A 284,167-nucleotide genomic window follows, 5' to 3' on the forward strand; every position below is an offset into this window, starting at 1 on the left:
TTTGAAATTAGAGAGATGGAAATGAGAGCAGCAATAATGCACGTGAATCCTAGTATAAATAACGTTTGGTCTTTAGTCTTGTCTGGGTCTACTGAGGGCTTCATATAATGACCATGCCGAGTTACAAATATATGCTGTAATGTAACGATATATTTTTAAAACATTGAGATGGAAACTTTACCGCCGATGTAGACAAACAAATGATGCATTTAATTTTGATGAGGCGGAAATGTTAAAACAGAAATGTGTGAAAATATCCAAGCAGATAAAGATTGCACCACCAAAACTCAAACACAGAACTTCCTCCATCACTTCACCACGTCTGTAAACAGCACTTGGTTAGCTTGGTCAGCTTGGTTAGCTTCGTGTCTGTGGGTGGGTTTTTCTCAGCATGCATACTCTTTATCACACAGTTGTCATGGAGACGACAGTTACACTCATTTACACTCACACACTGAAATAAACCAGCTCCAACCTTGCATTCTTTCAGATTATGGAGGCACTTGTGCTTTACTTGTAAAGTCTTAAGCTAAACCATTCCTGCAGAAAGGTTTGGCAAACAAAAAGAAGAAACAATAGAGTCAAGTTTGACACCGTGTGTTAATTTTTCACTTCTGCATTTTCTTTAGCCTTTTTCAGACATCAGTTGCATCAGTGCAAAAAGGCATTGTTATCCGCCGCTGTTGCTGTTTGGCAGTTCACACATACGAGAGGAACATCAGTGTGTGTTTACACACGGAAACTTTTAACCTACAACTTCCCTTCTTGACACAAATGCAGGAGAATCACCTTCAGCCCCCTCCACTTTCCACTTCTCACAAAACACAGGTGCATCAGTTCAGGCTTGAAAGAGATGTGTGAATAGACCCTGTTTTCTTCCGGGTTAGCCATCACAGCCACGTGGTCAGGGTTAGACAACAGGTCTCCTGGTTAGGGCTACTCACAAAACTACCTGGTTACAGTGACGGAAACATCATGGTGTGGGCTTAAAGACAAAGTTAACATCATGTTACAACATGCCATTTTACAGATTTCTTTGGCTTTGACCTGCACTTATTCACACGACTGCCAGAGGTGACATGTTTCTGAAACATTATTATAGCTCATAATACATCCTTAGACAAATGATCTATAGTGTACAGTCTCCCTGTTACATATCTTATATATACTGTCTAATCTAATGGATAATGTAATTTAGTATCACTCTAAGTAAAGCAAACAAAGCTTCAAAGGACACCCTGTAACATGAGTCTGAAAAATGCTGAGTCACAGTATATATTTCTGGTCTGAAATTAAAATCTTTTCACTTCGGAGCAGAGAGAACCTGCAGACAACTGTTCATGAAGTTGATTTAATACAGCCCCAAACCTCTGTATTCTAACCTCTTTATTCTAGCAGTGAGTCATCACTTCCTCTTATGGGGCCCATGTGTGGGGCCTCTCTGTCTTGTGATATTCTTAGACATGAGCAGCACTTTGTGTGTCACTCATGTCTCTTTGCTCCCATTTGAGTTTGCTGCTGTCAAGTTGATCCGTGACACATCAAGTTTGATAAACTGGGTCAACAAAATCAAACAAACGTGATAAAGATATAAACCCAGTTTTATTTTTTTTACTTCTTTATTAGACATTCAGATGCATTCAGAAATGGCTCAGCACAAAGTGGTCTAATCCGATCACGAGCTAAACAAAATGGCTTCTGTTTAACTTTTGGATCTGTAAAAAGATGAAGTTGTTTTTTTTCTGTGGTGACAAAACGTGCTTCTTCGCTGGAACATTTACAGTTTAACTACACAGACTTCCTCTTACATGCAGAGTGATCTAAACACTCAAAGAGGGGCTTTATATAGAATTATGATCAATAAAGGGTCCATTCGTTTCCATGTAAATTCAAAACGACCTCAATGACGATATAATTAGTTCTAGCCTTAGATTTTAAGCAGTAAAACTTTGAAAGTCAGATTTTGAGTCACGTGTTCACTCTGAAAGTCTGTGGTTATTAACAGGAAGAATGCAGGTTCTGCTGCTGCTCTTGCAGTTAGTAAAGTAAAAGACTTTGAGCCACTTGGAGACTCCACAATGTCTTTGTTTGTGCTTCTGGCTCTGCTGCTCTGCATGGAGGCACCAGGTAGGAGATGAATACTGTTTTATGAAATGTTGTCAGTATAGACGATGGATGGACTGTCACAGTATTAAAAGCACAAACATTTGTTGAAAATATTTAGTTTCTATTTGTGCAGTGTAAAGCAGGGATGTAATTCTGGATGTCACAGAGGAATTCCCGAAGATTTGGGGTATTTTGTAATTGAGTTTGGTGAGAAGTAATACTGAATAATCTACAAACGGATGTATAAAACCTCCTACTTAAAATAGCTGTGCTCACTCTTCAGCCCTCCTCTTCTCTATGTGTATGTGGTCAAAACCCAATCTCTGTCCAGCACCACAACATCTTCTGTTATCACCTTGACAGAGAACATTCTGACCCTAAATAATATGCGGTGTGAGCAGTGGTGATTTTACTCTGTTATGCGTTTTCTGTTTCAGTGTTCAGCTCTGTGACTCCTGTGTTCGTACAGAAGGGAGGTGACGTAACTCTGGAGGTCACAGAATCTGATGTTCCTGAGGGTTTTTTAATTATTTCGTGGAAATTCAGCACAAATGATGTCTTAGTATCATTTTCACCTGGTAATGAACCAAGAGTCCATCCTGATTACTCTGGAAGAATTGAGTTTGTTAAGAAACTTTACTTTGTGAAACTGAAGAATCTACAAAAGACAGACAGTGGAGTTTATACTTCACGAGTGACTGGAGCTCAGGAAAAAACACTTGCTGAATACAACGTCACAGTACAAGGTGGGTGTCTTAACTTTTCAGACATTGATTCAGATTAACCTCTGTCATGTTTCTAAAACTTTAAAGAATGAAAAAACTCCAGCAGCTCTCGTAACATAAAGAACAACTTTATCAGACCAGGTTGTAGCCTCTATCAGGGTAATCCACATTTCTGAAGGCCACAAACCAAAATGAGTTGTTCACACAATAAAGCTGCTCTGTATGATACATGTTACTGGACTTTTTACTGCTGTCAGCTTAATCCCTTTTTTTCTGTGCACCTTGGAAGTTGGTAAAACTCTTCCCACCTCTTCCCTCAGATCCAGTCTCTCCAGTTCAGCTGACAGTGAACTCTGTGTCCAGCAGCTCAGACTCCTGTAACCTCACAGTGACCTGCAGCACAGAGGAAGACTCTCAGATCAGCAGCACTTTCACATGTGACACCAAAACCCGCTGTCAGGAGGGAGGAGAGACATCAGAGATCACTAAATCAGGTGCTTTTCTCCATGTCTACCTGTCAGATGAATCCATCATCTGTAACCATAGCAACCACGTCAGCAGGACCAAAGGCTTGATAAAGATTCAGGATTACTGCACCCAACATGATGGTAAGACTGAATGAAAATCTATGAACAGTTTGGTTTTAGACTAGATGAAAAACGTTTATATAACTTCCCTTTCACTGATCAGCAAGAGCAGGGAAGTACTCAAAGATACTTTTTTATTTAGATTAGAACAGAAAGATCTAAATGAAAGAAACAAAACAAAGATGGCATCCCTTCTTTCTGTTTTGCTGATGCTGTGTCATTGTGTTTGACATAATTTGTTTCTATTGGCACAAATAGACCAAACAAAGACCGGATGTTCAGTTTAAATCTTTTTTCAACACATCTTTGCACACAGATAGCCTGTCATGGACTCTATACATTTGAATAGATCTTCATTAAAATTTCTTGATATTTTAGATTTATTTCAGTGAGATGTTTAAAATGTCCAGATATTTTAATCCAGACTCAGTGAGATGAAATGCTGTTTTGTTACTTCTTTTATTCTGTGTGCATCTGCTGCTGTGATGAGTCAGCATGTTTGCTGTGTAACAGGCTCAGAGAGTCTCTCTGGTATCTCCTTCTGTCTGCTGAAGACGGCCGTGTTCTCTGTGGGTCTGATCATAATGGTGTCTGCTGTCATCACTGTCCACATGATGGAGAGACTCAAGAAGCAAGAATGAATAACTCTCTACAGACCAACTGTACATGGAGCTCATACACTTGAGGAACTCATAGTTTTGATGTTGGTATATTTACACAAAATGGACCTAAACAATATATTATTCAGAATAAATATAAATATATAATATATATATAAAGTAAAGTTTAATATGAAATGTAAACATATCATAAACGTTAAATGATTTTCTTGGTTATCATTTGATTAGATATGATCCTGACTGACCACTCTGTAAGATTTCCCATGTTAAAATGTATTGCTTTTTTTGTTTTTTAATATGTCATTTTAAACAACAACAAAAAACCACCTCTGCTCTGAGAGCTGCTTTTGGGAATCAGGTCTAATTCTGAATTCACCCCAAACTCAGAGTTGACCAGTCAGGAAGAAGGAAACTTCTTCTGTGGTTTCAGAACAGTTCATCAGTACTTCAGTCATTTGTAAGTAGGTTTACTCTGGACAGACATGGTGAATGGAAAAAGACAGAGCAGCAGGTCAACAGGTAAACAAAAAGCAGACTGTCTTAATATAAATTAAATAAATCAACTAATTCATTAATATACTGTTTAGGTTAGAAAATTAAAATGACTAATCCTTTTCCAAATGTTTATCTATTTATTCATATTTTATTGCTTCGTGTCCTAATTTAGACTTGTTTTGCGAGTGAAATATAAACATTTGTACATTTATAGACAGCCAACAACATTGCTCCTCTTTTTAAACTAGTTAATCCATACATGTGAGCATGGAAACTGCAGGGTCATCACCATCGTTCTCCTTCTTCTCTTGATATGTTTAAATTCTTAATGTACTCAATGAAAGGCCTCCAATATTTTAAATTGTAATTTTACAGGTTATGTTAACACGAGCTGATAAAGTCTATATGAAAAAAGTTTTTTGTAACACATTTCAAAGAGGACACTTTGACCTGAATTCATTAACTATGTGGTGAGAGATGTTATTTAATGAAAGATGTTGATCAAAATGATACTTGGTAACACTCAAGGTACAAGGTAATACTCTTGTTTAGTCTTAGGTTAAAAACTTGGTCCTTGACAGACTATTTCTACGCATTTCACTGCCTGTGGTTTTAAACAGGAAAAGCACAACTGTGAGGCTCACACTGTGCACAATGTGTTTCTCTGTGATACTCGCACTACCGGTCTGCACCGAAGCACCAGGTGTGACCGTTTAATGTGACTATGTGTGTGTCTTTGATGCAGTTAATTAACTGAGAATCAGTGGTGGATCTGAGGAAAACACCTTATGGTTAATAACATATTTACAACCTGGAAATTACATTTCTTTATCTGAGTAGGAGGGAGGAACAGAATCTGATAGGAGCATCTTCTTGTGTATCACTCTAAGAAATGATCCATTGTCACATGTATAACAAATGGGTCAGGATTAAAATGATTTGATGAAGGAATTGGAGTTTTCATTGCAATGAGTAATATTCAGTAATATTAAAATGGCTTACAGAGAGAAAGCTCCTCCACCAGTTGCTCAGTGAAGCTACACAACCAACTTATCTCATATGCTTCTGTAAAGAACTTTGTTTAATAATCTGGACCTGACTCACACAACATTAAGGAGGCTGGTATATTCATCCATGCATGTTGACACGTGCACAAACCTTCATTTGAGTTACCTTTTAAAGCAACTGTGTATATCCATCGTATCTTTTGTCATTTTAATCATTATATCTAATTTAATAGCATAAAAAAGACGTTGGTTCATCATGTTTTAGCTCAGCATCTTTGATTGATTTCGTTCCAACAAAAAGCAAAAATATTCAATGACAGTGAATGATACACATCAATAAAACTGCATCTGTTCAGCTTGTCTTCGTCTCTGCCATCAATCCAAATTGTTTGCCAGAGCTGCAAAAGTGGCAGGAAAAAACTATCCATGAAGAAATTTGATTTCCTAAAAACAACCACAAGTAAAAATGTTTTTTAAAGAGCTGAAAAAAAATCACAAAATAGAACAAGAAGAAGAAGAATAGAACATAAAAATATTTTATTTGTGCCCCGGGGGGTGGGGTTCAAAGGTACATTTTGTTTCAGTCATTTAATTCATGTCTAATTTATTCAAACTGTTGTAAACACAAAATAAATACAAGTCCTCAGATACAAGAATGGAAAACACATCTGTATGTGTTTTATAGACTCACAGATGCGCTCACGAAGGCACATTGAAATACCTTCAGCCAATATGAAAACATATATTTTGAATCAGGCTGATAAGAAACATGAACAACACTGCATAATGCTGCTTTAGACTGAAATAACAGAACAATACTTTCAAAACCTCATCTCTGCACTGTAAACTTTTATTCATATATATGGAAGTGACATTTCATTGTTTATCCTAAATGGTAAATGGACGCTTTTCTAGTCTAACTGACACACTCAAAGCGCTTCACTACATGCCGCATTCACCCCACTCACACACATAACTTAACTACGTGCTTTTCTAATCATTCATACACATTCATACCCCAGTGATACACTGGGAGGCAACGTGGGGTTCAGTGTCTTGCCCAAGGACACTTCGACATGAAGCCCGGGGAAGCCAGAGTCGATCCACCGACCTTCCGATTGGTGGGCGACTGCTCTTCCTCCTGAGCTACAGCCGCCTAAACAGCCTTTCAATCACATCATCACTTCAGAAATAACAGCAGTCCAGCATTATGGCAGCAGAATTGTAATCTGAATACCGTTTATGCCAAACAGATTTGCTTTGCCAAGGGAAGCTTTATGAATGTAAAATATGTAAAAATGTAAAATTATTTATTTATTTTTGTTACAATATTTAACATGTAATAGAACTGAACCGGACCGGGGGACAGGGAAAGAGGAAGAGCAAAGGAGAAGAAACAGAACAAAAATAGAAAGAAAAACCAGACAACCACCTGCTACACCTGTAAAAACAAACCAGAAGACAATCCACGGCCTCTGTAGGGAATCCAGCCTTAGCGCCACCAGGAGCACCTGAAAGCAGACAAGCTGAGAAAAAACAAACACACAAACAAACAAAAACAAGCACAAGAAGCGGTAATCGCATACAATACAGCTGTGAATATAGATGACCTGAGACGACATGATAATACATCAACTGCTTAGTGAGCATGCTACTGGGCTAATGAATGTGTGTGCGTGCGTGCGTGCGTGTGTGTGTGCATAAACATGCAATACACATGGCACAGGTCTTACAAAATAACCCTGCTTAGTTATGAGTGTATAAGTGTACAGAGCCACAATCCACAGCAATCAGAAGCAGGCAGAGAGGGCCACAAGACCAAGGCCACCAGCAGCCCCCACAGAGCACAGAACCCAGGAAGCCCACCGCAGGGACAACCACGCATCCACCCAGAAGACTGCAGAGAAAGCCCCCATAAGCACAGGGCACAGGCCCCCAGACATGGGCCGTGCATCGGACCCGGGACCCAGGAGCCCGAGCGCCCCCAACCCCCCGACAGAGGCCCCACCCAGTACCCGAGAGGGCCAAGCGCCCCAGACAGCCAAACATAATGGGCCAGCGCATGCCCCAGGGCTCCTGGCCAAGTGCCCCAGGAGTCAAGACGTGCCCATAGGTGGGTGAAGCCACGAGCAGAGTGGAGAGGTAACCCTCCCCCCCCCGATCAGGAACAGCACAAGCAGGCCAGAGGACAGCAAGTCCCAGACCCAGTCATCACCACACACACTTGTTCCTGTTTACTGTTAAACATAAGATGCAGCCTTAATCACGAGTGCTCAACACTGAGGTTTCTTTCCTGACTCATAACTGGTCTCAGTCAGAATCAGAATCTTAGTTTCTTTCATTTCCCTGGCTACACTGACCCTGAGATGCAAACACAATGATAGTTCAGAGAAATGTCACTTCATACCAGTACAGCTGTTCAAACTGTTGCCATGAGCATGCTAATGTAAAACAGACACTATGGACATCGACTGATCAGTTACAGCCATGAGGCTTCACATTTCTTACAAGAAGAAGTAACTAAAAATCTAAATAAAAAAATATAAAATTATGATATATACAAAAGAAGTAAAAAATGCAATAATAGAAAAACATTTACTGCAGTCAAACTAAGCTGAATTCTTAAAAAAAAAAGATCAGATATTACAGATCAATTCATTAAGGCAGCATTCATTTTGTTGTTGTTCAATTCAGCAAATAACTTTCTATGTAAAAATACTTTAAAAATGTCAAAAGTAATCTTTCACAATGTACCCTAAAAAGAGAGAAGTCTTATTTGTTCCTCTTTTAACTGTGTGTGTACAGACTGTCCTTCAGGACCTTTTAACCAAAATGAATTTTTTTGAAACCATGTAAAATTGAAAAAAAAAGACATTTGGGTAATAAGAGCTATATAAGTCATCACTTCCATTCCATATAAGTCATCACTTCCATCCATGCAAATCAAATAGCATCAACTGTAATAACTGTGCAGAGGATGAACTGGAAATGATGTAGGATCAGTCTGTGGAGTCCAGCTCCTCCAGATGGCAGTTTTTCAGGTCAGAATGGGCTTTTGTACCTGTGCATACACACTCTCTGCAGCTTTGCCTCCATTCTCAGTAAAACCCATCTGAGTGTGAAGCCCTATCATGCTGTAGGTGGTGGTTGGACTTGAAGCATCATCTGTTGAATTCTCACCCTGACCTTGGGCAGGTGGGACCTGCAGAACAGATTAAAGACAAGATTTCTGCAAAGGTTTTGCATCGATTTCACTTGCAAACACTCTGTATTCACAAATGAGCAGCATATGACCTCTATCATTTAAAAAGTTACACTGTCTGCATCCCAGACTGCAACAGTGAAAATGCAGATTCAAACTGTGAAGTATGATCCTGTTCCCCATTTACTGCACCATTTGAAATATGCAACCTGGAGCACAAGTTGTTTGTTGTATGAGCTCCTCTTAAAACATATCTTCTAATGAGGTTTAAAACACAAATACATACATTCATCAGGAGTTTGTTGCCACATACACGACACAGAGAAGCACACTGCAGTTATTTGCAGACAGGACATAAGCAGGATGTTTGGTTAGATGCATCTGAAAACCTGACAGGCTGATAAAGTCGAGGCAAAACATCACAACAAACAACTTGACCAGTGACTTCACCAGGTGGTATTTCTGCAGCAGGAAGTCAACAAGTCCCAAGCACAGAAAAAGATATTTGACTGTCTCGTGTCAGCAGAAAGGCAACAGTTCAGAAATGATGTTTTAAAAAGACTGACAGTTACCTGAGGGACAGCGTACACGGTGTTTTCAGCATCCTCTCTGTCATCTGCAGGAGACATATAGAGACATACTTGATGAGGCTTAAATTCACCATGTCTTGTACTTTACTGCATTTTTGCATCTTTAGATTACTTATGTTTTGTGCTTTACAAAAGTGTTGAGCAACTCTTCATTTCTTTATATTTAGCTTCCAAGCAGCCAGACTTTTCATAGTCGCTTAAAGTGGACTTCAGCAACAGTTTTTAAAGCTTTCTGAGGATTTTTTCTCAATGTTTCTCTCTGGACATTAGCTGCTTTTTAACTAATTTTAGTCCAGTCTTTTCACCTGATACGTCAGAGGAATGTGTTTTGGTTTGTTAGGCCACTTAAGACTGATTGTGTGTAATTCAAGCATTTAAAGGAAACCTCAACAAGACAAGAAGACAAAAGACAAAATAAGTATCAGACCTAAAAAACTATCGGCAGCAGATAAATAGTATATGAAAGCGATGTCCTTTGGAAATAGGATGAAAAGTCCAGCACCTGACACCTGACATAAGTACACCTGACCTGAGAAATGCATCTGGACCTTCAGTTGTTGACCTCAACATTATTGAAGCAGTGTGGGATCATCTGACAGAGAACGGAACAAAAGGCAGCCGACATCCAAAGAAGAGCTTTGGGATGTCCTTCAAGAAGCCTGGAGAACTATTCCTGAAGACTCCTTACAGAAATGACAGAAAGCTTGTCTGAGAGGGTTCAGGCTGTGTTGGAGAATAAAGGAGCTCAGACCAGATGTTGACATTAAAGCTCATGAGAATGATACAAAGACTATTATTTGTTTCCATTTAAAGCTGCATTTACATCCCTTTTCCCTAAATGAGGGGTGGCTCACAGTGCACAGTATTGTCTGCCAAAATTTAGTGACAAAATGATTAATTCTTCTTACAGAAGCACACATTACAGCCATGATGTGTACAATTAGATGTTTTTTTCTTGCCAACATGTAACAGAGGCATCCTAAAAAGTGGAAACAGATCCTTCTTATCCGTATGTGCAGCAAACAGTAGCATTTATAGACTGTTGGACTTACATTTTCCTTTCCTTTGCTTATAATATACTCCTCCTATTATCGATACAACAATTATGGAAACAACAACAATCGGGATGAGGTGGTAACGGTCTTCTTGTGAGGCTGCAAAGAAAAAACAACAGATTAGAAAACGATGTTAGGTTTTCTGCTATGTTACATCATTTGTACTCCATCTTGGGGACCTGAGCTTTTGTCCAACTGCCTTTCAGACATATAATTCACATCATCACATTGTGGTGATGAATGTAAATACTAACTGTATACATTTACAGTGTGTAACACCTTAGAGTCACCTGGAGATGCTCAGGCTGACTGGTAGTTGTACAAAATGAAGGTCATCAGAGACAGTTCATTTTCTGTCTGGTCTGTTCTTGAATTTAGGAAAATAAAACACTGGTGTGAGAAGGTTGATCATTTTGTTGTATCTCAGGTCTCTGCAGACTGTGTTTAACAAAGACAATCAAATGTTCAAACTCCCTAAGAATGATTTTATAAAAGACTTAATAAGACTGAAGTGCTATAAGTTCACATTGTTAAGAGAAAGAAAGAAGAAACAGCAACAAACAAATCATCACCTACATCGAAAAAAGTTCCGTTTAAACTGATTCTATCTTTGTTTGGTCTATTTGTGTCCATAGAGTCAAATTAATAACAGAAAAAGATAAATATGTCAAACACAATGACACAGCATCAGAAAAACAGAAGAAGGGAGGCCATCTTTGTTTTGTTTCTTTCATTTTGATCATTCTGTTCTAATCTAAATAAAAAAAGTATCTTTGAGCACTTCACTGTTGCTGATCACTGAAAGGGAAGTTATAGAGTAGTTTTTAATCGGGTTTAAAACCAAACTGTCCATAGCTTTTCATTCAGTCTTACCATCATGTCGGGTGCAGCGATCTTGAAACTTTATCAAGCCTTTGGTCCTGCTAACCTGGTTGCTATGGTTACAGATGATGATTTCATCTGACAGGTAGAACTGGAGAGAAGCACCAGATTTAGTGATCTCTGATCTCTCTCCTCCCTCCTGATAGCAGGTTTGATTGAAACATCTAAAGATTCTGCTGATCTGAGAGTCTTCCTCTGTGCTGCAGGTCACTGTGAGGTTACAGGAGTCTGAGCTGCTGGACACAGAGTTCACTGTCAGCTGAACTGGAGAGACTGGATCTGAGGGAAGAGGTGGGAAGAGTTTTAGACACCAGTAAGAACTTTCTGGGATTTCTGGCACAATTTGACCAACTTCCAAGGTGCACAGAAAAAAGGGATTAAGCTGACAGCAGTAAAAAGTCCAGTAACATGTATCATACAGAGCAGCTTTATTGTGTGAACAACTCATTTTGGTTTGTGGCCTTCAGAAATGTGGATTACCCTGATAGAGGCTACAACCTGGTCTGATAAAGTTGTTCTTTATGTTACGAGAGCTGCTGGAGTTTTTTCATTCTTTAAAGTTTTAGAAACATGACAGAAGTTAATCTGAGTCAATGTCTGAAAAGTTAAGACACCCACCTTGTACTGTCACGTTGTATTCAGCAAGTGTTTTTTCCTGAGCTCCAATCACTCGTGAAGTATAAACTCCACTGTCTGTCTTTTGTAGATTCTTCAGTTTCACAGAGTAAAGTTTCTTAACAAACTCAATTCTTCCAGAGTAATTAAGATGGACTGTAGGTTCTCTACCAGGTGAAAATGATGCTAAGATATCATTTGTGCTGAATTTCCACGAAATAATTAAAAAACCCTCAGGAACATCAGATTCTGTGACCTCCAGAGTTACGTCACCTCCCTTCTGCACGAACACAGGAGTCACAGAGCTGAACACTGAAACAGAAAACACATCATAAATATCAAACATAACATATGACTTCAAACAAAATATAACATTATGGATAATCAGTTCAAATGTATTGCTGATCATGATTGATAAAGTGTTAAATTTTAATTTTTCAGCACATCTGTCTAAGATTCAGGAGTTCAACAGGTGAAACTGAGCCAAATGAAAAGCAGGTTATCAGTCTTTTTTTCTCTGTATATTCTGTCTCTTCTGTAAAACAGGTGACTTTTCTTCATCCATCCTGCTTTATTTACTCTGGTAGATTTGACCTTTTGCTCAGTCTGCATGCTGTTATCATCATGGCCAAAATTCTAGTTAATGAGATTCAATCTAATGATGAGACAGTAAAAAATAACCTTTACTACATTTTAATATCTCTCACTTTGGAATATATCATGTATTGTAACAGGTGCTGTCAGTCACTCATAACTTGTTTTTATTTAGCTTTTTAAACGGTCAGTGAAAATCTATTTAAGACACTAAAACCCAACTTTTGTTTGTGTCACAATCAAGAGGAAGAAACACAAACAAAAGACACATCTCAGAGTTAGTAACTGAGCACAGATCTTTTACAACTTATGAGGGGAAATTGTGGTGAATTGGGATTATAAAGTATATTGTTGGGATGAAGATGACTGCAAGTATAGAAGAAGGTAAACCGATGACTGGTGAAGTGGTGGGAGAAAAGATTAAGGCTAAGCAGTGAGTGTGGATGACTGGCAGGGGGGGGCATCTCATCCATACCACAACCGAAAGGGTTCCAGGTTCGATTCCCAGCAGGGGCCTTTCTGTGTGGAGTTTGGTTCTCACTGTGTATGCGTGGGTTCCCTCCGGGTACTGGAGTACTGGGGTTGACTGGTAACTCTAAAATGTCCCTGGGAGTGAGTGTGAGCGTGCATGGTTGTGTGTCTCGTTTGTCTCTCTGTGGCCCTGTGATGGCGACCTGTCCAGGGTGTCGCTGCCTCTCACCCAATGACAGCTGGGATAGGCTCCAGCCCCCCTGCGACCCTAACTTGGATTAAACGATGGATTATTAAACTCCTCTAAAATTGGAACAGCTGCACTATTTCATAATGTAATTTCACTACTCGGAGGATAATTCACCCCCACTCCAGCCTACACATCACTTCCTGTTGTATTTCACTGCAGCTATGAGAACTAAAATAGAAAACGAAACTGACAATGCATGACCAATCTCTCACAGTGTTCTTTTTGTTGAGGGTTGTTTTTTGTGCCAATTTTAAAAGTCTATACAATTTACTGAAGCGTAAAACATTCTGTAAATGCCACAAAATGAACAAAACTATCTGTACACTGATCCCAAGTCCTGGTCGTGAATATAAAGCTGTTAAGCTGTTAGTGTACAACATGCAACACCAAGGAACAAATTTAGGTTGCAACACCTGAGATGTCAGGATAGAAGTTAGTGCGAGCAATCCCCAGGCTGTGAAACATTTATAGAGTTTTACAGCAGGTAAAAAGGTAAATAGAGATTATTTGTTCTTGCTCATTTCTTCTTCTTCGAAGAAAACAAGATCATGACCATGTAATATATACATATATATATATTTAACAATAATAATATATATATTGTGTAATATTGAACCAGAATGGTCTATTCATGTCCACAACATATGATGCATAGTATTCACATGTAACAAACAAAAATTCCCCAGACTGCTCATTTTACTGCCAAACATGTGGTTTTTTCACTGTGTAACTGTGAACTACTACAAAATACTGACTTTCTGTCCAAAAACTATGCAGATAATCACTACTTTTATTTGCTCTTAGAGTAAATGTGTTGTTTCTCCTCCGTACCATAGGTACAAAGTATTTTTGAGGTACTTTAAGTGTAATTTGTTTGCTTCTCTCAAATTTCCTAAATGTACCCATGTTCGATGATGCTTTTATTTAACCTAAAGTAGGAACCAATGAATATTTTATTGTTATTTTACAGGAAATTACTCTTCAAGTTTCAAAGAGTTACTTTGTCATTTTCAGGAATTAAGACTGCATGTCTCCTTCTCATGAAAGATGACATAAGAAGTACACCACATTAAATTCCCGTGAAAATAAACTTATCGCTTCCCAGTAACTACGATAAAACCTTTTTTAAACCAACTAACTGTACAAATTTTTTGCCTTTACAGCCTTTTTTTTCATGATCTAAAAATTTTCCAGAGCTATTTTAAAACAAGACTTCAGAAAAATAACGTAATCAAGATCTTGAAATATTAGACAAATAGATGTTTTTTACCTTGTTTTTCACATAAACAGAAGAGAAAGAGAGCCCACAGAAATGCGATGCGTTCCATTCTCAAAAGCACGAGGAAGTCTATGAGATTGAGGAAGTACATCAACTGACTTTCCTGACCTATATCTATAGTCAAGCTGTTCTTCATGATGTGTGTTTAACAGTTTGGGAGGATGCCCCAATTAATAGGAAATTCTGTAATGACTGTAGAACAAATGTGGAAGCAAAACAAGTAACAAAAGTGATTTATTTTCAGTAAAAATACAAATTTCACGTCTGTTTCACAGACAAATCTGGGGTATATCATGCCTCCCCAGACCCCCTGCGACAGAACTCAGAGCTGTGTTTCCTGTTTTATTGTGGCATCTCGTTCAGTTTCATGCTTTACCCTTCTCTTTCCCCTGTCTCCGTCAGCTTTCTTCCTAATTAATTCACTTATCTTACCTGTGTCTCTGTGTCTGTGCTCAGTTTATATTCTTCCAGTTTTCATCCAGGTTTCATCATAACCAAATTCTGACCATATCATTCCTCACACTTCAAATAGAAAAAAAAACAGATATGAGTTTAAGAAAACACATCTTTAATATTAATATGGGGAATCCACTACACATGACTTCATAAGAAACATCACTAAATATTTTTGATAGCATTATAAAAATGTTAAATTGAAACTTTAATAATTTGCCAAAAAACGGAAGGATAGATCCAGCAAGAGATCAGATTTCAGTATCTTACCTTCAGCGGTGCGTTCCATCACTCCCAGAACGCTCTTCTTTCTTCTATTTTCTTTCTCAATTAGTTTTTCATGTTGTTTGCCAAACAAAACAAAATCTCAAGATTAAACGATGGTCTTAAACAGAGCAGATGTGTCAAAAGTATTCACATTCATTACCCAAGTAGAAGTATGGATACTAGAGTTTAAAAAGACTTCTGTAGAAGTTGAAGTATCAACTCGAGCTTTTTATTCAAGTAGAAGTATATTAGTACTGGCTTCAAAACTACTTAAAGCATAAAAGTAAAAGCAATGTAAAGAAAAAAAAAGCCAAAAAAGAAAAAAAGAGGAGTAAGTATGGTCAACAGTAGTATGTGTGCCTTAATCCATTCAGTTTTGGCACCCATAATAAATGAAGTCAGGCAGATTCTATTGAAATAAAATATTTCTATCAAACTTGAGTCAATTTGACAGTTTGATTTAAAAAAGACAAAAAAAGAAAAATATCAAAGTTTTATTTATTTTATTAATCATGAGACATGTTAAATTCCTACAGAACATTTAGACATATAACTGTATACTGTTTTATCAAACTTGGTGTCAAAGTGCCTCCAAATTGTTTTTCTGATTATTTTCTGGGTCATTTTTACAATTAATCTTAAACAGAAGTCTGATTCATAAAGAAGAAAAAGCTCAACTACATTCCACAAACCTTCCTGCCTCCAGCTGTGTCTAACATCTGCATAAATTATCTAAAACACCAACTAAACCCTTAAACTCATCACCAGTTCGACACATTTATCACTGTTTCATCTACATTACCTGAAACCCATAGTTATAACTTTAAAATAAGCCATTGAACAGCAAAATTAAGAGAAACTTTCTGTCCCGCATGTATTTCAGTTATTGATCCAAATGAAACTGATCGCACCCGATGGTTCTTCCCAAAAATGACTCATCCATGCCAGCAGCACAGAGCGTCACCTTGTCACAGGATAGTAAAGCCTTGTATGACCCAAGTGACAGCAAGCAATAAGAATTAGAAACATATTATATGGTATAACTTGGCATGTTACATACTTTCATAATTAGATCCTGACATTGGTTGTCTCAACTTTGAAGCAACGAACAATAAAAGTAAAGTGGTTACAACAGTCTTATAGTAAACGATTGCTGAAATTCCTGGGAAAGCTCATGTGATAGATTTTCTAATTCTGTGGGATTTCTGTGTCACTAAACTTTCCATTACGTTTCACCATCAGTCTTCCTGTACTGACAGCTAATTCATGACATTTTCTCTCCATGCAACGCTCTGATCTGGAATAAAATATTTAGTTTATTGAGAAGTAAACTGTGATATCTTTGAAGTTTGGGTGGAAAGATGCTTTTGTTTTTATTCTAAATTTGATGGACACCAGAAAGAACTTGAATACAATAATTTACTGTAGATAGATGAGTGTACAGATAAAGTGACAAATTACTGCTTTGCAGCAAACAGTGGTGAATCTGATAAAAGGCTTCAATCTTATGATTAACTCCATGGATGCCCTCATGTTGCATGGATACGTCTGATATTTCTCTTTGTAATAAGTTCTGTAAAAAAAAACATTAAACATTGACAAAAATTAGTGTTTTGTGATTCAGAGCATGAAACAGTTAAATCTCCTCTTAGCTGTAACTTTCTTTTCAAAACTATCTACAGTTTCCACCAGAAAACTGAATAAAACACTGAATTATTTCATTTAAATGCACGGCTCATTTATGATTGTACATATGAAAAGTTTAGATCCTTTCTAATGTCTTAATTAATCAAAGGCCCACAACAAATGAAGCAGAAGATGTGCACGTTATTTAAAACAAAAAGATTTAAAAAAAGCAAGGAGTAGCAGCAGGAATCAAGGAGACAACACATTTGAACATTTATGTATTTTTATAATTTTACACAACTGTTTGTAACAGAGTGTGTGTGGTTGTTTGTCTCTGTGTGGCCCTGTGATGGACTGGCAACCTGTCCAGGGTGTATCCTGCCTCTCACCGGATGACCGCTGGGATAGGCTCCAGCCCCCCCGGGACCCAACCGACGGATTAAGCCGGTATAGAATGGAAGGATGTATCTACATTAGTTAACCCATCTGTCTTTCATCTGTAATTCATCCAGCTGTTTATCTCGCATTTACATGATGATTTGGGGCACTCGCTCTTCACATAGTTGCCAAGCTTACTGGCACATTTTGGCAAATAGAACTTTACAATTTCACTATACAATATGTACACATTAAGGCTTGTAAATACATCATTTCTGTGTATTTCAGCTGTTGGATGTGGGAGGTCTGGACTTGTAAACTCGGTCAACCTGAGCATACACTGTCTCTGGTAGGACTGAGTCATTGGTCTGAACAGAATTCTCAGGTCCACTGTGAAACTGAACAAAGGCATAAGTTGTTGTTGGAGAAAGACCTGAAGCATCTTCTTCATGTTGGTCACGTACATTTTCGCCTGGATGAAAGTCCTAAAGATAAATCGGAAGCATTTTGTTAGGAAACAAGTACAGTGTCTGTTGGTGTATGAGTGAGAAGTCAGACAGCTGGTTTGAATAGATTAAAACAGAGTTCGTTCAAGTCTTTGAACAAAAGAAAGCAGCACAGACACCCAAATATGAGCATACAGCAGGATCAGCATCAGCAGACTGGGTGGAGCAGTTATTGTAGCAAGAAATGGACGAGATTAGATAGATCAGAGTGTTTTGATTGTTTTGCACATGGAAAAGTTCTGAACTTAAAGTAAAAGTTATTTTGTTCTGCAGATTTAGTTTAAAATTTCAAAATGTCTCACAGTGATTATTAGTTCAGTTTGACTGGCAAAATGGGAGAGTTTTTCATTAAAAAAAAAAAAAAGAACTTCCATCTTACCTCAGAACGTTTTCTCCTGTTATTTTTGCAGTATATTGTACCTGTAGGTCATAAAAAGTAAAGGTTGTTTGGCTTGATTGAAGTTTGTTTTTTTTGTTAACCTTAAAGCATTCATTTCCGCCTTTCTTGGTCTGCATACATAGAGAAGAGCTAGCGGAGTTTGTTGAACGTTTATCAGAAATTACTAAATTACTCTAGATGTTGAATGTAATGAAAAGTCATTAACCTACATTAGTTACAGATGTTCTTACAGCCCTGCCTGCCGTTGTAGAGTAGATCAGGCAGGCTGTGATTAACATTAAATATGGAAAAACTCATCCCTTTTAGCAGTCAAAGTGATTTTTATTCAGCGGATGACAAAATATATCCAAACGTGCATAAAAACACATATCACCCAATCATCTAAACTGATGTAAAACAGCTTCACTGCAGCTCATGCTCCAAAAATCTATTTCATCAAACACAGGTTTCGACCTTTGTTTTTAAAATCATTTCTTATGACTTAGTCCCTCTCAGGTTTAATCAACTAATTGAGTTTAATGTCTAAAGGCACGTTAAACATGGAGTTTTGAAAAGTAAATGCTTTATTTGAATGAAATTGTAATGTAAGAGAAGTGAACAAAACCTGCAAATCTCACCAGGAAGAACTCGTAAACAATTCAAAGTCACGACCTTTCACATAATTATCAAAAAGGACCTAATCGAGCGACTCTCACCTTGTGAAATACATGGATTACCAAATAAAACAACTGTTGAAAATGAACTGCTATAGAGCTAATAACTACGTTTTTGGGGGGGTTACAGTAAATAGTTCCCCGCTGGTTTAACCAACTGGGAGTGACAGAAGTGTTTTGGCTCAGTTTGATCTGAGTAATTAATACCACAAACAGTAAAATAAAGCTGAAAACAGATTTTTCACTGGAAAGAAAAGAAAAAGTGGTTGATTTTCAACATTATTGATTTATTGTTTTTGAATGTTGACTTTTGTATTTTAATGTGAATAATGAACTTTATTCACATAACAACTCAGGAAAATTGTTGTTGAACCGGTTCTAAACTGCTGCAGCACATTATAAATGCACCTGGTGTCTTTAATAACTGATTGTTAAACTAATTGTGTTGATTTGTTGAAAAGCGAACTGAGACTTACAGACTATGCAAAAGATTGCAGCCAGGAGAGATGTTGTTCCAACTCCAATCATAATAATGGTTGCTGCATTGGAAACTGGAATGATTTCTGTAAAGAAATTAAGATAATTATATCAGAAATGTCCAATAATTTCAGGGGTGGCTAAAATGCAAAAGGAAGAAGAAATGATATCACAGTCTGATTTAAATGTTCTTTTATCTCAATAACAAACAACTGGGACAACAATCGTGTCTCTGAGTGATGACAGTGTATCTGTGATAATGAGCGGACGACCCTTCGGCATTCAGGTGTTTTCTTTCGGTAAAACCAACGTTTCCTGCTCAGAAAAATGTAGCCAAACTAAACCGTCATTCAGTCTCTGCCAACGCAGGCACAGACCAAAAATTTTCATTTTTAATTCAATGTGCTTCTGCTGTGTAAAATATCAAAGTACTTCTCACTTCAAGTTCTCAATTACTGCCTGTGTATCGTTGTGGCTTTTAAATCTTACCTGGTTTTGTCTCACAATGAGATAAAATCTTAGTTTCACTATGCTCCCAGCTCACTTGGTTGCTATGGTTACATATGATGAGGTGTTCCCGCAGGTAGACATCGAGAGAGGCAGAATTTGACGTGATCTTCGAGCTTGAGTCTTTCACCAGAGAGCAGTTTGTATCATTTTTACATTCAATAGTTACGGTGATCTTTGAGTCCTGTGCTGTGCAGGTCGCAGTGAGGTTACAGGAGGGGGAGAGGTTGCTGTTGGGGGTCACTGTCAGCAGAGCTCGAGAGACTGGATCTGAGAAATAACATCAGGTAGGAATGGTTTTAAAACATTAACTAAAGACTAAGAAAAATTATGCCTTTTAAAAGAAACCTACCTTGGACAGTGACGTTGTAGTCGGCTACAGTTTGGTCTTCACCACCAATAAATGTTGCCTTATAAATCCCACTACCATTGTGTTGTACATTATTTATGAGCAATGAATAATTGTGTGTAGAAAAATTAGCCCTTAATTTGTATGTTTTAAAGAGGAGCACATTATCGGGAAAACTGAATTTTACTACGCTATTAGTGCTATTAAATTTCCAGAAAAAATCTGTCTCTTCTGTAATTCTAACAATTGTGTTTGCATCCAGAAGTAAGTCTGTTCCATGCTTCACGAACACACGTCCAGGCCCTAAAAGAACATTTACACAAGAACAGAGATTAGAATCACAGTCAGCAACAGAGATCTTGTGACATTAAACACATTTTTTTTAATATTTGATCATTCTATCATGTTTGCCCTAAACAGAGAAAACACACAAGGGCTTTTTCAACCGAGCCAGATCTGTTGGATTATGGGAAATCCTCCAGCCAAAATTAGTTTGGTTCTCCAAAGTTGGAGATTTCTCTCCTCCCACTTAGTTCAGTGAGCATATTGCCTTACTGGCTGCAGTGTAAAACTTTAAACCCTTTTCCACTTGAAAAACTGACACTCTGCATTATTATAATTTTCTAATTCTATGAAACTTATCTTTAAGCTGTGATTGGTACAATAAGAGACTCAAGCAAACTCATCATAGCCATTAAAAACAAGTATGCAGATGTGAAATATGATGCAGTAATTTCATGTGAAGTTTCAGCATCACATGGTCCAATAAATCCCAGTTATTAATATTCATGTTCTGCTACATTGTGACTGCATGTGTGTCATATTAATTTATTTCTGTTAAAGCAAACTATGAAAATGTAACTTTATAATATCTCTGCATCATATTAGGTACTAAAAAATCTGGGGGGGTCCCTCAAAAAAACAACAACTGTCCACCTGAGGATTTGAACACTCTGCCTTTGCATCCTGAGAGATTTCTTTACTGACAGCTTATTTCACATAAATGGATGTCATCTGTGTTATATTTTTTTGTCTATTTAAACTTAAAGGTTCACAACAGAGAACAGTTTTGGTAAAGTTTCAACAATCAGAAATACGGCGCAAACTATTTACATCAAGACAGTCGATGACCTGTCTGAACACAAAGTGAAAGTTCTGACATCTAGAGTCCAAAAAATGTCTTTGTTAACACATTTTCTACATTGCTGCACATCTGAATGAAGATTTGTGGGGATGGAAATTAAAACAAAACAAACAACCTCAGCCCAGTAAAGTCTCCATGATCCTGATCATTTTACGGTACATTTGCACCAGTTAATATATGTGTAATGCACATGTTTGTCCACTTTTCCAATACACAGCAGTGTCGCAAACCATAGTTGTAGATTATGAGATGGTAACGTATCCGTTTGCTATTATTTTCTGTTGGGCAGCGTTCATGACGTGACACGAAGTGCAATGCATTAAAATGGAGATGTACAAACTGTCTCACCTAAACAAAGTGTAACTCCTAACTGTAACCACGGGCGGATGAGAACGTTGCAGAAAAGTACGAGTTAACGAGTGGGAGGAAAGCAGAAGAGTACGACGAATGTTGTAAACGCTGAGCAAGAAGAGAAGCTGTTCAAACGTCACTAAAGTCTCCCCACCATCCCTACTTAGAGGCGTTTGTGGCCAAATACACAAGATCAAGACATTTAACGTAGATGACATTGCTGTGTTTTGGATGAACAATTCTGTATCTGTAAAATATTCTGCTACTGCTGATACTACCTGCTGTTGTGTGTTTGTTGTTTTTCTTTCTCTTTCTCCTGGGCTAAGGATCTTTCTTGCTGCTGTAACAATGAGAATTTCCCTATTGTGGGACAATAAAGGGAAATGTAATGTAATCAAATCTAATCTAATTACAGAATATGACAGTTTGATAACAGACTGTAATTTTAAAGTGTCTTCCGTCATCTTTTTATGTGTTAACTAAGTTTTTTTTTGTGTGTCTTGTTTAGGACCATGTTGTGTGGTAATAAATCATCCAACATGTGTATTTCTAATTGATTATCAGCCTTGGTATCACTGAACTTAATGCACCTTCATTATTCTTAGTCTGAAGCCAGTGTGGTGACAGTCAGACAAGCCACACTCAGTGGCAGTGAGTAAGACTGGGTGGGGACCGAACATACAGTTTTATGTCAATACTTTACAGACATCCATGGTAAACTTAAATCATTAGTGTTAGATTTAATGTGAGGATCTAAATCCACTCAAAATTTACAAAAATAATAGATAAACGTTTTGTTTTGGCTTGTTTTTTTTGGCTGGCAACATTTCAGTCCTCACAATTGTTCCACATTAGTGAGCATGGCCAGTCACTGATAAATTAGAGTTGTATTTCTCACAAAAGTTAGTGGTTTAAATCAGAATCAGGTACCATGGGATGAAAATGTAGATGTGTGGATTCTTTAATGTTCGCAGTTCTTTTCCCAGGAAACTTTTCCCTTTAAACTTAAGTTTTACAGAAAGTTTTTCACAACCACCGTGAGCTTGCGTCTCTTCCAATTAATGAAAGTTTGTTTTATGTGTTTGCTGATGTGCAGAGCAACAAAAGAAAATTTGTAAGAAGAATAAAAATGTTTTACCTTGTGCGACAAGTGAATCCAGCAAAGCGGCGATAAGCAGGAGAACAAGAGCTGCCATGTCAACTGTCAAACTGCTAAAAAGGAAGTAAGACAGAGCCTTGAACGGTTGAACAGAAGTTAATTTCCTTCCTCGCCCCTACGTCACAACAGATTCCAGTTTCTGTTGACTTCATAACATTTTGGTAATAACTTAGTGTCAGAGACGGAGCAGATGAACAAACTGTGGAAATCCAGACTGATTCAGTCAGAGATGCCTGCAGGTGTTCCCGTGATGCAAGAATTCAATAGGTGGTGAAAACTGTGGTCCTATCTCAGTATGGAACCTAGCCCTGTAGGGACTAAAAGCCTGATGTTGTAATATTACGTCTTTCTAAAAACTTAGACTCATACCAGCTCCTATAACATCTACGAGGTGAAAATGTTTTGCTAAAAATGTTCTATGTCTGGGTGTTACGGGTGTGACCAAGTGATATTAACTGCACAGACCCAGAATAAACTGGAACCAGAGACTGCTATACAAAAAATATAAATTTTATTAACAATGTATTTTTTCATAAAATACTAACCTCTAGAGTGAGTAAATTATAAAAGACAAGATAAAATCAAACCAAACATGAGATGGTTAAAAAGAAAACAACCCTGGGACTAGACTGCACGACCGGGGGGAGGGGGGGGGCTTCTGAAGTTATGCACAGCAAGATAAAACATCACAAACACATGGCAATTTATGACTGAAATACCACTACACTCAATTTACCTATTCACAGCAATCTTAAAGTGACAAACCACACAATAGGGCACACATGCAAATGACCGCACTGCTACTCAGTCTCCCCCCTTAAAGATGGCAGAAAACTCCACAAAAAAAAAAACAACCTGCCCAAATGATAAATTAAAAACAAACTCAAATCAAATAAACCTGGGAAAAACAGTAGTTGGCTTTTTTAGACATTTCCATTGAAAACCTTTCACACTGGAACATAATCCTTCATTCCAGTTGGGCATGCAGGTGACTGGGGGCAATATTCAAAGATAATCATGTTAGTTTTGTTGCAGAAAGAATAAAATCTATTTTAAAATATGTCAGCACTGCTTAAGCGTACCTCCTTCCTGGCTGATGTCTTTAAACAATCATTCAATAGATCAGTCCTCCCCCAACATAGAATGCCTACAAACAATTCATACCACAAATAAACAGCCAAATGGTTATTCTCTAGTGATCAAGTAATATTAAAATCATGCTTTCAAACATCTAAAAAGTAGAGCCTACCAACTCAGCTTCAAACAAAGGCCTCAGCTCAGCTGCTCCCAGGTGTGTCAGTGCAGGAAGAAAGGCCCAAATGAGCCTTCCAGCCCCTTTTATTAACTCCACCCCATTTGCCTGTTCTAAGTTCTGGACTTCCTGTTCCTCCCTTCCACACGGGGTTAAGTGGCTAACACTAATTATAAGCTCAATAACGTACAGTTATTAATAACAGAGTTACTGTATAAAGTTACTGGAGACGCTCGTGTTCACAAAGTCAGCACTTAAGCTATGTTCTCATAGTTATTCACAAAATCACGAGAAAAAAATATAGAGCCAAGGACCATACATTATGTCAGTCAAGGTCACAGAAAAAAAAAATCACTGTTCCAGTGTTATTTGGGGGGGGTCATTAACTCTAATAAAGTGGAGAACAATTAATTAATACTCACCTGTTGAGGGTTACGTGGATTTATGAGCAATGGCGGTGTACGCATGCGCAGAAAGCATTGGTAAGACGTCCCGATGGGTAGGATAAAATGTCAGGACATCTGTATAAATGGTTGGGTGCTGTGTTGACATCAAATTAGCCTGCGCAGTGACCAGTGTGGCATTCATTTCATAGCGTTATCATCCCACTCAGCGGCTCTTTTGAGCCCTCAATCGGAGCTGTTCTGGTTGGGAATGACTGTGTGTTGTCTGCGTCTCAGACTGAAACAGTGGGTGTTTGTAACCGATGATAATCTGTGGGGTATTCAGTTTCTTCACTCCTAAGGAACCAGCTGGAAAGAGCCTGACAAGATGCCAAGAAGTCCACTTCTTTTCAAGCACTTAGATTACTATAACCTGGATGCTCTACTGTACACACTCGCAATTTGAGTGTGTGACACACCAGGTATTCAGCTTTTCTCAACCTTGAAGAATTTCATATAAAAGACATAAGCCCAAATATAACATTTAATAGACAGCTTTATTAAGTCAGTTCTCATAGAATCGCCTGATTTAGACTCTCCTTCCTAAAAACTCCAGGATTTGATGCTAATGGAGAAAACATTACAAATACGTTCATTTTCCACCTCCTTTCATATCAACTCCAGTCAGCCTCGCTTCATCTTTCATTTCAAAACCATCACGGTTTCACCTTAACAGTCTCCCATTTCAGCTCCGGTTTGGTCACCAGAGTACGTTTAAGTCACTGTGAAAAAGAAGGGCTTCAACAAAATGACTTCTTTTGTTAATTAGATAGTGTTAGTACCTACAAATATCTGAATAGGCTGACTGCTGCTACTTCTCACAGAGGTGAGAGTTTCTCCAATGTTTAACCCACAAATGCAAACACCAAATGGCATTCACATCCATGCTTGTGCAATAAGTGCAAGCGAGAAAACATGACTTCTTCTGTTAGTTGCCTCAAAACAGCAATTACAATTAGCTTTGTGGGATGCAGTTGCCTGTTTTGTTCTTTACAATTACTGCCACAAATTCTGTTTCCCATGTTTAACTGCTGTCGGTGCTACTAAAACACTGTCTTACTCAAGTAATATATCACACATAGTCAGCTAACCCTTTGAAGGCACAAATGTACATCAAGTACTTACATAAAGTGCTAAAATTTTGTTTTGAAACAGCAAGAATTGTCATGCATAACATATCTACAACTTTTAAAGATTCAGTATAAGTTAGGTCTACACTCCAGTTGTGGTGCAACATTTTCACAGCACTCTTTAGTGAGTGAGTCAACAGGAAATGAGGAAACATCATGACAGAGGAAGTTGAAGGTGAGATATTTTGAGCTCTTGATAGACTGCAGAAGCTTTTCTCACTGGAGAAAAGTACAAGCTTGAACTCAAAGTCACCTGACTTTTATAAATTACTATGTACGTGCACAAGAGAACATACATTTGTTTCATGTATTTTTGACAACTTCCTTCCTGGTTTGTTAAAGTTCGTCTTAAAGTCTGATGTACTAACCGCACATTTACATCTTTTTGGGGGAGGAATAAAATATAATTTTCCTCTTTTCTGAAAAGAGGGTGGGTGTTTCCTGCTCACGATGTCGGCTTATTTCCCCTAACCATCATGTACATGTTCGTTTACTCTTGAAAATTCAGAACAATTCACATTGTTCCACACTTCTCTGGGAATCAGTTTCTCTCTGTATACTGTGTTTTATATATATATATATATATATATATATATATATATATATAAGAGTGGGTGGAACTAGTTAGTCCACTGGGAAAAATAAGAAAAAAACCCACTAAGATTTACTCTCCACTGCTTGTTTTAACATGTATCTTTGTGTTTACTGTATAAATGATTTTACCTGTTGTTTGTTTTACTTGAAAAGTGGATACAGATGTAGATAGTAGCTGCAGTTAGGCTGTGTTATCACCATATGAATACAGTCTAACCAGTATAAAGCGTGTCATATCCCGGCAAACATACAGTAGTCTTCAGTTTCCTATGTTTGTTTTCTTTAAATCCTCACGATAAAAGCTGAAATCAGTCTTAACAAAAAGTCTCCCAGGCTGTTGTGATATGTTTCACTGGCATGCTATTGACACTGAACTTGACAATCTCTCGCGTTTCTCTCTATGAAACTCTCCCTTAGGAGCCAATTTATCTGTTCACACATTGCTGATGCGAACACTGAGAGGCGTTTCCCTGACCCGTCCACGGTCCTCGCCCCTCTGCTCCCTGTAGCTCTGCTCCAGACGAATCTTCTCCGGATCTGACACTTCGGACACGGGCCCACCTCCGTTGCTCTGGTACCTGTGGTCGGGGCTGGATGGTTTGAAGATGGGGGTAGTCTTGGTCTTTGCCACTTTGTCAAAGAAGGCAAAGTCTGCGACATATTTGCCGGATGGGGAGAGGGAGACTACAGGGGGGAACTCGTACCCCCAGAGGATCTCGTCTGGCAGGTAGGAGGTGCGAACCTGACAGGTGGCAGAGGTTGGCTCCACGGTGGCGCTCATGATCACCAGCAGTTCAAAGTCGGCTAATTCTGGATCTGTCCAACCACCTCCTGATTGAAGGAAATGAGATGGTCAGTGAAGTTTAAGAAGATGAGGCGAGGGATGGAAAAGAAAAATGGGAGAAAGGAAGTTTTAATTTAATGCAAATGTTTAACTTAAGGGCTCCACTGGTAATGCTCTCGAGAGAATTTCATACGAGCAATATTCGTCATCTGCAAAAAGATGGAAATGAAAGCAGGAACTGAATGAAGGAAAAACATTGGCACGCAGTAACTGTGGAGCAAAGGATGTAGAGTAAACTGAAGAATGAACAGAATTGTCCTGAATTGTGAAGAGTTGAGCTAAATCTAGGCCCGCTACGCACTTCTTTCAGCTCAGTGCATGAGTATTTTTTTAACATCAACCAAGTGCGCCAACCTCAAAAAAGAGGAAGTATTTTTTTCTTTACTTCAGAGTTCATTAGTCATCGTCCGCAGATTCCTGGGTAAATTTATATTCTTGAGCTATGAGGTACATTTAATGTAAATCAGCCACATTCACAACGTGATTAACAGTAATCGCAGAATGTCATGTGCTAGGGTGTCTTGTAACATGCGACCTGGTGTTAAATACTCGAGGAACAGCTGAAAGAAACTTGCTTATGTTCATACATTAAATCAAGGGCGTTACTGATTAGGAAACAGATAAAAATAGATGCTGCTTTCACATCAGTAAATACCGCTGATCATCACTGAACATACAGAAAAAAAAACATTCCACTGCTAGAAGTTCTAAAATCTATTTTGTTGAAATTCACATTTGATAGATATTGATCGATACATTTCAAGGTTTTCCGAATACTTTACAATGATGCTTTTTCCAAGAGGTTCTGTGTAACCAAACATCTGATGCACCAAGGACAAACTACCCAAAAACATGGTAATCGATGTGCTTGATGTTAAAAAAGAATCCATTTTGAAGCCCTGCCCTCCTACCAGTTCTGATGTCACCAAAATAAATGGAGAGAAAGGATTTACAGAAGCTGCTTAACTATCCCAGAAGTAGGTTGTTTGAAGAGATTTGTAAAAAAGTTAAATATTTTTAACTTTTTTATTTATTTTTTAACTGCTTTATCGACCAAACTTACCTTTGGCTGCCCAGGCTTGCAGCGGACTGTTTTCATCAATGAAGTGGTAAAAAGTGAGAGGCAGGATGAGGAAGGGACTGTCACTGGAGGTGTCTACTTGAAAGGGCACATTTCTCTGATCCAGACGAACCGTCTCTCCTTCTTTTGTATGAGATGTCTGGAGAAGTTTTCCCGTCACCTGAAGGGAACATTGTGCAGAAGTCATTTTAGCTTAACTTGATGACAGATTCACTAGCTGCCCCAACACATTCCAACCTCTGTCACAAAAAAGACCAGAATGAGACACCATGACAACATCAGATGCCTACAACAAATGCTTCAACATCTCTCTGAAGTGTTCACTTGTGAACGAAGACAACATGGTCCTCATAAAGGCCTGGAGGGGCGGTGGGGGCAATCAGTGCTTGGAGACCTGAGCTCAAGATACTCTCCTTGTTCATCTATTTAATTCAGTTTGCATTTCAGTCACGGTAATATTTGGATTTCGCATACACTGTTTCACAGTGTTAGTCATGCACATTGCAAAATGACTCAGATATACACAGTTTCATTGTTTAACCTCCTAAAGGTTCCCCTCTGTATGGATTTCTAAAGCCGAGGTATTTCGACAAAACAGCAGCATAAAACGTCATCTGAGTGGGAGCAGCCTCATCGCTCAGTCTCATGAAACCTGAAAATATTTTTGAAAAGAGTTTTTTAAGAGTTATGATGATAAAAGAGTGGAATTTCACGATCTTTGTCTACGTTTGCACTCACCTGACACCCCAGCAGTAGGCTCTTGCGCATGTTGGCCACCCTGATCATCAGGCAGGGTCGGCCCTCGTGGGTCGACACAACAGCATGCTGGCTGAACTTCACAGTCTCACCTCGCTTCTTGGGCCTTGCAAGCTGATCAGGACAGACTCAATCAGTTCTACTCTTCATCAAATACTCTTAGATTACATTTATGTAAGAGTCTTATGCCTGAAATAAGACTGAATGTCCACAGAAAGTAGCTGTACAAAGTGAAGCAAGGGAATACACACAAATGCATGGATTCTTTTTAATATTCAGCATTGATTCTCTCTTTTAACTCCATCTCACTTTGCGGTTTGATCTTTATGTTAGGCTACCTTGGCCAGAAAGGTACCAGTGATGAAGATTTCCATGAGCATGGTGAGGACTAGTTGGACAATGAGGAGGATTATAGCAGCTGGACATTCTTCAGTGATGCAGCGGAAACCATAACCAATGGTGGTCTGGGACTCCAGAGAGAAGAGGAAGGCTCCTGTCAGGCTCTGCATCTGCATCACACAAGGTGTGTGGTTTGATGGAGGGTCAAACTCTGGAGGAACATGTTTGAAAAGACAACAAGAACTCATTGAGGTTATTCTAAAATACTGAAAACTGATAACAAATTCTGTGCTGCAAGATTTTTTTTCATTTCTGCTTTTATTATGTGTGTTTTTTTTAGAGATAGAGCGAACAGTGGAAACAGGAAACAGATTAATGTCAGAGTAAGAGTGGGTGGAGCAGTTATTTTCTGTTACATGATCTTCTGTGGATGTCTGTTCTTATTAAGCTGAGGTTATGGTCAAATTCAGGAACTAAAACATGCCAATACATGGTCGTCCTTGAGTAAGGCTGCAAAACTAAGTAATCCACATTATGTTTAAATTTTATAGTACATGATATGCATTAATTTATTTATGAAGCACCCAACCAGCATAAACTTTTTAAAAAAGTGCTGTACTTTCTTTAAATTGAACAAATAGAAGGTTTATTTTTATGCATTTAGCAGATGCTTTTCCAAAGCGACTTACAAATGAGGATATAACATTACAGCTAACATCAAAGATAACAATAAGCTACAGAGAAGGAAAACACTAGTCACACTCTGTCAAAGGTGACAATAAAGAGATAGAGTGCAGGCAGAGAGGGAAGTACAGAAAGATAAAGTGCCGTAGAGGGGGTAGGGAAGTGCAGGGTAAGTGCTAGGATAGGAGAAGAGCTGAAGAGCTGGGTCTTAAAGAGTTTCTTGAAGATAGACCCTGTTCTGGTAGCGCTCGGTAGGTCATTCCACTATCGTGGAACAACACATGAAAAGAGTCTGGATTGTCTTAAGCGTGGTGTAGATTCAAGTAGATGGGAGTCGTTCCATTAAGCACTTTGTTTCTAACATCAGTGACTTGAATTTGATGCGGGCGGCTAAGGGTAGCCAGAGGAGCTCAATGAACAGATGAACAGGTGATAAAAGACTTGATGTTTCCACCACACTCAGCTGAGACAGCATCTTATCTTCAACATTGCACCTCCGTCCCTGCTGTCAGTCTCACCTAAATTTTTCACATCCTTCTGAAGGCTTTGCTTTGCACTTCTTTTTCACTTTGCTCAGCTGCAAGAGCATTGGAGATACAAACAGGGAAGACTCTGACATAATAAAGCCTGAGAAGTCGTCATAAAAATTTGAGCATTTATTAAATATGACTAAACTGGCAACAAGAAACTCATCTAAAAAACATTTATGATTGATATCTTAATAATAAATTGTAGATTTACTGTATAAAGACCGAAGAAGCATCCCTTGGCTGAGATTTAGACTTGGAGGCCCTAAATGTAGGTGTAGACCATGACCCAAAATACCCAAAATGGTCAGCTTCTGAGAGCATGCTATGGAGCAGTACCCAGTTCATCTGAGCTGACAGCACTTCAAGAAGATGAGCATTAAAACACAAATGATGACAAGCTATTGTCAGTTTATTGTAAAAGTGGGAAATTTTGGCAGACTGATACTTTAATGTTAACAAGGGCTTCTAGTGCATTTCTTGAATTTATTCAGTTTAGCCTTTAATGTTAGCTCTGACATGGTTTTCTTTTGAATCATTTGACTCATGATATCCGGGCCCATGGTTCATCTGTTCATGCAGGCAGATACCTATAATTAATTTTAAAGAAGAGCAACTGAGAGCAACTGCAAGTGAAGTTTATTAGTTTATTAAAAATGGTATTTATTAGGGTGGCGGTCACATTGCAAAAAGAATGTATTTTAACGTTTCCAATTATTATTTCCTAACTCTACCCAAGAGATATTATTGCCTAATTGCCTATTGTGTTAATATGTAACTTAGGCAACCTGCCAAATGGCCACCACGAGAGCGAAAATCTGGTTTTAACAATCATTTATTTCAGCCCAACCCGTGACCATTTTCTAACCACTTCCAAATAATGTTAACATCTAAACTGCAGGTGTTCTTGTGAAGTGCTGCTGGGGTGGTGAAAAAGCAGTTGTCATGTGGTCTTGATCTCACACAGGGGCACATTCTTCCCCCCCATTCATTCTTCCATATGAAAATATTGTCAAACAAAATTCTTGAAAACTACATCTGATGTGGAAACACTCATATGAGTCGTATTTTCATGTACATGATGCAATTATGGGTTGTATTTAATGTTATGAATAAACGACCCAAATGCTTCTATCTGTTGGAGAACTTGTTGGAAAGTTTGTGGTGAGTCAATAGTTTCTGGTCATTCAAAAACCATTTTATTCTCCTTCCCACTTGAATGTTGTTTCAGTTTTACGGTTCAAAGGTTTTGACCAAAGAAGATTTTGCAGGGAAATAGGAATTTTGTGGGGACAATAAAAAAAAGTACCCAAAATAACCCTGATGTCAGCTTTTTCATTGAAACTGAAACTGTCTAAAAATGACAGATGGCTAAAGTGAACTTTGTGGATGCACCTGACCTGAAATGTGGGGCAGTACATTATGCTGTAATCTATTGCCAGCTCTCTCTTTTTCAGCATTCCCCGGTTCTCTCACCCAGCAGGTCTCCGTGCACCAGAGCCAACAGGTACCACAGCACCCCAAACAGGAACCAGGTCCCCGCAAACGTGGCCGTGAACAGAAAGAACTTGTAGCGCCACTGCATTTCCAGAAATGTTGTCCACAGGTCACGCATGTAGAGGGCACTCCTCCCGCTGACGTGCTCGATGCGCACGTTGCTGCGGCCATCTTTGGACAGGACACGCCTTCTTTTCCTCCCGGCCCCACCTGATGTGCCACCTCCCAGTAAAGGTTTTAAAACATCTGTCTGCGTCTGAGAGTGGCAAACTTTATGAGGGGAAGAGCTACGAGAGGAGGGCGGTGTAGCAGATGTCATCTGGTGAATAACAGCACAAAATTATGTTAAATTTATTCAGACTTCGTTGGTCTGTTTTGTGAACTATCTAGAATTCTTAAACTTCTAAACTATCACACATCATCACACCCAAACACCCACAGCATTTGATAAGAGTGCAGACTTCCTGTCAAAATTTCAGGGGAAAACCGCAAATTTCCCACATTGACTTTGTAGATTTTGGTAACTTCCCTTCTCATCTTAAATGAGTCACGAAAATGTCACCTTGTTTGTCTAAAAAATATTAACAACTGCTACTTTTCATAAATAAGCAGCAAACTATTAGTACCACTTAATTAACTTAACCATTATTTTTTTCAGATGAAATTTGATGGAGCTTCACAGGGAGTTTCCCGACGCCCCCAAATGTCTAATTTTATCGTGCTTGCAAAAAATAGTGTGAGCTTCTTTTAGTTATTTGTCCTGAGTTACACTTTCATTGAAATGTGTCACAGTTTCAGCTGGTTATAAAGTGAAACTACCTAATAATCAGCCATACAGCTTTGCTGAGAAGCTGTCTAACCATCCAGAATGAATACATTTTATGAAATCAGATATGTTTCTCAAGCCTGAAGTTAAACTCTAAACTTTAGAGACAGAAAATGTAACCCTCTAAATCACATGACCATCATAGAGACCATTAAGATTGAATTAATCCTGAACAAATTATTGTAAGATGAATTAAAAAGAAATCAGATACATTTGTCTTGTTGGTCCCAGAAATTATACCAGCATGTTAGTATTCAATAAATAATCTGCTACTTATACACTTAAGTCTATAGAAATTCATATTTTTTTGTGTCCAAGAGGAGAGCCAACCCTCCCTAAATGCTGAATATGCACTTTTCATAGGGCCTCGTAATGTGGAGGTATGCACAAATGTGGTGAACTCATGCTGCAGTCTCACCCAGCTATACTGAAGCCCGCCCCAAGTTATATCTTGTGATATCTCGCCTTAACCCAAATGGGTAAGTGTGTCTACAACACTATATGCACTGCTGTAGTCCTGGGGAGTCCAATCCAAGAAAGCAAAGCTGTAAGAAAACCCTCACAAATTTGAATATATTCTCATTAATTTGACAATATGTGTACCGCAATTTAAGGCAATACTTGTAAGACAGACAACCGTACAGTGGCATTCACAAAAAACAGAAAACAAATACTGAAACACTGCAAACAGCAACAACTGATGAGCATCTGGGGCCACTAAAACTTTTATTATACAACATGAATGTCTGCAGATGAATTACACTTAATTTACGGATTATTTCAACTGATAATCTGAATTGTCTCATTAATGATAACCAGAAGACAGAGGCAAGATAAACATGTATTTGCAATAATAGCCTAATCATGTTGATGTTGATTCTAGTTTATTTTCCACTCTACTGATAGGAAGTTCAATTTATTAACTTTAACAGGTACGAAGTAACAAAAGGATAAGGCTGTAAATCCCTGTTACATATTGTGGCAGTGATGGTGCTACCCTTCGGTGGGGGAGGGGAGTGATTATTTGTGTGATGCACAACACCCAAAAATAGCAGTGGCAGTGTCATCTCGATAACTCAGAAGATCTTGTTGCAGAGATGTTTGCCTTCTAACCCAGGATTAATGTTGTGAAACTTTAGACAAAGCCGTGATCTTTTCTGAACCTAACGGAGTAGCTTAGTAACCTAAAGCTAATTTGTGAAGCCAAAACTATCACCACACCTCACAACTGACCTTGCTGAACTGTCTTAACATTTGTGTAAAAAGAAAGTACCGTACATACCCTGTCATAACTGTCTCAGGTTGTGCAAAGCCTTGGATATCCCAAGGGTGCTTCTGTGAAATCTTGCCCAGTGGGAACATGTTTTGAAGGCATCAAATGTTGTAGATCGTTCACAGAATCAGTTCAGGTTGCCTAGTTCTAAATCATCAAAAACTGCCATTTTCAGGATGCATGTTATAGCAAGGGGGTTGTTTCTTTCCCCGGCAAAGGACACTTTTAAAATGTAGATTCCAACTGGCTTAGCTCAGCAATAAACTGTCCAGTTACTCAAACTAACCAGAACTTACTAAAGAAGAACAACAATAACAGCAAAACATAAAAGTCCTGTCTTTGAGTCATGCATCCTCGTCTGCAGCATTGTCAATATATCTATTCTGTTGTTTAGGTTTGATGACGTGTTGGCTTTACAAATCTATTAGCGTGGCTTTACTTTCTTATCAGAACTCAACTCTAGCATCGGGCACATGATAAGACATGTAGACAGCTGTAATAACAGGTCACGATCAGTTTGAATCTTTATTCACGTATCAGTTACCCCTCATTGTTTAATAAGCATTTTTTAGATTTATGCCACTTGTCAGTTTGTAATGTCTATTTCTTAGCATAAGATTTCACTCATTTCTCTTTCCATTTTAGACATAACCTGCATGTCTTCAATCATACATCATGTGTACTGTCACACACAAACAGACAGTTACTGTATCTCACACACAATTTGACCCGCTCACTTACGTTCAACAAACCATGCAGGCCAATGGAGAGGATTACCCACAGTGGATGTAGATAAGGAGAAGGAAAAGACATGAGAAAGAAGAGTAGAATTAGAATGACGATGCAGTGCATTACCGCAACAAAACATCCACACAGAGACTCATTTATGGGAAGGAGAGGAGAAGAGTAACTTGAATGAGTCAATCTTTGTTAAAAACTCAGGGGTTTATCTAGATCAGGTTTATTTTAAAGAAGGTTACTGTTAGTTCTAAGCAGAGAGGCCTTTAGTGGACAAAGAGTGGACAAAGAGTGGAAATTGGAGACAGATCTGAAAGTGTGGTCGGTAAAGAGCCAGATTTGCTTTCTATGTGCTTTCAGGTCTTTTTTCTCAGTTTTAGAGCCTCACACTCTGGATCCTCACAGGTCTCTCAGTAAAGCCTGCTCGCACACATCAGAGCAGAACATAAAAGTCTACTGATGTAAAGTTCAAATGAGTATCTGTCCAAAAGTAAGTGGTTTACATTATAATCTTTATAAGTTAACTATCTTACTTCAGCCTATACTCATTTCTGTCTTATAGTTTATGAAAATTTGGAACCTGGCAACAGGGATTTGCATGTAGTATAAAAGGGGATTCAGAAAAACATAGATAATAATGATAATAATAGTAATAATAATAAAGCTTTATTTATATAGCTCTTTTCTAACAATGTAACAATGGTGCTTAACATAGCAGCAGAATTAAAAACAAAAGAGGGGACAGACAGCCAGATTAGCAGCAATACAATATGTAATACATTCATCAGACTTATACCAAAGGCGCTCCGGAAAAGGACAGTTTTAAGTAGGGTTTTAAAGGTGTCAAGAGAAGTTGTATGTCTGAGTGCAGCAGGTAGAGAGCACCATAAAGTGGGGGCTCTAATGGAAAAAGCCTGATCACACTTTGTCACAACCTATGAGCTGGATTTAGCAAGAAGAGCACTATCTGTGGGTCTCAGTGGTCAGGAGGACACATATCAGGTCAATAAGTCTGAGATGTATTTCAGGGCAAGGCAATTTATGGCTTTGAAAGTAAGCAGCAAGATTGTGAAATCAATGTAAAACCTAACACAAAGCCAGTCAAGGGAAGCAAGCACAGTGGTGATGTGTTCATACTTCTTTGTACCAGTGATGAGTTTAGCTGTAGCGTTTTGAATTAGTTTGAGGCGACAAAGGGAGGCCTTCACTTCAAAAGCCTGCATCTCTGATGGTATGTGTCACGGTCATTAGTGCCTAAGAATCCGATGCACATCTGGAAAGGTTCCATCAGTGCTGACATGTATATATACAGACTTTAGAGTAGCATATGCTCCCATCCAGATGACATCTTTTACAGGGAAGGCCTTTCATATTTCAGTAAGACAATGCTAAACCACGTACTGCATCTATGACAACAGCATGACTTTGTAGTTAAAGAGGAGTTAGGCGGGGTTGTTAAGTGCTTTTACGCTGAATGTTATTCCTCCATTAACTTCCATTTGGGCTCAAGAGCAAAAATTGAGCTTTGCATTCATACGTGGACTAACTTGCCCAAACAATGTACATAGAGGAATACAGAAACAGAACAGATATGTCCATTTACTTTTGGCTATTAAATCAAAATAGGTCCTTTCAGTTTGATTGTGGCTTACATAACCAATCAGACCTAATTTCGTCACACTTCTGTGATTATACAAGAGTGAGCTTCATTATTGCAATGGCACAGTTGAAAACTTCACTCTTTGAACTCTTTTCACACACACAGACACACAATAACACTCACATGTCTCTGAGAAGGAAAAAAACCCTCCACCGCGGGCAAATATAGAATCACTAATGGAGTAAATGGGAGTAAATGAGGGGAAAATGTTGACCAACCTCTCCAGTAGGATGTATTCCATCTCCATGGCAACGCCACAACTTTACTGTACTGCCCTGCAGCCTCGCTGAGCCAAATCCAAAAACAAAATCAAAACTTTTTTTGGGGTCAAACAAAGAGGCGCTGGATGTTTTCCCTGATCTCCCTCCCTCTTCCCCTCTTTTTCTACTCTCCCCTTTCTCTCTCCTTCCTTCCCTCTCTCCTCTGTGTACACAGGAATGCTTTGTTGGGAGCTGAGATAAAAGAAACAAAAGATGCCATTGACAAAAACCACTCCGTGCCCATCCATGTGTGTGTGGACATGTTTGATTATGTGAGAGTGGGACTGCAATTACATGCGTTTTCTTTTGGGGTATGTTACTGTAGGAGTTGCATGTGTGACTTTCTTTTCTTTAGAAAAAGTAACAGAATTTATTTTGTGAGTTTTATGTCGTGTTGATAGGACATAAATCTGCTGTGTGTCACAGAGTGGGAACTCTACTTCCTCTTGGAGACAAAAAGTCAGTCGAAAAGGAACGATAACAGTTCAGGTAAGTAATGTAATGTCCTCCGAAGTGATGGAAGAACACACGACTGCGTGCTCGTGCATGTGTGAAAGGGAGAGGAAATGAGAGAGAGAAAGATCTCTGACAAAAGGCCTCATTAGTATTCTGGAGTGAGGAGTAATCCTCCTCCATCTCCCCTTTTCTCCCCTTCACATGCACACACACACACAAAGAAACACACGCTTTTTCTTTCTCTCTCCCCTCAGTTTGTTTTGCTTTTACCTACAATAACTTTTTCGTCTTTTTCTATCCTTCCATTACCTCAAATAATTTAACTTTACGTGCATGAAAAGAATCAGTTAAGACACCCAAACATGATGGGATTTATTGAACATAAACTAAACCCAGTTTACAACTTCTTTCTTTTTTTCCCCCAATTTGCAGATTAACTTCTGAGAGTTCCTATATTAGCTTCCGTACATGAGTTTCAGATATGAAACCACAAACTGTTGTGAATCAGGCAGCTAAACAAAGTCATTAATATAATATTCTACTGTGGTTACGGGGATGTTGTGAAGAATAAAGCTGCAAAGTGCTCACCAGCAACTTGAACTTTACAAACAGCATAAATCTGTTTTTGATGAACTGATTCAAATTTAAATGACATGAACTCTGCACACAACCTGATGTTTGAAATGTAAAGTAACAATTTCTTGACTTTTTACATACTGTTGTAGTTTGAGACGTTCTGTTCTGTGACCTTTGCATCTGTAAGGCTGGTGTTGTCAGTTCAACCGGGGTTTAATCTGTTCATTTTACGATGTGTGAGTTTCTGAGGGCCACTCTGTTTGAATATTATAGTCTTACTATATGTATATTTTACAGTTCAGGTTAAAAAACATTATGTTTGTTATTTCAGTTGCTTTAAAAGCAGATAATGAGGGAAGTCTGTCCAGATATTTTAGTTTTTGCTAAATCTATGAATTCAATTTGATGTCTGACGATCCTGTGGTGCTGCCTGTATGACTGCATCTTCTGAACTTCACCTGCAGGCTCTACAGGTGTCACCAAATCGGAGTACAGCAGAGGAACAATTCAAGCTTATTACATAAGGATTTATACGTTAACCTCTATCATGTTTATGTAATAAATTCCTCGTTAATAAAAAGAAAACACAGGGTATGTGTAAGGAAATGTGTAATTTAACATTAATCTACAAATATTAAAGTTAGCCAAAGAAATCCCTTCAGTTTATTTTAGATTGATATAAGTTTTTAGGTTTATAATAAAAAAAAAAAAGTATATTCACGATCAACTGCACAATATGTCCTGATATAGAAAGATATAAAATCAAACACAAAGTCAAATTTACAAATCTATACTAAAATTATACTAATTATATCACAAGTGTGCCTTATTGACTGTATAACAAATCCAGAAGTTTTCCTTTGTTAATACAGCAAACAAATTAGCATTATTGCTTTACCAACTTTTGATTTATTTCTTTATTTGCACTTCACTCTGTTGAATAATCAATTTGCTTACCTTTTTCAGAGTGGACTGCAATCTAATTAAGCTGTGCAGAGAGGATTTAGGAGCCTGGAGCCTCAGCTTTTGGTCCACATGTCTTCTTTGTTGTCATACGCATGCTCACAGGACACGAGCGGGACAGTAATTCTGCAAGAGTTACTTCTGCAGCATGCGTTCTCCGACACGGAACACCACTGAGGAGAATTATGGGAACAGTCATTGGCTCATCAGGCTCCCGTTTCGGACCCAAAGCCCCTTCTCTCTGCCTGCAAATTCTTCCCAAACTGGCAGGCTTTATAAAAGGTCTCCCTCTCTCAGTTTTCCTCTATCCCTCTGTGTCCCTCTCTCCCCTGTTCCTGAATTCCTGTTGTGTCCTGCTTAAGTCTGTGTGATGGCCACAATAATTCATCACCCCTACAGTCACAAAAAACATATTTACAGTACCAAACAAGACTTTGGACACCAAATGCTTTCACTGAGTAGTGGTGTCCAAATTTTTGATTGATCCTGTGCACCATCAATGCTTCCTCAATAAACAGTCCTGAATAAATTAGTTTCAATACATTCAATATATTTCAATCATTCAATTATTTGCATTTCTTCTTGCATTGCACCCTCACAATTAAAGGCACCATGTCCAAAATGTGCTCAAATTTGCACACACTCGTGTGGATGCACGTGTTTTGGACTTCACATGCACATTCTCCACAAAGAAACATGTGCAGATGCCAGCACAGGGCCCCTATAAACCACCCCCTGCAGAAGGTGCACACACAACCACTCATGCACACAGATAAACACACAAAACCTCTTTTAGGGGAAACCACAGAGCCCCCTATTCACGGTTTCTGTGGCCGGCGTTTGTTGTGTCCAAGAGCATCTGTACGGAGTGTCCTGTTAAGCTCAAACACATAAAGAGAGACGTCCGTGAGGTGAATACAGCCCCTTATTCTGCCTCAGGAGAGGGTGACAAAGCATTATTTAACTAAAAAGATGAGAGTCGATGAGGACCGTCGGTTAAATGTGGTGAAGAGTCTATGGGACATGGCCTGGTTCAAAGTGTACGAGAAGGCGATATAACCCCCAAACACCATGATAGCTGTTAGGAAAAATCAGTTTCCACTCTCTTGCTGCTGGCCTCTCAGGATTTGAAATAGATTCCTTCTACTGCTCAAGAGCACTTCAGTCGAGTAGTTGTGCAGCTGCATGTCACCACGGAGGACCTACATGGGAGGCCTTCAACAGATCAAGACACTTTGCTGTGAAAAAAGAGTGACATATCACCACATGTCTTACGTCCTCTTCGCATAGATATAGTGCAAAGGTCACATGACAAAATGACTGGTTAAGATGTTGTTATCTGTATTTAGTCGTCCTGCAGACAGAGTAGTATGTGTGACCAAGCAGCAGTGGCTCTGAGAGCCTTTGGTCTCTGAAAAATAATGCAATAATGCTTATTGGTCCCACACTAAACATGCAAAAGCAAATGGTGCTCTGCAGGTTCAGAGAACATTCACTGCTACAAAAAATAAGACAAAAATTATTTAGTTAATAAGAAGGGATGTCTGACTTGAAATCTAAAGTCACTGACATATCAGTTTAATTTTCTCAATGAGGAGATCTCTGAGCCGAGGAAAACTTCAAACAACCAACATCAGAGGCAGTCTACATGCTAAAGAGTATGTTGTGAGAGTATGTGAAAGGGTAAATTAGAGACTAAATTTGAATTGTGTGTTTGACCCTTATGGCTACTTCACGTCAGGAGCTGCATGATATATGTATATTAACTTAAAAGCAGTTAAAACCGTGACAAGCTGCAAAATGTGAAGAGAAGACTGTTTTGATGTTATATCAAAGGTAACTGTGCACTTTTTTTTATCATTTCTGTTGAATTAAACATGTTAACAACCCTCACTGCACTTTGCGAAACAGCAACTTGAGGAGGTCATCAAAAGCAAGTACGTTTACGTGAGTTGAAATGTTAAATTTAACAGGGGAAAAAGTCTGATTTGAGAAACTTTTTTTTGTCTCTCTTTAGCTAATTTTCCTAATTATCCTATAATATCCTTTATTTTGAGCAGTAGTAACAGTTAAAGCAATGCATTTCCAAGACGTCCTCAGTTGCAGGATCTTCTCCAAACAGAGTAAATATTAGTAGTATGTTCTTGGTTATTGATATTTAATTGTTTAAATTTACTCCTTTGACTTATTTTCCTTCAAGAAGTCTTCAGTAGATATTTTCCACTAAGTGGTCAGATAGTTATCATAATAATCAGAGCCTTTGAGCTGCTAAAAAAAAGCCATTTTACTGTGCCACAGAGGACTCATCCATGTTCTTACACTGCAGCCATTAAGCAGTTGCTGATCGTGTGTTGATTTATTTGCAGTATTTTCACCTGAATACAGGGGGGGAATTGAGACCCATTTGAAAAATATTGGAATTTTCCTTTTCGTGAGACAGTCTGTTAGCTATGCTTAGTTTTTCGCCCTTGCACCTCTTGCCGTATTTTGGTCTCCCCACGTATGTTTATCACTCCCTGCTCACTGCTCCTCTTCTCCAGCCCCAGGCATCAGGTGACGCTGAGGACAGTCTGCCTGGTTTCACAGCTATCCAAGATCATGTAGCTCATCCACCAGCAGATCTTCATGCAGGTTTAATGCTGGTTGATTTCAATGCTGTAACAGTATCAGGTGATAACAAACATTAACTCCAGTTGCTCTGATGTCCAGATTCCATAGTAACTAAACTAAGCTGGACTAGGAAACAAAAAGGGCGCCACTTGGGATCAAGAGCAAGTGCTACGTGTTGTTGCAGAATAACTGCAAACTCTTTTAGGAGAGAGGCATGAAACAAACCTCACTTTTAAAATGACTGTGTGCAACCTTAAATTCACCTTTCAGACTGAGTTGTGGTCAAGATGCTAAACAGAGCTGCTCACCAACTCTGTGATACCACAGCAGCTGTCCAGTACTTAACCAAGATAAGCCAGATCTTCATCTTGATCAGTTTTGAATACTGTGCAGTGGCCGTTGTTGTTCAAATCTGCAGAATTAACTTTCTCTTAAGTGTGAACTCAGCTTTAAATTGACTTTAATGATTTTTATTCCTCCTCCAAAACACAAGCAGGAGAAGTAAAATGATGCTGTTGTTTATGCTTTGTTACACAGGAAGAATTCTTTTAAATGAGATCACTGTCATTACACTAAACTGGAGTTTAGCTAAGCACTATTGTGTGTGAATTAGAACAAAACTGCTGTTCACATGCCTGTGCACCGGTATGATGACACATTCACACAGATACTCTCACACTTCTCATAAATGAGAGTTAAGCGTCGTGGTTTTGGGGAAGTTGCATCAAACAGTCTGATACGTCAAGAGAAGAACAATCACACCTGTGTTTTCATTTACTGTTGATGATGACAAGTCTCCCCACTTAGTGCATGTGGAAATAACAATTTAACTGTATGTTTCAGGGGGTATTTGGGGTTTTGTTTGGATATAACCTTGGTCTGATATTAATATGGGTTAAAAGGGGAAGCTAATCTTGCTAAAAAAAATCTTGTTTCACTAACTGCTGAGGCTTTCAACATGGCTGTAAACTGGCCCTGAAAAAGAATCAGCCGTTTCCCACATCCTCTGTGGAGGCTGAGAAAGAAAAAAAGAGCTCTGTGTGTATGTGTGTCACTGAGAACTCTTGGCTCGATGTGAGTGCTGTTGTTGGACTTACCTCAGTTTTATTCATCCTTAGAAACTCTTTTCCCTCCCTTTCTCTGTGCCTTCTATGAAGCCCTTTCTGTTCTTTGCTTGTGCATATTTTTTTTCTGTTCTGCTCAGTGTTTTACTTCCTTCCTGTGCTGCTCTTAGTTTACCAGTTGAGGTGAAAACGCTGACACCAGGTCACACAGAGTTTAGAGACCTGTTGCAAATCTCCATCAATCACAGGCTCCTGAAGTCTGGGTTTGCTCAAGAAATCATCTTCGTCTCAATCAGTGTGTAAATAACTCAGCTATTCATTAGCCACTGAATAAGTTCCATGATATAAAGAATATTTGTAATAGAATAGAATATCATGTTGTTTTGGCTGAAGAATAATAAGAAAAAAAAAGCCTGTTACAATGATAAAATTCACCTTTATGTGTGTTTTAATAGTCCTGAAAAACTTTTACAAGTTCAAAAAAGGTGAAGCTTTTCAACCATCTGCACTCCCCCTCAGCCCTTTCTACACGCTCAGGTTCAGCCAGCAGATGGAAGCAGATACCAAGGTTTAATTTCTAGCAGCCAGCTCTCTGTGAGTGAGATACACACTCACAATGTGAGCCTTGTGTTCAGTGACAAAAAAAACATCCTTTAACACTTATTAAATCTCAATAGGAATATCTGCTTGAGAGTAAGATTATATTTGGGTTTTGGGTCCAGGAAATGATGTATGTGCATGAGTGTGGATGTGTTTATTTAAACTTTTCAAAAATGGGATCTTTTTTCATCTTTTAGAAGAGCGTCAGTCAGCTCACCTGAAACAAGACGAATCAGATATTCTGTCTGATCTGATTGAATTATTACACAGTGTTGTAGAGTGATTTCTTAAAAGGAATTGCTTAAAATGCTCTGAGGTTATTTTTTGTTGTGAATCAGACTAGTATAAAAAAAACTGCTGAAAACAGGCCCAACAACTCCATGTGGCGACACTATGCCAAAGATGCCACTATTGTGGTGTCTTCGACAATCCTTCCCCTGAATTGAAGTCATTAATGTCACAATATAGGCATTTAAAACTTGTTTGGTATGTTCTCTGGCATGTTGGACTTGGTGACACTGTTTTGAGCCAGTAAGGATCATTCTGTATGTTTTAAGGTGACACTGAAGTCAGTATGTTTGCTGCACACACTGAGAACTGGTCTGGAATACAGGACTCATTGCTGAGCCCTCTGGAGATATCGTGGAGGAAACATTGCCTACTTCCAAAAGCAAATGAGACTCTCCTATTTTCAGCCCCCCTATTGTACTGATCTAAGTTCATTTTGGGCTGTAAACATCAATCATACACAGAAAGATCCAGACTCACCTGAAATATTGTGCATATCAAGTTTTCATTAGACTTAATTTACAGATTCTATGTTTGCAGTGTTGAATTAACAGCTAATGGGCATGATTATCCTTGAAGTAGAAATCTGTTGAGTCAAACTAACACCAGATTGTTTTTTTCTTTCAATCAAGAGGGAATTTGAGTTTTTACCCTTTGAATCTATGTAATAGTACAGAGTGTTGAAGCAGCAGATTGAGGTAGCAGAAGCTGCATTTTGTATGCAACTTTGGCTGAGTGCAGCTCAGAAGACATGTGGACCAAAAGCTGAGGCTCCAAGCTCCTAAATCCTCTCTGCAGCTGAATTCATGGTCTGCTGGCAACAAACGCTGTGGGGCAGAAAAAGATTGTTGAAGGAGCAGACCCAATGACCTATATATGTTTCATCTTTGAGCTGAAATGAGCCTAAAACAAAGTCCCATAAGCAGCTAACTTGTTTCCACAGAAGAAATTAGATACACGAGTGTTTTGTCAACACGTTTTTTTTACTTTGTGAAGAAAAATAAAGCCTTATGTAATCATAACAATGCTGATTTCCATTCAGATGTCAGTGTTGATGCTTATTAAATGTTTGCATAAAGCTAATTAACCAGCTAGTTATTAGCTTCATGTCAGTTACGTTGGATTTAAAAGGAGTTATTCAAGCATTACGCTATAAAATACTAATAATACCGTATAGTTGGCTTAATGTGCTTGTGGAACTTAACACGTTCAAGTTATTTTAGTTTTAAGGAACATGAGGGAGGCAACAAACTATCAGCCTGAGCTGGAGGCTTTTGTTTCTCGTTTGTAGAACAGTTTATATATCAGAAATAAAAGCGAAGATTTAAGGAGAATAATCTGTCTATTTTAAGATGTCTGAGATTATTTAAGTGTTTATAGACTCTTTCTGACCAAGTAAGTACATTTGTATGAAGCATTTGACTCTCTGGACTGTTCTGTTGTTTTTGTGAAGATATTAAAAACATGATAACATTTAGTGACCAATTCACTGAAAAATCTAACTTTTCCCAAGGAACATATTCAAGGGAGGTGTTTTAGATAAAAGAAAATACTCAAAGCACAGTTATTGAGTTCTTGTGATAGGGTAGTTTAATATAATGTTAACACATAACTCTAAGTTTTATAAATTGGTAGTCTCGGTTAATGTCAACTTGCCTCAGAGTGTCAACTTTGAATTAAAAATTGCATAACCAACAAAACAGACATCATGCTTACAGCAGCATTAGCTCAGACTTACTGTGTGTGCACATTTCAAATGAAGTGCCATGAAATTTCCTTACAGAGCAGGATAAAATGTAAATGCATAAACCATTAAATTGTATAACCTTAAAAGATTCACTCACAAGTTTTCGAGCTTTTCCAGCTAATTGTTTTCCTCAAGATGGTTCAGGTGTCATCATCCAGGAAGGATGCTGTGGCTGAGTGACAGAGGTGGAGGTTTGAAACCCTGTCAGGTACATGTGCAGAGCTGGAAAAAAACATCAATTTACTTACAGGTATACATATTCCACCAAAGAACATAATACCAAGAGAAGGGTATGGTTCATATACAATATTTGTCTTGAATGCTCGAGTGTTTTGCACGTGGGAGTGAAAGGGAAAAAGACTTATGCTGCATGGGAGGGCCTTCTCTGGCATCTTATCGGGCTGTGGGTACACTGGTGGTAAACAACAAGACAAGAATTAGAAGTTTAACACTTAACAACTTCCCTCAACAAGACAACCATCAGCCTTACTGAATCAACACCTTGTTCGAAGTGAGCTCCATTCATTAGCTCAGCTTTAATTCACAGTGTGAGGCTTACTGGTTGGAACATTTCTGAGAGCCACACAAACAAGCAGAGCAGACAAGCCGAGCCGTTATAGAGACTTAATTCTCAATGAGAGAACCGAAAATAACAAAAAAGAAGATTAAAAGAAAGTGATAATGAATGTTTCTACCAAACTTGATTACATGACAAGAATCAGAAAAGATCGCCATCATTTCCACTTGTTATGTAACACCTGCCATTCTAAGTGCTGACCTTGTGCTTTGTAGGGTGCCCAGTTACATCCAGAGCTTTATAAACTGCTGAGTGCTGAACGTGGAATGAGCTTTTTCAAAAAAAATCCGTGCCTTGGAAGCAGTCCCCTCTTTTCATACCTTACAAGGTCTCAGACCGGCATGAAGGAACATGTTACGTAATCTTTGACTCAAGGTGGAACAAGTTGTTAATGCTGCTGCCACAGCCTCTGTTTCTTTCTGCTCTCCCCCTCTTTTCTTTGATACTTTTGTGGATTTTATGTGAGGTGAGGCTGCTTGTGCTGCCACCGTGACCAGATCCCTCTGAAAAAAAAGAAAATCTTGTATCTTCGTCATTCTGGCAAAACAAAAGATGAATGAAAGAATTTGAAAAATGCCTTAAAAGATGGATGTTATGAACACCACTACATTTTGGATCTGTCGCCATTACAGTCTTAGGGTGGTGAAAACATGAGGCTTAAAAACTTCTGAAATAGCACAGCAGAGCCACAGGAACTAGGATTTTTCTCTCTGTTCACTCCCCCAGATCTTCTGCATTCACTTCTGGAAGTCACAAATATAATGATTTATTTGAGCACTCATTAATGTCACACTTAATATCACACTGAATTTATCTTATCTTGATGGTTTAACAAGCCATCAACAAGCTTCTAGCAAAATTCTGGTTGTGAATGTGACCAGTCTTCCTCACATTTCAATTAAATTATGTTGAAGTGGACTTCCTGACACAGATGTGATTCAAGCACAGTCGAGAATTTGGAAAAAGCGTTCCAGAACTTTAACTGGGCAAAGATTTGTTTGGTTACAATGACCCAAAAACATGGTTGGGGAAGGGCCAGCTTTATCCACACAATGGCACTTTGAGCCATTTACCTGCTCCACCAACAGCATAATGATTAAAAGCATGATGCTACAAACACTATGATGAAGTGCCAAATAACTCGACTTTTGTGTCATGTGAGTATAAATCTTACTCCACAAGTCTTGACCCTTAGTTACTGTGTGGCTTTTTCTTGACTATGATGATTCACCTGGATTATTCGGTTGTTTTTGACCATCTGAACTCGTTTCTCAGATGACAATTGCAGTTTGGCTCTCTTTTAAAAGCCATAACAAAGTGGATACAATCCCCAAATACCTGTACAGTAGGTTGAACTGATAATCTTGGAATTTGCAGCCAGTTTTCATTGACAGAACTGGTACCAAGAGACAATTCTGACTAGTGTTTTTCCTTCTAAGATCATCTTTCTAATACTTTTATTCATATCGTCGGATTTCCCTATTGTACGTGTGCTGGTGATGTTGAATTCAGAAAATTAAAAAGAAATAAAAACATCTGCAACAAACGCTTTTCAGTTAAAATGTATGTTTTACAATCATTAATTTTCAGAAAAAGAACAAATAAAACGACAGCTCAGAACCATGATGGCATTTGTGTCCATGATGAGCATTACAGCTGGAACTGTATGTTTAATATGATAACAATGTCATGTTCATTCACATTATCTGAACACACAGCTGAGCAGATTGCTGAGGAAAGGCAGTAGATCATCATCCCAGTAATTATGACTCACCCACAATGGATACAATGGTCCACAATGAATTGAATTTCAATCTGGAACAAGGTAATGGGTCAACTAACTAACCAATAAAAACTGTAATTCTTTGTGCTACAACGCTTCAAAAGTCAGTTTATTAGCCTACAGTTACAAAATAAAGTTGTTTAACTGATGAACTCACTGATACACAAGATGATGGAGTATATTTAAGAATGACCAGTGAAGGCACTGAATCATTGATGAGTTTAAGGCGTATAAATAAACAGGATCAGAGTAGCGTGAGAAAAAGGAGTACCAGCACATAAAGGTTGCAAAAAGTAAAACAAAGGGCTGAATACACAAAGTGAGCCTCTTTTTAAAATTCTGGTTTAACTTGTTCTTAGATCCACTGACTGCTGTGTGTGGTACGAGTGATATAAACAGTGCTAAAATAATGAGAAGACACCTGCTATTAACCTGGTAATAACCTTGGATCTGCTGTGGATTATCAGAGTAAAGTTTCTTCTATGGAGAAACTTTTCTGTTTTGTTTGCAGACTGAGAGGAGCAGGATTTGTCTGAAAAGTCAGGATGAGGAGCAAACAACTGTGTGAATACAAATGAGAAGTTACTTAACAGCCAGTAACCACAACAGTGGCCCCTCTGCGCTGCTTTCATAGTGTCCACAATAGACTAGAGGTCACTGACATATTTGCACACACAGATGAAATGTCTGTATCCATCATCACCAAAAGCAACACCACCACGTGAAGATTGTGTGTGGTCTGTGCTGCCTTCATGTCTTGTTGGAAAATGATCTTTCAAAGGGACTGATTGATGTATTGGGTTAAAAAAGCAGACAATATGTTCTAATATTTGTTGTATTTCAGAATAATATTTCTGTCAGTAATTTAGTTGTGGTATGCTTCAGCTAGTTTCTGTTTAAATGGAGGGGAAAGTCGCAAATTGGGCCTGTTGGTACGCAAAATTCAGCCTATAGGTTTTACTTGTACAAAATATTTAAAAACAGGCTGCCATGTTTGAAGAATAAATTAAAATACCTTCTTTTTCCTGAGTTGCTAATAAAATAATTTTAAATAGGTGTCAGTTATCAGGAAATTAAAGTTTTTAGCATTCGAGACACACTAACATTAATTGTGCTTGCCTTTTTATTCATAGGTTTAATACTTTTTTATTGGTCATGAACAAACATCAGATAAAAATGAATGCATTACGAGGCGTGCCTGCACGTACACTTTTATTTCATTTATTCATTTGTGGTTAGTTAAAACTGCCTCGTGTTTCTTTTTGTCATCCTAACAAAAGCTGTTACTGATTTGTGATTTCACGTGCTGGCAGAAGTTCAGGAACGCAACATCCGGTACACCATCCTGTGCTGGTACCCCCGCCTGCGTTTCGACCAATCGGAGTTTTTGTTGGATGTGACGTATGTAGACGACAGTAGTGTAGTGAGGGGTGGAAAACCCAAAACCGGTCCCTCTGTCACAAAAACCGGACAACGCTGGTAGACTCAATAAAACACGAAACAACCTGCTGACTCCATCATCACATTTCATCATGCTCTCTATGACTGACTTCGTCGCTGGGTGAGTAACCGAATTTAAGACTGCTACTGAGATTATAACTATTTAAACTACCGAAACGCCGGTTTACCTCGTTAAATGTATTATCTTGAGCTACATCACATGTAGTCTGTGTTGACACTTGGTGTTAAAAACAACACCAGTTTTCCATCGCTTATTGTGTATAACACTGATTCAAAGCCAGTAGAGTCTAAGCTAACAGTTGAATCAGTTACACTTGGATTTTTTTATCTGATTCTTCGTAAAAAAATATATATAATTAAATTGGCAGGGAAGCGCGCGGTTGCCGCTTCAGGGTGCCACGCTCCAGAAAGCGGTTTAACTACTTCCCGGTCCAGATGGAGAGATGAATAACGAGATCATAGCCTAATTTCCCTCCTAACCGCGCGAGACAACCCGGTTTGACCAATGATGGAGTGGAAAAAACCCGCACGCGCTCCGCCGTTAAGTCTGTACAAACCCTTTGAGTCATTACACGGACACGGCACTTCCGCAGTGCCGCGTCTGGTACAAACGTAGTACGTGAATGTAGCACAGCTGGCAGACGAGCCAGTGCATGTGCGCGTGGGTTGCTGACTGAGCGCACGTTGCTCTGAAATAATAGAGGAGAAAGGGAGGGGTAAAGTAGACAACAATAAGAATTACATCAACAACATTATCCTTTATACCTTTCTGCTCTCCTATGGCGAGTTCAAAGGGAAAATATTGACTTTTTTACTATTTATGTTTCCAGCAGGTAGGCTTATAGTCTTTAAAATGTGAAAGATATTGATGATATTGCCAAAAATCCAGTATTTTGTACTCCTGTTTCACTTTTTCTGATTTTTTTTAACAGCTGTTTGCATTCAAATAGCACCTAATTTTATATCTGCACCTACCAGCGGGTCAATATGATAAGAGATTACATAATAATATATAATAATAAGCATACAACAAGCGTGCATTCACTGGTGTTGTGGTCAGGATTTGTTTTAGATGTAGGATTTAGGATTTATTAAGGCTGGACTGACCCTCGGAGACCCAAATGTTTCAGTTTGTATTCTTGACAACTGCTTTGTAGGGATGTTATTGTACAGATGTTGTTTGAGGACTTATGTAACTACTTAAAACATCAAATAATATGAAACTGAACAGGTTTCTTGCAAATTTCCCCAGTTTTAGTCCAGCTTTAATACCCCTGATGAAAAATAACTCAACTTCATTGTACTGTATGAATGTAATGTAATGTATGAAAAGCAGAAAATAATGATGGGAAATAGATTAGAAATATATGTTAAGTTGAATTTCTCTGCAATAACCAAAGTGTATTTATCTAAAATGTTTTGTTAAGCATATTTTTTAAATAATATCCAAAAGTTTTAGTATATTTTACATTACATTTGAGCATAAAAATGCACCTTTTTCAATTAGCTTTCAAGTTATTAACATCTCTATTAACATTTATTAATAGAAGTGTGCAAAAAAGTATGATTGAGCATATTGTTAATAATATAAGAACATATTGATGACATGTTACTTTAACATTAGAGCCACTTTTGCTACTAAATAAAATCTGTATACTATAATTAACCTTTATTTTTTAATCAAGCATGTAAATTAGTACATACACGGCCATTTACTTAAGTTTACTAAGTGTACTTTAAGTTGTACCACTTTAGCACACAAAAGTACAACAAACACACTTCAAATTCTGTTTTCCACCTTAAAATTACAACTAAATTAGAAAGAGCACAAAACGTTGTTCCAAAATAGTAAAGTTATCTAAGTATTACCAAACTTTAAGTGTGCTAAGGATCGGACTAACTGCAAGTCCACTCAGGTATGCAAACATTAAACATTACTTAGCACTTTATTTTTCCACTGGGGCTATTTATTGGCTTCCGGGACATTTGCTAAGATGTGGAGGAAGCTGCTGGGTGAAAAGTGAATAGCAGGAATTACAGGTATTTGTTTTAGGGCTTTGAACTACAACTCCTGAATACAGTTAAGTTAATATTTACTATAGGTGTTAAGCCTTTTAAACATAGTTTGATGAGAGATAACTGCATTGGTGGGATTGATATCAGTGTGAAGTGTACAGGTGGGACAGATTAGAGCCAAAGACAAAGGGACTGTCATTGTTGGTGTGAGACACAAGTACTGACCTCACTGTTGTAGGTTTAAAGCTCAGGTTTGGTCACTGTTTCAACAATAAGACCAGTCAGCTTTTACGTTTAAACACACAACAAATGTGTGCCTGTGTGTGTGTGTGTGCCTGTGTCTCCATATTTATGTTGATGTAAGTCCAGGAAAGACATTAATTTCCCCACATTATCCGTACAGGATGCCCTGCCTTACAGCCTCAGCTCATTATTTTCAGTTATTTTCTGTGAAATGGCTGCAGCATGACATGATACATGCTGCCAAACAGGAAGAACCCATCTTATCTCGTGCTTTTTGAAGCGTTCACACGCTGTGAGAGTGCCTGTTGATAATCTTAGTTTTTCTCCCTTTCTTAGTGTCAGCTATGACGAGTGCAAGGCCACATCGGATTGGCTGCTGTCCAACACACAAGTGCGGCCGACTGTCGGGATCGTGTGCGGTTCAGGCATGGGGGGGCTGGCTGAGATGCTGAAGGATCCGCAGGTCTTCAAGTACGCCGACATTCCCAACTTCCCCCGCAGCACAGGTGAGCACAGCCTGGCAACAAAGCAGCTGTTAATGTCTGCGTGCATGAATAAAATACACTGAGTGTCTAACAGTGTGTGTGTGTGTGTTGCAGTGCATGGTCACGCTGGTCAGCTGGTGTTTGGAACACTAAAAGGAAAGCCGTGTGTTTGCATGCAGGGCAGGTTCCACCTGTACGAAGGCTATCCGATCCAAAAGGTGAGTAAATACTGAGGCCTGCGGCGGTTGGTTCGGCTGAACTCTTCTAACTGCATGACTACACTTTGCAACAGCGAGCTTGTTATGAACTACTTTTGGGAGAACTGGAATAAAAAACTCTCAAGTTTTTTTGGTGCATGTCATGAAGACTCAAATAGTTAAACAGAAATTTTAAGAAACAGGTTAAGACGCTCCAAACCAAACACGAGAGATGATCAGGTGATGGCATCGCACCAACTACAACATGACGAGCGAGCGGTGAAAGTTGGTCTAAGAACTGCTGAACCTTTGCACGCTATGTTTTATTAAAGGAGACTTTAACCGAGCAGTTGAGACGAGACCATAAACTCATTGGCAAAGAGCTTAAAAGATCAATGAATCAAGCAGAAGTCGATTAATTTTCTCATAAACGCCTATAAAATGGGACTTCTGAGGTACTTCTGTTTTGGCTTAATCCTTTAAAATCTTGGCGGCTGCTCCCTTCTTTCAGTTCCATCTATAATGTTAATAGTTACGAAAATAAGACTTTATATGGGGAGACACAGCCAAATACATTAAAGCTTAATGCATTACCGTGCAGTTTGGGGAGAAGTGGGCACACAGACTGATTAATCAAACTGACCTAAATGCACCCGCACTGTGCCCAGGTGAAAAAGTTGAAGGTTTAAGAATCAGTGCAAAGATACGATGTGAATGTAAGGTTAAAAATGAACCATATAATATAACAATTTATAAGAGAGATTATTCAAAGCATTAGTTCTTGAAACAATTGTCTCCTCTGGGAACACCTCCTAACATCCTAACTTGCATTTGTGTATTTGCTTAAATAGATTTAGCTCTTAATTAACAGACCAGCGATTCTTCCTGCACTGAAACGTGAATGTTGTTTGCTCACTCGTAAGTCGCTTTGGATAAACCACCCAAACCCTATATGGTGAAGCAACAGCAGCTACCAGGAATCACCAGCTGATATTACAACAGACCGTACTCGGACGGCTCACTGCAGGGGAGTTAATTGGCATTTTGCTTGTGTCACTGAAAGAGTGGAAGTGTTAGGACTGTGCATAACAAAACTTTAAATGACTCCCCTGTTTCCCAAGGACGGGTAACACACAACGAATAAAAACAGAAAGTTATTCCCACCAAAGTGTCTGCTGAGAACTTTGTAGGCACACACAGCTGCGGAGCGTTTTCAGTGTTATTCTCAGATTTCTCAGCATTCGAGAGGATTTATCAGCAACAAACTAACGATAGGGAGTTCTGTCCTCTGCTGCATTGGTTCGACTTTCTGGAAACATGTTGATTTAGTTCCCCATCCAGATACATCTGATGCTCAGGCCTCAGACATGTATTGATTGTAATAAAAAAAACCTAAAATGACTACAATCAGGTACATTTCTGACTCTGGCTCTATTGTCGTATCATTTGACACATTAAGTGAGCTCAGTGTGCTGTTTGTGAGATGATTTGAACCATTGAGGAAAAGAATATTTAAAAGCGATGACACGTTTAGCATTTCACTGACCTCATGTGTGCTGGTTTAACTGCTGGTAACTGGTTTGCTGTACTTTGCACAGCCCCTGAGGGTGATGAATATTCACTGGTGCATTCCAGATCACGTTACCCATGCGCGTCTTCAAGCTGATGGGCGTGGAGACGATGTTCCTGACGAACGCAGCGGGGGGCCTCAACCAGGACTACAAAGTGGGGGACGTCATGATCATTAAGGACCACATCAACATGCCTGGATTTGGTGGAATCAACCCGCTGGCTGGACCCAACGATGACAGGTCGGTGGAGGTGAAGGAGGGTGCAGTAATACGATACAGCAGGTTAAACCATGGTGCAGTCTGGGCAAGAAAAAGAAGCTTTCTCTGCCACTGTAACGCCCATCATTAAGATGTATTACTTGAATCTCATTCAGTCTCAACACCCCCACTAAACCATTCACACGTCCTCAGTAAATGCCTCACTGCGGCGGTAACACTGCAGCAGGCCGTGGAAGCAGCGACAGTTGAAAGGAACCCAGGACCACATTCACGTTGAGACATGAACAAATCTCAGAAGTTTGATGTTTTGCGTAAATGTTACCTGAGTCATTCGGGGACATTCCAGCATTGAGCCATAGGTGTGGAGATTTTCACAATGGACGGTTCCTGTTGATTTCAGGTTCGGCGTCCGTTTCCCCTGCATGTCTGACGCCTACGACCGCGACCTGCGGCAGCTGGCGCACGACGTCGGCGCAGAGCTGGGCTACAGTGACTTCCTGCGGGAGGGGGTGTACTGCGTCCTCGGAGGTCCGTCCTTCGAAACGATCGCGGAGTGCCGCATGCTGCACAGTTTAGGAGCCGATGCCGTTGGTGAGTTCACTGTAACACACATACTCCAGACTTTAGACGCTCGTTAACCTCCGGACACTTCTCTCTAACCTTATACACCAACACTTTCCCACTCTGACACCCTCATAAACATGTGACCTCACAACTTGACCAGTACAACACTTCTATACTTGTGAGATCCTTCAGAGATGTGATGTTCCATAAAGTGTGATCATATAAATGCATTTTGAATCGACTCGTCTCTGCATTTGGGTTGAAATGAGTTTGGATAAACTAACCATTGTGACTGCTTGGATATGACCTTTTAAACATCCGTGTTGAGAGAACAATGTAGTCAGTGTTCTTGTGTACGTTCATGTCGTGACAGAATAATAGAGCCCAAACACAAGCTCTGAGGCAGTCGTGTTGAGTAACATGTGAGTCACAGGACCAGTAATGACTAAAAAAACTCTTTTAAGCAACCCTCAGTGTTTGCATATTACAGCTGTTAAAAGGGATTACCGCTAACTGACTCTGTTGTCAGGCATGAATTCACAACACATGCATGAGGAAGTTTTGAGTTGTAAGTACTGTATTGTACTCTAATAATAACACGTAGACAGAATCTAAGAATTACAACATGACAAGTAAGAAAAAGTTTCCTTTTAGAATATTTGTGAAAAGCAAATTATATACCATCAAATTCCAGTGTGGGCCTTATTTTGTGTTTATTCTGTCCAAATATGACTAACAGAGTGTAATTTACTGAATTACTGAGGCAGAGAGATTACCTTAGAGGTTACCTAATATCATGGCAGTGAAATATTCTCTGGAAACAGAAGCAGGTAAATGCAAACGGTTCCAAAAGAGTAAAGGCAGAATATATCCTAAAGGGAAAGGCCGGGGGGGTTGGCCTTTTGTCCACATGCAGAGGCAGTTTATTGGGGAGACTTTTCATCTTTGTAGGCTGAAGATGTTCAGATCATAAAGGTTAATATGTTGCTACAGTGTGGGATTGTGGGATTGCATTATCTCTTCTCCTTTCATACTGACGGTGAATTATCCTTTGTGTCCTGTTCAAAAGATTAAAAAAGGAAGCATCACTTATTTAGACTCCTATCTAACCTCACCTCCTATCAGGGCTGCCACTTTAACATTTCTGGGTCATTTCATTGAGGAATTTTCCAGAACAAAATATCAGATTTAACTTCTATTTGGGAATGAAAGGAACATTTGGAAATGTTGGACAGCTGGGAGAGAATGGAGAAACCACAGAGCTGCTAAAAAGTCTGATACTGGATTAACACCCCCAGAAATATTAAAAGGAATATAGATCTGAGCAATAAGGCTTCACTTGCATTTACTGTGTCTTCAACGCAGGGATGAGTACAGTACACGAGGTGATCGTCGCTCGCCATGCGGGGATGCGCTGCTTCGCCCTGTCTCTGATCAGCAACCGCTCGGTGATGGACTACGACAGCCAGGAGAAGGCCAACCACGAAGAAGTCCTGGAGACGGGCCGGCTGAGGGCCAAGCAGCTGGAAAGGCTGGTGTCCACCATGGTGGCTCGGCTGGACAACGACAACAACAACTCCTTCTGAACGCCCCCATCTCACGTCGGCTGTCCTGCTCCAGCGGTGCGTCACAACAGGAGGATTTTTCCTGTCCCGACACTGAAATAAAGTGGTGGAATTTTAAAACACCAGGCCGCTGTTCTGACTCGATGAAGTAGTGTCATAGCAAAAATTACAATGAATATTTCCACTGACTGTTACTTAATGTCTTATCTTATGACCCTTAGATCTGATCTGCTTTTTAAACACTCCTCTTTCAGTTATGTTTACGTGTTTTTTTTACTTGTGAAGATGTTTTAATGCAACAGTCCTGCTCGGCTACTCTGTATTGTCTCAAGCTGACCAGGGTTTCATGTTGGAAGTCACATTATTTATTGTTTCGGTTCTTTCACATTCCCTCTTTACAATACAAAACTATGACTTTCATGTTTTGAATGAAATGGACCAGCTCTTTGTCTTCATGAAATGGTGACAAATGTAGAAGTGAGGTGTAAAATATTCTAAAAATATTTATATGAAATGTATTTAAGTAGCGTTTTTGTTTTGAGAATTTAACTTGTTAAAGAAGGGAAGATGTCCTGCACTTGATAGTTACCAGAGTATATCAGTCTAATCCAACACTCTCATCTCCGTGTTCTAACAGGCTGTGATGTTGAGCAGTCCCTGCTTTTAGATGCTTTAATACAAACCGTGGATCGAATTTTACAATAAACTACACAGCCTGGATTCAAAGTGTTTTTGTGTGCTACGTTTGATACTAAAAGACGGAGTCAGTCTGCACTCATTTTCATGTTTCACATCTTTTTCCAGCAGTCTTTAGTCACAATCCACCTTCAGGTCTTTTACTGATACAACTAAAGTTTTCACATTCAAGCTCTGACCTCCTCAGATTCAAACTTCAAGTCCTTTTAACACATTTTTATTTGTAAAGTCTGACATGTCTCATCTTATGCTCGACATGTTTGCATCTTCCACTCAGTGCGTGAGTGTTTTATGTTTCATTTTTATTCTATTTTTTACTTGGCTGAGCAATTAAAGCAAATAAAACTGCTCAGTGGTCAATAAAGTGACTTCTGCTATTATATAGTTTTTACCTTCTTTTCGTGGAGGAAAATTTATGATAAAGAATCCAAATATTAAAGCCACGTGGGAATTATTTGGAAAGTTATAGCTGCTTTGACAGAGGTGCCAGTTTAATTCAGTTCTGTTTATTTATGTAGCGCCAAATCAGAACATCTCAGGGTTGGGTCAGATTTTAATTTTTCCCCGAAACCTTTTAGCTGGTTAAAGGGGAAGTTCGTTTTTTTTTTTTTTTTAAACCTGGACCTTATTTCTGGCATAAAATACGTTCTACTTACCGATAACAGTTTGGTGAAATTCTTATTATTGGAGATCCGCATATATATCCATATAATTGGAGTGAACGGGGGCATAGACAATATAGCCTCTAAATAAGGGATTATTTGTCTTTACAGCACCAATACTTTAAGACAAATGAATGAATGAAAGCATAGTATTGCACTGTTAGCTCATAGCTGCTGTGTTGTTGTTATTGGCAGCTATAATAGAACAAATATTAGCTTGAGAGTCTATTTTTAGTGCCTGTATCTGATGCAAGTCCAGCTCAGATGTGTTAAACTCACCAAGTTAGTTGCAGACCAAGAGGTTAAGTTATAGTTATACATCATTTCTAAGTAACTTAACCCTCTATTTGTCCTGATTTATCATTTGGTAGAGCTCATTTTACAATGACTTTACTGTATTTTGTTAAACATTCTTGGAAGTAAACCTGCCTGAGCCATTTCTACCACTCTGGGTATGTAATGCTCCCTATTTTTTAATGTTTTAATGACTTACTATGAAGTTATATCTCAACCGTTTTTAATGAAAACATACTACATATTAATCTAGCCCTAAGGAACTGAAAAATAATGCAAATAAACATTTTCCCACTTGCAAAATACTGTCCTCGTGGCTTGAATATAGGAGATTTCTTCCATATTCAGTATGCTGCTTTGACTCACAGCTTTGTTTGTTAACATTTGAGGTTGGACTCCCTTCAACATTTTTACTAAACTTGGCCCTTCTACAACATTAATGTTTGCTAAATATTTCTCTATTTCTCAATAATAATACTGAGGTCTGTCCCTTTAAACATGGGTCTATAACCATTTATGCAAAACATGCTAATTCCGCGTAAGCTCCTTAGAGATACAGTGCCAACATACATACACAACATTAATAGAAATGTGCCCACAGCTGATTCTCAGGGAAAAAAGGATAATCAGGCTGGTTTATCTTTTACTTCATGTTTACCCTCCTCTTCTCATATAAATAACTTCTCTCACGCTCTTGTGGATACTCCAGTCTCCCACTTTCTTAGTCAAAATATACCCCGCGCCACTTGTCCCCTTCCTCCTCCACAAAGGAAAAAAAACAAAACATTTTCCATGACGCTCAGGCTCTCCTATCTATCCCCATACAAGGTCATGCTGCCTGGACCAAACAGGACGTCCAGGTGTCGGAACAAAACGAAGGCTTTAATTGCATTTCAAGGCCACAGCTGTGCTCGATGGTGGGACACACTGATATGCTGTCACTGTTCACTGGTTCTGAGTAGATTTATGGCAGAACACACACATAAATACATAAATCTTGATGTGTCATGGTGTGTAAACAATCATTACCAAGAGATGGAGAGTGTTGTGTGCTTAATGATCGGTTGCCAATGATAAATTTGTTGAAGTCCTGCTTTTGTTTTCACATATTGTGGCCAAGGGAACTACGCTGTCTGATTTAAGATTAGGTCCTGAATTTTAAAATTGTGGGAAAAAAACATGAAGAGCAAAGCTTGATGGGATAGAGAGCTCAGAAACTGAAACCCCTTCATGGTGAATGGGGAAAAGCTGGAAATAATTAGTGGAGCAGGTACATTTGAAGTTTAAACTTGTAAAGGGTGATAAAGATAGATTGTTAGTAGTGTAAATTTTAGAAAAAATACAGAAGTAGGTTAGCTTCTCTGTGGAAAATCATTATCTTGTTCCTCCACCAAGTTTGTATGCATACATACAACAAAGTTAAGCAAACAAAACATCTGTCAGTCATTTAAATTTACAATCAGGAGAGAAAACATCTTCTAAAAAGGAAGTAGAACCAACCAAGGAAGTTACCAACACAGACAGTAAAGAGTAAAGTAAGTAAAAAAGTAAAATTAATTATGATTAATTGTTAATGGTGGCCTGAGCTGAAAAAAATCTAATTAATAAAAGACTTTCCAGTAGGCAATGCATTGATCAACATTTTTTAATGTATTAGCCTCATTATTCAAAATGACAGGCCGAGCTTATCACACGTTAGCATGCTAATATTAGCAAGTTAGCATAAAACAAAGTTCATCTGAGGCTGATGGGAATGTCACTAGTTGCAGGTGTTTGGAGATGAATTTAACTTTGGAAATAACAAATTAATTTCATGAAGGCCTAAGACTAAAAATAAGTTATTATTCTGATGGGAAACGAGTGTGTCTTCTTTAAATTGAATTAGAATTCATCCAGCAGTCGTTGAGACTTTTAATTTAAAATGCACAAATGTTGGGAGTTCAAAGTGTAACTGTTCATATTTTGGTCTGGATCAAATGACCAGCTCAATATAATAAAACTACAGAAACCAGTAGAGCCTAGAGAAACAAAAATGGATTTTAAAGGGTTTCTGAACAAAGTTGTGCTGTGTATTAAAAGCTGCTGTGCTGGGAGCTGTTTATGCCCTTAACTGTCAGGTGGTGGCTGTTACGTCCTGTAATAAAGAGGAATCTCGAAGAATGAATTTCTGTTTCAGCCAGCAGCAGTGCAGTTCATGGCCCCTTTTTTGTGCTGTAATGATTTAAAAGATGAGTCCCACCGCCCTCTGCTGTCCTTTCAGCTGACTACATGCTTGAATCTGTCATTTTAGCAGCTGATGAACTTAAAACACTCTTCACAAGACTTAGAATATCAGTTCAAATACTTAGGAATTTCCCTTTTTTGTTTTTTCACATCCAGAAAGTTGTTGAAAAAAATCATCAATAATGATAACTTTAATATGGATAAAGTTGAAACTGGGTATTTTCTTTAGAATCAAGTTGTGTTTTTTTTCTTTTGAGGCCAAAAAGAGACTTGTGAGTGCCACATTTATGTCTGTACTGGATTGTGTCTTTTATACATTTAATTTTTGTCAACACAACCTTGATAGTGTACCATAGACCTTAAAACGTTTACTCACCACTGTACGACGTACGCTCAGGTTGGATGTCTGTTTAGTCCTCCTGTGGACTCAAACACCGGCACATTTAATTTACAAAGCTGTCTTCAGTCTCCTTCTATCCATCATCCATCATCCTCCAAAACAGACAGGAATTTACTTTCTCCACTTTGATAGATTTGTTCGCTTTAATCTTACAGAGTTTGTACATACAGGAGGAAACAGTCATCTACCTGAATCAGTTGCAAAACTATCTGAAGAGCTGCTCTTACTAAATTCATTTAAACAAATCTTAAACCTATTAGAAGGAGGAACTCTTGTTTATGATGACAGTTGTGATGCCTTTCCTTTTGTTATTGATGTCTATAGTTTCTGATGGCTTTGCTGTTTGCATCATGTGTAACATGTGTAAATGTTCAATTTTTTGGTTTATTCTATTCCTCAGATATTGGGTGTGCATTGTAACCTTTACAGTTTATATATATATAAAAGTATAAATCAAAAGTGTCGTATGAGTGTCTGTATTATTGGGTGAATAGGAAACGCATTTAAGAGCTTTGTAGAATCTAAACTAGATTAAATTATTAAAAATGTACTATGTAAATATGCACCATTTATTCTGATAAAATAAAGGCTAAAAGAAGTAAATTAACATCCTACAGTTTTGTTAATTAACTGCAACCACTGGAAAAACACTTGAAAGTTCCACGAAGCGTCTCAATTTTTTTGACTCTGCTTGATCTGAAAAATGTACCATTAATCACATTTATTTTACAAAGCCCGAATATTCAGCCGGTAGTTTAGTTTTGTGCCATATCTTCTCTGTAATGTGTTTTTCTACAAAATTACAGCTGAATGAACATTTTCCCAGAGTTATGATTCCATATCGATGAGAACTTTCCCGCTGTTTACTTTTGCTGCCGGTGCGACAAAGCACAGGCAAAAGCATTTTTCTGACCTTTAACAATTAACAGGAACAATATAACCAACAAATAACTTAAACTCTTTGCTGTAAACTCAATTTGAGAAGCAAGTAGTATAGATCAGGGCTTTTCAACGTCCACCCATTTGATATCATATATATTTCATATTTGCAGTTTATAGAGGTCTATATGAGATTAATTATATTGTTCAATCCCATACACAGTTAGCAAGAAACCAAAGAAAATCAAATAATGCTGTTTGACAAATGCAGATTACTGTAAACGTATCAATGGTTTGTCCCGAGATATCCATTAGTTTGAGGAAACATGTCTGAGAACGACACGTTCTAATATCGCTCATGCGAGAATCAACACAGTGAAAGTTTTCAGCTTCAGACAGTTTTGACAACACTTTTAATGTAAAACATAAAGCGATTTTTGGGAGAACTCTCATAGAAATTGTAACAGAGCAACAGTGGGACAAGCCGTTATCACCAAGCTGTGAACCTGAGAGGAGCTTCATTGGATCTGAAAACACTTACTGTTAATGGGAAAGCAGATGGGGAAGTGAGAGTCAGTTTCAGTACTCACATTAAAAAGAGCTCATTTCTACATGACAGGCTAAAAGAGTGGATGCAGGAGACGGTAAAAGGATTTTCTTTGATGGCCCCACATTTTAGATCTTTTGGATTTCTAGCTTTGGAAGTGTCTCACAAACACTCACTTATGTGAATGAGGGTGCAGTTCAGTTTCACATGATCTAATCATCTTCAAATAAGTTCTGCATAGTAAAATATGCATTTATGTACAATGTCAGTCACATGGTTAAAAACTAAAAAAAAAGCTGCCGCTTGTTGGCTTTTTGATTTGGTTTCATCTGTGTCCCGTCACCTGAGCTCCCTCCACACACCTGCACCTCAGCTGTATGTGTGAATGATCCTGTGCCGCTTCAAGTGGTGCATCAGGATGAAGGTTTTCCCGCACTGCGAGCAGCTGTAGGGCCGCTCCCCGCTGTGTGTGCGCTGGTGGACCCTCAGACTGCTCTGCTGCGTGAACCTCTTCCCGCACTGCCCGCAACCGTACGGCTTCTCTCCCGTGTGAGTCCGGTGGTGTATGCTGAGGTGGGACGAGCACTGGAAGCTTTTCCCGCACACCGAGCACCAGAACGCTCGCTTCCTCTTGTGGCTCTGCTGGTGCAGCTTGAACTGATGCAGGCGGTTGAACGACTTTCCGCACTGGGAGCAGGTGTAGCCCCGGGCCAGGGCAGAGAGCGGTTTATGGGCGGCATGCGGGTAGAAGCTGCTGGATGTGAAACTGTTGTGTGAGTGAGTTAGAACTGGTCTGTCCCCGGCGACGGTCTCCCTCTCAGATTCTTCCTCTGCCTGCCTCAGTTGAGCATGAGGCGTGTTCCTCGGCGGGTAAATTTGCTCCTTCTGCTTGTCTTGCTGCGACAGAGCAGCATGCGGCCTGGACTGATAATTCGACTGTGGAGCATCCTTCTGATACTCACTGCTGTAAACCCCATTGCACAGCCTCTGAGACGACTGCTGGACACCAGGTGACTTGTTAGAAACCACATTCGCTTCTGAATGCTCAGAGAAGGTGCCGGAATACTCCTCGACAACACTGGAGAAGTCAGGAAAACCAGCGTCAATGTCATTACCTTCAATTATGGATGACCAGAGCTGACTCTCCCTTTCATCCATGGAAAAGTCAGCAGCAGCTGGAGTCTGCTTCCCCACAATGTGCTGACATCCTTCCTGTCTGAATGCCAGTCGGTCCTCCTCCTTCTCTGTCTTGATCGTAAAATGAAGACTATTATTGATGTCCACTACATGCTGAGCAGAGTTGTACGAGTCACTGAACTCTGAAGGCTTCTGTCTGGCAACCTCCGAATGGGTTAACTGCTGGTTCTCTGGAGCATTATGGTACTGTACAGCAGGACCTGCAAGGGGCAGGTGTGACAAGACTTCAGATCCTAATATTATGGTTATAAAGGTCAGTTTCAACTAAAAAGGAATGAGTTTTGATAATTAATTCTTGCATAAAATAGAGCTTGTGAACTCACCAGTGGGTCCAGCTGAATCACTGATCCACAGCGCCTCATCTGGACTCTCTTCTTTGATTGTGAAGGAAGCTGTGGCATCTTCAATCTCAGCGTACTACAAAAAAAAAGAAGCACCAATTTAAGGTTTATGGCTACTTTGGGGAACAACTGAAAGGAAAATGTAACTTCTCTGACATATACCGATCAGTCATAACGGTCTAATACTGAGTCGGCCCCCCTTTTGTTGCAAAACCAGCTTATTCTGCTGAGGCGTGGACTCCACTAGATCCCATAATGTCTGCTGTGATAAGCAGTCAGTAAGAGATCCTTTAAGTCCTGTGAGTTATGAGGAGGGGCCTCCACGGATCGGACTTCTTCATCCAGGACATCCCACAGAGGTTCAAATGTGTTGAGATCTGGACAATTTGGAGGCCAAGTCAACACCTTGAGCTTGTTGCTGTGATCCTCAAACCATTCTTGAATCATTTCTGTGATGTGGCAGGACACATCGTGCTTAAAAGATGCCACTGCCATCAGGGAATACCGTTGCCAGGTCAGCACCAATGTTAGGGTAGGGGGTGCATGTTAAATGCATATATGAATAGAAGGAGCCACGGTTTGCCAGCAGAACGTTGCACAAAGCAGCACACTGAACGGGCCTGGGTTCCAAATCCCCCCCCAGGTGAGCATCATACACGGACTCAGCCGTCCACATGATGTAAAGAAAACACCATTTATCCAACTAGGCCACCTTCTTCCATCGTTCTGTGGTCCAGGTCTGATGCTCAACAGCTGTCGACGCTTTCAGTTTTGGAAACGGTTCAACATAGAGATCCTGACCCGTGTGCAGCTACACAGCCTTATAAGCAACATATGTGACGCTCTGTGCACTCTGACACCTTCCTGGAAGAACCAGCACTAAGTTTTCCTGCAATTCGTGAAACAGTAGCTCTTCCGTGGGATCTGACAACATGAGAAGCACATCTCTCCGTCATCCCACTGCAGTTGGTCCCGACGGCTGCAGACTTCCCACAAGAGAACGAGAACATCACAAGTTTTTCTCCTCATCAAAGTAAACAATCAACCATCACATGCCAATAACTTATTACATGTAGTCTTTGTATTAGATCAAACTACTTAAATTACTTTGAATGTGACACTGTCCATTAAGGGTACAAAAATTCAAATGAAAAAACATCCAGGAAATATCTTGTTGATGGAAAAGATCAGAGTGAGTCAACAATAACTCAGACCCACCGAGGCTGCAGAGTGCACAAGCTCAAACAAATTGTACAGCGGACAATTTCTAGATGATACCTGGTCTGATGAGTCTCTGTTACTACAGAAACATTCAGATGTCAGGGCCAGAATTGGATGGAAACAAAAGGGAGGCTTTAGTTTTTATGTCTCTAAGTACAAACTGAGCATGGTTTAAACACCAAAGTCTGCGTGTGGCATTCAGTTGATGCACCAGATCTCAATCCAAGATGCTGTGCGTAGGTGAAACCCACAAAGCTGCACAACCGCATGATGTCATCATGTTAATATGGAGCAACATGTCAACATGTTTCCAGCAGCTTGTTGAATCTGTGATCAGGTCAAAATCAGGTCCAACTGAACACTAGCAGAGTATGAAAAGAAAGCGTCCAATCTGATCAAACAGCCATGTTATCATGTCTCCTGTCTGTTGCACGGTTTGATTTGCAGCTACTTTTAACAGCACTTATTATAAAAACTGGTAACACTATAGCTGCTGGGAAAATGGCAAACATGAGATTCTTCAACAGAAAACAGTTTCAGCAGTTGAAGCAAAAAAAAAATAGAGAATAGAGCTGAGAGAAACTGACATTTCTGTGTGGATTTATATTACATGGTTATACCTGCTTATTTTCCAGTCAATAATCAAGTATACCCACTTCAAAATATCATCTTAAGTGCACCACAATCATCAATGGGCTTAAAGTTTCAAATCTAACGTTATAGGTGCTCCTGTGGCTCCTGGAGGTCCCAGAAAAGTGAGCGAGCCTACTTTTTACAGTCTATAATCCAGCCTTAGTCCAGATCCATCTACAAATGTTGCAGAACAATGACTGATACAAATGAAGGCTTTTAAATCATCGGAAAGACACGCACCTTAATATCTTCTGTGGGATGTGGACAGTTGCTCCCCAGCTCAGTTCCTCGATCCATGTAGTTTCCTAAGTATAAAGATATAAATAATTGGGTTTAAAAAGCTGAACCAAGGAGAATTCTTATCGTTTCTAATCATTTAAATTTAGTTTTTTATGTGCAGTGATTTGTGTAAGATGACCGGCATTCCCACAGCGTCAGTTTTTACTCGTTTTCTTGCTGTTTTTCCATAAAGACGAACTGATAATGCTTCTACACGAGCATGCAGAGTGCATTGATTTAAGTCAATGATTCATTTCCCAAACAAACCCACTGAGGGTCTCACCGTATCCGCGCTGCAGCTGTGCAGTTTTATTCTCCATCACCATCAGCTTCCGTTTCAGCATCTCATTCTCGCTTTGCTTTCGGGATATTTCAAGATGCAAAAACGCACATTTGTCATCGACCAGTTTGGAGATTTCTGCCACTGCTGCCTTCACCAGCACCTCCATTATTGAGGATAACTGTGTTTGAAAGGGAACGCACGTCGCCATGATAATGAATTAAAAGTACTATGAGAGGAAAAGGCGTGAGGTGAAAGTATATATCTTGCAAAAAGCGAAAATAAACGACGCAGTAGAAATTTTTACATCCCTGTTTCTGGTAGCTAGCTGAGACCTTTCTTCCGTGTGGCGGAAGCCTGTACCGTAAATATATGAGTGGACGCGCAGAGAAATTACAGGTGAGGTGGAAGAGACTGGAGGCGGCCACACTTAGAGTTTCAAGTAAAAGTAGAAGTGGCGTTCCTTTACTTTCCATCTGAAATCTGTGCTGCCTCAAAAACACAGCATTGTCGCTTTCAGTAACACTGTGTTTTTGCTGCTGTAGCTCATTCTGGTTTAGCCAGCTGAGACCCAGTTTTTGCTTAGGTTTGGTTCTTGTGTATTTGGAGCTGCAGCAGACTAAGACCAGGCAATATCAGCTGCATTCACACTGACTTTGGATCATGTTTGCTGACCTGAACTGGCTCAAGTACACCGCTCCGAGTGTAAGTGCTGAAACTTTTCATTCTCACCGTGCATACTTCTGGTCGTCTGGTATTCTAATCAGTAGAAGTCTAATAAATCTTTACAACCTGCTTGCCACTTTCTTGAGAGGTTTTCCATACATTGTACAATTTTTTAAGTAGACCTGCTGCACTATTGATAATTAGTTATTATTTAGTACCAAAACAGCGTTCGTCCACCCCAAGAAAACACTCTTAGTCCAGTTTGAAACTGCAAAAAAAAAACAAAAAAAAAACTGTTGTTTACTGAAATTCTACCTGCAACAAACCCCATTTACAATGAAATAAGAAAAACTTAATTAGAATGACTTATTTATTGCAAACAACCCATGTGTGATTTTTTAAGAAGAAAGAAATTGAGTTTAAATTAGGAGTCCCTCAAAGATCCAAACTGGGTCCTCATTTTTTTATTTTTTTTTTTAAAGCTTTTCCACCTTTTCCATGACTGTGTATTATGGAATAAAACCGTGGAAGAAGGAAGAAGTGCAGGGTGCATTTAATATTCAATAATCATTAACTCACACCGACGAATATCAAAGTAACCACAGTGACAGATAGACAGTGATAAAAATTCCAATTTATTTAAAAATACAAAATGAAAATCAAATCTATTTCCAATATGCTCATCTCCAAACATAATCTTTGTCACGTACAAAGTGAATATTATTTCAAAGACCATATGATAATGGTGACTTGTGCTATAACTGTGCTCAAGGTTGACAATCATTGATTAGCAAACAGAAAACATAAATTAAGACAGAAAAAGCAGCAACACTGCTGTTGCAGGTAGGGGGAATTCACTGCTATGTGAAATTAACTCACATTGTACCATAAATCGTCTTGTGTCACCCTTTCTGCCCCTCAGTGGTGCCTTCTGTGTGGCTGGTTTCATTTTAATGGCCTCTTCTTTTTCAGTTGTGTACTGCAAACGATTAAAAAGCATAAAAATATATATAAATAAATATATATGAGGCAACACAACCGAAGAGAAGCTTTAAATTCCTCGACGTCTCCAGATTTAAGCTTAAGTGCGAGAACCCTTGGTATCACTGAGGTAGAACACATTGCTGCGCTGTCGTTTATTGGTTTTGGTCGGCAGAATCTGACATTTCTCACATCCCATCAGTAATAATTCAGAGCTTTAAAGGCAATGGAAATCTGAAGTACAGCATGTTAGAGATAAGCCAATAAATTTAATGAAATATTTACATTCAGGTTCAGTTTAATTTAGTTTATAACTGATTTTCAATGGAAGATGACCTCATATTATTCATTAGATAAAATAATGTCTAAATCACGAGTTTTCTATGTTCAGTTGTGAATCAAATATTGGCTAATGACATAAACAAATCACTGCATTGTTTTTATTTACATTCTTTTTTTGGGGAATGGGGTTGTATATCTTGCATTAGCCATTCCGGAAACTAAATAACCTAAACACACCAGGCATCCATCTTTTGCCAGGGCCAGCTGCACAACTCACAGCTTTAAGGGACGTTATGATCCTGAACAAAGTTTTCCAGGCTCTCCCGTTTGCCCACACTCCGTCAGTTTTATGGGATTCAACCTGGATTTTCGTTTAATCCTGCTGACAGACAGAGAAACACATGGCTCTGTCCTTAGGGGATTAATTACAGTAAAGTGAAGCTAGTGATCAATCTGAGTATCTGTGAAAGTCACTCAAAAGCACAACACACAGTAATTAAAGAGCAAACGTGCTCACTGTCCGAGCCTCTAATGCTCTTGGGTTGGGTTAAAGTGGCAGGAAAACGTGGCAAGATCAGTCAATTCTGTCCTTCAGTCTCAGGCTGTAAAGGTTTGGGCACACGTCAATTATTTATTTAATCAGAACAGCCTGGCGCACGTTCGTTACTTTAGACAATGACGACAGGAAAGTCGTGTCTTTATTGTGCACTTCGCCCATGCTTTCACTTTACATGCAGCCGAATATGCAGTTTCAAAATGCTCATCTGGTTAAAAGTCTTACCACAGACCTCACAGCTGAAGGCCTGCTCTGGGATTTTCTCACACTGGTGCTCTTGAAACATACTGAAACTATCAAAGCTTTGACCACAACTCGAGCATATGTAACTGTTCTGTCCTGTGGAGTTCTCGCCACAGTTGTTCTCATGACTGCCCGAGGCGGCCATATTGAACTCACACACGCCTCCGTTATGAGTCCTTTCATCCGTTGTGCTGTAATCATTCACGTCCACCTCGTGTGTAATGAGTTGATCGTATGGTGCGGGTGCATCAGAGCTTGTGGACTGAATCCCAATGATTGAATACTGATCCTCCTTTTCTTTGTTGTCTATAAAAACCAGATCCTTGGCCGGTGACGTGTAGCCCTGCTGCTCGCTGGCTGCAGCAGGAGCTGGACTCAGGTGATACTTGACATCTTGTAAAAGTACGCAGACAGTTGGGTCAGAAGTATCACTACTCTTCTCGACTGCAGATGTCCACAGCTTACTTTGATCTGTGCCAGCATCAGCCCCTATCTGACTCTGAGGGTGATAACCCTCTCCATTGGGTTCCTGTTTTACCAAGACCGTTTCCTCTGTCAGCATCTCACTGTACGCAGGCCCAGGGAACTGCTCCTCTACAGCTGCTGGTCCGTTATGGGGTTCCACAAAGTTCTCCAAAAGCTGATTATCAGGCACCGTGAACATCAGGTGATGCGTCTCCAGCATGTCTGCGCTCTCCCCTTTTTAGAATAAGAAAAAGCAACATCATTAAAAAAGCAAGCATTTTTAAAACATTTTGTGCTTTCATATCCAACAGAGCAGCTTCACTCCAAATATGGATCAATGGTACCAACTTAGGGTGCCCGATCCTCTAAAGGGGGCCATCTAAGATCATAAGGGGTGCGCGACGGTTCAGATCAAATTTAGTAGACAATCAAAAGTCGGTGTGAGGATTAAAGCGGTTTCACACAGAGGTTTATTGGTTAGGTGCTTATGGAGCTGTAGGAAATTAAATCATTCTTAAAAGAGCGCATCTATAACTGTGTACTAACAGCTATGGATGCATTTTTGATTGAAACAGCATTCGTAAAGAGAAAGTGGAAAGTCCCACTTCAAGCACAAAGCTGGAAAAGTGTCAAAATGAGAGCCACAGCAATTTTCAATGCAGCAGAAACAATCCTGTGAAACCTTATGTGCAGTCTCCTTTTCCCATTACTGACCGCGACTCATCAAAGGAATCATAAGTGCCTGATCTAACCAGCCCTGAAGATGTGGAAAACCTCGTCTGTGAAGACGAGCTCAGATGATTCAGTGTCAAAGAAATATTTCACAGAGCATATATAGAGAGCCTTCTTTCAGATTATTCCACCACTCGGCTCTCTCACGCTTGAGGTCGGCCTTCAGCTTCTTGTAACCATGAAAACAAAAAGCAGGCATCTTTTTCTGCTCAACTCTTACCGTTTCTGTGCGTCCTCATGTGGCTTTTGAGGCTGCTCTTCTGATTGAAGCACCTCCCACAGATGTGGCAGCCGTACGGCTTCTCCCCGGTGTGAATTCGGAGATGTCTTTCAAGGTGTCCGGCTCGCTCGAACACCTTTCCGCAGTACGAGCAGATGAAGCATTTCTTAGGTCTGATCACCTGATAGGACCGGCTCCTCCTCTGACGGTGGTGATTCATCGAGGCCTCCGTCATACCGTGGAAGCCGGCTTCACGTGATCTGATAAGCGAGTCTGAGGATCCGTAGGGTGCTTGGGAGACTGTGCTGTTTTTCAGTTCCCCGTAAGGTTTTCCTTGGAAAGAAAAGGTGGTACAAGAAGCTTCTACTGGTGGCTGGAGTAGCTGTGTTATAACAGGGAAGGAGGTCATGTTCTGCGAAGAGCTGCTGAGAAATTCTGCGCCGCTCAACTCTGCGTTGTTTTGTAATCTGGACATCCACAGCGAGCCGTCCCGCTCCAGCGCTGCAAAGTTGTCACTGAGGTTGTCAGATCTGTCCGTGGTTTGCTTGTGCCGCCCATGAAGCAGTGGTGGTGTTTTACTCTCCTCTGCGGGCTCAGATTTGACCTGCACAGGCGTGGGCAGAACCTCCTCATTCTGTGGTAAGCCGTCCTCGGTCTTGACCTGGTTCGCTTCCTCAGCGGGATGCTCATCAACACATGGATTCCCCTCAGGAAGCTGCCTCTGATGGTCCACTGCGATCTCACCTGGTCTGGACTGAATGCCTGTTTAAAGAGGGAGGATACGTTTGTCATCGACATATAAAGTCAAAACTATTTGAGTTTTCCACATGTATTCCCAAACCTCTCAGCTGGCTTACATCCCTGCCTGGTGATGATCAAACTAAATGAAGCCAAGGTCAAAGTCATGTGCTGCACCCCAGCAGGCATGTTTAGAAAATGTACCGTCACTCTGATCCATCGTAAAACTCTTCTTCACAGTTGATTAAATCAAAATAAAACTAATGCTTCTTAGTTTGATCATTTATTAATCATCTATGTACCTGAGCAAAAATGTGAGAACGTGTAGCTTTTCTTTATCTTACTCTGAGGTTTATGTACGGTTGATCTGTAAAAAGTAGAAATTAAATGACATCACCTTGTGCTGCAGGGAAAGGAGAACAGCATTTTTAGGCATTTTTGGATGTTCTACAGTGCTAAATGTTAACTGATAACAACAACAGTCTCAAGCTGAAGCCCAGCTCTGGCAGCATTAGCAAACTAAGCTACTGAGATCATCCTCATTAAAGCACACGATGAAAACACCTTCTGCAGCGATATGTTGTTCCCAGCACTGCTGTAACATTCACTGAAATCCTGTTCTTACCACTTACAGCTCTGCTTTAGCTGGATCTCCTCAGCTGTCAAAACGGCATCCCTTCAACTTGATCTTAGCTTTGCAACACTCCCAGAGAGTTCTGACCTCAAACATCAAATTCTGAGTCAAACTGACCCTCTTGTGTAGGATCATCACTGGTGATGAGAGCTGGGTCTGTGGCTACGACCCAGAGGCCAAACTCTGTCCGGTAGGAGCTCAATAAAGAACATATTTGTCACCTTCTTTAGCAGCCAATGGGCTGTGCAATGTGAATTTGTCATGCAAGTTCAGGCTGTCAACGCTCAGTTCTACTGTGCAGAGACGTCTCACAGAAACGGTGCAGAGCAAACGCCTGAAATGTGGCGCCCGTCATTCTGCAACCCACTAACAGTGCATTGGAAACAAAGTTGCTCTCGAACTGCTTTACTCGACAGATTTGGTTCCCTGTGACATTTTCAGCAAAATGAAAATCAATGTGAAGGGCTGCTGTTTTGACACAAAAGCAGAACTGGAAGTGGCGACTGACTGACTTCCAGGAAGCATTCGAAGCGTGGCAGGAGCACCAGGAGCCTGCAGAACGCACGCTGTCCTCACCCAGACCAGCTCTGGGTTTCTGCTTCGTATCTGAGGTGTTACAACACACCTCTGTAACCATGACACTTACAACATTTAGAAAGACGAGTGGAAACATTTTGGATCTGACATCACACGTGTAAAATCCTGGATATAACCAGTGCCGTTTGCTGTGCACAGAATGAACAGAACCACATTCACATCGGACTGTGTGGGCTGCATTTGAATGATTTCTTACAGATGAATCAGGAGACGTTTGAAAGATTTCCCTTTTTGTTTCCTTATATTCAGTTTGAACACGGGAGAGCTGTCATGAGCAGGGAGGCATCAGAATTTCAGTGGTTTTACTTTCCTGCACACTTCAACACACCGAAGCTTATTGCCATCCTGTTGTTGCAAAAACAAAAGATTATGGAATACAGCCAAAAGTCTTACAGAGTATTTAAAAAGCAGCTTCACAGCTACGTGCACGTTCTTCCCACCGGGGCATTTTAGAGTCTTCTCCTGGTGCAGCAGCGGGTTTATAAAAGGCCGGTTCTTCTCACATGTCAGAGAAACTAACTGAGCCATCATCGGGGCACTTTAAACCCACCATCTTCCCAGTTACTCTCAAACCACGCTGTTTTTCAGAGGAATGTCACAGCCACAGACTTCCAGCTGAGAACTGAGCCAAGCCAGACGACAGAAACAACACTCCAAGGAAGACAGCTGCGACAGCTTACTGCTCTGCATATCTGGGCTATTTTAAATGCGATTCGATGTCAAAGGGACGGCCCAGTCCCCAGTCTTCCAGTCAAATATATATACAGTATGCTGGCAGAGAGCCGGTGACCCCGGGAATCCAAGGTTGGTCACCCACAAATGTGGAAGCCACCAGATCCGTCCCTGCTGAAGCAAATCACTCAGTTCCCACCGGGCAGCTCAAAGCCAGATGTCCTGACCCCCCCCACCCCCCTCTCAAAGACTTCCTGCCACACACTGGTTTTATTTTCATCGCTGCATCACTTCTTCAGGAACTTCTTATTTAACCGCTTATGTACATTCAAAAAGCTCAAAAAGTATCCAAACCACCAAGCATAGACAAGGAAGTCTGACTTACTCCTTCTGTGAATCTTCATGTGCTCCGTCAGGCTGCACTTCTGATTGAACCGCCGCCCACATATCTCGCAGCAGTATGGTTTCTCGCCAGTATGAATCCTTTTATGCCTCTCGAGATGTCCGGCGCGTTCAAAACATTTGCTGCAGTATGGACAGATGAAGCCTTTTTTGAACAGCAGCCTCTTCACAGTCCTCCTCCGTACGGCGTTTCTGTACTGACTGAAACCGAGCGGCCCACGGCTGAACGGGCTCTGCTGAAACCCACCAGAGCCGCTGCAGGACGCGGCCGGCCCGCCGCCCAAAGATGAGCCGGGAAGACCCGGCAGGGAGTTGTGCCCTAAAGTTAAATAATCTGAGCTGCTGCACTCAGTGTCGTTTTGCGGCGCTGACGTCCACCGCCCACCTTCGTACCGGGACAGGTCCTCTCCCGGCTGGTCAGGCTGTCTCCTGGCCTCCTCGCTTCCTTCCTCTAAGGGTTCACATTTCACGTGCACTCCGGGTAACGACAGGCTGCTGGGGCTCTCCTCAGTGTGCACCTGCAGGTTCCTCTCGTCACCAGCAGCACTCTGACTTTCTGTGGAAAGATAACAACAACCTCTGAGTCTTAGTGATACCTCTGAGTGATAAATAACAGCTTCTGTGATCCCAAATTGAGGACATTAAACGCTGATTGTTGTGTACTTTCACTTCAGACTCTTCCATAATTCAGTTTTTATTAATGTCTAATCAGTGGAGCACAAAAGCTGCGTTTTCAGGACTTCTTGGAGCCTCGAAGGCAGTCACAGCTAAGTAGCTTCCCACTTTTTGGCCACTTGACAACAGCTGAAGCTTTTATTCTTGTGGCTTGCAGTCACAGTTTCGCATGATTCTTCAAAAACCTTTTGGGAGTTGCAATGTTTTTAAGGCTCCTGTAGATCCCAGTAAACATATAAATACACACCAATCAGCCACCACATTAAAACCACCTGCATAATCCCAGATCAGCTCCGACCGATCACCCCCAGAGACTCAGGGCCTCTGGACTTACACTGTGGTATCTGGCGCCAGGATGCTGGCAGCAGATCCTTTGGGTTCTGTGGGTTGTGGGGTGGGTCCTCTGTGGACTGAGCTCATTCCAGAACATCCCACAGATGCTTATTCAGATTGGGATCCTTGGGAATTTATTGGGTCATTCTTTAAATGTTTTGCAGTGATGGAGTACACTGTTCCTGATGGGGGTGTTTGTGTCAAAATAAGATGTCTGTGTATATTCTAAGACCTCCAGAACACAGTGCTTACACATGAACTTCTATCTAAACACTTAGATCGAGGTAACATCTACAGTACTCATGCACATCTTTCACAACAGGATGCACATGAACAAAGGTATGTGGAAACAAGGGGCCCCATTCCAGATTTCATGTTGAGGCATTTAAACAGGGCACTGAACAAAGTCATGATAAGAGCGATCAGTTGAAATACAGGCCTGGTAAGACCTGGGCACAGGAAAAAAGACGGCACACATTTGTTTTATTTTGCCACGCTATGGGAACACTGCATGTTTTAAAAGTTGGATTAAACTTACTAGATACTGTGTGACTGTGAACACACAAAAGGACACGAATCAACTTCCTCCAGGAGGTTAAAACATGAAGGAGAACAGCGCCCGAGTGACCCTCACGATAGCATCTGGGGTCCTAATGTTCGTCCTGAGGATGAACTTTGGTCAGCAGGGAATAAAATGGTTTTATCCCTATATCCTTGGCTCGGTGTGGGGACAGTTATGATGCGGGTTGAGACCATGAATTACAGCCTTTGACATTTATGAGGATTAGTTCCACTTCAAAACTGAACAGTTTTGGATCAACTCGCTGTGTTTATGTTATAATTGGTGCTTACATTCCAGCCAACGACACTGATAGCGGAACTTTACACCAAAAAAATATGACGGCTGTACAGGACTCTGCTTTGCAGGACATGGTTCGGGTTTCTTTCCTCATGGCTCAGAGTTCTATGTACTGTCGCTGTGTTGATTCGGGGCTCCGCAGCCCTGCGACGCCGTCAGTCAACTTGTGTAATTCCACTCCTAAAACAATTTGTAATCTCCACTGTGGAGCAAGTCAGTTAATAAATAAGATTACTCCCACTCAGTGGATACTTTCATGTCACAGGTGGAACATCCAGAGAAGTGGTGTAGCTGTGAATCGTATCATTTAAAATCGTATTTATTGCACTTGTTGGATTCATTTTCTTTTGGTTCTCATTTTATTTTCATTCATCATATCATTTTACTAGTTTATTCTACTAGTTTTATTGTTTTTTTTAATCATAATCGGGGGAGAATGATGGAAAAGGTTTTAATTTTGTGATGAGTTCACTACTTTATGGTGTGAGCTGAAACAAAGAGTCTGTCTGACCTTGTGTTCACTGAGATAAAAACAAGCTGTGCTGGTGATGGGAAATGCATCCGACTGCAGCTGTGCTCGGGACACAATGCTCTCCTAATCAGGGACACCCTCCATCTTTGTCTTTTACACATTTACTCGTTCATAAAGCTGTTTTTGAGGCCAAAACCTCGCTTGTGAACAACTCTGACCATCACAAAATGTTACTTTAACATCTGTAACTGCAACTTCTGCAAGCAACTCGTCACAAACAAACAAGCAAGTTTTTAACCAAGATACATGCACCCAGTCACGGATATTCTTAACCAAGGAATTAAAAGAAAAACACACATTAACCACGTTACTCCTCCTGCGTTTGGCTCAACAGCTACTTAGACTTTAGGCACGCATTTTTTCATTTGTGAGGTCTTTTCTAAAATCAGATAATCAGAGACTGTGTGTGTTAGAAGGTGAGGTCCAGCTCACCATCTCTGCCGCGGTGGTCGGGGCGCAGGGTCCCCGCCTGCTGCGCTGCTCTCAGCTCGTTGTGCAGCACCTCGACGCTGCTCTTCAGCTTCTTGATCTCATCTTCACGCTGACACACTTCCAGCCGCAGCACCACCATGCCATCCTCCACAACTTTGGAGATTTCTGCCACGGCGGCTTTGGACAAGGCATCGATCACGGAGGCGATCTGAGCGTGCAGCGCGACGCCGCTCAACATTATCGTGAAGCCTCCAAGTCAGAAGGAAGGCTGAAGTTTAGAGGCGAGAAAAGTAAACCAACCGCCCGGCGTGAGGCCGCGAGCTGGCGGACACAGGCCGGAGCAGGAGCCGCTGACCTGTTGTCAGACTACGGCTTTTTCGTCTTCTCTGCGTTGGATTTTATGCGTGCTCCTTTCAGCTAGCAACAGCTAGTTGACTACACTACATTTATAAACAAAGAAAGCTCCCGTTTAAAGGAAATGATGACAGAAAATACCGTAAAACCTGTGAGAAAAGTGCAGCTTCCGCCGTTGTGTTTTCCATCAAAGGTAGAATGCATCAGCTATGGGAATAGCACTAAACTACCGTTACTCTAACAGCCAATCCCTAAACGCCCTAGGATCCCAACCACCAATCACAGCTGAGCATCGCTCCTGTTTTGTTCTAGTCGTTGATCCAATCTAGCACATACCTTTTCTTTTTTTTTGTCATCAACCACTGAAAAACACAACAAATAAATCCAATAGGCTCCTTCACTATTTTTTTTTTCTAAACAAATATCGCTATAAATTAAAAAGACCAAACCTTCTTATAAAACCACATAAAATATGAATGAGGATAAAACTAGACAACGATGTATGTTTACATAGTTTAAGGGAATTTTAACACTGACTATCTTAAAAGATTTTATGCAATTTCAAATGGTTTTAAAAGCAGAATACACTAACATACACTCTTAACTAAAGTAAGCAGCAACAATTAAACTCTTTTTTTCCATTGTGACAATTCCCACAAGCGCATTTAATTGATTATTTACCGTACACAGGCCATTTAACACATCACACTGTTAAATATTGTATATTAGTTTGGAGAATGTTATTAGCCTTACATCCATTACGATACTTTTGCAAACTGGCATGTTTCAGACATTGTGTATTTTCAAAAAGCATATACACACAGTGAATGCAACTGGACAATCATTAATTTACCTTTTTCCATTACACTTTTTAAGTAAATACAACTCAACAACAATTACGCACTCCGTATAACAGCATCGCAAGTAAGGAAATGATGGTGCACAGAAACTCCGGAGGAGACATGGCATTGAAGTAGAAGCCTTCAAGGCAAAATGTGCAATGGAAACATACCTTGAAAACAAAACTCTTCAAACAGATTAAAATAAAGTGCAATTACGAACCATAAAAATCAATCAGAAAAAAAAACATCACTGATCAACTAAACCATTTTTACATAATAAGCTGAAAGAAAACTGCTTGTAATTCATGAAAATCCAACAAGACAAATACACATATCACATGTCGCAGCATACGGACAAAGCTGTCCTTAAAACATACAGTTGGTGCTGCTTTAAGCTTTCGCTTTCTGTTTCTTCCTATTTTGTTGTGTATAGGAATATATGCCACTATTATTTTATTTTTATTCTACTTTACTACAAGAGAAGCCATTCAGAGTTTCATTGTACTATATTTACATTTTACACAGTATCCCATATTTTTTTTCTTAAAAGTGTTGGAGATTAATAATCCTTCTTACAGGACAAAAAACTGTAAAATAGCTTTCCCAGTATTCTTTGTAGCTTCGGCAACTGATAAGTCATAAGCTGAGTTACCCTCAGCAGCGTTGGACACAAACATGATGCCGTTCAGCTGGAACTGGCAAGAAAAAGGTTGGTGCAAATGTTCAAACTCTTTGTGCCTGACTGAGAGCAAATGTATCTGAGTGCTATCTTCCCTGCAGATGAATCTCTTGATGTATTTTGAGGTTTCCCAGCACGGTGAAGCTTTTACCGCACTGCCTACAGCTGTATGGCTTCAGCCCGCTGTGGAAGCGCTCGTGTCTCAGGCAGTTGTCCTGCCTCGAAAACATCTTGCCGCAGATTACACAGCTGAACGGCCTCTCTCCCGTGTGCACGCTCTGGTGTGTTTTCAGCCGGGTCTTCTGGGTGAAAGACTTCCCGCATTCGAGGCACCTGAAAGGTTTGAGGGTTTGATGGGAAGACTTGTGCTCCTCCAGCTGAGACAAACGAGGGAAACCCTTGTTGCACACAGAGCAGATGAAGAGCTTCTGATTTGGCCTCCACATACTCATTTGCCTTTTTGCTCTAAAGCTGAACCTCTGTGCATGAGGCTGGGCTGCTGGTGGCTCGACCACTTGTGAAGCAGACTGCATGCACTCATCCTGAATGACTGCAGGGTGTGAATCATGCCTTAACTGTTCATTATGGAAATATCCCGAAGGAGTAGTTCCCATGCACGTAGGCCGCATTGTCACCTCTACTTTTATTGGTGCAGTTAAGCAATCATTTGATATTGCCGCCGTTGTGGCTGATAAAGAATTAAAGGAACTTTCTCTGTCTCTGCAAGCAGAATACTCCTCAACACGAAAGGGAAAAACCTGTGCATGCTGCTGCATTTCTGCACAGTTTTCTTCAAACATGCCACAAGCAGCGGAAGGCCAGACAGAGTCATCTGGCCCTCCGGCATCTGCCGTCGCTGTGCAGTCTATTGTTTTGATGGTGGAGAGTTCACCTACAGGCTCTTGTTTCACCATGTTATGGCTCTCCTCTGCTCTATCCTGAGGCTCACAGAGTGAATCCACAGGATTCGGTTCAGGAAACACTGCAACTGCTTCCCAATCTTCTTTTTTATCTGGAACAAAAGACATAATATGAACATATACATTTGACAAAAGCAGGAAAATACTAGACCAATGTAACTCCCTCAACTATTACTTTATTTAATGTAAGGTGCTGATGTGTAGAAAAATTTGATGTTACTTATTCTAATGGAAAGAGTTCCTTACTAACTCGGTATAGGCAACACTTTTGACTTCTGATCTTATTACCTCTTATTACCGCATTTTAAATGGGATTCCCTCAGCAGTCGTCGGTTTCTCCTTTTCACATGGGTTTAACTAATGCTTTTCTTGTCTTATCTGACAAATGCCTCTTTTTTTCATGAGAAATATCAACACAAGCAAACTGGGGATGTCCTCAAGGATTGTAGGAAATTAATGGTTTTATGTCACCTTATTTCCTAATAGATTAATCGGTTGAGCAATTGAGGAGAAAAATATGTGTGGAAAAGATGTGGGGGGAAAAAATAGAAAGAGTCTCTCTTTCCAAATGTCCTGCTTCCCAGGATACCCGTCACATCATTTTCTAAACTGTGTTAAACAAAAACACAAAGCAAATGTCCTATGATGTGTGTGAATATCTAAGTTGTGCTGGAATTATCAGTTCATACATTTGCCGAATTCAAAAGGAGATGATCACAAGTCCTTTCACGGAGTTAACATATTGTAAACAGTCAGAAGACTTTTTTATCGGGAAGTAAATGATGAAGTTCAGTGTTTTTGAATGAAGTACGGTTGACTTCTCACCTCTCCGCTGCATCGGAGTCCCTGCTGTCGTTAGAGCCTGTTTCTCGTCTGTAAGACGGCTTGCAGCAGCCTCTTGAGCTTTGCATAGTTCGGCCTCCATCATCTCCAGACTTCTCCGCAGCTCCTGGATCTCAGTGTCCCTCCGACGCACCTCCAGGCGCAGAACCACACACCCTTCCTCCGCCAGTTTAGTAATTTCTGCCACGGCAGCTTTCGCCAGCACGTCCATGATGGCAGCGACCTGCGTCCCGAAAGCAGAGGGGGGAGGCATGTCGCCGAAATAGTTCAAGACCTCAGCACAGATTAAAAATTAAGTTTAGCTTTTTTTTTTTTTTTTTTAACAGATGTAGCCTCTGTGGAAAGACGAAGAACCCTTCTAACTGTTTTCTTTTTGTTTACTTCCGGAAAAATATGAAGGCGGATGTGACGTAAATGATGATGAACGTAAAACTTCTAATAAACGTGGTATACAGAATCGTTTTCTAGTTGAAAATACAAATAAACAGACATATATTGACTTATAACAACATGAAAGCTCACACACAAGTGCACAACACGACATAATAACACCTTAAAACATAGAAACCATAAAAGCAAAATAAGACAGCTAAAATGATCACGTGTGACTGCTTAAAAAGCCAGTGACTGCTGGTATGAAAGAGCTCTTGTATCTATTCATGTTGCATCTTTTGGACACAAATATACAGCCGGATACAAGTGAAGCAAAGTCAGAGAACAGGGGGATCATTCATGATCAGGCTTTTTTAAGGGCCCTGTTCTTGTGCAAGGGCTGAGAAGGCTGACACCAGCAAGTTTGCTGCAGTTTTTTAGAGTTAGTAAGCCATACCAGCAGGTAACAGAAAAGGTGAGAACGGATTTGATAAAACATCTTCATAAAAGTACTGAGCACATTAAGATATCGGAATTTACTATAAAAGTGCACACAGTAATTAGCTTTCTCACACACCTGATGCTCAAATGCCAGCTTGCTGCTGATTACTGTTTCATCATATTTATACTGATGTGCAGCTTCAGCAGCTTTGCTGCCCAGGATGTGATATACATCTGCAATCTGCAGAAGGCTTGGTCCACCGCTGACGGAGCCTGCCACGTCCTGATGTATGCACTGCTGGTACTGAATATCCTGCTGACGACTGATGATGGAATTTCAAAAACTTTCAGTAGTTTCTGTATTTATCTATGGTGTAACATCTATGCTATAAATAATCTATAAAAGCTTTGAAAAATAAAGTACAGGCACTATCCTGAAAATGAATTTTTATTCACATTTTGCAAAATATTATCACTTTGAAGACATAAGTTCATTCATCATACAGTTTATTTAAGTCACAACCTTGTCAACCTTTTCTGTATAGATATACTGTATATACATACACTTTGTATAATTAAAAATACTTAAAATCAGATAACTTGTGCAAACAGTGAGTGTGAGGTGTCTGATTTAAGGCTCACCTATTGATCTTTCAATAGAAAATTGGCTTTTCAGTGGGTGGGCTGTTTTGTTTTGTTTTATATGGAAGACATAAAAATGATTTAAAACTTTTTTCTGAAGAAAACTTGGGATTTATCGGTATGGTTTGTCAGGTTGTAGACGCACCTCTAATCCCACCTCGGTGTTTGCTTTCAGTTTATGTTTTTATTTAACTTGATATCAGTCACGTTAATTGAAGCAGTTGATTTATTAACTCTCCTCTGAGGCATCCTGACATGCTGAAATTTAAGATATTGACCACGAAAATGCAATATCCCTGACTTTAGACGCGCATGGAATCTCAGGTGGCTTATCAAGTCCCCTGGTTTTCCCTTCTTGTTCTGTGTCTAAAAGATTTAAAAGAAGAATGCTTTATAAAAAAAAAAACTTTGTCATTATCATGACTGTAATTCAGGTTTGCCCATAATATACAGCCACCTAAACCTCACCTTCAGCTGTTTGTGAGACAGGGGCGACAGCTGATGAAGTCTCGGTCTGCATGAGAAAGTACAGCCTTTTAAACTACATGTACAGACACAGTTTGTACAGCTACATCAGTTTAAAGCAACACACTGGGCAGACTTCACTTTCCCAATCCCTCTGCATCTGCCTCTCCTTCTCGCACGCGCTCTTTTTCTCGCCTCATGGTTGCTATGGCAACAGCCTCATCAAAGCACATGCTGAGGGGACTGTTTCTGGTCGTGTCCCTCGCTGCGCCCTCCGCCCCATCCCTCCTCCTCTCCTTGTCTTTCAGCAAAGTCAGCCTCTCCTTCCTGTCAGCGCTCTCGCCGTCTCCGTCTCTTGTCTGCTCTTCAGCAGAAACTCTGTCCTGCTCTGTCGGAGCTCTCAGCGTGTTGTCCCTCCCTCTGTCGACGTCTCTTCTCTCTCTTTGCTGCTGCTGCTGACGCAGGGTCAGGGCGGTGATTTTGCAGTGCTGAGGCTTCGGAGGCACGACCGGCACCGCTTTTACTTGGTAAACTTTCGGTTGCTTGGAGACGACCAGCTTTCTTCCAACCCCTCCTAAGCTGCTGTCGCTGTTCTCGCACTTTTTGCTTTCTTTCAGTTCCTTTATGTCAGACTTAATCTCTGGTTGCTTTTTATCTACACTTGGCCCTGCTGTGCTCTGCTCGTCATTCTTCTCTTTTTCTATTTCTTTTGAAACCAATTCTCCTCTGTTGTGATGCTGTGCTTCTTCATTGAAGGCACGCTTCTTCTGAGTTACTTTTTCTAAATCACTTCTTGTTGGTAAGTCAGTCTCATCTTCTTCAGTCTCCTCCTGCATCAATGGATCTGTGAGTTTTCCTAAAGTTCCTTTTACTGATTCCTCTTCATCCTCTACTCTGACCTGTGACTTGTTTGTCTCACCTCCATCAGCCTCCACCATTTTCTCTCCTGAAGCTACCGCTGTCTGCTCACCCTCCTCCCCGTCTTTTACTACATCTGCCTGTGCAGCAACAGCCTCCATCTCAGGCTGCTCACTTTCTTGATCCTCTATCACTTCACACACAACATCCTCAAGCTGATTCCAGATGTCGCTGTTTGTACAGATTGAACTTTGCCGCTCTTTGCTACCTTCGGGATTTTTTCCTGCTGCTCTTTCACCGCTTCCCTTCCCGAGTTCCTCCCCCGTGTTTTCATTATATTCTTTCATTAACAGAACAGACTGCTGACACGTGTCCTCTGTCTCCGCTGCATCCCTGCTATCACAGGCTTCAGGATGATGTGCTGGCATTACAGAAGTGTCACTGGACTCCAATTGAACATCAGCAGTTTCTCTCAGTGTGGCACAAGAAGCTACCTGAGGTGGAGAATCTCCAGGAGGAATTTCAACCATTTCCTTCCCATCCTCATTTTTGATTTCCATCACAGGGGTCGATTCATTAATCTCCTCGTTGCTCGGTGGCAGAAACTCCATACAGCAGGTTGTTGATGCATCTGAGGTCCCAGTTTGAGCATCTTTCAAAATGCTCAAGTGTTCATCTGTTACTCTGCTGCAATGACAGATAAAAAGCAGTTCAGATGTACAGTATACAGTATAAGTAGGTATGAAACATACAAATAAGGGATTTTTTTAAAGACCAGAATGCACCTTGGTAAATAAACAAGTCATCCTTTTTTATTTTTCTAACTAGTTTACTTTGAGTTGAATTCAATAAAACTATTAAGAATAGTCTTTTTCAACGATTCAATGAAATAATATCAGTGAGGGAAAGGCATGTTGACATTTGCAATTTCTATGACAGGGCACGAAGTCTGTAGTTTTTAAATGAAAATAGGGACTTTACGGAAAGAAAATACACTATTACCAAGCAATGACCACTGCGGTCAAATGTGACAACGAGACAATACTGATATAGCTGTGTTAATATCAAGGTTTTTATGTGAACTTCGAAATATTTTATCAGTAAGGGTCCCTTAAGTTTTCTTTTCTGAAAGAGAGTTAAAGTACAGACACTCATTTGGATTAGTCTTTTCTGAATAGTTCTTATGTACCAAATATTTAATTTACGTGAAAGATTAGCTGTTTCTGCATCCAGAGAAGAACCACAAACAGTTCTATATAATGAGCCTGATTGCAGTGGGTCCAACTGAAAAAACTAAAGCCAATTTTTCCAGGTTTCCATAGATGCCTAAGGCTATTTCTTATTTGGGGTTTTGTTTCAGTTTAGTGATTTCTACACATTTTCTTTTCATTACAACCATGCTAAGCTATGCCTCTCCACAGAGGCTCCACCTTTTTTAAAAATAAACCTTGTGAAACCACACACTTCTTCTTTATCTTCTCTGAACACTACCAAGTAAGCCTGAGACGTCCTTGACTGCTGTTAATGGTTAAACAATAGGAAGGGAGTCTTACGTCTGAAAACCAACACTGTGGTATCAGTTAATGTGCTAATATTATCAAGAAATTAGCTTCAGTAGTGTTAAAACCAGGCGTGGAGCATTTAAATTATTAAATGAACACATCTTTTGTAACAAGATATATAAACATCTAGTTCTTCAAACCTGGACTAAAAAAGCACAAACATACTGACATATTAGTTAGTAAAGTTGCTATAACAAATTAGCTTCTGATATATTCAAGATAATCTAAGATAATCAGAGCTATTAGTCCCAGGAGCTTTATTCAAGAAACCATAAGGAACAGTGGTCTAAAGAGTCACATTAATGATGGCATGTAGACAGCTGGCATCTTGAAAAGTGATGCCTATATTTTTATGTGATACAAGAAACAAGAAAAGAAATAGTAGGTGGTGATAATTCAGAAGACCTTCCAAGAGTGATTAAGTGATATTCAGTCAGGATCAAGCTGGAATCTTAGCTTTGCGTGTAAAGACTGTAATGTGCTGAACAACAAAGCTGTAGTGAAACCAAATCAATTAACCAAAGAATGTGAAACTAACTGAGACTAACTGCAGAACCTGGTGCTTTTTATCTGTGCGTTCATCATCACATGCACTTACTGACCCACTGTTAGTATAATGCAATAGCAGCACAAAGAGGAGTTCCACCATATGGACCTCATCAGTAAAGCCTAAGAAAAAAATACACCTCTGCGATTTAATGTAAGGAACTAAATTTGAATTGAAAATTATTATTGGAATCAGTATTCACCTTTCCATATCGTTTTCCAGCTGGGCTCCTTCATGGTGAACTTGATCATCCACTTTCTTTTTTGTTATCTGACTTTCGTCCAGTCCATCTTCATCTGTTCCACCCTCCACTTCTACCTGCTCCTCATCTCCAGTTGTTGTTTCTTTCCAAGCAGAAAGTTCAAGTTTCAGTGACGGGCAGTTCTGTAACTCTGTAAGACCTCTGTCAGGATTGGAGGGGAGTTGGGTGCCTAGTTCAAGCCCAGACAAATTATTTAGAAAGAAATCCGGTGGAAGGCTTTGGACAAACATGCTTTCATCATCCTCACTATCATAAAGACTATCATCACTGTCGTCCCTCAAAACCTCCTCCTCAGAGCAAGACTCCTCCGGTCCGTGGACGGGTGAGGTCATATAAGGCAGGCTGAGGGATTTAGTGTGTCGATTGTGCAGGTCGATGCTGAGCGGCCTGTGTGGTTTCAACTCTGTCTGACTCTGTTTTTGTGTGTCAAGGCTTGGCTGAGGGCATATCTGTGGCCCTGAAGCCTGAGCTTGCTCCATGATTTCATATTCATCATCAGAGTGACCAGGAGGCTCGACTGAGAACTCGTTCACCTTAAAAATGAAAAGAGAGGGGAAGTGAGCTTTCTACAACTTTCAAAAAGTATTCACCGTCTTTTTACAATCCTGCATACGCTGAACTTTCTGAGGATGTACACAGTAATTAAGTTATATTGGTTCATCTCAACAGACAAATCCCGCACCTGACAGGGGATGCTGCAGTCCATGTGATCCAGGACACTGCAGTCCATTTGGTCCAGGAAGTCAAAGTTATCTTGAACGTAGCCGGACATCTCCTGGTCATCCCCCGCCACCTCAGTTGAGTTGAGGATGTCAGAGGCATCAAACACACCATCTTTTCCATGCTGAGTCTCTGCTGCTGATTGATCATTAGCCTTCATCCCACCTTTCATTTCTGTAAATGATTTACAGCCCTGCTCAGAACCACTGACATCAAATTTTTGACTAACTTGGAGAAAACATTTATAATAAAGTTACTGAATGACAGCAAAAAGAAAAGCCTTTCAAATTACCAAACAGAAAATACAGAAATAAAATGTAACCAAGAGGCAGTTATTGGCACCATCCGCTAACTTTTGGCTGCAGAACTTTTGTGAAATAGAGAGAAGAATAAAATGTGCAATTTAAAAGAACATTTCACACATTACTTCTCCTAATTGCTAGTAATTTGCATGAACTATGTCAGACATGTAAGTCTGATGTGAATACTGCTTGTCTGCAAGCTAAACATGATACAGTTGGATCTGCAGGTAGCAGCAGAGGAAAAACTGAGAAGAGTTTTTACATCTCATCCTATTGGTCCATGAGTGTTTGTGCAGTGGAAGAATTAGGATTTGACCTTAATTACACAAAAGCTATTTAGATGAAATAGATTCAAACTATTTGCACCACATAATTATGCAATAAATCTAATTGAAGCCATTCAGGGCATATTTACTTTATTAAAACCCAGAACTGTCAAGCTGCTTAAATCATAACACATTTAAAGGAAATCAAACTAGCTGCTGCTCAGATGTTTCAGTCTGGAGCAAAGTAAAGAGGTGGGCTGACCAACCGGCTGCTTCAAATGCTCATAGAAATGATAACAACAGGTGATCATGGTTGTGAAAGAGATTGAATTACCCATGTATTCACTGTTATCGTCAACATATTGGTGATGATCTGCAGCAGCTTCATCCTTATCTTCCTCTGTGTTGGAGTTGAGGCTTTTGGTTCGTTGCTCCCCAGACACATTTTTGTCTTCCATCACCGGCTCCAGTTTTTGCCTAAGATCTCTTTTCGCTTCCTTGTCTTCCTCCTCCTCTGCTTCTTCTGCCTTTTCCCCACCATCACTACCTGCTTCTGCTTTATTCCCTTCTATGTCTGGAACTTCTTTTTCCTTGTGACTTACCTCCTCCTCCTCAACCTTTCTGCTCTCCTCCACCTTCCATTCCATTCCTCTACGTTCCTTCCTGTCCGTCCTCTCTCCTCCCTCCTTACCTTCCACCTTGTCCCCTTCATCCTTATCTCTTCCACGGTGGACGACCCTGTCACTCCCACCCCCTTGCATCATCCCTAATGCCAGGTTAGAGGTGATATGTAGCGGTACAGTAACCAAAGTGGGGCCTGTGATGTGCATGGCTGCTCTTTTACCAGCTTTACTGGAGACCCCTGGGGATCTGGACTGGACGCTCTCATTGCCTGCCATCCCTAAACCCTCTGGATTAAGAGCTGTGTATGTACCCTGGATCCCCGTACTCCCACTTACTAAACCTGTCCCCCTGCGGTAGGTCACCGCATATTCACTGCCACCTATTCCACCAGTAGAAACTGGGGCATCTGAGCTGGGCTGGTTAGAGGAGGTGACGAGGGGAGACATATGGGTGGATGGAGGACGCTGGGCAGACCGTCTGCTACCTGAAAATAAGAAGAAAATCAAACCGGTTACAAAACAGCCGGATATTGTTTAGTTGCTCTCTGAAACTTTTGCTTGTGGAGCAAACAAAACTCTTTGCTGTGTTGCTCGTGTTGCTCAGTCAGCTAGTTCCTTGAGATTATCCACATGTTTCGCTAAAGAGGTTTTTATTAAACTTAACTTTCTACCCAGTAGAAACTGAGTGAAGCGGTTCTGCAAATCGTACAACTTAATGGTAACATTTCCAAAAGAGTTTCCATTTCAGTTTTTTATGTATTGCTTTTTCAGTGCTTTAAGCAGCACTAACAAGTTGCATTTAACCCGGAAGACATTTACACGTGTTAACAGAAAAGAAAGAAATATTAGTTGTGAAAATGTTCAGGCAGTTGGCACCTTCATTTGGATAGGGCGGGCTGCTCAGCGAGTCCATGCTTCTTGCAGGTCTCAAAGCCGGCCCCTCTTTCTCTGAAATTACACAAAAAAATCAAACATTTTAAAGTCCAGATAAAGCTGATTTAAAGGTTTGCATGGAACAAATGCAGTGATTTAAAAAAAAACATGTCAACATACTGAGAACTATGCTGAAGACAGACAATAGTTTTTTGTAGATTTTTCTCTGTTCAGGATTTTTTGGGACTGTTCTAACTGCCTCAGGGCACCCTGGAGCAATAAAATGAGTTTTTAAGTCAAGCAGAAGCTGCCTCTACCATTTTTATCAATAGACCTTCTACAATGACACACCAATGGACGAGCCAACCGCAACATCTATCTGTGTGTCTGATAACTCGCAAGCTTTATCATAGAAATGTCCCAAGTTGCAGAACTTGGTCAGCTAAAATTGGAAAATTTGCACAGCACAGCAGCTCTGAGAACCATATTTATGCTCTGAGGGAAGAAGGATCAAGTAAACATTTTTGTAATCGTCTGTATGTGGACGCGTTAGAGTTACTCACCGTCCTTTACTTTTGTGAAGAGACAAAGTTAGTGATATAGTTTGTGGTTGTTCAGTTGATCGATTTTCTGCAGAATCGCAGTGATAGAGAATTGGGGATCACCACCAACACATGCCTTGTTTTTCAACTGGCAGTTCACTCATAAAGCCCAACTTTATGATCTTTTAACGGTTAAGACAACGCTCAGCTGCAATCGCCAGATTGAGTCTCTCCCTCTGCCAATCACATTGAGTCATGCCCACCTTGTGGATGTAAACTGCACAATTTAACAACGTTGGTAATTTCCTCCATAGCTGGAAGTTGACCGAAATACTGAATATCTGCAGAGAAAACAAACTTCACTCTGTTTGCCCTACACTTTGGTTAACTCAAGCTGATCTGAGATCTCTAACTCAGCAGCATCTTCAGCAGGCCTGACACCTCAAAACAGAGACGACCTAATTTTAATCATTTGGAGAATGTTTAAAGACATTTTTGTGATGAACACAGATTCATCTCTGCATCACTCAAACATTGAGATATATGATCAGGAGAAAAGAAGGATGCTTATAATTGATAATTGATCGCATGGAGGCTTTAAACCTTCCCAGTCAGTCATTCCAAACATTCATTTTGATTACAACCTGTAGATTTCAGAATCCTCAGTTTATGATCTCTTAAACCTTCTATATTATATTTCTTAAGCTTCCATCTGAAAAACATCATCCTCTTTAATTAAACGAGTTGCTACCTAAAACAGTTGACACTTGTGTGAGGGTTTCTTACCTTTGGTGGAGTGTTTGTGCCTCCGCCGTTGGTCTTGAATTCGTACTCCGATATTGAAAATGGACATCCACTTCTTGCCTTTGAGGGATCCTTTCCTCCTGAGGTGAGGCACACAAGCTTATATGAAAAATTTCTAAGACGGAGGTATTGTGTCATGAATTATGCACACATCATAAAAAACTACACTGTATTTTTAAACATGCATGACACAATCACGCTTGTATTTTACCCGACATGTTTGACCATAAATAATAATGTTTGCATAGTGTTGTAATAGTGTAAGATATGATAGTGTTAGTCTGGACAAATGACTGGTTGACTCACTTGTCTGTGCCTTCAATGATAGCGTGGTAAGGTCTTATGGCCAGAGGACCGTCTCCTGGGCTGATGTTCCCAAAGTTAGGCTGAGCGGATCTGAAAAACCCTTCATCCTGATTGGGCATCGCTGACGGGGAGGGGAGGGACTTCCTTCTCTCACTTGATACACCTGAACAGGCACAGGAAAGCGATAAGGCAGAGGTAAGTGTGTGTAAGTCAGTGTACATGTGTGCATGTGTGTGTGTGTGTGTCCTGACCTTCCTGAGGAAACAGCTGAGGGACGTGTGTGAGGATGAACTCCACCACGATGGACTGGACCCTGACCTCCATGAAGGCTGCTGTACCGTTGAATCCAGACGCCTCAATATCCTTCGACCTTAATATGCGGATTAGATTGGTTTATTGATCAATTGTTGGATGGAATATGAACTTTCATTAAAGGAGAAGACTTAAAAATGGTCAAGAATGATGACTAGATGAGATTGACAGTGGGAGAGGAAGCAAGGATGAGACCAGGAAATTAAGAAAAGAATGAATCAGGGTGCAATGATGATCTTCTATCAGTCAAAATTAGCTCCATTAATTGGGAATTTACAATTTTGAGCTTAATTATGATTGAGTTACACAAACTATGTAAACAGGAACTAATGCTAAAGGTATTTTTCATAGTTCCTAAAAAGTTTACAGAATTGCATTTCTGTTTTTCTTATTATCATTATCTTCAGAGTAGGTGCTTACATAACATGAGGGGAACCATGTCTGAGGCAGCTGTATGAAGACAAAGTAACGGTACGGTGATAATCAGTCATAAAGGGATTTTGATGCTGATTCTATCAACCAACAGCCTCTTCCTCATTTTGCTCAGATGACATCAGCAGCTATACAACACACACTCAGCCTGATATTAGCACACCTGAGCAGGTTGGGGGCCCAGACGATGGCCAAGTTCCTGGCATGCATGTTCGTCTCTGTGGAATATGAGGCCATTTTGACGAGGTGACGCATCAGAAACTCCAGCGTCCTGCAACACACACACATCATTAGCTTTAGAATGAACAACTTGTAAGCAAGCAGCTGCTTATCTAACTTGTACACCTGTTGTTGTCGGTCTCCTGCTGGAAATATCAACTTTAATGGCTTTATTTGCTTATTTATTTGTTTGTTTGTTTTTGGAATCCCCATTTTTTCCCCTTCCATTTTGTTTATCTTTGATGGATCTATGTGGCAGAAAAGCTCATGAGGTAGACTGGTTGTCCTTCAGTCAGGAGGTTGCTGGTTCAGTCCCAAACTTACACATTCTCACATGTCAAAGTATCTTTGTGCAAGATTCTGAATCCCACATTATCTCCCCTATATGTTCCTCACTGTGGAAAACAGCCTCTGCTGAACAAATGTAAAGAAACCACTAGTATCAGAACCATGAGGGAACTAAGTTATAATCACATCTACAGATGTCAGATCGGTACTTTGTGGGTTCAGTCAACCTTTCAACCTTCTAAAGGTAAATAATGCAACAAATGTTTTATGTAGAATAATCAAACATGATCAATTCTTAAGGTTTGACATTATTTATACACCTGATTGTGTTCATTAGAGGGAATTTCTTGGAATTTAACCCAAATAAACATGAACTTTGAACCTGACTTTGTGTTCAGTTTCTGTTCTTGCACTTTATACAAGCGAGTGCAAGTGAAATTATAATAATTATTGCCATGTTCATAGTCATAGTTTGGTATGTTAGCCTGCTAACTTTTCTAAAAGTCGTGAGCATGAACTACAGCTGAGGCTGAAGGGAAAATCTGCATATTCAAGATTTGTCTTGATCTCGGATTTATTATAAACAATAATACTTTCCAATAATCAAAATTTATTTTAATCAACTGGGGAGAATTCCATGCTGACAGATATATAACCTAAAGTTTTAAAGCAAATTCACCTGTAGAGTCTATTGAGTAATTAAACATTTTTCCTTTTTCATGTGAAAGATTCATTTGAATGTAAAATTTGCCAACTGGAATGTATTTATATGGAATCCCAGCTGATCATTTGGTCACAAAAATGACATTTTCTTTGAAGTTATATTTATTAGTTCTGTAAAATCTAAACCAAACCATTAAATTTGTGCTTTTATTTGATTCTTTTTACATTATTCATTCATCATATTGTGCTTTTTATTGGAATTAACGTGGATTTTGTAGCAATCTTTTACATGTGTGACATTTAATTTCAAATTTCAATTAAAAACATGTGAAATAACTGCACATAAACTGTTCCCACACTGTTAGTTAGAGGATGAACTATAGCTGGATATGTTTTAGCACTTTTTGATGTCTAAAAAAAAAGTGATTTTTTTACCTGGTCGGAACATTACCACTAAAGCCCATGCAGTTCAAAAGTGGCTTTTTTAAACCTCTGATCTTGATGTGTAATTTGAATAAAGATTAGAAATTTAACAGCCAAGCAGTCTCCTTATTAGCCAACCTCGTGGCTCCAAACAAGGGGGCCCAGAGTCTGTGAATGAGGCTTTTCTTCTCACGGGTGTGAACACAGGGTGGTAAAACTGCAGCAACATAAATACTGTACTGTTCATATTATCAGAAAGGACATTTCCGCTCAGTTAAGGAGAACCTCAGTGTGCAGCAGAGGACTGTACCTGTAATGCAGTGCTGGTAGTTCTTTCAGCACATCTTTGATCTTTACCAGCCTCTCCTCTTCCAGCTGGATGGCCACAGCCTCCTGCAGGGATACACGTCTTATCAATGTTAATTTTCTAATGATTAGAGCCCCATTTATCGCAAACATAGCTGCTCTAAACACAAGGATCTGGGGGGGATCTGTTCTGAAATTATTAGAATTTACTTTCTTGTAGAGTTCTTACTGTATACCCCTGTTATGATGATTATGCAAGTGGAGGGAGCAGCACAAAGTGTTTTAGTCTGAGATACTCACAGCAAACTTGTCATACAGCTGGTATGTGAGCAGTGGGTTGGGCAGCTCTCTGAAATAAGCTTTGCACAAAGAGCTGACACAGTGGATGTCCTGCAGATACACTTCTTTGTTCAAATCTGGACTCCCGTCACTCTCAAACTCCCCCCTGGTTTCATGCAAACACAGATCCGATTCAGAGTCTTTCAACATAAGTCGATAATGTTGTGGGAGAGCAGCACGTAAACTGCGCGCACGCTTACCTCAGTTTCTGGATGTTGGACGACACTCCAGACAACCTGTAGATGCCATCCACGATTCCATTTTGCTCAACAAACTCACTGCAGCAGCGCAACACCAGAGGAACTGTGGGAAATTACTCAACTTAATAACCCGAAAAATAACTTTTCCATCATAAAGTTGGGCTTTATGATGGAACAATGGCCAAATATGTCAAATGCTAAATATATTGGACACATGTTTCAACACACGGTCACATATACAGCAAGGGAAATAATATATGTGTAATATATGTATATACTGTCAACAAGATTGTTATTTAGGCACCGTCAATGATAAAGAACCATTTCAAATTAGAGAAATGTTTCTCCTGGATCTGAGTTTGTGTAAATGTGAAATATCACACTGACATTTGCTCCCATTGTCCACAGACAAATCATCTCTCTGACTTTTAAGATCATCTATCTTTTGCCAAAATCTTTCAAAACCACATAATTATTCCTTTATGCAAAGTTTTTATATTGAATTGATGTTTCAGAAGATGACCAGAGCTGTTAGTCAAACACATGCACTACTAAAGTCAGTGCTGTGTTGTGCCATTTTGAGTTCAAGAACTAATGAAAATAAAAATTATCACTGACATTTACAGATGTCACGTGTTAATTTAAGGGTTGTACAGAATAGTGAATGATGTCTGTTTTTGTGTGAACTCCTTTAGTAGGTGCAGCATTAAAGGAGCTGATCTACTGAAGAATACATATTCAAAGGCAGAGCTGAATGCCACATTTGTGTCACATTTTGAAGTCTCACCTGGTGCATGAGTGTTGGGTTTTCTTTACATAACTTTGCACTGTTACAACACAAACTGGTGGAGAATATACTCATATCTGGGCATAAAGAAACCACCAAAATGCAGAAACTTAAGTGTTTTCTGGGGGATTACTCCCAGAGCCCCAACCTAATGTGTTTCCAAAGCTTCAAATTAGACCTACTCCCACATTTTCCACCTTTGAGTTCCAGTTTGATGAAATCAGTGAAATGTCCCATCAGTTGTAGGCTACTGATATTTACATCATGGTCATGAAAAATGGAAATAAATTCAGCAATTTTCATATAGCATCAGAGATCAGGACAAATCTTGAATATAAAGGTGTTCCCATCAGCCTCAGCTGTAGTTCATGCTAACAACTTTTAGCAAAGTTAGCAGGCTAACATGTCAGATTATGACTATGAACATAGCAAACGTTTTACCTGCATTATGACTTATATCCCTTAATATTCACGTGTCGCAATTGTGGGAGAAAAACCGAAATTAAAAGGCAGTTTTTTAATCATTATTTATATGTCAAATCAAGTCTTCGTTTTCTTGTGAGGCTAAAACTTTGACTTTTTCATGTGGGATTTGTTGCTATCACTTTCATGTCTTTGCTGGGTTATGGCAGTGTTTTTTATATGAATGTATCTTTGCAGTCCTTCCATGCATTGGATGCAGGCCACAATGGAGCACTGAGGTTCAGTGCAAACCTTAAAACCCTCACACACTACTGCATCTTGTATGCTCGGGTCTCCTGTTGACTTAAACACCACCAACAATTAACACCATCTATTTTCTGTCTGCTCATAATTTATCCGCAGACCCACAACATTTAAAAAAGAACCAGAAGTTATTGTCTTTGTGTCAAAAAATTATTCCCTTTATCTATCCCAAATGTGTGACCGAATTGGGCAAAAGCAGCATTCACATATGGTGCTCGCTCTGCTTAAGATTCAGGTGCAAAATCACCTGAATCTTAAGAAGCCGATTTCACTAAAATAATACATACACATTTTCAACATACAGGAGGAAAATGTGTCTGGTTGCAAATTTCACTATTCTGCCATTGGTTAGCAACAGCTGTGGTGATTAAATATTCAGAGGTTTTTAATTTCTTTTTAAAAATATATATATGTTATGGCTAATTACTCTGTACAGTCTGTGTGTTTTCTTGTGTTATTTCTGCTGTTCTGAGCTGCTGTCTATCTTGGCCGGGACACTCTGTGAAAACTTTAAAATCTAAAGAGTTTCCATTTCAAAGGCAAATGACAGCTCAAAACGTGCTCTATTTCAGCATCTTTGCTATGTGTCACCAGGCAGGCAGCCATACACCCGTGCTAGCATGGCTGTAGGTTTATAGACATATTTTCTTTCATCTAAAACAGTCAAGCTAATTCCCTTAAGTGGCAAAACAAATATCACTCCTGAGAGGAATTAAATGGACTATACTTATTAGGGCTAAAATGTAAACTGACTACTCAGTTAAACATATGAGTAGACCTGATGTGGTTAAAATCATGTTGTCTGAGTGTTAGCAGTGAAATAACTGAAAATGCACTTTGGAAAAAAAGCACAGGCAAGACTTTTCTTAGTTTCATATTTGGAGAAAAGGCATCACTTCTTACCAAACAGATTAAAGACATTAACCACAATCTGACTAAATTATGGTTAAATCCTTTCAGCCGAAGGACTTCTGAGGTGATTATCAGAGGATGTTTTTTATGTTTTAAACATGTTCACTAATACACATCCCATGACGCTTCTATAAGAGGGATCCATAGCTTTAGTTTTATTTACAGTGAGCATTTTTGTAAATGTCTGCGGAAAATGAGTCTGTGCAGGATTGTGTTTAAGGTGTTTTGTCTGAAGTGAATAAATCCATAACATGTATATAGAAAAATAGAGTGCAATACAATAGGAGAAAGACATTTTACAAAATGAGGGTCTTTCACTTACTCTCCTGAGAGGAGGCGGTCAGATACTCCAACAGATCACATCCAAACACCTTCTCTTTGTTGCTCCCTTTTTTTCGAACTCGCCGCATCTTTTCTTGTTTGCTCCTCACATTCAGACCTGTGCTGCTCTGCTTGTTTGTGACCCTCGGGCTCACTGACTGTCTGAACCAGACGTGTTCACCAACTTGTTTAATGTGCCAGTAACTTGGAGGACGTGCTGCACATTTCAGAGATTTGACCGTGCTGCTGTTGCTGTTGCTGCTGCTTTTGTTTCCTTTGCCTCAGTGCATGTTGTTGAGCACAGGTTGTTTCCTCTGTGAGCTTGTTGGATTGTTACACTGGAGTCTTAGGACATATTTTGGTTGAGCTTCCTCCCTACAAAAGCAAAAACAGCAAAGGTGTCTTTGTGCAAACAGCAGCTTCACATTGCAGACAACAATCCCCCCACCACCAAGAGGAAACGAACTTCACTGAATCCTTAGCTTGCATATGTGTCTCTGCACTTCCCCCTGATGCACTCGAATTATTTTCGAATGAAAGGCCACACCCTTGCCTCTGTACTTCTCCTGTTCAGTGAAATAAGCCTCTGAATGATCAGTCCAGTCATTCTACATTGAGTCTCTGAGCTGGTGGACCCACTGAAACCTCAATCTCTCCTCCTGCTTGACGGCTGTGTTCATTACAGGTCTGGTTGGTCCTCCCTGCCCGCATGTCAGGGCCATTGCAGCCCTGTTCTCACTGCAGCGGAAGTCGAGCTAGAACACGCAAACTCAGGCAGACATTCAAAGTCTAACTGCCACCTTCTCCATCTTCCTGACACCTGTCACCCCTCTCGCTTTAATGACCCATCCTTTCCTATCTGTCCACCGTTATTCAAGAGTTTAAGCATAGAAATGTGAGGAAATAAACAAGTTAAAAAGCGAATGCCAATGTTCCTACCTTCACTCTGCATCGGCACACAAGTAGCAGCATAAAATGATGACGCAAAAAACCACTAAACTTCCCCTGTTAACTTCCTGAGTGTCTCTCCTTCTCTTGTGCTTTCTCTATGTATGTGGCCCACAGTTTCTCCGCCTCTACTGACTGAGTAGGGAAATCAGTTCATTGTATCTATACAGTGCATCTATTTCCCTTTAAAGCTGTGTTTGTCTCTTTGTAATCCAAGTTCCATGTGATTTACAAACCCCAATAGGAGGAAGTCGACATGTAGAAGACTTTAAGACAAATGGGAGCAAATATGACCCTTTTTACTTAATCTGCTTCAGCTTTACTATATGAAATACTGTATCAATATCTGTAGTTACAAATTACAGAGCAGCAGTATGTCCTAAAAAATAACCACACAGTTTCCAAAAAAACACAGCTTCAACGCCCCAGTATGTTGACACAAAACCAGCCAAAAAGTATCTAAAGGATCCATAAACGGCAGAAACAATCCCAGAACAGAAAGTAAACAGTAATTCACATAAATAATCACATTTCATGAAACAGTCTCATACGTTGCTGTATCACAATCACTGGAAAAGGTAGCACAGGTTCCAGAAAGAGTTCAACAACATAACACTGAATCACAGAGAAGATGAGAGCATCACAAGGTGTCCCAAGATGTCACAAAAGCTAAAATAACCACAGAGAATGACGTATATCAACTACCAACAATTAAGTGATACAACTAGACATACTTTGAAGTATAATTTTGCAACATTTAATAGGAATTCAATATGTGTCAAAAGTGTACAATATAATATTGTCTACAGTTATGTTATAATTGAGACTCTGGATGTTTTTGGGCCATCCTAGTTGGCATGCCTTCACAACACTGGATTTTGGAAAAATAGCCTCTGTACTCATGATGGAAATAACTACACTGGTCCACAGTGCAGAACACTGCATTTAAAGGCTAAAAATTGAACAATCATCATGATTTTCTGTGCTTTTTTTCCCTACACAGAAGCTGCTTAAAATTCAATTTGTCAGCACATCAGTGTATAACTTCTCCTAAATCTTAACGTCCAACGTCCACGCCTCAGTAAAGTTTATTTGGCCACAAATTAAGTAAACACTGCTCTGAAGTGGAAATGAGAGTCAAACCTTGGACTGGTTAGAAACAATGCAGTTTCCTCCTGGTTGTGGAAGACCAACTCTTCTCAGGGATTCTGAAGGTTCTTTTGGAGTTTTCCCAGCCAGTTTAACTGTACTTTGTGGACTTTGTAAACGCATATAATCCCAATTGAAAATGTGTCTTGTGACATGTGCTTCGGAGGTATAAGGCACAGGGCCAGCTGCTGTGGGCCACAGAGTCAATCAGTCAGAGTCGCCCCCTAATGCCTTCCACCAGGGATAACCTTTGTCACTGTTTCTATTGATTACCCTTTAGCAGAATTTCTGGGAAATTTCAACTTTCTTACCCTCACCTAGGGCAAGAAGATGTAAGTGGTGACTGAGAGCATAAGATTGCTGATACAATAGTCGGTAAAGCAGATGTTTTGTTATGGATAACACCTCCCTGGTACCTCCCTAAGGCCTTTCAGGTGAGGCATTCTGGTCATGCCCCACTGAGAGGAGACTCAGGTGCAGAGACACTCCTCAAACACTGCCATCTGCAGTGAATGTTAACATATCATGCAAATCATCTTCACCTGACTGCTGGAGACATAATGGATGGAGGGGCATGCAGAGGAGGTCTCCTTATGTCCAGGTGCAGGTGTGGGGGGAGATGTTGGTGGGACTGTGTTAATATCCATGACTGAGATGGAGGGTGACTTTATGGAGGTGTCACAGGGAAAATGTGGGTTCAGAGAGAGTGTGAGGTCTTTCCTGCTGGAGGCAGGGCAGGAGCATGCGTTGTGTTGATTTGACCTGAATCTATTGAAATACAGGTTCAGCTCACTGGCTGTCCAGGCTTCCATCAATTTGATCATCTTTCACCATAAAGTCTGTGATCATTTCATCCCTGACCACTCATCTTTTCAACTTTTTTTTCTGTTCACCTTCTTACTCTCCCTTATCTTTTTTGAGTTTTTTTTCCATTTTAATAAAATTCCATTTGCTGATGAAAATTTTCAGGTGGATTAAAATCTTTAGATACGTGTTTATATACTGCTTATGAATGGCAAATTTTGTTACTCAAAAAATGCTTGGGTAGATTACCACTGGATCAAAATGCGCGCGTACACTAATATTTACGGTAATGATTAAGCGTCACCTGTGGCGGAAACCTGGTTTCTTGTTCCTGGACCTTATTTAATGGCGGAAATAAAGCTTGGTAACGTTAATAGAAACAATATACAAACATATTCAGACTTGAATTCATTTAATGATAAAATTATATTTAACATGTTATTAAAAATATAATTTTTTGGGGTCAAAGCAAGCAGATGTAAAGGAAAAGAGTCCGCCCGTGCGAAGCGTAAGCGTAAAGAAAACAAGTGACCATCGTCATTTGCCATCTGCGGAGGAAATGGTCATCACTACACACGCCCTCTCTTTCCCAGTAGTGATGAATACGTTACTCAGACCAGCAATCTGAAAACAACCATCCAGCTGGTTACATTTGTCTGTACTGGAACCAGGGGCATCATGGAGAGCTGCAGCTTCCAGAGCCAGCTGCTGTCCGTCATGGAGGTCCTGGCCCAGGCTGCTGTGGCGGAGATAAACCGGCGTGTGGAAGACAGCTGCGCGGTGCTCCGGCTGGAGGTGAGCCAGAGCCGGCGGGACATCGACCTGCTGAAGAGCAAGTGTGAGGTGCTGGAGGCAGAGCTGAGGAGGAGCAGGATGAGAGCCCGGAGGAAAGGTGGGAGAGTTTCATACCCTGCATGAAAGCTCATACAGCTCACTGGAAAAGTCTTTAACCAACCCTCACTTCTTTGCATTTTGCTTCCAAGCAGCCAGACTTTATTTCTTAGTGGTTTTGAGCAACAGTTCTCGAGGCTTTCTGAAGGTCTTTCAAAGTTTTCCCTTGGACATTGGCTGTTTTTTCTTTTATCGCATTTTTAGTCCAGTCCTTGAACCTGGCCATTCTCAGTAGAAGGTGTATTTTGGATGCTAAGCCACTTAAACCTAACCTATGAATGATTCAAGCGTAAAAAAGAAAATCTAAATAAAGGGACGAACCAGTGATGTGTCTCCACATGACAGACAACTTAGCAAATACCACATTTTAAATTGGTTCCCATTTCTTTCGTTGTATTTATGAAAAATGCTGAAGATCACACCCTCTGACAAACAGATAATATTTATGCACCAACAAAAAGTGCCGATAGTTCAGAACTTACTGTATAATACTGTACTGAAAATGGATCATAGAAAGGTGTGAGATGCATCTCTCAGGTCCTGTGTCAGCTCATTTCTTTCCTCTTTCTTAAGGACATCCCTTTCAGATACTGTATATAGTTTTTTTTAGGCCTGACACTTCTTCTTTTGTCCTCCATTTGTGCAATTTCCTCAAGTTGTTTGAGGACACGCCAGCCTTAGATGTGCAAGATGGTCTGATACAAGGACTGCCCTGATGATGCGTTAAAAAAACTAAGTAAACGCAGTCAATTTCCAAATAAAAAGGCCTTCAGAAAGTCTGGAGAACTCTGAACCACTTTCAAAAGACTGCAATAAAGTCTGGCTCCTTGGAAGCAAAATATGAAGAGATGAAGGGTGACTCAAGCCTTTTGCACAGGCCTGTAAATTGTATCTGTTAGATATCTGTAAGTGGCTGATTTTACATCTTGGGATCTTGTTTTTTCAGTGTGTTACACTCCTGCAGATGAGACATTTTCTACTTCAGTCAAAGAAGTTTTTAACGACAGTCTGAGCACAGACTGGGACAGACAAATGGAAGCAGAGACTTCAAATCAAACTCCGAAGGTGTGACTACAACCGAATGTGACTTTGATTGACGCTTAATCTGCCTTTTGTACCAAACAGCTCCTACTTTCAACCTTTCTTTACGCAGATACTGTGTGCACCCCCAACATACAACTGATATTTGAGTGTTGGTGTATTTATTTGACTCTACAGTGTGTGTGTGTGTGTGTGTGTTGTTGCAGTCTGCAGACATGGAGCCTGCTAATGAAGCTGAACTCATACAGATCAAAGAGGAGATGGAAGAGGAGGAGATGTGGAGGAACGGCTCGAAGGACAAACAGAGTGAGTGGAAACACACTCTCTTCAAACTCAGTTTACTCCATTTGGTCTGAGATTATCCAGATTTTTTATTGTATTCCCACTCGGTTTAAAGAAAGAGCCACGTTAAGCCCAAGAAAAGCTTCCTGCTCTGTTTATTGTATCCATCCTTTGCACAACTCACCAGAGGTTCGAGGTGCTTTGTGAATGAAATTCAGTGATTCTGTGTTTGTGTTGATATTGTTTTCTGCCTCCTGAGGGTCGGTTTAGATTCAGCTCCAGTTTCAGGTCTGTGTGGACATCTTAAGGTCCTTTTGATGCCACCTTTCTGGTGGAACCTGTAGGCCCCTGTGGTTGCAGTTTGACAGCATGCTTTTTAATTAAACGCAGTATTTAACCTGCTCACAGACTGTGAATCCTCTGTCATTCATTAACAAGCACATACATTTTTCAGTAGTTTCAGCTAATATTTTAAAACTGTACTACAGTCAAATGATGTTGGAAGAAGTAAAACAAATATGTTTTGTCTGTTTAAATGACAGCTTTATATGTTGCTGTTTGGTAACTCAACATTTGTTGAGTAACTCTTGATTTTAAAATGGTAAGAAGTTGTTCTTTCTTCAGTCTCTGGAGCTGAGCAGCTGCCATATTTCGCTGCTTCACAACCTGCCCCGACTGACAGCTTTCTGGAACGTCTCAGCTCAGATGAAAACCCAGTCATCCCTGAACCTCTGGTTACCCCAGCAGACCGCTACAACACTTTCCCAGAGCAGCAGCTTAGCAGAATCCAAAATGAGCCAGAGCTCAGGGTGAAGCACGAGATGGAGGAAGAGTCTGACACGAGAGCAGCCCCTCCCGGTTCAGTCCACACATTGGTGACGGAGGAAGCTGAGGCAGAGCTGTGGTCGACCAGTCTGTGCAGAGACGCCGGGGATCCAAGCGTTTCTTATGCCGGGCGACAAACTGAGCAGATTCCAAGTGAGTTTGCTTCTCAGACCAGCTTCCATTTGGAGGATATGGTGCCCAGAACTCACTCAGTGGGGAAATCTCACTCTGTGCTGCTGAGCGCAGCAAGAGTGAAAAAACGAGCCAGAACATTTGCATGTAAGAGGCTGCAGCCGGAGGAAGGGCACAACGCTTTTTCCCAGATTGGTCCTATGGGCTCAATCTCAGTTCCTCAACAATCAGGACATCAGTACGGAGCCGGCGCTCCTCATGTGAGGAACCCGGACGGGGGCAGCAGCAGCTTTGTCCTGGCGAGGAGGATGAGGACGCCCTGGAGGTCCGGCCTCGGCGAGAAGAGGTTCAGCTGCACATACTGCGACAAAAGCTTCACGAGGTTCAGTCAGCTCAAAGAGCACCTGAGGAGCCACACGGGCGAGAAGCCGTTCAGCTGCCTGCAGTGCGGCCGCAGCTTCACCAAGCAGTGCAACCTCATCAGACACGCGGTGGTCCACAGCGGCGAGAAGCCCTACGAGTGCTCGCAGTGCGGCAAGTGCTTCACCCAGCGCTCCAGCCTCAAGTCCCACCAGAAAACAGTGCACTGAGTTACTCTCAGAAACTGGAGCTACTTTTGGGAAATACTTTTATTTATTTGATTGTTGTAGGCCTGTTGTATTATAATGTGATGCAAAGTGTAATTAGTATGGAACTGTAATACCACAATTAAACTAACGGCCATAAAAGCGTGTTTTCAAACTACAACACGGCTTCCAAAGCAGTTGTTTTAGATGAAAGCCACTAAAACCCGCCGATAAAGGCACAAGGAGAGAAATGTTGTTGGGTTTTTCTTTGCTCGTGTTGCTGAAAGATTCAGAGAATCTGGAGAAATCTGCGTTTTTTCTGCAGAGACTGCTTTCTGTTGCTCCGCTTTCCCTTAAAATACCACATGGAATACCACATTTTTACATTAAAAAGTCATTTATATCATATTACAGATAATCTAGAATATTCCTTTATCATCAAAGTTCATAACTGACAAAGGAAAGTGAAATATAGTGTTGTCACAGGCTGCTCATAATCATGACCTCATATTTACCCACATGACTCACAGTTAGTACGACTGGGTGAGGATAATCGAGCATCGCTATAAAAGTTGCAGCCTCCAGAATAAAGCCGCAGATAAAGTTCTGGTGTTTACAGCCACTTTTATAACCAGGTTGATGCCGTCAGGCTAACTGGTAACAAGAAAAGTTTTCTACATTTAGCTTCAACGATCATGTTTTCTGACTTTCTAGCTTTGGGAGTCTGTGTCTGAGATGACAGGAAACTGGGATTAAATCCACCGTAGGGTTCAAAGCGCGGCCATCGTAGATCATGTGGGACGTTGTATTTTACACATCAGGAAACCCAACAGAGATCATGTTAGCTATGATGTGTTGTGGACTAAAACTGAAAGCTGGCTTCTGAGTCGAGCTGCAAAAAGAAAGGACGAGAACCACAGAAAAACTCAGGGAAGCTTTGTTATTTGATCTGGAAAAAAACCCCAAAACATCTCAATGTGTATTCAATGAGGCAGGAAACACAAACTTTTTACAGAAATATACAAAGGGTAAGACATTAAATGTTTTCATAAATATCAAATTAGATCCTGTAGAACTGCGAGATAAACGTTGCATAGAAAAGTAGTGATGAGAGAGCTCCACGTATATCTCACTGTACAAGTGCGTTTGAGTTCCTGCTGACGTGATCGGACTGAGATCTGCAGACGGGTACAAGCCACATGAAGGAAGTGCAGGAACCGAGGCAAACATGACTCAGAAGAAAACGGATTTCATAAGTCATTTAGTTTGTACTCTGAAAACTGTTCCGAGGAACACTTTTAATACTTTAATACAAGAAAACAGGCAACAAAGAATCCGCTTTGGACGTTCGGTGGAGTGTCGAGTACAACAGGAGCCAGATGTTAGCAGCTGCCACACGTCCAGGCGTTTCTTTAGGAAATCGTACAATAATTTGATTTAGTAATCTACTCAGAGCAACTGGGCTGATTCCACTGTGATTATTTCAGTTAGTTTTTGTCCTTGCAGAGCAGAAAGCTGCACATCCGGCCCTCTGAACTCTGAGCCGTAAAACACCAGGTTGTGCCGTTTCCCCCTTCTGTTTAAGATCTGATTCCACCACATCATGTTGTTCATCTGTTCCGCCGAATCAGTTTCTGCTCTTCAGCTAAATGATTCCAGTCACTCGATCTCTTGAGATCTCATCCAACCTAGGATTCTACTTTTAGTTTAAGAAATCAGCTTTAATTGGTAGAAGTCGGATTGATCTGACACATTTCAGAGTGAACGTCTCCAAAGCTGGACCAGTAAGACCTGGACTGGAATCATTTCAGCACCAGCTCCTTAAAATAACACATGATGTCGGCAAGAATCCAGCGTGGAGAACTTAGTTTCAACGAACACTGATCTTTAAGAAGCCCCCACTTTCTACACAGCTCAGGTTTCCTAGCATTAACCACCGCAAACTCCTGGTTGTATCAGACCAAGCAGGCGGCTGAATTATCAGCTAAATTTCACCTGTGAGAGGGAAGCTGTTTAGCTTTGTTTGGGGCTGGTTTCTTACAAGGAAAAAACTGTCTTCTGGCTTAAATGTTGACCATTTTAAACAGAGTTGGTGTTGCTGTTTTTGAGAATTCGAGAGTTTTAATGCAAACTTTAAAATGCTGAATGTTACACGGACAACAGTTTGAGCCGTATGATGATCATACGAATCTTCAAGTAGCAAGAAAACTGCTGAGAAGAATCCCTGCCAACGTCCTTGAAGGGTCCATAATAAAATATAATCGGCTGCAGAGGCTGAGCTTAAGTGGATACGTACAGTCACACATGAGAGGTTTCAAACAGAATGGAACAAAGTGCATTAAACTTAATCTCCGTCCTGAATTTGCTGTTTATCTGAATTCAGCAGACACTACAGGTGTAAAATGCTTCATCCCTACCTTCAAACTCGAGCTCGCCAGGGAGCATGACATCAAACATCTGTCTCATGAGTGCACAGTAACGTGGGAAAGATCTGGGATTTGTTTTCGGATTTATGTACAAGAAGTCGTCTCACGATGAACACAGAAAATATCTAAACACATTCAACTGTACACAACACGAGGGATCTTCAGTGTCCCCCGTCACAGACGAGACATCGAGTACAAGAGAGAAAATCTACACCTCACGGAATTAAATATAAACAACCTTCTCAGAAAAATAATCTTTACGCAGAGTGTGTGGACAAAAGCTTTGTGTGCTACTCGGAGACAGTCACACCTGGGTGATAGCTTTGAAAAATAGTTATTTATCTAAATTAAGTGGTTCATTTATTCGACGTGTGATACATTCACTTGAGAGCTGAAAAAGATCAACTGCTTTTTCTTAATTTACATCTTAGTTTTCCCATCTTTTCCCTGTCCTCACAATCAGGAGTCCCGTCCTGAACTACCTCCTCCTTTCATCCGCCACCTCTGCAGCTTTACATGGAGCACGCGTCCGTCCCTCTGTGTCTTTCCCCCTCTTCCTCTCGGCTGCTGGAGCAGTCCATCGCCTCTCCGCTGTCTGCCTCACTGCTGGTGAACATCGGAAACGAGCTCTCAGCACTCACTTCCCCCCCCTTCCTCCTCTCCACCTCTTCGTCGTCGTCCCCTCCTCTCTGCCTGCAGTAAGGTGGGATCTCAACCACGACGTACTTCTTCGCCCAGCTGCTCAGCGCCGCCTTCTGCCGGACGTCATGTGACATCAGTCCTGCGTCAGACCTGGAGTTAGTCGCTGAGGGAAAACAAAAAAGGTTTTATAGTACTTCCATACTGCTTTGACCTCGTTAAGAACAGGAAAACTGCTGCATCTTTACATGCTGAATGACTCGAGTTCAATCCTTCACCTGCAGAGCCAGAAAGGTGCCTCATTTCTATTTGGTTCATGAACAAAAGCTCAAACACTGCCTGTAAGTTCTGAGCTCAAACACTGTCACTCGTGTCATCTGAGCTACATGTGACGAATAAACAAACTGTTTCCTGAAAAGTTGGGAAATATCTAAACAAACCTAAATCTGTTATTTGCTGCTGAAGCTTTATTTAACGGACATTAGTCCAAAGAAATGATTTTCGGTGTCTTTTACCAACTGACTTCATCGTATTTAGGATATAAATTCAAAAGTTGATGCCAGAAACACACTCATAGAAAGCTTTTTACACAACATCCTGACTTTTTCAGAATCAGGGTTGTACACTGCGGCTCTTTAGAGGGTTTGCCGCTCATGGTGATCCCCTCAGTACGGGTCCATCTGCGAGCATTTCTGTGCGTAGAAATATTTCCCATCCAAATGCAAAGGGAATGGAGGGTAGATACTGCAATCTTCGTTTTCCAAGGACTGAATGTTACATTCTTCTCCCATTCCAGACTTTTTAGATAATGAGAAAGCTTAACGGAAACTTTATGCCAAGGTCGGTAATGAGTCATCCCATGTTTACACGTCGCACATTATTCAACTACTTTGTAAAGGAAAGTCATAAATATCTAATCCTGTAGCTTATTTTCTAACGTCCCACATGACAAACGGGCACCAAACTCACCTGGAAGGGTAGTGGACAGCTGACCGGAGTTACAGGTCACAGAACCGTTGTTGTTGGAGCCCACGGCAGCTGCGAGCTGGAAGATCTCAGAGCGGGGCACTTGGGGGGACACTGGTAAGGAGTGGCACTGCCTTCCTGGCAGCTGCTGCCAGTAATAAGACGCCTCCTGCTGGGATCCTCCAGCTCCGTGAGCAGACGGCTGGTGACTGAACGCACTTCCCGGAGGCGAGTGGAGGTCAAACACCAGCGAGAAGACGGACTTGCTGGGCACGTCGAAAAACTTGATCTTGCCCCCGCACAGGTCCTCTCGAGCAGAGAAAGGGTTGATCTTGCGAACTTTGGCTGCTCTCTGGGAGGTAGGGGGGTTGTAGTAAGGATCTTGGACGTTGATTTTTCTTCCTGGCTTGCAGGAGAAGATGTCCGATTGGCTGCGGCTGAGCCAGATGTTTCGTCTGGGCCGCGGGGATTTGGGAGGGATTTTATCATTTTGGAAACCAAGTGGGTTCAGCCGCTTGAAGCCCTGGATCTTCTCCCCTTAAGCACAGAAAAAAAAAGAGTTTTTGTGACTGCATGACATGAGAAACAACAGTGAAAGAATTTCTAAAACTTATTAGTGGAGGTAAAGTGAGCATTCAATATCGCCACTAGGTGGCAACACGTGCTAATCTCTGTCCAGGCAGCAATAAGTTCTTTAGTGTTTAAAACTGTTTTCTAAGGCACTGGATAAGCAGTATTTAAACAGACATTTGGACAGGATTCTCTCATAAAGGCTGATTCATGGCAGCAGTAAAAATTCAATAACTTTGAAGTGAGCATAACAGAAACCTTTGATTTCCAGTGAGTAACGTAGTTCAGAAACAAGCGTATTTGCCTATATATTCAAAAAATCATTGGGGGAAATATATAAACAGCACACGCATTTAAACAAATGGACAAACCAAGCAAACAGCTCATTGCATCCCGCTCCCGTAACACATTTTTGCACTTCTGAGTGATCGTAAAAGGGAAAGTTTGACTCATTTTACTTGGGAAAAATATCTTCTTGTTTATGTTATGCTACAGTAATACTTCCTACTAGGGGTGATCCTGTTCTCAGGAAATGCTGATGTTATCGGTGGCGAGAGCGCGAGAAGAAGGATGGGGACGGAGAAGGAGAGAAGGAGGAGTCGTTCCTGACGTTACAGTCAACAGATCCAAGCCGTGCTTTCCACAACAATGGCTTCATAAGAGATTATTCTCCTGTCAACAGGCTCAGACATTTGTTTTATACATCAAGTCAGCGTCATTCAGATTTATAACCAAACACCACGTGGAAGAAATGTGTCGCATTTGTCTCAATCACACTTGCATCTGTGACATAATGAGCCATGAGTAAAAGGAGCTGCTTGGCTCGTCTAAACAAAAACATTACTGCCTGCTGACCCCAAGATGGTCAGACATGCAGGCGGCTGCACGCTGGACCAAATTAGAAGTGAAACTCTGACCTGCATGGATCAAGTGTCTCACAGTAGGAATGTTGATCTCAGACCAAATTTCCTCTTCGAGTCAAGATGAGGTTTATATGTTAGATCAAACTTTCATTAAAATGCCCCTTGGATAAGTTGCTGAAGAATCTTTGGGTGAGGACAGTGGAAACATGCAAACATGGTATCAAACATTTCTTTTTTTAAACATGAAGAAAAAGTCTGCATGTAGAAGTGAAACTGGGCTCTTCATTTATGTTGCCTTTAAACGTGGGATCGTCTTCTTATGAATAAGAGTTCTGAGTTCTGTGAGCGTGCAGCGCGGATACCTTTGGGTATGCTTTTCTTGTCATTGTCGCCGCTGAGCGGAACACACTCGTGCTCCATTGCGTCAACTTTAAGGCGAGCAAAGATCTCCTCCAGGTGCCTGACACTGTCTGGGAAGGATGGGCGGAGTTTAGGATCCATCTGAGGACAGGAAGAGTGGAGATTATTAGTTTATTATCAGGGAACAGTTAAAACATCCACATTACCTTTAATTTAACCTATCCAGAGCGGATGCATACTGTGTGCTGCATCCAGTCTAAACATCCCTTTGAGATGTGGGGCAAACATACTTTAAGTGTGTCTTAAATTGATTTTTTAAGTTTAAGCACTCAAATGGTTTCTATTTATATAGTTAGTAGTTTTTGCAAAAGTTAAGAAACAAAAGGTCTGTCCGGGTTTTCAGAAAAGTCTCATTTTAGGAGGCCTTTTTGGTCCTAATTGCTTTCAAAGATGCTCCATCCGATATATCGACAGTAAATACTACAACACTAAGACATCTTCACAAGCCTTTACTTTGTATCTAAAAGGGTTGAATAACCGAGGAATTATTCTGCGTCACTTAGTGGCACAAACCCAGACTGCTTTATGAACTGCACTTTGGCTCAGCACACACTGCTGCTAAAGTAAGATGATGGGAAGAAATGATCATATAATACCAGCTTGACTCACTATATTGGGTTAAAGATGAGATTAGATAGAAGTTCATTCTGCCCACAAACAGAAATTCCACAAAATTACAGCAGCAAGGGTAAAGATGAGCACACAGTACTGGAAAGTATAAAAATGAAATGACAAGGGTCCCTATACATCCACTGGGTAACTAATCTGTCAACGATAGCCTATAACGGTGTAAAATCGAAGTCTTAAAGGTGACTTATATTAAAATACACCCTTGTAACATGTGTATTCCTGCTGTAATGTTGAATGGGGATTGATTCGAGATTGAAAAAAAAGTTTCCAGTGGCCCTTTAAGGAGCTCTCACTTAGATATTGGCTTCATCTTTCTTCCTTGGATGCCGTCGTTTGGGACAAATATGCGTTTGGGACAATTTGGAAGAAAAAAAACCCCAAAAACCTTGGAAACAGACTTGGAAGGAGGATAAGGGAGACAAGGATGATAAAAGCGAGACAACAGACAAGGATGAGAAGGGATAAAGGAGTCTATATGGGATCAATCAGCAGGGAGCTCCAAAACCTTTAATGCCCTGATCTTCTGTGGGTGTAATTAAAGTTAGGGGAGAAGAGAAAAAAAAAAGTCACCCCACAGTTAAAGTCAAGAGACGCAGTGTTATGAGATAAACAGCACGGGGGAAATTATATTTATGAAGCTTAACAAAGCTTAACAAATCAATGGAGGACTACTAAGAAAAGCTGAATCTGAAAAGTACCAGGTCCAGACTGCAGAGAGCAGAACACCCCCTGCATATAAAGCCGAATCAAGATTAGTCAGATATGCAGATTGCTGCTTTATCTCTTAACAAAGAAATAAAAGTTGCTTAAGAAATTAAAAGAATAACTCCAGAGAAACTCCAAGAAAGAATGGACAGAAACATGGGACGCATAAACCAAAGCAGCTACTTGAAAGTCAGCAGCTTACTATCAGAGAGAAATGATCATTTCTGCAGCACAAAGAGTGACGGGCCGGTGGACTCACGTTACAGCAGTTGAAGGCCAGCTGGAGGAAGTCAGGCGGACAGTCTCCAACCATGTGCTGGAACGTGTGATAGTCCAGGCCGAAGTTCTGCTCAGGACAGGGAGGTGGAGACAGAAAGAGGTTTGATGTATGAGACGTGAAATACAAACAGGAAATGAATATTTTAACAGAGGGATAAAGGATGGAGACAGACCCGCTGTTTGACATAGTGTAACTCGACTGCCAAAGCCAGTGTCATATCAAACTAATCCCTCTGACATTGTCCTGCTGAATGTCAAGTTCCACTATACTTATAGACTATCAAAGACTATTAAGCACAACTTATTCCTCAACATGGATTCAGCTCTAAGCCTGGGATGCAAACAGTTTTTATTAGTTACTATTGTTGAATTAATGCTGGCTTGGTTTCAATATCCAACAACACAGACTGTAAGAATAAATGGTGTATGATATCATACTATCAACAACACATTAAATATTTTAAAGACAGTTCTAATAATGTTTAATACTTAAGTTTGAATTGACAGATTTGTGCAGACAACGCAAACTTTTCAGCCATAACTTCACAAAATAAGCACTAAATATTTGCCTCACAAGACTAGGTTAGGAAATGTGATATCAACATTCCTTTGCTGGTCCGTGTGAGAATATTTCATCATGTAAACAAAGCGCGGGATACCAACAGGCTCAGCCTGTGTACACTGCAAACACTGAGTATCAGAAGGTCACGAGGTGGAACAGAGGTGAGCAGTTACCTCCGTTCGGGGAAGGAAGTCAGGGTCAGCCTGGATCCTCGCGATGATTTCACACAAGATTATTCCGTAGGAGAACACATCGGCCTGAAAATACGACAGAATGAGCTCAGAAATACTGCAAAAGACAATATCAATATCAGAAAACACTGCTGGGACTGCAAGAAAAGGCAAGCTATCGAGCTTTTCCACACCTTACATTTCAACTTTGAACTGTGTGATAAGCACAGGTGTAACAATGAGGGTGCATTCCACTGAGATTTGAGATTAGGGTTTGTTCAACAACTAACCAGCATGCACAGCTGCAAAATGGAATGCAGCCCCTTAACTCCATTTACTTCTATATGTTTTTATATTATCGTATTTTATCACACTATTCAACAAAGATACGACATATCACAGTTCTCTTAACATCATGCAGCCCCACTGCCAACTATTCCCGTATTTTCCTTGTAATAGTAAACATCTAATAATCCATGATCAGTGTAAACGTGATCATTCTCCAGTGTTTCTCTTCTTAATTTAATGAAAATAAATGCATTTGCCATCCAATCTCATGTAACTGCACTGCTTTATCGAGGTTGCAGTTGGCGACTTTACCTTCTGGTTGTAGGGCTCATCTCTCAGCACCTCTGGAGCCATCCAGAAAGGAGAACCAACCACCGAAAGCTTCTCTCCTTCAGCGCTAAACAGAACACAGGATTTCTAATTATATCCAACACGTCATGAAAGTGTAAGAGCTGCACCCTGGTGTCTGTGCTCTTTCTTCAGAGATGTGAAAAATAATCACCGGAGCACTTACAGACCCGACTTAAAGTTCAGAATCACACGGTTTGACTTGCTTTTATTAGCGGGTTCAAACGAAAGCGGTTAAAAGAAAACGCATGAATGAGGTCATTAGTGCGAAGTTGAATCTTTAGTCTGCTTTTAAGCATCTGAATAAAATAAACTAATCATGAGCATCAGTGTAAACAATTCAGCATGAAAACTAAGTTCCTGTTTTTGATCAAAGCTCAGCATGTGTGTGGACGGCAGCACTTCTGTTTAAAACAAAGCTGGAGCTTTAAACTTCACCGAGCGCACATTTCTTGGATGGCTTTAAACTGTCATGAATCCTAATTGCAGCAGCTTTTAGCTTTTGCTCTAATTAGATTTAAAAGTGGGTTAAATAGGATCAGAACGATCGTTTCCAGGAAAACTGCAGCTTCTCACTTGGCAAGAAAATAAGACATAGGTGTGGTTACACCTCGTCAAGTTAACCCTTCAGCGAGTTAGCAGTGACAGGAGGATGCAAAAAGATGATAGAGTGGAATAAAAATGTTCTTATTTGGCATATTCTGTCTCTGTGGGTTTTCATAATGAGAGCCATGCAGCTCATTCACATAAACCAAAATACTGCCATTAATCAAGTAAAGGTAAGTGCTGGTCTCATTGCAGCAAAATATCTTGATGAAGTTTCTTTAAGTGGCATCAATCGATTTTTAGCCACGAGGGGGCACATAAGCATCAAAGCAAGCTTAAGCAGTTTTCTGTTAACATACACACAGACATGTGGTCAGTTACACATCAATCAGACACACTGTAACAGTTTGAATCACCTGTTTGATATTCAGACTCCTTTTACATCAATGAGAAGAATATCAGGGGCTGTGACAGGTGTCTGGTTTTTCCATCAACCTACAGACTATGACTATCTGTGTAGAAGGGGTTTTCAAGGCTTTGTGTTGGTACATGACTGTCCACAGTGACTGTGACTCAAACACAGAAAATATGTGAAATATATCACAAAACTGAGCTAAATATGTTTGATTTCACTCCAGCCAGTTCCTTTTATAACACACTGTTAGATTCAGTGGTAATATGAGTCAGTATCACTGTGACAAACACAGCAGAAGAAAATGAGCTCACAAAAGGTTTTCTTTTAAATCATCCTCTGACTGTCGTTCTGTTACGAATAAAGAACGAGGGCCGGGGGTTTTCACGTAAATGAGGTGTTCGGTGACGTCTCCTTACAGATTGGTAGGGATCTTTTCTGCCAGGCCGAAGTCTCCCACCACTGCCGTGTAGCAGTTGTCATCACATTTTATCAAGCAGTTCTGTGAATACAGAAAACCAAAAACACTGACGATTACTTGAGGAAGTTGCAACACAGAAGGATCCAAAACACAAAGCATTTTGTGGCCCAGCTTTATCAGCCTGTACTTCCTATCAAAACTCACTGTTAGGAAACTGTGCAGTATACTTTGCAGGTTAAGACTCTTCCTCTTCAGCCTAAACAAACGCACTCCTGGAACACTCACGTGAAACACAAAGGTAGCTGATGGTCTCAGCCACCTCAGCTGAGCTGTATGTTAATGGTCCATGTGGCCACAGTTTATTCATGCATGTCAGTGTCACTGACACAGCCTGTGGTGCATGAATTCAGTGCACAACTAGATTCTTATCATGCTTCCTTCCTCATTATAGAGGTATACAGTATAATTTCTACACCACATCATCAGGGAAGTTAAAGTAAAATGTCTTTTTAATGATTTGAGGAACCATGATGTCTGTGAACTCTCAGGGCGGGGAGCACACCATCTAATTCTCAGAGACATCTACAAAAGAGGAGTCTACTTTCTTGTTTGTCTCATCCAGTCAAAGGAAAAGTGCACTTGTTTGTTTTTCTACAGGGGAAATGATCATGACTGTACTGCAGACTGTCTGCGTCAATTTAAAAAAAATCTAAAAGCTGCTTCGTACAGAATAACAACAGTGTTTGGGCAGCGTTCTTTACAGGGAGGTTAACAGGACTGGGAAGAGAGTTAATTAACTCAGAAACACTCAACAGTTTTATGGTACTTTGTCATTTCATCCAACATTTTCTAAAGAAACTATGCGCCCTTAAAACCAATCAATATTATAATATCTATAATACAGGTCAACAGAAACTCAGTAAGTGGAAGGCTAAAGAGAAGACACGCTTTCTCCTCTGCTTTAAGTTTGTAGTCTTCTCTTCACAGAAATATACCAATGAAACATGTTTAATTCATTAGTTTACTGAGGGTGTCCAAACTAAATGAGTCATGCAGATCTGTTGGAAGTCAGGACCACGTTTCACTGAGGCTATCAGCAGACCTGCAGATCTACTTTTAACTATGGTTTCTCCTGTTAATGACCAATAAGCCCCAGCTAACCTTGGAGGTGAGGTCCCGGTGGAATATGCCTTTGGAGTGCAAGTAGGCCACTCCGCTGGCGATATCACAGGCGAGTTTCACCCTGCTGGGCCAACTCAGGTGCTTGTTGCTGTCGAGAAGCTGCTCCAGGTTTCCACCATTGATGTACTAAAGAAAAAGAAATACATACCAAACATTTTAGGCAGACATATGCACACGCAAATAAGATTAAAGAGAGGGATTAGAAGCTAAGCTAAAAAAAAAGCTAAGATAAAATAATCAAAATGAAAAAATCACGCTTGAATCCAGGTTACGTTGTGTCCTAAAAAACATGTTTTATGTCAATTTTAATGGCAGAAGAACTGAAAACACGCAGCACACATTTCTTGAATTTAAAGACATGATTTGTTAAAAAGTAATTGATTTTTTATGTTTAATGCACTCGAGCCAGGAACAGCATTTGATGCACTGACTCACTAAAAAGAAATGCATGTTTTTAAAACACACAAACTCATTAAAACTACAAGAGGAGGTGCTCAAACAAACTGCTCATCTGATGCGGTCACAGAGTGGATTAGTGACTGTCCATCAGCCCGGTGGGTTTGCTGATGTATTGACAAAAAAACTGGCTTGTGGCCTGTTCAGCAGGCTGGTAAAACTGCTGGTTTTCTCATGCATGAATGTGGAGTGTCTGGCCTTTATAAATGCTGGACTGCAGAAAGACGAGACAGCCAATCAGCTCAGCAGGTTTAAAGTATTCACGGTCCTTCACTTTGTCTGCTTTGATCCTCAAGAACTTGCCTGACCTTCCTGCTTGCATGCAAACTCACTAACACACTAATCCCATGTCACATATCATGAACAACAGTGCTTAACTACAGAAAGCCGACGTGGGGTAAGGGATCGTCTGGTTTAGCTGCGGTTATTGGTATGACTGACAGGCATGGAATTAGAGCAAAGATGGGGTTAGTGATGGGAGGAGGTTACCGCTTCTTCATGCTGATAATAAACTGAGCTTAATGCTGCTTTAGTACAACCAATTGATCGATTTTCCCAGAAAAATGAGTAAAATGTCCAATTTTCTTTTAGCTGAGCACAGACATAAATCCTTACTCGGACCATCTTTCCAGAGCATTTGAATTATAAGTGGTTGTGTGAGGCCAGCTTTCAAAGAAAGCTGAAGATATCGAATGATACCAGCAGGATGTAGATTGTTTTTTTACTTACAATATTACATCCACACAAAAGACTAAAGGCTAAGAATAGGAAGCCAATGTGGAAGGGTCACGTACAGAAGGCAAAGAATGCAACCGCAATTTCACTGGAATTGTGTGTGTGTGGGGGGGGGTGCAAAGTTAGTAAACATGCACTGAGGTCACCAAGAAATATTCACATTCTTCTTTTTTTGTATTTCCACGTTTGTGCTCGTGCAACCCCTCTCCCTTTTCTAACTTACAGGCACTGCTTAAATCAAAGTCTGTAACGCCTCTGTAACTGAAAATTACCCACAACACCCGTTACTACATAAGTACGATGACATATTTCTGCACATCACCACAGAAGGATGTCATCCGCCATAATAATGTCTTGCATGCTTCGCTCTGTATCATTTTGGGCATACAGCTTACATTTTAAACAGTTAACTCAGCCATGGGTGCACATTTGGAGTTTGAATCATTTGTACTTCATGCATTACGTAACTCCAACCCTCATAAAAAAATATTAAACAGTTTTCAGAGTAATAAAAAGTACAAAAGCCACAGTTTATTGTCTCTTCAAAGAAAGTGAAGAAGTATTTCATTGTTATGACTTTACTACCAGCAACTCAATGACTTGTAAAGCAAAAGAAAAAAAAACATATATGACAAAGTTCTAATGCCTTCACCCTAAGAGTGAGCTATATATATATATATGTACTCTGATTCAAGACATCAGAGGATTACAGTGTTTGTCCAGCAGATTCCTCAGAAACCACAGAGTTCAACATCTGCTGTCTGCCTGGTTGGGGGTTAAGAGGGAAGAAATACAACAGGAGAAAACTCTTCTGGAGACATTTTAAACTGAGACTAATCCAACTCCCCTTTGCCGTCTCAATCAGGACTTCAGTCGGCACACACTCCCAGGACACACCGCAGGCACAAACTGCGCCTGGTCCAAAATGAGGAGCGTGCCAACGAAAAGTAGAAGTAAAAGTTGTATTTTTTTTTTTAAAAATTAAAAAAATAGGTGTTTTTTGTTTTTTTCCTGGAATTTGCTTTGTCCTGTTTTATGGAATAACTAATACACCACAGTAATCACTCCACTCAGCACATACAACAGCCTCAACATGACTCTGCACAATGCAGAGCAGTGAGGAAATAAGAAACATATGCCAGGTCATAAATGTTCACGGTCTGCGTTTCAGGTTTAAAAGCCTGGAAAAGCTCAAACAAAGAATCCTTGTTTTCTGTTGGGAGCAGCTTCAAACAGCTGAATAATCGTGCCATGGGTCATGACTTACCATTAGTCCTGATTATGATGGCGGTAGCATTTCTCACAAGGTGCAGGACGAGAGTCTCTAAAGGCTCATTCTCATGTTGATGATGTGGAATATCTATTCTATCATCTATCTACAATGCCAGTGGGTATGTTCTAAAGATCATTTATAAAGAGTTGAAGGAGTGATTTGAGCAACTTATTTCCTTACTTTTGCATGATATGCAGTACTTGGATTTGCATGCATTTGTTTGTGTGTGTCAGTGAGTTTCTCGAGGTAACTTGGGGCCACACAGTAACTTCACTCCAAGTTTCCTTTGAGCACGGCGTCATACTGGGGGTCTGGTAACAAAACGCCACGAGCCTGCTACCAGCATCGGTGCACCAGGTTTGGTTCTGACGCGACAGGAGAGGATCCGTTTACGCTGCAGCAGGAAAAAAAAGACCCCCCGCAGGGTCTGCGTATGCATATTCATACGTGTGGAGTTATTCTCATTACATCTACAGTGTGCGAATGTGTGTAAACTTAAGATGCTTTCTAGGATGCTACAGCAGAAAACTCTGGCCCGTCATCGCTGACACGACAATATTCACGTTCAAAGTGCACCACAATCAGTGGAATTAAGAACATGTGTTTGAGCCTGGGAGCATCTTCAACCATGTTTGTCTTCTTCAGAGAAGCTTTTTGGCCGCAGTTATGAGTATTTTATAAGATACAAATTTCCTGCCCTGGCTGGAGAATAAAGTTCTTCTACTTAATGTGAGTTCAAAACCAGTTATCAAAAGTCACTGGCTGAACTGCGCAAGTGTGTGTGTTTATGACAGCATCGTCATCACCGAGTGCAGCAGTTATCATTCTTGAACTAAACAGATGAAGCACATTAATGGAGAGAAAATAGACATAAAGACATTACAGCTGCAGCCACCACTTTGTGTCATTTGTGAATTCATTTCTCATATCATTTGATAAACGGCTCGGGCAGGAGCCAAGCTCACATCCACTTATTTTCTGATCTTTTGTGTGACAAAGAGGTCACAACAGCCATCGTGATGCTGCACAGGCAAAAAACTTTAATGTTGCTTTGAAAAAAAGAGACTTCATAACAGATATTTAGTCATTACTGAGTAATTACTTTTTTTCTACTTGGTTAAAGTAAAATAACATTTTGAACCCATCATTTTGCACCATTCAGTCTCATGTAGTGCCAATCGCTATAAATATAAAGTAGCCGGGATGAACATTTGCTGTGTTTTTCTTCTTTTTCTTTTTGTGTGGCTAAAGGCCAGAGTGAGATAATAACACAACAACAGGAGAAATAACACCCTGTAACTGGAAGGCCACATTTAACAACCCAGTTTTACCCGTTCAACCTCTCATTTCTCTTCCAAATAAAGCAAATTAGCCCAGACTTCTTTCATTCGGGAGCTTAATATATCAAGGGCTTATTCTGTGATTAACTCATTATTATCACACATTGTATAACTGCCTTTATCTCTCTGTTGACACACACATGACGAGTCACACTTTTAATGTGCAGCTTGTAGTGCATTTCCACACACTCAGGAAATGTCTTGTATCGAATTCTCCCTTGCTTGCTCCCTCTCACACTCAAGCACACAGCCAAAGTGTTTTGCACACTCAGGGACATTCAGTTCTTTTGGTTAGCCACAATTACAGGCTTATGTGCCACTGTGTTGTGTTCATGGATGACGTGATGTTTGCCTTAAAATAGTGGCAACATAAAGAACTCACCTGCAGACGCCATAAAGGTAAGTGCACCACTATGGTCTGTCATTAGGAGGAACATTTTAATCTGAGGTACCATTAGTTTGTTCTGAAGCTTTAATGTGAGATAGTTTGTGTCTGTGTACATTTTCTCTTACCTCTGTCAAAGCGTGAAGCTGGCCCTCATGGACACACACTCCCTTAAACCTACAGAAGACAAATGAGATGCAAAATTAAGTTGTTGTGGTTGAGTATTTGTCTCATAAAACCATGATTTAAACTCACAGACAATCGTAGGACACCGGACAGAATCAAATCAAGTAAAATTGAGAGAGAAAAAACCCTACAAAGCTGTTTAGTTTAGCCAAGCTCGGTCACTTGCTTCACTCTAAAAGGAAACGTTCAAACGTTGAAATGTACAGACGAAACTTGACCTTTTTCTTCCACGAGTAAGCAGAGAAAGCAGGAAGAATAGTTAGAAAAGAATTAAAATTCCAGAAGGCAAGACGGAGCAGGTGATTACTGCAGGACTGTCTGTTAATGGGAGGATAATAACAGCTCAGATGCTTCACCTGCATTCTTTACATCCATCCCTCTTGTCTTGGCTTTCAATTTTCTAAACTCGTTAAACAAACCCACAATCTTCTGCGATTGTTTTTTCCCTACTCTGACACCTGTTAAAATATCTAAAAAAATCCCCTTCAACAGTGAAAAACTATTTAGTGATGGAGAGAAACTGTCTTGATTTAGGTTGATAGCATTTTGTTTTTACTTTTTTAAAGGATATCAATACACACATATATATATATTCTGTTAAGACTTTGGAGATGTGGAACTACTTTAACACTGAGCAGACCATGAACTCATTGAACCAGGTGACACAATGCATGTCTGCAAAGAAACATATGAACAAACTTTGTCCACTCGCTGCATTGAAGACCTCGTAACTCTGGAGGCAATGAAAAGGTCAACTTTGTAGATCCTTCTGGATTTTAGCAAACAATGACCTCACAGTGTGTTCGTTAACACAAAGAAACACACAGTCTGCAAGGCATGCTCAACAAAGATGGTATTGTAAAAGATGAGTGCACATCTGTTTATGCACACACAAGGATATTTATGCATGTATGTGCATGTTCAGTACACACTCCCACCCAGAACCCCTGAGCTGAATGTCTGCTACAAAACAACAACAATCCTATTCTGTGCCGTCATGGTCAGTCTAACTGAAACAGATCCGTATTCTTATAGCTTTAAAGTTGTTCTTTCTTTACAGTCTTTTCATTGTTCTGTTGTCCAAATCCAAGCTTATCTGCATAGCTCACAGCACTTTACAGAAGATGAATCATTTCCTTAGAAAAGGGAAGATAAAATACAAGTATCTGAAAAAGACAACAAGCCAAACATACTGCAATAATGCACCTAAAGTCAAGTAAAGACGAATGTTTAATAGAGAGTTTAAAAAAAAAAACTAATTAAAGAAAATCAGAGGTATGTGATTAACTCAATTTAGATTTACATGTCAGTGATATTTGGGTGCCTTCGGGATGATGTACTGTAGCATCGAAGCAGATTGCTTTAAGTTTCTGAATGAAATCACCTCTTAAGGAAGAGATTTTCTCTCCATCAACTTGTATGAATATCACTGTTGTCGGTGGACTTGTGCATGGAAAAACTAGCCGTGCATCTTGGGTAATTTGATCACAAGATGAGTTGAGGTGTGAATGCAACCAGGATGGATGCAGAAGTAGTACAAACAGCATCTATCCTGAGTTTTTGTCAGAGAAAAGCAACGTTGTCTTCTCCGAAGTCCAGCACTGGGTCTGAACTGGGTCCGGTACCTGAAGCACTTTAGGGTGAGTAAGTAAGTGTGTGTTTAAGCTCGCTTCAGGTCATGTCATTTACAAAAACAGGTTGAAGATGTTTTCAATGACAGTTTGTATCAAGTAGATTCTGGCACTCAACTCTGCACTGCAGGCAGATGAGGTTTGCTAAAGTGGACCAGAGCAGCACTGTAGCTTTTGAGCTTGTCAAACAGAAATGCTGTATGCGAGGTGTTTATTCTGCATATAGGACTAGAAGTAACCATGCAACATATCTTGAAAATGTTAAATAGAAGCAATAAACACAAAAGTTTCCAGAGTTATAGCCAGCTTTCACGATACAGTTATTTGCCCAGATTATCCAAAATGCTGACATGACTGCTCATGGTCTCTGCCTTGTCCCTCCTTGCTGTTCACCTCCAGGCATCTGCTGCAACTCTAACAGGAGCTGGCAGTTTAGAAAATCCATTGTTCACAGGCTCTGCGTTTGACACAGTTTCTAGTTCTCCCCAAAGGAAACGGGTCACAACCACAGACGAATGAGCAACCGAGAGAACACGAGGTCGAGGTGAAGGGGGAGGCGGACATGTCAAGAAAACACATCTATGACCAGAGAAGCAGGGGTTGGTGGAAATCACCGACGTCATGTCTAATGTCATTCATCTGGAAACAATGAGAATTTAGTCTAAATGTAATATAATAACTTCAGATTCAGTTTCTTACACCAGGGATAATCGCACATTAAAAATCAGCTGATGTTACGTCATAATGCAATAATCAACCAAATCAGCAAAACGGAAATAAGCTTTATTGCTTTATTCATAAGCTGCATTAATAAGGGTTTCAAGCTGTTCTGCAGGGGCACTTCCCCAAAGAACAAATTCAGTATCGCACACAAACACATTACGTTTTGGAAGCCGGTTTGTATTTACTGAACCAGTCAGTTGTTTGATCCCCAACCTGAGTATGTTTGGATGGCAAAGCCGGTTCATCAGCTGGACCTCTCTCAGCATGTTAGCTCTGTTGCTGCTGAGCTTGTTCATCTTCAAAGCCATCACCTGGTCTGAGGCTCGATGACGAACCTGCAAAAAGAGAATCTTTCATGTTCAAATGCACACAACTTTTAATCTTTTTCAGCTGCGGTCATTGTGAAAAAGGTCTCAGCGAGTGTGGAATAAAACGTTCCTGTAATTACATCTTACATCTAAACATATCTAGGACATGCAGCGAGAACACAGAGATAAAAAACGAGCACAGAAAAGAGAAGAGAAATTAGGTCAGTCATTACTGGCCAGCCATGAAAGTACAGGCGTCAATTCAGAACTCCAAAATCAATTTTCTATCGCTGCTGGGATTTTAGTTAGCTGTGGCATCATCAGCCATCCCTCTATGGTGGACTGGATCCCTTCCCAGCATGCACTGGACAGATCGTGGCAACTCTGAAACTTTACTGGATGACACTTAAAACAGAACGCACAATGCTGTGAGATATAAGTGAAGCGAAATGACTTTATTGCTCCAGTTTTTTACACTAATTATATTGCATCTCCAACACAAACACCACAAAGGAGGAAAAGGAATTATTAGCTCATGATGATGAACAAGAAGTGTTTTAGAACTTCAACTAAATGCAAATCATTTTCATCATTAATGTTTGTCACTATCAGAAGCTCGAAGTCCCACAAACATGTCTATTCATTGGCTTTATCGTCTCACGCTCTTAAAAATAGTCGGACAACCTTCGGTCTTCACACTGCAGGTTTCAGAGAAGCCACAACACGGTACATTAACAATTTCTGGCACGGGTCTACATATGCATCATGTTATCTTTCAAGCCTGGAGCAACACACGCGTTGCATCAACATTTTCAACACACACTCACTAAGTTTTTAGTCTATGATCTCATTTCTGTTTTAAACGGAGCCTCAGGTCTGAAAGGGGGTTGATTACCAAGAATTTTAGCTGTTGTGCATTCATTCATGCATGCAAGCAAATAGGAAACATCAACCTGCAAACCACAGAAGGAAGCACGCCAAAGGTCTGAGCTGCTGCAGAGGCATTCTTTTATCTACCTACGTTTGATAACTAATTTCCCTGCGGCTGAAACATTTTTAGATGGAGATGCAAATTTGAAATTGAGTGAGAATAAACTGATCCCTCTGTGTTTAAGGTTCAAGATAAGAACCTAAATCATTGAAAAAGGGAAAAAGTCTCACATATAAATGCAAAATGGAGCTACAAATTGTCACACGAGTGTGACGGCTAAGCCGTCATTTATGCTAATGGAAATTCATCAGTGAGCCAATGTGACTGACAGCCTGTCAGTCATTTTGACAACAAAAGTGGCCAGCTTCATGTCGTCCTGGAACAATGGTGCACTTAATATCTGCCTTTAACACTGCCACAGCGACACAATAGACAGGTGCTATCTGTTACAGAGAAAGGGGAACCGACCGCAGGGATAAAGTCTAACTGGAAAGCAGAGGCAGCGCTAACAATGAAAGTCAGTGAAATATATAAAGGGACAGCACTGCCACTATGCTGCTCTTTCAGTATTCTGAGACACAACATTCAATTATCACCACAATCTAGATGATTATAAGGATGGTGGATTTAGATTTAGATAAGCAGAGTTTTCTGAATCGACTTCTCTCTCCGTCTCGTATACACAGACACAAAAATCTCTCTGTTCCAAGTTCAAAGGAGGGGGCCCCGGCTATAAGAGGCGACAGTCTCCACCACAGGACAGCAGAAACAACAGATGGCCACTCCTCTGAAGGCCTCCTCCCCCACATCCGTAGGTCCTCTTCCGACCCCCAATTCTTCACATCCCCCCATCTGCGTGTGTTCCTGATCCCCCTCTTTCTCCTCCACGCTGCGGCCTCAAACAAACCGTCATGCCCTCTCCAAATCACTCCCTGCATTCGAAGAGGTATCATTCTTCTCCTCCGTCCTCTGATGTCTCCCCCACCTTTGCAAACTCTCCTCTCTGATGGAGTCCTTTTCCTCCAAAGACCCCCCCCACGAACCCAAGCTAACCAACTTCAAAATAGCCCAAACTCCTCTTCATCTACTCTTCAGCCCTTCTCCATGCTGTCTTTTGTACTCAGTGGACACCTAAAACTTCCTCTCAGCCCCCCATTTTCATCTCCTTCAACAGCCTTCCCACCCCAACTCTCCACCTTCAGAGGCTTTTACTCCCCTCTGCTTTCTCCTCCTTTTGGCCTCAGCGTCTTTCGGCGTTTTTCTTTTCATTTTCACCACTTTGTCGTTCCTATAATGACTTTAAAGCTTTTCAACAGTAAACTGTCCTCCCCTTCTTCTCCACCTTCTTCATTCTCAACATGCAGATTCTTTTCTCAAAGGACTACAAGCGTTACTCACAGGAATTTCCCATGAGACTGAAGCAACACCTACATTTAATGGCATGACGGCAGCATTTGTTCAGGAGATTTAGAGTTTAAAGTTTGCCCGACTCCAACTTTGCTTGAAAAGGCATCACACATTTAGACCAAGAGAAAACCCAAGACAGGGTGAAATACGCTGCTTTTAAATTTCAGTTTAACTAATCGTGAGTACTGGCCATGACTGTATCATAACTTTCCAGTAAAGCCAATAAATGGGCTGCTTTACCACTGGTTACGGTAAACTGTCCTGTTTGTGGACAGCATAAAATAAAGTCTAAATGCATTTTACACAGCAGCATCAAAACAAAGTCACCATGTTCAGTCAAAAAAGGTTACACTTCTTTTTAGTGTTACTCTATGGCTGAACAAGCTCCAGTGTTGTTGTTTCGCCCAAAGTTAGGTGGCTTTGAAAGCTGCCGTAACAACTCAATAACACATTAAGTAACTAACTTAAGACAGGCTGATAATAAACTATTAAAACACCTTGATTTGCATTCCCTTCTCACAAGTTCATAACTCAAACACCAATAAGTGTCGCAGGAAATCAACGTATTAAGAGCCAGTTCACCTCCATGACAGATAGTAGAGACTGAGTCCATCAAACCACAGGAGGACTAGTGTTACATGGAGCAACTGCACAGTTAATGACATATCCTCTTGCACTAAAACCTTACAGGAATCCACATGTTCACAGAAAGACAGAAACCCCAGTGAACTCTTAATAATCTGACAAAAAAAATTATGTGAGATGAAACTTCTAAGCCTTCATCTAACTCTGACTATTTCTCTTCATCTGTAAGAGATCAAAACCTTTCCACATTCTTCTGAGCTTGGGTTTGATGTGTTAACCTTTTTCACAGTTGAAAAACATAAGTGCATTTCTGAATAAATGCCAAAAATAAATTGATCTTCCGATACAAAAGTCACACAGAACTAGCCAGTTCTTGCTTGAGGCGAAAATAATCCATTACTCAGCTGTGTACCTTAGCTTTTAGCTTTTAGATGAGTAGCTTTTCACACGGTTTATCAAATTTCCCACTAACATGATGGCCGTGTTAATACATTTAACAACAGGAAATAGATAAAATTGAATTTTTCTGTCGCTAAAACTTCATTTAGCAAAGCCAAACGTGCCTCTATGACCTCCAGTCACATGCCTAAAGGGGAGGGGTTGTTTAAGTCATGTCTAACGTGACCTAAAAATGTCAAACCAAGACTAGTTAGTGAAGATAACTCACGATCCCTGTTTGACCGACCAAGCGGATCAACTTCACAAGATGAAATCAAATGGAAAACTACTTTAGGTTCAACAGTTTTATGCCCTATGAACACGATTTCCGAACAAGGACCTTGCCTTCTAATAACCTTTGCACAAAAAACCAACATGACGACTGTGACATATGAGGGGTAAAATCAATTTTGAGATCACACTGACATCAGAAGGACTGCTTTAACCATCACAAAGAGCCCTTGATGGAGGGAGTTAAGTGTGTATAGATAATAAGAAGACAGGGGGAAACAAAAGGATCCAAGAGTGCAGCTAAAGAAAACCCAGAGAGAGCACAAAGAGGGGAGTAATATCTGATCTCCACCCACCTTGAAGACATCAGAGAAGAATCCGGAGCCGATCCATTCACAGGTAAAATCATCAAGGCGTGTGAGACAGGAAAAGGCACTGATGAGGGCTCTGTAGGAGGATGGACACACCCTGCCCACCTGGAGAAGACAAGAGCCCAGTGCTCAAAACATGCCAAAAATAAGTCCAAGTCAGATGGACATGCTTAGTTTTTTAGGTTAAAAAAAAGATGGAGACATAGATTGTGTTGCTTCTAAAAGGGCATTATAACTAAAATACAAGAAAGTGATGTGAAGACTGACTTAGATCAGAAAACACAGACATACAGAAGCCTTTACTCAGCAACCGAGTTCATGCAACCCCTCAAACTTCTCTGTTACTGTATGTTCACACTGAGCTGAATGCTTAGACAATCCTTCAATGGTTTCAGGTTAGTAACACTATTCTATTGCCTTCTATTTTGAGTAGTAAGTGTAAGATTGAAAAGGAAAAGCAAACTGTGGACTATAAAACCATATTTAACTTAAGCTTTTTAAAAATAAAGCCTACAGCTGTCCAAACATTTTCTTTTTTTTTAACCAAAAAACTGAGCTTTCTGCTTCTGCAGCTAAATCAACAAGTTTAACAATAACTACAAAATAAGTAAAAAAAAAAAAAAAAGTGTCTCCTAAATGGGGAAAAATCAGCGGAGCTTAAGGGGAACTGAGAGAATACGTTTTAACCAGTGAAGAAAAATGCCAAATATAATCACTGATGAATCATTTCAGAGCTCTCTGTGGCTCCAGCTTCTCAGCTGTGAGAATTTTCTCACCATTAAAGAGCTTTAAATCTCAACTCAGTGTCCAGTTATGTAATATCTCTACATTAAACCTCATCATTTCCAGAATACCATCATTTTTTAATATGTTTGCTACAAAAGCATACATATAAACACACAATTTCACATATATATTGAGCTCTTCAAGTCTATTTTCTGCAGACTGAGTAGACCTAAAACACACCCATTCCCCTCCCCCACTTTTGAAGTGATGGTAAGATCATTTTCTTTCATCACACACAACTGGTTGAATGACACCAACGCGGGATTCTTCAGTTCTTGGAGTACCCTTGAAAGTTAACCAGAAACTGTCAGACTAGAGCGGAATTCAACAAAAACAAGGAGGACAAGAAACAAAGACTGACCTGCGAAGGTGGGCCCATCTCAGACGTTCCTACCCCTCCAGCACCGTCTCCGTCCTCACTGAGGCGTTCAGGCCGTGTAGGAAACCCAGCAATAGAGTTGCGTTTATTCCGGTCCATGGCGATATTAAAAAGTGTGATACCAGAGAGGGTAATATGGGCCTTTTTCTGTGATGTACCCTCATGACAAGAGGACTAGATTGTTTTAACGGCGCCGAGGGTTTCACGGCAGCACGGTGTGTACTCAGTTTGTATTCTGGGAGAAAATATATCACACACATAGACTTCAGTTTTTAATTTTATTTAGGGTGTCCTTGCTGGCAATCCTGGCAAGATCCAAGCGGTTCCTTGCTAGTCCAGTTCCTCGCTGCTGGTAACTGAGGAGTCCAGAATGATAAAACGTCACATGGCAGGAGTAAGGTGAGTCCTTTGAGACCTAGAAAAAGTAAGAAGAAATAAAAAGTGAATGAATAGGCCTTTTGTTTGTTTAACATATTATAAATAATGTTTAAAGATGAAATGGGATCCACTGTTCATAGATTTTTCCATACACACCAACAATAATAAGAGGGGCTGCTAATCTTACTTGAAAAATGAAGGTATTCCACAGTAACTGTGGCTGTAAACTGGTTCTGACCTCAGGATTGAAGAGACAAGCCACTTTTGCTCAACCGGCTCAAATGTAATGGCTGTAATAGGGGCCGATTGTCCGATTATGGGAGATTAGCCAAGGAATAGCTCAGGTCCCGGACCTTTATGCCATCCAAAACAATGTCAGCAGGGTACAAAGGGGAACAGGAAAGGACGTCTGAGGCTTAAAATATTTTTTTCAACCTTGTAAACAATGTGGCTTTTATGTCTTTTCGGAATACTTCATGCCAGAGGGAGATTTCATCTGTTGTAAAACATGTTGAGACTGGCTGTCTTTCCTCCATATACCCAGAAAATACTGAAAAACACATTCCATCTCTCAAAGTGTTGAGCAGAAAATCTCCCATCAGTCATGTTTGCTCTCGAGGGCGTCTGTAAAACCTAGTGCATGAACTACAAGTTAATAATTACCCTTTAAGACTTAGGGTGTTGGGTGTGATTGTTCAATAGAATAATCAATTAAGCAACCCTTGATTAAAAACAGGGCTGAGTGAGGACTAATGCCCTTTAACGGTGTAAAGCTCTGATAATCCTCAAGGCCAGTTTGCCAGCATGTAGGACAGCTGCATTAATAATTCATTTATTAACTGTCTCTCAGCTGAATTTATCGATGATTCACGAGTGTTACATCGCAACAACTGCTGTTCAAACAATGTATAAATGACAAAAATAATGAAAAGACGTTTTGTCAGTATTGCTCTCATCTCTTCTGTAATACATTTTCTCAACAGGGAAATCAATGCGGAGCACTCACACAGAGAAGATCCTTCAAACAACAGCCCGACAAAACAAAATGATTTAGACTGGACCGTTTTGGTTGCTTGGGATTACTAAGCAACCATGACTACTACTGCAAATAGACTATAGACCGTTTTTAACCTTAAACAACATCAACTTCTGTTCCCCGAATTAATCATTTTCATATAAATCCCACAGGCTACCCTCACATGCGTTTAAAGATTCTCAGGGGTTTAAAGACCAGCACTGTCATGGCCAGATTCACCATGAACCAAACTGAATAAGCAGTATAGTATTTTACGGCCTCTCTGCATTAATTGGTTGCTAAATAAAACAGCTTTTATATTTTTGAATCCCTCCTTTTGGTTATTGTGTCCAACAGTGACCTGATATGTCACAAAGAAAGCCATGAAATTCACACCATCATCTTTGATCCTGCAGAGCTTATTAATGCAGAATCTGAGGCGTCTCTCCTCACAAGCAGCGACGATACTGTGCAGTCATATTGTGACCATGCGTGCACGCACCGGGCAAAACATGAACAGGACCAGTAGCAAAGATCAAGAACGTTTCTGATTTATAAATAAAAGGACGCCTATGAAATGAAAGAGGAAACCTAAAAGTTAATCTTGAGCCCACACGGGGCAGAAAAGAATCAGATCCTAAAAAGAGGAATGACACAACGGAGTTACTTTAGACCAACGGGATGGCTGATGAGATCATTCTCTGTCCCGGCCACAACCTTAAAAGGATTTTCATCCTTCTCTTCCTTTTTTTTTTGTTTAAACTATTTTTTTTTTTTCCCCAACCAACGACACCTCATCTCAGCCTGTGCCAAGAAAAATAAACGCCACAAGTAACAAGCCTAAGGTTTCCTATCTATCTTCATAAGGGTTCATCAAAGAGCAAGAACAGAGGCACTCATCTAAGAAAGATCTGAGTAGACGAGAAAAAGTCATCAAGAAGAATATAAACTCCCTCTTAAATCATAAGAGCAGCAACCAGGAAGAGATTCTGTATTCACACTCCCACATCAGTGATAAAAGCAGCCATTTCTGAGAACAAAAACTTCCCAAACATACTAACACCTCATTCATGTAAATGATAGCCTGAGATAATGTAGATAGTTAAAAACTTTCTTTATTTCAGGCTGATTAAAGAAGGATGCAAACCAACAGTGTGAATTTCCACATCTACTTGATGTAAAAATGATTAAACATGGAAAAAGTTTCAGTCTGGGGATGCTTGATGACGTCTCCACATCACTGGTATCAGCTGATTTAAACTAAAACATTCAGCATCAGCCCAAAGCGAACACTGACAGACAGATAAGGGTAAATCCAGGAGGATGTACTGCTGTCAAAAGTAGGACAGTGTTTTCAGTTCCGTTAAAAAATGTTAAGTAAGAACAAAGATAGATGTTTTACTATTAAGTTTAAGTAACTTTCCATTTTTTGTCCAGTGAATGTGTATCTTTTAAACCCTTTTTTTCTCATGAGTGTTTTTTTTTTATCTTAACTGTATTCTTCCATCACCAGACTTGCTCGCCGCATTCAGGAGGAAAACATTTTCTAATAAGCAACACACCAAAATGAGCTGGAAGTATCTGCAGACTGCATATAATTGTAGATTTGTAACTTTCACAAATATGAAAGCCCTCCATGATGCAACAAATTATAAAACAAAAATAGAGGCAAGCCACCCATGCTCGCTACAACTGGTATATTTGTTCCCTAACTACACACCCTGCTGTTTACATTTTCAAAGAGTATGCATTTAAAACGCCACACTAAAGGGATCCAGCATGACACAGGGTGGAATTTTTTTTCTTGGTCTGTAAAATGTGGCCTTTTGCTGCACCAAAACAGATGGAGAAACACCAAAGCGGCCCCAGGCAAACTGGTTTAACAGTGGTTGAGGGCCCTGAACACCATCCAGCTGTGTCCCAGTGGATTACAGACTAATAGAACAAGTCGGTCATAAATCAAAAATTAAGTGATGCGAAAATAATAGGCTGCAGCAAGGCAGACCAGGAGCATGTGTGCATGTTCGGTACACAAGCATCACAAACGTGGAATGAAGAACAAGCCTATTCTCAATGCTTTAAAGCACACAGAAAAAGTTTATGCCTATCCCCTGTGATCATTTTTGTATACGATTTATAGTACTTTGATAATCTGGAAGGCTTTTCTTATATAAGCTATAGATCCCAGCTTAGATAAAAAGAAGAATACCGAGACTGTAAGAGAGGATTCAGGAGATGAATACCAGTCTCTTATCTGACCACAATCTGTTGTGATAAACTTCCACAATATATGAGCCTATGCATACCTGTCATTCCTCAAGAGTTTACAAGCAGAGAGCAAATTAATGGGGGAAAAAAAACACACAAAAACTGTCATTACCTGGATGCTACAGGCTTGGTGTCTAATGCTGTAACAGCTTTAAACAAGAAGCCACATTAGCTGGAGACACACAGATAAAATCCCACAGCTGAATAACTCTGTAATATTTTAAGAATTCGTTGTACATTCCAATTAAAATATGTAAACAAACTAGAGAAGCAACAGTCAGTATCAGACTTTACTCCAGTTAAAAGTTTAGCTGACTCACCTGTTTATATTTCATTGAGGAGTTTACAAGAACAGTCCAAGCTGCTTTTTACCAAGAGGCATATCTGGAAACCTAAAGAACTAACGACAGGACATCGCAGCTAGCTCAGAGACTAGCAGACGTGCTAGTTTGTCAACAAAACTCAAGCGAAGCAAAGAGCTAACAGACATTAGCCTGAGATCTTACAAACACGCACAAACGGCAAGTTTCTCACCACGACGGCTAAAAAGTCCACAACTCCAAAGGCTGTATTCCTGAGTTGAACATAATCTTCACCGCTGCCCTTACTGTGTCCAAAAACGAGGAAAGTGCGGTGTTTCTGTCTGTATCGCCCGTGATAACATTTCTAACGTTTGTTGGTGTTTGACAGCTCCGTCGTCTCTCTGCTCTCATCCACTCCCACTGACCCCGCCCACATTTGATTGGCACCTCTGTGAGCCAATGAGAGCGCGTTCCTGCGTGTTAACTGTCAGATCTGAGAGGATTAACAAAACGAAATACCAAAAATAACAATTAAGGTTACAAAAGAGGGAGACTGTAGTTGTTCTGGATCATCGCTTTATCTACGATGATTTCCAAGTTCCAGTCTATTTCTATATAATTGTAAAGCATTTGTATCATGCAGTTCAAATCACTTTTAATGCTTAAGATTGCTTAAGATTGCTTAAAGAAGGTCAAACCTTTTCTTCAAATTTGTCTATTTTTGTAAACAAATGCAACCACAGACACCACTGGTTTTATTTGATCCACCACATGTTTACAGTGTCAGACTAAAGCTCTTTTATGTGCAACAAACTGCAGAACTTTGGGGTCAATTTCTGTTTGATTTTATCATCTTATTTTCCTCTCAGACTAGATGATTGCTTAACCAGATACCCCCTGGTTAAAAGTACGGATTTTTAACAATATTTTAGAGAAGTTATTGGCCAATTAATTGTTTCAAAGCGTTCTAGTGACTTTATAAATAAATATATAAAGATTTAACATAATTTTGGGTGGAATCTTTTAAAATTGGGCTGACAGTGTTAGGCAAATACGGAAAAACATATAATAGTTTACCAGTTCAACATAATAAATGAGACTGTTCCACAAGGGCAAGCACTATAGCCCAGATTCTATTCATTCCTGTGGAAATACAGCTTCATCTAGTGGGCAAAGGAAGGCAGCGCTAAAACATCCTGCGAAAACAACAGCAACATACTGCCACACACAGGTTTTGTGAGTTTCATTTAACATGAGTCACATGTTAGTTTTATTTAATGACATTTAGTGACAACATTGTAAGGAGAGATCTCTATGTATGTGATGCATGAGCAGATTGGAATAGATTAAATGGATTTAGCATATATTTTTCTTATTTTTCAACCTTGTTAGAGGTATTCAGTCTTGGGCTGCTGTTATAAGATAATTAGTTTTGTAAAAAAAATAAAATAAATAAAGATTACGAAAACCTATAGATTAAGGGAGCATCTTCAAAAATATGTTTTAGTCTAATCAATACTTTAAGACTCAGATATCGTCACTTCTGATGTTAGAGATTCTGATGTTTGAGAGGCCACAACTAAAGAAAAATAGGCTTTTTTTAAATTCAAAACTGCTTGTAAGATTGTTTGACTACTTTAAAGTTGAACTGCTACAACAGGTCACACAACAGGGTTTCCAGACAATTACAATAGCCCTTTTAAACCTCTTTAAATGTTTTACTAAGACCTTCTGAAATAATTTAAACAATCACACATAGCTTTATTCATATCAGGGAGCATTATTCACCTTTATCAAGGAATTATTGGTAGCATTTTGTATTTCAGTGGCATGTAATAGCTCTATAAGCTTGTAAAATATGTCAAATGTTTTTTATGTCGAATTTCAGATGTGAGGATTTGAGCATCTTTCTGTTTTACGCTACTATAGGATTCAAGGGAAATACATCTCCCACTATGTAAGAATTTAGTATTCATTACTTAAACAAATTGAGCGTAAGTCAAGTCAAGTCTATTTGTATAGCACATTTCATGTACAAAACAACAGTTTATTTATTGACAGAGCTCATTCTACTCAAGATAATCTGCTTTATCACAGTGTTACCAGACAATTACTAGTTCGTTAACTCATGGACACGCAACGAACGTCATAATTTCCAGCTGAGAAATTTTGGCCTATCAGCGGCGCCGTACATCCCCGTCACGTGACCGTGTCCGTTTCCTGTTGCTATTGTGCCACTCTTCTATGTTTTTCACCCAAATCAGCGACTGTAATGTAAACAACAGCGGCGACGACAGCTGCGGTTGTGTGACTTGTGCTCACGTACAGGAGTCCGTTTAACGTCTGCCACGTCGCTACAGTCGGCAGGGGCTCTGTTCCGGGGCAACATGGCCAACTGTGTGGCTTTCCAGAGCAAGTTAACCTCCATCATGGAGATGCTAGCCAAGGCAGCCGTGGTGGAAATCAGCAAACTGTGGGAGGACGGCTTCGCCCTCGTCCAGGTCGAGCTTCGCAGGAGAGAAAGCGAAATTGAAGCACTTAACAGAAAGTTGATGTCGATGGAAAACGAGCGGTTAACGGCTATTTCTCAGGTTACAAATAAGTCATCTTTTTCTAAAAGAGAGCAGCAGAACAAGCTGCTGCCGCCCGCCGGTGATGGTAAGAACAGCCAAAATACACAATAACAACCACTGTATACTTCATTATATCCGCTTCATTATACGCTATAACGTAGCTACATGAACAGATTGACACAAAATATATGTAAAGCACAATATTTAGCTTCAGTTGTGTTTTTTAAATGAAGGCACATATCGGTTATAATAAATGTACTTTATTTGATTGTTATTTTTCGATTAGTATAATTGTGTTTTAACTCAGATTTTTTACTTGTCACATGTAAAATTGGGGTGAAATCAAACAAGATGTGAATGGTTGTAGAAGCACTTTAGTGATCACCTCTCTGAAGGGACTGTGGTGTTTTTGAGAAGTTTGAGGTTTTCAACAACCAGCTATCCATCTTCTACCACTTATCCAGATCCAGTTTGCAACAGCCTAGTTTCTGGACAAGCAGAGCTGTCCCAAACCTCCTCTCCATAGCCACCTACCTCCTCCAGCTCTTTGTGGAGGACAGCAAGGTGTACCCAAACCAATCGAGAGACACAGTCTTTTCAGCTTCTCTTATGTCTGATTTTCAATGGAACATGTCTGAAACAGTTCAGCTGGGAGGAAACCAGGAAGTATTTTAGGCAAATACCCAAATCATCTAATCTGGCTCCTGTCAATGTGGAGGAGCAGAACCTCGACTCTGAGCCCCTCGTGTATGACTTTTCCCATGCACAGTTCAGAGGCTCATTATAGATGCATGTATCTGCTAGCTTATTCTTTTTGACACCCCTGCAGCTCATAGGTGAGGGTGTTAAAGCAGATCAACCAGTAAACGCGCAGCTTTGCCTGTGGTCGCTACTGTCCTCTGCCAAGACACAACAAGTTGTCATAAAAAAAGACTGTTTGCCTTCTATTTAAGCTCTCAGGATCACAGACATCAAGATTAGAAAAAAAAAAGCTGGAAACTGATTGTTTTCATCAGTGATTTATCTGATTATCCTGATTAATCATCTGAGTGATGAGTGAGAAATTTAAATCTCTCATATGTAACATGATAGTCGCCGTATTTAATAACGACTTTTATCTCGTAATTAATTCTCACCATATTTAATAACGATTTTAATCTCGTAACTAATTAAAAAATTATTATTTTTTTTAGATGTGGCCCTAATACTCCGTCGTATGATGGAAATAACAAATAGACATTTTTTTCCTAAAATCAATCACTAAACTACATGTACACATGGAATGTCTTAATAGAAAAAGTCAAATTGTTGACAAATACTGTACATAAACACTTAAAATGTCCTTAGTTTATTAAATGTTTCTATGCAGACTATAAATGTTAATGTAGGAAACAGTTTTGTGCCCCCAGCCTGTCATTGTGAAGATTTGGTTAAATTGTTTAGAAAGGAAATATCAACCATGCTTTGTCATTTCAGGGCCTTCTGCAGATGCAGTGCAGAACTTGTCTTCTGTCCAGAGCATCAGAGATAAGGCAGACTCCTCGGCGAGCAGCAGCACGCCGCCAGCTGCTCAGACGGAGGAAAAGCAAGGGGAGCAGCTCAAATCTGACCACTGCGAAGCTGAGGACAGAAATGACGAAGACTTGATAGTCAAGCTAGAAGACGAGGATGACGTCCAGATTGTGGAGCAGTCAGTGGATTCGGATCACGGCAGTAACGCTGGAGTAGGTCACCATGAGATGGAGCAGAACCAGCAACCTGTTGAGGCTGCGCAAGAACCCGAGACCCAGCAGTGGTTGTCTGTTTCAGTGGCAGACAGCGACACTGCAGACGACTCTGACTGTATCTTTGAACCGAAGCAGTTGTCACAAAATCTGGACTCGGAAATCTTGCTCATTCAAAATGCCTTGGATATTTTTGATAGTTCAGCGGAGGTGGCATATTCTGACAGGCTTGTGAGGGATAATGGGACAGTGCAAAGTGCCTCGAGTAAATCCAGGGCTCCTGTGACTTTCAGCCAGCCTCAGCCTAGCATACCTACAGAAGCAATAAATCACCCAGAGAGGGGCATGTCCGTTAGATTCCTTTCAGAAAAACAACGACAGACTAAAAACATGTCAGCTTTTAACCCGGACAGCAGATTCTTTCTTTTAAACGATCCAGAGTTGCATAAAACGATGGCGAGTCGCCGCATTAAGGAGAAGTGGTACATCTGCCCGTTCTGCGGCAAAAGCTTCGATCGCATCAGCCACCTGGAGATTCACCAGCGAATTCACACGGGAGAGAAACCGTACACGTGTGACACGTGCGGCAAGAGTTTCTCTCAGAGGAGTAACCTGCGCACCCACCAACGGACTCACAAAGAGGCTCTCAGCCAAAATGCCGTTTGATTTAAAAGCATCGAAAAAAGCTAGAAATGTCAGTGTCATTTATGCTTAGATCAAGAACTTTTTTATTTCACTATTATTGAAAAAATGTAGCTGATTGATTTTTACTGTGCACTAATTTTTTTGATAAACAATGAATTTGACTCAGCGTAGGTTGTCAAAACTAACATCGGTACTTCGGACCCGTTTCTATACCCACTCACTTAAGATAAAACACTTCAGGACCTAATTTAGAATAATAAATATTGATTTTTGACATTCTGTAAATAAGGAGACACCTCTGTCTTAAACCTTTGGCTAATTTGATGTGAATCTCTGGATATGTTTAGATGGACAACAATATTCCAATATTAAACCTTTAAAATCTGACTCTGAATAAAAACACTGCCGTGTAAAAAGCCTTTTCTGATAACCGTAACCCGAGGTCCCATATGGGGTAAACAGCAGTCCAGTCTTTATTATTCAGCTTTATGTTGACGTGTTTACACCTTAACGGCACTATTACGTGCTGCTGGAGTTTTCAACCACGTGCATTTTGTGACGCACGTGGTTGTTGAACTCTGACATCCTAACTGTCAACTGGAAAAAATATAAGCATTAATGCAGACAAAATTCAGCTTTTCTACACAGGAACTTGAGTAATGGTTGTCCAACCCAACTTCCACATGTTGCATCAACTCTAAGAGAGGCAGCTTTACTAAGTAAACAACACACCTTTCATTCATCAGTTGAACTAATTTGTGTCTAAAGTTTAAACCAAAAGAAGGATGTGTCTTTTCTAAACATCACTGCTTGTGAAAAATGAGTCAAAATTCCAATTCCGTGCTCCTGAGTAACACACTCTGCATTTTGAGGATTATGGATAAGATGAAGGCTTAGAATGTGTGCAGTGATGTAGAGCATGTAATGTAGGCGCGACTTGTTATTTGGACTATGCCCTGTAACTTATAAATGGAAAAACCTGTGTGGAACTTAAACATCTTAATCCGATTATTGTCTTATTGCTGTGCATGTAAACCTAGCCATTGTGGATCAGAGATTAGAGAGGAAACCTACATATATGATCACTCTAAGACCTCTTGTAATGTTTCCCAAGCCTGGTCTTCAAGGCACACAGCCCTGCATGTTTTCCTTGTTTCCTGATTCAAATGAAAGGGCAAATGAGCGGGGAAACGTGGACAACATGCAGGGCAGTGTGCCTTGAGCACCAGGGTTGGGAAACACTGCTACATAGCAGTCTGTAGCATTAAAACTTCTCATCCTCTGTCCAGTTTCGGGTGATACAGTGAAAACAGTACAGCAGCTCAGCTACATGTCAGATGGATAGCCAGGTTCACATGAAGGAGTCCACCAGAGTGATCCTGAGAAATTCAACATATTACCACACTGTTAAAGGGTAGGGAGTCATTACCCGAATCGTCTGTCATACTGCTCAGGCACCGTGAGTTTGTTCACATACATTTCATTCATATAAACTGTGAGATAATTGCTTTATTCATGGAATTTATGTCATATCTTAGCTGCAGCTTGGAAACACAAATTGATCCCAACCAAAGGATCCCCAGCTGCTCCAGAACATGCTAAGAGATGTGCAGATGGGTGATAAATCATAGGAAAGGAAAATCAATCAAGTGTCTTACTCTATCAGCACGTACTATCAGAACAGCTTCATTGTGCTTTGGCAGTCATTATTCAAGTCTCTTGAACTCTGCTGAAAGGATGGAACTCATTCGGTCGAAAATCTCAAGCAAGCAGACTTGAACCATGACAGCATAACAGAACCACTGGATCCCCTCACAGCTGTCTGTAGGTCTTCTTGCATGTCATCCAGGCCATGCCAGGTTAACTTCTGCTGAAAATATCTACACCGAGTAAAGCGGCTCCACTTCAAAGGAACAATTCGACAATTTGTCCAGCACGTCTGTTTGTTATCTTGCAGTGCGAGAAAATAGATATAAGTCACACTTGGCTTAGCAGATGAACAGCTGGCCTGTCTCATCTGGAACGTCTATCAAGTTGAACCTATCTTATTTAATCTGTGAAAAATTAAATAAGATAGTTTTATGGGGTATTATACGTTGGGTTCTGGTAACTGTTACCTGCTGGAGTCTCAGTTCATCCTGAGCAGCACAAAAGGTATAACCTTTGTTCCCCCCACTCAAGTCTTCTGGATGTCGTTTTGAGTTTTCTGCGTCAGTGAGATGCTAAGCAGGTGAAAGTCAGCAACGACACCTCGCTACAGTCATACAGCTGCTGCTTTTCTGTCTTAACAACTTCATGAAGCCATTTTATTCTCACACAGGAGGGCAAATCAGCCTCAATGTCCAACGTTTCACTAAAGAGCAGTGACTGTAAAATCACATATGCTGTACTTTTATGAATAAACATTTCAACATATACAAGTCTCTCTTGCATTTTTATAGAAAAAAACACTTCTACTTGAAAAACCATTTCCAGTGTATTTATCATCTTCTGGCAGTCCTCCTCGACAGATGATATGCAGATCCAGTCTGCCACTGATGAGCCCAAAGCAGGCTCAGTCTCAGTTCTTCCCCTTGGCTCTACCCCTCTGCTTTCCAGAGGTTAGAGTAGTGGTCATTTAGCCCTTCAATAGAAACTTTTAGGGCCAATTGAATGGCTCGATGAGCCATAAGAAAAGAAGGAGCAGAGCCGAAGGGCAGAACTGGGACTGGGACTAAATGCAGACATGATATATAGTTGGCCAGTTCCAGTTAGTTGTATTTTGTCCGTTAAAATCAACTGGTTAAGAATCTTTGTCCAAGTCTGTGTTGTTTCTCATAATACGAACTCTTTTGACCTTTAAGTAGCTCTTGAAGACAAAATAAAAATAGAAAACTCTATATTTCTGTATATATATAATACATATATGAGCAAATACACAGGAGCATAATGGCTGGAAATATCAACGAGTGCTTTTGTCCATGTTGTCCTCCCTGAATGTTTTTTATGTAAACGGCACCATGAGAGAAAGACAGGATTCACGGAGAACTGTCTTTGGATGCTGAAGAGAAACGGGATATCCAGGTATGATTCACCGACAGCACTGGGTACACGGTTAAATTTCGCAACCAATACAGTAAACTTTGTCTAACAAGAATCATGCCTCCTGGCAGAGTCGAGGACAGAGAAGACTTTTCATTTGTGTGTCCTGACAGTGAAGGAAACAAAACCCATTAGTGGATCTTTAAAATATTTAGGATAAAAAAAGTCCAAATATGAAGCGGCCCTTCTGTGGACCTCAACATCCCTCATTGTCATCTGACTTCACTGAATGCGAGTCCTCATCTCTCTGCCAGCTAACTGGTGAAGGCATTAAAAGACCCCATTATAATTCAAAAAAACTTTTCAGTTATCATAAAATAAAGATAAAACTTTAAAAGATCACAAATAGGAGGTAAAAATGTGCATTTCGGTAGAGCAAATTTCACACTGTCTGTTCAAAATAACTATCCAATTAGAAAGAAAAAGGTTGCGCAGAGATGCAGACATGTTGTCTTTGTCACGTTATGGATGAAAGTCTGCTTTAGATGAGCTGCTGGCTGGGGTGCAGCAGAACGGCGTTGGAGTTGGGTTTGGGCCTGAGAAACCCATTTCTGTAGTAAAAATGATTGTTGAGAGCCTCTGTGATCTGGATCGAGCTGCCATCTTCATCATCCTCTTGTTCCTCCACTACAGACTGTGTCAGAGCCCAGTCGTCTTCAGGCGGAGAGTGTCCCTCCTGCAGGTGGCCCAGGTCTGGCTCCCGAGACCCGTCGTCCTGCTGGGCCTTCATTGGAACGAGAGATGAGGGAAGACCTGAGTCCTGAAAAAGAAACAGAAGATAGTTTTGTTTTGTTTAAAAAAAGAAAAAAAAAAGACTGATTTTAAAAGGTTAAAAGATATCAAGAATCCAATCCTCTGGTGACCCTGAAACATCCCATAGTAATCCTGCTAAGATCCTGGACTGCTGAGGAACCTGCCACCTCTCCTCTCTCTGCTCTCTTTACTCTTCATGTACATATGACATTATTGTTGTCATTGGCTTGTGTTCGTCTTTCTCAGCAGGTATCCCTGGCCTGGTGTCATGGTGCCCGTTGTACCCTCTTTCCTGTCCTCTTAACCCCTGACTGGTTGAGGCAGATGGCCGCCCTTCCTGAGTCTGGTTTTGATGGAGGGTTCCTCCTGTTAAAAGAGAGTTTCTCCTCTCCACATTCGCCTTGTGCATGCTCAGAACGGGAGATTGGATCAGGGAGAAGCTTTGAAGCAATCTGGTGGTTTCCTTAGCAAGAAAACTTGTTTTTGAACTGGCATTGTATGATTTGGACTAATTTAGATTATAATAATTCGATCTTTAAAGTGCCTTGAGAGGACATTGTCGTGATTTGGTGCTATATAAATAGAAACTGAACTGAACTCATCAGTTTTAAATGCATTCAGTGGAGTTCCATAAAAAACGGTGCCTAATTTTCTGTTTGCAGATTGTTTTTATATATTTGTTAGTGGTGGTTGTAGTTGTACACCAGTGAAAGATCCCATCATCATTTGAAACAGAAAGCTGTACTAATAACAACTGGTAAAAGAATAAAGAGGATGTCTGCTCATTTAGTTGTTCTTCGTTCACCTGTGTCCTTTTATCCGTCTCCACGAAAACGTCAGTGCGGATGCAAACTCAGCATCGAGTAAAACACAATGACGGATTACAAACAAAACCACATTTCAACTTAATCTCTCAGACGCTAACTAGTACCAGCGACATGTTGCTGGTCTTCAGGTACAACTCAACCCTCCTCCTGCGCTCCTCCTTCTCTCCATCCATCTCTCCTCCTCTCAGGCTCACTTCGCCGTCGTGCCAGATGACGGGACGTCCAAGCTCGTCCAACTCCACCTCTTCTACATGCCCCCACTTCCCACCCAAAGTGGACTGGCTGCCTTTATAGATGGGACGCTCCTACAGACAAGGTGGAAGGTGGAAGTTACAACGCTGATAACAGCTGATTAAATGATCGTTAAGCAAGTTTTGTATTTGTTGATAAAACACTTGTAAAGTAATTTAAATTTAAAGTAATTTAAGGAAAACAGATGCCACATTCTTATGCTTTTCATGCAAAATGTCTACATTTTCATTTAAAAACCAGGATAATGCAGAATGCACTTTGGATGTTTTTTTTTTTTTAAATCACTTAAATGGTAAAAGCTCCCAAAGTAAAGTTCCTTTTATGGTAATGAATATCTCCTTTATAAAGCTAAAATATTTAATCTTAAACTGAAGATTTTGTGTAGGTAACCCAGTGGTTTTATTGTCTTTGTAGTAATTTTAATCAAATTTAAAATTTATTTAAAATTCTATTTATGGTATAAAGTGTAAATAATTGCTGGAAACTGACTTTTTAAACAATCAAAGTTGCTAAAATGAAAAGATGAAAGCCTTGCTTTGCCCCCCCCCTTGGAAACACCTCACGTTTTAGCAGACAGTTCAGAAACTCACCAGAGACAATTTGCTGTTTTTAAGTCGACTGTCTATTCTGAGCACAAACTCTTCAGCCTGGGCAGAAAAGGGAAAGTGTGAGAAAATTTGCCAATGTCAACACAAACAATAAAATGAGTCAATCAGAATGAGATACGAATGTTGTGCGTCTTATTATTAGTTTGAAGCTGCAGCAGTGTGTAATTATCGGCCTCTGCTGCAGACATTCCTGCTGACATACAGCCGGCTCCACCCAAGAAGGCCGGGTGTGTCAGCCCGATACCTCAGCCCTTTGGGTTATTGTTTACATGAGTGCTTTTGTGTTTGTGCTTGTACCTGCACTCTGGGGTCTGTGCTGACAGAGTTCAGTCTTCTGAAGGAGGCTTGTCGAGAGAGGCTGTTAATTTCCTCTCTGGGAAGAAAAAAAAAAAAAGACGGCATATTTAGAGGATTTATGGAACAATAGTGCATCTAGAATGTAATTTTAGAAAACAGGTCAAGCGTTTTAGCAGTTTAAACAGCAGCTCATAACCAAACATTAGCAGACGAGCTGTCATCACAGGCAGAGCTATGATTAAAACCCTCTTCCAAGGTTCTCATAAACATGGCCTCCTTGAGAAAATGCGGTTAATCGCACTCACGTTTTTTCGCTAAGCTGCATCTGAAGCCTTCTGGTTTTGTGTCGGTGGCGGCGGTGGATCAGCAGCACCACAATGACCAGGATCAAGACCACAGCTCCGGCTGAGGCGCAAATAACGATCAGCAGCAGGTTGTCACCAGCGATAATACTCATGAGTTCAGATTTTTCTGGCAGAGAGATGATGAAGAAATCTGGTCACTCTCTCACACACAAACACATTAAACAGCTGATCCGCATCTTTCATGCAGCAGTCTTGACCTCCAGTTCAACCTTATCTATGCTTTACATCCTCCACAAGGGGGCAGCATATTTACACAATTACTTCAAATCAAGGAGTATTAGTCTTTATTTAGCTGAATTTTTCTTTTAACTGAGGTTCTCTTATGACTACTGTTATCCTTTTTTTCTAAAATTCAATGAAACACACAGTGAGGGGACAGTATCTTATTCACTGTCATCCTATTTCCACCAACAAAGCAGATATTCACCGGACTTACCTGTCATTTCTAATGTATACTCCGTTTTTCCGACTCCCACACTGTTGTTGACTACACATTCATAGATTCCACTGTCATTACTGCGGAGGGCTCGTTCAAAAACAAGTTTCCCTCCAATCACAGACACCCCAGCTGGAAGAGCTCCTCCTCTCCTGTAGATGAGAGAAAATGTCACATTAATTAATAAAAAATGTCACAGGGAGGTGACCAATACTCAATCTATGACTCACTGCTTGAAACAATAGCTGTGACTCATGTTGACAACTGTAAATAAATTGGAAAATAAACCTGCATTCCAGTTTTAAGTCCTTACACTCTTGAGCAACAAGAAAAATACAAGAAGTTGTTTGCATCATGCAAGGTATCCTTCAAAACAAACTCAACAGAGGGTTTGGTTCACTACAAAGAGAAACCGAACAGTTTGCACCCACCTAAACCAAAACCTGCTTCTGCTTACAACTTGTGCTCACTGAAGGTTTGGGGGACCGTGAGCAAGCCTGGATACAGAGTCCTACACTGTGCAACTGCAGCCATCACAGGCCACATAATGGAGAGCCAGTTTGTGATGAGGTCCACTGAGACGGGTCATGTTGCCCCAGGTTTCAATGAGCTGCAGAGGCTATTTTACTGCTGCTTTAGCCCCAAACTGGAACTGGCTCAGATTTCTTTTCCCAAAGCCCCGCCTAGCTTCTCTAACAAGCCTTTTATGATCAGGTCACAGGTGGAGATTTCATCAAACGCAGAAGAAATGGTTGAGAATGGGATAGATATTAGTTATTCATAGTTATTCACCTGCGGCAGACAAAAAAAGATTCTAATCTGAAGTGTATTCACAAACCTCAATGGATTTGTAGGTGAATTATCATCACATCTGGCTGTCAGCTAGAGGGTTTACATTTATGCAATAAGTAAAGCTACAAAATGGTTCAAGTAGAAGCTTAAAGTTGGAGCCAAAAGACTAGAGAGAGAGTAAAGCAGCTGGCCTGGTTTACTTTAAAGGTAAAAGTTCAATCATTCTCTCCTTTCGCCATGCACACAATTCTCCCCAATGGCAGAACAAAAAAAGAAAAAGCTTTTTCAGTGTTTTGTTAATTGATTGAACATCGATTGTCTAAAATATCTATCAATTCATAAACATTCAGACTCTTTGTAATGACACTTATGGCTGAGCTCTGGTGAATCCAACATGGAAATCAATTCTTAAGGTTCAAAGAGTTATCTGAAGACCTGTCAGTATGGATTGTCTCAAGAGAAAAATCAGGGGAAGGAAACAAGATAATGTCTCCAGTTTTTATAATATCCCAAAGAACAACAGCCTCCTTTATTTTAAAAGGAAAGATTAGAACCACCGACCGACTTTCTGTCGTTTGTTACTTAGAGATGAAGAGTCAAACAAGTAACCAACTAGCCAACGATCACTCGTAGGGATGGGAGAACCTTACAGATGGACAACCATCAGCAAGACACTCCACAGAAGCCATTTCTCACAAGCCTAAAAGCCTGCTGGAAGTTTGCTAAAAGTCAACCTCTAGAGCACATTTAAAACCCACTTAAGTTTGTCCAAGTGGCAAGTGTTCAATAACCTAAACAAATACAATTAGCAATCACTAAATCAGCAAATATTAACTGAAATAAACAATAAAATAACAGAAGATTTGAATAAACTGTGTTTGCACAATCAAAGCCAAGAGCGAAGATATCCTGCTCAAACACAACTGAAAGCCAGCGAGATGAAAAAGGTATTCAGGTGTGTTTAAAATAATCAGCTCCTATAGGCTGCTCCACAGATCAGAGGCTGACAACTGGAAAAAGTTTAGTCACCTCTGTTGATCTAGGATCTGTTCAAGAGCAGTTAGTTTGTGGACTCGAGTGCTCTGGCTCAAGTGTGAGGCTGTGAAAGCTCAGAAAAGCTGGGTGGCACCATGTCAACGAGACTCCTAAAAACATGCACATTTTTAACTGGATCCTGACATTCACTGGGAGCCAGTGTAGGGAGCAGGTGTGATACGATCAGAGTTTATCTTCTCAGAAAGCAGACTCCTGCGTTTTGTACCGTCAGCAGATGACCAGGTGATCAAGTCCAATAATCTCTGAAAGCGTAAATTACTCTCTCAGAGTCATGCAGACGGAGGTGGCCTTCACCTAAGCAGATTCCACAAACTTTTTAAAATAAAGCTAAATTATGACACAAAGATGCAACTTTTTGGTCCTTAATTTCCAATGATATATGAGGAAGAAACCAGGAGCTGAGCGTCACATCATTAAAAACATCCCTACAGTCAAACAAGGTGAAGACAGCATCATTTTTGGGGGATTTTGTTGCGATAAAGATGATGCAGAAAAATAAAAAGGAATTTTCCAGAGTGTCCAAGATCTCAGGATGACATTTCAACAAGATGACAATCAGAAAGATACTGCCAAGAGAGTCAGGAAAGCTCAGGCCCAGTGACCCAGACACAGTCCGACTGTGAAACCCAGTAGAGCATCTCAGCAAAGACGAATAATAGCACTAAAACTCCAACCTCATTCAGCTTGAACATTTCTGCCAAGAAGAATGGGAGAAACCTCTAAAAGGAAAGATGCGCTAAGCTTACAGGATCATTACCCCCAAAAAAAGGCTGTTATGGCTTCAAAGGTGTGTTAGCTAAGTTAAGAGTCTGAATCCTTATGAAAATTATACAGTGTGAACAACTGTGTGCAGACTGAGGGGGGGAACAAGAAATCTGTTGAATCCATTAAAAGTGGAAAACCTGACAGGGTTTGAAAACTTCCCATCAGCACCGGGTTTACAAATAAGAATGACATATTTTACCGTCTGATTTCTTGCACTTAACCTCCTGCCAAATTGCAGGTCTCCAGGACACAGATCTGTGTTAATTGTTCCAGTTGTAAATACAAAGAAAGATGTCAGATGTCTTCTAAAAGGTACAGAACAGCGAGGAAGTGAACCTTGAATTTTAAATAGTTACGTTCCATAAACTTTACGTGTAACTGGAGTAATTTTGCAAACACTTGTTTGTAAACTGCAGCATATTTTCTCTGTCAGTCACAGATCAAATTAGAGATTAAAGGCAGTTTGATAAGCACATTGTTTCACTGAGTTTACAGAAGAAGATTAACATAGCGTTATAATCAATCAATTCAAATGGAAAGTTATGTGAAAAGACATTGAATTAAAAAAAGATTAAAAATATAAAACGCATGTAGACATTTTAATATCTTGAGATTGTCTCATGGTGAAGATATTTTTCACCCAGCGCTCAACATTTGATCACTGTGTGGACAGGTATAGCTATAATGGTTGGTACAGTGTCTCTAATTAAAGCTCAGACCTATGTTTTACCAGACATTAGAGTGATATTTAAAGCATGGCACTATGATTAAGCGCTTAGCATGCGTCTCCAGTTCTTCCTTGTGTCGCTGGCTCTCTCCCTCGTGTGAAAATACCTCCCTTCTCAGATTCTCTAACTTCACATTTCGCAACAGGACACCACAGCTTTTATACTGCAATGAATCGAGCCTGCAGAGGAAGGCACCCCCTCACTCCCCGTCAGATTCGAGCCCACCTCTTTGTTGTTTGCAGGTGTGTAGCCCATGTGTATGCAAGTTGGCAGAGACGTATCTGTGTTTTGAGTCACATTCCAATGCCATGTAAAGAGCAATTTAACAGCGCAAAAGGTATAACAATGAGGTGAATTAATGTGTACTGGGAGCCAGACAGAGTTTAAGTGTGGGTTTATGAGCAGCAGAAAGTACGCCGACTGTACCGTGTCCAGGTGATTTGCTGAGGTTCGGGGTTTCCCTTGCTTTTGCACAGGAGCTCAGCTTCCTTCAATCCCACGTACAAGTGTTCGGGAGAAGAGGAGATGATGGCATCTGGGGGGTCTGATACAAACACAGATGCCAGAGCAAAGATTAAATATGGCACAGCAACAGCAGAGAATTAAAGATATTTGTTCATGTCATAAAAACACCACATGTACCCATAGAAAATGCTATCGGATGGCCTCAGCATAAATTTCTAATTTCTGGGTTGCAGACCAGATATTCCATTCACTTTCCCATTTACACGTAGAGTATTGTCTGAGAAATGACTTGTGCCCACATCATATTTAAATATCCAACTGTGATATTCATGCCAGTCCAAGGTCTCAGTAGCATCCATGTCCCTCAAAACAAGGAGCAACTAGCCTACTTGGGTTTCTCCCTTGCCCCAAAAGCGAGTCGTCTTTTTACTACAGCCTTCCTGTTCTGCACTGAAATCCACCAGAGTTCTTTCTTCTATCCATCTTGTGAAAGATATAAGCAACTGGATCTATGAAAACAAGCCAAAAACGATCCAAAAGTCACTCATACTAAGTGGACCTGGCAGCTGTGGAGCCCAGGACAGTGTAGTGATTCCATGAAAACTCTGGTAGGATTTCTAAAAGCAATTCAGGCGTATACATAAGATCTGCATACATTAAGTTTATTTCTATTATTGTTTGTTACTTATTCCAGTAAGGGGAAGCAGATATTGCTGTTTATGTGACAATATCTTACTCAAAGTAAAGTCTTAAGTGATATATTAATGTGAGAACACTGCTGTGCAATGTAAAAATCCTCTGATAAAAGGCAGGTGTATTGTCCTCCTTTACCCTCTGGACATCAAGGAGTTGTGATCATTTAGCCTTTCAACTCAGGAATTTTGGATGGTTTAGCTTTTTTATTTCCAAATAAAAATGGCTGCACTTTCCGCAACTCACCTGCAAGACTAAAAAGGAGGATACGGCTGTTTTACAAGTGAAAAAGTCTCAAATGTCTACTTAGTCTAAATCAGGACCAGGAACTTGTGTTTCAAATTTAAAAAGAACATAAACTCACATCAAATCTAATCAATAGAAAAATGTTATTTTAAAATCTTTATACCTTTCAATTAAATTTATTTGACACATTTCTTCATTTAATTTCTCTCAAAATCTAATTAACCAACTTTTTTTTTTCTCTTGGATATGTTCATTCCAGATCAAAAGGTTACTGAAACCTGGAGTCATCTGTCAAGATGTCAGATTTACGCCTCAGGTCCACGCCTGTGAACTGTCCATTACATCAAACGAAGAGTGATTGTTGAACTGTGACAGAACTAAAAGGTTTGGTGCCTTCAGCTCAAAAACACATGAAGCAAACATGGACTGAGTATCAGCCAATAATGTCTAATGTTTAGTCCACTTTAGTGGGTTTAGTGTTTAGGGTTTAGTGGGAGCACTGACTTTCACAGGCAGACAGTGAAGCTATACAAATATAATGATGAAACTTCACTGGCTGGTTTTACCATCAACAGGAAGATCTTAAGAAGTTGGCCCAGAGCCCCAGGGGAGAGGACTGAACTGAACAATCACCATGTCATTCCATGCTACAGGCAGTTCCTCTTGCAAGACGTGCGAGATCAGCAAAGGAAGAATATTTCAAATGCTACTGCTGATTTGGATCACTGCGAAGCCTCTGATGGTGCGCCTGTTGTTTTAACTATCGATCTCACGTGTCTCAGTGAGTGTGCTCAAACTCAAAACATGCTCAAATAGATAAACAGCCAGGCTGATTTCTTTAATATTAACTACATCTGAGGGAATCAATCTGTAAGTTAAGATAAATCACGGATACCATTAGTGTCTAAAAACAAATACAAATTTCCTGGATTTTCACCTGAGCGTGCTCCATTTTGCTGCTAACATTTCGACGCCCTTATGGAAGAAAAAACAAGGGTGTAGCTAGTAAAAACCTTTAGGTGTTTCTGTTGAGAGCTCTGTTATTGTAAACCGCTTGGCTTCTCAAACACCTAATAAACCAGAATCATTATCATTGCTGTCAGCTACACTTCGATGTTCTCGCTATGAGAGCTGATTGATGTGCATTTAAAAAATTCTAGCACTAAATTGATCATAACCTGACATCTGTGATTATGTATTACAATCCAATGGGTGTGTATGAGGAATCAACATATGGAAGGAATTTTAATGTAGGGGCACACAAAGACGTGTGAGGTCTCCTACTCTTGTATTAAAATATAAAAACTGTGTGAGCACATGTTTCAGCTTGATAGGGGGCAGATTAAACTGGTCTAGGGCTGTAGTAGTTTATGTATTATAGTCTTAACCTGAACAAAAAGCAGAGCAAAGGGATTTAATTGTAAAAAAAAAAAAATGAGAGTGAAGAGATGGAAACTGCTAGCTCAAGTTATGTCAACTCTGAGATTTAAATCACTTCTGTGTCCCTTTTCTTGCACTGCTTTTTGTTATTACAGTCATCAGCTACATGTGAATGAGATGTGTCACTTCTGAAATGACAGGCGTGTCCAAGTTACAAACAATTTACAAATTCCAGGCAGCTTTGGTGGCGAGTTGTCAAAAATGCATTCGTGAAGTGCATTCATCAGTTTGCATTCTGACACTTTCAACGACACTCGGAGCGCCGGACACTCGGAGCGCCGGACACTCGGAGCGCCGGACACTCGGAGCGCCGGACACTCGGAGCGCCGGACACTCGGAGCGCCGGACACTCAGAACACTGTATGGAGACATTTAGTTGTTTTTTGTTTGTTTCATTTTCTGACAAGCAGTTGTGTTACATTTTTCTTGTGTTTTTGGAAATCCATTTCGGTTTGCTGTAATTAACGTTGCATTTCTGATTTGGTGCGTTTTCTCCTGGGTTGTGAATGAAGACAGTCAGTCTCTCACAGCTGAATAAAGACATTCACATCCCTGAAAGCGACTCCAGGGTTATGAATGTACACATTCAGTTGCTAGTTTGTTATATGGTTCATATTAGCAAAAAATATACAATTTTCTTCTATTTTTCAATTAGAAACAGTTACTAAAGCTAACTTAACACATTCAGTGTGTAGTTTGGAATCAGGATGCATGTCTGCTATGGAGGGAGGACACGTTTTCATTTGTTTCCAGATAAAAAGATGCACTCTGACACATAAAGGCTGGTTTCACTTCCCACTGACACAGACTGAGGTTCAAAACACAGAATTTCAGAAACAGGAAAAAAGAAAAAACAACAACCAGACAGAAAACATGAAGTGAAAATACAGAAGAAAACTAAATTTATGCTCCTTTCGTTGTTGTAGTATTTTCCGTTTCACCGTTTTTGTAATTTTGTTAGCGGTTGCATTTCGTTTTCAGAAATTCGTTTTCTGCAGCGTTCTGATTTAATAAAGTTTTTCCAAACCAGAAAATGGACATTTGCTGTTAAAACAGTTCTATCTATTTAATTCTGCCCCTCGCTGATGGTCTCCAACACCATCAGCTGTACTCACACTGAACCACCAGGCGGTTTGGGATCCTACGGGGTTCCTTTAGGCCTGGATGCCACACCAAGCAGTCCAGCTTTTTCCCGTTCATGCTGCGCAGTGGATGGAGGGAATAGTGGGTGGACACGGCCCCACCCTCACTGCTGCGGTTCTGTGTCTTTCCTGGAAGATCGGTGTCCCAGGAGAGCAAGGGAAGTGGCCGACCCACAGCTCTGCAAGAGGCAACCACACTGAACTGCTGGCCCTCCACCAGAGGATGTGAATCCAGAGAGCTGATGGGTAAACCTAAAAAGAGGAGGAAGAACATAGAGAGCTTAGAAGTTCTGGTTGTCACTAACTGACCTTTTAGCCAAAGCAGTCCATGAAAATACATGATAGCTCTTTTAAATGATCTTTTAGATTCATTTTACAGTTGTAAAATGTCTCCTTGGGCTCATTGTTTGGGATGAACTGAAGTTTATTCAAAAATTGTTGATGAATCAAATTTTTTTGGAAATGATGGGCACCATGACTTAATGCTGAACAATATTTATACAAGTTTGGAGCAACATTTGCTGCTATACAGAGGACATCTTCCTCAGAGAAGACCTTGCTTGTTTTAGTCACACCACCTTCTGTGCAACAGCATCAATCTTTAGTAAATAGTGGTAGTATTAAACAGGCCTGCCTGCAGTCCAGACCCGTCACCAAATACGAACATTTGGAGCTGCACCGATATGACAAATGTGGGCTAGGATTGTTGAGCATCGGGGGTTCAGTATCAACCAGCAAAGGGGAAACATGTAACATCTAACGGTGTTGTTAAAACAGAAGGAGGTTCCACACAGAGGTAAACATGGCCAAGTCTCAGCTTTTTATAATTGTTTTGGAGGCGTCAAATTCAAAATTTACACAAATTTCTCCATAAAAAAAAAGATATGCCATCTTTGTAATAAATCAAATGCAGGGTCAATATGGTTTTTAAACCACTGCATTCTTTTTTTTCCACTTACAAATCGTCCCAACTCTTTTGTAGTGTAATTTGGGTTTTAATTGAGTCAAATTACAGGTCACAGGTTTCTATGAGGTTGAGTATCGAATTTCCTTTCATGTCACTGTGTTGAGAACTTTTACAGAAAGACGATACAGAAGCTGTTCATTTCTTTCTACAAATGGCACCAGGTTCATTAGAATTGAGTCTGATGGGCAGGTTGCAAAATCAGCCTGGAAAGTGTCAGAGATATTTACACCAAAAACATATTTGTTTTTCTAGCCTCCGTCTCCAACTGGTTTAACATGATTGTGACTCACACAGCAGTCAATACAGCTGTAAAAACTCAGCTTCTGCTTAAGTCTTTCCTCTGGTGTTTGGATTATTAAACAAGCAGTTAGCATTAACAACAACAGCTATTATGGAGTAATTCAAAACAGAATACTGAAACTTCAAAAAGCGTGACTTGACAGTTTCATCCATCTGCAGGAAAAAGTCTGAACTGGCCAAAAGAGGACTGAACGTAGGAGTTTGATTTTAGTTTGAGTGAATTTAAATGTCTCGATGTAGAGGAATGAAAAAAAATGTCACCAGATAAGAAGTCAAACGTTTCAGTTGTTAAAATTCACTGAATTTTTGGCCTCAAGTTAACAGACCCCTAAAAACACAAGTTATTTCTTTAATAAAAAGATTAAAAGTCAGTGTGAAGTGGGCATAATGCACTGATATAACAGAGGAATTGTTACTTCACATTAAGAGCCCTGAAGCAGAATTAAACCTGCATTATCAAGCTGGTTCAGTTTTTAGTTTTCAATGAAACATGCGGCCTCTTGCATGGGTTACTCTATATGCAAATCTACATTTTATGGCTGAACGTTTCAAGGCTGTGAGAATTCAATTCCTGTGGTTGTCAGTTACTTGTCTGTGTGTTTCTGTTGTTTTTTTCTGATCCGAGGCGTGCTGAGACAGGCCTGTATCTGAACCGTCCTTGTTGATGACTGACAGGCAAATGAGAGCGCCGATCTGAAATAATAGCATCACTCCAAGTTTCCCTTCTGGAGGATCCATTTGGAAAACTGCATTCCCACGGCTGCTATAATGATTCCAGTGAAATTATTTCACAACATAATCCACCCAGGAAGTGATAACTGCGCTGAATAGTGCATTAGGTGATAACAAATTGGCTGCAAAGACCGTGGTATTAACCTTAAAAAGTCATTTAGAAAGGCAGTGTGTTTCCAATGCAAAGTGTTTAAGATGAAAACTTCCTTTTAAGACTTTAACGTAGTCAAAATTGGTTCTTAATACCATTTTTAAGAACTAGCTGGGCCAAAAAGAAATAAAGCAAATGAAGTAGACGAGATTTTAAAGCAAAATACATGTTTGTTTCTACAATATCAGACTATGAGGAAACTCCAGTTCACACAGAAAATCTGCTTCTAAAGAATATCCCTCACTTCAGTGCAGTTTGACATCAAGTCTTCCCTTGAGTCTCTTATTTCTAAAGTGTTTTCTCGGAGAGGATGAGGCGCAAAGCTTTTGCTCATTTATAGTTTATGACTGCATTAATAAAACCGACTTGGCTTGGAGGCCTATCATCAAACCACATCAAAACCTGTGGCTCAAACTTGTTCTCCCACCTCTGCACCTTGCTTGGGAACCAAATCAGACCGCCAGTGTTTTGACAGCTGAGTTACTATTTAACAGAGATATCATCAACCTGCATCTTGTGCCAAAACTTAATCAGTTTTCAGTATTTTGTGGCTATCACAAAATCTAATTCCTTTTCCTTTTCCCATGTAATTCTATTGTTTTTGGCTTTTAACCCACTAAAGAGAATTTGTGGTCACGCTGGGAAAGATCTTTAATTCTCATTGTTGGCAGCGGATAATTATGGTTCAAACGTTATTCCAGCAGCTCCGATAGGATTAAGAAGATGTGGTAGATGGTGATGACACTTACTCCAGACAGTTAATGTGATGCGTCTCTCGAAATTGCCATTTGGGAAGGTGGAGATGTGGCAGGTGTAGGTGCCCTCGTCCGACACCTCTGTGTTGGGGAGGAGCAGAGCAGAGTTCTCGGTGGGGCTGTTGCTCTCGAACCTCACCCGGCGGGAGTAACGCCCAAACTCTGACAAGACAAAAACAGCTTCAGCTGAATACCTCCAACCTTTACAAAGTCTACGTAGTAAATACAGAACAAAATACATTCTGACAGCTCATTTCCCTTTGTGAAAAGCTCCAACTATGAGAAAGCAAAATAAATCGCTAGACTTTGTCACAATAAACCTGCACATATCCAGAGACGTCACAGACCCACCCTGCAGACAATGCATGTACAAAACAACATCTTTCAGGATTGATCCCAGTCCAAATGACACTGTTGTGTAAACCAGTCAGTATCAGCTGCACCCAATCTACCGAGGAGAAAAGCAATGATGATTTTGTCTTATTTTCGATCGTGACCAAACCCTTTCACCAGGGCACGTGCCCCATCATACAGTGTGTGTTTACCATGTTTGTTTTGGACCTTTTGGGACACATTAACAGAGCTGAGAGGTAGTCTGAAATTTTCGCTCAATGTTTAAAAACTATCTCAATAGACATTAGGCCTTTAATGTCATAAAAACTTAGCTTTCCCACTGATTGCACTCATGCTTTAATTTCTTCTTCTGTTTTGTTTGGTCTTCCACACCACATATTTCAACTTCTATCACACTGTCCTTCAAATCATCTTTGAGTTTTTAAGAGAAAACATATCATATTCTCTCCTGTGTGAGACCCAGAAATTATTGTGGCAAAAAAAACATCCTGCAGAGATAAACCAGCCCTGATCAAAATGTGGGACATCGTCTTAAATTGTGGGACCAAAAGATATCAGATAAATGCTGAACAATTCTGCAAAAATGGGGATACCTGTTCACCCGACATGAGTGGAAGTATGCATGTCAATGATGAGAAGCTGCTTCACGCAGCAGCCCAATCTGCACTACACATCACGAGTGTTTAACTCATCAGGGCTGCAGCTGAGAGGGATGGTTCAGATGCAGTCTGCGACGGAGCATCTTTGACTGCCAAAAACCACAAGACAATCGACTGACTAGAATCAGAGATGATGGTGATAGACTGTGAATGTTGACTCTCTGGTTCTGCTTTGCCTGAATACCTGAACTGTTTGCACACCTGCCAGCTAAGTCAACTAATGCGCATATTGATTTCAGCAAGAGTTGTGACAATGTCTTGTATTCAGATGAAGTTGGGTTTATCAATTAAGCCTATTTAATGTTCAAAACCGACAATCAACTTTTCACTCCCTTGAAATATTCATTTTTCAATAAATGGACAAAAGTTTATTATTTTAAATCAGCTACCAAATTAAAGTAAGGTAAAAGTGATGTTATCTGACTGCGTCTCTGCCGACAATCAACAAGATTAAAGTTTTAAATTGATATGAATTGATTTGTATGTCTGATTAGACACTATATTCTGTTTGTTTTGTATGTTTCCCATTTAAATGACAACACAGATTAAAAAGAAGAAGATATATAAAGGAACAAGCTGAACAGAAAGATGTTATAATGCTAAAGGCAGCATCTGTTTCAGCCACATTCGCTGCTGGGGAAACTATCCCAAAGTGTTGAAGTAATGTTGCAGATAATAATAATAATTCATGGGGACAATGGTTCATTAGATTAAATTTTTTGGGACGTTGATATAAATAAAGAGTCAAATACTGGAAGAGGACAAAGGAAGCAGGATGAACTGTCAGGAATAAACACAGAAAGAAGGTTAGAGACGAGAGAGACTGCATCTCAGAGACGAGACTGAAGGAGCAGATTCTGTGCCAACACTGAACATCTTCCTGTTATTTCTTTGCACCTGCAGAGAACCTTATGTGCATGTGGGAGCAGCTGATCGAGCTTTGGAAAGCTCAAGTATAGATGGTAAAACCAGATGCGATGAAGAGATGATGTGCATGCAGAGCAGAGGCAAAATGGAGAGACGGGAGGAGGATATTCTAAACTATTTATTCTCCTGAGCATCATGGGAAATGTGAGGTCACTGGCAGATAAAATGGACAAGTCTTAAAAAGCACACAGTGGGAATAACGGGAAGGCAATCTTTTTTTTTTTCCCCCACAGAGACATGCCAGCAGGAACAACTCTGAATCATCTCCACAGACAGAGAGGTAATGTCAAAGGAGGAGGGATTACAGAGCTTCTAAACAACAGAGGGTGTAATCCTTGGTGTGTCACTGAGAAGGAGCGTCTTTGCACGCCAGATGTTGGACTGCCGGCTGCGAGTTTCTCTCCATGAAGTCTACTGAGAAAGTTCACCTGTGTTACCTACCAACACTGTGTGTAACATCATCAGGTAAATTGTTACTAAGCTACAAAAACAACAACAACATTATCATCATTCTTTAAACTCAGTCGGCCTCCTCTCCTGATACCAGAGCAGTCTCATCACAATAATCTGACACCTCCTAACTCCAATTATCCACCATACTGTCTTGACCTCAGAGGGTCCGATATAAGCACCTTCCCTCGTTCATTTCTCTGATTCACCAGCATGAAACATCGCCAAGCAAAACTGTCACGAGTCATTATGTCTCTTATAAGACTTTAATTACAAACACAAAAGAAATAAAATAGGCAATCAGAGATTGATTGACAGGATATATCACTTACAGCAGTTATAACCTATATGCCATTTATAGATTATGAAACTATCGATGTGTAAAGTGTAGTATCTATTGTTTTAAAAAACAAAGAAGTCCCTGATCGGCTCTTGGTATAAAGTTCAACTTCCCATTTGACTGCAGTAGTCAGTCTAATGGAAAAAAATGTTTAAGTAACTGATACTGAAAGTGTGGGTGGAGAGAGGAGGGTTGACCTCTGAATTCTACCTCAAACTTGGTATACGGCGCACTCCTCACAGTCAAACCAACAATAGAAGCTCCGGAGCAACCACAGTCAAGACCTCACTGTCTCGTTTAACTGGTTCTCATTCCTTTAATCCTCTGATCAGTAACCTGCAAAGCTCTGATTGCTTCAAACTTCACTGTAAAACCTTCCATGGAGGATACTTTGACCTCTTGTACTGTGTCTGAAAAACATGTGAAAAAGCATTAACAATAACTAATATCCTGTCATGTGCTAAAATGTGCACACACCATGGATGAACACCTCGATGAAATCCAAACACTAATGATGACAGTAGGAGCACATCTTTGTCCTCCTACATCAAGTTAAAAAGTCTCCCGCTGAATAAGTTCTACCGGATAAAGATTACAAAGATTACCAAGAGACTTCACTAAAATATAAAAGCATTCCTTAAAATCTCTCTCTCTTTTTAGCATTTAGCTTGTATTTCCAGTTTGAGGTGATTAACTGGATTTTCTTCTTATTGCAACCAAACAGCTGCAGGATTTTTGCCTCATGTGGTCACTGAGTTTCTTATAAAACTGCATATTTTACTCAAAAGATCATAAATATAATTAGGTGCAAAAGGTAAGAAAGCAGCAGTGTGACATTTCAGTTTTGGAAGAACTGCATATCGCTGATATACCCGTTTGGCCGTCTGTGAAGTGGGCAGTGATGATTTGGTCCTTGCTGCCGTCTGGGAGCTCCTTGGACCAGGTGACCTGCACCACGCTCTCTCCAGCCTCCACCTTGTAATGGCAGGGAAACCGGGTCTGAGTCTCAGCCAGGGAGCGAAGGGAGGTGATGGGCTTAAGAGGCTCCAGAAATTTGCCCTGAACACCAGCCGCTGAGGAGGGAAGAGAACCAGAAAGGAAGTCATCAGAGACATTTGAAGAGTGTTGTAGTGGTTTAACATCTTTTACACATGGTTTCAAATTAAGCATTGAGTTGGAGTGTAAGATACAGTATTGTAGAACTGTTTAGCTGATAGTCAGAGGAGCATAAATGTTCAGTTAAAACTTTGACCCGTGGGAATCAGCATTATTTTGACATTTTTTGTCAAATAAAGCAAAGCATATGAAAACAACACCTTAGGATCAGGGTAGTAGTGATTACAATTTCCTTGATATTTAATAAACTAAAGGAGACACTTTCAGGGTATAATAAATGCGCCTCCCCTGTAATACTAAAACTGTAAACACACACATGTAACTCCTAACACAACTCTTATGTTGAGGATCACTGCAGGGCTTAATGTTCCTCCACACAGACACGAGTCAGGTAAAGCCTCTATAGGTTTGTTTATACACAAAAACACCACTATAATTAGACATTTATGAGCAGTCAACAGTTCACCCAACCAGCTCATCCACTGACGTGGTGACATGGAGAAAGCCCGCACACTCCATAAAGAAAAAACTGTGAGGTCAAAACAGGGGATCCTCATGCTGCGAGGTGACGGCAGTGCTAACTCAGTGAGTTAAGTCTTTCTACAGAAACATAAAAGGTTTCTCTAAACAGGAATGCTACTGGGACACAGAACAAAGCTTTAGTGTTAATGCATGTTTCCTTATTAGTAAATGACTGTTGTCATTATGTTTGAAGGAAGACAATCATATGATTCATTTCTCCCTCCCATGAGGTCTATTTTCATCTGTGTTATTTTCATGAGGCTTAGTGCAAAAGGGAGACACTTCATCTCTTTGTTCATTTTAAGACATTGTTTGGCACAGAAAATCTATTAAGTAGTAAAGCTGCCGAACAGGAAGTGAAGTCATATCTCAGCATCAAAGCAAAACTTGTACATGAACTCAGGCTTATGGCTTTTGTTCTATACAGTGTCCTGCAATAAGTGCAATTTACATCAGAGTCAGTCCCACTCAGTAAAAACTTATTTAATGAGATACAAAGGCTTTTTTGAGTCACTATGATTAGTGTGCTGGTGGTCCTTACGAAAATAAGTTTGTTATCAAATAGGTATTGAGACCCAGAGAAAGTTTGGATTTAAAGAATCTCCCTCTCATCCAAATATGGACACATCGGGCTTGAAAAAGACTATAAGCAAGACCAGAACACCAATTTATAATGCAATTACGAACATATCTTATAAACAGCCTAATGATAAAGTCTGAGATTCCACCATCCAGTCATGTCAACTTGTGAAACGGATACCGGCCTTTAAAGGATGTTTCTGATTTTGAAGAGGGGTTGTGTGAAGTGTTTATGAGTAGTTGATGTCTCACCAGCAGAAGCCAGCAGTCAGAGGGCTCTCAGTTTGACTTTGAGTAGCACGTTGAGCTAAAAGCTACTCAGAACGAGGCCACATTTTTCACCAACTCAAACTTAAAAAAGTTCATAGCGGTTTCAGCAAGAAGTTCTTTCCTTTTTGTTTATTTTTTCTCAGTTTGGAGAAACAGGAAAGAATTCTTGTTTAAATATGGAAGTTAAGCTAACAGCCATGCAACACAGGCACCACAGAGGACCGAAAGTTTCACCATCTTACTTGAAGATCAAAAACTTCATAACAGCTCAAACAAACACATTTTTCACACGTGTCGCTTCTGCCTCAGAAGGTCATTTACTTTGTCACGATTTCCTCAACCAAGAACGTCCATGTTGCTCCACATCACTGCATGCACAGTGGCTGCCCAGCGTATCCTGCAGCTGATGAGCTGCCACTCAGATGTCTGACTGTTTTATCCCAGCTAACTATAAGAGCGTTAAAGGAGTGGAAAGCTTGGAAAAGCACTAAAACTATATTCTAAATCTTTGTAAAACCGATGCCCAGTACTGAGACATCCAACAGGTCCGACAGCTGATGGTTTCAGCTGATCAGTGGAGGGAAACGCTGACCAGCAATCATGCATGCAAAAACACAGAGAAACACCCTTCGTTTAACACGCCACATGTTGTTTAACTTGTTCAAATTTACTAGTTGATATTACTGAATCTCCATGTCACTCTATAAATGTGTTAGTTTATTGGCTTAAGAGAGAGCTTTGGATTCCATGTGAAACATAAAGATCTGGTGGTTTAAGTAACTCTGTATGAGGAAACAACTTTCTCAAAGTTTGTTTTTTTCGCACTAATTAAGACTCAATTTTTGACTTGAAAGCTAATCTCTGAATATCTAATCTCTGAATATCTAATGCAATATTGACAAATCTTAGCAGCTGAAGTACAAAAAGACAGTGACTTGTTTTGTAGACTCATCAATGACATGTTTTACCAGCAGAGCTGTCGAGAAGCTTGGCACGGTGCTGACAAATGACTGAAACTTTAATCACACCTAGTTAAAAGTCTACGTTTAACCGTGGGACACAAACAGAAGTGGGTGTGAGAGCGATGAATCAAAAACTCAAACAAGAAAAACATTTGAACTTTGATTTCTTGGATGAACGTTTTCATTTCTTCTGTGGTTACTGATTCACAAGCAAAATTAATGATTACAAAGATGGCGATATGGGGCACAGACTCCCACAAATCCTGCACAGTCACTGCAAGGACACGCTGATAACACTGTGACACAGAAGAGGATTCCACAGGCCTCTTCACACAGACTGTGTGCAACAAAGAACCTCAGTGTGGGTGACCTAATTAAGGATGGAAAACATATGAGACAGAGACTCTGACCAAAGTTAACTTTAGAGGACGGTGAAGAGAGGCGAAGCTCGAGGTGAGAGCGTGAGATGAGAGATAAACACCAAATAGAAAGAAAGAGTTAAACACACACACACACACACTTTAGACAAACACGAGTGTCACAAAGCTGCTACACAAGCTTGTCCTGTTCACTCAGGATGAGAGTAACTTTATCACACCTGTGAGTGCTGGTGGAAACAATAGCCTGATAAGTGCATTTGCTCTCCTAATTGAAGCGACACAGAGTTCCAGCTCTGTCAGTGTCTTTAATCTCCACTAAAGCAGGAAACAAAAGCAGACAAGGAACATCCGAATTAGTCATAAAAACAGGAAGAGGCGAGTTGGGCAATAAGATCTGATTCGTGTTTACAAAAAGTAAGAATGCGACCGAGCCACATTCTGCTCCGTTGCTTAAATCTCCACACCTGCAAAGTGTATAAGGGCACCCAAGCGTTGCATGAGAATGTCTGAGTGAGAGTCTGCTTTTCCACCTCATTCAGTTTCAGGCTTTTACACAAGATTCAGGCTGCAGGGATTTGCTCACCTAAATGTGTCAGAAGTCGAGGCTGTGTGCAGGCCGGACGGCGCAACCCATTTCTTCACGGACAAGTCTTTACGTGGGTCCATAAGCAACAGTTAGACCAAGCCAAGTTAGAAAACTAAGCTGCCCAAAAACATATACTCAAAATAACGCCTTTTGGTGCTACTATACACCTTCTCATAACAACATGTCAGAGGCTGAATGTTCCTCCTTGTGTCACAAGTTCAACCAGCATGTTTTCACATTAGACTCTGCAATGATTCCTTACTTATCTGTGGCTGGAGGAGGAAAGAATATCTCATCATTCGAACAAAAAAAATACAGGAAATACATGGCAAAGTTTGGGCAGCAGACGTGTCAATGCTTCTGTAACTCTGAAAAGTTAAGTGAGTAGAGGATCAACTAAGTTAGAGATAAATTATTCATTTACAACATTCCGAAGGATATTGTTGCATTTTTGTATAAATTTGGGGTGAAAAAGAAAAGCACCAACAGACAAATGTTTAAGGCACCTGTGCATAACTGGATTTAATTGGCCTGCATGTAATCAGACTTATACTGAACTTGTTCTCCTTTTAAAGCGCTTTGAGACTACATGTGTGGTGAATAGAAACTAAATAAATGAGCTGAATTGAAAGTTAAACCAACTGAAGAGATGTGAACTTTGTCTACCAAGAACAATCGGCTCATTAGGGCTATGGCCTCCCTGCAGACACAATCAGGGAAGACCAGACGACAGAAGCTGCAAAGCTTTATAAATCCTCTGACTCAAACCTCGTGGAATCATTCAGAAGCCATTTGCTTAAAAAAGAAACAGCTCAACACTGACAATTACAATAACGGAGGCTCAAAAAGCAGGGGAAGGCTGAGAGAAGATTGTTTCCAGGTCGCGTTTCTTAAGCTTGAACTGTAATTAAGAAATGATAAAAAACGTTCAGTAAGAGCAGCTCAGAGATGAACAGGAAAAGCAAATAAAACCCCTGTTATACTGCAAAAGACCTCCACAAAATCTACTATTTAAACTGGACAGACTCATTTTGCAAAAAGGTGGTCTGATGAAGTTGAGACAGAATGATTAAAAGGCTAAATGTATTTAATGAAAACACACTTCTCATTCTCATTAGCACTTTTGTGAATCGATCATACTTTTCACTAGTGAACAAATAAACATCCCCATCCGGGAGAAGCTAAAGATAAAAAAGAAAATGGCTTCTACTACAGGATGAGTCTAAACTCACTTTGAAATCCACATTTGATTCCTTCAAGCTCAAGATTTTGCAGCTGCCCTCAGTACTCCAACCTACAGCTGATCAAAAATCTGAAGCACTGACCAAGCAACACAGCTCAAGAACATCACACCAGTAGATCATTTTAGCAGTGAAACATGGGTGGAAAAACGCCCCAAAAAAAGAAGTGAAAGCGTCTCAGCTGCAAAGGAAAGATTTTACAAGCTGCATTCTTCCCCACCAGGAGCATGCAGGGTGCCTAAAGATATAAGGAAATGTGTCATGTTGAACTTGTTCTGGTCTCTTAGTGGAGTTTTGCTCTTAAAGCTGCAAACACAGACCTAAAAAAAAGGCTCAACGTGGAGCTGTAGTATTAAAATTTCCCTTCATCTGAATCAACACGCCTTGAAAACCGAGCAAAACGCCACCAAAGTGTGGAAACATAGACTTTTTTACGGCCTATTCATAAGCACAAACACACCAAAATATATACACAAAATTAACTGAGTCCAAAGAGATTTCTAATACCAACAGGTCATGATAAATCTACAAGGAGGCCACAGGAACAGCCACAGCACTGTTTTCTTGACTACAGACTCGCTCTATGATCTTGAAATATCAGTAAACTCTTATTACAACCGCAACTACAGCGTAGAGATAAGACGTTCAAATAAAAATACACACATAGTTTTACACTTAAGGCAGTTTTATCAGAGCCACACGTCATGCTCATTAAAGTCAGATAAAAATCTCCAAATCATCGCAGATCAAAAGCACCAAAAATAGAATTTCAGGAGTCTTCAAGAGACTTAAGAGACACTTGGTTTTATGAAAGTGAGTGACTTTTAAATTACCAGGAACTTTGCCGCATTACAAAGAAACTTACCGATTAAAAAAAGCAATGCCAGAACCTCTGCGTGTGTCCCGGTCGACTCCATCTGAAGTCCCAAATTAAACTTCACCGGTTCCCTTTAGGCTATTAAAGAAAAAGCGCTAAGCTGTCATTATTTCTATCTGCATGAAGAACAGAAAGCAGCAGCAGCGAGGAGTCCGCAGCAGGCAGGCAGCTGCAACAGGTGTTTGCTCTTCACCATGTATAACCTTTAAAAATAATAATTAAAAAGCCCCTCTTTGGTCCACTAATAAAGGCGGAATTTTGTCCCAGAAGTTCCAAACTGCACGTGATTCATTTCAGGTTCATGAAGACAAAAAAAAAAAACAGACACAGTAACTCATACTGGAGTGGAAACATTATAGAAAAACAGAGATTGCACTGATCAAACGGATACCTGCTCGTTTGTCACGCACAGCTACAAGCAACACCTGTAAGGTGTGGCTCCGCCCACCTCAGAATAACACGCCCACAATTGACGAGGCGTTCAGGTGAAGCTGAAGAATCGAGAACCTAGATTTATTCATCTTTTGATAATAACCATTGAGCTGAAATCAGATAATTATTCTCCTTTTTTGCTTTAACCAATATGTGTGGAAATTAATGTTTGCAACTGATCCTATGTTTGTTATTTCAAGTCAAATTAATGACAGTTTGAACACAACGCAGTTACAAAAATACGTAACAGTGCACAGAGGTAAAAATATTCAAAAGAAGAGATTAAACATGGAGAAAATAAATCAAAGACAAGGTAAGGAGTGTGTAATCACACAATGCGCATCTTCCCTGGGTAGGTAGGATAGCATAGCATAGAAGCCGTTTATGAAAAGAACATTTCTATTCAACTCTAAATTTCAGCTTTAAATCCACCAACCTAAAGGCCTTGAGGTTTATTATGAGTACAACTTTGGTATTTTTGATCTCTTCTTTCTGGCTGGTGTGTTGCAGTTGAGCTCAGTAAAGGAAGCAGCATTTCAAATGTGAGACTTTTTGCTTGTGAGGGATTGTTTAATGTTTGAAATAGGTTTTGGTGAGAACATATCCATCTCATTAAGATTTAAATGAACATCCCTGCACCATTATTATGTGTTCACAGAGTTAATTAGTTTCTGTTTCAACCTTAGAACGTTAGATTTCCCAGGAAGCACTGAAAGCATCTCAAATTAGACCAATGATGTTATCTATTTTTCCTAAAATAATCTGGACTGGGTTTTTTTTTTTTTTTTTATCCTGCAGCTGCCGATGTTGTCTATCTGTTGACTTCAGCGACAACTCCAGACAGCAGGAGGTTGGGTAATTACAGATGGTCAGCAGCTGTTTGAGATGGTTAGACAGATTAATTTAGCTTTCATTTCCCTGCTAAACAAACACCTGATTTACTCCCCCATTCATCGTATGAATATTTCATGATTGCCCTGTTAAATAAAAATGCTTGTCTGTTATCGTTCATACCTGAGAGCCCACAAGGTGCAACACTAAGACAGTGTATGGTAAATGTAATTTCCATGACAGTACAGCAGCGAGTCACACAAAACACGTATGACTAGGCTAGTAAATGCAGCTTTCACCATCAGCACAACATAGCACGGTTATTGTATGCCTGAGGGGAAGACTGGGTGAGTTTAAAGTGTCACATGGAGGAGCCTCAGGAAGGACAGCACACTGCCAGCAGCTCATGAATCTGTTTTGAATACGTTTCCAGTTATGTCTCCATGTAAATAGATCGACTGACAATAAACAAAAACACCTTTCACTGTGAACGCGTTAATTTGATCTTTGTGATATTTCAGGCACAGACTGGCTGATCAGTGTGAACACTCCTTTGTGGATCTGTTGGAGCTGTTTGTGGGTTTTATGCTGTTAACTTGTCACATTCTACAGAAAATGAGAGCTATCAAAATTAATTAATTTATAGAGTAAAAAAAAAAGCAAAACCGACTCCTTATTGAAATCAAACTGTTCTGTTTGACATATTTTGACACATTAGACACGTTGCTGTTTTTGCTTGTTATCTGAGAAAAGTTTAGGATCAACTTAAGCAAGAATCATTTGCAAAAATCAGCATCCAAAGAAATATTCTAGATTTATTATTTAAGTGACAGTAGCATTACATTATTAATCATCTATTCAGCCAGCTATTTTCCATACCTGCTTACTCTAAGTCAGGGTCACAGGGGGGCTGGAGCCTATCGCAGCTGCCATCAGGCAAAGGTCGCCAGTGCATCACAGGGCCAACACAGAGACACATGACGATTCATGCTCTCACGCTCTCCTAGAGCCAGTTTAGAAACACCAGGTAATCTAACATGCATGTTTTTAGATGATGGGAGGTAGCCAGAGAACAAGGAACCCCCTCCACACAGAAAGAACCCAGCTGGGAGTCGAACCCAGACCTCACTGTGCAGACCACCTCACTCATGTAATACATAAAAGTTCTACCTGCAAAAAACTTCATAAAGAACCACAACACATCCCAATATAAGTTTTTTTAAATTTTCCACTTTTGTATGTTTAGCTCTTAATAAGGTAGCTTTGCATGATGTATTAAAGTCTAAATGATGAGGGGAAGTCTGGGGAAGTTGGTGTAATTTCTGTGTCTCTCATAAAGTGTCGAAAACAGTGATGTAAGTGTGGTGGTTAATAGTGATGCGAGAAGGTTCCTGGTAATTCTGCGAGGAGTTTGCATGTTTGCATGTGATTCTAAACTGATCACATGACTGATTCTCCAGCCCCCCCTAATGTCCCTGGATTGGCTAAGACATGTCGGGAAAATGGATGGATGCACCGTAAGTCAGTGGTATTGACTGCTGCTTGACTTCATGGAGTAAGCATCAATATCAAATTATCACTGGGTGTTGTAGAGGAGCGGATCTCACAGTCAGTACCGCCTCACTGGCTGTCGGCGGAGGCAGCAGTCTGGTGATGAATTATGAGTATTCAGTTGTCCATGTGAACATTTTGACAACAGTCCCTTTAAAGGCAACGAGTTAAACAAGTCAGAGGCAGCAGAAAACAGAAAGTGACCCACATCTCAGCAGCAGTTTGTACCCTCAGGCGGTCAGACTTTTGAACAGGTGTACTTCACTGAACGTAGGCGCTGTGGATTGTTTCATGGCTGCTTTTAACATGCTTTTGTTCTTATTGCAGTTACCACTTTATTGCAAGTATGGTTTATCAGGTTGTGTTACAATTACTCACGAATAGTGTTTTTCATTGTTGGATTTCTTACTATTTATAGCGCAACTTAGTTATAGTTTTATGGGCCAGCAAGAGCCAGGGAAAATGTATATAATTAGATTTTATGGTACACTGTACCTTTATAAATGCATATTTTAAATAAAAATAACTTGAAACTCAGATCTGTATACACCTACACACTTCACTACACAACTGGCATTATTAAGTATACTGGAATAAGGAGAATTCCCCTAAAACAAGGTTTTTCTTTCTTTGATTGATTGTTTTTGAGTCAAACTCGATCAAATTGAACATTTTGTATCACTGTGTATGTGCATGACGTGTGTAATAATGTGTAAAAAATTTTGATTTTTGCACAATGAAGTAAATATCTGAGACAAGGAGGGGAGAAAAAAAATATTTCAAATATCTAAGTATGTATACATTTAAACAGGTTTCAAGAAAATACACACAAATTAACATACCCATATGCAACACCTCATGTCAGGGCCCATAAGTGTGATTTAAGTCAAGATTAACCCTAAAGGTTCTAACCATTCAAATAATCTTCAACCAAGTGCCATCTCCACCTAAAAAGGTCTGTCTTCATTTGCAATATCGCAGTCATTCTTTCCATCATGTAAACTTGTTTCAGTCTTTGCTTCCATTCTGTCAGAGTTGGTGAGTTGACACTCCTCCAATTTACTGTTAAAATTTTCTTAGCAACCAGTACCAAAGCATGCCAAATATATCTCTCCGGTGAGGAGCTTTCTTCACTTTTTGTCACGGACACATCGGAAACACCTTGGTCCAATAAACTCATGCTGCTTACTAAATTAACATTAATCTGATTAGCAACCATTCTGACACTGTTAACAAGTACAATAAAATGATTAAAAGGCTCCAGCTTCACAGTTGTGAAAAATATCTTGAGGACATAGCTTAAAAAGGTAGTAAAGACTCCCAACACTTATCAGTTTCTATATAAATTATGGATTATAATCATTATCTAATCATTAATTAGAGCCCTGTTTGTAAGAAAAGATCAGCTCACATCAAGTGAAATTTTCTTTCACTTGATGTGAGCTGATCTTTAATTCAAGGCTCCATAATTCAAGGCTCGATAAAAAGAGGAACCCCTTAAAAGAAACAGAGAATACGTGTAAAACTTCTGCTTTCTTTATTAAAACCAGCAGTGAGAAACAGTGCGGGTGAAGAGAAAACTCACGCTCATGCTGACGGTTTTTAATCAATAAACTGTTAGTTTAGTAGTTCTCACGTTTCATGCAGATAGGACATGAGTTAGGGAATAAGAGAAGCATTTATACAAAACGAGGAAGAATTAATTACACAGAAGCTCTCTGCACAGGCCCGCCACCAGTCCATAAAATACATAAAACACAGAATAAAGCTTGTTTTTGTGCTCAGCATCCTCATTGAACCAAATCTGCGTTGGTCACACGATAGGCTTTTTATCCATTTTGATGGTCTCGTAGGTGTCACTGCTGTGACAGGTCAGACCCTGCAGGACACAAACATGCACACTCAGAAATACTGACGCAATGTCAAAAACCCGATTCTGTGAGCATTTCCTGCACTGAGCATAAGAGAGGTTGTGACAGCCTGCTACACTAGATCAATCTTCAAAAAACAAAACAAAAAAGTCCTTTACCATCTGCTGTGCGGTAAGCTGTCACTTTTCCCTCATGTGCCTTTTTAATTGTCTTTTTAAGCATTAGAATGAGAAGTCTCACCGCATAGATGCCTCCCCCAGCAGGTTGCTTCTGTGGAATGGAAACAAAGAAGTCAGCTGACGCTATTATTTTGAAATAAATGCAACCGAAGGCCGCATGTTGCATCACTAAATGTCTTTGAGGGCGTCTGCAGATTATTCGAATCACACTAAACTTTTAAGATCACTTTGTTGTCAGTGTGCGTGCATTAAAAGCATTTAGCAGGAAGCAGGATTTGACACCAAAACACAGGTGGAAACTATGACACTCTATAAGTAATGTAGGTTGGTGGTCAGCTCGAGCTTACAGGAAATGATTGAATGGGGCTGGTTATAAAGTAACTATGACAATGGTGAGAATTTACTACAAAACAAAGCCAAAGCATTATGAAAAAAGCCCATTTTAGATTCTATTGAACCCAATTCTCCTGTTTTTCTCTGAGGTTTTCCAAACACTAACACACAGATATACAACTTTAATTTTACCTCTGGGTGACTGGCAGATGTTTTGCTGTCTGGACGCATCTGTCAAAAATAAACCAAGAATACCACATGACTGAGTGATATATTTCAAGAAGCATCTATCAGATAGAGAACACAGATCAGAAGATTTCTTGTAAAATTGTCTGAAAATACTGCTGGCTACACCCCTGCAAGATGAACACAAGTAAAATAAAATCTATCTGAAGAAATACAGAGGAAGTTATGCATAATGTACGACAAAATAACCGTATTTTCATCAGTTGGCCGAGCCTTTTCATGGCTTTTCCTGACAAAGGTGAAGTTAAATTAGGGTAAAAGTGAGTCAAACGGTAGTTTCTCGTATCTATCGTGGTGGTGCGTGTTGTTCCCGTTTGTCTTACCCTCAGTCTGCAGTACAAGACGGTGAGAATGATGCCGTACAGGATGAGAATCCCATCCAGGATATAACATACGTTCATGACTCCACCAGAATCTGCGCACAACGAACACACTTCAGGCTTCATCCTCAGACTTCGACACTGCCAGCAAAATTATAAACGCTTCCTGATGGTGAGTTTTCAGATCTACAGGTTTCTTTTAAGTGTTTCCCCCTCTAAATTAAATCAAGGGTAAATTTTTCTAATCCACACCGGCGACGGTGGGACCGATCATCTGCGAGATGAGACTCACCTACGAACAAGATGAAGGATCTGTCTGTTCTGTCACTCCTTTAGTCGGCGTAGTCTTAAAATCTCCGAGACGAGGCTCTGCTGGCAGCTGTGAACAGGAAGTCCGGGGCTCTCTGTCCGTTTTGAAGCAGTGAAACCACACGCCTACCACAGCACCACCCTCCACTCACAGAAGTTCCTCTAACACTTTTGTGAAAAACACTCTGCTTCTCTTTGGTGAAGTTTCACAGCAGGATTCAGGGACGGAAACCTTCACGGAGGAAAAAAATCTGACCACAAATATCAAAAGAAGATGCAACCAATTCCTTCATGGGAAGTAAACTTCCTCTTGTACGTCCACTTATGAATGCGTCACTTCTATAAGTGCCCAAAGCTCAGAAATAAGCAACAAAGAGAGGACTTACAAGGAATAAATGGTTTAATAATGAAAAATACCTAACACACTATACAAGCTACAGTTACCAAAAGGAAACAAATCTACCATTTTTTTCTTTCTGTTTTTTTTTTTTACAAGACACTTGTGTTTTTAAAAGTAAAAACATTCAGAAAATTGCATCATAACTTAGGCACCTTAAAAAAACGATAGAAAACAAGTTATTATTAAAAACAGTTTTTTGGAGCCCAAAATAAGTCTGCATGCATTTTTTTTAAAAACAAAAAAAGCATCTGCAATCTGATCACTCGGATGGAACCTCAAACACTTTGGGGCCAGTGTGTTTGGATTATTTTCAGAAAAAATGTAAAAGGGCTTTTAAAAACAAAAAACAGGTCCACTGGAAAGAAAGAGCGAACAGTCGAGAGGTGGCCCAGCAGAGTTTGGAGTTCATAAACCAGAGGAGCTGAAGTCTCAGCTCAGGACCTGCAGAAAGACGAGTCTGCTGCTCCTCCACGTCTGCAGAGTAAGGCTGAGTTTAGCTCGTTTCTGCTGGCGGACACAAAGCGAGGCGGCGATCAACTACAGCTGCAGAGGAGCGGCACAGAGGAGGTACAATCACACGTCTAGTTTGGGGATTCTGTAGATATGCATTAAATATAAAACTGTGAGAAGTCAGATCTTAGTTAAAAGCAGAGCTGCCAGATCAGGATTTCCTTTTGAGTACATGACAGAGAGGTATAACTACACATTTACAACTGGTACTACACTGGGATTATCAGTATGTTGTGTGGATTTAACACCTTTGCATTTTCTCCTGTATTAAGCAGTGAAAACAACACATTTCCAAATATGATATCTTTAAATACTAATAAAAAAAATGTTCTGGTACACTTGAAACTCGAGAAGTTTAAAAACAGCCCTGACTGACCACATCAAATGGTCTTTCTTAGCAGATGAGGCCGATTTAGGTTCTCTTTATATATCCTAAAGCATCTTGTGGACTTCTTACTTGTTTTATCTGCAAGTTTGAGCTGACTTATTGGAAAACAGTCACCCGAAATTAGTGAAAAATGTTCATCCCCACCTCACAGAATCAAAGTTTGTCGGATCTCACGACTATAAAATGTTGAACATTTGATGTTTGATAAAATGGTCAAATTATTTAAGACCTGAAGGTAGCATTTCATATGTTGGACAAACATCCCACTTTGACTCAAAAAATACATTTTGTGGCTTGTTGGTGTGCAGGTGTTTGTTTAAGCAGAACTTTGCAACAGCAATAACTTTCTGTTTGCTGAAACTGTCACTATGCACCGCTAACATGAAGCCTTTGCAGGGGAGCAGCTTCAGGTGCGGGGCTGAAGCACAGCAGAGAGGGAGGGGGGAAATTAAAAACCCACCTTATTCTCAAGGTATTAACTTTAATGAAGGCCATGAAACGGCTGAAAGAACTCAGATTTAGTCCATCAAGCTGCAGACAATCTGCAGCTTTTTGCATAAGTTACTTGAGATAGCAGGTAGAGAAAGATTTTGATGACGCCTGAAAACATCGGGCAGATATTGTCCGATATTGAAATGCAGACTGCAAACGTTTGCAGGATAAACCTGGTGATGCTGTTTATTTTTCATATTGTCAACAAACCCCATAAAAAGAGCAAAAGCCAACAATTACCTAATAATCTGACCAGTTATTTTTGTATTCTTAGCAGCCAGATTTAACTTATTGCTCTAAACTGTAAACTTCTATTGTTTGGAAGCTTTTAAAAACACACCGAGTCACAGCATGAACACACAGTATTCACTTTATTCTGGTCAAACGCACACACAACACCCTGCTGCCAGAAATACTCACTTCCGTGGCTACAGTCAGCATCTCCAAATAGACTCAAATACACGCAACACGTACTCATATTTTATGGAACATTTGCCAAAAACTAGCGCCAAGAAATAATGATTATTATGAGCCATTTTAGGCCCTTAACAAAAAAAAAATTTGATTCAGGAAGTTCGTTCTCCTCTTGGTAGATTTGTTGACAATAAGAAAATTAGAACACCAGGCTTGTGTTTTAATATCTTTGTTAAAAGAAGAGTTAATACCAGCTGAAAAGGTTTAGTCCTCCTGCTTGGACTGATGTTAACAGTAAAAAAAAAAAAAAAAAGGCCAGTGTGAAATAAACAAAAGCTTCATATTTGGACCTGTGAACATACAAGAGTTTGGAGAAGCAACAAGTCAGGAATGTACACCCAGTCTTCTTAATGGCCACGTGAAAACAGACATCGACAATCTGCAGGTAATGCTACATTCTATAGGTTAAAACAAAGTCACTTCCTCTGATGAAGAAAGCAGGTTCTCGTCATGTCGGAGAAAACTTCGAGAGAACCAGAAGGCAGTGACACACCAGGCTGACGCCTGTGTTTAAGACACCTGTAAGAGGAAGTGACAGCTGTGATGTAAGCCCCCTTCTCCGGTATTCATGTATTGAGTCAGCATAGTAAAATGGTTCAGTGGTTACAGCAAAAGGAGAAAAAAAATCCCCCTTAGGACAAAATAAAAAGGATTTTTACAGTGTGTTGCAATGACAACACAAACATGGAGGTCAAGGCATCTGTTCATTTCCTGGATTTGAACAATCATTGAGCTGATCACAGTTTGATGTCGGAGCATCTGTGACGATCGGAAATGCAGTGCTCTTCTCCTTGAATTGTTTCTTGGTAACAGAAAGGGGGGAAATGACTGGACGACAGTGGAGTAGCCTGCTGCATCTCGCAGGGAGCGAGCAGAAGAGGAGAGGAGAAGGTCTGCCAGACGCCTTCACACTGAGGTCTCCGACTGCAGCCTCATGACGAACTTGTGGCTCTTTGGGTCGATGAACTCCTCCCCGAGCCGCAGGAAGGGGAGAGGCGTCACCGTGACCACTAGGGAGAAGTCCAGGCGCCGCAGGGAGAAGACGAGACCCTGACGCAGGGCCGAGGTCACCGGCTCCTCGCTCACCAGAGTCCACTGGCGCCCTCTGCCGGTCTGCTGCTGGTACTGCACGGAGGGGCCGGGGCTGAGGTAACGCTCCAGGAAAGCCTGACAGGGAGGACATGGTTAATCGTCATGGAAACACAAGTTTACAGTTAGTTCATCCATTTTATTGTTAATTTATTCCTAGTTTTAAGGTTTTTTTTGTATCTGACGGCCTTTTTGTTTTTAGTTTTACGTTTTTTTTCCCCACAGATAAATTTGACCTGTGATCTATTATACAATTTCCTTTTGGGATAAATAAAGTATTGCTTAATTTCATTAGATTTTAGAGAAACTGTATTTATAATTATACAGACAGATTTTGTTAGGTTCAACATTTCAGCCTCATTTCATGCTGCTCACAGAGTCCACAGAACTTTGTTCCAGTTTCCTTTCATCAACATCAAACCTACGGCTTTTCTGGAAAACTTAAAACTTTCCAGTTCACCAAAGCCTTTATTTCTCAGAAATAAAGAAATTGGGAGACATGAAATTAAACCCGATTGAGAGGTTGAACCTTCAGCTTTCATTGTATTTGCAGTATATGTATTCTGTTGCACTGTAAAATGCAGATCTCATCATAATGCAGAGATAATGTATAAATGGTTACACGAACACTTGTGTATTAAGTTTCCTTCATTGGGTCATTCAAAAACTTTATTTTTTCTTGTGGTATTTATACACATTTGATTTGTGATTAAGTGGAGAAAAGAATATTATCAGAATACGATCATTTTCACCTCTGAGTTACCGCAGTGCAAAGTCACGTATGAACACTTTTTTGTACTAATAAACACTTTGCTGTAGGGGACACTATGAAGATGGTCAAACTGCAGACATCTCGAGTCCACAGCGACCCAGAGCAACCACTCCAAAGAAAATATAGACCAGCTGAAATCAGACTTCTGCAGATGCAGATGTAGCTGTAATTCAGATGCAGACACCTTTGTGATTGGCTTAAAAAAGGCCCAACAGGATCACAATGCCAGACTCTTTCTTCTTTTTTCTAAACACCTTCTGTGTTTACCACAGAATCAGATCCTATTTGTGGCAACGGATGTGTGAACATGTGCAGAAGGAGGCACAGCAACCCTTTAAGTTACTGTATGTAAAACATTTTAAATGCCAATTATTCCGTGAAAAACAAAAACTGAACTTCTATTCAGATGCCTCTGCAGAGACTTTTTGTTGTCCTGAACTGCAGCCGGTGACTGTGTTCCTTGTTCTGCAGCTCTGATGCACTTTGTGTAGCTGCACATGAACAAATACCTGCTGCAAAAAAGCAGAACAAGGACCCGAATGTGAGACTAGCTGGGGAGGCAGCTGAATAAAAATTGGTAAACGCACCTTGGGCGTCATGTTATGTGTGATGCAGAACTGCAGGTGAGTGAGGATGCTCTCCATGCTGTGGAAGGCCTGCTGGCGTGTGGTTCTCAGGTACTTCTGCATGGCCCGGGCCATCGGAGCAAAGATAGCTTGAGCTGCCTCCCGAGGGTCCATCACCTCTCGGGGGTGTTTGGGAGACGAGGCCACCTCTTCTTCCTGGAGACGTTTAATGTGTGTGAAGGCCTCTTCAACAGCCACAACCAGCCTAGAGTAGAGAAATAAGAGCGCTGCTTTAACACAGTTTGACTTAAAGATGGCAGTCGATTAATGATGACAAGCAAAGAACACCATCTGAGGAAATCAGTGAGAGGATGAAACCTGAAATTAATTTTTATTTTGCTTAACACATCAATATCTGTTGGAATTAAGGATCTTGAGGCTAAGGCCAACACTCCACCTTAGGTGGAGCGGATGTGCTGCAGAACGTCTTTACCAGGTGCTACATCAATGCATCAAAAGTAGGATTATGCGAGTCACAGGCAAAACTAAACCGTGAGTTTTGGGATCGTTTCTTCAGTTTTTTGGCCCAGTACAGCCTTTTCAATCTTCAGCCAAATGCACACAAACACCAGAGTCCTGAAACGCTCGTGAGAACACAAACATCCACAACTGCTACTGCTACAAACTTCTTGCGGGGATTTTTCACCCAGTCAAAAAAAGAAAAAAACACAAACAAAATCACCCCGGGACATGCAGACTTAGCAGTAAAGATTTAAGAGCATTTACTGGCTACAGAGCGAGATGAGCGACTGTGCAGAGCCGCTGCTTATTCTCCTTTCAGCTGACATTTCTGACCTTTTCCACTCGTTATTGTGGATACACTCAGACACAACAATGGTCACCAAGGAGCCTGAACTGCTTCTGCTGAAACACAACAGCTTTTTGCCTCCTCTGCTCTCCAGGCAGACACTCGGCCGGCTTCTCCAGCAGAAAGTTTCCTGCGGTGACGAGTTTGTTTGAAGAGCGACAGCAAAAAGACGATCTGTCCTCAGGTTCTCATGAACGTGTCTGGTGTTGGCGTGTGAAATCGGCTTTTGTGTTCTCACGCGGTGCGATGTTACACAAAGCTTCTGTATTATGGATAAGTAAACATCTGCAGGCTGCAGCAGACTGTAAGCGATAAAGCTACGAAGCAACAGACGGGGCGGCTGACACTGGAAAATTATCTGCAGATGCTGGCAGATGAAAATGATTTATCATGGGTCATAAAACAAAACTGTGCTCAAATCTCTCAGATTAAAAATAGAAGCTGAATACTGGCCTAGTTTTGTGCTTGCAGAGCGGATCTTACACACTGCTCTCATGCCAGGTGTGACTGTTTAACTAATAACTGCAAAAACGTAACTTGTTCAGTTATCAGTTAACTGCAAAAAAAAAAAAGTCACCACCTGGATTTAACTAAGCCAATGATCTGAGGTTGCTTCGGTTGCTCAGCTCTACATTCAGCAATATTATAAGCCCAAAAAATTAGTTGAGCTGACCACTTGAGTACAATAACGACCAGACTTCCCATCAGTAGATGATTCCTTCCCTGATGGTCCCTCTGACATCACGCAGCGATCCAACTCATCCATCATCAAAACAAGATGGTGGTGAAAAATTAATGCAACTTTGGACAAATATAAACGTCGACTTGGTATAAGGTGGCGTATGTGCCCTTTATGATCAACACGAGGAAGGTGAATCCTCAACCTGCTTTAAAGAAAATCTAAATGCAAAGGAGCTGGGAGTCCTGTGAGTTAAGATGAACAGCCTGCTTCATGCTGATGCCATACAAATGCATAATAACACGTCTTTAGAGAGTTTCTTATCTGGCTGAAACAAAAACGTTCATTTAAACACCACTTCAGTAAGTTAAGCCAAACTTCCTGGTAGTTTAGGACTATGATGATGTTGTCTACAGTCACACTTCTCCCTACACTCTATAGGAGGCCACAGCGTGGCGTCACATTGTGAAGGCATCTAACATTTGATGTGTCTGACACCTGCTGAGTTGGGCCGTGACTCGGAAACAGGGCAGATTTCGAGCTTTATATTAATGTAGAGTGGATATTATGAGCTGCCAGACAGGAAAATGACCACAATGCAACTGTTTTTAACAATGGTCTTGGTGTTTTTAATTGCACTTTTATTGTTTTTGTGTATATCCTGTTAATTCCACTCTCAACACAACTGAAAATCACTTGAGATATCAGTGTTAATTGACTGCACTGTGCTGCTATGGCCCAGGTCACGGTGTATTGGCTCAAGATGTTCCTTAAGAACAATCATTTTACTTGGCAATTAAAAAGACGGGATCAGTGTTGAACTTGACAGTTAAACGTGCCACCCAAGATGGTAATTAAATATTTGTACTGCTGGTCTACTACCATTTAATAAAGCTTTCTTGCATTCAGCTGACAAACCTTTTGATTGATTTCACAGCAGCCAGAACAATGAGTGCATGTGAAAACAGGACTGACTTGACATGTTTAGAGAAAGGCTTAAGTCAAAGTCTTGAAATAAATGTGCTGGAAAGACTTTAATGATATTCTGCTGTTCCAGCAGCTCCGTCAAACACGCCTTCATATTTGCTTTTCTCGTCACTACATGTCTCATTCTAAATGTAGGGAGGAGCAGACATAACGACATCCAGATCAATATAACAAAGAAAAAACAGAAATCAGAGATGCTTACTCTGAGATTTCAGCGTGGACGATGATAAACAGGTTCAGACTCACAGTGAGCTGCCCCAGGTTTCCTTGCTCCTCACATCATGTCTGCCTCACTCTGAACACACGGTCTACAGATTCTCTCGTGTCTTACACCACAGTGAGTCTCTGCCTGCGTTAACGGAAACACAATCTGCAGCTGATCAGCGTGTGCTGGCTCTGACCTGGCCTTGCGTTTGCGGACCCTGCGGTCCATCTCAGCCTCCTCGTAGTAAAACTCATTGTGGGAGTTGTCTCTCCGCCTGGCAGCAGCTGCTATCATGGCGCGCGACTGTCCTGTGGAGTTATTCGTGGTGTTCTCTACAAGACAACACACGCAGAGTGAAGAGAATTTGGTGAAATGCATGTCAGGTATTTATTAACGCTCATATCCAAGCGAGAGAAGAACATTCGGGTTTGAGTTATCACAGGTAGATTCAGGCAAAGCTCATCTCATGGGCTGATGATGCAGTTGTGTCGCAGGACTGCCATGTGGTTCTGATGCAGACCAATGAATGCCAGTCATTAGAAATGTACAGATTAAAGACAGGCGTCAGAGACGTGATGAGGCTGTATTTACCATCCAGGGAGTAAACCTTGAAGCCGGTCATCTTCTTGGAAAGGATGGACTTGGGCAGGTTGAGCAGGGCGGGGTTGTAAACGGGGAAGTCGCTGTAATAACGGTCCAACACCCAGACTGCTGCCCGCTGGATGCTGAAACACAGTGTGTCGTCATTAGTGCCACGATAAGATCACACATCAGTTTGCAAAATGCAGCATAGACACAGTAACACCCAGCGATGACAGCGTGGACAAACCGACTCGCTTGCCTGGAGTATATATATCGTATCACAAATCAAACTATTATGCCCAGCAAAGTAAGGCTCATGAGAGTCATTATTACTGGTGCCCACACATTTAAAAGTTATTACAGAATAAAAACTGAAAAGAAAACATTGAGAGACTATAACAACACTGAGACAACTTGTCTTTAGCAGTATAGTTTAAATGGTTCCTATATCCTTCTGAATTCTTGTCAAACTTCAATAACAAGCTGCTTTTAAGCCATTCACAAGGCATCGAGGCACCATCCTTTGCATTGTGGCACACTGGAAACTACTTGGGCAAACAGCCTGATGTCTGATGGGACAAATCTATTATTCAAAAAGCCGATTCATTAATGATTTTAATTACTATTAATCAAAAGGAAGCAAGAACAACACATTTTTGCACGAACGTTCAACACCAGCCAACTTTACTGCTGTAACAATCCTGACATTTTAGATTAAATTTAATATCAAATATATATCAATAAATAGAAAAAGGATGGATGGATGCTCATCAAAATGCTGCTGACTCCCTTGATTCTCCGTTCAGGTGCCATTAAAACCACATTTGAGGAACAGATTCAATGACATGTCATTAAAAGAGCTCCAGTCGAACCTCAAATGATGGAAAACTACATAGAAGCAGTGACATTATTACATGTTATTTCGTTTCTTTCATCCAAACAGATGTTTATGAGGAATATGCTAAATTACTGCAGTCAGCTAAAATAACTGCTATGAAGTAATTGGGTAATAACTGTCCCAGAGCAGACTAATCTGGGGTTTTTTCTAGAATTTACTAATGGTATGGTACCTTTACTGGGGGGTACTTTACTGTCTGTTTTAAAAATGTGTTGTCCTGATGGGTGAAGGAAGAGGAAAGAAATGGCCGATGTATTAATTCTAATAAAGAAAGCCATTTTGCTGTTTTAAACAACAGTTATGCCCATTTAAAGCGAGACTATTACGTTCACGAGGTGTACTTGAATGCATCATGAAGTGTCTTCAACATACATACAAATTGATGATTTCTGTATTTACAAAGTGTACCTCAAACACATCTACCATCATTTCCAGTTAGGCCATTTCAAAGCTGTAGATTCTTAATCAGTCCTTCAGATTTGTTTTGATGAAAGAAGGCTGGTGTACTGTCCAGTCCAGAAACCAAGCCATTAATATTACTTAAAAATTTAATAATCGCACAAAAATAACTGACCGAGAAATTCTAAAGATCCAGACTCCATCGATAATTGCTTAATGATCTATGCTGTGTTTACATACTTCTGTAACATTAGCTAGGATGTTGTTATTGAAGGAATTAAATAATTACAAATTAAACTGTGAAGGCTTTAACTCAAAGCAGCCATTTAATTACATTTTTTTCAGCAATGTAACTGCACATCTCAGGCGCTGTTCATGTCTGTCTTTGACCCATCTGCTGAGTGATCCAGTCACAAGTGGAAAAGTGCTGGTGACAATTAAGATCCCACATTCAGAAGTGGTATGGGCCACATGTGGACTGATGATGTCAGCAGTGTGTATTAACGCGTATCCCGTCTGTGAAAATCAACAGCAAACTTGGCAGTGAGTCCAACACAGCGCACGAGGTTGGACACATGCGTTTATGAGCAGTCTCTCAAGATGTGGAAACACATTTCAATGGCAGATATGAACCGATTCATTTGTTATCAGAGCCGTCCACTATCCAGAGCAGAACAGCTAGCATCAGTGTCAGGTGTCCTAAAGGTTCAGGGAATCAACTTTTACTGTCAAAAACCACCACACAGAGCACAACCACGAGGAAAACTTTCTTTCTTTTTGGACAGGCACAAAAGGAGCGACCACTGCTGAACACTTGTCACAATGCTGATCTGGTTCCGCAGTCAGTTTCACAAACCTGAGATGGCCCACGTTGTAGAACTTGCTGGCTCCATCTGTGCTCCGGACCACCTTAAGGCAGAAAGCCGGCTGCAGGTGTCGGACCTCCAGCAGCACCAGAGCCAGGTACTGGATGAAGAGCAGGGCGTCCACCAGCGAGGCAGCATACTCCACTATCCCCCTGTAGTCCCGCTCCCTGGGCTCCAGCACCCGCACGCCATAGAACAACCAGTAGGACGCCACGAAAAGGAACACCAACACCATCAGCAAGCAGCGGAACACGAAGAAACGTGGGAGCGTGGCGCGGGGAGGGCGGAGGAACAGCGCCCAGGAAGATATGAGCAGAACCAGGAGCTTGAAGGCGAGGGAGACGTAGAGGCCTTCACATGGCGTGCCGCAGGGCTCGAGGGCGTCACGCCACAGCACCTGCGGCAGGATGAGGAAGGCGAGCGGCGTGACCAGAGCAAAGAAGCTCAGGCAGCCTCCCAGTATGGGGCCAACAAAGCGCTTGCATTCCAACGGGGTCGAATCCTCCAGATCTTTGGTGACGCGGGTCAGGTCCTCATTTGAGAGGCTGTGCTCGGAGGTGCCGGTGACGACAGTGGTGGTTTCTCCCCAGTTATCATCCTGAATGACACAGAAAGAAGGTTTAAGCAACATTAAAGCCTTCACTGAACAAACAAAACATAGAAGAGGAAACAGGTCTCATCAAGATGGGTTTGATCTTTTTACTCACTTAACAGATCTGAGTATCACTTATTAATTTATCATTCCTAAAAACTTTGATCCCGATGACTGATCTCTCTTCAAAGTCCTCGTCAAGCCAAAAAGGCTTCATACTCAAACAGGAGGGTCTGCTTTTTCTCTCCGTTCTCTTGGTAAACTATCAGAGCCGTTGGGTTTTTAACAGTCAATGATTTGTGAAAAACCTATTCTGCATAAAGACACAAACCCAAGACGTTTCTATGCAAGGCTTTCTATGGTCATTTCAGACATTCTAATCCTCCAAAACCTTCCAATCGTCCTGGAAGATATGAAAGGAATTAAGCCTTTAACATCTTGCCAGGAATGGTGACAGCTTGGTTTTGCTTACCTCGCTTAAACAAATGCCTCTTTGCTATTTAAATAAAGGCCCTTCTTCACTTCATCCAGAAGCAAACAGACCTCGTCAAGCTCCTTACGAAAGAAAAAACAGGTCTCTGGGCTTAAAGTAATGTGTCTTCTCTATCCAAAGACTCAGGTTCCACAGATGTCAACACCTGCTCTTTCCCCGCTGACAAGCTCTGAGAAAAATGGCCGACCGCTACAACGAAACACAATTGAGCCGCTGAAAGAGTACATGAGCCCACTTTCACAACCACTTTGCAGAAATTTATCAACACCACGTTGCTATGAAGGAAAACAGCTGCGGGGGGGTAGCAGTTTCTGTGTGAGATACAGACCAGGCAGCGGGTGAATAAGCCCCCTTTGATTTGAATGTGTAACATTTTAGCATCAATAATTCAGAGCTGCTTTGGAGCGTAAACTCAGGCGACAGCAGTGAAAAGCAGGATGGATTTTATAGAACAACTAAGGCTTCTTTTAAAGGAGCTGAAACAAAGATTTGACCCGACTGCTAACGGAGGTCGTGGATGATGAATAAGTGTGACTTTGACACAGTAACTGACCCTGTCATCTCCACGAGTCGACTCTGCGTCGAGAAGCGGCTCTCCGGGAGTTTGTATTGTGACCGATTTGTCTCCACGGCTGCTGCTGTCCCGGCTCTTAGAGCGGTGACGGTCCCTCCGGTCCCTGAGGACAGAAGATGAACAGGGCTGAAGGATGTACTTTCATTCATGTGCTGCCTCCCAACAGTGTTGTGGCATAATTCAAAAGAATGACACTTAATGAGACATTCTGCATCTGGTTATTTGGCCTAGAACTTCCTTAACTACGTGGATCCAGTGGTAAAACCCCTGGATATGACTTGTTGAATTATACATCAAACAAAAACACTCGCCTTTATGTCTTGAACAGAGTCCAAATATGTACAAATATAAGCGTGCAGTTTTTAAAATCCAAACTTGTTTTCCCTAATTGAGCCAGATATTCATTCAAGCAGTCCGTGTTTGAGCGCGTACAGAGACCGCTCCAGAGCTGAAGTCAACGTGAAAACGACGCCCTGTTATCTGCGGGGCCCGTTTAACCCACCTGTGTTTTCGGGAGCTTCTGGAGTGGGAGGACTTGTACGAGTAGCCCGAGTACTGTGACTCGTTGTCCATGTCTCGGGTCAGCAGTGAGCGGGCTTTACGAGCCCCGCCTCCTCCTCCTCCACCCCTGCCGAGCTGCTCGCCGACTCCTCCCAGCTGACTCTTGCGCTCAGAGATGGACTTGGTGGAGAGAGCCAGGGGCAGCTTGAGCAGGTCAACCTTGCTCCTGAGGGAATCTATCTTGGAGGTCGATGGGGAGGGAGCAGGAGAAGGGAGGTGGGAGAGTGGGGGAGGCTACAGAGAGGAGGAGGAGGAGGAGGAGGGCTGGGAGAGGATGATGGGTAGGAGAGCTGCAGCAGGGGAGATAGAAGGTTGCTGAGATCTGAAAGAGAAGAGTAAAGATAGAGCAGAGATTAAAACTGCATCTGCTCCAGATCATGCCGTCATCTGTTGTACATTGAGAGCACGTGTTAACCAAGCATGTTAACTGACCATACCGACCTAAAATACACACCAGGGTTTATATTTATACCTCATTTTCCTGCCTGAGCTTCCTGCCTCCAACAGCTATCACACCAGACCATCTAGACTAATGAAAAATTAGGTCCCCAGAGTCTGACGTCAATTTGCTCAAAGTTCTTTCTCACACTACACATCAGGACTTGATAAAAGTTAGAAGATAGGCACGATTTAAAAGCACTGCCTTCATATCAGACATGTAAACAACACAGAGGAATGTGCCTGTTCAAAGTAAACCCCCAGAAAGAAGAAGGAAGGAAAACGATTTTTTTATGTCATCAGCAACAGGAAACACTTGTGCTCAGTTCAGTGCATCAACAGATTTTTCTTTTTGTTGTTTCTGGGTTGGTATCACAAGAAGCTTTTCATTGAACAGACAATATGAACTTCATGACATGCTTCATGCTGTTCTCCAAGCAGGTCAAAACAACTAAAAGGTTTTCTCTGGGAGGTCTATTTTTACATCCCTAAGTAGATGTACTCTAGCAAATGATGTCACACGCTTGTTATGAGAAATGAGAAAAATTATCCGACATAATTATAGAAAACGGATTATATTCATCCAGGAACTCGTCAGTTTTAAGGTGCATCTTGACCAGCGGCACCCAGAACTTTAACAGCCTGGGGCTTTTTTCCCCAGGAGCTGAAAGATTATTTAAGTTCTGAGTCTGTTGCATTTCTACTGAGGTCTGAAGTACGGGGTAAATTAGGTGAAAATGTCAGCTGAAACATGTTGAATCTTCCACTTCCAGTGCTGTACCTACAGTAAAACCAGGAAGTCCTTCATTCTGGAGCTCACAAAATGGATTTGAATGCTGACAGAAACTGCTTTTCCTTTGCAACTAAAAGTTAACAGATTCCATGAGCTCTTGTGGATGTTAAAGATGACTGAGACAGAAATGTGATAATAAAACACTGGGAGTTCTCAACCAATCAGAAATGTTCAGTGCTACAAAACCCAGTAATACCGCCCTACCATGGTTCTTTCTGGGGCTTGAATTTACCCCAAAAAACTCCATTCGTAGCCCACGGTTCCTATGATCAGAACCCCTAAAATACCCTGTTTCCTGGAAAAGGTCTTATCGGTCAGACACTACAGGCTCTTCATAGCTCAGGTGTTTTGTGTCTAAACTTCTTTCTCCTGCTGCTTGCGAAGAGGAAATAAATCTTTGCAAAACAACCTGAAAGATGCTTCAGATCCTAAACAGCAACTGGAGGAGAGAGGTGGCTTTCAAGACCAGTTATACGTGGGTGAGGGTGCACAGATAATGCTAATGCTCGTCAAATGGATTTAAAACATGCAACAACGGGCATAAAACGCAGCTTTGGATAAGTTAGATTTAGTTGATGACACTTTAAAATGTCAGCTTCAAAAGAAGTTGGTCTCATCTCATGAATACCTGTTATTGCCCCCCCCCCTCCCCTTGAAACCTCCACCGCAGGTGTGAATGACTAAGGCAAAAAGAAGAGATGAGGAGAGGATTCAAGAATGTACAAACTGAGAAATGAGAACGCCTTCAGGGAGCGCAACCAACGTCTCTGAGATTCCTGGATAACGTACACCGGGGGCCTTTATTTTATGACTCAGAAGAGCTACACTGCCATGATGAAACTTGAAGATTTCGAGGTTGTTTTGGGGCCTAGAGTTTTCTGCACTGCTCATTACGCTGCTTGTACAAATGTTATTGATTGACAACATCACAAATGTGGAACAGACCACATCTTACCCTCTCTTCACCGGAACAACTTTTGTTACCTTAAAGTATAAACCCATTCTTACGATATGGCTTTATATATCTTTTTAGGGCCAAACAAGAACCCTAAATCAAACAACACTCAATTTAAAATTACAGAAAACAGAGAAAAGCAGCAAATGAAACGAGAAGAAGTCCGACTTTTCCTTTTGAAAGCAGAAAAAATAAGTGTTTTTCAGCCCTGATTTACCAAAAAAAGTTTGCACATGTCACAGTGGTTTCAGCTTGTAAAAAATATAACTGAGGAGATCAGAAAAAAGAAAACTAGTCCCTTTGAACTACCAGGATCAGTATCAGGTTTCATGAGGGTACGGGTCAAAAACACGGTTGGCTTTATTATCCGACCGTGATGTGAAATGATGCTTTAAGTCTGTTTATTATCCACTGAGGGAGTCGGACGTCTCATCCTGGCAGACTGTGTGCTGTGATCCATCGACACTTACACCCATTAACCCCTACACGGAGGCTTTGGTTTCGCTGTGTGTGCTTAGATCATGTCTTCCGGGTCTCGGCTGAGGTTAATCCTCACTCGACTGTATCTCCTCCAAGAAGCGAGCTTTAGCCCGAGTTTGCTGTAAAACAATGGCGGCCATATTGGATTACTGTGTTTTCACTAAACTCGTCTGCCCTCTCCCTCCTTCTCGCCAGCTCGCATTCCCTCCCTCACACCCCTCATCCCCTGGGAAACGGGGCCTCTCCGCTGCCATGGCGATGAAAGAGCGTGTTCAGATGGAGGGGGGATTGGAGGCTGACAGTTTCCCTGGAAACCTGACCTCACGCCGCCCTCTGCCAGTCTATTCTCCAGGCTGGAGAAAAACCTCCAAAATGAAAACGTTGGCATGACGGATGTCGGACTGTCAAACGCTGGTTAATTGATAAAGGGAGGGCGTGGCTCGCTGGCTTTAACTGGCCCTCTGTGGGAAATGGAGAGGGACATTAGCTGCCATTTAACCGAGTGAGGCTTCTACGCTCCATCAACAACATTGTATTCTAGATCCACTGCCCTTCAAGCCAAAGACTGTATTAATCTGTCACTGGTATTTCTGTTAGTCTCTCATTTAAGAGCCCCTGTTCCATGGCTGAGAACCATTACTCTCCAGCAGACCAGAGAAGGCTTTGGAGCCTTGCAGCCACATGCAAAACCTCAACACCGTGTTTTTTTTCCGACCGCAAATTTCAAATGACTAACAGCCTCCTCCTGGTGCATCATCATCAGCTTTTATCTTAAGCAATGGCAGAGAAACGAGCAAACAACTGCAACAGAGAGAAACCTGCTCTCTGAATGTCACTCAATGTCAAGAGATCCTACATTTAGGATTCGGTCCAACTAACACCTGATATACCACATTAAAGAACTGTGACATATTTTTACCATTCCTGACAGAGAACAGACTCACGTTGAGGGAAACATTTAAGCATCTTTCCCTCTAGATATATATGGATGATAAGATACTCAGACAAGCCACATCCTTTGTTACCAGGGAGACAACAAATTAAATCTAAACACTGCTTTAATTTACCAGAAGTTTAGCTGGGACGTGCCCTCCGAGACACAGAATCTGTGGCCAAAATAACAATCCTGTCTGGCATTAATGTTTATCCCACCACCTCGTGAAAATATCAATTAGGCAATTACAGCAGTTGTGGCTGGATTTCAAAGCACCGACACAGAGATAAAGCAGCATATTTACCCATACACATCTGAAATTCCAACATGAAATAACAAAGACAGTAGCTCTGTTTGCATTTCAAGATAATTACCATGATGACTGTCGGTCAGCTGCATCCAAGGAACATCACAGACAAAAACAGAATTATTCCACAGGGAGTCCGTGTGCATCTCAATGCCTTTGAGGGAAATTACTGGGGCAGAGAAGAGGAATCTGACTGTCTGAAAGCGACCTCTAAAGATCCATCACAAATGTGTTGGACCAAGCTTTACCAAGGGGGAGGACTAAAAGAACAGTTATTTAAGACAACCTGCTTAGATGTTCAGATAAGTTGTATGAAAAGGATTGTTCTTCCAGGAACCAGAAACAAAGTCCAGTCAAAGCTTAAATTCACGTTACTGTTAATAAGGAGAGGATTTAAAGAGCTCGATTAAGGGAAATGTTGCTTTAACATAATGACATCTGACACCTCAACAAATACCATAAAGACCACAAATATCCTCAGACTGAAAAGTTTACTGAACAACACGTTTAAATGCAGAATCCTGCTTTGCAGCAGCCTGTGACGGGGAGCATTACTCAATAAGCTGGATTAGTTTGACCACCCGACTACTAGCAGAGAGAATATGGTGTTCTGTTTTAGGATAAACTCTTAAAAATGGTCTTACATGTGTCAGTCACAGGCTCCCCTGATTTCCAAAAGTTACTCTTCCTACAGCACAGTGAACAAAAGTGTGTATGGTTACCTCAAGGCCGGGCGACATAAGCATGAATACTGTTCTAATAAACTCCACAGCGTCTTAATACTATCATAATAATAAAAGGAGAAGCAAAAGACGGATTCACTGTTGTCACACTAATGCAAATCATCACAGAGAGCATTTTGTTTCATTCAGCAGCTGCTGTGAATAAAGGTCCGGACACATGAACGATCCCACAGGTTTCACTGTGAGACCAACAGAATAAATCTAACCCAACTCTACACAACGTACACTCGTCACACTGAGTTTAAAGAAATGAGCTCTTTCGGTTTTCCTTTTGAAAGTGGGTTTGACGCCATCTTTTAGCAATAACCTATAAGATAAATAAAAGCGTTTCCTGTGCACATGACATCACATCACCCACATTTGACCTGTTGTTCACATAACGAGGCACATATGCCTCTCTAAAAGCACTGGGGATAGATCTGTCTTTGTTATTAGAGCCCGCCTGAAGCTTCACCCTCTCAAAGGTAACAAAGCCACACCTAAACAAAGGAAACTGGTGTGGAATCACAATGGATCAATACATTTTTTATTTTGATCGGACATTTTATATATAAATAAGTTGGGTCTGCATAAAGTTTTTGCCCAAACCAACAGCTCAATCTATAAGAATGGAGAATTAAAAAGGTAGATAGCTTTGCTTTGTGCATTTTCCTTACCATCATCATTTGAATAAGCCTGTCTGTCACCCTATCTGTTTCTCTGTTGGTCTGTAAGTGAGAATATAACAACATCTGATCTACAAAAGGTGTGGTACACTAGTGAGAAGGATTAGGTTTCCTATTCATCCCTCTGTCCTATGGCCTAGTTGAAGGACCTCACCAGGACTCCTCTTTGCCTTCATTTAACGTTAATCTCACCCTCAGAGTGTAAAAGTAGGTCTGAACACAAGTCTGCTCTGTACAAACATAGCCTGTCTCTGCATGTAGTTCTTCTCCTGTACAGTGGTGTGGTTTTTTTCCTTTCTATGCACACAAATATTTCATTTCTCACAGTTTGGCTCAACGTTTTCACTGAAATCTTCACCTTTCTCTTAAGTGTAGAGAGGATTCAACAGGGCAGACCGCAGCAGGCCGCTCCAGCGATCCGTGTATGTGTGTGGTCTGAGATTAAACCGTGATGACGTCAGGCTTCCGGCCTGCTGGTGACAAGGCTGGGCAGTTTTATGGATTAAACCAAAGGGCCTGCAAAGACATTTAATGCTGAATGCACCTTCAACTCAGACCAAAGACAACGGCCTCCTCATCAGAAAATAAAAACAGTGACGTGAAGCACAAAGGAATCCAGACACTTTTATCCAACAAGTCCCATATTTTTGCTTCAGATCAGAGCGATTGTCTCCTCTAAGGTCTCCTTTTCCATTTAGCTTAATATCAAAACGTACCCACAGCTGCTCTTTTTTACTAATCCCACAACATCAACATCAGCAAGTTCTCACGGAGTGAAGCGAAACGGTAACGTGGGTGTCGCCTCTCTGAAAAGGCCTTTAATTGATTACATTTTCCATTCACAGGTTAGATTCTCTTAAGCCAGAAAACAGAGACAAGAGGAAGTGGAGCCATCTGGTTTCTTCTCAGCCCATTTTAATTCTAAACAACAGCCTGAGAGGTTTTTATTAGAGCCCGACCAACAAATCAGTCAAACAACACGAAAACTGATATGATACAAGGACTTACTGCATTATAATTAGTATGACTGTATCAGTAAACGCAGCTGAAACTCTATTATTTACTAAACTTGCACCACATGTGGCAGAGTAAATATCACAGCTGGGTCAAGCTGGCTCTTCACAGTTCGTTCCCAACTACTCTGTTAAATATATGGCAGGAGAGCCAATAAAGAACGACCCTGTTAATTCCTGTTTCAGTATTCTCTTAAAAACTGTGTCAAAGGTTTGGGCACACCAGCTGCTACGACTGGTACAATGTACATACAACTGAATGGAAGTTTGCAGCCCAAAAGATTTAATTAGAATGCTTTGCCTAATAAAAGCCAACTATCGGGCAAATATTTGCCTAAATTTGTGCCTTGATCAGCGTTGAGTCTCAACAAGCACACGCCTCTGTGGACGGCGGCGCTTTTCTCTTCGTCCACTTTGGTAAAGACGGAACCAGTAAACTTCCGAAATGAAATTTGGTCAACAAGTGTATTGGTTTTGCCTTTAAAAACTGTCACCTGGCCAAAGTTTAGGTCCCTCAACTCAACCAATAAGTCTGAATTAACCTTAAAGCCAGACATATTTCTATAGATGATATACACATCTTTGTGTAACCAAAACCTTCACATTAGCAGAACTATTAAAGGGAATATATCAGGTCATCTTTGGTAAGTAAAGTCCTGTTTCCTGCATTTCACTTTAAAGACAGACTGAATGTGTTTACCATTGTAAACCGGTGCTGAAACTCGCAGTTCTTAATCTTGTTTACAGTCTATGATCAGATATTTTCTGCTTTATATTAGTAGAGCTACATTCACCAGAGCTTATTCAAGTCAAATATCTTCTATGGCTTTTTCTTTTCTTTTTCATAGTCCGGAATAAAGTAAACAATCATTCTCAATCTGACAGATTGAAACATGAACTCTTATCCAACCAGAACAATGTTGATTTCAAAGCCTTTACTTCTGGTTTCATTTAGCTGGATTTCCTCTAAAATGTCTCCACCCCCGTCTATTTGCTGTTTCTGCTGTGTATCTGACATTTTAACAACATTGTAAAGCAACTATGTGGCAAACTGGAAAGGCTTGGATGTAAGTGCTATGTCATTAAAGGCCAGTTTGTTCACGCTCCTCAAGAAAAAAAGAATAATTCATGCAAGTTATTTTGCGCGACATATGCAGCCCCAGTGCTGTGGCATTCAATACGAGCAGATGTAACATTTTACAACCTCCATTTCCCCAAAGGCAAAAAGAAACCAAGCTGTCATCATCATTTCTAAGCGGCTGGCAGCGAGACAGCAGCTGTCAGGGAGGAACAGAAAGCCGGGACATCTCTGAAATGACCAGCTCCACTCAACAGCCATCTGAGGCCAGATACACCAACTGTGAAAATAAGCGTGCACACACCCAGGCTGCAACAGGGGAAGAGGCTCATCAGTGTAGCAGGGCCACACACACACACACACATCACTGACCGCCACCCACGGTCACCTCTGACAACATCAGTAAAAACCAGCAGAAAACAAGACAACTGCAAGTGTCAGCTTTAAAGCACACATGGTGAGCAACCTGAGCAGGTGTGGAACTCTGAGTGTGGAAGTCTAGCAGGGTGTGAATCATCAGGCCATCCTCTGATTCATCTGTCTTCATATCCAAACACAGTGCTACAGGGACAGGAAGTGGCTCAGTGGGCTGAGATGGATGTGATTCAGCACCTCAGAAAACTGTTGCATTACCGATTCATCTGCGCTTTATTTTACTCTTTATTCAGCCCATCATGTAAAAAGTAGATTGATTGATTTCCAACTTCAGCCAGTTTAAAAAAGGATGTCCGAAAATAACAATGATGAATATATTTAAAACCACCTTCAAGAACCAGTAACTTGCCAATTCTTTATGATTAACAGATGTAACAAACTGACGTTTTAAACTATTTTCTGACTAGAATATTATTTATTTATTTATTTTTTAAAAAAGGGAAAACTGTCCAGAAAAGGAACCCCTGATCCCAAATAAAGTGACAATACCTTTAATTTACCTTTAAACGAGTGGGTCTGAAGGGGAGTAAATGATGAAAGATGCATGACTTCAGTGTTAGAGGTTTAACAACAAAAAACGTGAAAAATCGGTGCTTCTAACATGCTTTTCATGGTTTTTAAATTGCTTTATTTTCAAACTCGTGAGCTGAGGACATCACGTTGCATTTCTCATAACTATGTTTCAGTTGTTTCAACTGACGGCAAAAATAAATGTTCTACATCCAATTAGCTTTCAAATAACATTAGAGGAACAAGGATCCTTTTACAATCCCCCCCCTCCACTTCCTTAGAAGACACTAATTAAATTGTTTGCCTCTTATACAGTTCTGAAGCATTTAGTGTCTATTTTCAAGTATTTCTGAATCAGACTTTTAAGGTTTGTTTTCGTGTCCGTATAACTTGTTCAGAGTTTATGCAAACGATGTTTAAAATTTATGTTTTACTCCAAATATCTTTAGGTCTAACACGGCTGGACAGACAAAGTAATGAATTTGGAAAAGTCATCTTGAACTGATTTGGATTTTTCTTTAACATTTATCGCTTATTTTCTCAATATTGGCTTAAAGTTAGTTTGTTTAGGTCCTGCTGAACAGTATCAATATCTAACCAGCTAAAAACTGAACAGTCATCTACAGTGAACCAGCTGCATTTCTTCATATTACTGTAAACTCTTTCAGAGCACCAAACCTCTGTTTATGTTCAGTTTAATCATGAAAATGAAGCCACGGACAGTCATGTGGCTTGAAAAAGCACTCACAAAGTGCCCTGCGTGGGAGATTATTATGCAGTTTCCCAAATAAAGCAGACTTTTGTCTTCACTATGAAATGAAGAAGCTTTAAAGCCAGCAGGTATTTGAATGGCTCATTGAAGCTGAGGTAATCAGGGCCCGTTTCTGCTGCAGCACCATTATCCTGTTTCAGTTTGAATTTCAGCCACCAAAAAGCACACATTTTATAACTCAAGTGTTGCCTGAGGTAACGTGGATCAGGAGTCAGGCTGCATCAATAATTCAGCAGTATTCCACATGTACAAAGAGCAACCAGGAGACCAACTTACTGTGAGGTCCTGCTGCGTTTGGGGCGAATAAGAAATGTTGTGCGACCTACAAAATAAAAAAGGAGGGTTCTGTAGAGACAGGACAATGGGAGACTCCCAGGCCCCAGTGGTGGCGTAAATGATGCCAAAAGATCCCACTGCTCGTTCCCTTTCCTTCCACAAAACGAGAAATGAATGGACGCGGTGGATTTCCCACCAGTCGTACACACGGCAGAAAATTCAAACCCTTCGGCCTACATTCAAACTGGACGCGCTCATTCCCTCCAGGCGCATCTTCTCTGCCTCCTTTCTTATCTTCTACTTACACGGATACAATGAACGCTCTTCCTTCCACGTTTAAAACCGGTCCACAGAGCTACGTGGCCTCCGTGAGAACAACAATAGGGCCGCTGAGGGTCCTAAACTTCCCTGCGGTTTAAAAAAAAAAAAAGGCGACCATCGCGTCCTCTCGACTATTGTTTGTGGAAACCGGAGATCTCCGGCGCCACAAATCCTCCCCTTTCCCTCCGCGCTACGGCAGCGCACAAGCACCCATATCACCACCACCGACCTTTCAACGCATTATCCGCAGAAAAATACTACTTACTTATTCCAAACCGTCCACTCAGGTATTTTGTCACTTTCCACTTTCTCTCCACTCAGCCGTAGCACCGTGTGCCCCGCCTCCGCTCCAGATTGGCCCCTCCTCTGGTTTCCCCTGGGGGACAAGGCCTGAGAAACGGTGTGGTTCAGCCACAGCACATTTATTACCTCACTGTCATACTTACAGTGCGTTCGCTATCATTTAAATCTACTGATCAAGCTGACTCGAGTCATTTACTGGACTAAATCAGCCATAAATTGCCACACAAATGTCAGGTTTCCTGAAGCCTTCGAGTCGATTTCCATGTAGTTTATTAATTAAGAGCGACTAAATCAATTAGAGAAACACTGAAGTTAGATTAACTGCTTTGTGTATGCATACAATATGGACAAATCTGTTTTTTAAGAGGAAAAGCAGCATTTATTAGCCACTGGTTATATCTCAGTAGATTTGCTTTCAAATAATAGGTGAAAGGTGAATAATGCTTTCAGTCTGTAAGCTTGACTTGGTCAAGCTGTAGTTCAAGATTTCATACTTTTATTTACCTCATGACACCAAAGAGGATAGTCCATTATATTACTGTGTTTTCATGGTTATATCATTCAGTTTTCTTGTTATAATTCTATTACTTTCATCCCGTGTCTGTCTTTCTTGCTGTTTCTCCTCCTGAGGTTTTCCTCCAGAGAACAAGCGTCCACAAGTTTGATGTGTGCGTCACAAGAAAATCAACAGAATAAAATAAGCATTCGATAGTGTTATGTAATCTTTCTTTTTTTTTTTGGTAATGCTGTATAATCTCTCTTGAAGCTGCTGAAGGGGAGAAAATCCCTTAAATCTGAACCTAATAAAAAGCTCTGGATTGATTTTAAGGGGTCTTGAGATGAGAGTCTGTGATTTAGGCAAGAAGATAAACAACAAATCAGACTTTTCCTGGCTTCCAAATAGCCATTTGAGCGTGTTTTTCTCTAATAGTCCTCATGCATACCATCAGAAGGCTTCATCAAACTGTCACAAAGCAATGGCTGGTGGATGAGCTCATATTTCACATAAAAGCAGTGTATCACCCCGGGAAAGTGTCCTATTTTAACAATTTAAAGATTCCATATTAGTTTAATTTCCATGTTCATAATCTTACTTAAGGGAACTTCTTAGAGAGGATAACATGCTTTATTGTTAGAAAATACCTAACGCTGTACATTACTGCAGCGCCTGTCGTTGCACCATGCCTGAAACTGTCAGTTTTAGCTCCCGTCTCTTTAAGACCCCCCTCCTGAAAGGCTCAGTCTGCTCCGATTGGGTAAACTGGGTAAAAATGGCTGAATGAGGGTTTTCCACCACAGCGGTACTGGTTTGGAGCCCCACAGGCCAACCTAGATCCAGTTCTTTCTGTTTCAACTCCCAAAGCTTTGGCTCCAGCACGAAGAAAACAACTCTTTACTGGGCCAGAGCAAAGAGCCAATTATGTCAGGACTGGGGCTCAGTGATGCATTTAGTCTGCTTAATTCAAAACAGAACAATTAACAACTGAGCTTCAACATTGATGTGCAGTAGAAGCAGTAGTTTAAAAATGTGAGCTCAGTGTTTCAATGCAGTTTAATGTTGTAATAGCATCAGTCTGGCCTGTGAATGCTGCCCAGTGCAGAGCTGCAGTTACCATCTGCTGCTGAGTCTTTGAACGGTGTTTGCAGCTATGTTTACTGACGTTATCGAGTGTTTTAATAAAGTCATCTGATATTTATAGGTCACACTGAAATAATGTGGAAAAATCCTGTTTGTATCGACATTCATGAATATTGGTTATTGCTTGGAAACACCGGACAGCACTGGGGAGAGCGTTCATCGACTGCTGTTTAGAACGGTGTATATGAAAACTGGACTGGTGACATTCAGAGACCGGTTTGCAGGGAAAACAAGACAAAAACTGTGATGTTTTGTTCTTTTTGTGAAGAGAGACCATCTCTGTGCACTGCAGTCCTCAACAGAAATTCAGAATGCACCAGAGGGAAGGTCAAACACGTGTTAGAAGAGATGCTTAGAAGAGAAGTGATGTAATGATGAGGCTCTGTTGTGGCTGCAGAAAACCAAACCAGTTCATTGATAGAACCAACTTCCAAGTGGCTGTAGCACCAGCCCTGAACCACCAGTGGAACGACTTTGGTCTAAAAAGGTAATGAACCAGAGCGTAACTTAGAACCAGTTCTTTCTGTTTCAGCTGCTAGTTGCTGGTCCAAAGCAAAGAAACACTTAATAGTTTGGGTTGTGGGCTATTGAGACCAACTGCAACCACCATGTTAAAAAAAATCCAAAGTCATTGTAGCATCAAGTCTTCTTAACTAAGCTTCAGTGGAAACGCATGAGCTCAATATTACATTCTTTACAGTCCATATTCTCAGTCATGTTTTTGAATATTAACTAAATTGTTAGGCTCTGACACCAGCCCAGAACCAGAATCGTATCAAAAAGGGGTACGAGAGTGTGCCAAACTAGCCAGTAAGCAGAAAGAGTTAGGTTTAGTTTAATGGTGATGTCATCGTGTACTGGGAGAAAACAAACTGGACTACAAACAAGGTGGTTCTGTGGGATAGAAAAACAGCTGAGGGCTTCTTCATTGTACAAACCTTTCAAAGATCTAAAGAGGATAAAGCCATACTCAGCTCTGAGTTACAACATGTCAAACTGATAGTATTCTTTGGTCTTTATAAAGTGCTGCTATTCAGTCAAATGAATATCATTTACAACCAAAATTTGAGCTCTTTTTCTTATTAAATTTATAATATTTCAACACTTCGTGTTGAACTCAAACCACACTTAAAGGAATCATTGGAAAAAGAAGCCATTTTTATTCCTTAAGGCATCACAACTGGTGTCTGATTCCAGCCATTTAATGAACATAATTAAAACCTTGTGTGTCGTTATAATTTTCAAAAGTTATCCTTAAGTAGTGAAAAAAGAGCCAAAGAGTAGAGTACCAGCGCTTTTTCAGTGTTTAAACTCCAAATTTCTCTCCAAACCAAAAATTTCGACAGCCGGTCGATAGGCAAAAAAGTGTCGTCAGCCATGCCACTCTTGGAAACTTCCTTCTTCCGCTCAAACGTCCCACTAAGTGAAACCTACAAACACATGCTGTGATTTCTGGGACTTAACATATTTCTCGGTAACTTCTCAGGACCTAAAATGTATAAAAACACACTGTCACTGCACATTTCCAGAAGTTGCAAAAGCTTGAATTGAAATTTTACTACTTGTTCACTGACTCAGAAAGTGGTTTTTTATCATTAGAATTGATTGATAAGTTAACTACATTGACAAAGAAGACAGCTACAGTATTGCACATACCTTTGCAATCCCCATACAAATTTCAGACACGCACCCATCCTCGTTAATTGTTCGTACACACTGAATCAGGCAGTCCATTGCGAACACTCACTCGGTCACATTACGTAATCGGAATCATACACACACTCAAAATAATGCTCGATGTTTAGTGCCCATCCCATGACAGTAAACAAAACATTCTTAGACAATAAAAAGGGAAAAACAAAACCCTAAAACGAAAGAAATATAAACATCTTTTCCACTGGCAAGGCCCGCTGGTGCCTGACCAGTGTTTTCCGACCCCGATGAGTCCAGATCTGTCCAGATCCGTCCCGTCCTCACATCAGTGAGTCCATCAGCACGAAGTCGTCTTCTAAAAGAAACCCCTCTGCTGCTGAGTCTAACCTGTCTGTGTACCTACTCGTGGTGTGTTTTAAAAGAAACTGTCCATGTCTGTTGGGATAGAAGTAGTAGTAGCAGTAATTGTAGTAGTGGTCGCGGGCCTGAGTCACATCTGCGTGGATCAGTAGGTGGCGCTGGTGGGTTCCCTTGATGAGCTGAAGAGTATGTCGGCTTTTGAGCTGATGAAGTATGTCAGAAGGAAGGACGTTAGCAGCACACCGATACCCACGCCGAGCGTCAACATCTGGAGGAGGAAGAGAAATGCTTAAATCTAGGACAAGCAGTAAATACAAGCAAAGACATACAGTAAAATTAACTTTAACTTATTAACATGCTGTGGTAAAGGTCTAATAAAACATCAAAGCAACCCAGAGTGCTGCCCTGCTTTGGTCTCCACCAAAAGAAACAATCTTCAGCTCATAAATGTTGGACTGGTAAGACTGCAGATAGGATCTCTTCAGTGAGCTCGGGATCATCTGCTTGTCATCGCAGCGCTGCGTGAAGCTGCTGTGAAACAGAGACGCAACACTAAACTTTCCTCTGTGTGAGGAGTGGACATTCATCGTGTCAGTTTGTGCTCTGCTCCGAGTAACAAAGTGCAGCAAAAAAGAGCTCCAAATGTAAATCTGCTCTTTTTAAGTTGTGATTCATGCACAAAGTTTCACATCCATCTGCTGCTTTGCAATCGCTGCCCACAGATTTGTAAACTGTGCACAGTATTTCCAAAGCAACATCTTTCTTCAGGGTAAAAGGAAGTTTGCCAGTGTGTAGCCGGCCAATCAGTGGCTTGAAGTCATGCCAGAAATATTTAAAAATGGCAACCAGCAACGAGTAGTATAGCAGAACTGACTTTTGACAAGACTTTCATTTATAAAGCAAATGTATATCAGTTCCAATTATCAATAACAGCTCTCCCTGACTCTGCTACTGACCCAGAAAAATAACAGTTATTCATTAAAGCAACACCAGAGAAGTTTGGGAATCTTAAAAATACGTGTTTCCGACAATTGTTACGCACATTCCCGGGTCTTAAACTGTCCTAATCGGGGGGCTGAAATTCAGCGGTTAACAATTTTGGTTTCCACCGTTTTGCTTGACATTTTTGTGGGCTTTTGATGACGTCTTTGTGGCCTCTCCAAAGTGACGAAAACTAATATTTGTTTTCATGATGGTGGGTTACATCCCCAAACTGTAGGGGGAGCCAAAGAGCAAAAGTCCTCCCAGAACCTCACCCTGCATCTGCAGAACACCAGGGAACAAAAGTCAAACATTTGTAAGTTAAAGACTTAAAAGGCCAGTTTCACACATAAATACTTTTTAAAAGCTGCAGGTATCCTTCATTTGGTGCGAGTAGTGAACAGCTGGCTCTTGAAGTGAAAACTGACATGACTGGTGCTTTTAAAAAGAGTTAAGATGCACGTGAGCTGAAAGATGCTTAAAAAAAACACATCAAGGGCTAATGCAGAGCTGCAGAAAGAACAAATCTGCAGTACACGTCTCACGTTACGCACGGCTCACTCATGTGACTGTAAACGTATCAAACGTCTGACTTTAAAAAGCGCCAGCTTAAACTGTGCGACGCTTTAACCTCATTAAAATTCTACATAACAGAGATGGAGGGCTTTGATGTATTTCAGCGTGATGCAGGATGAACATGCAGAGGCTTGAAGCTTGTTCAAGAAACATGATCCATCACTGTCAGCATTTAGCCAGCTTTGCTGCAAACGTTCCTTCGTCGCTGTTGTTTTGGAATTTGTTAGTTTTGGCCAGTTCGGCTGCAAAAGAACTCAATTAAATCTCAAACTCAACTTATATCTACTGTAGGCCAAAAGGATATGCATGGACGGTGACAAAGTTACGAGGTAAACTATAAAGCTGCCGTGTAGCAGCGAGTCTTCACTTACCAAGAGGTCTCTAAATAATTACAATAATTAAAATACAAGCAAACAAGTTAAAAGAAAACAAAAGCTGCCTACAGGGTAGTTTTAGTGATGTGTCAGTGGCTTCTAACAGGACAAAACTGTGATCTAGATTCAGTCCGGACACCCAGATCAGCATACGTCTACTCCGAGGGAAGGTTTACCTCCAGATCATGACTGGCCACCAGGAATATGCGTCCTGTGATGCTCTTCCACCTGGACTCTGTCCACGTTGAGTAATTTTTGGAGGTGTACTCCCTCAGTTCGAAGGCTGGGGACAGTGCTTTGGAGAGACGAACCGTGGAGCGGACGCAGAAACCCTCCCGCTCTGTACTGTTGGCAGGCGCTGCGCCTTGAACCCACACGTAGCTGTACATCTGTGGGAGGAGTAACACGGGTCATAGAGTGTTGAAGGACTAAATAAATACACTGTGATGCCTTTCTTTTTGGCATATTGTTAACAATTATTCACCAGTTTTCATCCGAGTCCAGATCTGAACAAACTCAACTCCTGTAGTCCATTGTTCGTTTTAAAACACTTTTAAGTTCAGCTGCCAACATTTTCACAGCAAAAAAGATACGAAAAACACCCAAAAATTCTGCTCCTACAGTTTCTCAAACACAAGGACTTCTTGCCTCTCTCTGTTCGACTGAACATCAACTTAAAGACATCAACCTTTGAACCACATGTTGATATTTTTCTCTATTTTCTGACTGATGATAAGTTTTCTTTCTTCAACTTTACCGTCATCAGAAGCTCAGCCGTTAAGAGTTAAAACCACTTTGATCAGACTGTTTTATCCTTGTTTTAGCGAGTCTGCTTTGACCCTCTCCTACATTTTGCTTGTCTGGGACACTTGGACAGGAACAGGCAGGGCGGAATAGTAAGAACGTGGTGTTTAAATATGCCACGCCCTCTGCTTGGAATCAACAACTGTGTAAAACCGCCTGAATCTGAAGGAACTGGTTTCCTTAAACAAAATGAAAGAAGCTGTTGTCAGTTCTGAGGCTGCAGCCATCAGCTGCTAATGTTATGTTCGACTATAACGGTCTAACATTTTCATAACTTAGTTCTGATGAATATGTTTGTTGTCGTCTCTGTGGTTTATGCGCACAATCTGAGCATACTCTTTGTATGTTGTGCATAATTTATGTTGTGTAATAAGTGCTGATCAGTTTCTGCCTGTCTTGTCCTGGACACTTTAGCAAAAAAAGATGTTAAATCTCTAGATTTTAGTTGAAAAATTAAACAAAGTTGGTGTCATAAAGAGGATCCAGTTAGACTTTGCTCACCTGAGTTGAACAAAGTTAGGCAGAAAATGTAGATGTTCGTGTGCTATTAGCCTTTTAAATAATATGACACATTTATTTCTATAAGCGCATTCAAGACCTTTTGTGATAGAGCTTATCCTGTTTAAAATCTAATCCAAACTGAATCTAAACGACTTGGTAAAATAAAGTCTTGTGTGGTAAATCTTACATGTTTGCTGTCCTTGTCGTCCTCATTCTCTCTATTACTCTGGCAGTTGTCCTTGGTGATGTTGATGACGCTGCCGGTCAGGTTAGCCAACAGGTACTCGACCAGAAGAGTCGGCTCACTGGTCTGTTGATTCACACCGATGTAGAAGTTTGTAGGCTTGTTAGCTGAGAGGGAGAAAACAGACAAAGTTTAGCCATAAAAATGTGATCAAAAATACCACCTGATGATAAAAATGTCCCTTAAGTTAGTAATTATCAAACGGTAAATATATCAAACCTAACTAAAAAAAAAACTCCAGAGAGCTAACACAGCCAGACATAATCCAAACAGGGTCAACTTACTCAGGTGGCTCTTGAGGTCAGAGGGTATTAGCTGCTGGAACCAGGAGTTATTCGACTGAACAAGGAAACTGTACAGCATTTGGTTAACCTGAGACAAAGTTAGAATAGATTCACTTCAGCTTAGCTCCGCAAGATCAATAATGCTTCAAAAACTGTGAAGGAATCAATAAATGTTTACATTCAAGGTTATGAGAGAAAAGCTCATTTAAAGACACTGTTAGGGATTATAGTAAAAAATTACAATAGATTATCTAAAAACAACAGTAAGAAGAGTGTATTTAAGATGCCTGTGACAGTATCACCATCAGCTGGGCATCAGTGCTTTTAAAATCACATTCACAGGCAAACGAGACCAACATCAAGAATGAAAAAGGGGGAAAAAGCTCAATTTTACATCAAACAGAAGCAAGTTAAGCTTCTGATGGTGCTTTGTAGTCTCCTCAAAAAGAAAAATTAATTCTTAATGTTATGTCACAGCTGTAACATTTCTGATATGAGTCTAAATACATGTCTGGGTTTTGAAATGGCAAATAAAACTTGCAAATTAAACAAGTGGAAACATATTCCACAGCCGTCAGACGAGCAGCAGTTTAATCCTCCTCCTGCTTCTAATGAGCTGATCGCTGTGGCAGTGCGTATGATAGAAACATGTGCCAGCTGGATAGAATAAAAAGTGCAGCATGGGTGTGTGTGAATGGCTTTGTGTGGCTTGTTTGAGCTGTTGAGCTACAGAAATGAAGAACATCTATGAGAAAGCAGTCTTACTAGCTGTGGGTCTGCTTGAATGCTGCTGAGCTGAGTTTCTTCTCCTCCAGCCTGCGCATACAGAGCTCGAGCCACCATTGTCGCCACCTCAGCCAGAGCCTGAAAGATGCATCTCTTCAGAACCGCTTCTCATTTACATCTCCACAGAGTAAAAAAACAGAAGGCTTGCAGAGCAGAAAGAGTTGAGCACCAGAAATGAACAGCGGTACCTTAGCAGTGTCTGTAACAAACTCCAGCTTTTCCTCGGGGGTCAGGTTCGGAGGGTAAGATACGTTCAGATATTCTGCGTTGTCGAACATACTCTCATAGAACCTGCGCACGGACAACGGCAAAAACAAGTTAACATTCCTTGACACGAGATCCCCTGACAGCAGTCTTATGATGTGGGTTTGTAAGAAAAAGAAGAACTCACCTGTTGGCGAACCTGGACTGGTGATTCTCAATAACAACACCAGGGATCGGCCGAGCTCGCAGGAACTGCTGGAAGGATGAGGGAGGCAGCGGCTGGGTGACATCGGGTTCCTCCAATGAGAAGTTTAAACCTGTGGCGGCCGACTGCAAGTTGCTCATGAGTTTCCTCACCTGAAACAGATCATTAAGGGGAAACACAGAAGTATAGACATTAGAAGCTCCACTTTTATCTCTTCATTAGTCTCTTATCAAAGATTAAAGAGATCTTTTCATAGGCATGAATTACAAAATAATTATAACAATAAGAACATGTCAAAGCCTGGACTGAAATCTCAATATCTTTTTGCAGTTTGAACCCTCATAATCTACAAAAATAGCTGATTTATTTACATCATATCTCACATAGCAACTGTTTAGCTTTTGGTTAAACTAATACGCAGCTTGTATTTAGTCGTTGTGTGACTCATCGGATACAGACTGTGGGTGCAAACCTGTCACTAGACACGTATTTTAGGTGGGACTTTCCTCCACTTCTGCCGTTTATGTGACAGGATTTTAAAAATCCTCTCGGCTACAGGACATTAGCACCTCTGCAGATGTTCCACTGAACCACATTTCTCTCCAAAATGCTGTTTTGCAGGTAGATCATTGCTGCACTCTGAGCTGTGCAGCATTCATTTTCCCCTTTTGTTGTGCAAAGAATACCAACAATTCAAAAGAGAGTATGTGTGCAGACACAGCACTCTGCTGTGTGGATATGGCAGGTCTGGCAATCTGACACAGGACAATTCTTTTATTCATAGATTATACCTCTGTTTATACAGATTATATTCTGTGTTTTTAATCAATGTATTGAATCCTCTTTGCTTCTGTGACAAACGTAAACAAATTTGACAAGAAATGTCTGGCTAAAGTGGCACTGAGTGAGATTTAATTCCTATTTTCTCAAGCATTGATTTCATATTTAGTCACAAACCTCTTCGTTTACACTGCTGTTCCTCTTAGACACCGGATCAGAGTGAAGCCAGAGCTTGGAGTCATGCAGTCCCACCTTAGAGGTGAAAATTTAACACAATCATATACAGTACAGAAACACAATTTGATATTGTAAGAAATAATTCTGTTCACAGTGGTGATGTACAAGGAATGGGTGAAATTAGTATTGCATCGTAAACTTAGTTTCAAAGATAATTATACAAATAGATTTGTTGTCATGTTATAGAGGCAACAAAGGTGCCCTCAAAAACACCAAGCGCCTGTAAAGGTTAACAGTGCTGTGCTGGAAACCTGTGGTATCTCAGCCCTCAGCTACTTCGAAACGAGTCAGAAGCACGTAGTTTAAAGGTTCATAAACTTCTCTAGAGCTGTTAATTCAGTTAAATAATATGAAATGCACTGTTTTGGACAGAAAAACGTGACAGTGGCAATAAATGTATAAGGAGAAGCTGCACTAATGCTTACATATGAGCAATATGAAATATATTTTAACCCAAAACACAATCATGGGTGTATTGTTAAAATTGAATAGTTTATGGTTGATTATGTTTTAATAGGAAGTTACCAGTAAGGACCGCAAGACATACCTGTCCAATCTCCAGCACTGAGTGAATATTGTTTAGGTCCACAGCAAACTGATCATTCTCCATATCATACACCATTCTCGAACTGCCAATGTAGTCAAAGGTTTCCTGGGAAACAAAGAAGACATTTAAAAGGGCGGCAGAACATTACAAACTGAGTAAATATTGAATGTTTGTGAAACACAGTGGTGAACACAATGGTTTAGAGAGAACAGACCCCCTGGAAGAAAGTATAGAAGATGGTGCGGTTAAGCTGAGCCGTGACGTTACGCAGAGCGTGCGCAGCCGCCAGCAGGGTGACCAACCCCGAGGCTGCACTGTCTGCTCCTGGAGCAATGTCAAAGAAAAAGGACCTGCTGTCCAACTGCAAAGAGGACAGGAAAGGAGAGGCATAAATCAAATATGGCAACAAACGTCTATCGAACTGTAATCTACAGCTCTGTAGGGTTTCACTTTTCAGAAACTAAACGCCCTAAACCTAAAGACATCAAATAATCTGGGAGAAACGTAAGAAAACAGAACTGACAGGCTGATGCTTTAAGCTCCAATTCATAGGTTTCTATTTTAGTTAGTACAGCAACTATTAATGCACTAAAGAAAATACAGAAAACTCAAGAGGGAGGCAGCTTGGCAATCACCCTTATTTTACAAATGAAAGGCTCTGGATAAGATCTGAAATGCCTGTAAATGTGCAACTGGTTGCACTGCAGGAAACAAACTGAAGGCTGCTCTCACTTTATTCAACTGAAGCACAAAAGCAAAAACTGCAGCGGTTTCTGTTCGTGTTTACAGCCAATCAGAAACCAGAGTCTCCCGCCAGCAGTTAGTTTCAGTTGAACATTCTGTTGCCGGTAGCAACCATGACCAGGAATAGCGGTAACCATGACCACGATATCACATGACACGCATCCAAAAGCAATAACTTAAAGCTGCTTTTATCACTGCAGACACTTCACGAGCCTCAGCTGATAAGTAACACGTGTTGTGCTGGAGTGTCACATATGTAAAGGCCAAGTTTAACACTTTTGCTTGGACTTGAGTCAGGGTACGAAACTCACCCTTGCTGCAGCGATGACCACGCTCTCATTCATCTTGTGGCCCTTGGCTGTGTTGTTTAGAGGTTTGCTGGAGGCCCAAACATTATAGTCACCCAATGGGTCACATACCATCTCTAATGTAGGACACAAAACACAGGTTCAGATATAAGGATCAACAACACAGCGCCACTTTTCTGAGTAGATTTTCTTATAAATCATGCAAACAGAGAAGGCCAAATATTGTAAAAAATGTCACAGATTATATGTTAAGAGAAACATAACTGTGATGGGGTTCGACCTTTACTCGTGTTGTGTAAATACCTGGGTTGAGGCTGAAATTGATGTCATTTCTCCTCATGCAGGTGGCCGTGTCGGTGACGGCAGACATGTGGGAGTAGAGCTGCATGGCGCACAGAGGGTACTGAGGAACGCTGCCATTCACAGGCCGGTTGTGGTCCATGAAACACTGTGAATTAAGAAAAAGCCACCGCGGTGACAAAAAGCACAAATGCTAAATATTTCAAGCTGTTTGAACAAAGTGGAACATGTGTATTCGGGGCTGGTGCTCCTGCTCAGGAGCACATTGGCAGGTTTGAGTGCTCCGTGTGGAGCAAAGTTTACCATCTTTTCATACAGCAGCTTTAAGAGGATTAAACATAATGTGCCACAACATGCCCTTCATGAAGATTATCTTATGCTGACACAGCTTTATTCTTATTTCTAATCTCAATCAACAGGAAGAAAAGTTCAGTTCATATGTTATCGTGACAGTAACATTTGTCATAGATCCATACTCTGAAACACTGTGACTATCAAGCAGCCATTTTGTCAGCAGAGAGTGATATTAAATGGAATTAAAATATTAAACATCTGCTGTAACTTTACCTGTCGTATGACCTGTGTGTCATTGTCGTCTTTCAGGGAGAAGATCGGGAAGTCAAACTCCTCGTAGGACAGACCGTTTCCCTGAGGGTTCCACACCGTCCCGTTACAGTGGGCCAGGGCCGGGTCGTAGCTCTCTGAATACACTCCTGAGGCAAAATGAATACACAAATAAACATCACAACAGCAGCACCATTAGGGAACACTCTCGTGAAGTGTGGACTGCATGAACAGAGCTCTTAACCATCACGCCAATCAAATAAAGCTAAAAACAGAGAAGAAGTGGACGGCTCATATGTAACTATTGTTTATGAGATGCACAACGATTTTCTGCTGCTTTTTATTCTTTCAAAACTCATTTTTAAAAGCAATAAATCAGTTTAACAGCTGTGGTTACACTTAATCAGTACATTTTACATCAAACCTGTTTGACCATCCACACACCTGCTATGACACTTTAATGATCTAATAATACATTCAAGGAGATAAGATTGTTTCCTTGTATTATTTTTCATATTTCAGGTACATTTTAACACGTGTGATTTGGATTTTTAGCACAATTGAAATCAAAATGAAGGACCTGATTTAAAGCCCCCCACTGTTAATTAAATGTGCCCTTCTCCTTGACCCTTAACTTCATTCAACAATCATTGTTTTTTCTTTTAACACTTTTATTGTCTTTTGTGCGTTGACATGAATTTATCGGTCTCTGTTTATGTGTTTCAGTTATATTGTGTACAGCTCTTTGGTCAACTGTGGTTGTTTAAATGTGCTTCATAAATAAAACCGATATGATTTAAGTGAAGTATTCTGACTGCACAGTATTGTTACTATCAGCGGTTTCATGAGATGTGCACTCCAACAATCACCAGTCTATAATTTTAATTTTTTCCATCTTGTGTAACGCTTAGCAGCAAGTCTTAGCACGAAACTCCCCACCCACCTGTGTTCTCGTTGGGACAGGTGGTGTGCGGAGAGAAGTCCCCGGGTGGATTTGAGCTCGGCGCCACAACAGCGACACCAGACACCCTGTTGGAGCCGCTCTTCAGCTTCATCATGATGGATCTGAGAGGCAGACGGTCGACACGGGGCAGAGGAGATGATTCAGGTAAAAAGCAGGTCAAAGATGGGTTGGATTCTTTTGAAAAGTGGTTCAAGTTTCTTTCCTGAGGGCAACACTTGTAGGATGTGCCAAATTTGTTAAACTACATTTCTCCATTTCTCTCTGCATAGACGATAACACTCCATAAATAAAGTAAGGATATTTTTATACATTAAAATGTATAATTATTTTTAATAAGACATTGTGAAAACTAATATAAGAAGACAAGAGTGACATGTAAGCTTCCACTGCAGGGTGAGACACATCAACTGCACCTCGTAAAGAGTGCGGACTCAAGGATGACCATATAAGGAGGGTTGTGACCCGTGCGCAGGACCCAGTCCAGGTTTTCCTCTGACTCGAGCAAATGGAGCACACCCACATCACCTGATAAAGAAGCTGAAATCCAAAACACAAAAAGTATGAGCACTTGTGGCAAAGCACAACAGCTGTATTTGATCAAAGACCCTCAAAGCTTCTCTTTCAATGGAAAGGTTTTGGTATGAAACCTTTCGCTTCGGCTGGTGAGGCCTCTGTAGTTTAACAACGGCATGCAGGTATCCCAACAGCTTTTGATACTAAGGTATATTCGTCACAGGTATGCTTGTTTTATTCTATGCTTTCATCTTTAGAAAGCCAATCCTAACCATAACAACTGCACGTGTCTGCCTGGAGCAACTACACAGAAAACACAGTACTTTTACATACGGCATCCATCAAAAATTCACCACAGACAATTACGAAGATGACTTTAATGTGTTGCTATACTCACACTGGCAGCCTATCTGATGTGTTGCATTGAGCAGTCGCACACATGAGATAGTGTAATTGAGATTAACATAAATCTTGTTTTCCACTGAGTTACAGCTGACACCTGCGAGGAGAAAGAAACCAAAAACAAAACACACATGATGAAAGATAATGACATAAAATATCTTTATTTCTCACAAGTAAAAAATCCAATTCACAGTTTAAAACACAAAACTGAGATAAATTATCTTGTTTACAGACTGGCTGACACCTTCAGTACATTTTTTAAACTCTTAAAGGTAACGGATCCATATCAGCTTGAGGTTTTCTAATGTATGCAAGACCACAACACTGTTTTTTTCAGGTATGACATCTTACAGTGAAGCTCATTTTGATTATCAGATGTGCAATACTAGGTCAGGGATTATCTATAATACATGATGTAAAGTGTCTCTAAAACTAAAAAAATAATGGCCATCAAGTCCAAAGAAAACATAGAGACAGTCTCTAGCTGGATTTAGATTAAAAGGTCTGAAACATGCACCAATGATGCTGGGACACAAGTCAATCAAGGCTGAGTCGCCTGAGTGAGAGTGTCTGGTGTTGTGAGACCTGAAACATCTCATGATCTCATGAACATCGCTACTGATGTGTCCCAAAGCATCTGTCAATGTACCGTATCTTTGCTAGTGACTCTCAGGAACAGACTGGGTGACAACCAGTGGATAGTATGTATAGAGAGCAACAGGTAGCCACTGAACCTACATCGTCTGCAGAACTTTAGACCATACAACCAGGGGATACCAAGGGGGTGTCGTGGGGGATGAACACCCGACCAGAATGAGCCCAGAATGCATCTATGGCAAGGTCTGCAAGAACAATTAGGGCCAAGACCTGGTGAGTTGAAGGCAGAGCCCAGCACAGAGACACCCTACATGGACCATAACCTCTAAGTGCTTAGCTCCCCAGCTACTAGAGCAGTAGTCCAGCGACACTGGCTCAAGTGGCAAAACATTACAGGTTGTGATAACAATATGAAGAGAGGACATCACAAGCGCTGTAAAGAAGAGAGGCATCAAGTTCACCAATGAGGCCACAGAGAGAGAATCTACATGGGTTTGGTTTAAAAGGTCTGAACCACGGCGCAGTGATGCTGGAACACCAGCTGGGGCCTGAAAACCCCCGGTGTGGTCACCCGAGCGAGAGCATCCGATGCTGCGAAACCCAAAACACCTGATGACCTCAGGGAACGACGCTGATGATGCGTCCCGATGCATCTGGTGCACCCGGTGTTGACACATGTTGTCATTTCAGTGACTAAAACTATAGACACAGAAACAGAGCAACCAACCTGACATGTACATAGAAAAAACAGAGCCAGTTTACCTTAAGGCACTTGAGTTGCTGGAATGCACTTTTTCATCCCAATTTATTAAGAGTTGTAGAAAGAAAAATGAATGGAGGCCTTTTGCTGCATTTCAAAAAGCCTCCTTGCATTCTTTTAGTGGGTTAAAGATTTGCAAAGAAATGCATGGTGGACAGGTAAATCTAGGTGAGGACTCATTACTTAAGCTTTTAACAAGGTATGTTCTAATCTCTGTCCATAGAGTATTCATTTTAAATCCAGCTTGGTTCGCCAGTTCCCACAAAGCAAGAAGAGCAGAAACCGATAAACTGATTTCATTACAACTAAGGTGTTGTTATGCATTACTATGTATCTGGTTGGTGTGGCAAGCACACTAACATTTAACCATGGGGCAAAATCCCTTTAATTTAGCATGGTGTTGTAGCATTTAATCCAAGGAGCTCCGGATGGCCGCTGCGGGGAAATCACGAGCTGTCACGCTGATACCGAGTTCCACCTCAGAGGAGGGCAAACCCTACCTCCGACTGACTTCAAGAGAAGTCGACAATAACCCCTAACAAACACCTATATGGTAATTTCCCTACTTTGCGTTGGTGGGAATATGTCACATTTAATAGCAATTGAGAACCCCATTGTAAAACCTGAATAAAAATATCAATTCGGTGCACATTAAAGAGGAACCGGGCAGTCGTTGCTAACGCTAATTAGCCTAGCTTTCAGCTAGCTCAAGCACAAAGAAGTCTGTCAAGCTAACCTCCTGAAAGCGAAACCCATGTCAGTCGTTAACAGATTTGTAGAAACACAAATCCAGCAGAGTAGGAGTACAACTTACCGGTGAAAAACAAACCAAATACCAAATTAACGATCAATTTGTTCGACAGCAAATCCATCTTCCTGGTTTGAAAAGCAGAAAAACACAACAGGAAGTGCAAATACGCGACACATCCGAGTTCTACTGTTTGGTTCCGCTCTCCAGTAAATAGACCGCACACAAAATGTCAGCTTTGTGTCTCAGAAGTGTTTTTACACCTTTCATTTAATTTAATTCTGTATCGGTGTAGCATATAACTTTACTATAGTTATCTAGCTCACAATTAACCCAGTTTTATTATTATTTTTTTTTTAAGACCGTGAAGCACCTCTGAGAGGAGAGTCAACTATGGTCTTCTTACATCTCAGTTCCATGTTTAGAAATATCAAAACCATTTTCTTTTAATTTTCACTCACCACAAAGTTGCTACATGTGGCACCACAACCACATCAAAGAGACACTCAGGAAGACAAACCCACACACTGTATTTGTGTTCATAGAGAGGCTGTTTTATTAATTTTTTCAAGATACACAGAGAAGCTCTGCTCATTTTGAATGATCCATTTCGAATTATTCAAGTCAGAAAGTGAACAGTAAGGATTTTAGAGACGTAATGACGCGCACAGCACTTAAAAGAGAGCTTTTTGTAAGATAGGATAGCTGTATTGTAAAATAGCTGAAAGGACAATAAGGTTTAACATCACTGTGAGGAAAGCATATACATATATCTCTGTATTCAATTTTCATGTCAATAATTGTACTCCAGAGAAATCATGAAAGTATTTCGCCGAAGAGCTTCGCCTCGACTCCTTAACGGAACTGGAGTGGACTCACACGCAGACCGATCACATCCTTCCCGATTTCGGTCACCTAGAAAATGAGGTGAAATTTAAGGTTGGAGAATCAAAAAAATTATATAAGAGAAAAACAAATACATTCAAACATCTGGAAGCCCCAGCTGATATTCTATTGTGTATAGACCATTTATGAGTTATTTTTCATAATTTTATTACATGATGACACTGGACTGAACACATTTATGTTTTATGATTATGATCATTTCCTTATCCTAAAACAAATACCATAAAACATGAATGAATACAAGTTTCAAATATAAATATAAAATAAATAAACGTGCCCCTTAACCACATATATTTAGTTTATATTCCGATTCAGCAGCCATGTTATAAGTTCATCCATATAAAGTTTAGACTAATAATTATCATATCTAAGAGACCATATCTTTCACTACTTCATAATTATATCTGCAGGGATCTACCAAACCAGATTTACATGCTTTAAAACACTTCTAAAACCACTTCATATTTGCTCCTCCATCTTTAAGACCCTCCCTTGATTGCCCAAAAATTGTGAGAATAGGATGGTGATGTCATTAAGTAAAAGGCAGAAAACCCAGAACTACCAATGAGGATTTCAGACAGATCAGAGGGAATGTCTTCAACGGGATTTCTAACTTTGCACAGGGGAAGGAAAACTAATAATAAAACATAATATGACCTTTTTACCAGAGTTGTTGGATTCGTGGTGTTGTACTAGACTACACTGACACTTTTTTTCTTCTTGAAAAATAGGCGTTAAAGAACAACAGCTGTTATATATTCTGAAGTATCAATTGGATATTTATTTCCACTATTAGTTCATTAATTAGCAACATTGGCTTTTCTATGAAATCATCTCACCCCTTTTGTGAGTGAATATAGTAAATATTCAGTGTATTAATATGAGGAACTATTTACATATATCTTATTAGCTATGGGTGGTGGTCCCAGGCCTACCTGTGTGACCCTGCAGATCTGGCCCTTGTAAGTGGGGCAGTAGCAGGCTCCAGACAGCGGGCACTTCTCAACAGGGCGTCCACGGTAGAGGGGAACGAAAGACGCCGCACACAGGTCAAATGGATTGTGGGGATCGTAGTTCAACTGGTGGGCGTCTGTCAGAGTTTTCTCACAGGCTGCCAGAATTTTGCGGGTCTAAATGGCAGGGAGATAATCATCAACTTAACGCAAGATAAAGAACAACATACTGCTTTCCGACAGAATCTTAAAAATGCATGAAAACAAAGCTGTGACAACCTGCTGCGCAACATCTGGCTTCGGCCCGAGTTCGAGGAGGCGTCGTGCAAATCCTGCCGCTGTTTTAAAGTTACGAAGTTTGAAGAAGAGGTTCAGAGCCGTGCGCAACACAAGTACCATGTGAACTGGCTGGAGATTACAGTGGGTGAAATAAGCTGCCATCTGCGAGGAAAACAAAACCAAATTTAGAGATTCAAAGCTTGAATAATCTCAATTTCTCCCCCTCCATTTAGCAGTTCCCCTTTCCTTTTGGGATAAAGGCAACGTGGCCCCCTAGCCCTTCAGCTGGGGTCATTTGGAAGGGTAGAAGACCACTATGTCTTGATCACAAACAGGAAAGTGGCATCTGCAAAACAGTCAGCCGTGGCGGCGGGATGTCTTTACCTCACACAGCCTCTTCTGCTGTTCCAATGTGTCTTTCGGCAACTTCTTCCTCTCGGTCTCCATGGTCAGACCTACTATGTACTCTCTGCAAATTGTGATCAGTTGCTGGGCCTGAAACACATTTACATAGATAATACTTATGAATGTAGTATACAGAAGTGTGCTTGTCCATCAGCAAAAACATCTGGGAGCCACAGCAACCTACAGATACATTGGAATCTTTTTTTGCATGGAGTCACAGCTTGGTGCTCACCTCAGCAATCTCCTGCTTGTTATCAACCACCAGCAGAGGTACAGAGAGCAGGATGGCTCTGAAGTGCTCAACAGCTTCCTCAAACCGCCCAGATGTGGTCAGCTGGTAGCACTGCTGCAGGCGGGCGATGAGATCAGAGAGGCGCAGCCCCACAGCAGGCAGCCCCTGCTTTGCTCCACAGTCCTTAGAAAAAAAGGGTAAGGAGAATGATTTTCATAGTTAGAGCGAGAGCAAACATCTGGAAATGCCTGATAACATACAAAACAAATCCACAGAACTAAAAGCTGTACCTTCCAGTTCCGCTGGGGTTGACTGCGAAGGCAGGGCAGGGAAGGCAGCCCCAGGTAACAGGTCCGGCCTCTGGACATTGTCTGCATGAAGAGTGACTTGAAGGGCCCAAAGTTCACAACTCCAACCTGGTCGTGGAGCAGCTGTGGAAAGAGTTCAGTGAGTAAATAAGAAAATGCGTCACCCAACTGCAAATACAAAACCTTTTCATCAAAAAAGGGAAACTAAAAGCAGGAAGAAACATCAAATAACGAGCGTACTCTCATAGCAGTTTCAAATGAGCCGGCCAGGATGTGGTCCACTGACAGCTGGGAGTTGTTGCACCACATCTGGGTTGGACTTGTGCCCTTGGTGGGTGGGACGAAGAAGCCGTCTTCTGTTCCTCCACCTGCTCCAACCGGCACGTCCTGTTAAGTGAACAATGCACATGTGAAAATCATAATGTCTTGAAGCACAAACAAACCGCTCAGTGGTCTGTTGATCTTACCAGCTCCGGAGGAAGTTCCAGGTCTTCCTCTACCTCCCAGCCACCTCCCTCCTCTTTCCCCACTCCCTCATCCCCGAATCCATCCTGGGCATCCACAAAGCCATCTGAGAAAGACAGAAACATCAGGACATTGTGAACACACTGTCAGAATTTGTCCCAATTTGCTAACCTAAAAAGTAACTTTTGGAAAATATTGCTAAAATAATTCTGAATTTACCTTCAACCATCGTAAGTTCAGCATCATCTCCCCAGCCCTCGCCTCCAGCGGCTTCCATATCCAGATCTGCAGCCATCTGACCTGCTTTCCCTGCAGCATACACAGAAAAAGACGGTTCTCACTCTTGCACATCTCAACTGCCACACAATATTAATTTGTGCCATTATATCCATGTTAAACACCAATAATAATGAAACACACTGTTCATATTTCTGTTCATGTTGCATATTTAGGAGCACAGGTTTTCTAAACTGATCAATTCTCATAAATTACAGAAAAATTATTACATAATTGTTCCTGTCCCAGAGTAACAAAGGCAACATGGACTTTAGGGTATCACAAAAGCAGGTTTATTCTCTTTCTATACATGGTCACTACGCACATCATGCACAGTATTGACACATGCAGCTAAATAAGGGCATGTTCCATGCCTGATGACTCACCTTTAGCAGAAATAGCTCCCTCAAAGAAGCCCTTTGACACAGTAAGCAGAGGCCAGTTGGTGTCCAGAGGGTTGATGGGTGGAGGAGGCTGCAGCAGCTGTGCATTGGCATCCACCTCTGGCACCTACATGACACCAGATCAACATCATGTCACTGCAATTATTCACGTATCCATTTACATTAAAAAGATTTCATTGATAATTAAGCTAGTGCAATATGTTGATGAAGATTCTCTGTCATCCAGGTGATAATCATAGGAGGCTGAATAAAGATCTTGGATCCAAGAAGTCGTCCTTACTCGCTGCCCTTATTCAAGCTCTTATGAGTGCAAATTAAATATATCTTAAAAAAATAAATAAAAAAAGAATATTACTTCGCTGTACTAGCATATTACAACTACTAATATTTTGTTCCATGTTATGCTTAAAAGGTAGAGACCCGTGTTGCCAACACACCGTCTCTTTTTCTGGGTCAAAAGTCTCCTTCAGCGCCTCAGCCTCTTCATCCAGTCCGTGTGTGGCGGCAGTCAGGTAAGCCAGAGACTCTGCAAACACATCGGTTTACAAAAAAACTGGTTCATGCACTGGGTTCTTTGTTTTTTTTGTTTACAATTCAAAAGAAAGACCAAATCCCACCAACTGCACATTTAAAGGTTTAAAAGATGGTGAAAATATCATTTATAAAACGTTCAATTAAACATTTTAAAAATCACAATTAATCATATTAAATTCAAATATTTGGAAACTTTACCCAACTGCTCCATATGCATGTACTGTTATCAGCTAAGCTTTCCCCTTTAAAAGTGATGTGCCACAGTTGTGAGGAGTGGGAGACATGAGAGTTGATGCAGCGCATGCCAACAGGGACGACAAGATGACTCATGACGAGCCTGTGCGTGCCAAATGGACACAGGTTCTATAATATCTGTTTCAGCCTCTCATAAGCAGGATTAAAGCCCCAGTTAATGCAGTTCCAATGTTGTCAATCTGTCCGTCTTCCTAAAAGCAACTTTAATGTACGTTATCAGCAGCAAGACAGGCTACAGCAAAGTCCTGAAAATGTGGAGCGATAACAGCACTCAACACTGCCATGTAAATGGAAACTTTCTGGAAACTCCAACATAACAATCTGGATGTACTCCGGGCAAAACTGAACCCTCTAAATCTTTCTTATTCGTATCGTGGCTGCCAGAAAAAAAGCTGTTGTGCAGCAGTAATCTATACTTTCACTTTCTCTTTAAACTGTGTTCATTTCAACAGTCCAAACTATTTAAGAAACATATTTTAGGTTATAATGCAAGTAAAAAGCTACAATAAGTTGGACACCAGCACAGTTGAATGTAGTTAACTAAGCGGTGAAACACTGACACCGAAGAGAAGAAAATATGACTGAAAATATTAAAAAGGTGAAAATGAACTCACTCTGTCCACAGTTCTTCAAGATGCGAACCCTCTCAGTGACGTCTCCCAGGTACAGGGCTGCCTGGTAGTGACCACTCATGTCTTTTCTGATCTCAGCTACACACATATTAGAAATATTGTATTTTAGAATAAAATGCATCTCATCTCGTTAGTTTTAGTATAATAAAGAATAATATTAACCATTTAGTAAAGTCATCATAACTTACCGATCTTCATCATTTTGCGCAGCTTGGCCAAGTTCCCAGTGATGAGGTAGAGGAAGGTGAGCTTGTCAAAGTTCTTGGTCCTCTGGTAGCACATCTCCACCACCTGGTGGTGCCCCTGCAGCAGGGCTGCCTCACCCAGACGCTCCCAGCAGCTGCGCTCATCCAGGGCCTTGGCTGCCTCCAGCGCCACCTGCAAGAATAGAGAGATGTTTCTGATTCTGCAGTCTGTCGAGCAACACTTTTCTGAAGGTTTCTGCAGATGTCTTACGGCGTTGCTTAAGACAGGTTAACAGCAGTAAAAGCAAATTAACTCGTAATAACGCAAGTAGCTCTGTCCCACTCTTAATTTCAATTCAAGCCTCCAACCACCAAACTTAACTGCTGTACTCATTGATTTATAATGAGCACCACAGGTAAGTTTAGGGCTTTTAAATCTAATCAGCTCACCTCAATGTTGCCACACTCCAGAGCCAGGCTAAAGCGTGTCTTCTCATCTTTGACAAAGTGCAGCGCCACCTCAGGGTAGCCCTTCTTCTGCAGGTAGGCAATGATCGACTGGCCCACCAACTTGGCATTACGCACCATGTGGAGCACCTGGAAAGAGCAGCAGAGGAATTAAATCTGTTGTCGCAACTGGGAACTAAATACGTGGCAAAAAACAGGTTAAGTATTCTTCCACGAAGCATTTGCAGATCAACGGTCATGGAGAACCAACCTCATCGTATTTACGGTTGACCAGGGCCAGCTTGAAGCGGTACTCTGTGGGGTCGATGGTGAGGACGCGCGGCCTGCACTCTCTGTCCAGGCAGTAAACGCTGTTCCCCCTCACACGGGTCACATAAATGGGCAAGTCCAGGGTCCTGATGATGCCATGATCACTACAGGGACCAAAAGAAAGTACTGCATTATTCATTTAAAAAATTTAAAAAAAAACTAAATATGCCAAGTCACTGCTGTGACAATTCAACATGTTTAAAATATATATATATATATATATATATATATATATATATATATATATATCATCACCTCAACTTTCTGAGGCACCATAAAAAGTTATTTTTTCTTAGAAAACCTTTACAGTGGTGATGGTCAGACAAATATGCAGCATTTCAGCAACACCTTGCTTTGTTAAATCTTCTTCCCCTGATTGGTTGGATGCTGCAATATTTGGCTCCTTCCTGCACATGTGAGTGGAAGCATTCTGTGCGCCTCATATAAGAGTCTCATGTAAACTGTTGCATTGAATTAAAAGGAACTGACCCAGAGGTGAGGGCATATTTGATGTGGTTGGAGGTGGTGTAGATGAAGACCCCACTCTCATCCCAGGCTCCACTCTTCACTCTGATGTTCTCATGAATGTTGCAAAGACTCTCCAGCTTACGGTTGCAGATCATAATAGCTGAGTGAAGAAAGACAAAGAGAAGATTTAGTTTTTTTCCCCCCATGAATCACAAAAGACGCACAGCAGGTGATGTTGGCCAGGTGAAAACTTGCTTTTGTGGCCTTGAGTTGTGTTTTTAACCAGTTAAATCACTTTTTTTTCCTCCTGCTGTTTCAAAGGTACAAAATCTTTCAAACTAACAATTACAATAAATCAAATCCTCCACATGTTACTTACATTTTCAGGCACAAAAACTGCATAGAGGGAAGAAGCTTCTACACGTGGAGCTTTTTTACGGCATAATTAGTGAGTCTGTGCAGTTTATCTATCCAGGGAAAGTTTATTTTACCAGCTTCACGATAAGAATGAGGGAACTTAAATCCCTGTACTCTGGCCTGCCAACCTTCAACCCTGGCAGCAATAACACATTCACAAGAAAAGCCTCAGTGTTCAGTCCCCTGCAGACATTCGTCTTATCTCCTCACCGTGCTTCGCCAGCAGAGCCACGTGGCTGGTGTCGGCGCTCCACACCACGTACTTGACCTTGGCGATTTTGACGGTGGCCAGAGAGCGCTTCTGCTGCACGTCGAACAGCGTGATGCTGTCGGCATCGCGCAGCAGCAGCGAGCCTGTGCCGGCGTAGAAGATTTCCTCGCAGCTCGGCACCTGGACTTTCTTCACAATTTCATTCTTCAGGTTTTTAATCAGAAGCTGTGGTGAAGAATACGAATGATGAAACAACAGTTTGAGACAGATTTGGTGTGTTTTTCAAAGAACTTCTCAGCTTTTCAACACATTTCTCTGCTCTTTGCCACAAAGCAAGCCTACAAAATTACTTACAGAGTGCATGCGGTCCAAGACGGCGAATCTGTTCCTCGCCACCCAAACAGCTGTCAGACCAGAAGATCTTTTTCCCTCCGGTGCTGAGAAAAGCACAGACAGTTACTTAAGTCACTAAAAACAGGCAAATTAAAGATGTGTTATATCAAAAATGTGTCTAAAAAGGAAGAAACTCTGTTTAACTTTGTATAATCAATCCAGAAAGATTATAAAGCAACAAAGAACTTATATTGAGGTGTTTACCGTCAGGGTTCTGAGAGTCACTTTCTTTGGGAATGGAGTACAGGTCATAAGTGCTGTTCTCCAGGTTGGTTGCCCTCTACAGGAAGCACAAACCATCAGATACAATGCTTTGAAAACAATTTTGACGAGCTGCATTTACAGGTGAGGAAATGCTTACCGTGCAGAGCAGGACAGCGTTCTCAGCTGGGTTGTAAGACATGCTGAACACCGGGAACTTTGAACCACTGGGAAAGGAAGATAACTCATTAAACTTCTACACTCATTCACCATAAAGCTCTGCGCACTTCAGCGTCTACAAAGAAGTTCAATTATTTGTTGAGGTGAGAGCAGTGTTAACAGGATGAACTGGGAAACCATTAAAGGCAAACTAACTCCTCAAAAAGCAGCCCCCTTAATCCCCTCGTCACACCAGAGCAGAGTGTGGTGGTGTGTTTCTGTGTTTACATTTTGCTTGTGTCCTCATTATTTCGATGTGTTTAATACAGCTTTTGGGCTGAGTCTAGACACAAGCCAAAGCAGCTCAGGTGTAAGAGCTTTTAAAACATGGAGGTCGGGGCCAGTTGCTGTTGCCTCTCCCCACCCGAATACATTACATCTTTAATGAGAAGCTGAGTGGTGCACAGGAAAGAATTACCCTGATTTGATCATTTTTCTTACAACTTGCCCACCAAGCATCATTTAAACTTGCCCATTAATAATCAAAGGCTGTCCCACGGAGACAGCACTGACCTGCGCAGCTGCATGACAGCCGTGTCTTTGCTGCTGTTGAAGTCCAGCTGACGGAGGAAGCGCTCCTTGACGTAGTACAGCATGTTGCCGTGCACAGCGTATGCAGGACGCTCACGTTCCAGCTTGAATACAATCATACCGCTATCATGACCTGAAGGATAAAAAAAACATCAGTCAGAGCAACAGCAAAGAGCTGTTAAAACAACCAAATCTCGAATGGATCAGAATGCACACATTCCTGCTAGTTCAGTGCAATCTGCCAACAACTGTTTTATATTCAAGTTAAAAATTAATCCAGATGTTGGTGAGTGACACAACTTACCAGCTGCAAACAGGTTGAGGTTCGGGTGAGCCCCCAGCACCCAGAAGCGATCGTGATCCCGCCGGAAGGTCTGCACTCCCGTCCTTTTGGACATGTCCCAAACACGGATGCTCTTGTCTTCAGAGTTGGACAAGATGAGCTCCTGGCGGGGGTGGAAGACGGCACAGGACACGTTGTTGTAGTGACCACGGCACGTATCCAGCTCCCACGCCTTGGACTCTGGGCACCGGGAGAAGAGGTGATTATTTTATAGAAATTAGAAGTTGGTAAGAAATCAAGTTAAAACCATCTTCTACCCTTCACAGAAAGAGAAAGTTATAGACAGATAAACAGATAAAAGTGAGCCACTGGTCTCAGAGGAAAAGAGGGATACAGCTAAAGTGTCAGTTAAATGTCCTTCCTGGAGAACATCTTTGGTTTCACATGGCACGCCTGCATCTGTTTCAGCCTCAGTAGATTTCCTGAGGATGTTAACTGGTATGTCCCGTATGAAGTCGCTCACCGTTCATTCTCCAGATCTTCACCTGCCGGTCGTCAGCTCCAGACACGATGAGAGGCATGCTGGGGTGGAAGGCTGCCCAGTTGACCCCACGGTCATGACCCTGGGCACAGAGAAACAAGTTCAACTCACAGAAATCCATTTATTCATCAGCTGACGCAGAACTGAAGCTGAGGAGAAGTGGAGAAGTCCCAGAAGCTTTTTGTTCCCCACAAACAGGACAAAAAATCTGAAAAATTATTTCATAGAAATTCAATCCAGTACACGATGTTTGAGTGTAATTCATGAAAAATAACCCAGAAACCTGTCGGAAAAGACACTTTTCCTTCTTCACTGGTAAATTTAAAAAAATGGAATACATGGAATGACTGCAATTCAAAAACCTACACAGTAATTAAACATGCGGCTCACCTCAAGGACATGCTTCACGACTGCATCCGATGCACCAAACAAGTCAACCCCAGAGATGCCGCGCACCTCCGTCTCCACGGCGCCTGGAGACAAGTTCTTCTTCCTCAGACCTGGAACCATCATTCAGAGCACCGCGTGCAGGGAAGGAAAGCCATTTTCAAGTTAAACAGGGCACAACCACAGTACGGGGGGGCGAAAAACACAAATTATTCAAATAATCAAATAGAGAAGAGAGGCAGCAGAAAAGAAATGCAGTGAAAACTGTTGGGCTACTGAACACACACACAGGGTTGAAACACACCAACACAACCTCTGCCTTCTCATTACCCCCCAACTTGAGTCTGGAAGCAACACTGTTGATTGGGTTACTGAAACATTACAGAACAAAGTACTCGTGATTTGACTGGACAGCAGAGCATGATTAACAATCACCTCTGAGACTCAAATGAGTTCAGGAAAGAAAATTAGTGGAAAACACAGCTTGTATTCATGATTTCACCCCGCTAAGTCAATGTGGTGAACAGATAGCTCAACAGCACTGAGAGGTGGCACACAGGGAAGGAAATGGCACGTGGAGCCCATGTGCAGATGTGGATGTTTCCAGGGAGAGCATGGGACAAGGAGGACACAGGGAGTGTGGACCTGGCTGATGGGGGTGGGGTGGGTGGTGGATAGCGTTGTAAAGACGTGCTCTGATGGGGCGTTGAATGTCAGGAAAATTAGCATGAAAGTTTGTCTTCTTAAAGGAACATGCATGTTTCTGTCAGGATGTTGATGTCACGTGCATTATCAACAGATAATGAAAGGTTGGGTTAGAGGTGATGTTGCTAATATGGCAACTATGGCCATGCTGTATAATATGAGTAGTAGAACCAACCATGCATGTGTTTTCGGTAGTATGAGAATATTTTGACATCAGTACCTAGGAAGCTTTAGTCTGTTTAACCATGTTAGTGGTTATTGTTGCCATTTTTCTCAAAGCAAATTAAACTGGTGCAAAAAAATAAAAAAAATAAATGTCTATAATGTAAGTGTGAGTGCAAAGTGAACCTGGTCATGCATGAAGCATGCACACTAACACATGAAAACTGCACATGCTGTAGTTATGCCATGTTCATGATGGATGCAGTCATGCTCCACACAAAAAGAATGTCAAAGTGCATAAAGACAAGGCCGATGAGAGTCAGAGATCCATGTCTCTGGCATGTTCACATGGGAAAAAGTTCAAGTAGGTGAGAGCGAAGAAATGGTTTGGTTAGTATGAAAACAAGAAATGACAGGAATGAAGAAAGTACATCACACATTGTAAGAGCATGCAAAGGCACAGAAACACCTCTCCAATATCTAGATTATTTTAAACTACGCTGTAACCGTCTGATCTGTTTTCACAGTGCAGCATTTCCCTGACAAATGCCACACTAAATTTTATTTGGCATTCCATCGAATGTCTATCTGTCCTAACAGGAGAGGTGTTTCTGCAAACAGCCCACAGAGATCTGTCCTCTACAAAGTGGAGAAGAAGAAGAGGTCCAGGACTTGACACCGATCCTGTTCCTGCCTTCTTCTCCATCCTTTAAGCCACTCTGTCTCTAACCCCTCAACCAAACCCAGCCCACTATCCACTCTGGTCCGCTGTCCCCAAACCCTCACCGGAGATATCCCACACTCGCACAGTCTGGTCCAGACTGGCTGACACCACCAGGTCCTCAGAGGGGTGGAACTGGGCGCACATAACGTAGTGATTGTGGCCGGTCAGCACACTGCAGACAAGAAATAAAGAACAAACATAAAAAAATACATTGTATTTGCCAATTAAATGCATTCATTAAACAATTTTTAAGCATTGGTAGATAGTTTTAAAGCAAAAATGTAGAATTCATTGATCAAAGTTTTGTATATTTAAAAAAAATAATAAAATGATTACACAGTCAAAAGTAATTTAAAAATCTGTAAACTTGGTAAATAGCCATTATTTTATAATTAAGTTAATGTTAAATCTCAACTTAACACTAAGCGTGTCTTACCACACACAGGTCCTGGACTGCCAGTTCCAAATGCGAATGGTCTGATCGTCCGAAGCACTCAGAATCCAAGGGTACTCCTACAGGTAATATAAGAACTCATTATTTCACTAAGAGAGACAGCATACTGCCTTGGGAAACCCCTCAGTCTGTACGAGTGTCTCAGTGTACATGCAGGGGAGAGGTAAATACAACCATTATTGTTAATTTGTTTTGATTATTGTTTCATTTGTTGTTTAAACAAGTAAAGATGGAGCACATTTAAATGCATGACTTGTTTAATCAATGGTCACATGAACAGGGTGATGTTCACTGTAATTGTTACAGAGTGGCCCCAGTACTGTGCCATGTGGGTCCAGGTGGCTGTGGATTGGCAAAACTGCACTTTTTTTTTTTTTTTTTTGGTCTTTGCAAAAAATAAATAAATAAACAGTGTAGCCTATGTGTTTGCTTGAATGTAAAGATGAGAACTGAGAAGAACAAAAAGCGGTCGCTCCAGATTCATTTGCAGATTGATTCTATTGCCAGATGTGAACTTGCACACATGAAGCTATCCGCTTGTAACAGCATCAACAAATATTGCTATTACACCACAAGCAGTATGCTTAAACATTTTCTTTTTAAAATTCAGGTATGTTTGCTACAAGAAGACAATTAAAGTATTTCCCGACGCGTGCAGTGGCAGGTTTATCAGTGCTCTGAAAGCTAAAATAATTGGTCCAGCATACCTCTATATCCAAGATGATGAAGTTACAGCATTACATAGTATTCTGCAGGCTGCACTTCTGATAATTGTGACTGCAAGTTAATCAAGCTAGTTTAGTATTTTTGGTGTGATTGCGGGCGTAAACACCACACAGGGAGGCAGAGAATAAGCAGCATCCTTAGAGAAAATGACCATGTAAACTCACTACATGTAAGAAATAGACATTAATGGGGGGTTTTAACCACTGCAAAAAGGCTTAAAGATGTTTCAGCCAAGCATGTGTTACAGTGTCAGAATAACTCACATGGTGAAAGAAAGTGGTTCTGATGTAGTCCAGGTGTCCCAAGAGGGTGAAGAGGCAGCGTCTCAGTTTGTAATTCCACACCTGGTCAAGACAAAATTTATTAATCATTAATCTAATTACTGTATTTTTTTTTTAAAAAAGGAGCCGGAGATAAGGGCATTAAGACCATTAAGGTATATATATTTATCCAAATATCATTAGATAAATGCACACCATTCAATAGTTCCTCAGTCTCACCTTGATTTTGTAATCATCTCCTCCGGACACAAAAAGAGGCTGCTGTTTATGGAAATCAATTCCTCTGACGGGACCTGAAGCAAGACGATATTAAAAAAGTATTTTTTCCTTTACGTAAAACAGTGTGAAAACTCTAAACAATATGATCTTACACCGGACACGTCACTCTTACCATCATGCTCATCAAATTTGTCAATTAGTGTGCACATCCGATAGTCCCACAGTTGGATTACTCCATTGTGCAAGCTGGCAAGAACCCATGGCCTTTTAGGATGGAAACTCAGGCCTGAAATGTAACATAAAGTTTGACTATAATGTCACACATTTTTGAGGAGGTCATGGTTTGTTATGTTAGCTAGTTAGCTATAGAAATATAGCAGTCTTCATCAAATATCATTACATCTCAACAAAGTCAGTCATATACAACTTTTCAAAATTGATTCTGACTTGATAAATAGCTTAAAGCAAAAAATACATTAATGATCAGTCACTAAAAAATTATCAAAAACTGATAAGTGTAACGTCAGCTAGCTAACGGTAGCGTCTGTGCTAATTGTAGTTAGCATTTTCTCACCTTTAACTCGGGCCGACTTCGTTTCAAATTTTGTTAACATCGTCGCTGGTCCGGTCTTAATGTCTTGCTCTAAAAACTGTGGGGGAAAAAAAAACAATTCCAACTCAAAAACGAAAATCCCTTCAAATGTTGCAGACAGGTTGACTCAGGGGGCCCAATCGTCCTCGCCCATTTAGCCGAGTCTCCTTTTTCCTCAATTCCTGACACGTAGTCCGTTCTGTCTTCCGGCTTTGAACAATAAAGTTTTGCAGTGAAAATCTGACGCAGAAAGCTCCACGGCAGCGGCGAATAGACATACAACGCATAGAACTGCAATGGCGGGAGCCCAGCTTACCAAATGCTGTCATGACCAATCTAAGTGGTCAATTTCTAGACTTTTATAGCGCTTTATTTACAATGCACAGATAAAATGCGGAATCCAAGTTAAAAAAACAACTCTCAGTAAGAACATTGTATGCGCTGCAGAGAAAACTACAAAGTATGCTTAGGAGCTGCTCTGGAGCTCTCAATCAAACAGTACTATTTTCGAATAGTCTTAAAATGTTAGGGAAATGGAGGTGAACTTTAACTGGAGCATTTCCATCTCTCATGGTCTTCACCACTGGATAGAATGTGCGTGAAAATAAACTAAGAAAACAAACACAAAGGAAAATCAATTAAAAGCTCTAGAAACTGCTCAAAAATGGTCCTGGTAATGCACTGTAAAAGTCCAGCATTAACAATCATAAAAAAAAAACATCTCTGAATCATAAAAAAGTTTGAAAAACACCACATTGATATTCCTTTACACTTATGGAAGAAATGTGTGTGACAAAAGTTGAGTTGTTTTTTTTTCACTGAAAAAGTGTTCACTGTTTACTGGAGGAAAACAGCAATGCACACCAAGCATCATTTATACTGTGAAGCATTGGAGAGAGGGCATCATGGTATGGGTCTGCATGTCCTGCAAACACTGAGGGTGTATCAATCAATCCATCCATCCGGTTTCTATACCCGGAGAGGGCCCACACATGGAAACTGGTCCCATTATAAATTACAATATAATATATAAAGGAATTTTACTCCACAATCCAGCCAAAGAGGATTCTCCATAAAAAGCTATCACAGTTTCACAGTAACTACAGAAAACACACAATAGGGTCTGTTACGGAAGAAGAGTTTACTCACCTGCCTGCATTGAGCGGTTGCAAAAAAATCTATCAAATAAAGACGTGAAAATTATCAAAACTGCCTTATTGGTCACATTGTGTTTGTCTGGAATTGTAACTCAGACCAAAGTTAGTGTAATAATTGCAGAAATCCTCGTATCTTTGAATGCTTCACAATATTTTCTCACATGGAAATATGAATGTTTCTTAGTTATTGTGCGCTGCTTCAGATCTATCTGGAGTTTCATGTTCTGGTCTTTTAAAGGAAATGTACTTAATTTCAGATCTGATATCATTAGAGAATGATTAAATGTAAAGCAATGCATTATGTTGTCTAATGTGGTGATTGTTAAGGATTTAAAATTTAACTGCAGACCACAAAATGATGTGGACAAAAGCACAATGTGTGCCTCTAAAAGTAGTGAACGTGAAGAGTAAAATATAAGTTTTATTAGTTGCTAAAACTAATGTAGGAACAAAGATGACAAATAACACGCAGGACCAAAACGAGTTGCATTATATCATCATTTTAATTAATATATTTACAAAACAAAGTGGTGTCAAATGACAGGTTTTCATTTTCTTTAACAGTGCTGTGGGTTTCCATCGGCCCTGAGAGCTGAATAGTTTGCACCCCACTGCCCCGTGATTAAAAACACAGGTCTTTATAATGCTCCACAGCAGCTGTTTGGTGTAAATCTGATCTCTTTTCAGTGCACAGCTGACTAAATCCTTTGAAAGTACCCTTTTATTGTAGTTATTGATGGGCTGATGGTCGTGTCATTTCTGGACCTCTCTATATGGTAACAGAGGCAAACTTTTGTCCGCTGGCAATAGCGGCCGCTGTAGCAAACAAACCCGGCAACCGCCGCCAAAAAGTGCTAACGTCAGGCTGTTAGTGTTTTACCCAGCATTTGCATTTGCATGGATTACAGACATGTTTCTGTCCTCGTGTGACACATTGTGATGTTTGCTACTCTGCTCGTCACCCTTTCTGAAAAGAACATGGTGTCCTTTAATGGACTTATAGGCTCATACTATCAAATATTTGTCTTTTTCAGCCGGGGACTCCAAACCAAAAGGAACCGCCACTGTACATTAAACACACTGGGAATCACATAGGAAGCACTTTGCACAGTAACTCAACACTGTAAAGATCACTGTAACCACAGCAAAGGCATCCGGGAATAATAATCTACGTCACTTCAAATCAGTACTTGGGAATGGGGAATAACAAGTTAGGAATGGGTCTCATTAAAGGTGCTGGAATCCTAACAAGGCGCTAACTTCTCTCGGGTCTTTTAATTCATTAAATAATTGACAAACATACACTTATTTGTTTCAAGTTTTCTTCTTTGTTAATAATCGACTAATTATTTTAATCCTGTACAGATATTACGTTTTGTTTAATACCGAAAAAGAAAAGAAATATGACACAAACTCGGCATGACGTTGCAAATCCATGTTATTCTAAAACTATAACCCGAGTGGCTGAGCAGAATGAAAGCAGAATCTTCACTTTAATAAAACCTAAAACAATAACTTAAATTCATTCTGAAAAAGGCACCGTTTAAACCCGTGAAGTGGCGTGATAGGATTTACCATGAGGCTAAACGGTATGTAAAAGAACCAGAAGAACGCGGTGGTCATTTCTTCTAATCAGAATCCGGTTAAAATGAACGGTGAAGGAGCTGTGGCAACCGCTGACAAACTGTGGCAGAAAAGATCAGATGTTCTCAGTTGTGCGTTCAGTGATTTTACAGAGAAGAAGTGTGTTTTAAGTGGGTTTTTCTGTCGTTTTCATGGCTCCTCTTGTTGTGCGCACGCCTTCTTTCTAAAGGAGAACTGTGTCGATGGTCTGGTGTCACTCCTTCCTGACCTTTGTTTCACACTCCGTCATCCCTGTCTGCTGCTGACAGAGTGACAGTTTGACTCCAGAACTTCTGATGGGCCGCACCGCCACCTCCTCACATGATGGAGCACTGCTCTGCTGCCCCGGCTCCAGGCCCTCCTGGGAGGTTGAGAGACTCTATGTCAAAGTTAAAGCCAGGAGGCTGGAGGGGAAGAAGAAAGGGGAAGAAATCAGTCATGAAGAAACCATCTAAAATACTCTACCTTCCTCTCAACTCTCTCTTTTCAAGGCCTTTTCACACTGGACAATCTGAACCAGGGTTCCAGTTTGTCAACCTGAATGCATCCGATTGATTTATGCATTTATTTTGTCATCATCTACGTTTGCTACATCTGACTTTAAGCACTCTCCAGCCCTCTCATGTCTCATCTAAAAACAGAGAAACTGTTGGTACTTTTAAAGAAAGCTTTTGTTTCTTTTTGGACAGTAAATATCACAGCGAGTACTCAGAGAATAAGGTGAGCTGTGGAGGCAGCCCAGCTGTTGGTATTTGTACGCTTTTCTTCCACTTCACCTTTAAATGCGTTAGTGTGGCTCAGTTTTTCTTTTTGACCTAACAGCAGCCTGCTGTAACCCTGCTGTAAACTCTTTTGGTTGCATCATGATTGTGTCGTTCAGTCCGGAGAGAGTCTAAAAGTCCAGATCAGAAGAGCTAAGAGCAAAATGAGCCTTACAGAGACGCTTCACACTTGCTTGTACTCAATTTTTACTCATATAAAGTTAAGTTAAAAAAACAGCTCTTGGTGCTCCTGTTAGGAGAAAAATGTCAACTTTTTAAACAGTTTTTAAAAAACTTTTCAAACTTTTTTGAACACTTGTTCAGACAGTCGTGTTAACTGCTTCACTGCGCCTCATGGGGCCCTTTTTTATCGTTCCAAATCAAGTCTGAAAACATTACGACGAGTTCTTCAACACAACACAGGATTATTACACGCTACACAAACAGATGAAAGTGAAACTCACCGCATCTCCTGCTAACTCCTTGGGCGGCTGGCCGAGATCTTGCAACTGTAAGTAAAACAATTACGATCAGTTATCCATTTAATTCTTCAGCTTTATTTTCTACATCCCTTAACAAAACAACATCTTAATGTCCGTCTCTTTCGTGACTTCAGCACTTCACAGATAAGTGTGCCAATGTGAGAGACGACGGGCAGCCAGTGAAGGCCACTCAACTCTGCCATATAAGGTACAGTGCTGAGCGAGTGCTTTGTCACTTGTCACAAATCTCAGGGCACCATGGTACACAGAGTCCAGAGACTGCATTCAATACCTGATTCAGATACCCGACTGCTCCAAAATCCTTCTGTTACATGACAATAAGCCAAACAAGACAAGCATCTTCAGTCATGATAAGAACAAGGATGTATGTCGCTCACAGACTGGGGAAAGTTCACCAATATGCTGAGAGCAACCTGCCTGCCAACATTTGTGTACATTTTGTAGTAATCCTCATTTTAATTGACTTTACATTTTGTAAAGAGTTGTGCAGCGACTGCACTGGAAGTTTTCCACCACTGGCTTTAACCCAAACTAGCCTACAACAATTCCAATAGGAAATGGTTGGTGCCCAACAAAATGCTGCAGCTATGAGACTTTTGACAATAGAGCTGGTTTCCAAACGCCAAGAACGAAACGCAAGTAAACTTTTTAACGCATTTAAATCTGTGAAAAGGCGGTCAGACATTAATAATTCACCTTAAGAGTTTCTCATGTGGAGTAATATCACAAAGTAAATATGAGCAAAACACAGTCCGTTTACTTTTGTCTTTAACGTTTATAATCTAAGACTCAGCTGCTGTGTGAGACAAGAGATGGAGCTGCGTCACCTTTTGCATCAGGTCCATGACGCTCTCGAATGTTCTCTCTTTGTCTTCCACACGCTCTTCCTCCTTCTCAAAGAGCTTGCAGATCTCTCCCATGATTTTGGCCTGCTGCTCATAGCGCTGGTAGTCCTCTGAACTCAGGCTCGACCTATTGGTGTCCAGCCACTCTGGGTACTGTGAAGGTAAGTTACAGTTACTGCATATACTGATGGTTACACTGAAGAGTATCTGCTGATAAAACAGGGACACACACCTTGGTGGTGATCTCTTTGAGAGATGGATAAAGCACTTCCTTAGAGAGAAGATTCTGCATGATGGACTGCATGATGGGCAGGATGTTCCCATCCTCACCGCCTCCTTCAATGCCTTCATCCAACCCCAGGCCTTCGAGAGTCTTGACCAGGTCGTCTCCAGCTAGTCCGGAGGACTGATGGGAAACAACACAGATGTCCAAAAAGAATAGTTATAACTTCCATCTGACAGCTTCAAAACAATTGTTCGTTACAGACTCGACCCACCTGCAGGTTGTCTGCATTTTTTGCAAGGCCACGGAGGGTTTCTTTAAGACAGGAGGTGAACTCTTGTTGGGAGGCAGTATCTGTGCCTGTTGAGAATATGAAGAGAACATTTAAAGTGAGTGAGACAAAGATTACAAATAAATCACAATTAAATTATGCCTCTTACCAACTTTGCCTGCAGCCTCTGACAGTTTATGGAAGTGCTGAAGCAGTTCTGGCTCCTCTTGAGCCAGCTCTGTCATGGCCTTCTCCCATTCCTCCCTGGCCTGGGCAGCCATGTCCCCCTCAAAGAGGGTCTCAAAGAGTTTGGAGTCCTCAAGCAGAGGGGGCTACAGGTAGAAAAGCATAACATTATACTGCAGTGATGATGGGCTGCACTTAACAACTGCAAGAACTTTTTTATAACCTGAGAAACTTTTACATTTCTTTCCCATCTTGCAAATCTAGTCTCAGACTTTAAAACTATTTTCGTCTCAAGTAAACACAGACCTCACTTTCTGCCACAGCTAAAGAAAAAAACAGTTCAAAGCTTCAGTCTGCAGCAACAAAACTATTTCTATAGTTCTCGAAAGGAAAAGAGAAAAGTAAAAGGTGATGGTCCAGCATCGTTTCCACTTTCTCCAGATTCCAGATCTGTAGCCTGAAAATTGCCTCATGCTGAAATATCTTAAATACCAAACTTGTTGTGACCAGCTGAGCTGAAAATCTTTCACAACCTGAACAAAGAGCATGAGTACAATCCAGGCAAGAGAGAAAAGCAGACTGAACCAGATACTGTTGTGGAGGAAAGAGTAGTCAAGGTACAATATGTGGAGCAGAGTCAAGGCTTTGCTCTCCCACAATACAGACCTTCTCTGAACCGGCGCCGGCTGAAGAGGAAGCAGCTGCAGGTTCAGCCGGAGCTGGAGGAGCAGACGCCTTGTCAAAGTCATCCAATGCACCTGAAGGAAAGAGTGACATCACAACTGAGCTGGCCAGTAAGCATTCACTTGATCCAATGATCAGCTCATTAGAAATCATTTCAAATAACTAGAGTCAACATGCAGGGTATTCCTTCTGACAACATACTGAGAAATGTTTTAGTGATGAACAGTTCAGACATAAAAAACTTTTCTTTTATTCTAAAGGAAATGGTTCATATGAAGGGATTTATTCATTTGGCCTCTTTGTTTAAACAAAAAGTTTGACTCAAAGTTTTTTTTTTATTTGGAAATAAATAGTCAGTAATGCAGTTAAGATGACAAAAAGTGCTGCATTTAAGCGGGTGGAAGGGTCAGTTTTGTTCGTGCTTGTGCTTCCTGCATTTTCAAACATTTTTATCCCCCTTAAGTAATCTTTTCCCGTTCTCCGTTATCAAAAATGCATCAAGGTTAAATATCGTGACAAACCCAACGGTGTCTTGTAGCAGCACATCTTCCTGGCGGTTCAGTGGATGTTTTTTTCTTTTACTTATTGGGAGTTATCACATTATGACTCTTAATTGTGTACGGTAATTATGAATAAAAAGCTAAGGTGGTCTCAGTGGAAAAAGGTAAGTGAAATGTCTTTAAAACTGTTGTTTTTTCTACAAAACTGTTCAAAATAAAATAAAAATCTAACATCAGAGGTTGAATCTGATGAACAATGATTAATCATTTTAGCACAAGTACATACAAATTATATTTGTAGGCTCCATCTCCCGTTAGACAGGTGTACCTAACTCAGTTTAAAGTAACAGTTCTGCAGTAAATCCATTTAACTTAAAACTTAATGTAAAAATGAGTTTTAATCCAGGCTATACAAATATTTACTGTATATACGTCGATATATTGTATATTAACTTCATCATAAACAGACCCAAATGCAAGAATCTTCAAAATTACAACTACTTTCAACAGGTCAAGCAACGTATAAACACCGACCGTTTTGACTGTACCACCTCTTGGATTATTGTGGTAGGATACACTTGTTTTATCTACATTTTAGACGTAATAAAAAGTATAACAACCATACTTGATAATATTTGAAGGGTTATATCAAGTATTATGTCATATGTGCACCACCTGTAGAGAAACCACCACCACCTCTGTTGTATACATATACTTTTACATGAAAACATATCTAATTTTAAATGAAAAGATGTACATAAAACAGTAACACCAGGGCTTCTGTTTACAGGGACTGTTAACATTAGTCTCTACTGACTGAAACATGACCAGCATGGAACACAAATGTATTACAGATGCACAAAGTGAGCAAAACGAGACACAGTTTGAAGCAAAGTAAGTACAAATAGTCTCAGAATCACTGCAAAAAACACATAAAACATCAATCAAAAGCCTTCACATCTGCATTATTTCTGGCTGTCCAAACAGGTATTTGAACTAAATCTGTGCTCAGGGCCCCGTTTGTTACAAAAATGGCTTGTAAAGCTACATCAAGTTAAATACGATATTTATCCCTAGAATGTAGTGCTGTAGTTTCACAACTCAAGTACAAGTAACTCAAATCACAAACAGAGGTACAGCACTGGAGTAAACGGGCCTGTTTAGTTACAGTCCACCTGCGCGGCGCACAAACTGGGCTCAACCTGTCAACAATGGTTATCAAACTTTAAGATGACGAGTTGTCTTTTGCTTTATTTTTCCACGAGCGGCTGTTCAACTGTCAACGGTCACTTCAACGAACGTTACTTCACCGGAGGTCCCACCGAGCAGCTGAACCGCTGACACGGGGAAACAGAGCGGGGTCTCAGCGACAAATCCCATCCGATGTAACACTAGAAGAAACCGCACTAATCTCCGAAAAAAGATCCCCTCGTGTACACCTTAATGTCAACACTTACTGTCCAATAACTCGTCCAATTCTGCATCGTGTCCACTGGACGACTCTCCCGTACCTGACGCCATGATGTTCTCCAAACTGCAGCCACCAAGTGAAGGTCTCAGAATATTGACGTTTCTGTTGTAAAACCGTCGACGACACTTCTACGTCACAGCCTCCAGTTTGGTTTGAAATCTGGCGCCACCTTGTGACACGAGTAAGAATTACAAAAAAGGAACAAGCTGCTTATTTTCAAAAAAGAAAAAATAATTGTTGTTCTTGTTTTGTTTGTTTTTTAATTGAGGTCCTTGTTGTTTTGCTTCAATAGTTTTTTAAAAGAAAAAAATATTTCAAGCTCAGTTTTGGAACAAAAGAACAAAGTTCCCAAACCACTGTGTTAATTTAGAAAATTCTTACTCACAGACGGTATCATATAAACATCAGCAAGCCCAGAAATTGTTTTTTCTTTAGTCTTTTCACGGACTTTCAAAGAAATGCACTTGTGTTTTTTCCCCGTTTCATGTTTTTTTCTCCTATTCCACAATTATTTATTTACAAATACCTTATCTGTATTTATGTGTCAAAAAGCTGTAGTTACTCGACTATAACAGGGCGTTTCAATGCAACACATACAAAGGCATCATGATGCTCAATTGATTCACTTTCAAATCAATACAGGCTTCATCTATCAAATTAAAAGAAAAAGTAACAATACTCAAATACACCCTGTAATCCTGCTGTTGTCTGATTACGGTTTTCTCTTGTTAAATGTGATTTGACTGTTGAATTAGCTTACATCCAAAATCAAGAATAAAACTCTTGAGGTTTAGTGAAAAGGTTTGTTTTAATGTCTATATTTTAGTGAGTGATGAACATAGCAGATCATACCAGTCTGACTGGAAGGAAATTGCAAATTTTAACTGTTTAAAAAGTGAGCTATTTAAGCTAGATAAAGAAATCTTGTAAGAATGTGCATGTGATGGTAGATTTTCCTCTTTTGGACAGGAAACGTGTACTTTTTTCAACTCTCGGTAAATAAATGTGGTTGCCAGGGGCTACTGCTGCTGTTGCCAGGCAACGTATACAAATAATCTCCAAGCACAAAGTTTCAGAGTATAGCTTTGAAAAATATTTAGCATTATTTCGGCTCGTGTCGATAGAAACGCTATCGCAAACAATGACGACATCTTTTTATTAGTAATGCTTTACGGGGTTTTCCAAAACTGTATGAAGGCATTTCTGAATTAATTAGCAAGCATTTCTGAAAATAATTAACAAGTCCATTCATTTATTTGTTGAAATGTATCTATGTCGAAGTTCGACAACGTTAATGTACACAATTTTTCAGATTTCATGCCCAACAATTTTCACATGTTAAGATGTTCTGGCCACTCTGGATGAATTAAAATTACGTTTACTTGAAGTGCACTTCGCATTAGGCTAAATCAAATGAATTAGTGTTTCATTCAAGAATCAGAAGTTATTAGCCCTAAGATTTTTAAATGCAGGAAGCTAGTCGAGAAATATCTCTATTCGGGAGGGAATACTTCTGCTCTATGGGTGTAGGCAGACGCGTCTCCGGACACGAGCAGGGTGGAGGAGGTGGAGTTCAGACAGATGTGAGTAACGGTGCAGTCTGTTGATGCCTAATTTGGTTTTCTGGGCGGGGAGCTGCTCCTTTGGGCTGCTAGTAAATCCAGCCAGGGGGCTGAAGAGCTGCAATCTGAACCTCTTTACAACTGAATGTTCTGCTCAACAGAGAACAGCTGCAGCCAAGTACCAGAAAGGTAGGTCACATCTGAATTAAACCAAAGTGATGTGGTGATGTTTGGGGTAAAGGAAAATGTTTTGTGGGCACACTGAGTTTGCTAAAGAGAAAGATATATAAAAACTGCGTGCATGTGGAAAGAAATGTCTGTTTTCAGGTGTGTTTTTCTTTACATCATCAGACAGTTGCAGGCTTGAAACAACATGATGTTTAAAAAGCTGTTAAAAAATGAAGTTTTCCTCCTTTTTGTACATTTTTTTTTGTCATTTTTGTTGTACAATTTTTTTCACAAAGTATTTTTCACAATCATAGCAATCGACGTGTTGATTTTAAAGTTGGATTTTTACAAAATCTGTCGAAAAAGAGCTGTTATTTGCAACAAATATCTGTTTTTAGTTAGTTTATGTGAGTTCAGCAGGCTGTTATGTTGAGTGTGGTGGGAGCAGGGTGTGGCAGGGGGCACACCCACCTTCACTGTCAATGAATGAACCTTTGCATGAGCCTGAAAACAGCTTTCACACTGACACATGCTCTCTACACTGAAGGGGAGTTTCCAAAACATGACTGAATAGTTCTGGCACTGATCTTATTTGTTGACCAATGATCATTTAAATGAGGGTCTGTGTCCTGGCTTTTCTCTTTGCTGAATAGGTGTGGTGGTTTTCTTGCTAAATGGATTTTCATTTTGTTACGTGTGGAAAATGTTGAAAGTCTGGAATTTTTCTGCTTTAGAAAAATTCAGAAAAGGTCTGAAAGGCCTCTGTTTGAACCTAAACTTACTCGCATTGAGTTCTGGCGAGCACACACTGGGATGGATTGCCCAACAGAGCTCGTCTTGTGCTTCGACCCACGGATCTGCTGTAAGTGGATTAGAGGTGAAATTGAGTAAGGGATGTTGTGTCATGACAACAAAACAAACAGCGTGCATGACCTCTCTGCTTGAGACAAACACTTGTTTCCTGAACATCTTAACATATGTATGTGCACATATGAAAGTGGCTGTACAGAGAAGCATGATGTTATCACATCCTGTTTACTGTTCTAATGTGTGAACCTATTTTCAGTATCTTTTCCATTTGGGGAAGTACTGTGTCGTGTTTTCCATGCTTTTTCCACACTTCTATTTCTCTCTCTTGTGCCATTTTCAGAAGCTATTTCTTTTCCTGACTTGATGCCATAAGCAGCAAAGCAATCATGGTGGCACCAGCGGGATTGATTTTTCCATCACGGCCCTCCATATATGTTTATTTCGAGTGGTTAGCATGAAGCATAATTGGTAGCCTAACTATAAAGCTTTAGAGGGAGTATTGAACAGAGAGGGGAAAAGGGGACAACAGATGGAAAAGAGAAGAAGCAGCCACAAAATCAGACTTTGAGGAGGGAGGTATGGAGAGGAAACAACAGGGAAGGAAAAACTTGGCAAATATGACAAAGTTAGCAGTTGTTCAGCAGAAGGCTGTTGCACATCTGGAATGCATCAGCAAGTTGGAAAATCTTACAAGAAATTAGGGAGGAGGTGGGGAGAAAGGAAAAGTGGTGAAACAGAGGAGCCCAGTGCTGACTCACTCTATTGCTATTCCACTCCGTCACTGTGTTTAAACTATGTGTCCTTTTGAGGCTGAGGCACAGGGCTTCCCCCATGTTCTCCCCTTTTTTCCTCCCCTCCCCTACACACTCAGTCATCCTGTGTGACATTTTGCAGGTCTACTTTTCCATTTCTTTCTCATTTTGTTCTCTGCTTTCTTGCCATGCTGTGCCACCAGTTCAACTTTCCACTCCCCTGGCTTTGAAACCTCCATAGGTGTTTAATAGGACTAATGTAAACTGGCCATTTCTCCTTGTTTATATTCTGTCTCTCTATGTAAACTGGGAACTCGGAGCTCAGTGCTTGTGGAGCCAAGTGGGGGGCTGGTGTCAAGAGGGATGGGAGGTAGAGCTAGTGTGGTTGGAGTGTCTTCGTGTTTTAAAATGTCCATCGTGTATTTTTGTGGCTTAAAATCTCCAGTGCGGTTAAGTTAAGGTTTTTTAAAGAGACCTGTGGCAAAATATGTTCTTTCTATAGGTCAAGAAACACTAGCTTTTGGTATAGAAGAGACAAGTAAGTCATTCTTTGTAAACCGTGATGCATCAACTCTCAACAGAACCCCACATTAGTGGAGGAAAATGATATGCGCTGTACTGTACTAATGGCAGTTGCCTCATTAGATTACAATAAATGCAGCAGTACAAGATGCGATTTGAGTTATTCTTATAAACCGGAAGAACCTTGGTTGTGCAGTGAAGCATCTCACGTCTGAATGTTTAGTCCTTGTTAAAACAGCACCTGCATTTTTGAAGTGGAAGTCTGGCAACAACTTTTTATTGGCGCCAGTTTGTTAGATCTAAAAAGTGTAAAAAGCGAGAGGAAAATCAAGCAAAGAGGACAAGTTTTTTATTCTACATGAGAGTCGTTAGTTGTGCAAAAACCTCCTTAAAATATTGGTCTCTTATCTAATTCATATGAGGAAAACGAGGACTAACTGATCAGTTTTATGATGTATGTTAATTTTGGTCAAGTCAATTTACAATATTAAAGTTATCTAAAATAATACAAATAATCCAAAAATTGCCAAGAGGCAAATACATCTCTGAGGAAAGCATCTTCTAAGAAAGACAAGTAATAGCACATTATTTCTCTTACACATTAAAGGTTTGAATCATAGGTTACTGAACATAAAAAGATTTAAGGGTTTTTGCTGCTCAAAAATAAAACACTAGCTAAACTACTAGCTAACATAGTGCTATGTACTGTAATCGACATTATCAAGTCAGTTTGCCAACTTTTGTATGAGACTCCTTAATTGAAAATATTACATTTTGTTTTACAATTTTTTTGGAGAATTTTCAACCCAATATTCACAGTCTAAGCCAATAGTCGCGTTAGCCATATTAGCTACGCAACATGCTACTTGAGATTTGAGGACGATGGTATCAAAAAGCAGCACAGATGATAGAAAATCATTGCATTATTTGTTAAGTGTTTATATAATTTGCAGATAGAATTGGTAAATATTTTCACTGTTTGCCAATGGGTAAAATTAAAATGTACTGTTTTTGTCAACTAGTTTAGTGTGGTGGCATGTAGACTGATTTTCCAGGTCTGCTTATCTTACAAATATTAGCATTTCACTATGTTGGTTTGTTGCTAAAGAGTAGTTGCTTATTTGGATGCTACAAATACAAATAGCAAGATTAATGGATATTCTAGAGCAACTTTGTTGTTTAAGACATAGTGGCCAAAATAAAATAGTCACATTTATCTATGAAACTCAAACATCTACATAAATATTTGACTCTGAGGGGAAAAATACAAACAGAATTATCATAAAACAGGACAACAATTTTCAGTGTACAACATAAATCCCTTAAAAAAGGTGTAGGCTAAAGCAATAGCTTTTAATACCTATTCTTCTCACCAAACATAACACTCTCAAAATAAACGTAAAATAAGGAACACATCGGCATATATGTTGATATATGAGTGACTCAAGGGCCTCTCTCAGATAATGCTCAGTGAGGTTTTTGGCCTGTTTTCTAGAAGACATTCACTTATTTTGGGCTTGTTGTCATAGATCAGGTTGCTTGTTTTAGGTCACAATATCTGGGAACACTGCTGGAAGAAATACAGTGGCTCAACTCCCCTTTTGGAAAGGTCTGACAGCAAATAAAGGCTTTTTTTTTTTATTATGCTTTGCTGTTTTTCCAATTCACAGCAATACATTCGCTTTCATGCCATTTTCCTGTCTGATTTTTCAAACTGGGGGTGCTGACTCCTTTCTACTGAAGGTTAATACTCTGGCTATGGATAAATACCTCTTAAAGCCTCAAGTAGAAGAACATTGCATTTGCTCTTGCAGCCAGAAACAGAGCATTTGTCTTGCTTTGCTGGTAGCTGAGTCATTTTAGAGTTGGCAGAGACAGCAACACTTTCTACTTTCCATTTGTTTCAGTGAAGAGTTTCGTGTAAACAGTGGCAACATAGGGGGCTGAACTGTGCGACTTTTTAGTTAAACCACATCTGGTTATCAAGTTGCAAAGTATAATTTAGATAAGATTCAGACCAACCTGTAGTTTTTGGAAGCAATAAAGTTGAAGGGAGGCAAGTGGAATGGCAACAGTAACACATTGTTAAATTTTACCAACTTATATTTCACATTTCAAAAATTAATAATGAAACAGCAGAAATAAAAAAAAATATCACAATATCAACCTTAATTTTTGTTTTGAATGACAGAATTCAGTAGAATAAGTGTTTTTTAAATTATCAGTAATAGAAGAACATGACAAGACAGTAAAGGCACGACTCTGGTCAAAGAACGGCATCCTGCAGTAAATTTAAATCCATACCCTAAAGCTGAACTATCCGTCACACCTCTGAAAATATAGTTTAAAAAAAACATGACATATTACTGACTTTGTACTCTAGAGTGACTCTCCAACTTGCATAACATGACATTTTTCCACTTTTGAAAGTGCTGAAGTTCAGAACTGAAGCTCTACGCAGCTCTGGGGAGTGGAACAAATGAAGAGAGCCATGTTAGAACATGATGACAGATACACTGTGGAGTTGGTGGAGGATGCGGCGCCACTCCTATCACCAAGGATATGAGCTGGGAGGAATGAGGAAAACACTCAGTGCAGGAATGCTGTTAGGTCTGCAGTTTGATACGAGGCAGAAACTCCCAGAAGAAAAAAACAGCAAAGAGAGTGTTCTCCAGCTGATTTGACCAGATGCAAATGTGCTGTGACCAGCGTGACAACAGTGCAGTCATTATTTGTGGTTCTGAATTGTGTTTTCATGATCTGAGTTGTTTTGTCTACCATTCATAAAATACAATAACAACATTGTGCGCCTGAGTAAATGCTATATAGGAGGACAGTGTGTGTTTGGGTAGAGTTGCAAGCTGTTAGCCTCATGTGGTTGGAGCCTGTACTTCATCTTAAAGTTTAAAAGTATGTAAAACTCTGAAATACTAATTCTGCTTTTGTTGCATTATCTTCTTACAGTTTTCTCCGCCTGAGTGGCTGATGGTAAAAATCTAACAACGTGACTCCCAAAAGAAAGGAAACTTGACATCTTATCTTTCTCACATATAAGAAATCTCATCATGGCTATAGTCCTGCACTCCAACCCTTTGCTGTGGACACGACTGGCAGCCCTGGTCTTCTCCTGTGTGGCATTCTCTGTGGCCGTGCATGGCGCCAGACTCTACCACGGCACCGGAGATTGGTGCATCTTCTGCTGGGCCTTCAGCTTCGCCGGAACTCTGCTTGTCATCCTGGTGGAGTTGTTCGGCCTTCAGACCCGTGCACCCGTTTCCTGGAAGAACTTCCCCATCACCTTTGCCTGCTACTCTGCCCTCCTCTGCTTATCCGCTTCCATCATCTTCCCTCTCTACTTCCTCAAGGGTTCCACAGGCCAGAGTGAGGTCCGTGACTTCCGTATCGTGTCAACAGTCTTCTCCTGCCTGGCCACCATTGCCTACATGAGTGAGGTGAGCATCAGCAAGGCCCGTCCAGGCGAAGTGGCCGGCTACATGGCCACAGCTCCTGGCCTGCTGAAAGTCTGTGAGACCTTTGTGGCCTGCATTATCTTTGTTTTCATAAGCGAACCTGTGGTGTACGACCGTATCGATGCGCTCAAGTACTGCATGTCCGTCTACTGCATCTGCTTCATCCTGTCAGCAGCCATCATCCTGCTCTGCATTGGCGAATGCACGGGCTGTCTCCCTTTCCCGTTTGCCCGTTTTCTGTCAGGATACGCCCTGCTGGCTGTGATCCTCTATCTGTCAGTGACCATCATCTGGCCTGTCTTCAACTTTGACCCCAAGCACGGTGGATCAAAAAATCGGCCGTCCAGCTGCAGCACCCAAGAGGGTTTGTGTATGTGGGATAAGCTCATCGCGGTAGCTGTGCTCACTGCTGTCAACTTCATCCTCTATTTGGCTGACCTTATCTACTCCACTCGTCTAGTGTTTGTCAAAGCTTGAGGGCTCAGAAAGGGTGCTGGGCTAACAGTGTGCTCCAAATAAGATTGAATTCGGCCACTTTATTAAAGGCTGTAAAACTGCTGTCAAATACAAATATATTGCCCTCACCACCTGCATTGGTTCTGAACAAAGCAGTTTGAGATATAGCCTAAAGTAACTATGTAAAGGTTTGTGAGGAATGTATTGGAGGAGAGGTGCATTATATGCAACGAATGATGCTTTGCAAGGAAGGAGATTGACATGGTAAACTGGTCAAAATCCAAATCTTGTGCTCCTTTTGGCCTCTTTTTCTTCTTTTTTTTTTGCCTCTGCTGACCTGCCAAATTCAATTTTATGTGAAGCATACAGCATTATAGATAATCTTAGAGAAGAAAAAGAAATGGGGGTGAAGTTGAAATCTATGGTTTGTTTACATGTATAATGATATTTCCTTCCATCACTGAGGCTTACTGTTGCCTCCAGTTACCTGTCTAGTTTTATTATTGAAGACCAGATTGCCATTGCTTAAAAGATGCTGACAAACACATATGTAGAAATTGTGGTTGATATGTTTCAGTGCACATGGGGTGCAAAACACAACAACAATTCACAAAATACTACAAAACCAGACAACACAGCAACATGTTAGATAATGCAACAGGACAACAAAGATAATTAAACATTTCACAAAGCACGACAGCAAAACCAAGAACAGAAAACCAAAAAATAAAAAAATAAAAAACTGAAACCACATTATAAGAGAAAGAACAAAATTTAGGAAAATGCTTATTTACACAACTGATTTTTTTTCAGAAAACACAAAAAAGAAGAAACAGAAAGTAAAAAAGCTTTTCAGAAAACACAACTTTTCGTTTGTTATGTCTCTGAAATGCTGTGTTTTTGGTTTTGTTAAGCCACTGATGGACGCCTGTACGACACCCAAAGTATTGCATATGTGCATGTAAACATTGTCTGCAATGATACGTGAAGGAGACTCAGAGTAAATGGTGGCCTATCGTTCTGTTTTGTTCTATATGTGTATATTGCATGTCAATGTGTCGGTCTGACATTGAATATTTTGTTGTTTAAACATGGACAAAATGATAAATGTTAGGTGTATGCAGTCATAACTAAATGGTGATCAAAGATTTTAAGGTTTCTACTCTTAATAAAGATTTCACAGTTTTGTGTTACCACAGAGCAGCTGTTCGGATTGTATATTCACCACCAGTCTTATTCACATGCTTCCAGAGTTGCTCCAGTTTATGATTCAAGACTTGAATACATACAAATTTCGTTTATCGTGAATGCTAGACTGGCTTTTGTTCCTGCAATGATATATTTGTACCTGCACGCTACAATCAATGGCAAATATATATGGAAGCAGCATTGCTTATTTAAACAAATCAAGATAAGTATAGTCAAAGTGCATTTATTATTTTCATTTTTTAATGCATGTTTTTATTCCCGTTGTCCCCAAATAGCAAAGTGTTTACTCAAAGTCATCCCCCATCATTAAATTAATTGATTGTTAATTGGATCTATTGCTGTAAAAGTAAAAAAAAAAACGCTTTTTACTCTGTAGATGTTGCCAATGTTATAGTGTTTACCTTTTTTAATATTTCACTATTTCAAGTGTGAAACCACATCAGTGTTGTAGGAAAATGTAATCCAGTGTTTCAATAAAAATTACTTTGTAAACAGATGACTGTGTGTGTGTTTCCATGTCTTATCTGCAGGATTTTTACTTTCAGTCATCCAAATATGTCATATTGTCAGTTACTTGATGACTTCATCCACACTAAAACATCTCTAGTTCAAGTTCAAATTTGTTACTCTTTGTCTCCGAGGAATAATTTGATGTGCGGCATAGTGGACGCCATGGGGAGAAAAATATACCAGGTGACAACACAAACACATTCAATAAAAAACGTACAGTGAGTAAATAAAATGGCTTGAATAAACCCTCTACAAATACAAAGGAATAAATGAATAAGAACATATTTCCAATATTAAAACCAGATGAGGAGTTCAGAAAGAACTGAAACTATTTCTGTCTGCAGTCAGACCCTGATCAGAAGTGTTTTTTCTTCACCTGGTCACCATAAAGGTTTTAGAAGTCATTTTATTGCTGAACCTAGCTATCCGAGAGAGATCTTTTCCCCCCTGATTTATCGCTCAAGAATGCATACCGACATGTTACAGAGAAAAACAGAAGTGGCTCAAGCTATGTGTTTCAGAAAGCTAGCAGCCTTTGCTGGCCTTTCTTACACAAACACAATAAATATGTGTTGCACTCAAATATCAGCTTATTACAAATATAAAACCATGTATTTCTAACTCTCCTGTAGCATCAAAAGAGGTCAAGTTTTTTTTATCAAAGGATAAATGCCACTCATGTTGGTGGAACTGGTAAGCTACCAGAAAGGTTAAAGTTTCCTGTCAAACCATCCCAAATGGAGACTCCAGCCATCCCGACTTCATCTAGCACCACCATGAGGTTGATGTGCAGTTCTGAGTAAAATGACTCCTCGTATTGAATAGAATGTAAAGTACTTGAACAGACGATTGTGTTTTATCAATTATGATCTTTTATTGCTATAAATGTTAAAACAAATCTATAAACATATGTATGAATGATTTCACAAAACCAGAAAAGAAGAAAAAGCTCTATGAAAAAATGTATAATTCCCTGTTTATTTTTCCTCGCACCACTCTCTGCAGCATTCTTTTCCCCTCTTTTCAGCCACCAAACCCACTGTGACTCTGTGGATGAAGGCAAGTAGATTAAGATTAGAATGACTCACACAAACTTTAGAGTTCTGACCACTGGTTGGTACACGGATGTAATGCAGAACACTATCGACGCCTATGTCATATATAAATCTTTTGCCAGGAAACAGGACAATAACGACATCCAGTTGTAGCACAATGACATGTCATGGAGTTAATTATGCCAAAGGAAGAGGGACGTGACAACTAATGGCCAGCTTCCTACGCAGCAAGTTAGGAGTAAGTACATCTGGATCACAGAGCTGGAACATGACTCCATCATGGCTGGACATGCACTTGGTTTAAGCGACGTAAAAGTAGGTAAATGAAAAAAGCCAAAGTGAAATCCTATGATGTAGTCAAACACATATGGTATAAAACCCTTAACCTGATCTATTCAACTCAAAGTGTCAACTGTGAGACATTAACAAAGCATTTAACCATAACCAAAAAGTTTTAATTCTGATTTTCAAATCATGCCATGAAGCCAGATCTGGTCCAATAATCGGTGAGAAAACAAAGTCCCTACGAAATAAAACTCATTTTTATATTTTAGTTTTGAACATGCATCATGTGGCAGTATCTAAATGAAAAATGGGCCACACTTAACCTTTTACAAAGCAGTTTGCAGTGTTTTACTTATTCATACATTCACACAAACAGCACTTCTTTTTATATAAGCGCTCTAAAAATGCAGCACATTTTTGATGATATGTCGCACCTTTTTTGCCTCGTTTGCTCACAACTTGCACACAAGTTTTATTATATGTGTGAAGAATTGGAAAGACAAGTGCTCTGTGATTTAGTTCTGCGTATTTTGGGTTTATATTATACAGTCTTATACCAATGACACAAGAAAATGGATGGATAGCCCATTCACACTGCAGTACCATGTACCATTTGTTGTTATTTCAAACATGAATCACTCACTGCTGAAAATCCAGTTTGATCTGAACCTAACGTGTTTTTCTCTCCTCTTTCTTGGTTACAGATGTGTATTCTCCTTTCATCTCCTTGGGCTCATCAAAGTTCATTTTGGGAAGATTCTGTCTGTGCTGGTATGAGTATCTACCATAGCTGGTATCTTTGTGCTCTTGTTTGTCTCCTTGTTTCTCCATGTTCTTGCTGCTGTTTACAGCTAAAAGCCTTGTGAAAAGTGACCTTCCTACTCTGCCGTAGGATCTAAATTCATTCCAGGCATTCCCACTTTCATGAATAGAAGAACAAAGACTGAGTCATCAGCACCACAATAGCATGATACACAACAAAGAGGCCACAGATAGACTTTTGTCTCAGACGCAGCAGATGTATTTGTTCTCCACACAGCCGAGACTTAAGTGTGGAGCGACAAACACTTGAATGACAATGCTTAATCGAGAACATGACTTATTAAGGAAAGATGTGCAGATGTGCTGAGCGTCATTCTTGCAGTAGTGAGATTTGTGTATCCTGACCTTGGAGTCTGATTTCTGACCACTTCTCACTTCAAACTGTCAAAGGTCCAATAGCAAACAGCTGTGCAGGCAGTGAGTGAGTCATAAAAACAGTTCATTTGTTGGTTGTTCAGTAACATGCTCAATTGATTTCAACACATTTGTGGCCTCCCACTGATCCTTAACTGGGTTTTAATCTGTTGCCTCTTCCTTGCTTTGAAGGGGAACTTCATCTGATATTCAAATAAAGATCAGATTGTTCTCTGTTTATTCAACATAGTAACTACCACTCAGTCTGTGGAGCAACAGTATTTGGTTTTATGAAGCGTTATGTGGTAGACTGTGCTGTGGGTGGACAACATGACCTCAGTCAAGAAACAGTCGCACATGTGACACCGGGGTAAAATCACCTTTTGTTCCCCATCAACAGGCAATATGCAACATATTGGTTTGATAAAGACACACCTTTTCAGCTAATCTAAACCAAACAGCTGCTTAATTTTTTGTTTAAAATAAAATTGGATAATAATCTTCTGAATCCTCTCTGATACGGAAACTCTTCTCTGCTCAGGGAAGTCTCCCACATAATCAAGTTTAAGTACAGTAAAAGATGTGTGAATCTGTCCAGAAACTTGTCTCCTCAGCGCTTGAATGTGAGTGTGGCTCACCCAGGCTGTTCACTGCAGTCCAGTCACCAATCCAGGGAGGCATTATCAGTATAACAGCATTAATAAAGACACATCAGGAGGCTATTGAGTGCCTTTTGGTTTTTTTATTTCATGTGTTTTCAAGGCATGAGGATAGTGCAGTGTTAGTCTTAGTCATCAGGTTCAAATTTATTTGTAAAGTTTCTGCTCAAAATGCAGAAACAGAGAGGAATTACAGGATGTGCATGATCCCTTCTGCTCATGAATCGCATCCCCACCCAAGCAAAGTGCTGCTCAGGGACTTCAAGTGCTGAGGTTTGTTGCACATTTTTGTTGAGTATTTCAATAATCAACTCACTGTTGAGAGGATGAACTTTCAGAAAATAGCAGCAGTTTGGCTTTGGGAATCCGTGAAGCCCAAGTTAACTAATTTAAAAATCATCTTACTGGCAGTTAAGTTTGTTTGAGCGCTTTAATTGATTAATGAGAAGTGGTTGGTATTTGGATGCCTGGAGAAGTCACGATGTTTCATTTAAAAAAAAAAACAACATTCCACTTATGATGTTTAAAGTCAGAAGAGGACCCAAGAGTAGACTTGCAGAGGGCAGATAGGTTTAAAGCAAAAATTCACTTTAATTACATACTGAAAAGGACATAAACCAGAGGCGCTGAAGGAGCAGGTCATCCTGTCCATGAAACACAGAATAGCAGGGCAGGAACCGAACAGGACAATGTTGTGGTTAAGAACAATAAAAAACTGGCAGAATATTGATAAAGTAAGGTAATAAGTAACAACACAGTTATGTGTCAATGAACGATCACCACCTGGAACCATAACTCTGTTTGGACTGCCCACTTGTTCTCTAATTACCCCATTATGTATGAGTCAGACATTTTGTACAGCTGTTTGGACATTTCAACCTTTGATTCACAGTGTAGTGCACTACAAACTAGTCGCATTGTACACAAAACCAGTGTACAGAAGCTGAACACTATATCAGATCAAAATCACCACAGAATGCATCTTGGAACCAATATTTGTGGCACGTTATTGGGATTTTCTGAGCCCTTGAGAATGCCTGGTGAACATCTCAGAAATGAAGCAGTTAGAGTCTTTCTCTGCCTACAGGAATTGATCACTTCGTAGTAATTTATGCACAGAAACCACACTGAAACTTAAGTTGTAATCAGTAAACATGTGAGGTGTAAGTTGTAATGCAGCTCGCTTTTTACAACCCCAATCTTGATGAGAGCAAATGTTGCTCTAAAACCTGTGTGTGCTTTTCAGCATTAATGGAGCCCTGCAGGTTTCCAGTTCTATAGTAGGCATAATGCACCCACCATACTATCAGAGATGCAGGTTTTCGAACTGAACACTGATAACAAACCAGATGGCCCCTCTCTTCTTTGGTCTGGAGGACAAAGCCTCCATGATATCCAAAGATGTGGAAGGACAGTATTATCATGTTGTTACAGCTGTAGTCTGTGCTTGTGTAGGCAGATAAAGTGCAATTAGAAAGGTTAAAAAGTAAACATATTTGTATCATAATGTTTTATTTCAGCGTTGAAATATGTCATTAACCACATATTATCAATCAAAAATAGATAGACTTCAGATTTCTCATGTAAACATCCTGGCGCTGTTTGTTTATGTGACATGTAATTGAATTTACATTATTACGAAGCTGCATTAGAATCAAGTGTCTTTGAAATCAGCAGCTTCCTGCCCATGTCAGTACAGTGGATGAGTGAGTGAATGGTGTGAAATAAGGGCATGGAGCAAAACACAAAACATGGAAATCAGAAGAGAAAAACTAAAAGAGAGACACAGGGACATAAAAGAACAGGGAGACCATGCCGCCACTGAGGAAATGGAATGCATGAAAATGGGTAAAAGTGGCCCGGAAGGTCATGGGTCACCCAGAGCAAAAGGGGCAAAGACTGAGGAAACAGATGCTCATGAATTCTCCACCCAGCTGCGATGTGGGTCCTTTGGTTAGTCACTGCTGATTCGTTTTAGACTGATAGATCTCCGCCAATCGTACAGTAGATTACGTTAAAGTCTTTATAGACATTAATGGCTCCCCCAGGATGAATATGCTTTCAATGTTTCACTCCCCTCTGCATCCCCACTGGTCTCGAGTCTTTGGGTGGTCTCGACCTGCTGCACCTGTGACGGCATTGACGGAGGACATGCCTGGGTGTTCACCACTCCTCTGCTGCTGCAACTCACAAAATGCTTGTTTTTATGACTGCATCCCTTAGATTCTAACTTTAGTTACAGTTTTATTTTCAGATTTTTCTGAAGTCCACGTGTCAGTCTCCATTTCATGAGCTGTATTGTAAAACATGTTCCTTTAACTGTTTAAAGTGCCTAAAACTACCCGCTTCAGCCACTTTTTTGTGTATTTTTGGACAATATTAGCGTGTTAAGGAGTAAATCTACAACGGTGAATGTGGCGAGTGTTAAATCTGCTACACAGCAGCACTCTCTCTGTTAAAATGCTGTCGAGAATGTTGATGCTGGAAAGTAGCATTAGGCTTTAAAAATAGCTCAGAGGTTTAATGAAGGTCAAATAAAATGTGAACTGATCCTTTGATAATCAATGTGAACTGACGTACTTTATTGTGTTTTTACAGCATTACACACAGCGTCACTGTAAGTGCTCAGAGACAGCATTTGTTTTTACTCCTCATACCACACGATTCTATAGTTAGTTTGTCTTTTGGGAGTCCAGCTTGCTAGCAACTGACGCTGGGTTTTAACATAATAATCACTCTGTTGTCACATCAGCTCTAGGGGCAATCTGAGAGGGACATTTCCATTAAAGCAACTGTTGTGTTAACCTCTCTGTGTCACTCAGAGCTCACTAATGTTTGAGGTTATACCTCCCCCTGGTGACACTTTGAGTGAGTTCATAAAACAGGATGTGTTGAAGGAGGAGAAACAGGGCTTTATTGAATAACATTAAGAACTTAGGGTTTGAGAGAGGATTTACCAACTAAATATAGACATAAAAAATAGTCAAGGCCCTATTTTTCTGCCTACTAGAATGGAAACTGACATTTAAAGTGGGTCATTTAGCAGCTTAAAGTCAGTTTGACCTTACTTGTCTATTAAAAGGCTGGGAAACTATGCCAAAACCACATAAAAAATGGGATAAATAAAGTTTTAAATTACAGCCGGAGACTTCAAAGTCTCAATCTGCAACATGGTTTTAGCTTATGACTGAATTTATGTGTCTTAAATATGAGTTTGCACCTTGAACCGACAGGAATCCCATCAACTGCAAAAGTATGAAAGTGATACTTTTTTCAAATAAAAGTTGAATTTCAGTTGAACGCTCTTACTTGTTATCAGTCCATTGTCTTCATACATTTTGCTTTATTTTCTACATTTTCTATTTTTCTTCAATATTTGAAAGTAACAAGAGGACTTTGTTTAAAATGAATCTAGTTTGTTGCACAGTGTCAGTGTTAAAAATGCATAAAAACAGTATCTACATTTGCCTTTTTCTATGTCTTTCATCCTATTCAGCCCCCCATGCAAATACATTACATCACACATACATTATCATACACTATCCTGCACATCCCTCATCTGTACATATGGTGTAAATATTTGTTCACTCCCTTTGTTATGTCCAAAAATAAAGACATTTTAAAAATCATACCCGTTTCCCCGTGCTGCCTAAACTGCTGCCTGAGCAATGTGTAGAAAGCTATTAAAATGTTATAGGGAGTGCTTTAAACACCAGGAGATTTCCATTCTGTTATTTTTGGCTTCTCATGGCTTTCCGTGTCTAACTACCTTTCCTGAGTTGCATCCAGAGAGAAAAAAAGGAGCCAAACCTGGAAAAGTCGGAGTCTGGAGGGAGTTATGGTTTCAGTGGAGCTACAGTAAGTAAGTAAATCATCAAAACTGCTCAGAGCTCTGCAGCAGCTTCATCTCTCTCTTACCATAAAGCTTTTTGGGCTCGTTCATGTATGGCTACACTGAACCGTAAAGACCCATAGAACTGAAGAGGCCATGTTCTGCTGATTCTTTTACGGCCTTTGCTGATTTGCTGGAGTTAAATATTTCTATTTGCAGAGAAAGCACAAACAACAGAAAATAGGGCCTGTGAAGTTTGACAGCAAAATGAGTGATATCCCAAACAGCTACTGATGTAGGTTTGTTCTCATTCAGGTGTCACAGTTCTTTAAGATAATTCTGCTTCGCTTAGAGATAATCATACAAACGTTTCCTCTTACAAACCTTTCAAACAGCAAAGGTCAAAGTGTTAGAGTGTCACTTTCTTTTCACACTTTCCTGCAGCACCAGCCAACATCGGGATCACTGAAAAACCTTTCCCCAAGTGAATTAATCAACTTAATGGTCAAATTCTTTCTCAACAGCGACTTCAAGTAACTTTATCTGATGAAAAGTTATTTCCGTAAACTATTACAGAAAAGTTGCTGCTCTTTGATAACACTGGATATTAAAACCTGTAGCTATTACTAAAGAGGTTTCCATCACATGGTGCGGTTGAGCAGAGCAACGTTTCTGCAAGTTCAATTTTAAAATAGAGACTCTTTGTTTAAACGCTGGAAGTTTCCTCATTTCGTAATTGGGAATCACAGAAACTATGATTAATAAGTCATAAAACCTTTTCATTTTCCACCAGCTCTTCTCCCTCAGCCCTTCTCCTCTGGACTCAGTGTTGCTCTATTCTCATAATTCTTTTTCCAGGTACAAAAACACATTCAGAAAGACACACCACACCCACACAGTTTCTTGTATAATTTATATTGAAGACATGTTAAAAACATTAATTTCCCTTTATAAAACAGTTACCTGTGGTCAGAATGACAACAGCGTCCCCTGTCAATATTACATGTAACTGCAGCAAAGCATCTTCATATCAAGTGCATAAAGAATTTTAAAAAAGATGCTGAGTGTCAAACTGGGGTCATCTGAGCTCAGTTTGGCTGGTTGTTCATGTGTGAGCCTGACTGGTAAGACTGGATATCTTCCCCAATGAACTCGGACACTGTGGAGAGGACAAAAGAGGAGAAAATCACATCCTTGCACTTCAGCCCACATATTCATGCATCAATCCATGTCCTGTGCACAGCATCACTGCTACAGTTTGTTCAGCTCAGGCACAGCTAGAATTAAAGATTGTAAACCTATATATAAGATTACATTTTTTTTGTCATGTACAGGAAATACATGAAATTACTTCTCTGTATTTAACCGATCCAGGTTGGCACCTGCTGAAGACATATATGCACATGCACAGGGTCACACACTCATGGAGACAGATGCTATATACACTGGAGCGGTGGGCAGCCAATCACAGCGCCCGGGAGCATGGGGGTACGGTGCCTTGCTCAAGGGCACATCGGCCATGGCAAGGACGTGGACTGACACCCCTCCAGCTGTCAGTTCACAAATCTTTTGAGCGGTGAGAGTGGGAATCCATCGCCAACCGGGTATTGGACGACCCACTTTAACCACTGAGCCACAGCCGCCTTTATTGTGTAAAGGAAAAAATATATTTGAAAAGCAGGAGGAATTCCATCCTGTTACATAAATCTTTTAGCCATCATGACCTGATTAAGAGCAAGGCAGAATTTTCACTGTAGCTGAGGAGAAAATTCAGATAAACATGAAGAAAATATCACAAGGAAATTTTTAATTATTGTGCTGGAAACACTTTGTTGCAGAATTACAGAAAAATAATATTTGATAAAAATGAAAATAAGCTGAATACCCTGAGTTGATACTAGAACAAGCTAATATTGGTTGTCATCTGATAATTCACAAGAAATTACATTCTGCTATAGAAAAGCATGAGGAAACTGCAAAATAATTTCTTGTCACGGTCTATGGGATTTGGTGCTGGGATTTGTTTGAGCTTGTTTTAGCTCTTCTCTTTTTTAAGCTTTTACATTTTTAAGCTTGTGTTTAATAGCTTTTGTAAAGCTCCTGTCTTGTATTGGCGGTGTTTCCCGTTTCATTCTGGAAGAGTAAGAGTCTGGTCGAATAGTAAAAAAAATCCCCTCCCATCAGCTTTTTCTAAGATGATATGAGGTTAAGGAAAGATGGTTGGACAAGAATTCGACCACACTTGCTCTAAGCTGTGATGTGGGTCTACAAATGCTCAATAGATATTCTACAAGAAGTGTTTAGACACTTTGTCTGTTGCATGAAACATATTAGATATAATATAGAATACCAATTTATTATCAAAGTTTGTTCAAAATTTAGAAAAGTTAAATATTGTTTTCTCACTGGCTGCTCATACTCACCCCCCGTCCTCATATTTATCCACATAATGATCACAGTTTACACGACTGGATGGAAATAATCGACATTACGTACATTACGTACATTAATAAATCCGCCTTCCTACCCTCATAACTTCTCTCTGTCTCTCAGCAACTGAATGTCAACTATCTGTTACCTTAGGAGGAAATTAAAGCAAACTTTAACAAAAGTACTGGGTTTAAATTACTATACCGAATTTTCTGAAACTTGAGATGGAGCATAAGCAAAAGAGAGATCCTTGAGGGACCATTTTCTTTAAAGACACTGAAACAGTAACCTAGCAGAGCATGTGTTCTCACAGAGCCTTTTCGTAGGTATCTTATGGTAAAAGAAAATGGTCTTTATAGTTATATAAAGATGCCATGCAAAATGCAGGCCAACCATTGGGAGAAACTTTGATATCTGAGACTATATGTACATGCACAGCAACAGCCTGCTACCTTTAATCTAATGAGACAATGTTCAGATTACGGTTTAACATGTTACAGAGCATGGTCTGATTAATCACTCATTATGTCTCCGTACATAATTGTGATGTTAGCACCCATCCAAAGTCTTAATTATACCCATGTCCCTCAAAACATAGACTACTCAGCCTACTCAGGTATCTCCTTTGCCCTGAAAGAGTGTCCTTCTCTTACTGCAGCAATCCTGTGATTCATTGAACTAGCTGATGTTGCCAAATCTTGTGACAAGCAACCTGCTCTATGCAAAAAAGCCAAAACAAGAAACTGTGCTTTTTAAGAGACAAACCCCAGGTCGGTCATGACAGGTGGACTTGCAGGTGGATCTTACCTTCTTCAAAGGTAATGTGGTGCATAGAGGCAGAGCTGGTAAACTCCAGAGGGCACTCCTGGATCTTGGCATCCCCCTCTCCCCCATGTCCTATACCCAGCACCCTTCCCTGGTGGTCCCAGCCCTCGTAGTGGGAGTAAGGTGCTGAGCAGATGTCCTGATAAGGGTTGGATGGAGGCGAGGGACACACCTCCTGAGGATAAGCAGAGTAATGTGGGTATGGCGAGGTGGCCATGGGAGGCAGAGGGGAGTTTGAGATGGGACTTCCGGTAGGGAACGGGCTAAGAGAGGAGGAGTGGGAAGGGGAGGGTGAAGAGGACAGGTAGGGAGAGTCCAGCCATGGGGAAGGAGAGGGAGAAGGAGGCTGCGGGCCGCGGGGGTAAAGAGGGGGAAGGAGCTCCGTGAAACCCAGCTCAAGGTTTTCGAAACTTGGGTGACGCTCGGACAGGGCCGCCCTGGACCCGCCAGGCTCCTCCACCCCAGTGTCAGGTTTAGAGCAGAACTCCTCATGGTAATTCATGGCTGGGCATGGCGGGGAGTAGGTGGAGGGGTAGGGAGGCAGGTGGAATCCGAGGCCTCGCTCATCAGACACCTGGAATCCCCTGTCCATCCTGGGTGGAGCCCCCACTGGACATATAGTCCCCCCATCCATAGGTGGTGCAGAAGGCCGGGGCAGCAGGGGATCTTCCTCTTTGAACATAACTGAGAGGAGAAATTAAAATAATTCACATTGTGGAGTTCAAATATGTAATCCTCTCATTTTTGTTAAATGGCCCATAGCCTCAGGGGTGAATGTTATTCACCCTTGAAGCTAATTATCGTAATTGATATTACATAATTTTGACATAATGAAGCAAGTCAACGCCCTGTAGCAACATTAGGACAAATGTAAACTTTGGAAATATAAATATGTGTTAGTTTGTTCCAGTTCAACAAATCTGATATGCAGATATGCTAATGTAGAAAATCAAAACAAATTCTCATTACTTTGGATATATTTTGCTTGGTGATTTAAGGACATTCCTTAGAAAACGAGCACTAGGATAATCTTGTTTAGTTTGAGTTTAATTTTGCTTTGTTTTTCTAATTGTTTCTAATCATTTAATAATGAACATATGAACATTTTCTTTCCTTTCATCTGTCCATTTCACCCACTATGCATGTCTTTACAAGCATCTTTGTAAATAGAAAACAAAAAGATTTCGATTTTAAGAAATCAACCTATTATGGTAGTCATAACTGAATAGTTACTAACCAGCTAACTTTTAAAATTCATAAGCTAAACTATAAATATTGAAGTTTAAATGGTTTCGTTCAAAGTTGTATTTCTCTTGTGTAAAAATTTAAATGAAAGTTTGCAGACTAAAGCACACAAATGCAGCCTATAACCCCATTTTTTTGTATTCATAATCAAATGTCACTTACATTATGGCTGTCATCAACGACTGAAGTTTGAAGTTTGAAGTTTGGACTCACTTATACAACCCATTCCTTTTGAATGATTAGTAATGTTTGGTGTTTGTTCTGCTGAACAAAGCAGTCCTTCCAAACGCCCAAAAGTTTATTTTGTTTTAAACATACTTTATGGGACTTTTGAGTCTTTACATAACAGGGAAGCGTATTAAGTAAAATGTGAGAAAGAAGGAGAAATGACATGCTGCAGGGGGCTCAGGCTGGAATCAGACCTGGCCTGCAACAGGGGAGCTACTCCTGAGACTTGAGTTCACCCCCAAAATTCCTCTGCATGGTTTGAAAACCTGCCTGATTGCTACGTATGTTGTTAAGACAAACACAATAGTAAGAGAAGCAGAGATCAACAGCTAATGTAAGACTCACTTTGCCTCAAGACAAGTTGCTTACTTGTGCAGTAATTTGTAAAGTAACTCAGCTGTGTTTGAAAAAGTTGTAACTTTTCAGTGTTTTTCTGTATCTTGCACAACATTCTTCATAACATGTAATAACATTCGACTTCTAAATGTTTGTATATGATTCATAAGTATTTGTAAGAAAGAAAAAAGAGATGATAATCGATTAATTATTACATACAAACAGCAGCTACACATACAGAAACTGTTCGCAGTCAGTGACACCGAATGTTTTACATGTGATGGTCGTAACTGGTCACTTGAACTTTATTTCAGAGCAACGAAACTGAATAACAGCGGAACAACGGAGGCCAACAAACCGCAAGTAGGCACTCACCGGGCAGGTACTTGAAGCACTGAGTGCTGCTTCGTTTTCTCTTCCCGTTAGAGACATACAGGCTGACGGATACTGGCCGACTGATGGAGAGGTCGCTGTAGGCTGGAACCCTCACACACAACAAACACTAGAGGCACCAAATAATAATAATAAAATAGAAAAAGATACAGGGTGTTACAGGGTGAAGCATGAACACATTTATCTACTGAATGAGAGGGTCTCAAAATAAATTACCTCGTTGCTGTTGTCACGGTCTACATGAGCCTCCTCTTCCCACTGTAATTTACCATCTGATACACGAGAGCATGAGGCAGAATTAAGGACAGGTGCGACACAACACAGGTGCAGCCTTAAGTTTTCATAGCTCTCAGATAACTGTGCGTATTTTAGCTTACAATGAGAACATAAAAAGGTTTTACAATGATGACAAAAAATAGATTTTTAACCATAAAGACATTTGCTTTTTCCTCAGATTTAACAGCTTCTCTTCTTCCTGTTCCTGCTCTCAGAGAGTTTGAGTTAACACTGTTTTATGCATTTATCAGCGTTTAAACTAGAAATGATGCAATCAATCTGAAATCATATTAAAGATTAAACTTTCATTGAAAATAAATGAAAAAATAACTAATTAAGTCTAATTTCCATAAAGCCATGTCCAGTTATTACACCTTTAGAAGAATTTCCATAATACCGCCGCATAAAAAGCACCCCCACAATGCTGCTGTTGCTGAGTTTTGCACTTTTATCAAACAGAAGACGAGCAGAAAAGAACTGAACACAGCAAACACACTTCTGTTGAATTCTCTGCAGAATTAAACATGAACTCACTCAGATATTTTTCAGACTTTAGAGTAAAGAGCTGCCAGGACAAGCGAGTGGAAAACTTAATGTTGCAGGTGTCTGTTTGCATTATATGTTACAACATTTTGGACACACTGACCTACTCAACTACTCCCAGCTGAACATGATTATATCTGACCTGAATAACTTCATTACCATCCCTGTTTTCTGTAATTATGATCACATCAGAGAGGCAGCTCTGGACATTTACCTGTTCCTCTCTCCATGAAAAGGACTCTGGAGATTGGCAGGTAGTTGGTACCGCTCAGCAGTAGCTCCTCCCCTCCCTCCACAGAGCAGGATGTGAGACTGACAGACTCGATGACGGGCAGCTCCTGAGCTGAACGCTGGGCTGAGGCAGAGAAAATAAACGTAAACACATGGCACAGAGGAGTGTAACACCAATTTAAATCCAGTGTGGTCAGAATCTTCAAAATTAACAATGCAAATTTAATATGTTTAAAAAGCCCCGTTACCATGCTCTGATGAGCCTTTTATGAATAAAATGGTCACTCACAGCATTCGATGGGCAAAGAGGCGACCTGAAGAGCCAAGACCCGTCCAGGGGGCGCCGCAGGGGGCGCCAGAGAGAGGTGGGTACGAAATACCAGACGAACACGAGTGTTTTTCCTCCCGACGTCTGTTTCACCCTTCCTCAGCTCAATGTCTGAGTTTCTCAGTTTCAGAATCCCAGCGCAATCGATGCTGTGAAACACAGGATTTCTTTTATTCCTTGAATTCCTGTTATGAAGGTTTGGCTCAGAATGTTTCTACGGCAACCTGCCTCACGTTTTCAGGGTTATGCACCAGAGTGTGTGCAGCTGAATGGTTGGAGGGAGTTGGGAAGCTTTTACTGGCTCTTGCTGTACTTAATCTGGTCACATTTGGACTGATAAACTAATAGTGATGGAGCAAGTATTGAAAACCGTTATTTCGTCTAAGTACAAATAGTCATATTGAAATACTCATTCGTTAATTAACTCACCTCAGACTATTCAGAAAACTCACTAATGCAGAATAGGCCTCCTTTCAAAAGTGACTGAATAAAGTGAGTTTTTAGCTTGTAACAAGAAATTTTAGGATAATAAATATATAAGACAATAAAATCATATTAAATTCTAAGAAGCTCTAAATATTTCAAGCACTACCTGGTTATTAGTTTATGTGCACTTAAATAAGACTTGTGTTTTATTAACTGAACATAAATGGTTACAATATAAAATCTTATTGTGTAACAGAACAGGTGATTTATCGAGTCAAATTGACAATCATAGTGGAGTAAAAAGTACTATCAAGTCAGTGAAAGGGTGAAGTGACATATAAAGGATCAAATAAATCAACCCAACATTGATCTGTAAATGTTTCACTCTGCTGTAGATCAGGAGCACAAATGTTCTGATAGATCCTGTTCCTTCAGACATGCCGAACAAAGTTTTACTCATCTCTCTCCGACTCACAGAGCAGTCATGTTGTTCTCTGGGTTGAGGGGGATGTCCAGCAGTTTGGTCCCCGCCTGGACGCTCTCATGGCTGGCAGTCCCGACCATCTTTCCTGTCACCCTGCAGGAGGAGAAATATCTTAACAGCCCAACTATTCAGGGTTTTCATGTTGAAATCCACCCTCTGTGTAAACATCTGTTCTCCCATTCCCCACCAAAGCAGGGATTTCCATAAGAAAAACAATAATGCAGCGCCTTCCCTCGAGGTTGTGCAGAGGTCTGGTTTATGTTTACTTGTGCTTTAGAATTTAACTGGTGTGAAACAGTTGGTAATTTACTTTTATTTTATTTCTCTCGTTTTCAGGCAAACTGGAACCAGTAACTGTTCCGTTTGCCTGTAAGAAATGTGCTGATTGTTTAGCTTGGACCTATGAGACTTCTCATGTATATCTTCATATTGAGTTAGGGTTTCATATCTATTGCCTGTATTAGTGATTCTACATAAAAGGCAACATATGTGATTGGATTCTTCTATTAATTGATTGAGTGTCCCAGGTGCTTCATAAATCCTCTTTTAATATTTGGTGAATAGTATAATACTGTTGCTCTTGTTCTGTGTCTTTTATGCGCTGTTTGCTGTCAGTGTCGGACTTATGCCTCTCTTGCATAAGTCTCTTGGTCTTTTTACCTAACCCATTTATGGTACAAAAACACATCATTTGGTCACTGGAATATCAACTAATCATGATTTACACAAAAAATATCATAGATGTTCCAAAAAGTTAACAGAATAGGAGTATTAATTAAGGCAGACATGCTCTTCTTCTCTTCGGAGTTCAGAAGGTGTACATGTTGGTAAAGAAGTAGTAGATATTTTTTTTGCAGAGAGGTAATGGTCTCATCCAGAGCAAGTTACACCAAGAATAATTAGAGCGAAATCTCCTGAAGCAACAGTTGAAGCAGCAGGGGGTCCGTTACACAATGCTTAAAGATACAGCAGTCTGATGATGTGCGCCATAAGCGTTGAAGATTAACACACAATAAAAATGATGCGTAGTTTGCTTCTGGGAAGAAGACTCTGGAGGTCAGTACCTGTGTATCTGATAGAAGGGATGTGGCCGAATGGATCGGTCGTCAGCTGTTCCCACGAAAACCTGCAGAGACAGCGGCTTCCTCTCTGTGTATCCACACAGCTGCACAGAGAGACACAGTGTGAGCGATGAAATCAAACTGTGAGGAGGCCATCAGCAATGACACCCAACATGTGACTTTGTTTCAGCATCACATGAACGTAGTCACAGTAAAACTTGTGTTTAAAATGAAACTGCAATTTGTATAAATTCCAATAGATGCTAAAATAACATCACTACAGATACAGCTTTATTTAACATTATTCTGTCAAATCTGTGTTATCACTAAAACATCTGTCATCACTCTGCAGGTCTGGGTCTTACCTTCACGACAGGATGCCCTGTAGGCGCAGCTTTAACGGCTCCTCTGCTGCCCTCCGTCTCATAGTGGGCGCGGTGGTGCGGGCGAGGCTGCACCTCGATACGCAGCTCGTACTGTTCAAACTGGGACGGCAGCGGCCAGTCGAGTGGAGGCAGGGCGTTAGTCCTGAAAGGAGTTCGATCAGAGCAGTTTAACTGCAGTGAACATGTACAACAGCACTGAGAAGGGAGCACACAAGATGCCTATAAATTAGTATTGAGTAAGGAGATTTACATCTAGTAAAACATGGCAGAGGCAAAACAGATGTGCATCAGTCAGTGAAAATTTTACTTTGAGGCTTTAGTCATCAGCATGAACATCTGTTCATTAACACGTAAATTGTAAATATGAATCTGGGCCAACAGCTGACTGTTCTCCTCAGCGAGGCCTCCACTTTTGCCTGAGTTTTCACTTTAAAAGGTGTAACATTTTATTGCACTTAAAAGTGCAATTAAAAACTCTTAAATTCTTGCAATGCAATGTGTGTTATTTTTCTATTTGAATAAACACATCATGAACACAGCTTACGCGCTCTCCCTTCAATCTTATTGTTGTGTGTTCTTGCCTGAACAGAGGGCTGTGGGCACTGCCTCTGGTTCTGCCCCAGGCCAGAGCAGGAGGCACAGAGAGGTAGTCCATGCCCTGAGAGGGGAGCTCTCTCCTGGTCTGTTGGGTCTCTGGGAGTGGGCAGGGGGAGCTGTGGCCTGGAGCCTGCTCCGGATCCACCTCCCTGGGAGACAACTGGAACACAATATGATCCCAAATATCTGTTTAATATTTCTGTAATCTCTCATTTGGAGCAACAACATCTGGCAACACCACAAAACGAGCTACTCTCTCTACCTGTTCCAAAGATGTTTTTCTGGTTTTCTGTGGGATGCTGAGCTCACAGCTGCTGGGCGGAGCTTGTGACTGTGGGGTGGACTCTCCACCTTCCAGGTTGCACCCATGCAATTCGTCTGAGTAGCTGCCTCTCCGTGAAGTACAGGGAGAGGCCAGCGGGGAATTTCTACGCTTTTTACCCCCAGGTGAAGTAGGTCTCGAGGATGGCGAGAAACCGAAATTGATGGTGGCGTCATTGAGCTCCTCCTCTTCCACCAGCAGGGAGTCGCAGCTGGAGGCGGGGCTCAGCCAACCACGAGAGGACGGGCTGGAGGCAGGGCTGGGGCTGAGGGAGCCTGGGCATCTGTCACGGTAGGAAAAAGGGTCCAGCAGGGGGAGGTAGAGGCGCTCTCTGTCCCACCCACTGCTGCTGCTCATGTCCCAGTAGCTGGAAATGATGGGTGCTGGGTCATCTTCAGGTGAGATGGTAGTTATCTGGATGCTGGGGCACTCGACCACACGAGATTCTGAAACCTGGAGCAAAGGTGAGTAGAAGCTATTAATACTTTATCTTTCTGACAAAAAAAACAAAAAAACATACGGTACATATTTAAAAGGCAGTTCATTAAGAAGATTTACAAAACAATCGGTTCCCTCAACTTTTTTTTAAACACAGAGAGCATTAAGTCTCCTTTACATTTAGTCATTGAACCGCTGCACAGCAGTAAAACTGTAAAAAAGTGTTTTAAAAAAAATTCTGGCTATCTAGGTTTTATTTATAAAAACATAACTTATGACAGTTACATGATTCAGTAGCAGATGAATACACAATAAGATGGAAACTGCCAAACCACTGAAATATTTACTGTATGAGTTATAAAGCTGAAATAAGCTTTAAGTCCATGCAAATTGATTTTCATACTCTGCCTGCATTAACTGAAACCACAGGTTTTACTAAAACAAAAGTACAGTGTTCATCCTGAAATAACCTTACAGCTCCTCAGTACTGGCCAGATAGTCTTTGAAGGCCAGATAAAGGTTTCCTCATCCATGGCATGCTCTGATGTGGACCTCGAACACCTCGAACAGCAGATGAACGAACAGTTCTGTTTATACTACTGTTGAGGCAGTATGTTTCCATTCACAAGCATCTAGGTCATGTCAGGATCATGTTTTTATATTGTAGCCCTGTGATGGTCCGGACCACTGACACTCCAGTAGGATGAAACGGGTATAGAGCATGGATGGAAGAATTTATAAACTCTTCTGATAAAATATATCTGTGTTGGCAGATATTGCAAGAATATGCATGTCATCATGTCATCTCAAAAGTGAAAAAACATTCGACTTGTGCCAAATGGGTCACATATTTCCTTCAGAAAAAGAATCCGATCAATTCTTCTTGTTAGGAAGGGCAAAAGGCTGACCAGAATGTAGGACTATGGAGAGAAGAGTATAACAGCGACTGAAAATAAGCAGAGATTATCCAACACAGATAAAGCAACATAAAATTATTTAACAAAGGCACCACTGAGAGCCTACATGTAGAGGGAACTAATGACAAATGAAGTGGCAGGTGAGGCAATCAGCAAAGCAACCCAGGTGTGACAAGGAGTGGAGGTAAAACTCAACAGAATAGACGCAGACAGGGGACACTAAATAAAACAAAACAGCAGGTAATTAAAGACCACCAAGGAAAACCCAGAACATAGGGAAAATCTAAACACAAAAACTCAGATCATGACATTTTATCCCAAAATCTGCATGGACATGAATTATTTGCTGCTTGAGGGTATGCTTGGGGATGCAGGGGCATCCACTTAGAATCAAAATTACAGAGACTTGGACAAAAAAAGCCCAAACTGACCCTAACTGTCTGTCTAGTGCTTAGTAATTTGTTTATAGTGCAATTGTAGAGCTTCCTCATGTTATATTTAAATAGTTTGCCAAAATTTTTACCAAAAAGAGCTCTGAAGTTTGTACATCACACAACAATCTCTAGTTCTATATTCTCAGTTCAGATATGGAAAAAATAATCCTGGATAAAATGGAAGAAATCTCTGGGAAAGCGTCTTCTTCTTCTTCCAGCTTAAAGGCCAACAAGTATAAGGCTGCAGCACAAACAGCCAAATAACAGCCAAAGAACAGCACCTGACTTAGGTGATAATTCTCTGTAGTTTATCACCAGTTGTAAGTTGTAAGCTGTAGAAATATGACAATATCAGCTGTAACTCTTTTATATCTCCCACAGGGATTTGATTTGTTGTGATCCAAACTGTGGGTTGTAAGAAACACAACCTTGTATAGTCTCACCTGGACAGAGCGCGCTGGGAGGCTCTCATAAGTCCCACTGAACTCTCTGATGGGGGCCCGTCGAGGAGGCGGGGAATGCATCCCAGCCCGTTGATTGGATGAGAGTGGCGAGCTGGGAATGCTGATTGAGTGTCCTGCATGAGAGGAAGCCAGGTGGTTATCTGTAACTGGAAATAAAAGAAAAAAAAAAAGATCAAGTTGAATGTGTTGTAAAGCTGTTTGTTTTGCATTATTACGCTTATAATCAAATTATGCTAAATAAAAGATCAGAGCTAGGAGTTAAGAGTTCAGAAGTCAATAAAATAGCTTTCCACTCTTTTGTATAAAATACTTTCTTTTTATATCATATGTTGTAGGCTTTGGGGGGGTCATGTGATTTTTATTCTTCTTTTTTTCATAACCAAACAATGACAGCTCTAAGAGCCTTCCAGTTATTTTCACAGATGGCATGCGAAAGACTCATTAAATGGCAATCAAAATATTTTTAACAAAATTTGTGGTGAAGTGATTCTTAACATCAACATGCCTTTATTGTTCATTACACATTAGTTTCCCATGATTTAGCCTACAATAATTGTTGCCAAATGGAAAACTCACACAGAACTTTTCTAGAGAAGCCAAGTACAGTTGTGGCTGCAATCATTTATTTCAGTGTTGTTATCTCGTGATCAGGAGTTGATTACTTTGTTATTAAGATAACACAGCTAATTTTAGCGTGATAAAAGTTCACTTTATCTTGTCTTTAAATTTGTAAATTAATCTGTAATTTAATTAAAACAAAGCTTGTAATGGAGAATTAAGAGTGCGGTTCATTAGATCACACCCTGTGTGAACTTTCATTGCTGGTATGACTGTTGTGGAGGATTCACAACTAACCAAGAAGTTAGGGAATAAAAATCTTAATATTCAAATTTGACAATGTGCGTCAAAGTTTGTATTTTGTATTGATCAGGTATTAAGTGTATCATTACATTAGTAACATGTTACTATGATGAACTTTTATTTTATGTAAAGCACTTTGAATTGCTTTGTACATGAAGTGTGCTAAACAAATTACTTGACTTGACATGGAATTAAAAAGGCTTTAGTCTATCTGATTTGGACAAAAGAGGGGTTTTTTTACGAGTCAGTCCATTCATAGCGTGACTTTATCATCAAGTTATGGGTTACGATGCATGTTGTAGCTACAGTATGTATCCATTCAGTTTTACCTTTCATTTAATAAAGTTGGTGACAATATCTTGTTATAAAAATTGTTTTCAGCCCATTTGAACGTTATTGCCAATGACCACACGGGCAAATGCCAGACCGCAGTGAAACTTATTGTGGTATACCACTCCATTCTGCTTTTTCACAACTCAGGCCTCATAATACTATAACTTTTAGATTTTGCATTTTTTTGTGTGAAGAAAAAGCTGTTCTTGCAGTATTCAAACAATCAACTCTTTATGAGGCTTTTGCATAGACAATTTCTTAATATAACTGCTGTGTCTCTACCAGAAACCTTGGCCCCATAGTGCTCCCTACTTGTAGGGGTAAACAGAAACTGAATGACCTTAAATAAGTCAAACAATGTTAAGTTAGGTAAGCAGTTTCAAGATGGAAATGGGGTTATAAGATTTTTTATACAGTCTGTGATTCAGATAGAGTAAGAATAATAAAACACAAACTTTTTGATACTTTTCATTGTGGAATCACAAACAGATGTAAAGGGTGACCAATATAACAGGTTTATAAAAAACTGCAAATAAAAATGAGGAAATGTGGAGGTCCAAGACTTCCACCTAAAAGAAACAATATCTAGTTTTGTTTACTGCAAACTATATAACTATATTACTATATTGCAGACAATATTATTTCAAGCTCAAAACAAGTAGTTGACCAAATCCCATATATCTGCTCCAGCCTGCATCTGCTGAAATTAATACTCTGATAATGAAATAAATTAACCTCTTATCATGACAAAATGTGCTTTGTTTTTACAAAATGGCAAAATGAATAACTTGTGATACTGAGACAGCAACATTAAAAAGTTCATGTTAAGCTTGGTCTTTCTGAACCTTTTACCAAGTCATAGCACCAACCCAATTTCAGAAAATATGGATTAACCAATTAGCTTAGCATAAAAATGAAAACCAGCACATTTTAAGTTTATCAATAAACATATTTTGAATATGCACTCAAATTAATGTGTTAAAACAACTGATTGTAGAAGTGAGTACTGCCAGGCTGTTGGTTTTCTGGTATTATTACTAAGCTAAACTAACATTTAATAAAGCTATAGCTAGCAGCTGCTTAGCTTTGCCTAGCTTAGCCTAGCATAGCATAGCATAAAGACTAAAATGCTATCAAATCCTGTGAATAAAACAATCCACTATCACCATATTTAATATATCGGTCAACTGAGCAGCAGTGCAAAAAAGATTTTGGTAGGAAAAACTTTCAATATTATACAGTTGACACCTGGAAAAATGCAATACGAGGGGGAAAAAAAAAGGAAACTATAATAATTGTTTCATGTATTCCATGATTGCTGAACCACATGTCGTTTTAACTTTACTTCTAGTAAGCAATAAAATGTGAAATAGAATTCTAACCAAATCATGGTGATCAGACTGCTCTTCCATTAAGAATCATGCTCTGCGCTGCTCGTCTTGACAGTACCAAAACATTCTCAAGCAGGCAATCATCAAAAACGTCTTTGTATTTTGCAACCACGCAAAAGAGGACACAAATCTTCAGCCAGTATGAATCCCCTGCACTGTGCGGACAGCTTCCACATGAAGCCAAACAGTAGTTACTCTGTAATGAGCGAGGCTCCATCTGATCATTGTTGCTCTGCGGTGGCAGCGAGCCATGCAGGCAATTTTTGGGCAACGAGGACACAAGAGAAACTGCCAACAAATTAAGACTTGGGGTGAAAAATCTCTTGAAATGTTTCCTGGCAAAAGAAATATTTCCAAGTGATTAAAGCTGCAGTGTTGAGGCAACTCTTGTATGGGTTGTATGGGATTTTTTTACTCAAAACAGTGATTTAGATGTGTGTGTGTGCAGAGTTTATGAGACCTGAATGCTTACCAAACACTTATTGAACACAGTAAAAAGCTAATCTGGAGTCTAAAAAATGTCCTGAACTGACCTACAATAAAAGTAATGTTTGCACCCCAACTGTTGCCCCAGGAATGGTCACATGATATTCTTGACAGATCCATGACATGCTTGAATAAAGTAAATAAAAGATCCTTATCTATTTACGAAACAATACAGTGTATGAATTTGGTGAAGGGTAGAGTTGTGCCAACAATTGCTTTACTTAAAAGTAATTAAGTGCAATGAGTTGTTTTGGAAAACTTCATTTTCAGGTCTAAAATACCTTCACATTTTATCCTGTCTTGTGTTCAAAGAAATACAAAGAGTGAAACTTAGGAACTTCAAATCTTTTAGATGTTTGAGTCAGTTGCTTTTTCTTTGTTTTGTTTTTGCTGTTATTTGGGAAGCTTCCTCCAGCATCTAGCAGACCAAAATACTTCAGAGAATTCCATTCGAAGTGTTTAAACCTTACATTTAGATTGGTCCACCAAATAGGTTCCAAATAGACTTTTTTTCTACATCAACTTTTAAAATTTTTCTCTATTTCCAGTAGGTTCTCCAATCATCAGATCATATTTAGGGCCAATACTGACATTATAGAATTGGCAGGCAAGCCATGACATGACAGATTAAACATTAAACATGGATATTATTTTAAAAATAATCATTATCAAATCTATGGATCTGTCTTAAATCACAACAGAATGTACAAACTATGTCAAATTTTGAATTTTTACTATTTCTTGAAACAGGCTAGCTGTTCTTGAATCTGATCGTCGTCAAAAAAGTTGGGACAGGGCAACAAAAGGTTGGAAGAGTAAACAACACTAAAAAGAAACAGCTGGAAGAATATGTTGCAAATCATTATGTTAATTGGCAACAGGTTAGTAACATGATAGGACATAAAAAGAAGATATTAAAGAGGCAGAGTCTCTCAGAGGTAAAGCTGAGCAGAGGTTCTACAAAATACTGCTTTGAATATTCCATAATCTATAGTCTATAATGTCATCGAAAAGATTCAGAGAATCTTGAGACATCTCTGTCAGTAGAGGACACGGCTGAAAATCTATATTGGATGCCTGTGATCTTCGGACCCTCAAGCAGCCCTGCATTCAAAACAGACCTGATTCTGTCATTCAATCACTGCGTGGGCTCAGGAACACTTTCAGAAATCACTGTTTGTGAACACAGCTCACCGTTCCATCCACAAATGCAGCTTAAAGCTCTAACATGCAAAGTAGAAACCATATGTGAATATGATCCAGAAACATTGCCTTCTTTTCTGCACCAAAGCTTATTCAAAATGAACTGAAGCAAAGTGAAAAACTGTTCTGTGGTCAGACAAAACAAATTCAAAAAATTCTTTTAGAAAAATCATGGACACCACATCCCCCAGACTAAAAATGAGAGGGAGCTTCTGGCTTGGTTTCAGTACTCAGTTCAAAAGCATCTCTGATGGTATGGAGGTCCATTAATGCCTATGGAACTGATGCACATCTGGAAAGGCACTATCAATACTGACAGATTTTAGAGCTCCCATCCAGATGACGTCTTGTTCAGGAAAGGCCTTGCATAACAACAGACCACAACCACATACGGCATCTATCACAACAGCACGGCTTCACAGTAGAAGAGTGAGTGATGGACTGACCTGTCTGCAGTCCAGACCTTTCACCAGTTGACAAAAACTGGAGCATCATAAAACACAAAATATAGACAAAGAAGACCCAGAACTGCTGAGCAGCTAGAATCCTTCCTCTCCCGAAGGTCCAGCAGTTCCAAGATGTTTAAGAACTGTTGTCAGAAGGAACCCCGACTAACAACACTTACAGGCCTTCGTTTGCTCTAATGGAACCCTCTCATACTAAGCTATGTTGTTAAAGACATCGTGAAATATTAAATGTTTTTCAAAATCCTTAGTTTATAACATATTTTGAACCACAGTGCCCGCCAGTACTTTCTGTGCACAAAATATTCTACTTGGACAATAATGTAGGGCAGCATGGTGGAGTGGTTAGCACCATCACCTCACAACAAAAAGGTTTCCGGTTTGAATCTCAGCTGGAGGCCCTCTGGCTTCTTCCCACAGTACAAAAACACATCCTAGGAGTGAGTGTGAGTGTGCATGGTTGTTTGTCCTGTTTTTCTGTGTGGCCCTGTGATGGACTGGCGACCTGTCCAGCGTGTACCCCGCCTCTCGCCCATGACAGCTGAGACAGGCTCCATCGTCCCGCGACCCTGAATTAAATGAAGCGGGTATAAAAACTGGATGGATGGATGGTGATAAAAAATAGCCCAACCTGGCAGCTAACAATTTAATGATACTAAAACTTTTACTGGCCTGCAGGAAAGCCATCAATTCAGTGCCACATGGTGCTGATTTTGGTCTTAGTTTCCAGTTGAAATGCAACAAGGGAATTCAAGCAAGTCTTCACAGTTTTTCTAAATAGCGGACTAACCAAAGACAGCTTCTTAAAGACCCGCAATTGTGCTCTCACCATGTCTTCTCTGATCAATTTGATATCTTTATCAGCTTGTGCTAACGAAAAAGACCTCATGGGTGTAACTAGCTGTCACATTACATTCATCATGATATTTGTTTCTGCCAGGTTTTGATTACCGATCAAAGACATCTTCAATGCAAAAAATTTAAGCACACAAAAGTGTTCTCAACTGCATATCACGTTGCTGTTATTGGTGCCTAAAGACATTATCAACAATATACGCAAAATTAACCAAATCCCTTGTCTATAACACTGACGGTAAGTCATTGTTTAACACAGAACTTTCAGTCATAATTGTTCCATTTTTTTGTTAAATAAACTATTTGGACCTGAATTCAACAGTCCCATGAATCATTCTACTAACCAGAGAATGTATCTTTGTCCATTTCATAGTTTTCACACTTGATTCCACCCCTTAACTCCTCTATTTGTGTCTTAATCCCTCCTTACAGAGATGCGAGCAGAGGAGTTGAGGACAGGCGTTTAACTAAATGAGACGTCACTTCAGAGCATAATTTCAACGCATCATGTGACACAACAGCATCAACTAACCATTGTTTAGTCGTTGCTCTACACTCCATTCAATTATCGACGTTACGGATGCATAAATCTTTTTTTATATTCACTTTAAATTGTAGGATTGACATGCCATGTCCCCTCCTACAAGTTTTGCAAAGGATACACTGTTGTATCCTTGCTGATAGCTCCTCTGACAAGCCTCCTCTCTCCTTGATCCCATCTCCTCTGGGAGCGCTTTAGGACTTGTCAGTCCTTCAAAACATTTTGCAGTGAACAATTTCCGGGTCACAAGCAGGAGAACGAAAGAGGAGTCACTGCCCCTTGGTTCACAACAACATGTTTACCTTGAACAACAGATGCCAGAAGTTGGAGCGCCTCTGTCATCACTGAAAAACAGCTGTTGCACAAACACCACAGACTTTGCTCCACTCTCGCCTCTCTGATCTTCTTCATCTCGGTGTACATTTCCAGTAATTAATTCAGTCTTGTCGTCACCTCTTTTACTGCATTTGGTTTCAAACTAAAAAGGCTGAACAGAAGTCACATTTATCCTGCTGTAATGTGCAGAGACTGGAGCTCTTCCAAAGTGGCTCTCACTTTACGTCACCACTACCCGTAATGCACTGCAATGTAAACAAAAATGGCAGAATACAAGTGAATTTTCTTTTCTCTGGTCCTGTAAAATCAAAACTATTTTGAGTTTTTTAAATAGCATATCTAAATAACCAAAGCCGATGTTAATCTAATAAGCCATACAAGTCATGAGTCGTTTAAAAGAGGAGAGGATGCTACACTGTGGTAAACATGGCCTTATCCCAACTTTTACACATGTGTTGAAGCCATCAGATTCAAGAGGAGCTAATACTTTTCATGAAAACAGTAAACTGTCTCACTTTCAACATTTGATATGCCATTTTATGTTCTTTCATGAATGAAACACTGGTTTGTGAGATTTCTCAATCATGGCATTCTCTTTCCTTTGAGATATTACCCAGAGTCCCAACATTTTTGGAACTGGGGTTGTAGGTCACATTCTTGTGCCAACTGAGTTTTACCACCATTACTTTTATCTCACATTGGGAAAGACTGGAGGCAATCGATACACAATAAATTCCTCCTGTGAGGAGTGAGTCAGAGTTATGAATCTTAGTATGCACTGGCTCCATATGTCTCGCAGTTAGTGTTGTAAAGGTAGGACTATTTCACATGAGCAGAAGTTAAGAACAAACACAATGATGCTAAGGTAAGAATGCTACCTTTTGGTTTTACTGTAGGATCACTCTTGAGCTCTTATATCATACTTAATATTATAGTCTTGTCCTTATCAAAGTATGTCAATGCTATCATCAGGTAGTGCACGTGTATCGTACTGTAGTGTAGACATGTCTTCTGTTTCAAGCAGCCTGTGCGTTACCCCCTGGACTCTCCTACATTACATCCAAATGAACACATAGATTCTAACTTTGGTGCTCCTTATTAGAATACATGCTGAACTGAGGCATTTGTACCTAGAAACACAAATGGGGTAAATAAAACTTGAAATTGAGCACTTTCAGGCTACATATTGGTCATCTGGAACCAGTGGTGGCAACATTGAAACTTAAATGTCATATGAATACATTTATAAGCTGGAGACATACATTTGAGTATCGGCAATGACAAACGCCTTTGATGCTCTGAAACGTCAAAACCTAAAGTGAAGACTTTCAAACCGTGGCTCATACTCATGCACGGGGTGTGGTAATGCAAGTGAAAGCCAGTGTGGGCGGGAAACAAACGACTGCGTGGATGTGAGGCGTGTGTTTGTGTGAGAGTGGAGGTTAAAAACGAAGGAGGTGGAAGCTGAGTGAAAGAGGGAGGGAGGTGTGTAGCCTATTTGGTGCGTTCAGTACACAGAGGTTGAAGTTCCTTCCCAGATGGCAGCTGTTAACTTTGCTCACACGCACAGCTGATTAGAAACACATTGAGTCTGCGGCTGCACGCACACATGCCCAAAAACACACATGCACACACGCAAAAGCACTCAACAAACAAGAATACAGTATCAAATGCACGCAAATGCAAACCACGCTAAGAACAAACACACAACGAAAAAATTCACCCACGGAAGTAGGCACGCAAACACATCACATGCCATTTCATACGCAAACTCACATCACATTAGAACATGCACGAAGATGCGGGCCCTCATTACAGTACGTGCAAATACCCGAACACACGCACGCGCACGCAAACGTTCCCATGCATTAAAGAAGTAACTTTTCAAGGCCACTCAGACTTCCTTTTATCTTGACTGCTTCATCTTATCAAGACTCTGACCCAGATTGCAGCTGCCGGAGGAGTCCAGCTGCAGCAGGGTGCCCTCACTTTCCTCCCCGGCTACGGTGTTCTCCGGCTCGGCTGTGCGCACTGGGGATGGCCCCTGACTCTGTCGCTGCGGCGGATCCTCCTCAAACACCAGCTTGAACTCGAACTCGCCTTCCTCCCAGCCCGAGCCCGGCGCGGCCCCCATCGCCCTCCAGCAGCGACGACAGGACTCAGATATACTGATACAAATCTTATCTCCGGCTTGGGACACAGCGACTGTAACGTCCTTGGTGCACCACGAAAATAGAGGAAACTTTCTCCGAGATATTCCCAAACTTTTGGCTTTTTCCTGTCAGCGTGTCATTGCGTAAAAATAGTCCCCATCCTGCAAGATGTAAGTTCAGCAACTTTCTCCAGATCGCTTCTCCTTGCTTGGTTATTTGCTGAAGTTTTTCAGACTTGATGCCTTGCGGTCCAAATCAAATCTTCGCTCGGGATAATTCACAATGTTTTACAAAACAAGTCTCCCAAAGAAAGACACTTCTATCCTTCTAGTTCCCTCGATAACCCCATAACTGCTTCTTTTTCATCTGCCCTGATCAAGTACAAGAGAGGGGAGAAAAGTTTATCAAATATTTTTGTCGTCCTTTACCCTTAATTGCCTTTGGGTGGGTTTCCCAGCTCCAGTTGGTCCGTTACTCATTTCCCATAGGACCTCACATGTGTCAGTCATGAATCCCCCCTGCCCAACCTCCAGCCTCCCTTCTCTCCCCCTCCTGGCTCACTCTGGAGGTTTCTCTTTTAGTCACATTCATTTCACATGTAAATACACACTGCTAATGTAGCTTTTCTGATCTCGTTTTGCATCATCCCAACATCATTGGCGTCCACTTTTTTTTCTGCCCTAAAAATTAAACTCATGCCTTTCTCATCTCCCGCTCTGATACCTGTTCCACACCTTCAACTTCCAAGAAAACGATGTGATTGGTATTCTAATCATGAGCAGGACACACGGCAGTCTGAAGCCTGCCATTGCAGACCGGCTGCATGGCCACCAGGGCTGCAATGTTAACTGTCAGTTAGTGAACATAAGAGGGCCTATTTCCTGTGGCAATGAACGCCATAACCCCCCCTTTTCTGGCTGTCACTCTCCCCCCTCCTCCTCCCCCTTTCTTCTTCATTTTTTCTTGCCCCCCCCCCCCTACTTCTCTGTGCTCTCTTCTCCCCTCCCTCCTCTTCCTCTCCACCAAAGATCTGTTTCTCATTATCCTCTGTAGTCTGCTCTCTGTCTGAGTCAGGAGACGAAAAACTTAAATAAACACACTCTCTCTGGCTCTCTCCGCCTCAGTTCCTCCTCCTCCCCCATCTCTCCCCTCTGTCCTCCTTCCTCGCTTGCCTTTGGTTCTCACAATTGTTAGGCGTATGTTATACTGGTGTGTAACTGGGGGCTTGTTTCATTCTCCATGTCATCCTCTTGGGGTTGTGTGGGCAGGCTTTAAATCCTGGACTGATCTCAAGATGTTTGAGTGTGGTTAGGGAAAGGAAAAAGTGCTACCAACAAGGCAGACACAAACATTTCTGAGGCTCTCTGTAACATTCGGTAAACCCTTACAATATATCCCAAAATGACACAACTGTAACACGATCAGAGAAACTGTTATTTTCTGGTTTGAAAAAAAGAAAATCCACAGGGAGTTTTGCTTGGTGGTCTCATGTTGGCTGGAACTTCTTACAGCCTTCCAGCTTCCAGCATCTTTTGGCTATTGGAAATCGGACACCTGAAACTCCTTGCTCTTGAAGGTATTTCAAGAATAGTTTGTGCAAAGTGCTTCAGTATTACTAAACATTTACTCTTTTAGCTCATCAAAATCTATGCAACTAACAGTGTGCAGCAACTTGGTTAGAGCTTTTACAAGAGCTAACTGAAACAACCAACATAGTCAGAATCAGTGCACACATAACAGGTTATGTGAACATCTGACCTTTACAGTTATTTTGATATTTAGATCAACCGTTTACAGGATTACATCATCTACAGCTGAGCACATGTCAGCGTCGGTTAAACATCTTGATTGATCTTCAAATAGAACACACAGATCTCCCTGTTTGGATTGTAAAATGATTTCTGATTGGACGGCAAAAAAGTCGAGACAACCCCCAAACTGCACCGCCATGTTGTTCATTCATTTCTGCCCTTTGATTATGAGCCATTAGACCATATCACGAACCTCCAAATCTATTTGGTTACGTTTGATGACAAAACAGTTTGGATAGGATTAACGGGGGATCAGGGACTGAGATAAAAATATCATAAACATGCAGTTAAGAGTTGGAGAGCAGACATGGGTAGAGGAAATGTTGACCTCTGCTCTCTACTCTCTGCTGTGCAAGTCCTAAGTTTTGTCCATTCATGGAACCACTCGAATCGCAGCGGCCAATAGAGGAAGCTGTTTGTAATAAGAAGATGGTCAGATTAGACTGATGTAAAACCCAGTTTATTTGGTGTTGTTTCCACATTGTGAGTCTGTAAAGTCCCTTTTAGACATGTAATGCTGTTCATTAATCTGGTGGTGACCAGCGATGGCGTGGCACCTTGAGATGTGGGTATACTCTTAATCTCTGGCTGATTCGTTTATAGTCTTCCATCCAGTTAGGATAAACACCCTATATTATAAACAGTGACCTATAGGGAGTACTTTACCATATTTAGTTAAACCACAAAATGGGTCTGTTCTATATATACATTGTCACATATACCATCTTGGTTGATATCAGGGATAAGCATCAGTACAAAATTAGTGCCCTAAATCTCATGCATGAACCTAACCAGCATATTTAAAGAAGGTAACTTAGAGAGGCAGTTCATGTCTTTGCCTTCTAAGGGAAAAGACTGACAGCTCATGAGTAAATGTGATGCATGTCAGAAATTTGGAAGTGGGTACACTCTGTGATGTCTAAGAAGTATGTGGTTATGCTCTGTATACCTGTGTGCACCCCGCACTACACCACGGTTGGCGGCTCATTGCGCAGACGTCATGCATGAACGTTATATGTTATGGAAAACGCTTGCCTCTGGAGCTTTTTGGTCACATGTTGCAATAGCCCACATGTCACTTTGAACACGGCACAAGCTTAAACAGCAGCAGTCCCATTAACGGACGGACACGCACAACAGCGGTCTGTCCAAACTTTCCTCCTCCATGGGTTTACCTTTGATGATTAGTCATTTTCTCAGCATGTGAGCTAAACAAACATGAGAAAAGTGAGTATATTTCTGAATCAATATGTTCAACTGCATTTATGAGTTTGTTAACTTGATATGAGTTAACTTGTTTTACTCATAAAACGACATGTTATGAGCAAAATGTAACTGGAGAGGGACTTTGTGCAGTGCTCCAGCTCTCTTGTAATGTTACGTATCTCATGTCTGAAAAGGGCTTCTGTACAGGGACCTGAGAAGTATAAACCGTGCAGGGTTTATGATACGATGAGATAGATTTTTCCACCATTTTTCCAGCAATATGCACTTAAACTTATTTAGCTGATAAACCAAAGCTTCTGCCTGACCGCAGCATATTGTGTGGTGCCTCTGTGTTACCAAAGCAGTTTTTAAACCTCATTCAGAGCTTCAGGACTGATGGTAATTATAGCTGTCATGATATCTGAATTTCACCACATAACTATTGTGGCTGAAAGTGTTCACGGTAATAATATTGAGAGTATTTGTAAAAAAAACTTGAAAAGAAAAAACATTTTTAACAGATTCACTTCAGGGTTTTCTTCTCCTTTTTCTGTCACTTGAGTTACACCCAATATAGGTTGTAAGAAACTTTAAAGATTTCACAAAAATCAATCTGCATTCAATACCTATTAGATTTTTAGCATCTGAGATCAAATCACAATTTTATCATATTGACAAAATATTGATATTCATCTCATTTAATATCAAAATGATTGTGAGTACAGAAATATCACAGTACCGCTATCTCAGTGCAAATCTTCATGTGTGGAAGAAAAACTTCCAGCTTCCTTTTAGCAGTTTCAAGTAATTTTGTTAAAAAGCCTCAACACTAAAACATAAAAAGAGGCAAAATGGATTGTTCTTACTTTTTTAGGTTGGAAAAAAACAAATACATTGCTGTTAATTCTTCAATTTCTTCTCCTTTGCACATAAACATCCCCAACGTTTTATTTTAGATCAGTTGGTCCTGTTTCATTACTTTGCAGTGACACATTTAGGTCTCTAGGACTGTTTTTTGTCTGTTATTAAGTATATAAATAGAGATTTGATTGGATCGCACAGATGTTAGCATGCTGCAACTCTTGTGTTGGTGTACTGAAGTCTTGATCAAATCTCTATTTCAACTGATAATATAAATGCTTATATTTCAGATCAGATCTGATTTGAGCCTATCCCAGCTGCCATTGGACGAGAGGCAGGGCACACTCTGGACAGGACAGGTTCCCAATATATCACAGGGCCACACAAAGACAATCGTGCACACTTAATGTGCACTAACCCAACATGCACGTTTTTGGACGGTGGGAGGAAGCTGGAGTACCACAAGAGAGCCCACGCATACATGGGGAGAACATGCAAACTCCACACAGAAAGGCCCGAGCTAGGGTTGCTGTGGGCGGAGGTGCTAACCACCACACCACCGTGTATCCCACAGAAACACATGCTAACGATAAATCATCTGCATTATGGGATGATTTATATTGACAGCTCAAACTGACGTAAAGACTACATAGGACACTGTTTTGCAGGGGTTTATGCTTCCTTGCAATGAAGGGCCGCAAGATATTGAGATGTTCCCACCCTGAAGAGCATTTCTGAAAGATTTATGGGCTGTAAAAAAATCCCAGCTGTGGTCAAAATGGAAAGAAAAATATACAGTTTCAGACACAGAAGCCTCATCACATCAGTCTTCAAATGGGGAACCTGAGTTGTTGTAACATGTTTGCCAAAGTCAGAACATTTACTGTTAAAGTTACAAATACTCCTCGTTTTCGTTTCTTTCTTACATGTGTGCACATTTGTAGCCATTTAAACACAGGACACTACCAGAAATGGAAAGTTTTTGGGGCTTGTAAAACTTTAAAATTGAATGGCTAATAAATAGTTTAAGGGACCGCTGTAATGTGATGGATGAGTGCAACACACAGGAGGAACTGCTGAGCGTCAAGTTTTACGAGAGAAAAGACACGGAACAATTCCCGTGAATGTGTCGCCCTCATGTGGTGAAAACTAGAACAGTTTTACTGTGGCAAACATTAAAACATCCCCCGTAACATGATTCCAGATGGACTGACGTTCTGAGTCAGGGGAAGACAAAAATTAAGTAATTTATTGTCTGAATCCATGGCTCTAACTGAAGAAAACTTAGGTTATAAACCTATGTGTAAAATGCTAATACACTGTTTTGTTCAACTGCTCTTTTCCCTTTAAATGCAACTAATTTCTATGACAGACACATAAAAAAAAAAACCATTCACACAAAATAATGCAAGCTATTTTTAAAGTTACTCCAAATACTCAGATTTAGAAATTGATATACAACTTGAAACCATGCAGATGCCATCCAAAAAGTAATCTTCTTAGAAATATTATTAAATGAAGTAAAGTTTTTAGTGCATTTAAACACATTATTAAAACATTTAATTTCCTTAAAGCAGCTGTTTCTTTAAGGTTCCTCTCTTGCTGTTAACAATTTCTTTATAAACTCAAAGTTTTTACCACTAAAAACGTTGGTTTGGTTCCGACTCTTCACCCTTTTCCACTTTCAGTGAGCGGGATCTATAAATATGTTAATCAGCCCGGCCTAACAGCAGCTGACGGATCCAGTCGAAAATTCAAGCTCTTTTCCTTGATCTTGAAGGGAAATGTCATAAGGTTGAGGAAAGTTGGTAGGATTAGTTCTTAAATACTTAAGAAAAGACAACCACAATGACACTAAGCTGTGATGTGGGTCTGTGTCACTGAAACTACAAATGTTCAAGAAATATTCAACAAAAAACTGCTTTGGAGACTTTATCTATTGTAATCTTATCACACTGATACGTGCAGATAATCTCATACATATCATATAAGAGATGATATGGAATGCTACCTTATTGTCAAGGTTAATACAATATTTAAAAAAGGAATAAGAATTAGTTAAATATAGTGTCGTATACTCCTGTCCCAATATTTATCCACATGAATCACAGTTAGTACAGTTGGATGAAAACAATCAAGCATCACTATAAAAGGGCAGACGCAAGGAACTGTGGGACGGAATTTCTAATTTCTTTCATTAAGCATGGTCTAGTGTTTCCTATGCTAAAGGAGACCATTAAGAAAGGATTGAAGCTCCTCTCTTCAGTATATGGAAAGTTTAAACAGCTCTTATCGTGGCTGCTGTTTGGATACTTCTGCATCATTTCACTCAGTTAAGAAGCTTCAATAAACAAAACAGACCTGTGGTCTGGCTAAATAGTCAATACTGCTTTCAAAGGATCATTATTTCTATCCAGTGGCACTAACTGTGATTCGTGTGAGTAGCCTGTAACAACATTAAATTACACTTTAGAGAATATTACTTTTCTTTTGTAATTACAAACCTTGATAATAAAGTAATATTCAGTATTATTATCTGTAATATGATATATATTACATAATCTTTATGAAGATTAGCAAAGGCAAAGTTATAGAATTACATTAGAAAAAGTGTCTAAAGCCCTGTTTGTAGAACATTTAATAAACAGCTGTCTTGTTGTATTAATTGTTGTGTATTACTGTTGTGGTCAAATTCTCATTGTATTGTGGTCATCTATAGATTTTTCCTCCTCCTACCATCCATAACCCATCCAAAGACATTTTCCATCAAGATCAAGGAAAAGAGCTGAGAGAAAGATGTCAGGATGTCTTTTTACTATTCAACAAATTTATGTGACTTCTGACTAAATTATTACACCCGTGCCTTTAGACAAGCATGCAGGAAGGCTGAGCGCAAACGGAAAAAAGGACAAACTTTATCATTCACAAAACATTTTTCAGGACCATTTCAGTCAGTCAAGATCTGTGAAAAAGCTAAAGCTCAGCACAACTCGGACTTGGAAAGATCAAAAATTCAGTTTAAAACCATCAATTCTGCTTTGAATCCCAATGCTGCAGCAGCTAAGGTCACTTAATCTGCGAAACTCCAGTAAATATCATCAATATACAGTAAATGACAGCATTAGGTCTAACATCGTTCTCATTCTTTCCTCTCACTTAAACATTATCCAATCAGCTGCCTTCTGGAGTTTAAAACTGTGTCATCTACCCAAATTACTGATCTAGTATCATATAGGAAAATCACCATTTATCGCCAAATATGTCTCAATCTGCCCCCTAATTTGATTAGAAATGGCCGTCTAACAAATGGTAGCTTTAAGCAGACAATCATACAACCATAACTGAAAATAGTTTAGTGAAAGCTAAAGTAAAATAACCAAAATCTTGAAAGAAGCTGTTTGCTTAGGTTGCCTTCTTGAATTCTTATGATAGCCTCAATAAATTCCAGTTCCGGTGAGGGTCTATCATGTCAGTCTGTTGTTCTTGATTATAATGTAGCTTTATCTAAAAAAGGAAGACGTAGTTTTTAATCTAAGGATGCTTCACTAACTGTATCATTTAGTTGTGTTGGCGACTTTAAAGAATGGTTGGCAAGCAGTTCCCATACATCCATCTATTCATTTTCCACACCCATATAATTCAGTGTAGGGTCATTGTCAGAAACCGGCAGGACACAGGACCAGGATCAATTTCAAATTAAGATAGTTTATATAATAAACTTTCTTAACGAGTCTCCGGACAGATAAATAAACACTATGAAAATGACAGAGGCTCTGATCACTAGAACTATAGAAGCGTCAGATGCCGGTATAAAACTTACTCAAAAGAAACTCTAGGAGGAAAATGAAAGGTCTATGAAAAGATTAGTATTTAAATTTACCACTCTCTTCTCAAGAGGTGAAACAAAGAAAACTCACCTTCTAATGGAGGAAGTATAGAATATATCAAAGAACAAAAATCAAGCATCCACTCCTATAACGGAGGAACTATGAAACACTACAACAAAAATCTCTCAAAAGGAGGAAACCAAAAATGACTATGAAAATTAGTCAAAGCTAAACTGTGAAACTACACAAACATTAACCAAAAGAAAAACTCTGAAAGAGAAACGCTCGACTTCAGCGTATAAATAAAGAATCAAAATATCGAATACCACAATGGTCAGGAATCTGGAACACAAGGAATCAAGCAATAGGTTTCGGAGGCCAGGATGAGGACTGTAAGGTACAACACACTGGCAACGAGACAAGGGAAGACAAAGACTATATACACATGAGGATCCAAGGGGAACAGGTGGAAACACTTGGGTAATCAGGGGAGACATGCAGAGGCAGGACACGGGAGGAAGAGCAAGTTAGCTGAAACGAGAGGAGAAGTTAACATTCAAAATAAAATAAAACCTAAATCCTGACAGTCATAGGGGGGCTGACATCTATCTCAGCTGCCACTGAGCTAGAGGCAGGTTACACACTGGATGGTTTGCCAGTCAATCACATGACCACACTGAGACAAACAACCATGTGTAATTCCTATCAACTAAGGTCATAAAAGAATGGATTAATCATATTTCCTTCACCTCACTCCATCAAGAGTTTCAACAATAAACAAAGCTCTCCGACAATCATTGTGTCTATGGTCCTGGTGTTTTCCTGGACTCTTCTTTGAATTTTAGCAAACAAATCTGTTGTGTTGGGAAGGTTTTTATCAGCTTAGAAATGTATCCAAATTCAAAACATTGCAACAGTAAATGTAGATTGATGGTACAGACCTACCTTGAAATTCTCAGCTATAGCATTGATAGCTAATTTAGCTTCTGATATGCATTCTATATTGAAATTGACATAAAAACAGTGCTTTTATTAAAATGGTTAAATTCTCGATTAGTAGAGGGGACTTCAGTGTAAATTCTACACTTTATTACCTTCTTTAAAGTGTTGATCTCTGTTGTATAAAGTATTTAATCTAAAAGGCATACAGTGAATACCATAAACAAAGAGCTTCAAGATTCTACAGCTAGTTCTTGTATTTGGATCAAGACTTTGTTTTCCAAACTTTATCTTTGGTTATCGACCTATCTATTTCATTCTGAATTTTTCCTTTTTCCATCCACCAAAAGATCCCCGACTTGCTGCTTACCTCACCTGCTCAGTTCCATTCAGCCCACCTGGATCCACTTACCCAATCACCCTCAGTTGTACCTAAACCTCCTGCCTTACATCAGTCATTGCCAGATATTTTGCTCAGTAACATTCTTTTCATGGGGTCGTGGGTATTTTAGTACTTTTCTTGCTTTCCCAGATATCTGAAAACATTTTACATCAATAATTTCATCTGCTGTTCCAGTTTTTCATCTAATCTCTGTTACAAATGTTGAACAAAGGAGCTTTCAGCTACTCAGTGGAAACAAATGAGCCATCACATGTCTGAAATTGTGTGAAAATGTGGAATGATGTTAACTTCTGCTGTTATAAATCTTTGATGTTTGGGCATCTCATCATTTCAATCTCCACCCTTTAATGGGAGCCAGCATTCCTGTGAAAATGACACTTGTTTGGACTAGTGAGGGTAAAATTCATGTATGTGCGCTCTCTATATTCATGTTTGCGCCTGTGTGCTCAGCATCCATGACACAACTTGTACAATCATTCTGACACACCTATACTCCCTTTTCCTTTTCGTTACACAACACTCAAGTCAAAGTGAAAAGTGCCTCGGGACACACAAATCTGCATCTAGTTTAATGACACTTGGACATGTTTCCATTAAGAGTGCTTGTTTGTTTACCCATACATGTATATATAAAACGTTTCTCTGCACTTTTGTTTGCGAATGCTTGAGGTAAATCCACATGAAATCAAATATGGATAAAAACTACAGAAGATGGAGGCAGAATGAGAGTGAGTTTTAGAAAAGGACACACCTCTCCTACCCTCTGTAAAACCACTGCATGTTACAGCCTGCGAGGCAGGCAGGATGTGATCTTACCCATTATAAGCTGAGCTAACAGAGGCACGGCAGACCTGGACGGCAGTTGTGTATCTCAATCTATCACGGATCATTTGGAGGCTTCACATCACAGAGAGGTCAGTTTCTGTTTTTTTTGTTGAGATTTCTTGCCTCAGTCTCTCTTCCCGGTTACTGTTTTTCATCTTAAAAAGATTGTTATAGTTTGACCTAAACAATTATTTACTCATAGCAGAATAGATAAAAATCTCAGACACAGTCTGTTCATATTCTTGGATTATAGTAATGTGTTAATAAGAATTTAGTGGCAAAGGGTTTCTTGCAGCAACAAGTAAATGTGCAATATTGTGATTTCTGTTTCTTTTTTAGGCTTTCCCTCCAAATTCTCATTTTTCCTTTTTTGTTAATGAAATTTGTATGTTTTTCAGGGGTTCCATTAACTAACGTAGCATCTGTGCTGAAACAGCTTCATGTAGTAGTTTTACTTTCATTCTAAAACGGTAGTTTCACCTGATGGCAGTGACTTGTATAGACATGGATTTATGTTAACTGCATTTTGTTTACTCATTCACTCTTACATAAACTCATCAGGGGAAAATAAACAGTTGGTTTCAGTGTGGACCAGAGCAAGGAAATGAATACTTGATGTCTTACTCTCACCATGTGACGTCAAATTTAAAGTTTAAAGTTTTATGTTTGTGTTGCGGTCAGCAGCACATACACAAAAGGGCTGGTCAACAGCATCTTTTACTATTGTGTGTAAAATTAACTCATAGGGTCAACCTTTTCTGACCTTTGTACCAGCAGTTTCCATGTGAACTGAATGAGAAAGACATCAGGAGGACAACTAAGGACACGGAAAGGCTATATGAATCAATGACTGTGTTGAAATGTTGTTCCTCTTTGACGCAGAACAGCTAAAGTTTGGCATGTTTTAGCATGCTGCCTCTGTTTTTGCTACAGGCTCTGATGTAAATATTTTTGAGCCTGCGTCAGGTTGGCAGACATGCTCTAGTTCTATAAACCACTTGCCAACGGTTAGTGAACATCACCATCCTGCAGTTTGCACAAGTCCAACATTCAGCCAACTGAAAGTCTTTAAAATCAGCAGAATGTACAATTCTAGTTTCTGGTTTGTTTGTTTTTTAATCACCAGCTCCTTCTTTTACCACACATCGCTGTGTAATTCACCGTTAGAAACCATTTCCTTGAAGAGGAAATTCTTCTTTTTACTGAAGAAGAGTGATGCAATAGTGAGCATGCATTAAATAAAAGGTTTTTGAAGTGCAATATTTCAAATATTTGTCCTTTACATCAGTGATGCATACAATATATTTTTGCATATATTTTACCTATGTGAAAGCCATCTGCTTATATACTTTATACATGTTGCCTATATGACAATTTTACAGGAGAAAATGTCAGTACAATGTGACTCTCAAAATTTTTGAGTGATATTGTATCAGTGGGTGGTGGGTGAACTAAATCAGACCTGACAGGAGGAGCATGGACACAACAATGATTCCTTCAGCTCAGATAATTCTATCACAAGTCAAGAATATAAGAGATTTAGCTCTTAAAGTCAAGGACAAAACCATTTTAACTGCCCACAGAAATGGCTCGGAGACACTCTGCCATGTGTCATCTGAATCATTTGAGGTCACATATTTACATTTTTACAGTTTTCTGAAAAATTCCCAGTTTGCTCTAATAAGGCAGCTTCCGTCTCCTTTACAAATCCTCTCAATTTATAGTCGGGAAGGTGAAAATGAAAAGGTTTTAATGAAATACAAAATTACTACATGTCCCTCTGTGCAAGATGACTCATAATTTTCTCAGAAATGATTCATTCTAATTCACCTCTTTTGAAAAACAAATTTTCCTTTCAGTGTTGGGCCCGAAATTGACTTGTAGGTGATTTCTGTCAATAGACCATGTAAACATTTGATTTAATGTAAATTGGAAACATAAACAACATAACCGTGCACTGGTTGGAAATATCCGGATCTCAAATTAGAGGTTGAATTAGTAAAAGCTCAGGGAGCATTACCTTATATTTGACTTTATTGCTGAGGCGAACCTTCTTTGTTTGTTTGTTTCCTTGGTTAGAAATTTGGGGAAATTGTTCTGTTTCAGACAGGATACCATTGACCAATGACACACTTTGTTCTTATATTTGTGGATGCATTAAACTGTTTGTTTATTGTAGAGGTGAGGCACACTTTCCCCTTGTGTGAGAGAAGAAAGCTATAATTTTAGATTAAGTTATGTGTTGAAGCAGAATCACAAATTTATCTGTCAATTCCACTCTTGTGGGTTACATCTACAGAGAAAGTGACGGGTACAGGCAGTGAACACATTTGGTTATAGTCTGATCCACAATGTTGAACTCATTAGGGTTTGTGCTATGTGAGGGTTCTGCTAAACCTATTTAAGCTAAATGCAAGTTGAGAGTTCAAGTTTGTATATATAGCAGAGAATGAAAATCGCCTGACATCCAGAAACTCATTTTAGAGGCATTATTCTGCCAAATATTACAGTAACTTTGTTCAACACCACAATCTACAGCCCCTAGCTGATGTGGAGCTCTGGGTGAAACCTCAACAAATATTTCCTCTGGTGGACAACATTACTCTACTGGTCTGCAGTAATTTAATCTAATAATGTGAAATAAACACACTTTGTCTTGACTCTGCAGGATTAAAACTTCTAGCATGACTAATCTCAGTCGTTCCATCAACGTCACAAACCCAGAGGATAAAAGCGTCGTGAGTAATGACTTCTCAACGGGCTTGGGTGCAATCATCCTTGGCTTGGTCTTCCTCCTGGGTGTCCCTGGTAACCTCTTCATCGTCTGGAGCATCCTGGCACGAATCCGAAGACGCTCAGTCACCACCCTCCTCATCCTCAACCTGGCGTGTGCCGATGGGTTACTGATGGCCCTCACCATCTTCTTCATCATCTACCTTGCCAAGCAGTCGTGGATCTTTGGTGACGCCATGTGTAAATGCCTGTTCTACTTGTGCAACGCCAATATGTACGCCTCCATCTTTCTGATCACGCTGATGAGCGTGCACAGGATGGTGGTTGTGCTGTTTCCACGAAGACTCTCCCTCCGGATCACCACAAAGGTTGTGATAAGGGTGATCCTAGGCATGTGGGTGTTCGTGATGTTGATTTCTCTTCCCTCACTGGTGTTTCGAGATGTGAGAGAGGACCACGATGAGAAGAAAAGAACAAGATCGGTGTGTGCACCTAATCACACCAGTCCTCGAGAAGTAAGTATAGTAGGATTAACATCCACCATAAATCAGATTATTGTCACTGATGAATCAGTTCATTTTTTCAGTCACGAGAAAGCAAAAAAAAACCATCACAGTTGGTTGAATTGCTGCAAAGCCTTATCTCCTACTGTTAAGCCAAACAAATGTTACTTGTTCTTGTTTTTTTTTTGCTAACTAACTAGTTGCACAGAGTTAGACAAACACGGTTCACAAACACCTCGATAACCAGCTTATCTTGTTTGACAGCTGCTATGAGTTCTCTCAGACTTGCTTTGTACAAGGAAATTATCATCAATTTATCAGGAAAACAAAAAATAGATAAATCCCTGTTGAATTGAATGAGCGGAATGTTTACAGCCAGTGTAAATGACTTGCAAAAGAGTTTTCACTGTTTTTATTTATTTATTTAAACGACTTTTTTTTAACTCGTCCATATGTTAACATTTTTTACACACATTAATGTCACACTGATGGATGTGGGAGCTTTGCAGTGCTTACAGTGGGAAAACCAAGTTATTTGGAATTACATTTTTTTTCCTGAAGTAGCCTGTCCTTAAATTTTCTGTCAGACTCGGTTGACTCAGTAGCATCACCACGGCAACCTCACCCGTCACTCGGCTCTCACGGCCCATAGACATTTGATGATCAGCAGCTTCTCACTGTTCTACTTACACAGTTTAATAGATACAGCTTAAACCTTTTAGCAGTTGGCAAGAGAAAAAGATGGGCAGTTTCAGCAATCCCACCACAATTGATCCGGAAACTTCACAATTAAGTCAATATTTAAGAAAGAACAAATCTTGGCATGCATGCCCGATGAGAAAAAGTGTTTTCTAGTGTGTTACACAACCAGTGTGACTATGGTTGGGTTTCCATTGCTGTTTTTGATTGTAAATTGCAAAAATCAAACAAAACTTCTGCAAACTAAATGATAAAAATGCACTGGCTAAAGGTTGTTTTCTTGTTTTAAAGAAGACTCAGTATGCAGACGGGACAAAACCGTTCAAAAGTTAGAACTATGTTACTCACCAGACCCACCAGTTTCCAGTCTAAGTAAACTCACATGAACACTGGCATCTTTCTAGATCTAAATAAGTACTCCAGATAAGCTCAAAAATAAGTACTTCCCGAAGAAGAGCTCGCTCCATTTTCCTCTTGAGGACGACCAACGTAATTTTTTATTCTTTCTCCTCAAAGTTTGTTTTCACTAACAACTACTTCCTCTACTGAGTTACAACCACTAGCAACAACACCTATAACACCACCCTTCGTTGACTTCATCGACTGTTTTATATATGAATATCTTTTTTTTACTGTTTTTCAAAAGATCCCCTCAGATTTGTACCACTCGTGAATGGAATGAATTCTGATGAGAAAGCTAGTTTTCACCATCATTTTTACCCCGTGTCACTTTTGCATCAGACGGTTGTTTACTTTGCCCCACTTTTCTCAACTGAGAAACAAACATGTTTGTCTAAAACTAGAACTAAAGATTATATTTATTCTCGATCTACTGATTCTTTCACCAGTTTAATTGTTTAACTGTCTCAAACAGCGGTTCAGATACATTTCTGAGGGCCTACTGGAATCTATCAGATAAATGTGACTTAAACCAACCTAAGGTGGTTCCTTTAATCCCAATAACATGTTCAAGTCTCTGTAATAGAACGCTGTGATCGATCGTATCAGATTCAACAGGACAAGAGTCATTGGTTTGATTAAAAAGGAAGAAATAAATACATTTTTTATCAAACAAGTCATTTTCCCCCCAAGAGCCATTAACCAGAGAAATAGTAACGATTTTCCACAGATTTTTGCTAAATTAAATAATCAGCCAATTGTTTCTCTTTTTGTTCAGCCTTGTCTGACAACTATTTTTTTCCACCACCTGTGTGCAGGTGAGGTTTCAGTACGCCTTTGAGACAGTGTCGGGATTTATTCTCCCATATGCGATCATTATCACCTGCTATGTCCTCATCCTGAGGCGCCTGAGGCAGACCCAGTTCCGCCGAAAGGTTCGCAGCGAGAAACTCATCCTGGCTATTGTGGTGATGTTTGGCTTGTTCTGGCTGCCGTACCATGTCATCAACATGATTCAGGTGAGTGACAGGGGTTCATTTCTCATCAACATGGATCAGGTGTCTTCTGAATAAACAACAAGTATATTTTCATCCGTTTAAGGTGGCAGCTGAGTGGTATAAGGAAGACTCACCCACAAGACTAAAGTGAGTAACATAAGCTTTCCAGCATGATTTTTACTTATACAGTGTGGTTTCTACTAAAAATCAAATGCAGCTTTTAAATGAAGTCCAATTGTTTTAGATGTCCAAAGGTTTGGAGTGGTCACAGTTTGTATTCCTGCAAAAATCCACCTGTATACGATTGGACTGATAACGGCATTTTTATTGAAAGCTAAAAATTGGGAGTCAGTCTGTGATGTCACATAACCAATCTTTAAATCTCCCATTGTTTTGTATCTTTATTATAGATATGTTGTTTGATTTTTAATCAATGTAAGAATACGTCTGGGCATTGGTAAGACATGTTAATCATTGATCTTTTTCCAGTTGCCAGTACTGGAAATCCCAAAATTTTTGTGAAAAAAAATATTGAAAATTCAATCTCAGCAGCATTTATGTTTCCAGTAAAGCCGCACTGTTCCAAATCCGCCGGTTTCTATTCTGTTTGTGTCACTTCGTGATGCTGTGTTCCTCATATGCCCCTTTTTGTAATAATTATGTGGCCTTTTTGTCTTTTTACCTTGAGCCTCTGTTGTCTTTTGCTGCTCTGTCTCTCTTTGGGTTTATTCTTTATTTCTGACCTTGTCATACTTCTTGTCTTCTTCTTTGATCTCTTTCCAGTATGTCTGCATGTCTACTTGTGATGATTTTGAGTCTTTTTAAAGGCCATTTTTTAGCCATTGGCCATTGTTTTATTTCCTTGTCATTATCTCTCATGGCCATTTTGTGTTAATTTCTTAGTATTTGTTTAGCATTGCTTACTGGTTTTATGCTTTGTCACTGTTTTGTGTCCATTTTTATGTCTTTTGGTCATTGTGGTCTATTTGTTTCCCTCATGAGGAGCTGGTTTAAATGTTTAAATATATCTATGCATTTACTGTTTGGCTTTTTGCTATTGTCGATGTCTTTGTGGTTGTACGGTTACAGTTATAGATACAGTATAGTTTTTGCCATCTTGTTTTTCCTCAGACCTGCTTAGTAAATTGACAACCCACTCCAAGAAGTATTCAGCCATTTTATGTTCCTGAAAACCACAATTATGTATCATATGTACATTCTACAGGGAAAAGGGGCCTGGTGTCTCTGCCACTGCATGAAATAATGACAGCTTGTGAGGAATGTACTGGTTATGCAAGCGCTGTATTATAAGCCAAACCGTTTTTCTTTTCTACACATAACTCTAATTTATTCTCTAAGCTCAGAATGAACTAAAGTTAATAAAAGAGGGGGAAAACGACACTGATAAGACTTACGACAGACTAAAAGAGTGATATTCAAAGTAAAAGAGGGAAGGAATAGTTTCCTGCAGGAATGGTAGCCTGCCACTTAACCCTTAGGGTAATCACACATAAATATGTGTTTATTAACTGATTAGGGGGAAAGTTCAACTCTAAATAATTTAGATTATTGTCACTAAAAGTTATCTCCAGCCTTAAATAAAAAGTTGAACTCTTCTGTCTGCCTGCAGATTGGACCATATCCATAAGTCCAGCCGTGCAGTGACTTCAGCCTTGGCTTTCATCAGCAGCTGTGCCAATCCCGTCCTCTACACATTTGCTGGGAAGTCCTACATCAAGCAGAATGGCTTCGCCTTCATGGCTAAGCTTTTTGAAGGCACGTCATCAGAGCAAATGGGAAACAAAAAGAGTCGGATGACGGTTAAAGACAGCACAGAACACAACACTGACTCGGTGAACACAGTTTCTGCACTAAATGGAAATACTGAGCTTAATTAAAGCACTGAGTGGACTTTGTACATACATCAACTCTTGAATTTGAAATTGAGTAAAGCCACGTGGGACTCAAGGACTTCCACCCGTGCAGTTTTCTCTTCGAATGTGATGAAACGAGTTTCACTGGAAATCAGAGTAACAGACACAGGCTGTTAAATTATTTGCTTCTGCACATGTAATTTTTCTTTTCTTTTTAAGTTATAGAATCCTTCAATTAATTACTACAACAAAGTCTTCAATTCCAGAAAAATTACACTGCAAGAAAAACTTCCTTCTAGGATAAAATTGAAAACTTACTTCAACTTTAACCTGCTTTAACCTCCAACATCCTTAAAAGATGGATACCTTGAGCGCCAACTGGGACAGATTAACACGACCCAGAGAGTCCTCAGGACATTATGAATTGGTCAGACAGTCTGTACTGAGAAGAGGTTCCAAATTCCCTCATCCTGGTGAATAATTCTTATTCATAATGAAACTTTGAATTTTGGTTAAAAAGCAAACAGACCTTGTTGCTGCTCTTTTGTCAGGATGTCAGTGTCCTTTCGGATTTCACGTCTGTCTTCTATAATCTAAATGGATTTCAGTTTTCAGCCTTTAATCGTTTTACTGTGTTTTATAGGAAAAATTCTATTTTTTTTTTTTCATGTTTGCTATAAGTGTTATTCTGAATTTTTTTTTTTTTTTTTTTTTTTTTTAATTAATCTTAGCTATACATTTTCTTAGAAAAAAATAAAAGGACAACAGCTGAAAACTGTGTTAGTGTTTTGGCTGACAGTGGTGCACTGCGTCTGAAAAATACTTGTACATTTTATAAATGTTTACCACTACATCTAGTATCTATTTAGTTGAGAAATTATTGCATCAACATCACTTGTATGAAAGTTTGAGATCCCCTCATTTCTATTTCAGTTAAATGTTTTTTGCTGTGCTTTTTCATGAATAAAAGTTATTTTGATACCCTGTACATCTGTTTGACTTTAAAATTCGACAGCATTGTGCAGTTTGAAAGCACCACACTTTATATACAGCCTAAAAATCTGAGCGAGCAATGGCTTTAAGATCAATATGGACCTCGTTCAGTTCAGAACAGCACTTCCTGCAGACAGATGTAGAGCTTATTAATCTGCTTCCCCATCTGTAGATATTAAAGCAACCATTTTAACTTTTTAGCTCTATCCCTTTTACATGGAATTTCACATTACAGAACTACACACATTTGCAATTGCATAGTCCCAACTTTTTTTTATGGTGATTCATGTTTCAGTTAAATGACCCAGAGTCGATGCAAATCCGACTTCAATCCAGTCTGATGGCATCCTGGTCAAGCATGCTTTAAGTCACTTCCATTTACTTTATAACCACTTATTAAATACTGCACATATTTAAACTTTGACATGTACGTCAGTAAAGACACATTCAATAATACTAGTCCAAAGTCTTTATTGGTACCGTTAGTACAGAGACAAAACAAGATACTTTAAGATTCAGTCAAGTACAACACGAACTTTATAACCACAACGAAATTGATCCATTTGAAAAAATTATTCATTAAGTTTTTCGTTTTTTTTTTTAAATCAACTTTACACTGCTGTTGTATAAAACCACAGCTAAATAAACCATTACCCAGTACTGGCCACTGAGTTTGTAGTTTCAGGGGAAAGAAAATGTACTTTAGTTTGAAACTACCCTGCAATTATTCCTATGAAAGTATAAATGTTGAATTTAATCCCCACTGAGGTTACCAGTCATAGAAGCTCCATTCCTGGTTCAACCTGGAAAAGAAGGGGAAAAGGAGTTAATGTAACTCGTTATGGCATCCAGCTGACTTTATTTTACTTTGTAGGGTCAAGACCCATCCCATTAATGAGACAAACTGCACTTCCCCTGTGAAACCATGATGCATGTTCAGAGAACGCCAAAGATACAAGGAACACTGTATCGAAGTAAAAGTCCATTTTAAAATGCCACTTTCAGCAAGACTGATTTTAATGACTGTGGCCTAGGTTAGTATAGCTAATTCAACACATGCATAACCTGAATGCATCAACCACCAAATACAAAACAGTTAAAAGATCTGTTATTACACATTCAGATAGAATTAAAATTTATGGGTTGTGCAATCATTTTTTTTGGCCAAAAATCATGTCTCAAGAACATCTGTTTGAGAGCAACAACTTATGGTCTATATCATTAAAATAACTGTCCAAAGTCTATAGGCCAGGGCCAACAGATAAACTGAAAAACAGTTCTCTACTTGGTGCCTCAGCAAAAAGCTCTTACCTGATAAAAACGTGGAAGTGGCAGCATCTTCAGCCCTAAGAAAGGAAATCATGACAAGTTAGTTTAACTAGCAACAGACTTGACATCCTGACTGGCACCCAGACAGTCAAACCCATCAGCGCAGTGAAGGAATAATCATGAGTTTCAGGTGAAACACGGACTCACATGCAGCTCATCATTGATGGTTCGACTCAACAGAAATTACCACAATAAATATAAAAACGTTACGTCTTCCACAGGTCATTTAACTCGAGGATCTTTGAAAACAAGTTATGAAAACACCTGCAGCAGGTGTAACCGCACAAAACTAAAACAGCCCTAATTATTTCACCTGTATTTTGATTTATTTTTCCTAAAAACTGCTTGAGCAGCAAAAACTGGCCTTAAAGTCTGAAAGCGTCAAAATAAAAAAAAAATAAAAAACAAACATCCCATGCTGTAATTTTAGGGGATTTAGGAATGTTTTGGAATCATTAAGGATGTACCTTTTCACTTGTTTTTAGCCATTACTTATCGTGTAGCTCAAAAACTCAAGCCATGAGGTCGGTTTGGCGCTACTTTAGCAGTGAGCTAACGAAGACGATGTTGGAGAAATAACCACAACAAATAGGTTCACGTACGAACATAAACGCATCACCTGCGACGTAAACAATGAGGTCTGGCATTAAACACCGACATTTACCGTGAATAAGGCTGGAAACACGCTGATC

The 284,167-nt window shown here is 40.3% G+C and overlaps 20 protein-coding genes and 2 long non-coding RNA genes across 32 annotated transcripts in view; 6 read left to right on the top strand and 16 right to left on the bottom strand.

The window, feature by feature from the left end:
* Positions 1-2,037: 2,037 nt before the first annotated feature.
* LOC140268724 (SLAM family member 5-like) lies at positions 2,038-103,907 on the top strand. Of its 2 annotated transcripts, none has more exons than XM_072363691.1 (5): positions 2,038-2,127; positions 2,544-2,852; positions 3,152-3,439; positions 3,932-4,121; positions 103,828-103,907. In XM_072363691.1, exons 1-4 carry the CDS (start codon positions 2,079-2,081, stop codon positions 4,057-4,059), a joined length of 774 nt encoding a protein of 257 aa, XP_072219792.1. In that variant the 5' UTR covers positions 2,038-2,078; the 3' UTR covers positions 4,060-4,121; positions 103,828-103,907. The 2 variants fall into 2 exon arrangements, with proteins under 2 accessions (XP_072219792.1, XP_072219793.1); XM_072363692.1 differs by having other exon boundaries at positions 3,158-3,439.
* Positions 8,234-14,533, bottom strand: LOC140269334 (SLAM family member 9-like). The gene is made up of 6 exons (XM_072364383.1): positions 14,470-14,533; positions 11,888-12,196; positions 11,261-11,548; positions 10,385-10,486; positions 9,315-9,358; positions 8,234-8,742 (listed from the first exon to the last, which is right to left on the bottom strand). Exons 1-6 carry the CDS (start codon positions 14,525-14,527, stop codon positions 8,578-8,580), a joined length of 966 nt encoding a protein of 321 aa, XP_072220484.1. The 5' UTR covers positions 14,528-14,533; the 3' UTR covers positions 8,234-8,577.
* On the bottom strand, positions 15,637-22,915 carry LOC140269355 (uncharacterized). Its single transcript, XR_011907605.1, has 4 exons — positions 22,728-22,915; positions 20,098-20,397; positions 19,238-20,015; positions 15,637-17,687 (listed from the first exon to the last, which is right to left on the bottom strand). It is a non-coding gene; the product is annotated as an uncharacterized lncRNA (long non-coding RNA).
* On the bottom strand, positions 24,922-38,916 carry LOC140269041 (ATP-sensitive inward rectifier potassium channel 10-like). Of its 3 annotated transcripts, none has more exons than XM_072364067.1 (6): positions 38,642-38,916; positions 31,875-32,214; positions 29,187-29,398; positions 28,831-28,962; positions 28,075-28,252; positions 24,922-26,998 (listed from the first exon to the last, which is right to left on the bottom strand). In XM_072364067.1, exons 2-6 carry the CDS (start codon positions 32,212-32,214, stop codon positions 26,601-26,603), a joined length of 1,260 nt encoding a protein of 419 aa, XP_072220168.1. In that variant the 5' UTR covers positions 38,642-38,916; the 3' UTR covers positions 24,922-26,600. The 3 variants fall into 3 exon arrangements, with proteins under 3 accessions (XP_072220168.1, XP_072220169.1, XP_072220167.1); XM_072364068.1 differs by lacking the exon at positions 38,642-38,916 and adding an exon at positions 36,611-36,731 and having other exon boundaries at positions 31,875-32,182; XM_072364066.1 differs by lacking the exon at positions 38,642-38,916 and adding an exon at positions 34,736-34,861.
* LOC140269190 (purine nucleoside phosphorylase-like) lies at positions 48,730-56,357 on the top strand. The gene is made up of 6 exons (XM_072364210.1): positions 48,730-48,877; positions 51,373-51,542; positions 51,636-51,739; positions 53,354-53,529; positions 53,909-54,099; positions 55,438-56,357. Exons 1-6 carry the CDS (start codon positions 48,849-48,851, stop codon positions 55,656-55,658), a joined length of 891 nt encoding a protein of 296 aa, XP_072220311.1. The 5' UTR covers positions 48,730-48,848; the 3' UTR covers positions 55,659-56,357.
* On the bottom strand, positions 61,188-65,716 carry LOC140269359 (uncharacterized). Its single transcript, XM_072364412.1, has 4 exons — positions 65,293-65,716; positions 64,971-65,035; positions 62,859-62,952; positions 61,188-62,735 (listed from the first exon to the last, which is right to left on the bottom strand). The coding sequence occupies exons 1-4, from the start codon at positions 65,498-65,500 to the stop codon at positions 61,708-61,710; spliced, it is 1,395 nt and encodes a 464-aa protein (XP_072220513.1). The 5' UTR covers positions 65,501-65,716; the 3' UTR covers positions 61,188-61,707.
* On the bottom strand, positions 66,574-75,877 carry LOC140269223 (uncharacterized). Its single transcript, XM_072364249.1, has 4 exons — positions 75,309-75,877; positions 72,461-73,033; positions 69,435-70,196; positions 66,574-68,716 (listed from the first exon to the last, which is right to left on the bottom strand). Exons 1-4 carry the CDS (start codon positions 75,544-75,546, stop codon positions 67,941-67,943), a joined length of 2,349 nt encoding a protein of 782 aa, XP_072220350.1. The 5' UTR covers positions 75,547-75,877; the 3' UTR covers positions 66,574-67,940.
* LOC140268618 (uncharacterized) lies at positions 76,445-79,326 on the bottom strand. Its single transcript, XM_072363550.1, has 2 exons — positions 78,929-79,326; positions 76,445-78,195 (listed from the first exon to the last, which is right to left on the bottom strand). Exons 1-2 carry the CDS (start codon positions 79,197-79,199, stop codon positions 77,270-77,272), a joined length of 1,197 nt encoding a protein of 398 aa, XP_072219651.1. The 5' UTR covers positions 79,200-79,326; the 3' UTR covers positions 76,445-77,269.
* On the bottom strand, positions 80,297-95,531 carry arhgap30 (Rho GTPase activating protein 30). Its single transcript, XM_072363683.1, is given in 15 exon segments — positions 80,297-81,045; positions 81,047-82,411; positions 84,036-84,628; positions 84,778-84,989; positions 85,718-86,491; positions 86,883-86,954; positions 88,208-88,305; positions 88,532-88,694; positions 88,783-88,901; positions 89,439-89,546; positions 91,179-91,261; positions 91,475-91,619; positions 91,714-91,816; positions 94,461-94,834; positions 95,399-95,531. Coding segments are annotated over 14 exon segments (3,999 nt in total). The 5' UTR covers positions 94,549-94,834; positions 95,399-95,531; the 3' UTR covers positions 80,297-80,969.
* Positions 97,694-101,318, top strand: LOC140268666 (uncharacterized). The gene is made up of 4 exons (XM_072363610.1): positions 97,694-98,252; positions 99,198-99,316; positions 99,499-99,598; positions 100,199-101,318. Exons 1-4 carry the CDS (start codon positions 98,039-98,041, stop codon positions 101,119-101,121), a joined length of 1,356 nt encoding a protein of 451 aa, XP_072219711.1. The 5' UTR covers positions 97,694-98,038; the 3' UTR covers positions 101,122-101,318.
* tesk2 (testis associated actin remodelling kinase 2) lies at positions 102,064-129,150 on the bottom strand. 2 transcript variants are annotated; one of them, XM_072363686.1, is made up of 13 exons: positions 128,885-129,150; positions 124,672-125,104; positions 123,510-123,629; positions 119,467-119,588; positions 116,842-116,890; positions 112,504-112,650; positions 111,341-111,423; positions 109,928-110,012; positions 109,331-109,414; positions 108,576-108,662; positions 106,924-107,062; positions 105,132-105,665; positions 102,064-104,328 (listed from the first exon to the last, which is right to left on the bottom strand). In XM_072363686.1, exons 2-13 carry the CDS (start codon positions 124,786-124,788, stop codon positions 104,036-104,038), a joined length of 1,860 nt encoding a protein of 619 aa, XP_072219787.1. In that variant the 5' UTR covers positions 124,789-125,104; positions 128,885-129,150; the 3' UTR covers positions 102,064-104,035. The 2 variants fall into 2 exon arrangements, with proteins under 2 accessions (XP_072219787.1, XP_072219786.1); XM_072363685.1 differs by having other exon boundaries at positions 128,671-129,150.
* Positions 129,151-130,839: 1,689 nt separating this feature from the next.
* On the top strand, positions 130,840-136,352 carry LOC140269509 (uncharacterized). 2 transcript variants are annotated; one of them, XR_011907628.1, is made up of 3 exons: positions 130,840-131,310; positions 132,702-135,788; positions 135,832-136,352. XR_011907628.1 is itself a non-coding variant. In XM_072364635.1 (2 exons), the coding sequence occupies exons 1-2, from the start codon at positions 131,040-131,042 to the stop codon at positions 133,613-133,615; spliced, it is 1,185 nt and encodes a 394-aa protein (XP_072220736.1). In that variant the 5' UTR covers positions 130,840-131,039; the 3' UTR covers positions 133,616-136,352. The 2 variants fall into 2 exon arrangements, 1 of the variants encoding a protein (XP_072220736.1); XM_072364635.1 differs by having other exon boundaries at positions 132,702-136,352.
* Positions 135,970-160,052, bottom strand: nectin4b (nectin cell adhesion molecule 4b). The gene is made up of 11 exons (XM_072364634.1): positions 159,697-160,052; positions 154,048-154,248; positions 150,440-150,607; positions 147,514-147,792; positions 143,981-144,098; positions 140,214-140,365; positions 139,718-139,883; positions 139,413-139,488; positions 139,098-139,154; positions 138,360-138,560; positions 135,970-137,435 (listed from the first exon to the last, which is right to left on the bottom strand). Exons 1-11 carry the CDS (start codon positions 159,746-159,748, stop codon positions 137,157-137,159), a joined length of 1,749 nt encoding a protein of 582 aa, XP_072220735.1. The 5' UTR covers positions 159,749-160,052; the 3' UTR covers positions 135,970-137,156.
* A 3,990-nt stretch (positions 160,053-164,042) lies between these two features.
* Positions 164,043-165,745, bottom strand: fcer1gl (Fc receptor, IgE, high affinity I, gamma polypeptide like). The gene is made up of 5 exons (XM_072364175.1): positions 165,724-165,745; positions 165,475-165,566; positions 165,098-165,136; positions 164,634-164,663; positions 164,043-164,401 (listed from the first exon to the last, which is right to left on the bottom strand). The coding sequence occupies exons 1-5, from the start codon at positions 165,743-165,745 to the stop codon at positions 164,336-164,338; spliced, it is 249 nt and encodes an 82-aa protein (XP_072220276.1). The 3' UTR covers positions 164,043-164,335.
* Positions 165,746-166,162: 417 nt separating this feature from the next.
* On the bottom strand, positions 166,163-188,243 carry LOC140268830 (vang-like protein 2). Of its 4 annotated transcripts, none has more exons than XM_072363818.1 (8): positions 188,161-188,243; positions 178,117-178,497; positions 177,594-177,717; positions 175,946-176,553; positions 173,802-173,935; positions 173,407-173,542; positions 170,493-170,736; positions 166,163-169,211 (listed from the first exon to the last, which is right to left on the bottom strand). In XM_072363818.1, the coding sequence occupies exons 2-8, from the start codon at positions 178,185-178,187 to the stop codon at positions 168,951-168,953; spliced, it is 1,578 nt and encodes a 525-aa protein (XP_072219919.1). In that variant the 5' UTR covers positions 178,188-178,497; positions 188,161-188,243; the 3' UTR covers positions 166,163-168,950. The 4 variants fall into 4 exon arrangements, with proteins under 4 accessions (XP_072219919.1, XP_072219922.1, XP_072219920.1 ...); XM_072363821.1 differs by lacking the exon at positions 188,161-188,243 and adding an exon at positions 188,125-188,136; XM_072363819.1 differs by lacking the exon at positions 188,161-188,243 and adding an exon at positions 187,880-188,117.
* A 2,734-nt stretch (positions 188,244-190,977) lies between these two features.
* On the bottom strand, positions 190,978-204,447 carry ncstn (nicastrin). Its single transcript, XM_072363221.1, has 17 exons — positions 204,340-204,447; positions 202,164-202,265; positions 201,667-201,790; positions 201,233-201,354; positions 200,293-200,438; positions 199,729-199,873; positions 199,429-199,541; positions 198,588-198,734; positions 198,374-198,478; positions 197,767-197,841; positions 196,792-196,961; positions 196,589-196,691; positions 196,380-196,478; positions 195,615-195,702; positions 195,274-195,437; positions 193,958-194,170; positions 190,978-192,118 (listed from the first exon to the last, which is right to left on the bottom strand). Exons 1-17 carry the CDS (start codon positions 204,395-204,397, stop codon positions 191,996-191,998), a joined length of 2,097 nt encoding a protein of 698 aa, XP_072219322.1. The 5' UTR covers positions 204,398-204,447; the 3' UTR covers positions 190,978-191,995.
* Positions 204,448-204,805: 358 nt separating this feature from the next.
* Positions 204,806-218,598, bottom strand: copa (COPI coat complex subunit alpha). The gene is made up of 30 exons (XM_072364538.1): positions 218,381-218,598; positions 217,979-218,092; positions 217,807-217,880; positions 217,570-217,650; positions 216,563-216,639; positions 216,189-216,298; positions 214,539-214,648; positions 214,131-214,230; positions 213,629-213,847; positions 213,307-213,457; positions 212,735-212,801; positions 212,578-212,653; positions 212,335-212,417; positions 211,980-212,205; positions 211,374-211,512; positions 210,826-210,988; positions 210,558-210,704; positions 210,111-210,300; positions 209,905-210,000; positions 208,939-209,027; positions 208,484-208,607; positions 208,041-208,130; positions 207,824-207,927; positions 207,597-207,743; positions 207,339-207,479; positions 207,049-207,231; positions 206,796-206,906; positions 206,412-206,573; positions 206,115-206,309; positions 204,806-205,188 (listed from the first exon to the last, which is right to left on the bottom strand). Exons 1-30 carry the CDS (start codon positions 218,418-218,420, stop codon positions 205,129-205,131), a joined length of 3,669 nt encoding a protein of 1,222 aa, XP_072220639.1. The 5' UTR covers positions 218,421-218,598; the 3' UTR covers positions 204,806-205,128.
* Positions 218,599-220,039: 1,441 nt separating this feature from the next.
* On the bottom strand, positions 220,040-226,723 carry pex19 (peroxisomal biogenesis factor 19). Its single transcript, XM_072363662.1, has 8 exons — positions 226,609-226,723; positions 224,634-224,725; positions 223,951-224,113; positions 223,785-223,870; positions 223,520-223,693; positions 223,270-223,440; positions 222,404-222,448; positions 220,040-221,582 (listed from the first exon to the last, which is right to left on the bottom strand). Exons 1-8 carry the CDS (start codon positions 226,670-226,672, stop codon positions 221,496-221,498), a joined length of 882 nt encoding a protein of 293 aa, XP_072219763.1. The 5' UTR covers positions 226,673-226,723; the 3' UTR covers positions 220,040-221,495.
* A 1,541-nt stretch (positions 226,724-228,264) lies between these two features.
* Positions 228,265-236,068, top strand: myadmb (myeloid associated differentiation marker b). The gene is made up of 2 exons (XM_072364128.1): positions 228,265-228,373; positions 233,401-236,068. The coding sequence occupies exon 2, from the start codon at positions 233,502-233,504 to the stop codon at positions 234,381-234,383; it is 882 nt and encodes a 293-aa protein (XP_072220229.1). The 5' UTR covers positions 228,265-228,373; positions 233,401-233,501; the 3' UTR covers positions 234,384-236,068.
* A 7,916-nt stretch (positions 236,069-243,984) lies between these two features.
* Positions 243,985-264,580, bottom strand: nfatc4 (nuclear factor of activated T cells 4). 2 transcript variants are annotated; one of them, XM_072363966.1, is made up of 13 exons: positions 263,864-264,580; positions 255,432-255,598; positions 253,140-253,652; positions 252,862-253,037; positions 252,260-252,422; positions 251,898-251,998; positions 250,825-250,926; positions 249,885-250,072; positions 249,579-249,719; positions 248,762-248,817; positions 248,528-248,654; positions 246,326-247,027; positions 243,985-244,247 (listed from the first exon to the last, which is right to left on the bottom strand). In XM_072363966.1, the coding sequence occupies exons 1-13, from the start codon at positions 264,054-264,056 to the stop codon at positions 244,177-244,179; spliced, it is 2,700 nt and encodes an 899-aa protein (XP_072220067.1). In that variant the 5' UTR covers positions 264,057-264,580; the 3' UTR covers positions 243,985-244,176. The 2 variants fall into 2 exon arrangements, with proteins under 2 accessions (XP_072220067.1, XP_072220068.1); XM_072363967.1 differs by having other exon boundaries at positions 255,432-255,565; positions 263,864-264,579.
* A 9,370-nt stretch (positions 264,581-273,950) lies between these two features.
* Positions 273,951-281,177, top strand: ltb4r2b (leukotriene B4 receptor 2b). Its single transcript, XM_072364178.1, has 5 exons — positions 273,951-274,036; positions 276,616-277,195; positions 279,100-279,300; positions 279,383-279,426; positions 280,910-281,177. The coding sequence occupies exons 2-5, from the start codon at positions 276,632-276,634 to the stop codon at positions 281,175-281,177; spliced, it is 1,077 nt and encodes a 358-aa protein (XP_072220279.1). The 5' UTR covers positions 273,951-274,036; positions 276,616-276,631.
* A 1,553-nt stretch (positions 281,178-282,730) lies between these two features.
* The window catches only part of LOC140269187 (uncharacterized), a 1,539-nt gene continuing 102 nt past the window's right edge, over positions 282,731-284,167 (bottom strand). Inside the window, exons 1-3 of one of the 2 annotated variants that reach the window (XR_011907587.1) lie at positions 284,140-284,167; positions 283,458-283,492; positions 282,731-282,949 (exon numbers count right to left, since the gene is read on the bottom strand). The exon at positions 284,140-284,167 is cut by the window's right edge and continues 79 nt beyond it. This is a non-coding gene — a long non-coding RNA (uncharacterized lncRNA). Of the gene's footprint in view, positions 282,950-283,457 lie in introns of both variants that reach the window. The other variant, XR_011907586.1, reaches the window with a different exon arrangement.

The sequence above is a fragment of the Leuresthes tenuis genome, unplaced genomic scaffold (genome assembly GCF_036924035.1).
Source record: "Leuresthes tenuis unplaced genomic scaffold, fLeuTen1.0.hap1 SCAF_14, whole genome shotgun sequence".
Taxonomy (NCBI): domain Eukaryota; kingdom Metazoa; phylum Chordata; class Actinopteri; order Atheriniformes; family Atherinopsidae; genus Leuresthes; species Leuresthes tenuis.

What these genes read in the sequence shown, in the direction of transcription:
- LOC140268724 (XM_072363691.1), top strand. Translation starts at nt 2,079, where the DNA reads ATGTCTTTGTTTGTGCTTCTGGCTCTGCTGCTCTGCATGGAGGCACCA. An exon ending in ATACAACGTCACAGTACAAG is followed by an intron (nt 2,853 to 3,151) that starts GTGGGTGTCTTA and finishes CTCTTCCCTCAG; the next exon opens with ATCCAGTCTCTCCAGTTCAG. An exon ending in TTACTGCACCCAACATGATG is followed by an intron (nt 3,440 to 3,931) that starts GTAAGACTGAAT and finishes GCTGTGTAACAG; the next exon opens with GCTCAGAGAGTCTCTCTGGT.
- LOC140269334 (XM_072364383.1), bottom strand. Translation starts at nt 14,527, where the DNA reads ATGGAACGCATCGCATTTCTGTGGGCTCTCTTTCTCTTCTGTTTATGT. An exon ending in CTGTTTATGTGAAAAACAAG is followed by an intron (nt 12,197 to 14,469) that starts GTAAAAAACATC and finishes TTTCTGTTTCAG; the next exon opens with TGTTCAGCTCTGTGACTCCT. An exon ending in TCGCTGCACCCGACATGATG is followed by an intron (nt 10,487 to 11,260) that starts GTAAGACTGAAT and finishes TTTTCTTTGCAG; the next exon opens with CCTCACAAGAAGACCGTTAC.
- LOC140269041 (XM_072364066.1), bottom strand. Translation starts at nt 34,846, where the DNA reads ATGCACTGCATCGTCATTCTAATTCTACTCTTCTTTCTCATGTCTTTT. An exon ending in GCCTGCATGGTTTGTTGAAC is followed by an intron (nt 32,215 to 34,735) that starts GTAAGTGAGCGG and finishes GTTATTCACCAG; the next exon opens with ATGACATCTGCTACACCGCC. An exon ending in GGTGCACGGAGACCTGCTGG is followed by an intron (nt 29,399 to 31,874) that starts GTGAGAGAACCG and finishes ATGTTCCTCCAG; the next exon opens with AGTTTGACCCTCCATCAAAC.
- LOC140269190 (XM_072364210.1), top strand. Translation starts at nt 48,849, where the DNA reads ATGCTCTCTATGACTGACTTCGTCGCTGG. An exon ending in AAGGCTATCCGATCCAAAAG is followed by an intron (nt 51,740 to 53,353) that starts GTGAGTAAATAC and finishes GGTGCATTCCAG; the next exon opens with ATCACGTTACCCATGCGCGT. An exon ending in GCTGGACCCAACGATGACAG is followed by an intron (nt 53,530 to 53,908) that starts GTCGGTGGAGGT and finishes TGTTGATTTCAG; the next exon opens with GTTCGGCGTCCGTTTCCCCT.
- LOC140269359 (XM_072364412.1), bottom strand. Translation starts at nt 65,500, where the DNA reads ATGGCGACGTGCGTTCCCTTTCAAACACAGTTATCCTCAATAATGGAG. An exon ending in ACAGCTGCAGCGCGGATACG is followed by an intron (nt 65,036 to 65,292) that starts GTGAGACCCTCA and finishes CTTTATACTTAG; the next exon opens with GAAACTACATGGATCGAGGA. An exon ending in ATCCCACAGAAGATATTAAG is followed by an intron (nt 62,953 to 64,970) that starts GTGCGTGTCTTT and finishes TTTTTTTTGTAG; the next exon opens with TACGCTGAGATTGAAGATGC.
- LOC140269223 (XM_072364249.1), bottom strand. Translation starts at nt 75,546, where the DNA reads ATGTTGAGCGGCGTCGCGCTGCACGCTCAGATCGCCTCCGTGATCGAT. An exon ending in CGACCACCGCGGCAGAGATG is followed by an intron (nt 73,034 to 75,308) that starts GTGAGCTGGACC and finishes ATCTTTCCACAG; the next exon opens with AAAGTCAGAGTGCTGCTGGT. An exon ending in CATGAGGACGCACAGAAACG is followed by an intron (nt 68,717 to 69,434) that starts GTAAGAGTTGAG and finishes TATTCTAAAAAG; the next exon opens with GGGAGAGCGCAGACATGCTG.
- LOC140268618 (XM_072363550.1), bottom strand. Translation starts at nt 79,199, where the DNA reads ATGCCTCCCCCCTCTGCTTTCGGGACGCAGGTCGCTGCCATCATGGAC. An exon ending in GACTCCGATGCAGCGGAGAG is followed by an intron (nt 78,196 to 78,928) that starts GTGAGAAGTCAA and finishes CTTTTGTTCCAG; the next exon opens with ATAAAAAAGAAGATTGGGAA.
- LOC140268666 (XM_072363610.1), top strand. Translation starts at nt 98,039, where the DNA reads ATGGAGAGCTGCAGCTTCCAGAGCCAGCTGCTGTCCGTCATGGAGGTC. An exon ending in GATGAGAGCCCGGAGGAAAG is followed by an intron (nt 98,253 to 99,197) that starts GTGGGAGAGTTT and finishes TTGTTTTTTCAG; the next exon opens with TGTGTTACACTCCTGCAGAT. An exon ending in CGGCTCGAAGGACAAACAGA is followed by an intron (nt 99,599 to 100,198) that starts GTGAGTGGAAAC and finishes TTCTTTCTTCAG; the next exon opens with TCTCTGGAGCTGAGCAGCTG.
- tesk2 (XM_072363686.1), bottom strand. Translation starts at nt 124,788, where the DNA reads ATGGACCGGAATAAACGCAACTCTATTGCTGGGTTTCCTACACGGCCT. An exon ending in ACCGGGACCTCACCTCCAAG is followed by an intron (nt 111,424 to 112,503) that starts GTTAGCTGGGGC and finishes CTGTATTCACAG; the next exon opens with AACTGCTTGATAAAATGTGA. An exon ending in CAAGAAAAGCATACCCAAAG is followed by an intron (nt 105,666 to 106,923) that starts GTATCCGCGCTG and finishes TCTGTGCTTAAG; the next exon opens with GGGAGAAGATCCAGGGCTTC.
- LOC140269509 (XM_072364635.1), top strand. Translation starts at nt 131,040, where the DNA reads ATGGCCAACTGTGTGGCTTTCCAGAGCAAGTTAACCTCCATCATGGAG. An exon ending in GCTGCCGCCCGCCGGTGATG is followed by an intron (nt 131,311 to 132,701) that starts GTAAGAACAGCC and finishes TTGTCATTTCAG; the next exon opens with GGCCTTCTGCAGATGCAGTG.
- nectin4b (XM_072364634.1), bottom strand. Translation starts at nt 159,748, where the DNA reads ATGGAGTCGACCGGGACACACGCAGAGGTTCTGGCATTGCTTTTTTTA. An exon ending in AAACCGCCTGGTGGTTCAGT is followed by an intron (nt 144,099 to 147,513) that starts GTGAGTACAGCT and finishes TGTTTGTATCAG; the next exon opens with ACCCCCCAGATGCCATCATC. An exon ending in AGACCAGCAACATGTCGCTG is followed by an intron (nt 137,436 to 138,359) that starts GTACTAGTTAGC and finishes TTTCTTTTTCAG; the next exon opens with GACTCAGGTCTTCCCTCATC.
- fcer1gl (XM_072364175.1), bottom strand. Translation starts at nt 165,745, where the DNA reads ATGATCGGTCCCACCGTCGCCG. An exon ending in TCTTGTACTGCAGACTGAGG is followed by an intron (nt 165,137 to 165,474) that starts GTAAGACAAACG and finishes TATTTTTGACAG; the next exon opens with ATGCGTCCAGACAGCAAAAC. An exon ending in CATCTGCCAGTCACCCAGAG is followed by an intron (nt 164,664 to 165,097) that starts GTAAAATTAAAG and finishes TCCATTCCACAG; the next exon opens with AAGCAACCTGCTGGGGGAGG.
- LOC140268830 (XM_072363818.1), bottom strand. Translation starts at nt 178,187, where the DNA reads ATGGACAACGAGTCACAGTACTCGGGCTACTCGTACAAGTCCTCCCAC. An exon ending in CGACTCGTGGAGATGACAGG is followed by an intron (nt 176,554 to 177,593) that starts GTCAGTTACTGT and finishes TGTGTCATTCAG; the next exon opens with GATGATAACTGGGGAGAAAC. An exon ending in TACAACGTGGGCCATCTCAG is followed by an intron (nt 173,936 to 175,945) that starts GTTTGTGAAACT and finishes ACTGTGTTTCAG; the next exon opens with CATCCAGCGGGCAGCAGTCT.
- ncstn (XM_072363221.1), bottom strand. Translation starts at nt 204,397, where the DNA reads ATGGATTTGCTGTCGAACAAATTGATCGTTAATTTGGTATTTGGTTTG. An exon ending in TGGTCATCGCTGCAGCAAGG is followed by an intron (nt 198,735 to 199,428) that starts GTGAGTTTCGTA and finishes TCCTCTTTGCAG; the next exon opens with TTGGACAGCAGGTCCTTTTT. An exon ending in TTCAAGCAGACCCACAGCTA is followed by an intron (nt 195,703 to 196,379) that starts GTAAGACTGCTT and finishes ACTTTGTCTCAG; the next exon opens with GTTAACCAAATGCTGTACAG.
- copa (XM_072364538.1), bottom strand. Translation starts at nt 218,420, where the DNA reads ATGTTAACAAAATTTGAAACGAAGTCGGCCCGAGTTAAAG. An exon ending in CAAATTTGATGAGCATGATG is followed by an intron (nt 217,881 to 217,978) that starts GTAAGAGTGACG and finishes GTCTTGCTTCAG; the next exon opens with GTCCCGTCAGAGGAATTGAT. An exon ending in AACCCCAGCGGAACTGGAAG is followed by an intron (nt 207,232 to 207,338) that starts GTACAGCTTTTA and finishes TTTTTTTCTAAG; the next exon opens with GACTGTGGAGCAAAGCAGGG.
- pex19 (XM_072363662.1), bottom strand. Translation starts at nt 226,672, where the DNA reads ATGGCGTCAGGTACGGGAGAGTCGTCCAGTGGACACGATGCAGAATTG. An exon ending in AGAGGCTGCAGGCAAAGTTG is followed by an intron (nt 223,871 to 223,950) that starts GTAAGAGGCATA and finishes TATTCTCAACAG; the next exon opens with GCACAGATACTGCCTCCCAA. An exon ending in TCAAAGAGATCACCACCAAG is followed by an intron (nt 223,441 to 223,519) that starts GTGTGTGTCCCT and finishes TTACCTTCACAG; the next exon opens with TACCCAGAGTGGCTGGACAC.
- myadmb (XM_072364128.1), top strand. Translation starts at nt 233,502, where the DNA reads ATGGCTATAGTCCTGCACTCCAACCCTTTGCTGTGGACACGACTGGCA.
- nfatc4 (XM_072363966.1), bottom strand. Translation starts at nt 264,056, where the DNA reads ATGGGGGCCGCGCCGGGCTCGGGCTGGGAGGAAGGCGAGTTCGAGTTC. An exon ending in CCCTTCTATCAGATACACAG is followed by an intron (nt 250,927 to 251,897) that starts GTACTGACCTCC and finishes CTCCTCCTGCAG; the next exon opens with GGTGACAGGAAAGATGGTCG. An exon ending in ACCGTGACAACAGCAACGAG is followed by an intron (nt 248,655 to 248,761) that starts GTAATTTATTTT and finishes TGGTGCCTCTAG; the next exon opens with TGTTTGTTGTGTGTGAGGGT.
- ltb4r2b (XM_072364178.1), top strand. Translation starts at nt 276,632, where the DNA reads ATGACTAATCTCAGTCGTTCCATCAACGTCACAAACCCAGAGGATAAA. An exon ending in ATGTCATCAACATGATTCAG is followed by an intron (nt 279,301 to 279,382) that starts GTGAGTGACAGG and finishes CATCCGTTTAAG; the next exon opens with GTGGCAGCTGAGTGGTATAA. An exon ending in GACTCACCCACAAGACTAAA is followed by an intron (nt 279,427 to 280,909) that starts GTGAGTAACATA and finishes GTCTGCCTGCAG; the next exon opens with ATTGGACCATATCCATAAGT.